Source organism: Nycticebus coucang, chromosome 3 (assembly GCF_027406575.1).
Source record: "Nycticebus coucang isolate mNycCou1 chromosome 3, mNycCou1.pri, whole genome shotgun sequence".
Lineage (NCBI taxonomy): Eukaryota > Metazoa > Chordata > Mammalia > Primates > Lorisidae > Nycticebus > Nycticebus coucang.
Window position 1 is genome coordinate 87,073,020 of NC_069782.1, and position 288,358 is coordinate 87,361,377.

The 288,358-nt window shown below is 44.3% G+C and overlaps 3 protein-coding genes and 3 pseudogenes across 10 annotated transcripts; 2 read left to right on the forward strand and 4 right to left on the reverse strand.

Moving 5' to 3' along the window:
• Nucleotides 1–33,649: 33,649 nt before the first annotated feature.
• Nucleotides 33,650–146,419, reverse strand: SH2D4B (SH2 domain containing 4B). Of its 2 annotated transcripts, XM_053586190.1 has the most exons (8): nucleotides 146,236–146,419; nucleotides 112,163–112,325; nucleotides 110,951–111,098; nucleotides 98,558–98,705; nucleotides 77,855–78,089; nucleotides 73,121–73,248; nucleotides 38,298–38,518; nucleotides 34,047–34,309 (listed from the first exon to the last, which is right to left on the reverse strand). In XM_053586190.1, exons 1-8 carry the CDS (start codon nucleotides 146,417–146,419, stop codon nucleotides 34,217–34,219), a joined length of 1,320 nt encoding a protein of 439 aa, XP_053442165.1. In that variant the 3' UTR covers nucleotides 34,047–34,216. The 2 variants fall into 2 exon arrangements, with proteins under 2 accessions (XP_053442166.1, XP_053442165.1); XM_053586191.1 differs by lacking the exon at nucleotides 38,298–38,518 and having other exon boundaries at nucleotides 33,650–34,309.
• LOC128582349 (elongation factor 1-alpha 1-like) lies at nucleotides 125,506–127,521 on the forward strand (annotated as a pseudogene). Its single transcript, XR_008379035.1, has 2 exons — nucleotides 125,506–126,055; nucleotides 126,444–127,521. The product of XR_008379035.1 is annotated as an elongation factor 1-alpha 1-like (transcript).
• A 13,837-nt stretch (nucleotides 146,420–160,256) lies between the features above and the next one.
• TSPAN14 (tetraspanin 14) lies at nucleotides 160,257–228,384 on the reverse strand. Of its 6 annotated transcripts, none has more exons than XM_053586195.1 (9): nucleotides 228,239–228,384; nucleotides 193,039–193,136; nucleotides 177,007–177,057; nucleotides 174,852–174,998; nucleotides 173,139–173,309; nucleotides 170,236–170,361; nucleotides 169,045–169,089; nucleotides 166,708–166,827; nucleotides 160,257–164,969 (listed from the first exon to the last, which is right to left on the reverse strand). In XM_053586195.1, exons 2-9 carry the CDS (start codon nucleotides 193,117–193,119, stop codon nucleotides 164,898–164,900), a joined length of 813 nt encoding a protein of 270 aa, XP_053442170.1. In that variant the 5' UTR covers nucleotides 193,120–193,136; nucleotides 228,239–228,384; the 3' UTR covers nucleotides 160,257–164,897. The 6 variants fall into 6 exon arrangements, with proteins under 6 accessions (XP_053442170.1, XP_053442171.1, XP_053442173.1 ...); XM_053586196.1 differs by lacking the exon at nucleotides 228,239–228,384 and adding an exon at nucleotides 227,325–227,583; XM_053586198.1 differs by lacking the exon at nucleotides 228,239–228,384 and adding an exon at nucleotides 222,025–222,047.
• A 17,634-nt stretch (nucleotides 228,385–246,018) lies between these two features.
• Nucleotides 246,019–248,750, reverse strand: LOC128581460 (tyrosine-protein kinase RYK-like). The gene is given in 1 exon segment (XM_053584328.1): nucleotides 246,019–248,750. A coding segment is annotated over 1 exon segment (1,437 nt). The 5' UTR covers nucleotides 248,466–248,750; the 3' UTR covers nucleotides 246,019–247,028.
• Nucleotides 248,751–279,373: 30,623 nt separating this feature from the next.
• LOC128581825 (eukaryotic translation initiation factor 3 subunit L-like) lies at nucleotides 279,374–281,490 on the forward strand (annotated as a pseudogene).
• Nucleotides 281,491–284,236: 2,746 nt separating this feature from the next.
• Nucleotides 284,237–285,102, reverse strand: LOC128581463 (glyceraldehyde-3-phosphate dehydrogenase-like; annotated as a pseudogene).
• Nucleotides 285,103–288,358: the final 3,256 nt, after the last annotated feature.

Sequence of the window (288,358 nt, forward strand, 5' to 3'; positions counted from 1 at the left end):
TTAACTATATCACTTAGAATTAAGTTCAACTGCCATTAACATGAACCAAAGTGGCTTAACCCAGATAGATGCTTATGTTTCTCTTATTTCAAAGAAAGCAGGCCACGGCTGGTGTCTGCAGAATTATCTGTCACCACAGTTTCTAGGGGATAGCCCACCTGTTTCTGATCCAACACGAAATCTCCATCTTACAAAGAGCAAAGAAGGAAGGGGACAAAGAAAGGCCAAAACACCCAGAGGTATTACACCACAATGCCACTTAATTCTGTTGCCTAAACTATAATCATGTAACCTCACCCAATTGCAAGGGAAGATGGGAAATGTAGTCTTATTCCATGCAGCCATGCACCCTGGTAAAAATTAATGAAATGGAAATGGGTGTTAGCGTAAACAACTAACTGTCTTTATCACAAGGGTTTCATATTAAATATATTACCAATGTTATTTTAGAGTTATTATACCAATAAACCACTATTTCTGCAAAAGAAAATGCATGCATTTATATATTCACAGTGTGCTGATTCGAAAGCACTCTAGTCTATATTAACAAGCCTGGAAGGTAAGAAAGCATGAAATTCCTTGTGCATTGAGATCAAGGGGGAAGGAGAAAATGAGTTTTATGCTCCACTCTGATAATAGAAGGAGTGCCGCACCCTCGGCAACAAGCCGCAGCGAGGTGGCGCTGTCCGCGTTGTAAAACGCATGGGTAGGTGGTCTGTGCTCCTCGGAGCGAAGCCCCCAGCACCCCTAGCATGCACAGCAACACGGAAGTTGCCTAGCATGCTGTTTTTTGAACGTAATTCTCTGCGGGACACGGCATAACTCAGAAACTTGTCTGTTCGGTTGAATGCTTGTTTGTCTTGAGAATGCTAAGAATAAACATAATGACTTACTGATCCACAATTAAACACAGTAAGAATGACTATAGAGACTCAGTGGCTCCAAGAGAGCCTGCACAACAACACGTCCCTATCATAAATGTCAGTGACTTGAGACAATGCAGGCACAGCAAACAAGATGTTCCAACACGACATACACTATCACCACCTGCAGTAAAACTTTACTTAGAAAAACATCTTACTTCACTAATTTTCATATGTAATACAAATCAATAGAGTAGTTTAATGTTTAACAAACAATTAATTATGAATCAAAGTATAGTTACTAATAAGAGTAAAAATATATAGAAAATATATATAGAAGTAGTCAAGCATTATACGTAAAAGAATATGTTCAGCTATTTTTAAAAGAAATTATAAGAAACTGAGAACAATTACAGAACTAAGAGAAGTCACAAGCCTTGACATTCCTAGATAAGAGGAAGTAACCAGGTGTTAAAAATAAACCACCTCCCTCCGGAGAGCAAAACCTTGAAAAGATAAACCACCTCCCTCCGGAGAGCAAAACCTTGAAAACATGTAATGCATGATAAACCGCATATGCAGACACAAAGATAATTTATAAGCATAAGCAAAATAAAGATTGCATTGTTTGAACCTTGGAAAGAAAATGTATAAATACCAACATATATTCTCAGTAAAATTTACAGCTGCTTACTTCACCAAGTGCTGTGTGCAGTCTGTCATTTATCCTGCGTCGACCTCTCAACCAACCTGTACCGTTCACCCTGAGCACCCTCGGACTGAGGCCCATCGACCGGCGGTCCGCGGCAAAGGAGTGCATGTACACAGCATACATCTTACTTAGTGGGGAAACACTGGCGGCATTTGCGCCAGATACAAGACAAGGATACCCACTATGACCACTGCTAAGTAACACCTGGGAGATGAGAGCCCATTCCCTCAGACCAGAGGAAGAAACCATGGGAAGAGGCACATAAAATGCATGGTCTTTATGTCAGCAAAGTAAAACTCAACCCACCCAATGAAAAAGAATAAAAAGGAAAAATAGACACAACAAATGGAAAATAAGACATGAAATGGCAGATATAAGTTCTAATCTAATGATGATAACAAAAAAAAAAGTTAAACCTGCCAATTTAAAATGAGACTCACGATTCCCACATTGGAATAAAGAAAACAATATCCACCAATACAGAAGTTTTGTCTTAGACAAATTCAAAACTAAAGAACAGAGAAAACCTAAGAAAGTAAGAGGATGAAAAGATACACCAGGCAAATATGAAGCAAAAGAAAACTGAGGGTACAATCTCAGCATCTGACAAAAGGAAATTCAAAACACACAGAGAAATGTTAGGTATTGATCAAAAGGAATACCAGAGTAAAAATGCATCATGAATATTTACATGCCTTACAATAAATATAATTTTAAAATACATAAAGCAACAACTGACAAACTATGGACAGAAATATATAAATCAACAATTCTAGTTGAGAATTTAATACTGCCTCTCAGAAATGGATAAAGCAGGAAAAAAAGTGAAAATACAGAATATCCAGAAAATGGAATTATTAAATATAAAGGAATCTGCACCTAGTAAATATAGAATATGCGTTGTTGATTAAATATTAAACATACACAAACAATGCATTAGGCCACGAAGTGTCAATAAATTTTAAGAACTCACTATCACACAGGATACATTCTCTGCGCATAATACAATAACATTAAAAATTACCGATAAAAAGTTAGGTTCAAAATTACCATGAACCAAAAAACGGGATTACAAATTACTGATAAGAAAACCAGGCTCGGCATTTGTAGCTCAAGCGGCTAAAGCGCCAGCCACATACACCAGAGCTGGCGGGTTTGAATTCAGCCCAGGGCCTGCCAAACAATGACAAATACAACCAAAAAATAGCCAGGCATTGTGGTTGGCGCCTGTAGTCCCAGCTACTCAGGAGGCTGAGGCAAGAGAATAGCTTAAGCCTGCGTGTTGGAGGTTGCTGTGAGCTGTGACTCCAGGGCACTCTACCCAGGGCAATAGCTTGAGGCTCTGGTCTCAAAAAAAAAAGGAAAAGGAAATCAGAGATGAAATTAATAACTACTTAAAACTCAGTAACCCCATTAAAATACTCCATTTCAAAATTTCACACATTTTGAAATAGAGAGTTTTAACATCACTAACGCAGAACTTTCCAGATATTTGTAAATTTATCAAGAGAAGTAAAAATAGACATTGAAAACATACAAGAAATCATGAAAGGTATAACAGAAAATAAAAGAAGAAAAAGAAAACAATAGAGATAATAGCAAAAATAACTAAAATAAATACTTTAAATATAGACATTGTACAAAAACAAAAGCTAGTACTTTGAAGACATTTAAAACAGAACTCTGGCATAACTAATCAAAAAAAAAAAAGAAAAAGAAAAGCGTCTTGGCACCTGTGGCTCAAGTGGCTAAGGCACCAGCCACATACACCTGAGCTGGCGGGTTCGACTCCAGTCCGGGCCCTCAAAACAACAACGACGGCTGCGACCAAAAAATAGCCAGGCGTTGTGGCAGGTGCCTGTAGTCCCCGCTACTTGGGATGCGGAGGCAAGAGAATCGCTTGAGCCTAGGAGCTGGAGGTTGCTGTGAGCTGTGATGTCACAGCACTCTCCCCAGGGTGACAGCTTGAGGCTCTGTCTCTATAAAAAAAAAAAAGAAATAGAAAAGCTTAAAACAAACTACAGAATAAAATAGGAAATGTCTATAGGTACAATACGGATGAAATGATACTAAATAAAACAACTATACCTTAATAAACGAAAACTTAGATAAAAGGAAGACATTTCTTGACAATGTTTCTGGTGAGGATAGAGGCAGCCCTCACCTGCTAAGCAGAGGAACCCACTTCTCGGGCTTCTGCCCCACAGACTCAGGGGCTGGGCCCTGCCTCACACGAGCCTACTTGTCATCCTCTGCCAGGCTGCCCATACTTCACTATTCACGTCCCAGAGTTATCCAGAACCGACCATGTAGTAACCCTATTTGAAATCTGAGGAACTGTCACAGCTGAGGGGAGTGTGAGACAGGATATCTAAATGTAATGTGGTACCCCCAATTGGGCCCTGGAACAGAAAGGGAACACTAGATTAAAAAAATAAGGAAATGAGAATAAAGTATGGACTTCAGTGAATAATAAATGTATCACTATTGGTTTGTTAATTGTGATAAATGAGCCACACCTGCAGTATAACATATTAAGTTGTTGGTAATGGGGGAAACTGCCTCTGGGGCTACTGGTACTACACTCGGTTTCTACCCACAGAACATTTCTGACGCCAAACATATGCGTTTTTTTCTCATACCAACCAATTCTCCAATTCTCTGTACACCAACTGGTTACCTTACAATTTAATTTAATTCTGACACTAATTAGCCAGAGTGGAGTGCAGACCCAAAGGTTAAAAGTCAGTTCGGTCCTACAAGACTGCCCTTGCTTCAGATGCCAATCACAAGGCCGGATCACCTGTACCCTGACTGAGCGGGGGAAGTTGTCAAATTAGGGGAGGATGGAAGGGTATCTGCAACCCTCAGCATCAGGTTTAATAGTTTGCTAGAAGTGCTCACAGAACTCAGAAAAACAATTACTATGATTGGTTTATTATAAAGGACACAAAGCTGGAACAGCTAAAAGGAGAAATGGGTAGAGTGAGGTCTGGGGGGCGGGGCACGGCTGCCAGACCCTCTTCAGGCACACCACCTCCCCAGCACCTCCGTGTGTTTGTTCACTAACCCAGAAACTCTCCCAACTCCATTGTTTAGGCTTTTTATGCAGATTTCATTAGGGAGACATGATGCATTAAATCACTGGTCATTGGACTGAACCCAAACTCCTGCCCTTCTCCCCTCCGTGGGGGTTGGGGCTGAAAGTCCCAATCATCTAATCACAGGAGTGGTTCTTCTGGCTTCCAGCCCCCACCCTGAGGCAAACTAGGGACCCACCTAGTGTCACCTCATTAGCCAAAGGCAGATATGGAGTGGGGCTTATTATGGATAACAAATAATGACTCTCACATCAATGGCTCAGAAAATTCCAAGGGTTTTAGAAGCTCTGTACCAGGAACCCAGGAAGAAACAAAAGCATATTTTACCTATTGCTAACACAAAAACAAAAACCCCAAACTCTGTAAAATGATTTAGAGAGGTTTATTCTGAGCCAAATATGTGTGACGAATGGCCAGGAGCACATGGCCTCCAGAGTGAAAGGTGTAAGAAGCCGGTGGTGCCCAGGGAGGAGACCTTCAGGCCAAGTATATTGAAAGAGGAGGGTGACCCAGCTGGGCAGTGCAAAGGTGGCATCTGTGCCCGAGGGCAGTTAGAGACCCCTTTTATATGGGGCTGCAGGGGGGTGGGCAAATTCTAGAGCTTGACCAGAAAGTTAGGCCCCTTTGGCATGAACATCTTGGGAAGCAGGGCTAACTAGGTCCTTTGTGTCTTTGTCTTAAGGAAAGAAGGAGAGGAAGAGGAGAAGAGGGCAGGATTTGTGTGTGGCTGCCTGAACCCCATTCCCCCAACAAAGAAGTCCTGAGAAAATATGCCAGAGGCCACAAGGTCACAGTTTGGTTTTACAGATTCATGGAGACAGGAATTACATAAATCAATACAAGGAAGATGTACATTGGTTTGGCCTGAAAATCTGGGATATCTAAATGGTAGGATGAGGGGTGCAAGCTTACAGCTTACAGGAGGGTTTAAAAACTCTTTGATGTGTAATTGGCTGAAGAACTGAAGCTTTGCCTACAGGCTTGGAAAGTTTTAAGATAAGGAAGTCTGTTAATCAGAGACAAGCCATAGGACCGATACCAAGACTCAGCTGATCTGTTAAGTAAATTGATGACCTGCAGGTCTGATTTAACTTTTGTCTTCAGGTCCTGTTAATGATTTAGGATCTTATTACAAATAGTGACTCCAAAATCGAGAGGACAGAACAAGGTGAGTCTGACCTCCCTTCTCACTGCCAGCAACTCTGCTTTAAGGTTTTTCTGGAGTTCCCCAGGCCAAGAGGGAGGCCATTCACTCAGGGGGCAGGCCCAGGAGTGGCTTAAGATTTATTTTAGTTTACACTGTAAATCTAAAATGAAAAGTTATTGCTTATAGAACGAACAAGCCTTGAGATCTAATATACAACATGACAAATGATAATGTTATATTTGGGATTTTTTGTTTTAAAAGCAGATTTTAGATGCTCCTGCTAAGGAAAATAAGTGGGTAATTAAAATGATGGATATGTTAATTTTCTTAACTATAGTAACCATTTCACTATATGCGTACATCAAAACATCATGTTTGAAAGGTGTAAGCAGCGGTACCCAGAGACAAGCCTTCAGGGGAGCAGAGAAGTTTAGATCAGCTTTCTTGAGAGGGACAGTGACCCATCTGTGCTTCTGTGCCCTGAAGAGATCCCTTTTATATGGGGATATAGGGGGTGGGAAAATTCCATAGTTTGCCCCAAAAGTTAGGGTCTTTTGGCGTGAACTTCTCAGGGGGTTGAGCTAACCAGATCCTTTGTGTCTTCGTCTTAGGAGGAGAGGAAGAGTGTGGGGAGGAGGAAGAGAAGAAGGGAAGAGCATTTATGTGCGTCTGCATTAGCCCCCCCAACAATGTTATATACCCTAAATATATATAATGAAAACATCAAATAAAAATGTATTACAATTTGAATAATCTAATGAAGAAATACAAACACATCAGGGGTTCCCACAAGTCTCCATCTAAGACCTTTATCTTGGGAAATACAGCCTTTCTGAGCCAGCCCTGAGTACCAGTGTAGGTCATCCACGTGATGACCCCTTTGTGTCTTATACTCTGGCGGCTTCTCCAGACATGTCTTGCTTCTTCTCACTTCTGCCTTTCTCGCTGGCTGGATGTCCATCCGTTCCTTCACCTGGTACCTGAACCCATGAATTTGCACCAATGGATGAAAAGCTTTGGCCTCCTGCAAGGTTGTCCTGGGGGTGGCCAGAGGCTTCCTACACAGAGAGCCCTGCAGTTCAGAATGTTTTTTCTGAGGACCCTAGAAAGGAGGGACAAGGAGAAGGAAAAGGCAAGGCTAACATTTATTTCTCACCCAAGGCAGGGTCCTTTCTATTGTGCTGCAAACATGCCCAGTGTCCCCAGAAGGGCCTTGCCCCTGCATGGCTATTCACGTAGGGACACCCAAATGCTCCAGGGACCTATTATAAAGGGAAAGCCGTGGGAGCAGGGGAGAGACAAATGAGAAGAAATGCTTCAAGATTATTCCTGGAAAGCTGAGACCAGGGTCCAGGGCAGTAAGAATGGAGAAACATGGCAAGCCTGCTTCATATCACTTACCCGCACTGTGGAATAGAATGGCTGGCCCCAGAATTGACCAGAACACTAAAAACTACAGGGCCCAGCAAAGAAAGAATTCTAAGAAGTGCCTTAGGCCTGGCAAAGGACCCTGGTTCTGATCAGCAAATCACTCAGCATGGCTCCCCAAAGGAGCTTTGGCCTGCCTTGGAAACATGTAGCCACAGCTGGAGGGAACCCTGCTACTCCACTCCCTAAGCTAGAGACCTAGCAAGGCATAGCAGCCCACGCTGAACCCCTGAGATTGAGCCAGTAGGGGTAACTCTGCCAGCAAGAGCATCCAGATATGGTCAGTGATGGCTCAGTTCAGATCTAAATGGCCTACCTGGATCACATGCTGTTCCCTGTCCCTGTGGCTGCCAACGTCACCCCAACACTTGGGCTTTACCAAGCTCTGGACAAAAATAGCCCCACGGATCTTAGTCCAAGCTCACCTCTTACAGGTCAATTTCCCAGGGATCAGTTTAAACCAACTCAAAAGTTGCTACACTTTATAAGGGAGAGCTGGGATTGATAGGACAGAAAAAAATGACTTCTGAGAACATTTCCAGCACCAAGATTGGTAGGAATTTCTCCATCAGATCTGCGCAGCTGACCTCTTAGGTGACTGTCTCCTTCTTTTTCTGGACTCCTTATTTTCTATCCCTCAGCAGTTCTGCTGGAAGTGAATAAAACCTGCTTTCTTTACCCCCCAGGTCCTATGAGAAGAGAATGTCTAATTCTGAAAAGCCCAGGGTGGGCTAGAAGCTAAATGCCAGGCAGCCACAGGCAGAAGCTACTTTGCAAGTGGCCCCGCAGAAGGCTCCTTCTGTGTCCACTGAGGACCCCTCATTTCTTACTCAGCCCTCCATGCTCCATCCAGAGAGGCAGTATTGCCTAGTACTTAAGCACAAGGGAGCCAGACAGACATGGAGTGAATCTCATTTGGCCTTGGTCCAGTTACTTTACCCTCTTAAGACTGAATGCCTCTTCTGTAATAAGGAGAATTCAGTAGAAAAGATACCTCATAAAGTCTTGTGCCTAATTCATAACACCAGTCCTAACTCATATTAAGCACTTACTAAACGTTAGTAATTTAAAAAATAAATAAATAAATAAATAAAAAGTTAGTAATTTTTATAAAATGAAGAATTTAAAAGAGCAGATAGCTCCTAGAGGTTTGTGAACAATGCAAGCATTAGTCTTAATGCATATTAAGTGCTCCATTAAACACTGGTGATTTTTCTTCCTTTCTTTTTTTTTTTTTTTTTGTGGTTTTTGGTCAGGGCTGGGTTTGAACCCACCACCTCCGGCATATGGGACCAGCGCCCTACTCCTTGAGCCACAAACTCTCCGGGACTTAGATTCTGACACTTTGTACCATAATGACATATATATATATACACAATATATATATTTCCCTGAAAGGGTTTGCTGACTGGGGCCCTCTGGATGCCTCCTGAAAGGAGTGTCCAGGTTTGTCCTAGGCCCTCACACCTCCTCTTTCTGCCCCTGGCTTTTGGTATGTCTAAGACTCTCAACCACGTGGGCTGTATGAGCACAGACTCATATAGCCACCTGTTTACTTGACATCTCCACTTGGATGTTGAATAGTGACTAATTAAACCTTGCTGCAGAAAAGGTCTTGTCTTTGCCCTTGGCTTCTGGGAAGTAATTTCTAAGTCCTTAAATGTCAGCCTGATAGGAATAGGACTCCAACAAGGAAAGTTCACTTCCTCAGAATAAGACACCGTGGGTCCACTCAGTCCTTTCTGATTCCAGCAGGCAGCACTGTCTGTGTGGAGGAAGGAGCCGCTCTAGTGAGTAATCTTATCCCCTTAGATGGGCTGGATGCTGGGCATGCTTCAACCATCATCTTGTGCATGTGCTAAATCAAACAGTGACAGAGCACTGACCACCTCCCCTCCCCCCACCTTCAGAGGACAACCTCATAATTCATGATAAAGTCCAAAAACAGAATTTGGTGGGCTCAGTCCCTGTCCAGGCATGGGTTAAGGGTCAGAGGTGAGAGCTGATCATTGCTGTGGAACAGACTGCTGACTCAGTAGTTCTTACTAAACAAAGGGAGAGAGCAAAACTAAGGCTAAGGCCTACTGTCCTCTTCACACCATCCTAGAGGGTGGCCCATATCAAATTCCAAAAATTTCCATTGGGAAAGTGAGAGAACCTGTCAGCCACTCAAAACCTGGTCCTACAGACAAAACCTGGACCCTATGTCCCTGGAAGAAGGGACCATGTGTACTTCAGGGAGCTTTCTGCTCCCTCACTAGGAAGAGAGGGGAGAAGCCAGAGGCCCCCCATGCCAATCAGGAACAGCTGGAATGAAACCACATCAGGACAGGCATTGACAACAGCCACTTTGAGTCCTCCCATCTCCCCCCACCGGCTTGGAAGTATCTCCATTTGGGGGTTTCCTTTTTTTACAGGTTGCGGAGAGAAGGCTTATGCACTAATAGAATAAAAGATAAGTCAAATATATTCCCTCCAGAAATAAGGCAGCTGGAAAAGAAAGAAAAGAAAAGAATCTCACCCTTTCTCTTGCATCATTTTGTTCCTTCTCTTATAAATCATTGTATCTGAAAGGTCACTCTTTCAGGCTGATGGCTTTCTTTCTAGTCCTCAATCATGGCATCTGTGTATCACAAGATAGAGAGGCTGATGGGGTAGATACTCCTATAAAATCTTAAATTGCAACCACATGAATAGCAAAAATACAACTTTCCTGGGCTCTGAGGTTCTGGCCTTTTCAAAAATTGAATTTATGGGTTGTTCTGCTTTCAGATGTCCCTCGCCAATTCTGGCTTTTGAAAAGAACCATAAACCCTGAGTGAGAGGCTGGTTTTCCAGAGCATCTCAGGAGGCAGTGATTGTGGTTCATACATCCATGTGCTCATCTTGTGTCAATCCACCCACCCACCCACCCGTCCATCCATCCAGGCATTCGTCTGTTCTTGCACTGTAACTGAGTGCCAGGCTAGTCCTGTGAGGCCTACAACAGGAAACTCATCAAGTCCCTGGCCTTGTGGAACTGGCATCAAGATGGGTACAGACAAGTAAGCCAGCATAGCCAATGGTTTGTTAAAAATATTCTATAACCTAGATTTAAAACAATAGTGTTTTATCCCCCACAAAATACAACCAGGACTTTCGCTCCTAAAGGCTTCTTTAACCTGCCAGGTGAGCATGTGAGTGAACTTTCATTTTCAAAAACCCAAGTGAGTAATCCCATGCCAGTCACTGAGAATCTCCCTTCAATCCTCGTTCTCAGTTTGCACAAATTTTCAAAAGTGCTGCATCTGGCAGGTCAGAGTTGGCATCCTGTGTTGATGTTAACCACTCCCTCTCTCTGCAGGCAGCTGAATTTGCCAAGCTTCTCTATGGCTAACAGAGAGGAACTGGGCTAGTGGTAACTCTCAGCCTTAGTTGCAGATTAGAAACACCTGGAACTTTTTAAGGTCCTTATGTGCATTTAAGTGAGAAAATGTGGAAGTGAGACCAGTCAGCTGTAGTTCTTCAGGTTCCCCTGGTGAATCCAATGGGAACGGCTAGCACAAGGTGAGGCATTTGCAGCTTTGAACACTGGAAGTTGAAGGAAGTTGTTCCAGCCTATCCAGAAGATCAGCTGCAGGTCGGGGAGAGTTGGAGTTTCTTCTTGAAGTGGTAACAAGAACCCCTGTCAGACCCAGCACACAAACATGGTAAGGTCTCAGATGGGCAAGGTACCCTGGGCCCCCAGAGGAGCAAAGGTTCTGTAGTCCAGGCTGCAGGCAGAGGAAAGGTCTACAGCAGACAAGACCGCCGCCTGCTGGGAAAACAGCGGCATTGCTGGGCGCCCCCAAGGAAAGGAATCAGGCAGCAGCCTGTGGGTCATGTCAGCCGCAGGGTCTTGTCTAGGGAGAAGCCAGAAGTGACTGGACCTGGCTGGATTGTATTATTTAGAAAAATTAAAAAATGTACCTCAAGTATCATGTAAATAATTCATACCTTTTGCCCACTCAGTGGACACAGAGGGTGGCAGATGCTGGTGGGAGGGACCCCTGCTACAGGAGCAGGAAGGGGGAGTCTGAGCTGGCTAGTGCTTCTCTCCTCTCACCAGTGCCTCCTTTCCACCTGCCCTGCTCAGCGCCCAGCCACACACCACAGGACACATCTGAGCAAGGGCTGGCAATGGTGCAGAGGCAACTTAACCCCCAGGTGGAGGGAGTGGTTGGTTGGGACCTGGGGCTCCAGGCAGCCTTGTCCTCTGGGGTCCACAAAAGCCGTTCCTCATACTGTGACTCTGAAGGGTAGCTGTGCTTCCTCGGGCTCCCTCCCTGCTCCACTCTGTCCCTGCCCTCCCCACCCCAGCCCAGAACAATGGATGTGAAAGCCTCTGAATTGTGGCTCCTTTTTCTTCTGCAAACAGGCCTCTCTGCCATCCCTCTGAATTTCTCCTCTTATTAGCAAGGCCCAGACCTCAATCTTCTCCTGAAGCATATGGCTTTAAGAATTTTCCCTTGCTTACTGTTGGGACTATTGACTGTGTTTTATAAAAATTAAAAACCGTGGCTCAACGCCTGTGGCTCAAGAGGCTAAGGCGCCAGCCACATACACCTGAGCTGGTGGGTTCGAATCCAGCCAGGGCCCGCCAAACAACAATGACGGCTGCAACCAAAAAATAGCCGGGCGTTGTAGTGGGTGCCTGTAGTCCCAGCTACTTGGGAGGTGGAGGCAGGAGAATCACTTGAGCCCAGGAGTTGGAGGTTGCTGTGAGCTGTGATGCCACGGCACTGTACCCAGGGTGACAGCTTGAGGCTCTGTCTCAAAAAAAAAAAAAAAAAATGAAAAACCGTGAGCTTGTTCTCTCTGTTGGCACAGCCAACAAAGAGCAGCTGGCAGCTTTGTAAATGGCTCCATTAAATCCCATCTCTGGAGTGGGACAAAGATGTCCATAGTCAGTGCACCTCTGCCTTAGCTACGGTTGGTATCATCTGGATGGGTTTCTAGAGCTAAGATGCCTAGCCTGCCCCCCACCCCCCATTCCCCAGAGAATTTGTTTAAATTATTCTGGGACAGGGGTGGAGCTAAGCATCAAGATGAGTTTTATAAGCCTTCCAGGTGTTTCTAACATGTGGCCAGGACTGAGAGCCACTGCAGGGAGCCCACCAGCCGCTTGTTTGCCAAGCAAGAGTCTCCTGAAGAGCTGCGGTCAGGGATAGGACATAATGAAATAAAACCTCTGTATTCATTGCCCTCTAGGAGGTCAGCAGGTTCCTGCCTAACTCCCCTCCAGGTGGTACGGGCCACCCCATCACTATGCAAATATATTTTCCAGGATAACTTGTCTTCCCCTGGTGGGCTTTTCAATCAGCAAAACTTTTCTGAGCTCATAAGATGCAAGGGCTGCGGCAGACCTCAGACCTAACTAAGGCCCTTCCCTAAAGAGCCGCTTGTCTAACTGAGGAGTTGGACATGTGACCAAGAGCCAACCTCCAAGCAGTGGCCTGTAAATCCATTGGGAGTATAGCAAGCATTCAGGGAGGGGACAGACAGCATGAGCTATGACAACGCAAGATCAGAGTCCAGCCTGGCTGGAGGGAATTGGAAGAGAAAGCAGTCAGGAAGGGCTTCCTAAGAAGGATTGAGTAAAGCCCAAGGCCAGGAAAAAGTGTAACTGTATGGGGAAGGAAAAATGGTCAGAGAAAAATGGTTTTGTGGTCCATCCCCTTCCCACCAACCCTGTTGCCACCCCCTTGAATAAGGTCCCTGACATCCTCTGGGATTCACATCTGCCTCCTTCCTTGTACCTCCTACAGCGGAGGGAGGGGAGTAGAGAGTGATAACCATTTGCTGAACCACAATCTGAACTATCACCATGTCACACCTAACCATATCATTTAACAAGAATTCCTTAGTATACACAAGCGTCCTTGCATGGTCCACAAATATTTTTATAGTCAGTTTATTCAAACCAGGGTCCAAACAGTGTCCACCCATTGCATTTTCTTGATCTTTCTCTTAAGTTTCTTTCATCTCAAAGTTACTTCCTGACTCTACTCCCACTTTTTCATTCATGTCATATCCTTTTTGAAGAAGTGGGGTCATTGGTCTTACAGAGTTGTTAAATGAATTAAAATGGAGAAAGACCTGGAGATTTTCGGAGCAAAGTCAATTAGGCCTCAGAAACGGCCTTCACCTTGCTTGATTTGCAAACATAAGCAAAATTTAACTTGAGCTATTTCTTGTCTGTGACTATATTGAAGAAAAAACAAAGCTTAAGCTCAACCAATCAGAAGCAGCAAACTTGTAATTATATAACTAGGAATTTTTCAGTGGGAAAAATAAGGCAACTAAAACTCAACAAAAATTTTCTTTGCTTTACTTCCAGGTTCCTTTAAAATTCCACTCCCTCATGTTCTCTCAGGGGAGCTCCCAAACCACTTCCGGTTTTGAGCTTCCTAGTTCATGAAGTATTGTTTACACAAATGTTTCTGAAAAAAAATTGTATCTTTAGAAATGCTCTAAACTTTCTCATTGTTCTTCCTAAATAAAATCTTTTTTTTTTACCCTGAAAAAAATAATAATTGTACCTCAGTTTACCTTTTTTAACAGAAAATTCCTCATTCTGACTTTGGCTCACCACATTCTTATACCAGGTTTAATTTTTTTTTTTTTTTTAGGGGAAAAAAAAACAACTTAAGCAAATAAAACACCAGCATGGGCAAGAGGCAGGGAGACCTACCTAAGAAATCTTTCTAGATAAACGGTGTCATCCTTTTCTTATGCTGATTCTCAACTTGTGGTCTGAGGTGACAAGAAAGATCAAGATGCAACTATTTCCATTTTAAGCCAACTTTGGGAATGTGGAAAGAAAAGTAGTGAATAAGCACAAAGGACTCATCAGAGACAAGGGAAATAGCATTGAGATTTGGATCAGGTCAGGAGAGGTAAAGAAATCTTAAAGTGTGAAAGAAGTTTTTCCAGTCAGCCACCCTCTTCTGAAGCTTCTCTTAGGGAAGGTTAGAGAGTTGCTCAGCCATAGCCAGTGGCCTTTACTGCCCCCCAATGGTGGAAATACTTCAGCAACAACAGTGGACTCAGCCCTGATTGCCAGCTTTGCTCTGGAGAAAGATCTGGAGTGTGTAGAAATGAACACTCTGTAGGCTGACTCATTTGACACTCTCAAAAAGGTACTGGACCACTAGTTCTATTACCTAGGAACATATCCTAGCACTGAGCACCATAAGTAAATGAGAATGGAGACAAAAGAAGGTTTGGAGTATACTGAGCTAGAAGTTAATCTGAAAAAGTCTTCAAGACATCAAATATATATGATTAATTCCTGAATCTGGAATTCTTGCTGACAGTCAAATGGAAGTTCTCTACTATCAAGAATAGATTCAAGAATACAGTATATAAGGCTTTAAATGCACCATATTCTTTGTTGAAAGGAATAGGGTGAGAAAGGATTTTTAGGTTTTCTGTTTGAAAAAAAGACAATCCTATAGTATTTGAAGTTGTAAGGTTTATACATCCCACCTATCAGTAATAGGATGTAAATTTTGATCAATCTGTGAGGAGAAACCTAGATTATCTTGTTAATTCTTTGTATGAAAAACAGTACAAAATGGCAATTATGGGAAGATGATCAAAGTATATGAAGCAAAAAAAACTGTAGAAATATAGAAGTCCTTACATAGACGGGTTAGGCTGTTATTTAGTAAAAATAGTATGCTATCTTTCTGGATTTGGGGATGTTTGCAGTATTAGCAACTTATTCAAATTTGTGTTTTGTGATTTTTCATATATTTCTTAAATATTTGCTTTTAAACCTAAAAAACACTTAGGCAGAAAAAAGTGAAATTAGAAAACAGATGAATTAGGGAGTGATAATTAGCTTTGCACAGTTTGATTTGACAACAACAAAAAATTCTTTTAAATAGAGAGTGTTCGCTCAAGACATTTTAATTATGACTTCATAGAATGTTCCAGCTTGAAAAGACCTTAGAGGTGATCTTTTGCACTTTATGCCTCAGACAGCCAAGGAAACTAAGGCCCAAAAGGAGCCAGGACCCAATGTCACATTGTCAGTTAGTGGGAAAGCCAAAATTAGAATCCGGGCTCCCGTTTTACCCACCCCCCACCCCGTCCTGTCGGTAGCACCTGCTTCCAAGGGTTGGTTTGCAGCCCCCCACCCCCCAAAAGGTTCATGGGCTTTTCCTGGGGGCTAGCCCCATCACTTACTCTGAAACACGCAAACATTAACAAAAGCCCCTCTGCACTTCTGCGCCACAGCGCTAAAAAGCCAGGCGCCCTAGGCCAAGCAAGCAGAGAGCAAGGCTTTTCTCCCGTAATCGTACTTTTAATCCATACCTTGCACCCTCCATACCGGCAGGGCAAGTAGGAGCGTCCCACCTGCCTTTCCTGCTGCTAGAGAGGCTGCGGGTGCCCCCTGCTGGCCAAACAGAACATCACGGGTCTGGCCGCCACTCTTCCTGCCCGCCCCGCCCCCTTACAAATAGGGCCCCAGCAGTTTAAGACTCAGGTAAACTATGAGGCTAAAATGGGACAATTCTCCATGTTAAAGGGTAAAAGAAATGTTCCAGGAGACTTTGTTGTACTCATAATCTATTGAGACTATGGCAATAAGGATTCCCTCCACAAGAACCTGAAAAGATGAAGCTGAGATAGTGTAACCAGAACAATGCCTTGAAATTGAATGTGCGCAGACATCACCCTGGGATCTTGTTAAAATGTAGATTCTAATTGGCTATGTCTAGGGTAGAGCCTGGGATCCTGCATTTCCGACAAACTCCCGGGTGATGCTGGTGGTCCAAAGACAAAACTTAGAGTAACAAGATTCTGAATGGAAATGCTCGCACTTTGGAGTCAGACAAAATTTTTCTACTTGCTTGCTATGTGATCTCAGACAAAGGGCTTAAACATCTTGGACCTTGGATTCTACATATGTAAAATGAGCATAACTGCCTCAGGACACTTGTGTGGATTGTAGAGTTGCCAGCTTGATCTGGCACATAGTGGATGTGGGGTAAGTGGTGACAGTTACTACCATGTGGAGTCTTCTCATAGGTGCATGTCCTCAGCAGCACACTGCTCTTTCATACTAGTTAGTAAAGGACTTTGGTTTACACAAATGTGTAAATCACTGCATCTCAAACTTACACATGTCATAGCATCAGTTATTAGCCCCTGGCTGCCAAGGTTAGACCCACCTACCCTGTTTCCCCGAAAATAAAACATCCTCCGAAAATAAGACCTACTTACAGGAAAGATAAGACGTCCCCTGAAAATAAGACCTAGCTCATCTTTGGGAGCACACCTTAAAATAAGACACTGTCTTATTTTCGGGGAAACAGGGTATATCTGCAAACTCTGAGGCTCACAGCCAACTTGGAGCTGAATTCTGAACAGTGGTCTCAGTCGACCCTGATAAATGTACATCTTCTCTCACATCCAAACTAGAAAGACACAGAAGAAATAAGATTGATGCCTCATCGCCACACTGGAGGTGAGCTGTATTTCACATGTGCTCTGGGCAGACACTGGAACGTGACCTGCAAATAAAATCACCTAAGGGCACATAGGGAGGAACTTGATACTGTGGAGCTGGAATAAGTCTCATAAGCTAGTTGAGCCTCAGTTTCCTCATCTACAAAATGAGATGATAATAATAAAACTTCCAAATTAGACACAGCATGGGAAGCACTTTGAAAATGATCCTCGGGCAGCGCCTGTGGCTCAAAGGAGTAGGACGCCAGCCCCATATGCCAGAGGTGGCGGGTTCAAACCCAAAAAAGAAAAAAAAAGGATTCTCCTCCTTGCCTTGGCTCCTCTTATATGAGAAAGCTTGGAATCCTTCAGCTGGGCCCCTTTCTTCACTGTTAGCTCTTGACCCACGGATCTAGAAAGTTGGAGAAAGATGTTGCAGAAATTTTCATTTGTAAGTAGACTGCAATTGATTTTAGGGTCAAAGAGTTTAGGTCACTAAGTGTCTAAGGACCATTCCCCATTTGGATTACATTTTGAAGCAAAGAATGACTAAAACAACACAAGTCCCCTCTCTGCAGCAGAGCACATAAGATCCTTCTGCACTGGCTCCTGGCCCTTTCTGCCTCCTTCCTGATGCCCTCCCTAATAATGCCAAGTTCCCACAGCTCCCCAGACCCCAGGGCTCTTCACACCTCCATTCTCAGCCTTCCTTTGCCCCCTCCCTCAATCCTCCTCAAAATCCTGACTCAAGATTAGGCAGAGGTCTTAGTTGCAAAAGAAAGAGGACATGAGGGAACTCACAGGATTACCAGGAAGGCTAGAGAAAGCTTCGGGGCAGAATGAAAGAAAGCGCAAAAAACCCCACAACAACTTTAGTGCAGAACAATCAAGCAACAATGCCTCTGCAATGACCCACAAGCACCAGAAGCACCATCACTGCCACCAGTCCTGTGCCCACTAGTGAACATCATGGTGCCAATGATCCTTCCCTGATATATTTTCCTTTGTGTGTCATACACATTCACAAAACACAGAGCCCTTGTACTGTGCTCCTAGCACCCCTTAAACTTAGTCATATGGTTTTGTATTTTTGTGACCAGGTTTCTGTGGCTGGCTCAGGGCAGACCTCCCCAGAGGTGAGAGGGAGAACTCCCCAGGAAGATGGTGAGGGAGTAGGAGGCAGGGAGGGCCACGAGGGGTACCGCCAAGCCAGAGAGGGAACTCAGGCAAAAGCAAAGCAGAGAGGGTGGCTTCAGTCTGACCCCACATTCCCTGAGGAACTCAAACACATAAACTACACCTCAGAATGTTCCCAGCCCAAGGCAAAAGGCTAGGCTTCCACACCCCACACCCCACAGGCCTTGGTTCCTGGCAGCTGGGGATGGAGAATAAAGGTGGAAACATAAACTCAAAGGCATTTCTTTGCAATGCGGCTCCAATTGCCCTAGGACAGGCTGATGGAGAGCAGCAGCCACAAGCTATCGAAAACGTGATGTCAGCCGCGGGAATGGCAAAGCAGGCACTTGGGGGGTGGCAAAGTAATGACACTGTCTTACCCTTTCAGACCTACCAGCACTGCTGGTGTCTCTCTCATCCCTGTGTTCCTGGCCCACAGCACAGCCCAGGAGCTTAGCAGACATCCAGTACATGTCCCCAAAGGGAATAAAAGCTGGCTAGACGGGGCATATGTTTTCCTGGATCTAACATGAAGCCAGAGAGAGGGACCAGTGTATCCCAAACGGTTGGAAAGCAGGCAAGGGGCAGGGAGTTCTGATCTGAGTTTACATTCTCATCATTGCCTTACAATTTCCAGCAAGAGTATCTACAGTCAGTGGTCCCCTGTCATAAAAAGTGTCCAGCAGAGTCTCCTGTCACTGCTGAATAAGCACTGTCTGCAGAGCAATGAATGCCCTTCTGCAATCGTGGGGCACAGCAGGGCTACAGCTCCCCATCTCCTCTGGGAAGAGCCTATAAGCTGGAGCTAATGTGAGAGGCTTTCAGAAGTCACATAAAATACCCAAAGGACACACGTGGGTGCCTGCAGCGGCTCACTGCTCTGCACCTGCAAGCAAGTGGAAACCAGCCTGGACAGGCTCGTAAGCCGCTGATGGATGTGCTTTCCCAGGAGTGCTCCAGAGGAATCCATCCTGGTGGCCTCTGCCGGGAGGGCCATTTTTAATTTCATGCCTTTGAATAGGCCAGCCTCAAAGAAAGAACAGAGCCCAGGGGCAAACTTCCCTCTCTGATTTTAGAGTGAGGAAGCAGAGAGGAAAGATTTGGCAAAGGCCTAAAGGGCTTGGATCTTTTAGTTTAGCATTGCCAAACAGGCCTTTGCCAAATCTCTCCCCTCTGCTTCGTCACAAGCATGGCAGACCACCCAAAGAGGGGACTGCTACGCAAGGCCTCCATAAGGTCACCGTGACCTAGGTGGTGTCAAAGGGAGATCAATGCTTAACACCAGCACTGGCCTCGGTATTTAAAGGCTGCCATGATGGTTAATTGTACGGGTTAATTGGCTGAACCACAATGCCCAGATTTGTGGTCAAACATTATTCTGGATGTTTCTGGAGAGTGTTTTTGGATGAAATTAACACCTAAATTGATAGACTTTGAAACAGATTAGCCTTCACAATGTGAGTGGGCCTCATCCCATCAGCTGGAGGCCTGGACAGAACAAAAGACTGACCTCCCCCCAGCAAGAGGGACTTCTGCAGTAGCCTCCAGACTTGAACTGCAACATCAGTGTCTCCTTGATACCACCAGCAGGACCTCCCACCCTGGCACTGGCGATGACCAGCAAGCCGTCCTGTTCACCTTGGGCTCAGACTGCCTCTCAGGAAAGCTGAGGCCAGCAGGGCCATGGCCTCCAGAATGCAGCCTCCCATCCCTCCACTTGTTCTCTCCAGAGGCCCTTGTTATTCTAGAAGCATTAACACATGCAGTTTGCCATGGTGTAGTGATGGTGCCAAACAGCACTCCAGCTGAGAGCTCAGAACCCTTAAGGCCCTTGAGGACCAGCCCTGGTGAGGAGACGATGCAAGTTTCTGAATTTTTCATTGACTGGCAATCAAGCCAAGGTCCAATGATGCTTTCCAAAGGTCCCTGATCCCCCAGAGTCAAGACAGCCACAGTCACAGTGGGGAGGGGCTGTGCTGCAAGGGGCACAGAGCAGAGGTGAGGGGGGAGAGCAGGCAGGACCAAGGTAGGCCCTGGAGAAGAGCAATTGGGAAACAGTCTCTATAGGAAACACAGGAGCTGAGGATGATGCTGGCAGGAGTCCCACAGGCCAAAGTCAAAATCAAGGATGTAAAGGATTCAAGACAATTCCCCCAGAACCAGAGCACTCAGCAAGGGCAAGGCAGGGACCCAAAGGCTGGGACAGGAGGAGAGGTCTCCTCTGGTGCTCCACTGGTCCCGTTATGGCACACAGACAGACACAAAGACACACATAGACACACACAGACACACAGACACACAGGTACACACAGACACACAGGTATACACAGACACACAGACACACATAGACACACAGGCACACATGGACACACAGACACACATAGACACACAGGCACACATAGACACAGACACACACAGACACACAGACACACATAGACACAGAAATACACAGACACACAGACACACATAGACACACAGGCACACACAGACACACAGGCACACATAGACACAGAGACACACACAGACACACATAGACACACGCCCACACGTTCTATTAATTTTTGCCCCTGAAACCCTCCCTTCTTAAGAATTGTAGACATGAAGCACCCATTAAGGGTTTTTTACAAGGAAATCAGAGAATCTATATATCAAATTCTTGCCTTGAAAAAAAAATTTTTTTTTCAAACCATCTTTACCATAGAAAATCCCAAACATATACACAAGAAGAAACAAGGTATGTAGTATAATGAACCACCGAATGCCCATCTCTCCACTTCACAATTACCAATATAGTTTGGCTTTAAGGTCAAAGACTGCAATCCAAGTATAAGTTTACAAGACCACAAAGACCAAATCAGTTGAACCTTCCCCACTGTGATCCTTGGACTAGATAGAGACCTGCCTACTTGGCAAGGGGAAAAGAATTGGAGAGGAAAACAGGATAGTCATATTCTGTTGAGCACTCCAGAAAGAAGCCCACATCCTGGATCCCTACAGGCTGAGCACCAAGGGAGACCTGGCAGGCCCAGCTTGGTTGGGGTCTGAGAGCCAGCACAAGCCTTCTCATGCCCCCCACATCATGAGGCTCAGAAAAGCAGAGCAGGAAAGGCCTCATGGAGGTACCCAGGAAGATGCACCCAAGGCAAGTCACAATGGAGCCCAGAGTCCACCTGTTCTTTCAGCAGCAGAGCCCTGATCTCCCAAGGCTGCCCCCACACATCTGGATGGAGAGAGCCCAGAAAAAAGACTAGCCCTTTCCTATGTAGCTTTGAGCAAGAACAGATTGAAGATCTCCTGAAAGGTAGACATCAGTCCTGCACCTGCCCAGGCCAAATCATGAATACTCCAATGCTGTAAATCCACTCCAGTGCTGAAGAAGAAGGGAGTGCAAAGTGACTAATTTTAACATAAAATTAGTGTTAGTCTTAGCAGAATGGGACCTTGATTGAAAGTAGGTTCAATGCAACAAAAGTAAAGTTGAGTTTCTTGCACAGCTTCCTAAATTACAAAGATTAAATGCCATCACCCCACAAAGACCATATTTTATAGCATTCTATGCCCCCTGGAGGGGGGCACTTACTTTCAGGAATATAGAGTCCCCATTTACTTAAAATAAACTGATGCAGAGGCACCATTCCAAGTCAACAGCAGCAGCATCTCTGCAGTTGAAGCATAGTTGTTTGTTTGTTTGGATAATTCTAATGTAAGTACAATGGGAAACTTCTTTAGATCTTCCTGTTCATGCCTGGTATCTAATCCTTCTGTGTGCTGGCTGGACAGACACAAAGAAGACAACTGAAGATTTTTTACCTCTGTGCTAGTTTGCTTTCTGTCCTTCTGTTTTTATGAAGTTTCAATACAACCCTATCAGACTTAGCTAGAAGTCCCAACCACAGTTAAATTTCATGTCTCCTTTGTAACTTGCTACAAATCACCCTAGTAATTTCTTCTCATGCTCATATTAGCCAGTGAGGCAATGACAACAGCCATTTTCAATGACTGTCCCCTAGTTCTGCAGAAACCATGAAACAACTACATGGAAAAACTGGGCAGAGCTTCCTGGTGGGTAGGACCCAAGGTCTCCGTGTTCTCCCAGCATCAGAGCCCTGGTTTGCAGCCTAAAAGGACTCAAGCAGAAACACTGAACCACAGGTTCAGATGAAGAACCTCTAGGGAGGCCAAGACAAGAGCCCTTAGTGTGCTGACTTCCTTGCTGTCTTTTTGTGATGAAGTCTATTGTTACTTTGGAGATACCAAAAAGGAAAGAATCCACTCCATGGGGAGGAGTTCTTCAGAAACCATGAAACAACTACATGGAGAAACTGGATGCCCTCAGGATTGGGGCTGCTTGTGAACAGCACCAACCAACAGAGCTCCCTGGTGGTTGACTCTGCCGAGGGGAGAGGAGCTGATGTTGACTTGATCATCAGTGGCCTGTGATGTCTAGTAAACAATGCCTTGATATAAATCCAAAAGGACAAGATTCAGAGAGCTTTCAGACTGGAAATAAGGGGGGCAAGGCAGAAAAAGTGAAATTAACCTTTAATTAGAGACTGTTCCAAGGTCACATCCAGGATGGAAGTGTAGCTGTTATAGAATGGGCTCATTGATAAAAATAAAACCAATGAGAATGCTAGGAACTTGATCCTAAGCAGCATACCAAAGGGATGTCATAAAGAGTGCAGCACTCTGCCGTCCCAGAGCCCAGCTCAGGCATGGAGGGAAGGGTGAGGATCACCTCAACACACGGACTAAGACATCACTGCAAAGTTTAAATGCCAGAGGTTTGGTTGTAAGCTCTGGCTTCTACCTTCAAATCAAGGGAAAAACAGCACCTTAATGGGCATTGTGGGGTGACCTAGAAAGCTTAACATGGTGTATAAAACAGATAATAGGCAAAGATACAATCTCTGACTATCTGAGAGGACTCAAAGTTGTCATGACAAACTAGAACGCTGTGATGTTGTTAAATAATAATAAATACATATTTGGTCCCTTCCCCTGGTTCCTGAGACAGGCTCCTAAGCCCTTCCAGAAAGAGATGCTAAGAGAATATTTTGTTCTAATATTTGGTCTCTGATCAGGGTTCCTGAAAGAGAGCTCCTTGGGCCTTTGTAAATTCCTGAGTAACAAGAGCATCTTTTGTTCTAAAGGGGCAACTCTTGATGGCCTTCTTGATAGCCTCAGGATGGGGGCTGGTTGTCAGCAGAATCAACCATGTGATTAGAGGGTTAGAATATTTTTGTTTTCTGTCCTTCTGTTTTTGTGAAGTTTCAATGTAGCCATATCAGACTTAGTCAGAAGTCCCAACCACAGTTATATTTCATCTCCCCCTTCTAATTTGCCAGAACTCACCCTAGTAATTTCATTTTATGCTTAGATTAGCTGATGAAGCAATGACGACAGCCATTTTCTTTTTTTTTTTTTTTTTATTGTTGGGGATTCATTGAGGGTACAATAAGCCAGGTTACACTGATTGCAATTGTTAGGTAAAGTCCCTCTTGCAATCATGTCTTGCCCCCATAAAGTGTGACACACACCAAGGCCCCACCCACCTTCCTCCTTCCCTCTTTCTGTTTCCCCCCCATAACCATAATTGTCATTAATTGTCCTCATATCAAAATTGAGTACATAGGATTCATGCTTCTCCACTCTTGTGATGCTTTACTAAGAATAATGTCTTCCACGTCCATCCAGGTTAATACGAAGGATGTAAAGTCTCCATTTTTTTTTAATGGCTGAATAGTATTCCATGGTATACATATACCACAGCTTGTTAATCCATTCCTGGGTTGGTGGGCATTTAGGCTGTTTCCACATTTTGGCGATTGTAAATTGAGCTGCAATAAACAGTCTAGTACAAGTGTCCTTATGATAAAAGGATTTTTTTCCTTCTGGGTAGATGCCCAGTAATGGGATTGCAGGATCAAATGGGAGGTCTAGCTTGAGTGCTTTGAGGTTTCTCCATACTTCCTTCCAGAAAGGTTGTACTAGTTTGCAGTCCCACCAGCAGTGTAAAAGTGTTCCCTTCTCTCCACATCCACGCCAGCATCTGCAGTTTTGAGATTTTGTGATGTGGGCCATTCTCACTGGGGTTAGATGATATCTCAGGGTTGTTTTGATTTGCATTTCTCTAATATATAGAGATGATGAACATTTTTTCATGTGTTTGTTAGCCATTCGTCTGTCGTCTTTAGAGAAAGTTCTATTCATGTCTCTTGCCCATTGATATAAGGGATTGTTGGCTTTTTTCATGTGGATTAATTTGAGTTCTCTATAGATCCTAGTTATCAAGCTTTTGTCTGATTGAAAATATGCAAATATCCTTTCCCATTGTGTAGGTTGTCTCTTTGCTTTGGTTATTGTTTCCTTAGCTGTACAGAAGCTTTTCAGTTTAATGAAGTCCCATTTGTTTATTTTTGTTGTTGTTGCAATTGCCATGGCAGTCTTCTTCATGAAGTCTTTCCCCAGGCCAATATCTTCCAGTGTTTTTCCTATGCTTTCTTTGAGGATTTTTATTGTTTCATGCCTTAAGTTTAAGTCCTTTACCCATCTTGAATCAATTTTTGTGAGTGGGGAAAGGAATGGCTATCCTCTAGTTCTGCAGAAACCATGAAACAACTATATGGAGAAACTAGACAGAGCTACCTGGTTGGTGACTCTGGAAAGGGGAGAGAGGCTGAATGTTGAGTTGATAATCAGTGGTCTATGATACCTATTAAATCATGTCTTCACATAAACCCAAAAGACAAGTTTCATAGAGCTTCCGGATTTGTGGCACCCCCAGAGAGAGCATGGAAGCCCCGCACTCCTTCCCACAGACCTTGCATCTCTTCCATCTGGCTGTTCATAATACACCTTATAATAAACAGATAAGTATTTCCCTGAGCTCCGTGAGCTGACCTAGCTAATAAATCAAACCCAGGGAGGTGGTCACGGGAACTCTGATGTGTAACTGGTTGATCAGAAATACAGGTGACAACCTGGAGCCTGTGACTGGCATCTGCAGTTGGGACAGGCTTGCGGGGCTAAGACTTTAACCTGAGGGATCTGATTTCACCTCCTAGACAGTGTCAGGATTGAGTTAATATCTAGCTGGTATCCACTAGAGAACCGGTTGTTGGTAGAGAGAAATCCACACACATTTTGGTGACCAGATGTGAAATTTTCAGTGTCATGTATAATGTGTGCCAATAGGAAAAGCTTTTTTTCCCTTATAACTCCTACAAAAACACCATAGGACTCAGTTTTCCCCTCCAGATATGTTCCTTGTCCTTCTCCACCTTGGAGGGCTGGTCTGTATAGATGGCACCAAGAGTTCCAAATACTATGGCTTTAGACTGGATCAGCCAATGAGGAGCGCCACGGAGATTAGAAAGAAAGAAGAGGGTGAGTCTGGGATATTTATCTATTGCCCAGATACCTCTTTGCAAGGTTGCCTTTGGCTGGCTCTGTCCCTGGACACAGTCCTGCCCTGCCTTTCCAAAATGGGCAACCCTAAGTGCATCTTTTTTGTTTTTTTGTTTTTTTAGTTTTTGGCCAGGGCCGGGTTTGAACCTGCCACCTCTGGTATATGGGGCTGGCACCCTACTCCTTTGAGCCACAGGCGCCACCCTCCACCCCATGATGTGCATCTTTCTTCTCTTCCTGAGCTGCCCTCTCCTTTGATGTTCTGTGCTAGCAGGTGAAGCTGAGGATGCTACTAAGCCCCAGCTCAGCGTTTCCCACTGTGGCTCCCCTATGCCCTCACCTTTGTAAATGAGCCCTTCTCAAATGACCCCTTTTTGAAACTTCTTCCTCTTCCCTCTAAAGCAGTGGTTCTCAACCTGTGGGTCACAACCCACAGGAACTGTATTAAAGGGTTGCAGCTTTAGGAAGGTTGACAACCACTGCTCTAAGGGACCTGACGAATACAGACACCAACAGACCCTGGATCTGCTTTTCCCAGCCATTCTCAGGTGTTGATGGAAAAAGACAAATTATTATTCAATGGGACAAAAGAATAATTCCATCCACAGAAGTAAGAAACAGACAAGAGAAAAAACTTAAGAGTCTATGAAATGCGTCTCTTTGTCTCCTTTTTGAGTCACCATTGTCCTTTTGACACAATTGGTTAAAAATTAGTGTTCAAGGGGCTTTTAAACTTGTTTGGAGAAATAGTACCTTCCTTAAACCAATAATTGAATTGCTTAATTGAGAACATAAATCTCAATTGTGAATACTGACATTTTCTCTTTAACAGCTCTGTGTGCAACATCTACCAGCCTGGGCTGTATTATTTCCATGTATGTGTCAGATAAATGTTTCTAGCACACAGTATTCCTCCCTTGGTATATACTAAGTAATAAAGGTTGAGTTGTTCTTCAAATGATTTTACATTTCTGTTTCAGCTATGAGTTAGTACCTGCTCATAAGGTTAAAAATGTTTCTAAGGTGGAGTGTCATTAATTAGTTTCCAATGGCCCATTTATTCAGGGATTCCATGCCTCTTGAACAAATTGCAAAGCTGTTAATGGAAAATGATGTTTTCTTTTTTTTTTTTTTTTGAGACAGAGCCTCAAGCTGTTGTCCTTGGTAGAGTGCTATGGCATCACAGCTCACAGCAACCTCCAACTCCTGGGCTCAAGCTATTCTCCTGCCTCTGCCTCCCAAATAGCTGGGACTATAGGCATCCACCACAACGCCCGGCTGATTTTTGGTTGCAGCCGTCATTGTTGTTTGGCAGGCCTGGGCTGGATTCGAACCTGCCCATTCAGGTGTATGTGGCTAGCACCTTAGCCTCTTGAGCCACAGGCGGTGATGTTTTTTAGGCAGATTTGGAAGGTGCCTGCTTTGTTCCCAAAATAATGGGCTAGAGTTAAGACTCTGGGCTACTAGAACGGATTTTTTTTTTAATGAATTTAGTTATACTACATAAATTGGGATACTAACTTTTTATATCAATGTAAAATTGTGTCATCCTGTTTGGTTTGCCATAAGTTTCCTTACTTTTCATAAATCATTAGAAAGTAGAAATAGATTCGGCACCTATAGCTCAAGCAGCTAAGGCGCCAGCCACATTCACCAGAGCTGGCGGCTTCGAATCCAGCCTGGGCCTGCCAAACAACAATGACAACTGCAACCAAAAAATAGCCAGGCATTGTGGCGGGTGCCTGTAGTCCTAGCTACTTGAGGCTGAGGCAAGAGATTCACTTAAGCCCAGGAGTTGGAGGTTGCTGTGAGCTGTGATGCCATGGCACTCTACCCAGGGTGACAGCTTGAGGCTCTGTTAAAAAAAAAAAAAAAAAGAAAGAAAGATAAAGGAAACTAGAAATGAGGGAAGAGGCTTAATTACCCAAAGAACTTTCTGTGATTCTGTTCAACAATCAGCTAGCAGTAGAAGTATGAGGCTGGAAAGGATACACGTGCCCCAGATAACCGGTTGGATTCTCCCCCCAATCAAATTGCACAGCAGCTGCCCAGGGAGAAATGAATTGTTAAAAACAGGATGAAAAGCAATAATTGCAGCCAATCAGAATAACCCAAATATAAAAACTCATGAAGATGTAAGAATAAGAGGGAAATTAACAAGAAGCATGCCAGCATTAAGGACATAAAAGCTAGTTAGCAGTATACAGTATTGATTAAAGGAGTCAGGAAAAGATATATGAGGAGCAAACCAAGTTATATAAAGTCTAGGCTAAATTTCTGGCCAAAACCCAAGTTATTGGTACAAAGCGCTGCTGTCCCATAGGGTGTGGAAGTGTACAAGACCTTTGGCTCACAGCTGAGAATCTGAACAGAATGTGTCCCCTGTAAAGAAGGTGGTTGTGCAAATGTTCAGTTTTTGTGATAGAGACGAGTAGAGGATGGTGTGCTGGTGAGCCCTTTTCAAGCCTACATTCATACACGTGCACACACACACACAAACACACACACACTTTCGTGCCTCCAGATCTTTGCTTATGACAACTGTTTCCTCTTCCTTGCAGTCTCTTCTATTTTTCTGCCATTTAAATTCATACTTACATTGGTGATCCCCAAAGAATTACTCTCCCTCCTATACTGTGCCGCCCCCTCCTATGTGGGAAGCAGGAGGGGGTGTCCATGACGAGCAGAGCCCTCGTGGCAAATGGACCAAGGATTTGCAGGAACAAGCTCTGCTGGGTTCCTCATTCTACATGGGACAGATGCTCCCTCAGCTTCCTCCCTCTCAGCTTCTGGGAAACTGGGGCTCTGTGACAGCTGGGCCTCTGACATGGGGTGCCTTCAGGGTGTGAAGTTTCCTTCAGAAGAGCAGCTGGCATAGCCACGTGGGGGTCTGTCTCTGGCTGGACCACCTCACTATCCTCCCCTTAACAGTGTCTAGGGGATGAGTTTATAAGCCCAGCGAGTCCCTGAGCTCATTCTGAGATGAGGATATAAATGGGCTCAAGACGCCACCCACAGGAGAGATGTCACAGCCGCTATCAGCACCAATGAATCTATCAGAACTACACTTGACAGCTAAGATGTTTGTAAAGCCCATCAGCTAAACTCTACACAAGTAGCCAAAGTTAGGTTTATTAGCTTATCACAGAAAGGGAGAACATATACCGGAGTCATCACAGAACATCAAAAGCAAAAGTTAGGAAAGGGTACTTACTGAGATGGGAAGCTGGAGGTAAATGTCCTTGGCGGGGATTGGTCAGAATCTGGAAACAAGGGAGTTGCTATAACCCGTTAATGATTTTATCACCAGAACGAAAGTCATGAAATGTATGTCCAGGCTCAGGGCTGTTATTCACAATAGCCCAAAAGCAGAAGCAATCTAAGTGTCCACTGACAGATTAACGGATAAATGAAATGTGGTGCATATAGACAATGGAATATTATTTATTTCCTTTCCTTAAAAGGAAGGAAATTCTGACACATGCTACAACACGGATGAAAGCTGAAGACATTACGCAAAGCAAAATAAGCCAGTTACAAAGAGACAAATCCTGCATGATTCCACTTTTATGAGGTGCCTAGAGTCATCAAATTCATAGAGACAAAAAGTAGAATTGGGGTTGCCAGGGGCTGGGCGAAGAGGAGGAATGAGGAGTTATGGTTTAATGGGGACAGAGTTTCAATTCTGCAAGATGAAAAGACTTCTGCAGATGGGTGGTGAGGGTAAATGAACGAGAAGGTGAATGTGCTTAATGCCACAGAACTGTCCACTTAATATGGCAAATGTTAAATACATTTTATCACTGCCTGGCGTGGTGGCTCACGCCTGTAATCCTCGCACTCTGGGAGGCTGAGGTAGGTGGATTGGTTGAGCTCAGGAGTTGGAGCCCAACCTAAGCAAAAGTGAGACCCCGTCTCTACTAAAAATAGAAAAACCAGGCAGATGTTGCGGTGGGTGCCTGTAGTCTTGGCTACTTGGAAGGCTGAGGTAGGAGGAACCCAGGAGTTTGAGGTTGCTGTGAGCTATGATGATGCCACAGCACTCGACCTTAAGGCGACAGAGTAAGACAGTCTAAAAAAAAAAATGGATATTTTTCACTATTTAAGTCATGTAGATTTTACCATTTGATCAGTTCACCTGAATCCTTAGCTAACACATATGGTTTTGAATTTGCTGGCAAAGAGTTGGAGTTTAGATAGTGTCTCTTTCATGCTGTGGCTTGGCTCCATTTATCTGTTTTGCAAGTCACAGAACATATTTGTCAAATGTGATTTCTGTTTCAATTCTCAGTTCCTCCATCTTAGAATTGCTGTCAGCAAAGCTAGTTTCTACTTTGTCCATCTCATTGGTTTGTTAGCTTGTTTGTTTATTCTTCTTAACATCTGAAAGTAGTAGTAGATTCAATATTCCAGCCCAAAGCAGCCTGAATTCTCAGCCAGGACTTTTCTATCAGAGGGGTCCCCTAGAGGTTAAAGCAGTCTTTGAAATAGGCACAATCTGCTTGTCCCACATACATAACAAATACAATTCCACAATATCAACTGTTCCAGGCACCCTAAAATACACAGATACATATAGCATTGCCTGATTTCCAGAACCTCCCAGATACAAGGGCAAAACACACAAATACACAGTTATGTGTAGGAAGTAAGAATAAATTCTAGAAATTAAAGATCATATGCCCATGTAAAGTGTCGATATAATTGTTCTAATTGCAAACATTTGTTTCAAATTCTTTCGCAAGGGAAAGAATCTAGGATACAAGAGATAAGATTCAAAATTAAAATGGAACACTATCAGAAAACTTAATACATTCACTTAAATTTCCTTGAAGTATAAATGGTAGCATTAAAATCTTCTTTAAGGGTAGATTTAGATAAAGCAGAGAAAGAAGCAAAAGAATTCCTAACATATGCACCATAATTGGAAGCAGGAATCAGCAAATTATTTCTGTACAAGGCCATGTAGTAAATACTTCAGGCCTCATGGGCCATACACAACCAAAGTCAATATGTGAACAAATGAGTGTGGCTCCATTCCAATAAAACTTCATTATGAATCCCCAAAATTTGGATTTAATGTAATTTTTACAGGTCATAAAATATTATACTTCTTTTTAATTTTTTCCAACCATTTGAAAACATAAAAACCATGCTTATCTCTCAGGCTGTAGACACATAGTAAGCAGGCTGGTGTTGTGTGGCAGCTAGCATGTTCTGACCCTTGCTTCAAAGGCTGGTTTCTTCAAGGGTGGCCCACAGTCCAGCAGCATCAGCAGCATCTGGGAGCTTGTGAGAAATACAGACCCTCAAGGGCAACCCCAGATCCTCTGAAGGAGAATCTGCATTTTTAACAACAATCACCACTTTTGTTTACACTAGTGTAAGGTCTATACAGACTGTGAAACTAGACTGTGGCTAATTTCTGTGCTGCAGCCTCTCAGAGAAGTGACCCAGGGAAAGGTCTGAACCTGTCTGAACCTCAGTTTCCCCAGTGCAAGATAGAGATGAAAGCTTCAGATTGTCTCCCTGAAGCGTGGCTATGAGAATTATCACACACATACACACAGGGCTTAAAACAATATTTATTGTTACTATTAGAATACCTTGAGTTACTTTCAGAGCCACCCTCTGACATGAACAATGCTTACACACTTCCCAGAAGAAGCCCACGTTTCTTCCATCCCATGTTTCCCTTCCAAGGTCCACTCTCCATAGCCTCTCTTGGCTCACGCCCCTTAGATATTCCCTAAGAATATCTCTGCCATACAAGGATCTCCTTGACTCACACCCCAAGTTGCCCTTTCATTCCCTGAAATTTATCTTCCATTAAGTTGCATAATGTTCTTTACAACTTCTCTTTCTAGTTATAGATTGTAAATTTTTCCTCTGCTGAGTCTTATAGCTGAATGACTGTTTTTCATTATATTTGTAGGGCTCAGGGAAAAAAAAAAAAGGCAATTCCTTTATTTGAGAATCCTGACATTTATTAGCATAATAAAACTCTCAAGATGAAATTGCAGTTTTCCAGACAGTAATTTCATTTGCAGGACAACTTACAAGGGATTTATTTTAAGGCCAGGTAAGACCTAAAATATATGAGACATGCAAAAAATGCAGGCCCCAAATAAAATGAAATAAATGTGTTAGGGATAGAAAACTCAGCTGTTGTCTTTCACGTATTAATTAGGGGTGACAGGAACAACTAATCAGGGATTCAGGGTCTCAGCCCATCTTGGTTTGCTTTCAAAGCTGCTGCCAATTCTTTGAACAGAAGTTTCTTCCAACACCTTGGAAATCATCACATCATATCCCCTGACACATCACTGCTAAGCACAAAGTCATCGTCGCTGTCATTGTGATGGCTGTTAGCAATACCTTTCATGTGGACAGAGCTTTCCTATTCATCATTTAACTGACCTGTCAAAAAACCCAATGATGGCCACACAGAAAATTCTCTTCTCAGTTATACTGAGGTTCACTGGAGTTAATGACTTAAACAAAGTCATGTAATTGTCTAATAGCAGAACCAAAACTAAAACTTGGTTCCTCTGAGTCCTAAAAGAAATCAGGTAATTTTGATAATCATCAGTTATGGTTTTAAAGCATTTTAGAATTCAAAAGTAGGTCATCCCCCCCCACCCATCACTTCATTTTGTGCATTCAGTGAGACAGACAGACGGGAGGAAAGCCATGCAGCTGAGTTATAAAATTGTTATTATTGAACATATTTGTATGATGGGTCCTTTTTTTGCAATCCCCTGTAGCAAAATCCTACGTGCTGCTACTTCTGGGAGTCTAATCCCAGAGGAACAGGGGAGAGAGGGCGTGAGGCAGAGAAAAAGGAAGAACAAACGCGAGGGGTCAGGCTGACCAGGTTACTGCTGGGTTTCCTCATGACTAGTTGCGGATCTTGCAGGACTGTCTTCAAAGAGGCCATGAGAAGAACTGCCTCCCAGAACAGTCCCTTCAGGAGGAAGAAAGGAGAGGAATTCATCTACCAGCCTCTAATCCCCATTGATTTAAGGTTTATTACAGCATGGGGCATTAAGTTCCCGGCCCTGCTGTGTCTTATGCCTCTGTAGCAACAGGAAATGAGGCATGTGGAAAGGTACCATTGGCTTACGCTCACATGAGGCTGACTGACAGTGAGGAGAGCAGAGCCCGTGCACAATCAGTGACCTTGGCAATGGCTAGAACAGTGGTTCTCAACCTTCCTAATGCCACGACCCTTTAATACAATTCTTCACGCTGTGGTGACCCCCAACCATAAAATTATTTTCGTTGCTACTTTATAACTGTAATTTTTGCTACTGTTATGAATCGTAATATAAATAACTATATTAGGCAACCCCTGTCATTTGACCCCCAACGGAGTCGTGACCCACAGGTTGAGAACCACTGGGCTAGAAGGAAATAGGCAGCCAAGGATCCAAAAAAACAAGTGAGGCAAGAGGTGAAGTAGAGCACGGAAGATGTGTGATACAGCTACCAAGTAAAGAAGGCAAACCAGAGTCCATTCATCCCTTTCCTCTTATCAAATACCATGCTGCAAACATTATAATGCGAGTAAGCTCCAGGGTGCATATTTGAACCCAAATCCTCTTGACTGTAGACACTGTAATCATCTATTTACATGATTATAAATGCAGAACCCTCATTTGCACAAATAGATGCCATCCCAGAGAGTTACTGAGGAGTTATTGGGAGAGTATTCCTATTAATATGAAGAACATACTCAGATTAAGTGGACAGTAGAATCAAAATCAAAAGGATAATGCTAATCATTTGAGTATCCTGCATAGAGAGCACCCCCTCCTGAAGAGCAAAGGCCTTGTATTTAAAAACCATTCTTGGATATATAATTCACCCTAGTGTTACATGAAACCGCTGCTTCAGTATTGCAACTCCATGGCCAAAATAGGATTCAAAGAGAGAAGGTGGTGGCAGAAGAAGAGGTTACATACAGAAGGTAGGATATTATCAATCACCTGTCCTGCAAGCTGGGGCTCAGCTGATTCCTTATTACCTTATTACCTTACTATTGGACGTCCAATAATAACATGTATGGTGGTAACAAGGAATATTATGAAAGATGCATCATCTATGTCTGCCATAGAAAGCCTTTATAATCTCTCTTCTATTATTTATAAAAAGTGACAAGTAGCGGGCAGCCCCTGTGGCTCAGCGGGTAGGGCGCTGGCCCCATATACCACGGGTGGCGGGTTCAAACCCGGTCCCAGCCAAACTGCAACAAAAAAATAGCCTGGCATTCTGGTGGGTGTCAGTAGTCCCAGCTACTCAGGAGGCTGAGGCAAGAGAATTGCTTAAGCCCAGGAGTTGGAGGTTGCTGTGAACTGTGATGCCACAGCGCTCTATCGAGGGCAATAAAGTGAGACTCTGTCTCTTAAAAAAAAAAAATACATAAAAAGTGACAAGTAGGAAATACCTTACTAGAAATTATTACTGATTTGCTTTTGGAAAACTTTTAGAAGAAGTACATTCATTCAACAAACATTTATTGAATGTCTACCAATGTTAAACCATGTTAAATTCAGGGTTCGGCACCAGAATTATTTTGGATTACTAAAACTTGATCCATGAACTCTAGGAGCTCAGTTGAGAGTAGCCATGGAAAATAGGCTTTTCTTCTGAGGTCATAGCTAAACTCTTCTGAAAGAGTTGCATCGGCTATTAGCAATTTATGTACTGAGCATCGGGATGAAAGCAGCAGCATATATGCCAAATATTTCATATCCTGGAGACATACAAGTCGACTTGTTCCTCTTAATAGTGATGGATCTTCCAGAAGTCCGCAAGGATTTGAGCTGGGAAGTTTTTAAGCTGAGTTCAAAAAGAGGATGCCCAAAGGAATCCAACTGATAAGGAGAAGAAGAAATCATTCAAACAACAGATGGTAGTCTGGTGGGCTGTCCCTCTGTCCACAGGGTTCCTGCAGCAACTCTCCCCCTGAAACAGTGATAATTTCTTCCTAAAAGGGAAAAAAAGGAAAATTCACTTATAATCAAGAAAGGGAAATAAACGTCTACCAGAGAGAAGCCAATTTAAGACAAATAAAAAAATATACATCTGCCTCTCCTGCATTCAAATTTCTAGAAGTAACAGGAAAAAAATCTGCCTTTAAAAAGAAATAAATCTGTAAAATTATGGAAAATAAGAAGAAATGCCATCAGCAAAGTGAAAATGATTAAATAAGCCTTAAAAAAACAAGAGACATACAGGACGGGATTGTCAGAGGGGTCAGTGTGGGGCAGAGGCTAGGGCAAGTTGGGGACAGGTTGGGGAACTCCAGACAGGTGTTTGTGTCAGAGGTATTTCCCTCAAGCAGGTCGGGAAATGAGGAGAAGCACACAGTTTCTTGGGAGTCCAAAGAGATCCCAAAAGTTCAAACACTCCCACACCTAAAAGACAAAACACCCGCTGTCAACTCCAATCTCTACAGCATAAAGCAACTGGATTTAGGAAACAGAAACTCTTATCTACTCATGGACAAACATGAAATTTAAAAATGGAACATTAACTCTAGCCCAAACTTCATAAACATTCCATAAAAGAAAGATGCCAAACTCAGCAGTAGAAATGATCCCCAAGAAAAAAATCAAGTCTACAAAACAAAGAGAAGGAGTCTTTGAAGAGATGTGTATTAATCCCCTCCATAGAATAAGATAAGCCATCCATGAAACAAGAATGGGCCATTATAAAAAAAAAAAAATTAAAGAACCTGGATATGGCTCAGTGCCCATAGCTCAGTGAGTAGGGCGCCGGCCACAAACACTGGGGCTGGTGGGTTCGAACCAAGCCTGGGCCTGCTAACTAATGACAATTGCAACAAAAAAACAGCCAGCCATTGTGGTGGGCACCTGTAGTCCCAGCTACTTGGGAGGCTGAGGCAAGAGAATGGCTTAAGCCCAAGAATTTGAGGTTGCCGTGAGCTGTGATGCCACAGCACTCTACCGAGGGTGATATAATGAGACTCTGTCTCAAAAATAAAGAAAGAAAGAAAGAACCTGGATATGAAAAGCTTGACCATTTAAATTAAAAGGAAAAAAGAAGGCTTGGCACCCGTGCTCAGTGGGTAGGGCGCCAGCCACATACACCAAGGCTGGCACGTTCGAACCTGGCCCAGGCCAGCTATAAACGACAATGACAACTGCAATAAAAAAATAGCTGGGAATTGTGGCAGGCACCTGTAGTCCCAGCTACTAAGGAGGCTGAAACAAGAGAATCACTTAATCCCAAGAGTTGGAGGTTGCTGTGAGCTGTGATGTCATGGCACTCTACCCAGGGTGACAGCTTGAGATTCTGTCTGAAAAAAAAGGAAAAAAGGAAAATTTCAGTGAAGAACTGAATAGCAGAACAGACATAACTAAAGAACAATTTAGTTATTGAAAGAAATGCCACATCAAGAAGAAAGAGACATCTAAACAGAAAAATGAACAAAGGATATGGATGAATGATTGACAGAAGATTAAATCTGAGTGGCCGTTAAACATATGAAAATATCCTCAGCATCAGCGGCGGTCAGGGAAACTAAACCACAGTGAGATTCAGTGTCTGTCCATCTGATGGGAAAATATGAAATGACTGAGAGGCCCCAGTTTTGGCAGCAGTCTGGGGGAACAGCCTCATATAGCTTTGGCAGGAGTCTGAATTGGCACCACATTTTTGAAGGGCAATCTGGCAGATCTTTTCTAATTAAAATGTCCTTATTCTTCTCTCTGGCAATCCCAGTTTGGGGAACCCATCCTAGAAAAATAATGTACATGCATCTATAGTGACACACGGGAAGTCTGTGCAGCATTGTTTGTGATCATGAAAAACTGGAAGCCAGATAAGGAGAATGGGTAATTAAACTGTAATACATGTATACATACATCCATACCATGGAATACCGTGGGGCATTTACAAGGATTAATACATGAATTGACATGAAAATATCTCAGAGACATATTTGAATAATAGCCAATATGTCCTGATAACGTCTGAGTGAGAAGTATATTTTTTCATCACTTTAAACAGTGATTTCTCATTGAAACCTCACAGGGGCCTAAAGAGGTGGGCACTGTTATGAAACCTATCTCACCAAGGAGGAAACTGAGGCACAAAAGTCTGAGTCGTTGCCCAAAGTCACACACAGTAATGAAGTTGGGATTTCAAACTCAGCATCCTGATCCCAGGGACCATGCTTTTTAAAACTACATTCAATAGTTTATTAAGCATATAAAAAGCCAACTTGTCCATACGCAAATTATATGAAAAATTACAAAACTACCTCTTTCCTTATGCACATAGGTTTTTATGTTCCTGACCAGGAAAATACTTAGATAGACACCTGGCAGGTTGACACTTCAAGGTGGACAATGGAAATAGGGATTTGGAATAAATGAGTCTCTCATTTTGTATTTTATTTGATTTTTCTTAAAAGATAATCATGAATTAATTGTGCCATTAAATTTTTAATATATAAAAGCTGGCCACCAGATCTCCAGATGGGCATAGATGATATATCTGTAAAGAAAGGTGTTAGAGAGGGCGGCGCCTGTGGCTCAGTTGGTAAGGCGCCGGCCCCATATACCGAGGGTGGCGGGTTCAAACCCGGCCCCGGCCAAACTGCAACCAAAAAATAGCCGGGCGTTGTGGCGAGCGCCTGTAGTCCCAGCTACTCGGGAGGCTGAGGCAAGAGAATCGCTTAAGCCCAGGAGTTGGAGGTTGCTGTGAGCTGTGTGAGGCCACGGCACTCTACCGAGGGCCATAAAGTGGGACTCTGTCTCTACAAAAAAAAAAAAAAAGAAAGGTGTTAGAGAAATTGTCAGTCTCACAAGTTTAGATTTGGAAGAGAATAAAGACCTTCAAAAACATTTGGTCTGGCCTTTCTATATAAGAACCTGTCCTGAAAGATGGACACTTACCCTTTCCTTGAAACATGTCCGGGAACAAGTAGCTTATCACTGCTAAGGCAGCTTATATGGTACAGGGGAAGCAGAACAATGTGGTTTAGTGGGAAAAGCACACACTTCAGAGGCAGACAGCAAGAAACTCAACTCCTGGTCCTAGCTGGTACCAGCCATGAAAACTTAGCCTTGGTTCCCTGACTTGTGAAATAGGGCTAAAACGCCTCCCTCACAAAGCTACTGGCAAGATTAAATAAGAGCATGAATGCAGAGCAACAGGCTCCGTGCTTGACACAGTGGAGTTGCCAATATCCAAGCATCCCCTCTCTCTTCTCTCTGGTTGTTAGAAGGCTACGCAAGTAGAAAATGACCTTGGTCCTGCTTGGTCCAATTTTCTGGGAAGTACTTTCTACTCAGTGTCCAAGTATTTGTGAATCGGTGATTTCCTATGTGCCATACCCATAAGGTTAAGTTAAGCGCTATCCTTGGAGCCCTGGAGACATTCAGGAACAGAGGAGAAGAAAGCAATAGAACTCCAAGAATCCCTATTAGAGTAAAAGCCCAAATAAATGGTCAAATTATTCTGTGAACCTTCCTACACCTGTAAAGCTCAGGAAGATGTTGGACCCATGAGCGGCCACCTCTGCCTCCCAAAATCTTTCAGTTCAGTCAATTCTCAGAAGCCTGGCTTGAAGTTCATGAGAGGGCCATTCTTGGGAATGAGTTGCAGTGTCAGACCTGGGCTTGAAGAGAGGGCTGACTAGCCAAACCCGAGTGCTGAAGGAGGGAGTACTCATGTACTTAAGATGAAAAGAGGCCTGGGGACCAGACTTAGAGGTTCACACGTGTGTGGCCCTAGAGGATGAGCCAGAGAAAAGGACCCGGGCTCCAGGGCTGGTCTAGATAACCTCTTGTCTCTTCTGCCCTGACGCTGTATTTCTCTGAGCCCCTCCAGCCCTAACGTTTGGAGCCCACAGGCTTACTGCCTTGCTTTGCTTGCTCTGGCTCTCTCGTCAGCTCAAGTTTCTACCTGTTTCATCCCCCAATTAGCACCCCTTAGAGGGATACCTTGTGGAAATCAATGAGATCAGTGAGTGTAGCATGGCGATTGGGGTCCACTCCCAGGAAGCTGTAAAAATCTCCAGAGGCATCCACAAGAAAGTGCTTGAACCCTTTCTGCAGGCGGTAGGAGAGGGTGTAACCCCAAATTTTCTCACTGACTCGGACCAGAAATGCTCCCTCGGTCATGTTCTCCAGGAGATCTTCTGCATTTTCTCGGCTAATAATCCCTGGTTTAAAAAAGAAAAAACAAGTCAGCAAGTTCTGCCTCCCCACCCTTGGCCCCGTGGCTCAGTCCACATGTGATCTGTGGACACAGAGTGTGGAGGAGAAAGGTCCCTCAGCATGCACCTGACTCCTTCCACAGAGGGAGCAACTTGGACCCAAATTGAGTGTGCTTTCTCTCCAAATTAAGCCCTCCTAATTTGAATTAATTGGATAACCAAGAAATTAGTAATGCACTGGGATTATAGCATCTATCGCCCTATAGAACGCCCTAAGAGTCCTGCTTTAATGACTAGACTAGAATGATGGTTGCAGCTGCCTCACTTACCTCTCTGGGACCATAAATGAGCACCTGAAAACAAGATTTTCCCTTTTAAGAGTAAAAGGGCTTCCTCCTAATACCTGTGGACACCAGAAAAAAAAAAAAAAGTTTCTTAATAGGGACACAGAACGAAGCTTCATTTCAGCTTAAAGAACAAAACTTCCTAAGGTTTTGCAGTCTCACACAACACGGTGTCATCATTAATATGGAAGTCACATCTGGCCTTGGAGTTTGTGAGATGCCAGTGACAATACCCTGAAATGCTTTTAGGCAGCTGCTGTCATCTGGGTGATGGGGGAGAGGCGATGTGTTGGGGAGATCAGACTCGAGTCAGGAAGGTGGGAAGAGGAAGGGAAGTCAGAAGTCTCGGGTTAACTCCCCAACTCTGCCCTCACCTGGCCGTGGGATCCTCAGCAAGCCCTCAACTCTCCCATGTCCTTTGACATTGACATGGTCATAACCTACCTACTTCAAAGGCACATTATGACTTTCAAGTCAGGAAAAGAATTCTGTAAAAATATTTTACAGAAAAGAATCTTTGTACACACAGAGAATAGCTGTGTAAATGTTAGATCCCATTATCCGTTATTAGTTTTTATTATTATTAAATCATAGCTGTGTACATTAATGCAATCATGGGGCACCATACACTGGTTTTATAGACCGTTTGACACATTTTCATCACACTGGTTAACATAGCCTTCTTGGCATTTTCTTAGTTATTGTGTTAAGACATGTATATTCTGAGTGGCGCCTGTGGCTCAGTGAGTAGGCGGCCCCATATGCCAAGGGTGGCGGGTTCAAACCCAGCCCTGGCCAAACTGCAACAACAACAACAAAAAAAAAATAGCCAGGTGTTGTGGCGGGCGCCTGTAGTCCCAGCTGCTCGGGAGGCTGAGGCAAGAGAATCGCGTAAGCCCAAGAGTTAGAGCTTGCTGTGAGCCGTGTCACACCACAGCACTCTACCCGAGGGCGATAGAGTGAGACTCTGTCTCTACAAAAAAAAAAAAAAAAAGACATGTATATTCTACATTTACTAAGTTTTACATATACCCTTGTAAGATGCCCCACAGGTGTAATCCCACCAATCACCCTCCCTCCGCCCACCTCTCCCCTCCCTCCCCTCCCTTTCCCTCTTCCCCCTATTCTTAGGTTATAACTGGGTTATAGCTTTCATGTGAAAGCCATAAATTAGTTTCATAGTAGGGCTCATTACATTGGATACTTTTTCTTCCATTCTTGAGATACTTTACTAAGAAGAATATGTTCCAGCTCCATCCATGTAAACATGAAAGAGGTAAAGTCTCCATCTTTCTTTAAGGCTGCATAATATTCATGGTGTACATATACCACAATTTATTAATCCATTCATAGATTGATGGGCAATTGGGCTTTTTCCATGACTTAGCAATTATGAATTGGGCTGCAATAAACATTCTGGTACAAATATCTTTCTTATAATGTGATTTTTGGTCTTCTGGGTATATACCTAGTAGAGGAATTACAGGATTGAATGGCAGATCTATTTTTAGATTTCTAAGTGTTCTCCAAACATCTTTCCAAGAGGAATGTATTAATTTGCATTCCCACCAGCAGTGTAGAAGTATTCCCTTTTCTCCACATCCACACCAACATCTCTGGTCTTGGGATTTTGTGATATGGGCTAATCTTACTGGAGTTAGATGATATCCCAACGTAGTTTGATTTGCATTTCTCTGATGATAAAAGATGATGAGCATTTTTTCATATGTCTGTAGGTCATGCACCTGTCTTCTTCAGAGAAGTTTCTCTTCAAGTCCCTGGCCCAGCCTACGATGGGGTCACTTGTTCTTTTCTTGCTTATACATTTGAGTTCTCTGTGTATTCTGGTTATTAAACCTTTGTCGGAGACATAACCTGCAAATATCTTCTCCCATTCTGAGGGCTGTTTGCTTGCTTTACTTACTATGTTCTTGGCTGTGCAGAAGCTTTTTATTTTATCAGGTCCCAGTAGTGTATTTTTGAAGCTGCTTCAATTGCCCGGGGGCGGGGTCCTCCTCATAAAATACTCCCTCGGACCGATTTCTTCAAGGGTTTTCCCTGCAGTCTCTTCTAGTATTTTTATAGTTTCATGTCTTAAGGTTAAATCTTTAATCCAGTGAGAGTCTATCTTAGTTAATGGTGAAAGGTGTGGGTCTAGTTTTAGTCTTCTACAGGTTGCCAGCCAGTTCACCCAGCACCACTTGTTAAATAGGGAATCTTTTCCCCACTGAATGTTTTTAATTGGCTTGTCAAAGATCAAATAATGGTAAGTAGCTGGATTCATCTCTTGGTTCTCTATTCTGTTCCAGACATCTACTTCTCTGGTTTTGTGCCAGTACCATGCTGTTTTGATCACTATCGATTTATAGTACACTCTGAAGTATGGTAGCATGATTCCTCCTGCTTTGTTTTTATTTCTGAGTAATGTTTTGGCTATTTGAGTTTTTTTCTGATTCCATATAAAATGAAGTATGATTTTTTTCAGGATCTTTAAAATATGACAAGGGAGCTTTAATAGGAATTGCATTAAAATTATATATTGCTTTGGGTAGTATATACATTTTAACAATGTTGATTCTTCCCAGCCATGAGCATGGTATGTTTTTCCATTAGTTAACATTTTCAGCTATTTCTTTTCTTAGAGTTTCATAGTTCTCTTTATAGAGATTTTTCACATCCTTTGTTAGATAAACTCCCAAATATTTCATCTTCTTTGGCACTACTGAATGGAATATGAATGGAATAGAGTCCTTAACTATTTTTTCAGCTTGACTGTTAATGGTATATATAAAGACTACCGATTTATGAATGTTGATTTTGTAACCTGAGACGCTGCTGTATTCCCTGATCACTTCTAAGAGTTCTGTAGTAGAATTCCTGGTGTTTTCCAGATATACAATCATATCATCTGCGAAGAGCGAAAGTTTGATCTCTTCTGACCTTATGTGGTACACTTGATCGCCTTTTCTTCCCTAATTGAAATGGCTAAAACTTCCATTACAATGTTAAAGAGGAGTGGAGACAATGGATAACCTTGTCTGGTTCCTGATCTGAGTGGAAATGATTTCAATTTAACTCCATTCAATACGATGTTGGCTGTGGGTTTGCTGTAGATGGCCTCTATCAGTTTAAGAAATGTCCCTTCTATACCAATTTTCTTAAGTGTTCTGATCATGAAGGGATGCTGGATATTATCAAAAGCTTTTTCTGCATCTATTGAGAGAATCATATGGTCTTTGTTTTTTATTTGTTTATGTGCTGAATTATACTTATAGATTTACGTATATTGAACCAGCCTTGAGACCCTGGGATAAAACCAACTTGGTCATGATGTATAATTTGTTTGATGTGTTGCTGGATTCTGTTTGTTAGGATTTTGTTGAATATTTTTGCATCTATATTCATTAGTGATATTGGTGTATAATTTTCTTTTCTTGTTGGGTCTTTTCCTGCTTTGGGGATCGGAGTGATGTTTGCTTCATAGAACGTGTTGGGTAGTTTTCCTTCTTTTTCTACATTTTGGAACAGGTTGAGTAATGTAGGTAGTAATTCCTCTTTAAAGGTTTGGTAGAATTCTGACGTGAAGCCATCTGGTCCCGGGCTTTTCTTTTTAGGGAGATTTTGTATGGTTGATGCTATTTCAGAACTTGATATAGGCCTGTTCAACATTTCCACTTGATTCTGGCTAAGTCTTGGAAGGTGATGTGCTTCCAAGTATTGGTCAATTTCCTTCAGATTTTCATATTTCTGAGAATAAAGTTTCTTGTGACATTCATTAAGGATTTTTTTAATTTCTGAGGAGTCTGTTGTTATTTTGTCTTTGTCGTTCTGATTGATGAGATTAGAGATTTTACTCTTTTTTTCCTGGTTACGTTAGCCAAAGGTTTATCTATTTTAGTGACCTTTTCAAAAAACCAACTTTTTGATTTATTGATCTGTTGTATAACTCTTTTGTTTTCAATTTCATTTAATTCTGCTCTAATTTTGGTTATTTCTTTTCTTCTACTGGGTGTGGGGTTGGAATCTTCTTCCTTTTCCAGTTGCTTGAGATGTCCCATTAAGTTGTTAACTTCCTTTCTTTCCGTTCTCTTGACGAAGGCTTGCAGTGCTATAAATTTCCCTCTTAGGACTGCCTTTGCAGTGTCCCAGAGGTTCTGATAGTTCGTGTCTTCATTGTTGTTTTGTTCCAAAAATTTAGCAATTTCCTTCTTAATCTCATCTCTGACCAAGCTATTATTCAGCATTAGATTATTTAACTTCCATGTTTTTGTATGAGTATGCAGATTCCTGTTGTTACTGAGTTCAACTTTTACTCCATGGTGGTCCAAAAAGATGCAAGGAATAATTTCTATTCCTTTAAATTTACTGAGGTTAGACTTGTGACCTAAGATGTGATCGATTTTGGAGTATGTTCCATGGGCTGATGAGAAGTATGTGTATTCAGTTTTGTTAGGATGAAATGTTCTGTAGATGTCTGCTAAATCCAAATGTTGGATGGTTAGGTTTAAATCTAAAATTTCTTTGCTCAGCTTCTTGGAGGATCGATCCAACACTGCCAAAGGAGCATTGAAATCTCCAACTATTATAAAGCTAGAGGAAATCAAGTTGCTCGTGTCTGTTAGAGTTTCTCTTATAAATTGAGGTACATTCTGGTTGGGTGCATAGATATTAATAATTGAGATCTCATCATATTGAGTATTACCCTTAACAAATATGAAGTGACCATTCTTATCCTTCCTTACATTTGTTGGTTTAAAGCCTATTGTATCTGCAAATAGAATTGCAACACCTGCTTTTTTCTGATTACCATTTGCCTGAAATATGGATGACCATCCTTTCACCCTGAGTCTATATTTGTCTTTTAAGGTAAATATGACTCTTGTTTTTTTTTTTTTGTTTGTTTGTTTTTAATTGTTGAGAATTCATTGAGGGTACAATAAGCCAGGTAAATGTGACTCTTGTATGCAGCAGATATCTGGCCTGAGTTTTTGTATCCAGTCAGCTAACCTGTGCCTCTTTAGAGGACAATTTAAGCCGTTCACATTAATGGAGAATATTGATAAGTCTGGTAAAATTTTGGGTATCAAGTTTTTCGAAAGTCCAGTGGACATTTCTAATACTTTCGCCAATGTGGAAGTTGGAGTTTGATCAAAAGTTTCTGAGTGAGTTTACTTTTGTGGTAGAGGATTGGGCTTGTCATTATGGAGGATAGGTCTAAGAATATCCTGAGGAGCTGGTTTGGTTATGGCAAATTTCTTCAACATATGAATGTCATTAAAGTATTTAATTTCTCCATCATAAATGAAACTCAGTTTAGCTGGATACAGGATCCGGGGTTGAAAGTTATTTTGCTTTAGGAGATTAAAAGTTAATGACCACCCTCTTCTGGCTTGAAAAGTTTCAGCAGAGAGATCTGCAGTCATTCTAATATTCTTCCCTTTGTAGGTAATGATTTCTTATGTCTGGCTGCTTTCAGAATTTTCTCCTTCATATTAACTTTAGTGAAGTTAATTATGATATGCCTGGGTGATGTCTTGTTTGGATTGAGTCGTGCTGGGGTTCTGAAACTGTCTGCTATCTGAATTTCAGAATCTCTTGGCATGTCTGGAAAATTCTCTTTCATAATTTCATGAAGAAGGGCCTCTGTGCCTTGCGAGGCCACTTCATCACTTTCAGGGATTCCAATGAGGCAGATATTAGCCTTCTTTGAATTATCCCAGAGCTCTCTGAGACAATGATCCATTTTTGCTCTCCATTTCTTTTCCTGTTTGAGAGTTTGGGAGCATTCAAAGGCTTTGTCTTCAATGTCAGAAATCCTTTCTTCTGCTTGCTCCACTCTGTTACTGAGGGACTCTACTGTATTTTTCAGATCTTTGAGGGCTGCAAATTCTTGCTTCAGTGCATCAAAATCTTTGGTGGTTTTGTCTTTAAATTTGTTAAATTCTTGAGACAACTTTTGAATTGCTCCTCGAATTTCTAATTCCGACTTTTCAATTGCTCCTCGAATTTCTAATTCCAAATTTTCCTCCATTCTATTAATCTTGTTTGCAATCCAAATTCTGAATTTGATTTCTGACATCTTGGCCAGCTGTTTATGAATGGGATCTTCAGTCACATCTGCCATATCTTTCCTTGGGGGGATTGCTCTATTCTGGTTATTCATGTTACCAGAGTTTTTCCGCTGATTCTGCCCCATTATTGTTTTACATCATTTGATTTTTCCCCTGGAGCTTTGTTGAGGACCCATACAGTGCTATGGCCTGAGAAACTGGGGACCTGTTTGGTGTGGTGGATCTAAGTGGTTCTGTCTTGTGTTCAGCTGGTCTCTGTTCAACCCTAGTGAAACAGTTACTCTGGGTTGAAGTCTCAGCTGTGGAGAAATATTAGCAATTAAGTCACCCCACCCCCCCACAGGCAAGAATTGGAAAAGGAAAATCAAGCCTTCCTACAACTACACACCCAAGGCACCACCTGAACAGTCCTCGGGCGATTGGCTTAGTTCAAAAGGCCCAAATCAATTGTCTCAGTCAGCACCTGTCTCACGTGGGAGAGTTTAAAAGGTCTCTGGCAACTGGATTGCAGGGGTCTGGTGACTACTCAGATATGGCTTGCTCTGGTGCTCCATGGAGTCAGGAGGACCCACCCAGCAAACATATTAGTCTGGGAAGGTTGATGCCTCCTTCCCCACCTTGCACCTCTGTCATACCCAGTCACTGACAGCCCCACAGGGCTGTGAATCAATTGCCTGTAGTGAATAGATACTCCAGGGGTTTGCACCTGCCTGAATCACAAGATAATCTATTTCTACTCAGTCAGGCTGCTGTGCTCTGCCTCTATCTAGCAGGGGGAGGTAAGGCCTGACAACCTTGGGCGCTTGATGGAGGCTGGTGGGTGTTCACTCAGTTCCAGCCCTGCCTGTGATTGATGTTACTGACAGAACAGAACAGAACAGAACAACTTTGCGGGAATTTGTTTCTGTCCCTGCTAAATTCCCCTGCAGAACAGAAGCTGTTTTGAGTTCCCAGAGCCTGAGCCTCAGGCCCTGTCTTTGCTTCTGCAGGTTTGTATTCGGTTAGCTCTCAGTTCTAGCCACCTGTCTTCCTTTGTCTATAGGCTGACGATCCCCTGAGGGCCAGGTGCGTCTTAGGCTCAGTAAAGCGGTCCTCTGGGTTAGCTCCACCCTGGGAACTTCTAGTTTCTAGTCCCCATGCTCCATCCAGGCCGATACCACCTCAGGCAAACCCTTTACTCACTGGGCCTGCATTTCTCAGATCTGTTCCATGGTGGTTGCCACCTGAGTAGATGCCCAGCCTCCTCTGGTTGCCCAGAGAGACAGTGAGTATGGCTTCAGAATATCCAGGAGTGAGCCCTTTTGTTGCCAAAAGACAGCTGCTGCTCTGCGCCTTGGGGCACCGCCGCTCTAGTGTGGTTCTCTCTCGGCTGACCTTCCTCTTCTCACTCCCATGCCGCAGAGTCAGCACTAACCAGCTGCAATTTAGGCCCTGTCCACACCCCTCGAGAAATCACCCAAGAATCTGGACTCTGGGGGACAGGCCTCTAGACCTCAGAGTGAGAGTGGAGGGGAGTGCTGGGAGCTCAGAGTTGCAGGTAGAGAATATATACAGTTTTATACAGTTTTATGCCTTGGCAGGAGAATGCCGTGGCACCCTAGTAGAGGAGGTAGGTCCAGTTTTTAGAGGGTCTCTCCCGTAGAGTGTAGTGGGAGGACCTTTGAACTCTGCTCGTTTGTTTGTGGGGCACTCTGAGCCGTTCTCATGGGGAAGGGGACTCCTGTCCCCTTGGTGATTGATTTTGTACCTTTTGTTTGTATCCTTGGGGTCGCAGCTTGCCTCAGCAGGGTTGATGTGCGTTCTTCAACCTTCTCTCTTGGTACAGCTCTAATCCATCAGGTTGCTTGCTAAATTTCTGTCCTTTAACTCTCCTTCTGGACGGGAGCCTCTGTGGAAAGCTGGCTTCAGTCAGCCATCTTGTCTTCGCCCCCCCCACCCATTATCTGTTATTTTGGGGGAGAGATGAATTGCAACATGTCCCTTTGCACACCCCCTTGTATGCCTTTTATACACATTCATCATCAGTGGTGAGCAGAGGAATGGAAGTGGCTGGGTTGCTCATCATATGACCCTAAAAGGTAACTGACTTCTCCCAACCTGAAACCTTGACGCCACGCCACTGCCGAGTGAACTTGCAGTCAGACTCCCCCCTATTTCTCTCCTACCCAAAGTACTAGGGATTTTCCTTGCTCCTGAAGCAGAAGACACAGAGGCCACCCACTGTCAAAGATCCACCTTTTAAAGTTACAGTCAACACAATCAGGAGCCTCCCTTGCCCAGGACAATCAAGCCAGCTATCCCTAGCCAATCAAGCTATGTAACTAGAAAACTAGTGAGGGGAGAGACAGAGGCAGGGATGGGGACAGGAGGAAGAAGGACCAGAAAAGGACACCCCATCCCTACTCCAAGCACCTCCAGCTAAAGCACAATGGGGCTGGGGACTGGAGAAGAGGAGAGTGTTACAGAAAATGAGAGACTAACAGTCAAATGTGAACACACTCAATATTATAATATCCAAAAATGACTAGTACCATCAAAATAACTATGACCTGTCTCTCCCCCACCTAAAAAGTGAGTGACTTCCCCCTGGCCTCCGGCAGGGCCCAGCCTCAAGCCCAGTGGACACTATCTCCCTGTCCCACCCACACCTACACCTCCAGGCTTATCCACCACCTCAAGTTCCTTACTGGGAAAGCCTCATCCTCACACCCAGTCCCCTCTGCCCCAGCTGACCCCAGCTTCCCTTTGAAGACTCATATGTCTTCTCCCCCAAGAAATCTCATGCTGGTGGTAGCCTACACTCTACCTCTGTGCAAGGTTGAAAAAGATGACCCTCTGAGTGGCTGAATCAGAAAAAGATGTCTCTCTGAGCCCAAATAGCAAAGTCCACAGCTTAATGGGGGGGAGGGAGGAAGGCTGCATGTCAATCCCCTGCAGGGCCCCTTTTTCAGTATGCAACCTGCTCACCTGATCAAGAAAACATTTCTATCCCAGGACACTCCACTGGATACTCCACCTTTGGGTTTTCACAACATCCTACCCAAAGGCTACAGTAGATGAGTTAAACAGGCTGTGAACTGGGCAAGACTGGAGTCTGTGGCAGCCATAGGAGATGTTGCCCAGGCCTCCTTTCCAGACAGACCTGTGGCCAGGAGCAGCATCGTGTCCTTCAAGTCCCACCATGGAGGCACAAGCTCCTCAGGCTGCTTCCAGCAGGGGATACCAGAGCAGAGCCACTCTTGCCCAAGGTGGGGCTCCTCTAGCTAGCTCCTCCCCATCAGCCAGACCAAGACGCCCTCTGACTGCGCTCCAGGGGCAGGCTCTGATTACCCAATCATCCTTCTTCCATTCCCCCTCCAGTGGTGTTAGTCTTGCCTCATTCTGAAGAACCCCCCACCCCCACCTTCTCCTGCAATCTCTTCCCTTTGTGCTTCACAAGCATCTCCACCAATCCATCTTTTGTATACCTGCTTCCCAGAAGACCTGAACGGACACAGACCCCCTATCACCTTTATATCCTCTGTGCCTGGGATGTTGGGCTGCATGTTTGGGGCAGTGATCAAGAACATAGACTCAGTCAGGCGCAGTGGCTGTAATCCTAGCACTCTGGGAGTTTGAGGCAGTGGATTGCTTGACTCAGGAGTTCCAGACCAGCCTGAGCAAGTACAAAACCCCATCTCTTTAAAAAAAAAAAAAAAAAAAACAGAGCATGGATTCAAATCACCTTGTTCCATAGGTGTCTTTTGATAGGTTACTTAAACTTCTCTGAAACCCAGTTGGGTGCCCTCATCTATTAAATGATACTTAAAATAATTCCTACCTCTTAAAGTAGTTTGAGAATTAAATTAATGCATGAGTGTCCTTACTACAGTGCCTAAGAACATAATAAATATCTAATGTGATATAACTAGTTGCATCGGACATACTAAATATTCTCCACAGGTTAGCAGTCAAGTTGAAAGAGAATTTTAAACCAGAGGACACAAGATTATCTTCAATTAGATAATTTCAGTGGTTTTTTTTTTTTTTTTTTAGTCACTAACAGAAGCCAGTCACGAAAAAGAAGCTCAGTGTAAGATGAGATCACTTATAAAAACAAGTAAATAAGAAGTTTCATCTGTTGCACATCCTTGTAGCAACAATTAAAAAGTCTAAAGGAAAAAAAAAAGGAAAAGGTGTAAAGCAGATAAAGATGTTATAAATATATCATAAATCAGGATTTCTCAGCGTGGGCACTAGCAACATTTTGGGTCACTTAATTGCCTGCTGGTGGGGGCAGAGGGGCCTGTGCATGGTAAAATGTTTAACAGCATTTCTGGCCTCTACCTACCAGATGACAAAAGCATCTTGCAGTTGTGACAACCCAAAAGGTCTCCATATTGATTGTGAAATGTCCTAGGAGAACAATGACCATGTTGAGAACCATTGACTTGGACACAGATCAGGTATCTTCAAAAACTGCTGGTGCTTTAGGGGCCATATCCCTAGATATGAACAATAATACTGTAGTGTGTGATGTAATTTATAATACTGTAGTGTGTGATGTAATTTATGTAAGAAAATAAATTTCCCCAGGCCTTCCACAATAATTTATATAAAAATTATAACTTTACAAACATAAGATCTATTGAGAGCAAGAATTTTGTCTGTTCCCCCCACCCCACTACATCTTTATGTCTAAAACAGTGTTTGGAAGTTAGGAACTCAATAAATAGTGTTGAACAAATTGTTAATTAATTATAATCCCATAACCAGAGTTTATGGAGTGCTGGCATTATGCCTACTGCTGTGGTAAGACTCATAAACACTAGATCATTCAATTCTCATGATAACCCTTTGAGGTAGGGACTTTTTCCTTTAAAAAATATTTTATTATTTGTAAGATGTACTAGAGATCATGATACATGAGTAGCTTTTGAAAACACCTCAGCCCTGCTTTTACAACTTCCTCATTGATTCAGTCAGACCCATTCAGCTTACCCAGAATCATGTCCCTTCCTGAAAATCAATGGGTTAGAGGCTTTAATTGCATCTGCAATAATATATGTATGAAACATAAACTTACAAATTGCAAAAAATTAATGTTAAAATTTTATATATAATACAACAAACAATATTTTATAATATGAATGTGCTATTTTAATTGATTATAAGCTTTTTCTGGCTCACTTTTCTGAAAATCATTTATTAGATCCTCAAAATTTATACTTTTACCAATTGAGATAGGTAGTTTCATTCTCCCCATTTTGCAGAGTTCAAAATTAGGCTTAGATAGATTGAGTTACTTGCCAAAGTCTCACAGCTAGTAAGTGGCAGAGACGGCAGAGAGGTGCAGTGTTCTTGTTAATGTCAGTCACATGCACGGGGCTTACGTTCCTATTAGACCACCAGCAGCCTGTTTCCCCAGACATAACCCATATTCACATGAACCTCCAGAGCCTTACGTGCAGGACCTCCCTAGTATATGTGGGCCAGGGTGGATTAGGTAACCAGCTCCTCCCCCCAGGACTTGCTGTGCTGGCAGCACAAACCATGAGGATTCCGCCAGGAAGCCCACTGAGGCCTCTCAGCTGTTTCTGAGCTGAAGGTTTTAAGGCTGACCACAATTCAAGAAGCAATGCCCAGAGGTCTAGTTTTGTCAGAGGCTGTACCAAAGAAGCCTGATGTGGAGAGTGAATGGTAATTGCAAACATCTGCAAATAGAAATTATTCTGGGACCCCAGGGCAGAGATCTTTCCAGTTGAAAGAGACCCTTCCCGAGAACTGGGAGATGGAGTATACTATCCTATTGAAAGATGGTGCTAAAACCACACCAATCAGAGTTTGCAATCTTGTCTCTGCCACTTATGATTTGAATCTTTAGTAAATCTCCTCCATGACCAAATGGACTCACATTAGCATCACTTAAAGTTATTTGCCATATTAAGTGAACCAATACCATGGGAGTGACAATTCTGTGACCACAGTAGCTGCTGCAGCCAAACAGTGCACAACCCCAGCCGGCCCTAGCCTAAGACACACAGTTCAAAGGTCAGTGGCAGAAGCCAACAGAGCTGTAATCAGGAACCCAAGACAGAAGTCCAGCACCCAGATTGGGGCCCTTAATGGGAACTAAGCAGGGATGCACCTACGCCTGCCTCAGCTGGGACCAAGCACCTGAGGCCACACAACTAACTGCAGTGCCCCCTGTCGGGCCTCTGCAGAGCAGGACAGAGCAGGGATCAGAGGGCAGAGGTCCTTCAGGGCAGCCACTCCCTTCCCCTTGGTTATATGGTGCAATGTATAAAGGTTAGAAGGCAGAGAATGCAGAGGAAGGATGAACACTGGCCTAGCAAACGAGTCCAGGTTTACTTTCACTCTCCCTACGCCGGCACTGACTGCTGCAGAAAGGCGTTTGCAGCCTCTCTTGCCCCACTGAGGTGGGACCAGCAGCAACCCACTCCTCTGTTCCTGCACCCTGAGCCCAAACCCCAGTGCGTCCTTCCTGACACCCCCTCTAGTCATCTCCCCGGATAATTATCTCCCTGTTCCATGTTGGTTCTCAACCACTACCACCAACCACCACCATCATGTTCAGTGTCAAAATATTTACTCCATCAGTGCTAATCAGCGGCAGGCCAGGAAAAGGAAAGGCGCTTTAAGTATTCTTTCAGAAGATGTTCTGCTGTAATAGACACATAAATTTACTCGTTAGCATATCCTCAAAGCAGACCTATAACTCTGTTCCAGCCCCCTTCCTCCACCTCTATTCTGTTCCCTGAAATCATTAGCTTAGAAATGAATGTAAGTAACCAAATGAGCTCTTTTTATTTCCCTTTTAGGGGCTTCACCCTGAAAAGAAAGACAGGCAAGCCAGCCGCGACGTTTCTCTTTTTATGGGTCTTGATTTATTTGACATGTGTTATTTCTTAACGCTTTTGCTGCAGCTACGCCTCACCAGCTGACAACTCCTCCATTACCACTCCACTATTTCTCATTCATTTTTGTGACTTTCCTTTCTTATTGCCATACTTTCCAGACGATATCATTAAGGAGGCTGGAATCATTAAGCTCTTTATTCTCAATAGTTTCTCAAAGCATCCTAAAGCCACAGAGATTGTAATGAATGAGCTCAAATGCCTTCATTTTTTACAACTCCAGGTGAAATTTAACCACGGCTAACTGCTGAGACAAGGGTTTCCGCCAGATGAGCTTCTTGGTTCCAGATATATTTACTCACTAGGGGCAACATCCATGCCACAAATGTCTGCTCCAAGTGGACGTGCCAGGTTCCAATCACTAACCTAATACTGCTGTTCATGAGAGAGGCTGGCACCATCCAGCAAAATGACTTCTATGCAAGGATTCTGCATAACACTTACCTCAACTGGTATATAAATTTATAGGGAGGATTTTTTGCTTAATGTCAGTCTTGCTGACTAGGCTGACAGCTTTGTTAGATGTCTATGATGGACATAGATTGGTCTTGCCTAGCCTATACCATTCACCTGTCTTCTGACAAGGGAATTGTGACCTTCTTTTAGAAAGGCTGGATTCCAAGGCAGGGCTCTTTCCTGCTCTCAGTCTGTGGAGTTACAATAGGGTGGAATCTGTCAAACACATTGCAAGGTAACCTGACCCAAGCATAGCCAATCAGACAGCTCATCCTTCTGGCCATAGCAATTGGTTCAGAAGTGGGCATGTGACCACTTCTAGTCAAACAAGGTAGACTATGAGAGAAACACAAGCCCTCTTCTCTTCAAGATTTGAATCTGGGAGAGTGCAGCCATGCAACCCAGGCTAATGCACTGCTGGAGAATGAAAACAATGTGGAAAACAACAGAGCTGAGAGCTGGAGAGAGGTCCTTGCTAAAATGCTTAAGCTCCCTGGATCAAGAAAAGCCTGTGGATTTACCTGTGGGTTTTTTAGTCTTAAAAGCTGAAAAATTCTCTTGTACCCTCAATGAATCCGCAGCAATAACTTTAAAAAAAAATTTCTTTTATAAAAAGCTGAAAAATTCTCTTTTTGGTTATATCAGTTTGAATTTTTTTCTGTTACTTACAGTTAAGTTCCATGAGAGTAGAGAAGGCATTCTTATGCCCCGTACTTAGCACACAACAGAAGCTTAACATTAATAATCAACAAATCAATTCTTTAAATGCCTTTACCCAAGGAATCTGCCTCCTGATTCCCCTGTCTAGGTGACTCAACAATCCCAAGCACTGCTAGTTCCCTCTTTTACTCTACTTTTTGCATGGGGACTATGCAGACTGCATGGACTCTCAGATGGCATCCTTCAGGAATTTTATGGGAGGGTGGCACCAGCCTCCAGAGGACAGACACTGGCCCAGTGAGGAATAAGGCATGGCAGCTAGAACTGCTGACCCCACAGCCCAGAGAGGCTGGGCATCTCCTAAAGAAACAGCCATCTCTCCATCCTCAAGGAGACTTCCTGGATTGGAAAGGAACTTATTCCCCAGAGCACTGCCCTGGAGCGGCTACTTAATCTTTAGGGTCTCTACTTCCTCACCTGTGAAACAGCAATAGGCTGAACTGTACTACAGATAGGAGTGTGGATCCGGAAGCCAGATCACTGGGGTTTGAATTTCACCTCCCCCAGTCACTAACAGTGCAACCATGGGGAAGTGGCTTCACTTCTCTGTGCCTCAACTTCCTCATCTATGCAGTGGGGCTATACTAGTAGCAAGTACATAGTGATATTAAAAGGATTAAATAGATTAACACATGAGAAGTATTTAGAAGGATGTTCAGCATACTTTAAGTACTATGTACATAATTGCTAGTATTATAATCTACTCCAGAGAATTGAGTGATGAGTAAATACTGGATGTTCAATGTTTACTTGACACAATGCCAGCACAAAGTACATGGTCAATAAATTATTAATTAAAACACAAAAAGCCAGCATGATCCCACAGGGAAGGCCAAACACCACACCCAATACTGGCCAGGGTACACCTGAGGACCAGTGCAAGATCATGTGTCCTCTGCCCCAGGATGCTCTTGATCCAAGTGGCACCATTGTGCAACTCCAGTCAGACACCGCCCCATATAAGGTACAGGGCTTGGAAGCAGAGAAGTCACCGAAACTATAGACAGCTGGGGAAAGAGGCATTAAAATATTGGGAACAGGTGGCGCCTATAGCTCAAGCAGCTAAGGCACCAGCCACATATACTAGAGCTGGTTGATGTGAATCTGGCCCAGGTCTGGCAAACAACTACAACCAAAAGGTAGAATCACTTAAGCCCAGGAGTGTGAGGTTGCTGTGAGCTGTGACTCCATAGCACTCTAGCCAGGGCTATAGCTTGAGATTCTGTTTCAAAAAAAAAAAAAAAATCTTGGAAACACCATTACAATCTATGCTTTTCTAACACAAAAATAATTTCATTCTTCTTTGCAATCCTTTTCTGAGAACATACAGCCAGTGCACACTTAAAAATAAAGGAAGGAAAATATTCCTTTATTTCTTAGCTGGAACAGCTGAAGCAAGAACTTAAGAGGAAACTGGGTCAACTGACCTACTTTTTTCTCCTCTAGAAAGTTTTGCATTTAGTATAAGAGTGTGTAGAAAATTTCCATTCCAAATTCTGCCCAGGAGAGGAAAATTAGCAATCTCCCTTGACATGATGGATCATGACATGCTAAATAACCTTCCAAATGGCCTGTGTGTTACATCTAATGACTACTTAAAAATATTTCAAGATGAGTATTATATTCACAATAAGAGAAAATCTGGACTCGTGCTTTTTCTTTTTTTTTTTGGAAGGCTAAATCAGTGTCTTCTTCCTTTTGTGCACAGGTCTTTTTATTTCTTCTGACAGATGACAGTAATATATGTCACTTACTATGCCTTAAGGGAACAAACCACCATTGCCCATACTTCTGTTTCTGTTATGCAGCTCCAAAGGCCGCCATATTTATTTATTCCACATAACAGATGGGAGCATTTATTGCATGCCAGGCATGTTCTAAATACTTTGAAAATATTGATATATTCAATCATCACAATACCACTATGTAGTAGGTACGAGTATTTTCTTCACCGCTGGTTTCTTCAGCAATTTCTTGCTAATCATAGATTTTAGTGCTTGGGTCCACACTGCTGAGGTCCCCAGGCTGCCCCCTCTCAATAAATTCCAAAGCCTCACCATAATCTCCTACCCTCCCATGGATCCTGGAAGCCAAGGGTAGGGTTCTAGGCTGGTTCAGTCTTTCCATCTTGGCCCCAGAAACTCTAGTTCTGAGGAGGGCATCCCTAGATTTTCCCTCAACCTGAGTCAGGTGGCCAGTGCCAGCTCTGCTTTGCAAAGTCATGGAATGAGAAGGGTTGAGATTTGAAATATAGAACTCAGACCAAGCCTGAAAGAAGTTCATTGAACATACAATAAAGGATTATAAATCCAGAGAGGACACTTTTTTATCCCAATTTCCATCCCTGGATGGCAGCATATTCAAGGAGTCAGCCAGAATGGAGTAGGTAAAACTAGGAGCCAGAAACCCTGTGCTTTCTCCAGTGCTCATGACCACCCAAGAAAACTTTAGAAGCTGGGCAGGGGCAGGGGCAGTAGTCCCAGAACAATGCCAGCACACTTGCCCTCAGCATCACACTGCATCACCGATGCCAGGCAGTAAGCCAGGCCCTTCACACCCCCATGTGGGCAGCTCACTAGCCATCAAGACTGCCTAAGAGCAAGCTTCAGCCATCAAAAATCTCCCTTTTCCACTGAAAGAACTCCTATCCTTAGAGCCCAGGTCCACATTCTTCTCAAGACAGAACTCCAGAGATGGAGGTGGTGGCTCTGCTCTTCCATCCATTCTGCCCTGGAGCTTCTTCTTTCCAAGATAAACTTTCTCCAAGTAATTATTAAAATGACTTCTGTGACTTTGATTTCCTTCCCTTCCCTCCCGCACATCTGGATTTGCTGTGGTGTAATCCAAACATCAATGTGGGCAAGGCGTCTAAAGATATGGGGCCCACTCTAGAACCTAGCTGCTCGTGAACTTCCGTGTTCTTCTCTAAATATGATCTGATGTCACACAGTTTGGGCAGGTAGGAAGTGGTGCCCACTCTACTTAGGAGCTCTCACCTTGCACAGAAAAGCCACCTCTACATGCTGGGGTCCCTGCAGACTACCCTGTCTAAACAGATGGGGAGTGTCCTGTCCCCATTTTGTGTCTGTCAAAAAAAAGCACATATAACAGGCAGTAACACCTCACCCAAACCTATGTGAAGTTCCGTTTGAGATCTACTCCCAGTGTCAGGGCAGAGCCCCCATGGGAATAACTTACCAACTCCAACTCCCTCATCCTCCCAGCAGCCCCATTAAAGCAACAAGACAGCCAGTGGGTTGTTGCCCAGACAACAAACCATAGATCACATTTAGACTTTTTTTAGAAGTAAAGCTCAGGAAGAGAAATAGGTTCTCACTGAGTCAATGTTCAGACAGAGGATAGTCTTAATAATTTTAGATGGATATCCACGTCCAAAAAGAGATTTTTTTTTTTATACCAAAGCCAAGCCTATATGTACTAGCATTTCTCAGGAATAGTTTTATGTAACTAGAAGTCTCTCTTATAACTCCTAGAATGTAAGAATGAACAAAGGAGAGAAAAAAATGATTTATTTTACTATCGCTGTTTTTAAGAGAGGGAGACTTTATTTAGAACCCTGTGGTCCCCAAAGAAAACAAGTTTCCGGCTCTCCCCTCCCCCTCTCCATCCCTCTACCCCTCTGTGCTGTGAGCCCATCTCTTCAAACTCTGTTTTCCAGAGGAAGTTGGGTCTTTCCATAGAGTCCCCAGGCTCTAGCAGACATCAGGACTCACAGTGACATGGCTTTTTATGGAGGACAAAGTACTCTTGTTGCCTTGATCTTCATGAGTGTACCATGAAGCATCAGTTTTAATGCAGATGGGGAATTTAAAGTTCAAAGAACTGCTGGATTCTAGACCGGACCCCATCTCTTCAAACTTTTCGTCTGGGGAGGAGACAAGATGGCAAACTGAAGCCAGATTTCCACAGAGGCTTCCATCCAGAAGGAGAGTAAAAGGACAGAAATTTAGGAAGTAATCTGGTGGATTAGAGCTACATCAAGAGAGAAGGTTGAAGAACACACATCAAACCCGCTGAGGCAAGCTGCGACCCCAAGGATACAAACAAAAGGTACAAAATCCATCACCAAGTGGATGGGAGTCCCCTCCCCCATGAGAACGACTCGGAGTGCCCCACAAACCAACAAGCAGAGTCCAAAGGTCCTCCCACTACACTCCATGGGAGAGATCCTCTAAAAACTGGACCTACCTCCTCTACTAGGGTGCCACGGCATTCTCCTGCCCGGCATAAAACTGTATAAAACTGTCTATATTCTCTACCTGCAACTCTGAGCTCCCAGCACTCCCCTCCACTCTCACTCTGAGGTCTGGAGGCCTGTCCCCCAGGAGTCCAGATTCTTGGGTGATTTCTCGAGGGGTGTGGACAGGGCCTAAACTGCAGCTGTTCAGTGCTGAGTCTGTGGCCAGGAGTGAGGAGAGGACGTTTGGCTGAGAGGGAACCACACCAGAGCAGCAGTGCCCTGAGGCACAGAGCAGCAGCCCTCTTTCAGTAACAATAGGGCTCACTCCCGGATATTCCGAAGCCACACCGCCTCTCTCCCTGGGCAACCAGAGGAGGCCGAGCATCTACTCAGGTGGCAACCACCACGGAACAGATCTGGGACAGAAACACAGGCCCCGTGAGTAAAGTGTTTGCCTGAGGAGGAACCAGCCTGGTGGAGCATGGGGACTAGAAACGCACATGCAGAGCCAGGAAGTTCCCAGGGCAGGGCTGACCCAGAGGACTGCTTTACTGAGCCTAAGATGCACCCAGCCCTCAGGGAATCATCAGTCTATAGACAAAGGAACACAGGAGGCTAGAACTCACAGGTAACTGGATACAAATCTGCAGGAGCAAAGACAGGGCCTCAGGCGCAAGCTCTGGGAACTCAAAACAGCTTCTCTTCTGCAGGGGAATTTAGCAGGGACAGGACAAATTCCCACAAAGTTGTTCTGTTCTGTTCTGTCGGTAACATCAATCAGGGGCAGGGCTGGAATTGAGTGAACATCCCCAGCCTCCATCAAGCACCCGAGGTTGTCAGGCCTCACCTCCCCCTGCTAGACAGAGGCAGAGCACAGCAGCCTGGCTGAGCAGAAATAGATTTCCTTGTGATTCAGGGAGGCACAAACCCCTGGAGTATCTGTTCACTACAGGCACGACAGGCAACTGATTCACAGCCCTGCGGGGCTGTCGGTGACTGGGTGTCACAGAGGTGCAAGGTGGGGAAGGAGGCATCAACCTTCTCAGAAGATCTTTGGCTCCTCCTGACACCACGGAGCACCAGAGCAAGCCATATCTGAGTAGTCACCAGACCCCTGCAATCCAGTTGCCAGAGACCTTTTAAACTCTCCCACCTGAGACAAGTGCTGACTGAGACAATAAATTTGGACCTTTTGAACTGAGCCAATCACCTGAGGATTATTCAGGTGGTGCCCTGGGTGTGTGGTTGTAGGAAGGTTTGATATTCCTTTTCCAATTATTGCCTGTGGGGGGGGCGGGGTGACTTAATTGCTAATATTTCTCCACAGCTGAGACTTCAACCCAGAGTAACTGTTTCACTAGGGTTGAACAGAGACCAGATGAAAATAAGACAGAACCACTTATCCCCACCACACCAAACAGGTCCACAGTTTCTCCGGCCATAGCACTGTATGGGTCCTTGACAAAGCTCCAGGGGAAAAATCAAGAGGTGCAAAACAATAATGGGGTGGAATCAGCGGAAATACTCTGGTAACATGAATAACCAGAATAGATCAAATCCCCCAAGGAAAGATATGGCAGATGTAACTGAAGATCCCACTCATAAACAGCTGGCCGAGATGTCAGAAATCAAATTCAGAATTTGGATTGCAAACAAGATTAATAGAATGAAGGAAAATTTGGAATTAGAAATTCGAGGAGCAATTGAAAAGTCGGAATTAGAAATTCGAGGAGAAATTCAAAAGTTGTCTCAAGAATTTAACGAATTTAAAGACAAAACCACCAAAGATTTTGACCCACTGAAGCAAGAATTTGCAACCCTCAAAGATCTGAAAAATACAGTAGAAGCCCTCAGTAACAGAGTGGAGCAAGCAGAAGAAAGGATTTCTGACATCGAAGAAAAAGCCTTTGAATGCTCCCAAACTCTCAAAGAGGAAAAGAAATGGAGAGCAAAAATGGATCATTCTCTCAGAGAGCTCTGGGATAATTCAAAGAAGGGTAATATCTGCCTCAATGGAATCCCTGAAAGTGATGAAGTGGCCTCGCACGGCACAAAGGACCTTCTCCATGAAATTATGAAAGAGAATTTTCCAGACATGCCTAGAGATTCTGAAATTCAGATAGCAGACAGTTTCAGAACCCCAGCATGACTCAATCTGAATAAGACATCCCCCAGGCATATCATAATTAACTTCACTAAAGTTAATATGAAGGAGAAAATTCTGAAAGCAGCCAGACATAAGAAATCATTACCTACAAAGGGAAGAATATTAGAATGACTGCAGATCTCTCTGCTGAAACTTTTCAAGCCAGAAGAGGGTGGTCATCAACTTTTAATCTCCTAAAGCAAGATAACTTTCTACCCCGGATCCTGTATCCAGCTAAACTGAGTTTCATTTATGATGGAGAAATTAAATACTTTAATGACATTCGTATGTTGAAGAAATTTTCCATAGCCAAACCAGTTCTTCAGGATATTCTCAGACCTATCCTCTATGATGACCAGCCCAATCCTCTACCACAAAAGTAAACTCACTCAGAAACTTTTGATCAAACTCCAACTTCCACAGTGGCGAAAGGATTAAAAATGTCCACTGGACTTTCGAAAAACTCGATACCCAAAATTTTACCAGACTTATCAATATTCTCCATTAATGTGAACGGCTTAAATTGTCCTCTAAAGAGGCACAGGTTAGCTGACTGGATACAAAAACTCAGGCCAGGTATTTGCTGCATACAAGAGTCACATCTTACCTTAAAAGATAAATATATCTGAATTTCAGAATCTCTTGGCAAGTCTGGAAAGTTCTCCTTCATAATGTCATGGAGAAGAGACTCTGTGCCTTGTGAAGCCACTTCGTCACTTTCGTAGATCCCTATAAGACGAATATTGGTTTTCTTCAAATTATCTGAGAGCTCTCTGAGAGAGTGGTTTGTTTTTGCTCTCCATTTCTCTTCTTCTTTCAGCGTTTGGGAGCGTTCGAAAGCTTTGTCTTCAATGTCAGAAATCCTTTCTTCTGCTTGCTCCATTCTGTTACTGAGGGATTCTACTGTGTTTCTCAGATCTTTGAGGGATGCAACTTCTTGTCTCAATGTGTCAAAATCTTTGGTCATTTGGTCTTTGAATCCGTTAAATTCTTGAGATAACTTTTGGAATTCTAATTCGATCTTATTTGCTATCCAGAACCTTGAATTCAATTTCTGACATCTCAGCTATTTGTATGGGCATGGGGTCTTGAGCTGTTTCTGCCCCATTGATCCTTGGGGAGTTGATCTACTCTGATTATTCATATTGCCAGAGTTTTTCTGTTGATTTCGCCTCATGATTGTTTTTCACTGTTGCCTCCGGCTGTCCTCAGAGTTGGGGAGGTGTCTCTCCAAGATTAGACCCCAGTGGGATCACTCTATTGTTGCTGGATCTTTGTAGGGAGTGACCCTGTGTAGTTCCTCTGGGGCTGCTCTAGCTAGAGAGTTCTGGTAGTGGAAGCAGCTCCGGTTTGTGACACACCCGGATCCAGCAACAGGGCTGGGGGTGGTGCGCACGGTTCTGGGAGTGCCAGGTGCCCAGTGACATTGACACAGAGAGCTCAAGGCTCCAGCAGTCTCTGGCCAGGAGAAGAGCTCTGTGCAGAGGCAGGGAGGGCTCCAAAGGGCACGAGGCTACCAGAGTCCCTGTCCAGATGAATGGGCTAGTGTGGAAGCTGGGAGGACACAGGAGAGAGGACGCAGGGTTGCGTGGCTCCCGCAGTTCCTGGTCAGGGAATGTGGAGGCTTTGTGGGTACGGGTCACCGGTCAGGGGTCACTGCACAGCTCTTATGGAGATAGCAGACAGTTTCAGAACTCTAGCACGACTCAACCCAAATAAGACATCCCCCAGACACATCATAATCAATTTCACTAAAGTTAATATGAAGGAGAAAATTCTGAAACCTGCCAGACGAAAGAAAACCATTACCTACAAGGGGAAGAATATCAGAATAACTGCAGATCTCTCTGCTGAAACCTTTCAAGCTAGAAGAGGATGGTCATCGACTTTTAATCTCCTAAAACAAAATAACTTTCTACCCAGGATCCAGTACCCAGCTAAACTGAGTTTCATTTATGACGGAGAAATTAAATACTTCAACAACATTCACATGTTGAAGAAATTTGCCACAACTAAACCAGCTCTCCAGGACATTCTTAGACCTATCCTCCATAAAGACCAGGGTAATTCTCCACCACAAAAGTAAACCCACCCAGAAAATTTTTGATCAAATTCCAACTTCCACAGTCGCAAAAGGATTAAAAATGTCCACCGGTCTCTCAAAAGGTTTATCAATACTCTCAATTAATGTGAATTAAACTGTCCTCTAAAGAGGCATAGGTTGGCAGACTAGATACAAAAACTCAAGCCAGATATCTGCTGCATCCAAGAATCGCATCTTACATTAAAAGACAGATATAGACTCAAGGTGAAGGGATGGTCATCTATATTCCAGGCAAATGGAAAGCAGAAAAAAGCAGGCGTTGCAATCCTGTTCGCAGACGCAATAGGCTTTGAACCAACCAAAATAATTAAAGATAATTAATTATCTTTAATAAGATAATTAAAAAGATATTTGTTAAAGGTAATACTCAATATGATGAGATCTCAATTATTAATATTTATGCACCGAACCACAACACACCTCAATTTATAAGAGAAACTCTAACAGACATGAGCAACTTGATTTCCTCCACTTCCATAGTAGTTAGAGATTTTAACACACCTTTAGCAGTCCTGGATAGATCCTCCAAAAAGAAGCCAAGCAAAGACATTTTAGATTTAAACTCAACCATTCAACATCTGGACTTAACAGACATCTACAGAACATTTCATCCCAAAAAAACTGAATACACATTCTTCTCATCAGCCCATGGAACACACTCCGAAATCGACCACATCCTAGGCCACAAATCTAACCTCAGCAAATTTAAAAAAATAGAAATTATTCCTTGCATCTTCTCAGACCATCATGGAATAATAGTTGAACTAAATAACAACAGGAACCTGCATACCCACACAAAAACATGGAAGCTAAATAACCTTATGCTGAAGGATACATGACTTATAGACGAGATTAAGAAGGAAATCACCATAATTTTGGAAGAAAACAACAATCAAGACACGAATTACCAGACCCTCTGGGATACTGCAAAGGCAGTCCTAAGAGGGAAATTGATAGCACTGCAAGCCTTCCTCAAGAAAACGGAAAGAGAGGAAGTCAATAACTTAATGGAACATCTCAAGCAACTGGAGAAAGAAGAACACTTCAACCCCAAACACAGCAGAAGAAAAGAAATAACCAAAATCAGAGCAGAATTAAATGAAATTGAAACAAAAGAATTATACAACAGATCAATAAATCCAAAAGCTGGTTTTTTGAAAAGATCAATAAAATAGATAAACCTTTGGCCAACCTAACCAGGAAAAAAAGAGTTAAATCTCTAATTTCATCAATCAGACATGGTAATGATGAAATAACAACAGACCCCTCAGAAATTCAAAAAATCCTTAACGAATACTACAAGAAACTCTACTCTCACAAATATGAAAAACTGAGAGAAATCGACCAATACCTGGAAGCACGCCACCTACCAAGACTTAGCCAGAACGAAGTGGAAATGTTGAACAGGCCTATATCAAGTTCTGAAATAGCATCAACTAAACAAAATCTCCCTAGAAAGAAAAGCCCAGGACCAGATGGCTTTACGTCAGAATTCTACCAAACATTTAAAGAACTAGTACCTATACTACTAAACCTCTTCCAAAATATAGAAAAAGAAGGAATATTACCCAGCACATTCTATGAAGAAACATCACCTTGATCCCCAAACCAGGGAAAGACCCAACAAGAAAAGAAAATTATAGACCAATATTACTAATGAATATATATGCTAAAATACTCAATAAGATCCTAACAAACAGAATCCAACAACACATCAAAAAAATTATACACAATGACCAAGTCAGATTTATCCCAGGGTCTCAAGGCTGGTTCAATATACGTAAATCTATAAATGTAATTCAACACATAAACAAACTTAAAAATAAAGACCATATAATTCTTTCAATTGATGCAGAAAAAGCTTTTGATAATATCCAGCATCCCTTCATGATCAGAGCACTTAAGAAAATTGGTATAGAAGGGACATTTCTTAAACTAATAGAGGCCATCTACAGCAAACCCACAACCAATATTGTACTGAATGGAGTTAAACTGAAATCATTTCCACTTAGATCAGGAACCAGGCAAGGTTGCCCATTGTCTCCATTGCTCTTTAACATTGTAATGGAAGTTTTAGCCACTGCAATTAGGGAAGAAAAGGCAATCAAGGGTATCCACATAGGGTAAGAAGAGATCAAACTTTCACTCTTCGCAGATGATATGATTGTATATCTGGAAAACACTAGGGATTCTACTACAAAAATTTTAGAAGTGATCAAGGAATATAGCAATGTCTCAGGCTACAAAATCAACACCCATAAATCTGTAGCCTTTATATATACCAACAATAACCAAGCTGAACAAACAGTCAAGGACTCTATTCCTTTCACAGTAGTGCCAAAGAAGATGAAATATTTGGGAGTATACCTAACAAAGGACATTAAAGATCTCTACAAAGAGAACTATGAAACTCTAAGAAAAGAAATAGCCAAAGATGTTAACAGATGGAAAACATACCATGCTCATGGCAGGGAAGAATCAACATTGTTAAAATGTCCATACTGCCCAAAGCAATATATAATTTTAATGCAATTCCTATTAAAGCTCCATTGTCATATTTTAAAGATCTTGAAAAAATAATACTTCCTTTTACATGGAATCAGAAAAAACCTCGAATAGCCAAAACATTACTCTGCAATAAAAACAAAGCAGGAGGTATCACGCTACCAGACCTGAGACTGTACTATAAATCCATAGTGATCAAAAGAGCATGGTACTGGCACAAAACCAGAGAAGTAGATGTCTGGAAAGAATAGAGAACCAACAGATGGACCCAGCTACTTACCGTTATTTGATCTTTGACAAGCCAATGAAAAACATTCAGTGGGGAAAAGATTCCCTATTTAACAAATGGTGCTGGGTGAACTGGCTGGCAACCTGTAGAAGATTGAAATTGGACCCACACCTTTCACCATTAACTAAGATAGACTCTCACTGGATAAAAGATTTAAACTTAAGACATGAAACTATAAAAATACTTGAAGAGAGTGTAGGGAAAACTCTTGAAGGAATCAGCCTGGGTGAATATTTTATGAGGAGGACTCCCCAGGCAATTGAAGCAGTATCAAAAATAACTACTGGGACCTGATCAAACAAAAAAGCTTCTGCATAGCCAAGAACATAGTGAGTAAAGCAAGCAGACAGCTCTCAGAATGGGAGAAAATATTTGCAGGTTATACCTCCAAAAAAGGTCTAATAACTAGAATCCACAGAGAACTCAATCGTATTAACAAGAAAAGAACATGTGACCCCATCTCAGGGTGGGCAAGGGACTTGAAGAGAAACTTCTCTAAAGAAGACCGATGCAAGATCTACAAACACATGAAAAAAAGCTCATCATCCTTAATCATCAGAGAAATGCAAATCAAAACTACTCTGAGATATCACCTAACCCCAGTAAGAGTAGCCCACATAACAAAATCCCCAAACCAGAAATGTTGGCGTGGATGTGGAGAAAAGGGCATACTTCTACACTGCTGGTGGGAATGCACACTAATACGTCCCTTCTGGAAGGATGTTTGGCTAACACTTAGAGACCTAAAAATAGACCTGCCATTCTATCCTATAATTCCTTTACTAGGTTTATACCCAGAAGACCAAAAGTCACAATATAACAAAGACATCTGTACCAGAATGTTTATTGCAGCCCAATTCATAATTGCTAAGTCATGGAAGTGCCCAAGTGCCCATTGACCCACGAATGGACTAGCAAATTGTGGTACATGTATACCATGGAATATTTTGCAGCCTTAAAGAAAGATGGAGATTTTACCTCTTTCATGTTTACATGGATGGAGCTGGAACATATTCTTCTTAGCAAAGTATCTCAGGAATGGAAGAAAAAGTATCCAATGTACTCAGCCCTATTATGAAGCTAAATTATAGCTTTCACATGAAGACTATAACCCAACTATAGCACAAGACTATGGGGAAAGGGCCAAGGAAGGGGAAGTGAGGGGGGAGGTTTTGGTGGAAGGAGGGTAATGGGTGGGGCCACATCTATGGTGCATCTTAGAATGGGTAAAGGCGATTGCACTAATGTACACAGCTATGATTTAACAATAAAAAAAAGATAAATATAGACTCAGGGTGAAAGGATGGTCGTCCATATTTCAGCCAAATTGTAATCAGAAAAAAGCAGGTGTTGCAATTCTATTTGAAGATACAATAGGCTTTAAACCAAAAAAAGTAAGGAAGGATAAGAATGGTCACTTCATATTTGTTAAGGGTAATGCTCAATATGATGAGATTTCAATTATTAATATCTATGCACCCAACCAGAATGCACCTCAATTTATAAGAGAAACTCTAACAGACATGAGCAACTTGATTTCCTCCTGCTCCATTATAGTCGGAGATTTCAACACTCCTTTGGCAGTGTTGGATCAATCCTCCAATCAGAAGCAGAGCAAAGACATTTTAGATTTAAACCTAACCATCCAACATTTGGATTTAGCCGACATCTACAGAACATTTCCTCCCAACAAAACTGAATACACATACTTTCATCAGCCCACGGAACATATTCCAAAATCGATCACATCTTAGGTCACAAGTCTAACCTCAGTAAATTTAAAGGAATAGAAATTATTCCTTGCATCTTCTTGGACCACCACAGAATAAAAGTTGAACTCAGTAACAACAGGAATCTGCATACTCATACAAAAACATGGAAGTTAAATAACCTTATGCTGAATAATAGCTTGGTCAGAGATGAGATTAAGAAGGAAATTGCCAAATTTTTGGAACAAAATGACAACCAAGACATGAATTATCAGAACCTCTTGGATACTGCAAAGGCAGTCCTAAGAGGGAAATTTATAGCACTGCAAGCCTTCCTCAAGAGAATGGAAAGAGAGGAGGTTAACAACTTAATGGGACATCTCAAGAAACTGGAAAAGGAAGAACATTCCAACCCCAAACCCAGTAGAAGAAAAGAAATAACCAAAATTAGAGCAGAATTAAGTGAAATTGAAAACAAAAGAATTATACAACAGATCAATAAATCAAAAAGTTGGTTTTGTGAAAAGGTCAATAAAATAGATAAACCTTTGGCTAACCTAATCAGGAAAAAAAGAGTAAAATCTCTCATATCATTAATCAGAAACGACAAAGACAAAATAACAACAGACTCATCAGAAATTCAAAAAATCCTTAATGAATATTACAAGAAAATTTATTCTCAGAAATATGAAAATCTGAAGGAAATTGACCAATACTTGGAAGCACATCACCTTCCAAGACTTAGCCAGAATCAAGTGGAATTGTTGAACAGGCCCATATCAAGTTCTGAAATAGCATCAACCATACAAAATCTCCCTAAAAAGAAAAGCCCGGGACCAGATGGCTTCACGTCAGAATTCTACCAAACCTTTAAAGAGGAATTAGTACCTATATTACTCAACCTGTTCCAAAATGTAGAAAAAGAAGGAAAACTACCCAACACGTTCTATGAAGCAAACATCATCCTGATCCCCAAACCAGGAAAAGACCCAACAAGAAAAGAAAATTATACACCAATATCACTAATGAATATAGATGCAAAAATATTCCCCAAGATCCTAACAAACAGAATCCAGCAAAACATCAAACAAATTACAAATCATGACCAAGTCAGTTTTATCCCAGGGTCTCAAGACTGGTTCAATATCCATAAATCTCTAAGTATAATTCAGTACATAAACAAATTAAAAAACAAAGACCATATGATTCTCTCAATCGATGCAGAAAAAGCTTTTGATAATATCCAGCATCCCTTCATGATCAGAACACTTAAGAAATTGGTATAGAAGGGGCATTTCTTAAACTGATAGAGGCCATCTACAGCAAATTCACAGACAATATTGTTTTGAATGGAGTTAAATTGAAATCATTTCCACTCAGATCAGGAACCAGACAAGGCTGCCCATTGTTTCCACTCCTCTTTAACATTGTAATGGAAGTTTTAGCCACCACAATTAGGGAAGAAAAGGCGATAAAGGGTATCCATACAGGGTCAAAAGAGATCAAACTTTCGCTCTTCGCAGATGATATGATTGTATATCTGGAAAACACCAAGGATTCTACTACAAAACTCATAGAAGTGATCAAGGAATACAGCAGCGTCTCAGGTTACAAAATCAACATTCATAAATCGGTAACCTTTATATACACCACCAATAGTCAAGCTGAAAAAACAGTTAAGGACTCTATTCCATTCACAGTAGTGCCAAAGAAGATGAAATATTTGGGAGTTTATCTAACAAAGGACGTGAAAGATCTCTATAAAGAGAACTATGAAACTCTAAGAAAAAAAATAGCTGAAAATGTTAACAAATGGAAAAACATACCATACTCATGGCTGGGAAGAATCAACATTGTTAAAATGTCCATACTACCGAAAGCAATACATAATTTTAATGAAATCCCTATTAAAGCTCCACTCTCATACTTTAAAGATCTTGAAAAAATAATACTTAGTTTTATATGGAATCAGAAAAAACCTCGAATAGCCAAGACATTACTCAGAAATAAAAACAAAGCAGGAGGGCAGCGCCTGTGGCTCAGTGAGTAGGGCACTGGCCCCATATGCCGAGGGTTGCGGGTTCAAACCCAGCCCCGGCCAAACTGCAACAAAAAAATAGCCGGGCGTTGTGGCTGGTGCCTGTAGTCCCAGCTACTCGGGAGGCTGAGGCAAGAGAATCGCGTAAGCCCAAGAGTTAGAGGTTGCTGTGAGCCATGTGACGCCACGGCACTCTACTGAGGGCGGTACAGTGAGACTTTGTCTCTACAAAAAAAAAAAAAAAAAAACAAAGCAGGAGGAATCATGCTACCAGACCTCAGACTATACTATAAATCGACAGTGATCAAAACAGCATGGTACTGGCACAAAAGCAGAGAAGTAGATGTCTGGAACAGAATAGAGAACCAAGAGATGAATCCAGCTACTTACTATTATATGATCTTTGACAAGTCAATTAAAAACATTCAGTGGGGAAAAGATTCCCTATTTAACAAATGGTACTGGCTGAACTGGCTGGCAATCTGTAGAAGCCTGAAAGTGGACCCACACCTTTCACCATTAACTAAGATAGACTCTCACTGGATAAAAGATTTAAACTTAAGACATGAAACTATAAAAATACTAGAAGAGAGTGCAGGGAAAACCCTTGAAGAAATCATTCTGGGCGAGTATTTTATGAGGAGGACCCCCCAGGCAATTGAAGCAGCTTCAAAAATACACTACTTGGACCTGATCAAACTAAAAAGCTTCTGCATGGCCAAGAACACAGTAAGTGAAGCAAGCAAACAGCCCTCAGAATGGGAGAAGATATTTGCAGGTTATGTCTCCTAGAAGGGTTTAATAACCAGAATCCACAGAGAACTCAAATGTACAAGCAACAAAAAAACAAGTGATCCCATTGCAGGCTGGGCAAGGGACTTGAAGAGAAATTTCTCTGAAGAAGCCAGGTGCATGGCTTACAGACATGAAAAACTGCTCATCATCTTTAATCATCAGAGAAATGCAAATCAAAACTACTTTGAGATATCATCTAACTCCAGATTAGCCCATATCACAAAATCCCAAGACCAGAGATGTTGGCGTGGATGTGGAAAAAATGCAACACTTCTACTCTGCTGGTGGGAATGCAAATTAATACATTCCTCTTGGAAAGATGTTTGGAGAACACTTAGAGATCTAAAAATAGATCTGCCATTCAATCCTATAATTCCTCTACTAGGTATATACCCAGAAGACCAAAAATCACATTATAAGAAAGATATTTGTACCAGAATGTTTATTGCAGCCCAATTCATAATTGCTAAGTCATGGAAAAAGCCCAAGTGTCCATCGATCCACGAATGGATTAATAAATTGTGGTATATGTACACCATGGAATATTATGCAGCCTTAAAGAAAGAAGGAGACTTTACCTCTTTCATGTTTACATGGATGGAGCTGGAACATATTCTTCTTAGTAAAGTATCTCAAGAATGGAAGAAAAAGTATCCAATGTACTGAATCCTACTATGAAACTAATGTATGGCTTCCATATGAAAGCTATAACCCAGTTATAACCCAAGAATAGGGGAAGGGGGAAAGGGAGGGGAGGGAAGGGGGAGGATGGGCAGAGGGAGGGTGATTGGTGGGATTACATCTGTGGTGCATCTTACAGGGGTACATGTGAAACTTAGTAAATATAGAATATAAATGTCTTAACACAATAACTAAGAAAATGCCAGGAAGGCTGTGTTAACCAGTGTGATGAAAATATGTCAAATGGTCTATAAAACCAGTGTATGGTGCCCCATGATAGCATTAATGTACACAGCTATGGTTTAATAATAAAAAAATAAATAAAATAAAAAAAAGCTTTTCGTCTGCATTGCTCTTTGAATTACACTACCACACAGCCCAATGTGCTTAAGAACAGGGAGGGAGGGCAGTGCCTATGGCCCAAGGAGTAGAACACCAGCCCCATATACTGGAGGTGATGGGTTCAAACCCAGCCCAGGCCAAAAACTGAAAAAAAAAAAAAGAACAGGGAGGGAAATAGAAGTCACAGTAGACATTTCTGACCTGCATCTAAAATCCAGCTAAACTAACTAGGACTTTTTTACTCGGCAAAGAAAAAATTTATATTGGGATTGTGATAAATTGCATTGCCGGCTCCAGTTCTTCTTCCCTCCCTGTCTCTACACCCTTTGACGTGTGGCTTTACAGTTCCTGATAAGAAAAAGGCAGAATAGGTGGCGCCCGTAGCTCAGTGGTTACGGCGCCAGGCACATACACCCAGGCAGGCAGGTTCAAACCCAGCCCAGGCCAGCTAAACAAAAATGATAACTAGAACGAAAAACTAGCTGGGCATTGTGGTGGGTGCCTGTAGTCCCAGCTACTTGGGAGGCTGAGGCAAGAGAATCACTTAAGTCCAAGAGTTGGAGGTTGCTGTGAGCTGTGATGCCACAGCACTCTACCGAGGTCAACATAATGAAACTCTGTCTCCAAAAAAAAAAAGAAAAGAAAAAGGCAGAATGTATTTTCCCAGCTCTCCACTCCATGACATATTGTGGCCAATGGCCTGAGGCAGAAGTGATAATATGCTGGTTCTAAGACTGGACCGGGTTGTTGTCTGGTGCCTGTCCTGTTGCATGAGAAGAGAACCTAAGCTGGTCCTCTGGTCCAAGAGGCACAGGAAAGGTCCACGGAGCAGGGCAGCTGAGACACCCAGCCGAGCCCAACAGAGCAGAGCCACCCACCAGCCTCCAGCAAAATCCTGAATTGTTAGACCTGTCCCGTCTGCTGCTTGTCTCCATAATGATTGGTACAGAGAGAATCCTACCTCCACCTTCAGGAAATTTCTACTTTAGGAGAGAAGTTGGACCACACCATTTGTTTCAGACTTTGCAATTTTAGACATGAATAAAGTTACCAAAAAAAAAAGTCTTGGGAACCAACAAAGGGTTCCTAACTTTTTGTTTTTGTTCCAAGCAAGGGCAATCTTTAAAAATAACCACTGCCGAAAATCACCATCAATTCATAAAATATAGAACATCTTAACATTAAAACTGAGGGAAAGCTATAAGTCTTGGAGTAAGATACTCGGCCACCCTCTCTAGGTGAGCCTTTTTCTTTCATTGTGTCACAGATCAATGAAAATTCTGTCACTGAATAGCTCTAGCCTAGGTATTACCACAGACTGCCTGCTTTATGTTGTGACTGTCAGGAGAACATCAAATTAAATGTATGAATTGTGAGACCTAAACCTTGGTTCTGTTTGTTTTGTGACAGTAGAAAATTATTTCTTTTTAAATCAAAGCAGAAGATACAGCTAATGATAAATTTGAACATGTCTGTCACGCCTTCTACATTGGCTACTAAAAGCGCTCAGAGCACCCAGGGCAGCTGCCAAGCCCTCCCCTAAACACAGGTAGCTGTGACGTCAGTGCTGGGCTTCAGTAAAGGGGCATGAATGAAAAGCAAAGTGGTGATTCAAGCAGAAGATTTATTAGGGGCTCCAGAGAATTAACTGGAACTGAAGGAGAGGAAGGAAGTCCCCAAGCCCAGCTCTCCAGATACATGGCTTAGTCACCCAGGAGTGCTGAGTGTCTTTTCTCTGAGCCATAAAGAGCTGCCCCATCCTCTGCTGAACATGTAGAGATCTGGGAGAAGGAAGAGGTCTAACAGTGGATGGTGGTTATGATAGATTCAATTGTCCTTCAAAACTATCCACCACACCATGGACACCAGACTAGCTCTAGCTAACAGAACATGAGTAATGACAGCCTGGTCAGTTCCACAGAGAAGTTTTAGGGACTTGTGTGTAGTTTACCAGGTCTTTCTTTTCCCTCTGCCATAAGACCATCAGAGTTTCCAACAGAGGCAGCTCATTCAGGCTGAGCCCCAGATTAACATGTACACCCAATTCCCAAAGGGCATGTACCTTGGGTAAGAAATAAACCTTGGTTGGTGGGAGCCACAGAGGCTTTGGATGCATTTGTGGCATAACCCAAACCCAACCTGACCCCAGCTGTGGCTGCCATGAATTGAGATGGGAGGCTCGACAGCATTGGCAGCAGAGGGAGATGGTACATTTGTCTTGGAGGTACTTTGCACTGAACCATGGGCAGGTGGGAGGCAGAGGCAAGAATTAAATATAGAGACACCTGAGACTTAGGGCCCTGGCCCTGCTGAGCACATGGCCAGTGGGGAAGGCTGACCTAGCCCTCTTGTGTGTGGATCTGGATTTTCTCATTGCTCCCAGTCCCTGATGGAATTCACACACCTACACAGAGAAGCAAGGTCTCTTCTTTGGAATTGGAAAGCCTGGGATCTAATCCCAACTCTGACACTTCATTCCCATCTTCATCCATTCCTCCCTTGGATATTTACTGTGCCAGATATGTGGGAAAACAGACAAGGTCCTTGGCGTCACAGGCTCACATTCAGGTAGGAGAATAAAATAAGTACCAATTGGGTGAGCACTGTTAAAGAAATAAACAGGGTGAATTGAGAGAAACTGGGGAAGGCTGCTATAGGTAAGGAATTCAAAAAGGTCTCTCTGAGGAGGGGAGATGAAAAACGAGAATATATCAGCCATGCAAAGAGCCTTCAAGGACAGCAAATGAGGATGGATTGTTTGAAGAACAGAAAAAAGGCCAAAGATTTAGAAACAAGGTGGGCAAGGTCGGAACTTCAAGGAGCCTCCTAGCTCTAATATTCTGTTTGGGTGACTCTGCCCTTTCATTCAGCCATCTGTCATCTAACTCACGAGTATTCACTAAGAGCCTACAATGTGCCTGCTTGTGGCCTGATCTGGGAGAAAGAATCAGACAGCAAGATGTGGGGGCTGCCCAAAAAGGAGCTCCTGGTATTCTGAGAGCTCATTGTCCTATGACTACAGAAAAGACACCTCTAAGGAGCCCTTGGCAGCCAAAGAGGTTGCATGGTGAGAGCAGTGGGTGAGTCATGTTCATCCCTTCCTAGCAGAGAGCAGAGAACACCTGTTCAGCACCCCTGGGGCCTCCAGTCTCCTGGACTCCTCCTTGAAGTCGGTGGAGGCAGGATACCACACACAATGCGAAGTCCTGTACCCCACTAATTACAGCAGCTCTTCAAGAGAGGCAGAGATGTGGAAATTGTCTCCATCCAGGCCTGGAAAGAATTCCTACCATGGAACCAGGGGGCGATGGATTTGGTGTTCCTCTCGAAGCCAGCTCGGCGAGGCAGCTGCTCTTCCTTAAACCAGCGGATGATGACATCTCTGGAGACTGGACGCAGTGGGCGCTCCCAAGTAGGGCTGAGAAGAGAGAGAGGAAGGATGGAATTGTGGGTCAGGGGAGAAGAGGGGAGTGAAAAAGAAAGGGAGGAAGGAGGGAGGAAAGGAGAGGAAAGGGGGAGGGGAGAGGGAGGAGGAGAGAAAGGAAGGGAGGGCCATGGAGAGAAGGCACAAGTGAGACACCCACCTTCGTGCCTGGGGAGAGGATTAAATGAGCCCAGGTCCTTGAAGGCACTTTCAAGGACCTCAGCTTGCCTCCAAACTTTCAGATTATATCAGCTGGTGTTATTTTTTCCAAAATAAAACTATTATCAGGCTCAGCGACTATAGCTCAAGTGGCTAAAGCGCCAGCTACATACACTAGAGTTGGCAAGTTCGAATCCAGCCTGGGCCTGCCAAACAACAATAACAACCAAAAAAAAAAAATAGCTGGGCATTGTGGCAAGCACCTGTAGTCCCAGCTACTTGGGAGGCTGAGGCAAAAGAATTGCTTAAGCCCAGGAGTTGGAGGTTGCTGTGAGCTGTGATGCTATAGCACTCTAACAAGGGTGACAGCTTGAGGCTCTGTCTCAAAAAAAAAAGAAAAAGAAAAGAAAAGTGTTATCCCTTGCTTCAAAGAAAAAAGCCACACAGGCACAGGTGGGAGTGAAAACGGGCTTGGAGGGGATGCCTGAGAGAAAAGAAAAAGCAGATTTTCCCCCCAACATGGCCAGATGTTGATAAATATGAACATCTATGAAGAAGGATCCTGATGGAACAGGAACAAATGTATTGATAGGTGAGTGTCCCCCACACCCTGACACCCTGCTAAAGAGAATTCCAGGTCCCCTTCCCAATATCTACCCCTCTCCACCCTCTAAGGGAACACCTGCCTTTGCCACTAGCTCCTGCACTTACGTGGGGCAGAATCAGGAGAGTGAACAGAGGGAGAAAACAGGGAACCTCAATATGAAACAAATGAGATACAAGAAATTCAAAGGATAAACACAGAGGAAAAGGGGAAGGGAGCGACAGCACTGCAGGGGCACCTGTGGGAGGGGTGGTGAGGACTGCAAGCACGAGAGGGGAGTGAGCAGGAGCGTGTGAGGCATTCTAGAGAATGGGTCAGGAATGTTTTAACGGTTTCTCACCAGTGAGCCAAGATGTTCATGGCTTCTCTGTCTGACCTGTGGTTCCTGCATGCACACACTGACAGGGCCATAAGATCCTGGTATAACTGGGTCTAAAACAGGAAGAGTCTGACAGTATGTAACACATAACAGGCACCCGACACTGTGTGCTGAACTAATATGCAGCCAGACCACGCTGTGGCCATTCACAGCATGAAGAACAAGGCCTCCCTCAGCCCACCTGATCAACCACAGCCTCCTTACCACTTCAGCCAAGTGACAAAAACCTGGTACATTCTTAGTTTATCACTGCTATTCACCTAACAGTACTGACATTTGGAATTCACCACTGCCATCCTCGGTGTTTATAAAATAAATGCCAGCTGTCCCCTCGAGTAGTCTTGATATTTGCCCTGTGCCAACACTTTGACACTGGGCTTGGCTCACCTCCTTTCAAGTCCCAGAATGAATCCACTTGGCCAATTTTTACTTGCCCTAAAATGAATACACTTACACACGCACACACATACACACAGTAGTGAACACTGTAGATTTTAGAAAAGAATTGGAAGAGAAACTGAGCATAAGGTTCCATTCCACAGCGTAAAGCCATCCTCCCTTGGTTTGCCTCCAAACCCTGTCTTGTCCTTCAATGCCACAGCCCTACAATTGGCCCTGCTGCCTGCAGTGTCCTCCCCAACTCCTTCTCAGGAACCTCAGTGCCCTTCATCTTCTTGAAGCAGCCCCAGGGCAGCCCTGCACCCACCCAGCCTCTTCCTCTACATTTGCATTTCCTGAAAACACAATTGGAGAAGGAAGGCAGATCTTCTGGTCTCTAGGACTCACCCTCCTTAGAAGGCAATGGGTGGTTATAAATAACAGCAGAAAGAATTGACTTGCTCTTGTCCCTCTGTTTCTAAGCAATAGACTGGAATTTGTTTCTAAGCAGAGAATATCTAAATAAGGAATTTGATTTTCTCAGAACATAAATGCTAGCACTTATGAGGCCCCCTGGCCAGAAGCCTCACCCCTGCACCAAGAACTCTTCTTCAACAGCGGTATGAATGCTTCCATCCCTCAGCCCTGTAGGCAGGCAGGTGTCCTGGCCAGTACAAGCACCACAGAGCTAAGAGCAGGGAGGACGGTAGGACTGTCCCTGGGAGAAGTGCAGGAGGGATGCTGGTGGGGGGCCTCTCTCAGTGCCTGGATCTGAGGCTGAGTGCATAGCTTCTTCCCCACCTGCCCGCTTCCCTCTGACTACACAGCCAGCCCAGAACCAGGCTGCACATGGTCTGTGTGGCTCTCTCATGTGGGGCCCAAGGGATAAATTCTAGATGTTCTTTTAAAAGCTTAAAGAGGAAGAAGGCTTTTCTAATTATGCCCCCAAATCTAAAATAAAATAAAGGAATATTTGACCTTATAAAAACCAAGAATCTCCACATGACAGAAAATTCCATCACTAAAGTTAAAGGGTAAATGACAAAATCGGAAAAAATGTTAGTCACAGACAAAGGGATCCTCCTCCTTAATAGTTAAGTTCCTAGAAATCAAAAAAGGAAAAGACTAGTAGCACAATAAAAAAAAAGTAGGAGAAATAAGGAAATACCACGACCCTGAACCATATACAAAACAATCTCACTCATAAATAGAATTGCAAGTTTAAACTTGCTCTGGGGTATTATTTCTCATACAAAGCTTAAGTTTGATAAGACTAAGGGATGACAACAGTGTGAATGGGAAAAAATCACCACCACCCTTGCAGAGGGCAAGTTGATGACTATTATTAATGTCATAAATGCACACAGCCTTGGCCCAGAAATCCCAATCTGGGGGTTTCTCTTGCAGATAATAGTCACATGTGTATAAGATAAACTTCTCTGCAAGGTCATTCATTAAGGGCACTGTTGGAAACAACCAATGACCTGAAACAATGCCAGTGTCCATCAATAGAGTTTTTGATAAATACAGCACAGCACATCCATGCAATAGAAGGATACTACTCACCTGCTAAAGAAAACATAGATAAAAATAAATTAACAAGCTAAGAATTGATATGAAAAGACCTCTAAAAAATAGTTAAATGGGAAAAAATCAAAGTGCAGAACTCTGTGTGTAGTATGTAATCTTTTATGCAAAAAAAAAAACAAAAAAACAAAAACAGAGGGAGTAAGACTTTCCGTGTTGGCAATTGCAACAGGAAACTGGGAGGACACAGCAGAAACTCAGGGCAGTAGTTCCCTGTGGGGGCAGAGGAAGCTAAGCAGATGGAGGAGGAAGAAGGAGTGGGACCTCTCTCAATAGACCCTTTAAAACGCTCTGGTTTGAGAATCACATGTGGAAGGGGTAGGAGGGAGGGAAGAAATGAAGTTAGGATCAGCTCTCCCTAGACTAAGGAAGGTGAAGAGGGTTATGAGTAACCCCAAATCCCAGTGAAAGCAAAACTCAGACAACCCTTCATTATCTGGGGGTAAACGGACTCTTGGGCAGACTGCCTGTGGCTAAGGGAGCGAGCCAGCAGGTTCTCACTCAGCTGTAATGGGGACAAGGGGAGGGGAGAGGGGTCAACCCTTGGGGCCGGCCTAAGATGTGAATAGGTGGGAGGTAGAGAGGCTCCCTGCAACTTTTTGACTTTTGGTCCTGGCAATCATGGCAGTCACATAAGTGCCCTTCCCAAACAAACACTTTGGGCACACAAACCTGTGTGAGGACCCCCCCTGCACTCAACCACACTAAACTGCAAACCTGTTGCTCCAGCTGGGGATAAAGCAGTGCTGCCGGGTGGTTACAAAAGGCAGCAAGCCCCGGGTTCCAGGCTGCTGGGCCATATTTAACCCATTTGAGGTTTTTCATTACAACATTTCTTTTTTCTGAGTGCAAGAGTCTCACTCTGTTGGCCAGGCCAGAGTGCTATGGCCTCAGCTTACCTCACAGCAACTTCCACTCCTGGGCTCTAGCAATCCTCCAGCCTCAGCTTCCTCCACAGCTGGGACTACAGGTGCCTGCTATAACGCCCAGCTAATTTTTCCTATTTTTAGCAGAGACAGGGTCTCGCTCTTGCTCAGGCTGGTCTCCATCTCCTGAGCTCAAGCAATCCTCCACCTCGGTCTCCCAGAGTGCTAGGATCATAGAGCGAGCCACCATGCCCAGCCCATTCCAATTCTTAACCTGGAGTCCATGGACCCTAAGAGTAAAATTGTATGCAAGCATTTGGGATATTTACACGTGCACATTTCAGGAGGAGGAGGGGGCACAGCTTTCTTTAGATTCTCAAAGAATCCTTGATCCCCAAGACGTTAAGACTCCCAGAACTCCAAAGTTATTAGAAATCTCCAACCCTCACACCTCTCCTACCCCTTCCACCCAATTACACAGATTGGGTCACTGGGGTCCAAAAACGGGCAATGACTAGCCCTCAATTTCAAAGCAAATCTGGGGCAGAACCGGGACTGGAACCCTGGTGTCGCATGCCTCAGCCCAAGCCTCTTCTGCCCCCAGCCACATGCAGAGTCCTGACCCACCTGACCGGCAAGGTGAGGGGTGGCGGCAAAGTGAGGGGCGGCGGCGGACCGGGGCCCGGCAGGTGGTGGTAGAGTCTTGCTTCCTGCTCGTGGCTCTGGCCGAGCTCCCGGAACATGGAGCTGAGGCCAGCGACGGTGCCCTTCTGAATGGCGCGGAGCGAGTGGCGCCGGTACTCGTCCCGGGCGCGCTGGGCTCGGCGGCTCCTCTCCTCGTCAGCTGCCTTGGAACGGCGCACTGGAAAGAGGGAGACAGCGTTGGCCCACACCTGCAGCCCAGGCTGTGCACTGCAGAATCCAGGATCTGGCTTAGTCGGGGAGTCCCAAGATTTACTCAGAACCGGCTACTCAGACCCACAGGGGCTGCAAGGGGGATCTCACGCCAGGAATGACACGACAGCCCAGGTCCAGCCCTAACAGCAGCCTTAAGACAAGCCTGTCCCTATGGAGGTAAAGACACTCAGCTGTCTGGCTGATCCTGTATCTCCATCACAGAACAACCTGCAGGCTGCAAGAGAATTATATGAGGACTCCTCAGCTTAACTGTGGTGGTAGATATCACAAAAAATTGTGCACAGACTTTTTTTATGTGTGTGTGCTCACCAGCTTTCGTTGGTGTTTTTGTATTCAGTGTGTGGCCTAAGACAACTCTTATTCCAATGTGGCACAGAGAAGCGAAAAGGTTGGATACCCCTAGATGGAAATTTCCATTTCCATCTCCATCTTCCTGGGAGTGCCTTGCTCAACGCAGCTTCTCAAACCCTGTGGCCATCTTCCCAGCCTCAAGGGCACCTGTCCAGCTGGTCTGTATCTCCAAACAACACTGCCATCACCCACAAGACTGTGGGCTTTCTGTGTGCCAAGCCTTGGGCTCTGAGCTCACCCAGTGTTATTTCACTATAGATCACTTCCTCCAACCACCAATAGGAAGGGCATATCACTATTTCTGCTTTATGGATGAGGAAACTCAGCGTACGAAAGGTTAAGTAACTTGCACAAAGGTAAATGGCTAATAAAGGGCAGAGCCAGAAACGGAAGCCAGAGGCGCCTGATTCTAAAACCCACCGCACCCCCCACTACCCCACCAAGCTCCCTTCTATTTAAAACCCTGTGTATCTGACACCAGAGCACTTTCTTGCAAAAAAGCCAAAGAAGCATGTAAAGACCATCTGGTCCAGCCAGGTGCTATCTCTCATGTCTATAATCCTAGCTATTCAGGAGGCTGAGGTGGGCAGATCCCTATAGTCCGGGAGTTCAAGACCAGTCTGGGCAACATAGTAAGATCCTGTCTCACCAAAAATAGGACCATCTGGTGCAACTTCCTTATGTACTCATGTGAAAATTGAGACCCAAGGAAAGGCAGAGACTCGCCCACCTGAGTTAGTGGACCAGGCCACCAACCATCCTTTCTTCTACTACATGATGAGTAGTTGGAAATGTTGGTGTCCTAATTATGGTGCCCTTTGCTTTTTGGTTTCCTATGACCTTGGGATCTGTTAGGTGAGTGTGTCAGTGGGAGAGGGAAAAGGATTTCTTGGTAAGAGCTTTTAAGACTCTAAGACACCCCTCTCTCCAACTTTATCTTTTTGTGTTCATGAAGGAAGAGCCTGTCTCAGTCAAACTGCCCTGAAGAGACATCTGTGTGTTGTTACTTCTAAAACTCAGAAGGGAGGTCTGGAACTGTGAAAATGTAGGAGCGGCAACAAAACTTACCGGAGACAAGGTCTACAATTAAAACCAATTATTTCATAGTCTGACTGCCTCTTGGCAGGCCCCTCTGTGCTCCTAAAACCCAATCCTTTAGCAGAAAACTCTTGAAGCTGGCCTTTTTTTCTTCTAATTGTGCCAGGCTAATGATTTCCCTGGGCCCCTGCAGGTCCCTTTCTCCGCCTGGAGTAAAATCTTAGTCTGTTTCTACTCCAACACCATTCAACATGCACACAGCAGGCACCCACCAAGAACTGTGCTCTCCATTAGCATTTAAAGGATAAAGGTCAATGGCCCTGGTCCTGAAAGAAAGCATTTCTACTTCACAGGTTGTCAAAGAACCCTTCCTGGGAACATTACATCTTCCAGATCTGAGGAAGGCAGTGTGATGTCTGTCCCTTAGAAGGTATTTATGGAAGTGTACCTGTTGGTGTCACATGCAGAATATCCAGTAGGCTATGAGCTCCACGAGGGCAGGTGGAGAATTTGCTTTGGTCTATTCATTGCTGTATTCTATAACATGGCAAGTTATACATATTTGGGGGATGATTGATTGCACCCAATTAAGTATTTAACTTTGCATCTATCCAGGGCTGGATACAGAGATAATACAAAAGCAGACCCTTCTTTCAAGGCATTCAGAGCCAAGCTGGAAAAATAAGACCAAAAAAAAAAAAGAAATCTCTATCTTAACGAAGAGAAAGTAAAGAGTATCATTTTTTAAAGAACCAATAAAGTATTGTCAGAGATAAGGGCAGCAGCACTCACATTCTCCTAGGGAGCAGGCAGCCATCACAGAGAGAAAATTTGATTGAATAGGAGATCAATAGGAATTTTCCAAAGAAAGAAGAGATTTTCAGGAGAAAACCTGGATTTTGGTGTCCAGTTGGCTCACCTGTAAAGTTCAGATACTAAAGACAGCATGATACCTTTCTTGCACTGGGGTGAGAGGCTCCAATAAGGCCAGGGCACCCAGGGATCACTAGACTGCAAACTAATCACTACAAGCTCATGCCTTAGTGGAATCAATGACTTGGGGAGTTTACAGCAATATTCAGTGACAGACGGATTGCAGAAAGAAATTGCACTCAGACTAGGAAAACAAGTTTTTGGAAGTCAGACAGGTGAGACACTGAGCCATTCGTCACAGGGAGAATAAATCCATTCTCCTGAAGCCCCACCCTAGTCTTGCTTTCTCTTCCTCAGAGGCCGCAGTGGCTCCCCAAGTGCCCTGGCAGATGAAGCCCTTAAGAAGTGCCCTGCCCATAATCTTCTCCCAGTTCAGTGGGCCTTTGAGCTCTCTACCTGCCCTCTGGCTCCATCAAGCACCCACCATGCTACAAATTTGCCTCTCTGTAGCTGTGATCACTGACTCATACCAACCCTGGGTCAGCTCAGAAATACCAGACCCTCCCTCTTCACTTCCCAGACAGAAGACTCAGTGTCCTATAGAATTCAGATGGTCCAGTTATATCCTACAGAGAAAATGAATGCCTCAAAGTAACATCAATTTGTAGTGATCAGTTGGATGAACAGAAGAATGTTCCCCCAAATTTATAAAGAATCCTATAATATAGGGAAAGACTTCAATAAAAATTTAAACTGTGTATGTGTACATATGTGTTTAAATTCTTCTCCATGTGATCTTGGGCAGCCTGAGCTACCCTGTCTGTACTTTCCTTTTTTGTCAATAAAGGGGGGGGGCCTCAGAGGCCTGCTTAGAGACATTATGGGATAGTACATAGACAGGACAGAGACAGTACCTGGCAAATGGCAGAATTTCATTAAATATCTACTGTTGTTTTTGTTGTGTTAACTGTGAGATAAGGAAGCTGGAATGGCATCTTTAGAAAGGGTCTGTGCAGGGAGGGTTGGAGGTGAGGAAATAGTGTGTGTGTGTGTGGGGGGGGGGGGTTGAGTAGAATCAGGGGCTCCTGTCAGGGAATGGGGAAAAGTGAACACTTTGTAAACAGGGGAGGCCTCCTAACCCCTGAAAAGAAGGAACATGCAGCTCAGATGTTGAAGAGAATACACAGGCCATTTGTCATTCAGCCTGCTGGAAACATAGTCACCTGTAAGAGTAAGTAGGCTTTAAGAAAAGATAAAGAAAGCATCTTCAAGGAGGATAGGAAGAAAGTACAGCCTGCTAATTAAGGAAGTTGGGGGCATAGAAACATTATAGAACACTGCAACTTAACAGATCAAGCAAGTCCTATACAGGATACAGTTTCCATATTTGGACATGTTGCACACCATAGGATGAATGCTGCACACCATAAATATCCCAAGTATTGGTAAAATCAACGGTTAGATTAGCACTCAGCAATTCCCACCAAAAAAGGAAAGAATGTGAGTATGAGGCAACATGGGTAATCAATGACCGGTAGAGAAGGACAAAGGTGCCCAGAGACACAGAGAGGCCAAGGAAAGAGTTACACAATCTCACAGGGAGACAACAAGGACATCTGTACCTTGACACTGCCCTTGTGTTTCTCCCTCTGGTCCTTCTCACTCCTGAGAGGGACCTACTTCCAACTCTCTGGAAATGCTCCAAGCTTTCTCTTCCTTCTTAAATAAACCTTCTCTTTGTTATACTAAAGCCTGTGTGAAGTTACTTTTGCTTTCTATTCACACTGCCAGGCTGCTCCAGTTTTGCTTCTGTTTCTACTCATTTTCAATTTCTATTCAAGCCCTGCCTCAGTTGAACTTGCTACTTCCACAGAGTAATTGAACCAAGTCAGGTGGCCTCACAGAACCAGGACCCCATCCTCCAACAGGTTTGGCACTCAAGATGATAAATCCCAAGAGATGAAACTCGGGGAAAAAACTAAAGTTCATCCAAGGGGAGGCCTCTCTCAACCCCTACCCAAGGTCTCTGACAGGGATCCCCAAACATACTCCTCCTGCAGGCTATGCCTGATGCCTGCCAACAGTGACCCCCTGTAGCCTCCAGAAGCAACTGCAAAACTTTCCTTTTTTTTTTTTTAATTGTTAAATCATAGCTGTGTACAATCAAGGGGTACAATGTGCTAGTTTCATATACAATCTGAAATATTCTCATCAAACTGTTCAACATAACCTTCATGGCATTTTCTTAGTTATTGTATGTAGACATTTGTATTCTGCCTTTAGTAAGTTTCACCTGTACCCATTCTAAGATGCACTGTAGGTGTGGCCCCCCCATTAATCTCCCTCCACCCTAACCTCCCCCCTCCCTTCCCTTTCCTTGGCTCTTTCCTCATAGTCTTGTGCTATAGTTGGGTTATAGCCTTCATGTGAAAGCTATAATTTAGCTTCATAGTAGGGCTGAGTACATTGGATACTTTTTCTTCCACTCCTGAGATACTTTGCTAAGAAGAATATGTTCCAGCTCCATCCATGTAAACATGAAAGAGGTAAAGTCTCCATCTTTCTTTAAGGCTGCATAATATTCCATGGTATACATGTACCACAATTTGCTAGTCCATTCGTGGCTCGATGGGCACTTGGGCTTCTTCCATGACTTAGCGATTATGAATTGGGCTACAATAAACATTCTGGTACAGATGTCTTTGTTATATTGTGATTTTTGGTCTTCGGGGTATAAACCTAGTAAAGAAATTATAGGATCGAATGGCAGGTCTATTTTTAGGTCTCTAAGTATTCTCCAAACATCCTTCCAGAAGGAACATATTAGTGTGCATTCCCACCAGCAGTGTAGAAGTATGCCCTTTTCTCCACATCCATGCCAACATCTCTGGTTTGGGGATTATGTTATGTGGGCTACTCTTACTGAGGTTAGGTGATATCTCAAAGTAGTTTTGATTTGCATTTCTCTGATGATTAAGGATGATGAGCTTTTTTTCATGTGTTTGTAGATCATATGTCTGTCTTCTTTAGAGAAGTTTCTCTTCAAGTTTCTCTTGCCCACCCTGAGATGGTATCACGTGTTCTTTTCTTGCTAATATGTTTGAGTTGTCTATGGATTCTGGTTATTAGACCATTATCGGAGGTATAACCTGCAAATATTTTCTCCCATTCTGAGGGCTTTCTGCTTGCTTTACTTACTATGTTCTTGGCTGTGCAGAAGCTTTTTAGTTTGATCAGGTCCCAGTAGTGTATTTTTGATACTGCTTCAATTGCCTGGGGAGTCTTCCTCATAAAATACTCACCCAGGCCAATTCCTTTAAGAGTTTTCCCTGACTCTCTTCAAGTATTTTTATAGTTTCATGTCTTAAGTTTAAATCTTTTATCCAGTGAGAGTCTATCTTAGTTAATGGTGAAAGGTGTGGGTCCAGTTTCAATCTTCTACAGGTTGCCAGCCAGTTTACCCAGCACCATTTGTTAAATAGGGAATTTTTTCCCCACTGAATGTTTTTAATTGGCTTGTCAAAGATCAAATAATGATAAGTAGCTGGATTCATCTCTTGGTTCTCTATTCTGTTCCAGAAATCTACTTCTCAGTTTTGGTGCCAATACCATGCTATTTTGATCACTATGGATTTATAGTACAGTCTCAGGTCTGGTAGCGTGATTCCTCCTGCTGTGCTTTTATTGCTGAGTAATGTTTTGACTATTCAAGGTTTTTTCTGATTCCATATAAAACAAAGTATTATTTTTTCAAGATCTTTAAAATATGACAATGAAGCTTTAATAGGAATTGCATTAAAAATATATATTGCTTTCGGTAGTATATACATTTTAACAATGTTGATTCTTCCCAGCCATGAACATGGTATGTTTTTCCATTTGTTAACATCTTCAGCTATTTCTTTTCTTAAAGTTTCATAGTTCTCTTTGTAGAGATCTTTCATGTCCTTTGTTAGGTATACTCTGAAATATTTCATCTTCTTTGGCACTACGGTGAAAGGAATAGAGTCTTTGACTGTTTTTTCAGCTTGGTTATTGTTGGTATATATAAAGGCTACAGATTTATGGGTGTTGATTTTGTAGCCTGAGACATTGCTGTATTCCTTGATCACTTCTAAAAGTTTTGTAGTAGAATCCCTAACGTTTTCCAGATATATGATCATATCATCTGCGAAGAGTGAAAGTTTGATGTCTTCTGACCCTATGTGGATACCCTTGATCGCCTTTTCTTCCCTTATTGCAATTGCTAAAACTTCCATTACAATGTTAAAGAGCAATGGAGACAAAGGGCAACCTTGCCTGGTTCCTGATCTAAGTGGCAATGATTTCAATTTAATTCCATTAAATACGATATTGGCTGTGGGTTTGCTGTAGATGGCCTCTATTAGTTTAAGAAATGTCTGTTCTATACCAATTTTCTTAAGTGTTCTGATCACGAAGGGATGTTGGATATTATCAAAAGCTTTTTCTGCATCAATTGAATGAATCGTGTGGTCCTTATTTTTTAGTTTGTTTATGTGCTGAATTATATTTATAGATTTACGTATATTGAACCAGCTTTGAGAGCCTGGGATAAATCCGACTTGGTCATGGTGTATAATTTTTTTGATGTGTTGCTGGATTCTGTTTGTTAGGATCTTATTGAGTATTTTAGCATCAATATTCATTAGTGACATTGGTTTATAATTTTCTTGTCTTGTTGGGTCTTTCCCTGGTTTGGGGATTAAGGTGATGTTTGCTTCATAGAATGTGTTGGGTAATATTCCTTCTTTTTCTATATTTTGGAAAAGGTTTAGTAATATAAGTACTAGTTCTTCTTTCAATGTTTGGTAGAATTCTGACGTAAAGCCATCTGGTCCTGGGCTTTTCTTTTTAAGGAGATTTTGTATAGTTGATGCTATTTCAGAACTTTATATAGGCCTGTTCAACATTTCCACTTCATTTTGGCTAAGTCATGGTAGGTGGTGTACTTCCAGGTATTGGTCAATTTCTCTCAGATTTTCATATTTCTTCTTCTTTTTTTTTTTTTTTTTTTTTTTGCAGTTTTTGGCCAGGGCTGGGTTTGAACCCACCACCTCTGGCATATGGGGCCAGCACTCTACTCCTTTGAGCCACAGGCACAGCCCCTCAGATTTTCATATTTCTGAGAGTAAAGTTTCTTATAGTATTTGTTAAGAATTTTTTGAATTTCTAAGGGGTCTGTTGTTATTTCATCTTTACCAATTCTGATTGATGAAATTGGAGATTTTACTCTTTTCTTCCTGGTTAGGTTGGCCAAAAGTTTATCTATTTTATTGATCTTTTCAAAAAACCAACTTTTGCATTTATTGATCTGTTGTATAATTCTTTTGTTTTCAATTTCATTTAATTCTGCTCTGATTTTGGTTATTTCTTTTCTTCTGCTGGGTTTGGGGTTGGAGTGTTCTTCCTTGTCCAGTTGCTTGATATTTCCCATTAACTTATTAACTTCCTCTCTTTCCATTTTCTTGAGGAAGGCTTGCAATGCTATAAATTTCCCTGTTAGGACTGCCTTTGCAGTATCCCAGAGGTTCTGGTAATTTGTGTCTTGATTGTTGTTTTGTTCCAAAAATTTGGTGATTTCCTTCTTAATCTCGTCTATAACCCATCTATCCTTCAGCATAAGGTTGTTTAGCTTCAATGCTTTTGTATGGGTATGCAGGTTCCTGTTGTTATTGAGTTCAACTTTTATTCCATGATGGTCTGAGAAGATGCAAGGAAAAATTTCTATTTTTTTAAATTTGCTGAGGTTAGATTTTTTTTGCCAAGATGTGGTCAATTTTGGAGTATGTTCCGTGGCTGATGAGAAGAATGTGTATTCAGTTTTTTGGGGATGAAATGTTCTGTAGATGTCTGTTAGGTTCAGATGTTGAATGGTTAAGTTTAAATCTAAAATTCCTTTGCTTAGCTTCTTTTTGGAGGATCTATCTAGCACTGCTAAAGGGGTGTTAAAATCTCCACTACTATGGAACTGGAAGAAATCAAGTTGCTCATGTCTGTTAGAGTTTCTCTTATAAATTGAGGTGCATTGTGGTTGGGTGTATAAATATTAATAATTGAAATCTCATCATATTGAGTATTACCTTTAACAAATATGAAGAGTCCATCCTTATCCTTCTGTATTTTGGTTGGTTTAAAGCCTATTGTGTCTGCGAATAGGATTGCAACACCTGCTTTTTTCTGCTTTCCATTTGCCTGGAATATAGATAACCATCCCTACACCTTGAGTCTAAATTTGTCTTTTAATGTAAGATGCGATTCTTGTATGCAGCAGATATCTGGTGTGAGTTTTTCTATCCAATCAGCCAACCTGTGCCTCTTTAGAGGACAATTTAAACCATTCACATTAATTGAGAATATTGATAAGCCTTTCAAGAGTCCAGCGGACATTTTTAGTCCTTTTGCAACTGTGGAAGTTGGGATTTGATCAAAATTTTCTGGGTGGGTTTACTTTTGTGGTGGAGGGTTATGCTGGTCTTTATGGAGGATAAGTCTGAGAATATCCTGGAGAGATGGTTTAGTTATGGCAAATTTCTTCAATATGTGAATGTCATGGAAGTATTTAATTTCTCTGTCATAAATGAAGCTCAGTTTAGCTGGGTACAGGATCCTGGGTTCAAAGTTATTTTGTTTTAGGAGATTAAAAGTCGATGACCATCCTCTTCTAGCTTGAAAGCTTTCAGCAGAGAGATCTGCGGTTATTCTAATATTCTTCCCCTTGTAGGTGATGGTTTTCTTTCATCTGGCTGCTTTCAGAATTTTCTCCTTCATATTAACTTTAGTGAAGTTGATTATGATGTGTCTAGGGGATGTCTTATTTGGGTTGAGTCATGCTGGAGTTCTGAAACTGTCTGCTATCTGAATTTCAGAATCTCTTGGCATGTCTGGAAAGTTCTCCTTCATAATCTCATGGAGAAGAGACTCTGTGCCTTGTGAAGCATCTTCGTCACTTTCGGTGATCCCTATAACATAAATATTGGTTTTCTTCTAATTATCCCAGAGTTCTCTGAGAGAGTTATCGATCTGTTTTTGCTCTCCATTTCTCTTCCTCTTTGAGAGTTTGCGAGCATTCGAAAGCTTTGTCTTCAATGTCAGAAATCCTTTCTTCTGCTTGCTCCATTCTGTTTCTGAGGGATTCTACTGTGTTTCTCAGATCTTTGAGGGCTGCAACCTCTTGTCTCAATGTGTCAATATCTTTGGTCATTTGGTCTTTGAATTCGTTGAATTCTTGAGATATCTTTTGGGTTACTGCTTGGAATTCTAATTCGATCTTATTTGCTATCCAGATTCTGAATTTGACTTCTGACATCTCAGCTATTTGTCTGTGCATGGGATCTTGTGCTGTGTCTGCCCCATTGATCCTTGGGGGAGTTGATCTACTCTGACTATTCATATTGCCAGAGTTTTTTTGTTGATTTCACCTCATGATTGTTTCTCACCATTGCCTCTGGCTGTCTTCAGAGTTCGGGAGGTGTTTCTCCAAGATTAGACCCCAGCGGGATCACTCTATTGTTGCTGGATCTTTGTAGGGAGTGGCCCTGTGTAGTTCCTCTGGGGCTGCTCTAGCTAGAGAGTTCTGGTTGTGGAAGCAGCTCCGGAGTGTAACACACCTGGATCCAGCAACAGGGTGGGAGGTGTTGTGCACGGTTCTGGGAGTGCCTGGTGCCCAGTGACTTTGGCACAGAGAGCCAAAGGCTCCAGCAGTCTCTGGACAGGAGAAGGGCTCTACGCAGAGGCAGGGAGGGCTCTGGAGAGCACATGGCTACCAGAGTCCCTGGCCAGACAAGCAGGCTGGTGTGGAGGCATGGAGGGTACAGGAGGAAGGACACAGTGTTGCGCGGCTCCCACAATTCCTGGTCAGGGCATGCCGAGGCCCAGCAGGCGTGGGTTGCGGGTCAGGGTTCGCGGCGCAGCTCTTATGGAGGTCTGGGTAGTGCCAAGCCCAGGAATTTGAGGTTGCTATGAGCTGTGATGCCACAGCACTCTATCCAGGGCAACAGCCCAAGGCTCCAGTGTGCCAAAACCAGTCTCACTCTGCCCCTGAGGATTAAGGCTGTAAGGCAGCTCAGTCCCCACCATTAGGCTGCTCAGACACCAGGTTACTAGCTCCCGCCCAATCCTTGCTCTGCGACCCTGAGGGCAGAGCTTGCTGGGCAGTTCTCTCACAGTGGCTCCCTGCAGCCCACAGCCGAACACTATTAACTCCGTCTGGCTCAGCAGCTCAGTCTGGGGCTCTAGACAATGCCCAAAGTTCTCTGCACTTCTGCTCTAGTTCTCCCCAAAGGCAGTTCAACTGAGTGCCAAGTCCAAAAGCACCGAAACACTTCACAGGTAAGGCCTTTCAGGTTTGCAGTCTCACTGCTGCGTGTACTTACAGCTGCCGGTGGGATTAGGTAGATCAGACACACGCAACTACTTGCCAGTTTTGCACTGTTTTTGTCCTCCTCTTGGGGTCCTCCTCTTCTGACTCCCTGTATCCTCAAAGGGATGATTATAAGCAGATCCCACCAGCCAGAGATGCCTGGAGTCTTATCTCCCCAGACTCACCGTGCCCTGTTGCAGGGAAGCTATTACTCGGCCGCCATCTTGGATTGTCCCCCCAGAACTTTCTTAAGACCAGAACACCACCCACACCATGTGGAAGACATAAAGATCTCAGGAATTCCTGAGCAATTCAAGGAGAGGAGAGAGAACTCTAAGCAGGGCACAAATCAGCCACGTTGGGGTTCAGGTTGGCATTTTTCCAAGTTATAATACCAACAATATCTGTCCCCTAGAGTTTGGAAAGCACTTCAAATTAGTTATATCCAAGGAGAAACTGCACACTTGCCTATCCCATGAGTGGATAAAAAAAGCCCTTCTTTTGTCTTCTACCTTAGCTGTCCTCCCAGCCTGAAATTCTGCTCTGTTTCGACCCCTGGCTAGATGCCATCCCCAGAAGCCCTTCAGGTTCTGCCTGTCTCGAGCCTACAGCATTTTAGAATCTCTGACATTAAGCCAAACTCCAGAACACACACCTTTCTACCAGTGGAGGGAAGTGAACCCACAATACTGAACCCAGTACTGGGCCTAAGCCCATGTTTCCTGCTCAATTCAATCAGCAACCCCGCAAGGGGTGAAAAACTAGTGTGCAGATGGCTGGTTAAGGGCCACAACCAAAATCACATAGTTCAAGCAGCCCAAGGGGTGAATGTAAGTCCAACAGCTCCAAAACTCTGTCTATATTTCTAACCAAATAACAATAATAAAAGTTCCATTTTCATACATAATATCATTTGTCAAGTCACACTAGCTCATCTCTAAATCTCTGGGCAACTAGATGTTCTCCAACTGTACACTCTTACCAGTTCACAGTCGAAAAATGATGAAATGAATTTCTGTGTCTGATATATTCAGAGCTGCTCAGAAGCCAGAGCTCTGGCTGAATAAGTAACTAAATTCTCTGTTGAACTGAATAACTAACTGTATTCAAGTGATACTAAAGGGGATAATTCCCTTTTTTTCTGACTTGGAGAATTTAATTTGGGTGTTTTATCAAAAACTGCTGCTCCCCGATAGATTAATGACCCGCTCTATCTTTCATATTAAATTAATTGAGTGCAGAACGGCTTTGTCGGATTTGAATGACAGACTCTAGAGTTTAGCTCATCATTCTTTAAGAAAGTATAAAATGAGGAACTAAAATCATAAAGCCTGAATTATCACATCTTTTCTCTGTTTTTCAGAGGTGTTTCCCTTTTCAGTTGCCACACAGTACATTGATTAGCAATCAGGCAGCTCCTGGCCAGATGATTTCTATTCTCCATCCTGGTGACACACCAGCCCAGCTCGTAATTTTCCATCACACTGTGTAGCTACAAAAAGAAAAGCACTTTGTAGGTGCTTTTCTTTTACAACTTAGAAAGCACTTTTGTTTCCTCTCTCATTTCATCCTTCCAACAAGGCTCACTTAGCTCAACAAGATTAACCCCATTTTACAAATGAGGACACTAAGCAACTAAGCAAGAACTTGCTCCATGTCACCTAGTAAGTGACAGAGCCAGGACAGGATGCCGAGGACAGGGCTCCCAGTTGAGGGCTCTTTTCCCCACGCTGCATAGCCTCAAGTGACTTCACTTTGTGATTGTGCACTGTTTTTCTCGTTTTCAGTATAAACCTTCAGTATAAACCCAGCCACCTGCCTCTTCTTCTATTCTGAATTTAAATGAATGAATTCTTCTTCTTTAGCTTTTCCCCATCTGACCTTCACAGCCTCCTTTTTCATCATGGGAGCCCCACGCTGCATCACACATGTGCCCTGACCTACGCAAACAACAACCTTGCCTTGCCCAATGCTGTTCCCTCTACTACGATGCCCTTCCCCACCTTCCCAAATGCTGTTTCCTCCACAAGGCCTTTTGCTAATGCACACCTTTTTCCAAAGGGATTTACTCCCTCTACCTGTACTTTATACAAACCTCTATCAGAACCCTTGTTGGACTGTAACTGTGAGAGCCTCTTCTTCCAGACTATGAGATTTTTCAGGAGAGAAAATATGTCTAACACAATGGTTGGCATATAGTAGGTGCTCAATCAACGTACAGTTGGCCCTTGGTATCCTGGAGGATTCGTTCTAGGAAACTCCTCCCCCACCTTCCCACAGATACCACGATGCTCAGGTTCCCTCCATAAAATTTGTAGCATACACATATTTTCATTATCCTCTCATATGGTAGGGGCCTAACGCAGCCACACACAACCCTTTTTCCCCTTGTCCTTCCCCTCTCCTCCTAAAACAAAGAAACAAAGGATCTGGCTAGCCCCACCCCAGAGAAGTGCTGAAAGACCCTAAGCTGACCAGGCAACCTGTGGAATGTGTCCACCCACCATGGACCCATATAAAAGCAGTCTCTAACTGCCCCCGAGTGTAAATGCCATCTTCCCCCTGCCCAAGCGGGTCACCCTCCCCTTTCAATATACCTGACCTGACCATTTATCTACCCTGCAGCCTCGTTTTTGGGAAACACCATTTACACCTTTCATCAACTACATTAAATCATCTCTAGATTACTTGTAATACCTTATACAATATAAATGCTGTCTAAATAGCTATTATTCTGCATTGTTTTTATTTCTGTTATTTTATTATTTATTGTTGTGTTGCTATTTTTTTAAAACATTTTCTATCCGTGGTTGAATCTGATGATATGGAACTCAAGGATACAGAGGGCCAAGTATATTCTGTTGTTGCCAGTGGCCCTGATGATGAGATTTTCCCCCAGATGCAGGAGGAAAGGTTGCAGAGGAATGTTATACAGCTAAAAACAGTAAAATGCTTTCTCTCACAACACCACCAAGTCTGAACTTCAGTACAGACAGAGTCTCCACCTACCTGGATTCTGCTGCTGCAAACAAATGTGTTATCAGCTGACATCTGCTTTGTGTTCCTGGAACCCAGCCACCACTCAGCGGTCTGGGGTGCTCAGCCGAGTGTTTAAGAGACTCCACAGGAAGGGCTCCCTGAGTACTCATTGCCTCTTTATGAAACTTCCTGTGCATGGACCCTGGAGGCTCTGTGAGGCTGATGGCCAAAGACATCCCTCCTACATCCTGTCCATGGAGGACACCTAATCCACGGGCCAGAACACTAAGCCAGGAGGAAGGAAAAAGCTTCTTGAGCTCCATCCCCCAACCTGCCTTCTGAGTCTCCGGTTCATTATCAGTAGCCTAGAAATACCAGAACTCAGTCTGCTTTGAGGTTGTTTCAACTTATGAGTGATGAATGTTCAGAGGCTCTGTGAATGCTCATGTCTTAGGGCATTCAGATGCATTTAGTGAGGACACAGTCTGGGGCATATTTAGCAATTCTTCAAACAACTCCAACCCCTATGTAAATGAGCATAAAACCCTTAAAGGGCCCCTGCCCAGCAGTGACCAGTGAGCAGGTGCAACCTTCTCCTCTCCTGTGCATCTGCCCCTGAGGCATCACCTCAGAGCCTTCCCCTGGATGAAAAATGAGCTTTGAGCACAATGTTTGTATTTACAATTTTGACTCTGAAAGGAAGAGGTGACTGTACAGCAAGACCCAGGTGCCACAGCTGAGAGTGACCAGCAGAAGAAGGACATGGTCCTGAAAGTGGACCCCCTACGTTTCCTCCCCAGCTCCATAGGCTCACCAATACCCAAGTAACAAGGGATGGAGACTTAAAGCAAAATCCCATTGTGATTTTAAACTATTTGCACACACATATTCCACAATGCAATTCCAGCTCTTGTTCCAAATAGAAGGTTCTTCTCAGCCAATCATTTTGCTATCTCCCAGAAACACTGGCAGTACTACTCCCCTCATGCTGTTAGGGAGAAATCGGAAGGACTGGATGGACTCACCACTCTGATGCTCCAGGAGGAGAGGCCAGGGGAGTCTACCCACTGCTTACCCCACGGGGGTGGGCCCAGCATTCAGTTCTATCTGCATGACACAATGTTTTGGGTTCCCATTAATTCAAAGAGCCTAGTGGAGAGACCACTCAGGCAAGAAAGGAGTTTTCCCTAAGAGGAGAAAATCTCAAGATAAGAGCAGCCACTGGGCCAGAGTGCTAGGGTTCAAAATACATTACTTGGAACCCACCCCCCAACCTGTTTTGCAGAAAGGTCCCTAAAGCCACAGGAAGTGAAGAGGCTAGAAGAGGCCCAGGGGACTACGGGACCCCACATGCTCTTCAGCACAAACACACGAGAAAACAGCCGCCTGAAGAGGATTTGGAGAACAAAGACAGCCTAGTTTTAAAGCTCTTTTGTGAAACCAACAGTAAGTCCCTAGGAAAGGGAGACGGAGGGCCTGGTTGAGAAATGAGGTTTGCACCATACTGGCACTGATTCCCTGAGCCCTGCACATGGCATAATCTCTGCTCTGGGCCGGAGCACCCAGCACTCTCGCTGCCTTGGCCCCAAGGGCCCCACAACATCTAAGCAAGGTCATCAATGGGAAGAAGTAGGAGGAACACTGGTACTTGATTATATACTCAGTTACATAGAATAGAAAACATAGCCAACACAAAATTAAATACTTCCCAATAGCCTGGTTATGTTTCCAAATCTGTCCCAGAAGTTCTGGGTATTTCAGGACTCGCACCAGCTTAATATTAATTAAATATCAGTTTAAAAGAATATAAGTGGACAAGGTGACTTAAGGAGTTCTAAAAATCCTCTGCTCTGTAAAAGCAAGGAAAAGACTGACAAATTGTCAGAATCAACTTTCTCAGATTGTTAGACATTAACTAAAGTCTTGCAGGAATTCAGGGAGCATTTATTTAAGAAAAAAATAGCTCATCAAAAACTTCCCCCCCAAAATCCCAGGACTAAATGGCACACTGGTAAATTCTACTAAACATTTAAAGATGAATTAATTCCAGTTTTTTACAAGAAAATAGAAGGGGAGTGAACACTTTTCCAACTCATCCTCTGAAGCCAGTATTACCTTACTATCACAGTCAGATGATAACATTACAAGAAAACTACAGACCACTATCCCTTGTGAACACAAATACAAAATACTAACAAATAGAATCTATCAACATATGAGAATATTTATACACTATGAGCAAATGGGTTTTATCCCAGGAATGCAAGATTGGTTCAACATGTGAAACTCCACCACAGAATACATCATGTTAATAAAGAAGAAAAAGCACACGCTTATCTCAACAGATGCAGAGAAAGCATTTGAAAAAATCCAACATCCTTTCATCCAAAAAACACTCAATCTAAAAAAAGCATGGCACTTCCTCAACACAAGGTTATCCATTAAAACCCAAAGCTAACATCATATTTAATGGTAAAAGCTTACCCATAAGATCAGAAACTAGACAAAGATGCCTGTTTTTGCCAGTTCTATTCAACATATTAGAAGTTTTAGCCAGAGTAATTACACAAGAAAAAGAAATAAAAGGCATCCAGAATGTAAAGGTAAAAGTAAAGCTATCTCTATTTGCACATGAAATTACCTTACATGCAGAAAATCATAAGGAATCCACAAAAAAAAAAGGAAAAAAAATCTATTCCATCCAATACACAACTTTGGAAAGGTTGCAGAATGCAAGAACAATAGACAAAAGTCAATTGCATTTTTACACACTAGCAATAAACTATCCAAAAATGAAACTAAGAAAACAATTCTATTTACAATAGTATCAAAAGAATAAATAATTAAGAATAAAGCTAGTTAAATAAGTAAGAATAAAGTGGTGCCTGTAGCTCAGTGGGTAGGGCATCAGCCACATACACCAAGGCTGGTGGGTTTCAATCTGGCCCAGACCAGCTAAAACAACAATGACAACTGCAACAGCAACAACAAAAAGCAAGGGGTTGTGGTGGGCGCCTGTTGTCCCAGCTACTTGGAAGGCTGAGGCAAGAGAATCACTTAAGCCCAAGAGTTTGAGGTTGCTGTGAGCTATGATGCCACACCACTCTACCCTGGGTGATAGTTTGAGACTCTATCTCAAAAAAAAAAAACAGAATAAACAAGTGCAAGACTTCTACACTAAAATCTATAAAATATTATTGAAATAGATTTTAAAAGACTTAGATAAATGAAAAGACATTTTGTGATCATGGATTAGAACACAAAATATTGTTAAGATGGCAATATTCTCCAAATTGAGGTACAGATTCAGTGCAATCACTATCAAAGTCCCAGCTGGCTTCATTTCAAAAATTCATAAGCTGATGCTAAAATGTATATAGGAATACAAAGGACTCAGAATAACCAAAATAATCCTGAAAAAGAACAACTATGGATGTCCAATACAACCCAATTTCAAAACACACTATAAAGCTACAGTAATCAAGACTGGGTGGTACTAGCATAAGAACAGACAAATAAATCAATGGGATAGAATTGAGAGTGCAAAAAAAGACATTTATATTTTTGTTCACTTGATCTTCAGAAAGGGTGTCAAGACCATGCAGTAGAAAAAAACACAGTCTTTTAAGAAAATGGCACTTGGACAACTAAAGGCCACATATAAAAAAAATTAAGTAAGAAACCTACCTCACTCAAAATAGAACAAAGATCTAAATTTAAGGGCTAGGCTATAGCTCAGCTGCTAGGGTGCCAGTCACATACACTGGAGCTGGTGGGTTCAAACCCAGCCCAGGCCTGCCAAAACAATGACAACTGCAACCAAAAAACAGCTGGGTGTTGTGGCGGGCACCTATATTCCCAGCTACTTGGGAGACTGAGGCAAGAGAATCGCTTAAATCCAAGAGTTTGAGGTTGCTGTGAGCTGTGACACCATAGGACTCTACCAAGGGCGACATAGTGAGACTCTGTCTCAAAATAAATAAACACATTAATTAATTGATTGATTAATTTAAAGGCTAAAACTACAAACGTCTTAGGACAAAGAGAGGCATAGGTCACTGTGACCTTGGATTAGACAATGGATTTTTTAGATATGATACAAATCATAAATGACCAAAAAATAAATAAATTGAACTTTTCATCAAAATTTTAAAATTTTGTACTTCAAAAAACACTATTAACAACATGAATAGACAATTCAAAGAATGGGAAAATATTTGCATATCGTATCTCTGATAAGGGATCAATACTCAGAATATATGAAGAACTCTTACAACTCAACACAACAAAAACTTTTCAAATATGGGCAAAGCACTCAAAGAGACATTTCTCCAAAATGAATATAAATGGCCATAAAGCACATCAAAAGATGCTGAATGTCATTAGTCATTGGGGAAATGCAAATCAAAACCACAATGAGATATCACTTCACACCCACTAGCATGGCTATATTAAAAAACACAATTACAAGGGTTGGTGAGGATGTAAAGAAATTAGAACCCTCATACATTGCTGGCAGGGATATAAAATGGTGGGGTCACTTTGGAAAACAGAGTAGCAGTTACTCAGAATGTTCAACATTGTTACCATATACAGTAGTTTGAATGTATGTTCCCCTCAAAACTTAGAATGAGAATCCCCAGTGTAACAGTATTAGGAGGTAAGGCCTTAAGAGGTGATTGGATCATGAGGGCTCTGGATTAATCCATTCATGCATTAGTGAATTAATGAATTAATGGGTTATCACAGGAATGGGTTAGTTTTTAAATAAGCAGGTCTATTACAAAAGCCAGGTCAGGGGTCAGTGCACCTCTCCCTCCCTATGTGATGTCCCTCTCTGCCTCAGGACTCTGCAGAGTCCCCACCAGCAAGAAAGCCCTCAACAGATGTGACTCCTAGACCTTGGACTTCCCAGCCTCCAGAACTAAGAAATTTCCTTTTTTATATATTACCCAGTCTCAAATATTCAGTTATAGCAACAAAAACGAACACCATATGACCTAGAAATTCCACTCTTAGGCATATAGGCCAAAGAGAACTGAACTTACACAAGTGTTCAGAGCAATGTTGTAACATTATTCAAAATGGCCAATGAATTAAAACGTCTGAAATGTTCACCAGCTGACAGATGAATAAACAAAAATGTGGTATATGCATACATTAGAATATTACGATTCTATTTATATGAAATGTCCATAATAAGCAAATCCATGGAGACAGAAGTTAGATCAGTGGCTTCCAGGATCATAGTGGAGGGAGAAATTAACTGTCATTGATTGGTTCCCGAGTTTCTTTTGAAAGTGATAAAAATCTTCCGGAATTAGATATTGGTGATGATGGTTGCACAACTTTGCAAGTATACTATAATAACAACTGCTGAATTGTACATTTTAAAGGACAATTTTTGTAGCATATAAATTGCATCTCAATTTGTTGTTTTAAAAAATGGTCCGAAAAGTCTGTTTAATGAATCTGACGTAAGGTGAAGATATACAAGGGCCAAAAGGCTGGCCAGCAGAAAACATCTCTCATTCCTAGTCTCCTTGCGTGGCCCTAGTTCCAACCACTTTCAACATGTACTACTCCAACAGCCCCCTCCTGGCTCTCACTCCCAAAGCCTGCCAGAATCTTGTCAATCACCTTCAAAAGTTCCCCACTGTCCGCCTGTTTTCACCATACCTTTCTATTTTCTGTAGTTTCTGGGTTTTTGACAATGGAGGCCTTGCTGATTCTGGAGACAGTGCCCCTACCAGGCTAGCCAATTCCAAGAGACAGTGGTGGTCTAACTGGCAAGTACACCTCCATATGCAAGCCATCCAATCCACAGCCCAAGTGCCCCAACCACCTCCTGGTCTTACACTGCCGGCCAGGATCCATCTGTCCGAATCACTCCAGGAACAGATGCCACAAAACTAGAGCCAACTCTATCTATACCCCAGAGCCCACTAAAATTATCCACGCCAGCCAATAACAAGCCTGCCTCTCCTGTCTCAACTTACCCTTCTGAGGAAACCACAATAAAGGTTCTTGTTTTCCTCCCTCCCCTCTGCCTCTTGATAGAGCCTGGTGACTCCACACATGGCCCTTAGTGGCGTGTCATGCCTCTTATCTGTAGGTATCATGAGTAAAAGGTTCTTCCTTCATGAGGATCACATCTGAGCTTGCATGTCTTATCACACCTGATACAAACAGATCCCAGGTACATAGTAAAACACCACCCTCCTGCTCCACACTAAAGTCTCACCACCCTGCCACTCTTCAAGTTGTCACTGCCCTGTACATCCTAGGCACACCTCGTTCCTTTGTCACCATGCCTTGGTAAATACAGGAGCATCCATCTGGAGCGCTCTCCCCAGCCTCTGTGACTCACGTATTTCTTGTGTCACCACCGAGACTCCCTCTGGGATACCTCCTCTGGAAGCCCACTGGGACAGCCACTCTGGTCTCTGACAGCTTGTATGCTGCAACCTCCCTTGCTGCCCTTAGCCTGTGTGTCTATCTGCTGCTGTCATAGGTTAATGCTTCCAAGGGAAGGGCCATGACCCCTCAACTCTGGATCCCCAAGGCATAGCACAGAGGGAAGAAATTACTGGCAACTCAGTAAACGCAGGATTTCTTTTTAACATAAGAAATCTCCCCAAAGGGCATGTAAACTCCAAAAGGCGGAGCCCTTACCCTCCGAGTCCTTAGCAGGGCCATGCACGCTGTTGACCCGAGAGCTGTAAGCAGCGCAAAACCACGGAAGGGGCTGGAGGGGCTGGAGGGGCTGGAGGGGCAGGTCGGCTACTCACACTGCTCCTCCCACTCCCGCTCCTCCTTCTCGCTGGCTTGGCAGTGCAGCTGAGCCTGCTTCAGGGTCCAGTACAGCTCCTTCGCCCGCTGCTCTTCCTGCAGGCGAATCTGCTCTTCGCCTCGCTTCCTCTCCTCTTCCTCTTTCCTCTAAAAGGTCATGAGGACAGAATGGCATTAGTCGACAGCGACACCTCGCAGGGAGAAGTGCCTCTGGGACTCTGCAGCAGGCCAGGTGAGCAGGCGGCAGTGGCCACTCCAGGCTCAGTCCCTGCACGTGTGAACTGGCCGACCTGTGAAGCAAGGTGTGAACTCCGCAGCAGCTGCAAAGAGAACAGGGCTCTGGATCTCCCTGGGGCTCCTGTTGTGGGGGAAGAGAGGAAAGAAACAGGAAAGATATGCCTGGTCTTCCTGGAGGGCAACGTGATCAAATCTTAACCTTAAGTCTAGGTAAGATATTTTAAAGGAAGAATAGGTTTGGGAACCCTAAATCTCCCATTTCTGTCCCACTTTTAAGCTCCCAAAAGATCACGCGCATGTGTGTGTGTGTGTGTGTCTATGTGTATGTGTTGCACACATGTACATATGTGTACTTTCTTTTCTGCTGGTTTACATCAAAGTAGCACATGCACGTCACACACACCTTATGAGCCAATGCAAATCAGCAGTTCTCTGAATCTCTTCACCCCAGCCCCGTCCACCCAACCCTGCACCAGTGTCCAGAGGCCACTATTTTCAACCATGTTAGCTGTTCCTTCAAGTGGCTACATCCATATTTCTAATGAACACTGCTAATTCTTTATTTACCAACTGTAGACCTTAAATGTTGCATTTCACACATGCCTGTTGAGCACTTATCCTTCCCGAGAGTGAACACCCATACTTTTCCTCTCCTCAGCCTCACAGTAAATTCGCATCACCATTTGTGGTTAACTCTAATAATCAATGTACATTGTAGTTCACCACAAATACAAATGAGGTGCTACTTTCTCCAATTTCAAAAAGTACATTTTTTAACTTTTTAACATGTCTGAAGCCTGGGTGTGGCTTGCAATTTACAGCTTGCCTTTTTAATAGGCAACAAGTTTTCTTCATAAAACCATGATTTTACAATTAATGGCCTCTTCCAGTCATTAAAATACGATGATATGACAGCTTTCTTTTTGCAATAATTTCTTTTTTCTTTTCTTTTCTTTTTTTTTTTATTTTTGAGACAGAGTGAGACAGAGTCTCACTATGTCACCCTCAGTAGAGTGCTGTGGCATCATAGCTCACAACAACCTCCAACTCTTAGGCTTAAGTGATTCTCTTGCCTCAGCCTCCCAAGTAGCTGGGACAACAGGAACCTGCCACAACACCTGGCTATTTTTTTGTTGCAGTTGTTTAGCTGGCTGGGGCCAGATTCAATCCCACCACCCTTGGTGTATGTGGCTGGTGCCGTAATCACTGTGCTACAGGCACCGAGCCAGCAATAATTTCCTTTATTTTTTCTTGTTTTTAGAATTTTTTTAATGTTATAATTTTTAATTATTATTTTTATTTTTACATATACATGTATTAATTAGGTTTCCTTTTTTTGCCTTCACAAAATTAAAAAGATTTAAAATTTAATAACAATGTTTACGATAAGGACTAGAAACAAAAACCTCGTAAAGAACGAAAGAACATAAATACATTCAGAAAAGGAATCAGACAATTGCTACATCGAAATATTAAGCAATAATAATAATGCAAAGAAAGTAACATTGTTTTTAGAATTGTTTTATCTGGACACTAAATATTGAACAACTTCTCTCACCTATCATAAACCTTTTTGATGTGTAACCAAGTGCTTTTTCTTATAAAAGGTGAGGCGCCTGTATCTCAGCAGCTAGGGTGCTAGCCACATACACTGGAGCTGGTGGGTTTGAATCCAGCCCAGGCCTGACAAACAGCAATGACAATGACAACCAAAAAAATAGCCAGGTGTTGTGGCGGGAGCCTATAATCCCAGCTACTTGGGAAGCTGAGGCAAGAGAATCGCTTACGACCAAGAGTTGGAGGTCCCCTGTGAGCTGTGACACTATGGCACTCTACCCAGGGCGACAGCTTGAGACTCTGTCTCAAAAAAAAAAAAAAAAAGGTGATGCACCAGTTATCTTTTTCCAAGGGACACCCCTGCCCCAGATGCCGTCTTTCCTTCTTTTCCATCTGAGCTGTTTGCCACCTTCGTCTCGTCTTCACTCATCCTGCCAAGACCTGCCTCTGGCCTTCTTTGGCTGGAGCTCCCGCTGCTTTCTTGGCCAGGCCCTCACTTTGCAGTGGGGTATCTCAGGTAAGAATGCACAGAGAAGCTTTCTGAGTCTCTACTCATCTGAAAATATCTATGTGCTACTTTCACTTGTAATTGCTAATTTAGCTACTCATAGAAATTTATTAAAAACCATTTTCCTTAAAAAATTAAATTAATAAATAAATAAAAACCATTTTCCTGCAGAATGGTAAAGTCTTCTTGTCTTCTCAGCACTACCTCTCTCATTCTCATCCTTCTGCATAAGGCATTCATTTTCCTCTCAGGAAGCCTTTAGGGTCCCTTTAACTCTGATGTTCTGAACTTTTTTTTTTTGCAATTTTTGGCCAGAGCTGGGTTTGAACCCACCACCTCCAGCATATGGGGCTAGCACCCTACTCCTTTGAGCCACAGGCGCTGTCCGATGTTCTGAACTTTTTTTAATGACATGCCTTGAAAGGGATTTTCTTTCATCGATTGTGTTGGACACTCCAGGGTACTTCGATCTGGAGTCTCTTGTCTTTGCAGTTGAATGCATCTTTGCTTGGAATTTCTTTAATAATTTCCTCTCCTCTCATTTCTTGTTTTTCTTTATAGAACTCCTATTTGTTAAATGCTAGTCTTCTGGAGTCAATCCTCTAACAAGCTTATTGTTTCTTGTTTTCCACCTCTGTCTTTTTTGCTCTAATTTTTGGTTGATTTCACTGACTTTATCTAACAAACATTCTGCTGAATTTTTTATTTCAGTCATTGCATCTGTCATTTTCGATCTTTCTTATTCTTTGCCGGTCCCTATCTCTTCATTGAATCTTATGCTTGTTTTATGAAGCAATAACTTATCTCTCTGAACATTTTAGAGCTTTTTCTTCTCCCCTACTCTGATGTAGGTTTGTTTCCTCTGTGGTTGTGTGTGTGTGCTTGTTTGTTTTAAGTTGGTTTAATTTGGTTCCTCTCATCCATGCAAAAGGTTTTCCTCAGACTGTATTCAAGAGAGAAATAAATATCTAAATACAGGGGCTCAGACAGTATGCTCAGAGCTTCACTGAGAGCTGGTTTTCACTGTAGGGCAATCGTCTGAGACACCAACCAGTTCACTGAGGGACAAAACAGTTCACTGAAGAACCCTAAAATGTCAGCATCTAGAGGTCCTTGCTGTTAGGAGGCAAACTGGGCCCCAGACAAACCTTTCCCCTCCTCTCCGGAACACAATGGGTCTAATTAGCCCTGCCCCAAAGGTTCAACCCAGAAGGACCCTAGCCCACCAGAATCCACCAGCAAGCTATGGAATTCTTCCATCCCCTATGGCCCCACAGAAAAAGAAGTTTCTAACTGCCCTCAGCACAAACGCCATCTTTGGCTCTGCCTAGGCAGTCTCTGGCCTTGTCATTAAACCTGACTGAAACCTCTGTATTCTCTAGTTCTCTGGTCTCATTTCTGGACACACACGGTCAAACCCCCTTTCACTTGCTGTGAGATAATTCTGTGTCTTCTCCACCAACTTCCTGAGTGACCACCAGCATTCCAGGAGACGGGCTGCAGATAAGATGGGCCCATGACAGCAGGGCCCTGGCCTGGGCCCTTTCTTTATAAAAAATTTCCTCCGCAATTTCCTCTTCAGGACAGGCCAGAAATAGTTCCCGCAGGACTGATAGGGGAAAGCAATATTATCCAGGTAAGGTACTCCACACCTAGGCCAGGTCCTGCATGAGCCCTGGTCTCTATTTCTTCCCTCTTGGGTACGCTCTGACCTTCTCTTCCATGCAAGGGATTGGCCAGATACCCCAAGGAACTCCAGGATTCATACTGACAGAGTCATCCTGGGGCCAGTGAGTGGACCTGGTTCCCAAAAGGCAGCCTACCAAGCAGGTAAGTCCAACTGGCCAGAACAGTATTTTTATCACAGGATCACATGAGATGAGTCATCAAAATAGTGCTGACAGGCTGATTTTATGTGACTCAAATTTTTAACATAAAGACCCCACTTAAAAAAAAAATGTTTCCAGCCCTGTACAGCCGTAGGGGCAACCCTGGCTACAGGTCCCACCCTTCAGAGTTCAGACCTTGACTTAACCCCGTTTCCCACCTGCCCGTCCTGCCTTCTCTACTTCGCCTGACACCCTGAGCTCCAAGCCATTCCCATTCAACTTCTCCTCTCCTTCTGGCCAGAGGGAGGGACACGGTAGTCTGGAAGAAAAAGGGGGAGATGGGGACATATGGGTCCAGCCACTCTACACCGAAATGTGCAGCCAATGCCACCTTCTCAGCCCCACCCTGCACAGTATCTAGTGCCTCCAAGTCCTGGGCCTCCTGGGGGTCTGGGCTGAGCTGCCTCACTGCCGCCAGCCTGCAGGGACCCCACTGAACCCGCATCTCGTTCCCACTGTCTCCCAGCTTACAAAGACTTCTGGATATCTTCTTACCTATCCTTTTCTCTTCTCATCCTTCCTTCCTCATAGTTTATAACTTTTTCATTCCTTTGATACTATTTTAATGGATCAGTAGGGGCAAAGGGAGATAAATGTGAATTTTCTGTTTGTTTGTTTTTTTTTCTAATTGTTGGGGATTCTTTGAGGGTGCACAGAACCAGGTTACACTGATTGCTTTTGTTAAATGAGGACCCTCTCATATTTGTGTCCCTCCTCCAGAAGGTGAATTTTCAATCCTTCGCTTTAAACATGACAAGATTATTGTTGCTTCTGACACAGCTTTGATTGAGGACTTTAATCCAGTAATCACATTTTTATTGTTTAGAAGTCAGATAAAATGCCAACTTCCTTATGACCCACTCTCTAAGAGTTTGGAGTTAAGGACTGAAGAAGTTAAGGGGCTTTCTCTAATCGTTCAGCAATTACTTCTTGAGCATCTGCGAGACTTAGTCTTGCTAGAGGTGCTGAGAACATAGCAGTGAGCCAGACAGACCCAGTCACCATGCTCTCAGAGCTTGTCTCCCAGTGCAGGGAAAACACTAAACAAATAAATTAGAAATCAAGAAATATCACAAAATAATAAATAGTACACAAAGAATTAAAACAGCACAAGTGGCAGAGTCTAGGATGCTCCTGTAGGCTGTGTGACCTGAAGACCTCTGAGAAGGTGTAAGGCAATCTGAGACCAGAAGAACAAGCAGGAGGCAGCCCAGTGAGACTCAGGGGCAAGAAATTTCCAGGCAGAGGAAATGACCAGGGCAAAGGCTAAACAAATGGCATCCTGGAGTATAGAATTATCCATTGCAGCATTGCATTGTCTTTGTAAAAGACAAAAAGAAGGCAAAGTGTTATTCTGGATGAGTCTGAGATACCACTGTCCTAAGGCCTGCTGTAGGTTGGGAGCTGCAGGAGCCTAGGTCCCTGCCAGGATAAGTTGCTCAGCCTTGGGACTTGAACAGAAGCAATTAAGAGGAAGCAACCAGGGTGCCAGGTAGCTCCACCATTTAGAAGATGAGAGAAAGAGTCGGAACCAGAGAAAGGGAGGAAGCCTAAGGGGTAAGATAAAAACTTAGAAGGAGCAAGTCTGGGGCTAGCCAAGAGAAGAGAGCCTTCCAAGGAAAAGAGAGTGGTAAACTGAGCTGAAGGCTGCTGAGACACCACAAAAGATAAGGACACAGAAACCACGAGAGACTGCTGGATGTGGCCACAGGATGTGACAGGAGATAGCGACCAGAAAGCCCTGGTGGAGTGGAGAGGCCGGCTGCTGGGCAGGCACTGTGGGGGAAGGAATGGAGATGGTACAGTTGACCCTTATGGGACATTTGCACTGAAAGGAACTGTGAAGAAAAATGGAAATATCAGGCCCACCCCCAACTCCTTATGCAGAAGGGAAGGTCAGGCCTGGAGGCTGAGTCATGCAGCACCTCTTCCAAATGAATAACTGTTACTAATATTAAGCATTAGCCAGATCTCCACAGAAAGGTAAAAGGCCTGAGATATCTATAAGGACTTCCCCCCCACCCCCCCAGACTATTCATGAGGAAACTCCTTGCTGGCCTCCCGTAAGCAAGAACATGCAAGTTATAACTTAAGGTCTAAGGCTAAGTCTACCTCCTAAAAGGAAAGTCTATTTGATTCCACACTAATAAAATTGTTTATAAGTTATTTTCCCAAGTACAGAACAGAGACAAGGCAAGATCAATCCTTCCACCTACCCAGGGATAGCTACATAATGGATTCTTCTGAAATTGCCTTTACAAACTGATGAAGAGGCACAAGGTGAGAACTAGACTAAGGGCCTCCAGAACTCTGAGAAAGAGCAGGCTTCACTAAAAAAAAACATAATAATCGGCCATTGTCCCCTCATTTGCTTGATAATAATCACTGTTGCCTCTGTTTGCTTCTTTACCCACGTTTTTTAGATATCTTGCAGGTCCTGCATTTCAGTAATGGACCCACCCAAGCCAAGGAACTGACTCAGCTTGTCTTGGACCCTCCACCCACAGTCCTACATTCCAGTGACCCATACCAAAGGACTGATGAGTCTACCCTGAAACCAGCCATTTAGCAGACCCTAATTATCTTGTCCTCTGCCCACCAAGTTGTCTTTAAAAACCTTGTCCCCCACTTCTCAGGAAGACAAATTTGAAAAATTGCTCCCATCGCCCTACTTAGCACTATACAGAAGAAACTCTTTCTCTGCTCTAAACTCTGATGTCTCTGAATATCGGCCTTCTCTTGGGCAGCGGGCAGATGAACTGGCTGGGTAGCAACACACTTCCTTCTCTTCGCTTTTTCTCTTCAAGCATTCACCTTATCTTGTGTAAAATGTAGATTTCCTGGACTCTCAAGAATGTAGCCACTTGCCTCCCTGCCCACCCCCTCCTCCGTTTTCTTTCCGTATGCTCCACACCTTAAATACTGAAGTTCTCCAATCCCTCTTTGGACAAAACAGACACAGATGCATCTATAGCTTGTACTTTTCCCAGGTATGTCCTCAAACTTTGACTTCATATAACTCCATCAACTGAGATCTTTGCCTCAGTCACTTATTTTGGGTTGTCAGAGCACAGACAGGGAGCTGGAGGAGAGTATGGGGTTGTAATAGAAATGGGGTTGGCTCCTTGATTGAAGATGGAGAATACTAGAGCTGAAAGTTATTCACTTATACAAAATTAGAACCTAAGTCTGTCAGATGCCAAAGCAGAACAAGCGGAGCTGGACCTCACAGCCGTATTTTCCCTTCATCAGTCACTAACATCTCAGCATCATGAAAATCATTCCACACACTGGCACGGCACTTCACAGTCTACACAGAGATTTTTTCATTCCTCCCCTGGGGTTTGGTAATCTCTGGCCTCTGTCACCATATCACTCCACCCACAGGGCACCACCCATGGTGGCTTCCACCCAGGCACGTCAGCTCTATCCCTGGCCCCGTATGATCTTCCAGGCAGGAGCGGGTCTCAGGGAAAAAATACTCCAAGCCTGTCAGAGCCAGAGGGGCTTCACCCACATGTTGCTGCTCCCTCGTCTGGACAGGGAATACATCAGTCAGCTTGGGTTGCCTTAACAAAGGGCCAAGGGCTAGGTGGCTTGAATAACAGAAACTGTTTCCTTCATTCTGGACGCTGCTAATCCAAAGACAAGGTGTCCTCAGGGTGGGTTCCTTCTGAACCCCCTCTGCTTGGCTTGTAGGTGGCTGCTGCATCCTAATATGGTCTTTCCTTTCTGTGTGTGCCTGTGTCTAAATGTCCTCTTATTACAGGAACACTGGTCATGTTGTATTACGGTCCTGAGAGGGAACACAAAGATAGGGGCTTCAAGGAAGATGGCAGGAAAGCCTGGCCTGAGGCCTAAGGAAGCCTAGAGGGCCCATAGAGTCATTCATCACTCAACAGTTCTCTCCAAAAACGGGGAAAGAATGTGGGCATGAGGTAACCTAGGGAATCGATGACCAATAGAGGAGGACATCAGTCAATGACCAATAGAAAAGGGCAATACTGCCTGGTGGTGCAGGGAGGCCAATGGAAGACTTCCCACCAACTCCAAACTGAGAGGAAGAGGTATGTGTACCTCCAACTGCTCTTGTCTTCATCTCTCTCACCTCTTCTCCTTCATGAGAGGGACCCACTTCCATCTCTCTTTGGGAAGTGCTGTAAACTTTATCTTTGTTCTTAAATAAAATTTATCTTTGTTACGCTGAAACTTGCGCAGATCACTTTTGCTCTCCGTTCACACTGTCTGGGCTGTTCCAGTTTTATTTTCAGTTTCCACTCACTTTTGTTTTCGATTACCAGTGTGCCTCGGTTGAACTTTCTAGCTCAGCCAGAAATCTAATAATCTAACCAGGTCACGAGGGTCAGTCACTTGGCTGGGGTCATTCACTGGAATGGGCTGGCAGAACCAAGATGCTTTACTCCCTGTCTGGTGCCTCAGTGCCCCTCCACTTAGCCCCTTACTCTCCCTATGGTTGCTTGGGTTTCCTTTCCATATGGTAGTTTAGGGTAGTAGGGTGTCTTCTGGGACAACTTCCAAGCATGGGGAGCATTGCAAGAGAGGTAAAAGTAGAAGCTACAAATCTCTTACAGCCTGTCCTCAAAAGTTACGTGAGTTTTCTACTGTGTTTTATATGTCAAAGCCAGTTGCAAGGCTGGTGCAGACTCAAGGGCAGGGGAATAGACCCCCCCCACCTATCAAAGGAAGGAGTAGCAAAGAATTTGCTACCAGCCCCATTTAATCTACCACAGAAACCTTTTGAGACAATGTTTCGGCCTATGCTTCACTCTTTCCTGTGATGAGGAGCTCAACAAAACAGAAGGAAGAGCTAAAAAAAAAAAATCCCAGTCATTAACCTGGACTGTTGAACTCCAGAGTACTTCATCTGATGTTGGTAACAGACACTGCCCTAATGAGCCCCTCCAGGGCCTCTGAGACATGACTTGCATGTCTGAGGCTTCTAGAAATCAAAACATACCAAATCAGGGTTACTATTTCTAATGGAGCTTAAACAATCACATTTAGCAAATCAATGTTTGGACCAAAATAAATAAATAAATAAATAATACCCAAAGCCCATGTTGGAGTCCCTCAGTGAACCTAGAGCCTGCCCAGATGGCCGTACTGGCTCTCTATGAGCCCTGGCACAGAGCAGCCCACAATCTCTCATCCCCTCTGTCACAGAGGCTCTCAAGAAAACTATCAACCAGCAAATCTCCACTGATAACTTAATCCCTCCATGATCTTGTGAACTGAGACACAGGATCCCAGCTCCACAGAACCACCCTTCCAGTGCCTGGAGAAGTGGAAGACCAGAAATTGGAACAAATGGCTCTTCCTGTTAGAGATACACAAAAAGAATTGCTTTTCTCCCCAGCAGACTCAAATAATCATATGCAAAATCCAGCAATGCAAATTAATATCTCTCCACTATGGGTTGGATTTGAAATATTATTATGGAATTATTATACAAGAGATGTGGCAGTGATTGTTGTGCCATGCAGGGAAACATTCTTTTTCATAGGAGAGGCATGCTGAACTACTTAGAGTTTGATCAAGAGTTCACAAACCAAGGCCCCCAGGCCACGTCTGGCCAACGTTGATAGTCCTCCAGGAACACAGCCACATCCTTTCACTTCTCTACTATCTATAGCTGATACTGTGCTACAATGGAAAGCTGAGTAGTCCTGACAGAAACAGAATGGCTCTCAAAGCCTTAAATACTTACTTTACAGAAAAGAATTTGCTAACCCCTGAGTTAGGATGCCATGATATCCACAACTTCCTTTCAAATTGTTCAGTAAAACCAGAGCAACATTGAATGATATATGTATGAACATATACATATAAAATGCAAACATGGCAAAACATTAATATGGGTGAATTTAAGTGGAGAATATATGAATGTTCCCTTTATTTTTATTTCACTTTTTCTGCATGTTTGAAATTTTTCTGAATAAATAAAATGTTTGGGGAATAAATATTGCTTCACTTTAAAACACAAGACTCTTCCTAAGAAAATTATAGCTCATGGGAAAGTTAAATAAGGAGATAAGTGACAATGCAAATATATAACTAGAATTGGAATAGGCTTAAAAATAATGGGGAGAATCTCATTCACAATAGCAACAACAAATATTAAACATAAAATTTAACTAAAGGCCCGGTGTGGTGGCTCATGCCTATAATCCCAGCACTCTGGGAGGCCGAGGTGGGAAGATTGCCTGAGCTCGCAAGTTCAAGCTAGAACAAAATAGCCGGGTGTTGTGGTGGGCGCCTGTTGTCCCAGCTACTCTAGAGACTGAGGCAAGAGGATCTCTTGAGCCCAAGAGTTTGAGGTTGCTGCGAGCTATGATGCCATGGCACTGTGCTCAGGGCAAGAAAGTGAGACTGTGTCTCAAAAAAAAAAAAAAAAATTAACTAAAGAAGAAATGTGGAGCATTTAAGGAAAATAAATTTTACCACGGTCCAAAATAATATTACATAGTACATAGGGGTATGTGAGTTATTGAAAACGTTTGGGGTTATGTCTGGCAAGTGCATTTACAATGTTAAAAACAATTAACAGTACATGTGAAACTTACTAAATGTAGAATATAAATGTCTTAACACATAACTAAGGAAATGCCAGGAAGGCTATGTTAACCAGGGTGATGAAAATGTCAAATTCTATATAAAACCAGTGTATAGTGCCCCATGATTGCATTAATGTACACAGCTATGATTTAATAAAAAAAAAATTAACAATAACAGAAGAAACATACCACATTCCTGAACAAAAAGATGCAATGATTCAGTGTTGTAAAAATCCCCAATTCAATGAAAATTACTATGGTCTTTGTTGTTGGGGGTAGGAAGGATAGTGACAAAATAATTTGTAAGTTTCCCTGGTAGGAAAAAATGGCTAAGTTTAGACAAGGACATCTAAAAATGAAGAGTAATGATAGGGTTCTTACCTTAACAGATGTTGAAATTTATTTTAAAGCTACAATAATTAAACAATTAAGTCTGGCTCAGGAATAATAAATCAGAAGGAAAAAAACTCCACAAAGAGAGACCCAGAAGGAAGCAAAAAGAATCCAATCAAGGCAGCAAATCCAATGATAAAGGAGAGACTAGATTACACCATAAACAGTACTGGGACAACTGGCTAGCCATTCGGAAGAAAATGGAGTTAGAGCCTTACATCACAGCAATCCCAAAATGAAAGAAAATTCCATGCACAGAAATAAAGGCATGAATGACATACAAAACAATGTTGGTTTTTTCATAAGCTTGTGGTGTCACAGATCTTTCTAAGTACGAAACAAATAATAAAGAGAAAAGATAGATTGATGTTAATCTTCTGTACATCTGAGAATACTAAAACCAAAATTAAGAAAAAACAACACTGAGAAAAATATTTGCAACGTAAATGAGTTTAAAATGTTAACATCCTCACTTTGTCATTATGTAAAGAAAAAAGATTTCTTTAATTTTTTAAATTGTCAAAAGCCATCAATATACAGACAGCTGAAGAACTCTCTGCACATACATAACAAACCTCTGCACTAAGAGACTTGGCCAAAATCTATCATGGCTGTAGCAGCATAAGGCCATGTTCCTAGGATGACTCTAGTTCCCTGTTAAAATGCCTGCCTGCAAAAGCTCAGATTTGCCAGAAAAACTTGCTATTTGTTTTAGCCAGGATCTGATAATAGACCAATAACTCCCTATTGTAGGCCAAAAATTGTGTGTATATCATCTTCATTAATCCTCATAAACTCCTCAAGCAGAGTGTTATTATTACCTCAACATTACAACCAAGAAAGTGAAGGCTCAGAGAAGTTCGGCAAGCTTCCTGAGGTCACACAGCAGTACGCACGTAGTCGAGTTGGAACTGGATCACAGGCTGGTCTGACCAGAAACTCAGTTCTTTCTATGCCTCATTTCTATGGACCTATGGTTTGGGATGCAGAAGGCCTGAGTTCATCCCCAACCCCATATGTAGCCTTGGCAAGCCTCTTCCCCTGTCTGACCCTCAGTTTCCTCATCTGCACAGGAAGTGGACTAGCCCAGGTGGTATGTCAAGTTCCTTCCTGCTCAGACATGCCAGATTACTGTTCTCCTAAAGTGCCCAATAGGAGCTGATGGCCAAGGACAGGTCCAAACCAGAGGCCAGCCCCAGGTGATGGCACATGGGGCCCCAAGCACAGACCGACCTTGAATTCTTCATGGATACGTTCCTCTAAAACTTTGGCAGCCTTGCGGTCTTCCATCTCCACTTTCCACTTCTCAGCCAGGATCCGGGCTTTCTCATTGGCCAGAGCGTCCCGGAACTTCTTGGTGATCTCTGCCTCCTTCTGTCTCCTTCCAAGAGAACACCAGCAGGTATAAGCTCATATGAAAAACTAAAGGACCACATAGCAACACTGAAGTAAAACAATGAGCAGTCTTTCCTTGGTTGAGCAAAATGGCAACAAAACTCAACATTGGCAAAGGTGGGGAGAAATAGGCATTCTCAATACAGAAGTATAAACCAGCTGAATTGATTTGGAAAATAAGACCAGGAAATCTCATTTCTTACTCTAGTGTACAAAGATGGGGAAAAATGCTTGTAAGGGAATTTTTTAAACATACAAAATGTTAAACTACTTAAATGGCCATCAAAAAGGTCAAAAAATTGGTGTAAAACAGTATCTGTACTACATAGTAATCTTAAGAGGCATTGTGGATCTATGTTAATCAATTTGTCAATGTGTGAATAAAACAGTTTGCAAAGCACATATTTCCTAAACATTCACTATGGTTTTCTTAGTGGTGGATGTGGGTTGTTCTTTATTTTTTATAGTTTTCAGTGTTGTTTACATGTTTTCACAACTGAAACTCTGTCATTAAAAATTAGGGCTGTTGAGCTTCAAGTCAAGGGTGAGTGCACAAAAAGACTAGGGGGGAGATGGTGTCAATGTCATGTGGATTTCCAAGTTTGGCCAAAAAATGTTAAAAGTTGCTCGTGAAAGGAGTCTGACTCCAAATCTTATCAAGGCTCAACTATCGTCTTGTGTGAGAACAATGGGTAACTTGACAAGGAAAAAAATGATAACAAACATGAATCCAAACTGTTGACCTGTCCCCAGGCTAACAAGTGAGAACAAAAACAAAAGCCTGTGATATATGTTGTCTCAATGAATCCAAACTGCATCTGTAGGGCAAGGGTGCTGTTATGCCCACAGCACAGATGTGAAAACTGAGGCCCCAGATCAGCTAACTATAAATTGGCAGAGCCAAGATCTGAGCCCAGTGTAAGACTCTGATGCTTTGGTCACCTGATCTTAGCAGAGCTCAAAATACTCAGACACTGAACCCTCTTCCCTCCCACCCACAACCAATTTTCCTTAGCTTGGCCCCACCCAGCACCCCCTGGGACTCCTCACCAAAGCTCTTCAGCCTCCCTCTGTGCCTGCAGCCGTGCCCTCTCTGCAATCAGCTCCTCAGAGATCTCTTCATAGGGCTTGTCTCCAGGGCCTTCTCCCATGACCCAGACCCAGACCTCGCCATCTGCCCCCAGGAGCCACTGGATATGCTTATCACTCTCTGCTTCACAATAGAAGAAGGAACAAAAAAGAAAGAAGAAACAGGTTTGATTTCCAATTAGTAAGGAATGACTTAAACTGGTCAATGGTATGCAACCATCATATCACTCTAACAGTGTTGTCATCTACAAAAAGGATTCCCGAGAGATGCTGGCTGGAGCACAGATCCGCAGGCATCTCTTCTCCATTTGCCTCCATGGAGCAACACAGCCAAACCAGGCTGCAGGAGCTGGAACTGGTGTCCAAGGCCAAGCTCACCTGAGCTCTTCAACAGAGCACAACAAGTGGCACTATAGTACTCGCCCAAGGAAGCAACTTGTGTCACTCCCAGGCTGAGGCAGTCAAGAACGAGTGAGCCCTCTGTCTGCACTCTCTCCCTCCTGCCCACTGGCTAGAAATAAGGAACCGGAGGTGGTGGAGTTGTAAAATGAAGCAGCTACTCGGGAGGCTAAGGCAAGAGAATCACCTAAGCCCAAGAGCTGGAGGGTGCTGTAAGCTGTGATGCCACCACGGCACTCTACCAAGGATGACAAAGCGAGACTCTGCCTTTAAAAAAAAAAAAAAAATGAAGTAGCCCAGGGCCCTGAGTCCCCCCCATCCCGCACCAGACTGTAACAGGAGCAAGAAATAAACCCATGTTTTATTTAACCACTGAGATTCTCAGTTTGCCTATCGCAACAAATTCCATTGATTACCACGACTAAAATGGAAATGTATCCCAAAAGTCGGATGCTGCTGAAACAAAAATATTAATATAAACTCTGGGTCATTGCCTTAGCACTTGGGTGGTGAGTGATCTTTAGCAACTGGACATCCATGTTATAGAGCAGCAAGCAGCAAAACATTTGAAATGTCAGACTCTAATTTAAAAGGAAGATCCCCATGCTTTCAGAGCACGCCATTCTAAGGGAAGAGGTTGGAAAATACAATGTCAGTAGTACACATTGGGTGCTAGTGGCTGTATTTGGCAAAGGTTTAGGAGAAAGAAATGAGATCAAGAAAGATTGAGTGCTTTGCAAGGAATGGAGAGAAGACAAATGCTTAGGAGTTTGTAGGATTGCAAAAGCCATCTCATCTTCTTCTAGGGCTCCGACTACAGGGGATGGGTTTTTTAAAGGTTTTGCATGACAGGACCCAGAGTCCATATTCACTCCTTAGGTGACTGCCGTGACTCGGGGCATTGAGCCATGAGAATGTGCTCCATCCACCTCCAGCTACAGGGAGCAACATTGATGAAGAACTGCAGCTCCTGTGCCCAAAGCAAAGTTTCCCAAAGTTTCCCAGAGGCCACTCCCAGCCTTTAACCAGGCACAGCACCGTCTCTCTCAGGAGTCACCCAGCCCCTTTTAGGAAGAACTGCACAGCTGCCTGGAACACTTCTGCCAAACTCCCACCCCTCTCCTTACCTCAAGGTCAGGCTCACAGCTCTCCCAGCCTCCTCCAGCTCTTTGACCTTGATCTCTCACAGACATTTCCCTTGATAAAACCCTTGTGGTTAATCCCACCCTGGTCCCTGTGCCTCAGAGGAACTAGACTCTCACAGGCACATTAAGAGTGCCATCTCTTGCCCTGCTTAGTTCTACAAACAGCCTCAAGGAAGAGGCCCTTAAGGTGAAAAGAAGAGAGAGACAGGAGTAAAGAGGCAGAGAAGTCAAGTCAATATGAGAAATTTGTCTAGAAAGAATCTGTGTCTTGTCACTGGGACATGGAAGCAGACATATCAGAAGACTCCTACATTTTTGAGTCTAGACCAAAAAATCCTTTGATTGTTCAAGACCTAATACAATCTGTGGGCATCCAACTTCAGTGACCAGGAGGCAGATTTCAAAGGCTAGATGGGTCTGAGGAGGACATGACCATCAACACTACTGCAGATGAGGCCAAGGGGAATAATGAAGAAGAAAGAGATTCCTGGAAGGTGGCGCCAGTGTCCATGCAAGGAATTTCCCTGAGTGTCCACTCAAGGAATTCCCTTCCATGGATAGGGCAGCAGATTTCACAGAGCTTGACCCATAGGACTTCAGGGGTATAGTAGGCTAAAGGCTGGCTCTCACATTCTCCCTTTTTCAAATGGCAGTTTCCTCAATGGATATTCTGACCCTGCTCCAGCACTGTATACTAAGTTTTAAGGGGACAGGTGTTTAGACGATAAGTCAGCACCTTATCATCTAGTCCAGTCCAGAGATTGGACTTCAAGCTGGATACAGAGACTGGCTGGGACCCAAAGTGCTCCCTTTATGGAGGAGGGGAATGTATTCTACATGGGGGAGAAGAGTGAGATGTGTGGATGTCCAGATGATAATTTATGACAGTGGCAATGCTGTGTCCACACACCATTTCTCTTTCTGAGCCCACAGATGAGCACATCCCTCAGCTTCCCTTCAGGTCCATGACCCAGTTCTAGTCTACAGAATGTCAGGGGAGATGATTTATGTTACTCAGGCTATGGCTGTTTAGCGCTTCCTGTGCCTTTTCCATATTTTCTCTCTTGTCCACACTGTTGGAAATGAATGACTCCAAGATGATGGAATCCCATGAAGAAAGCAGCTTGACCCATGAGTCAGTGTTTGAAGAGCTACCCAACCCACACCATACTGATGAAATCAAGCAATAAACCTTCATCGTACGAGTCTACTGATATTTCAGGGTTATCTATTGCACAAGGCAGCCTTAATTCCTCAGATATATATGAAGGCATTGCTATTTTTTTAGTATAGGCCGTCACCAAGTTACAAACATCCAACCTATGTGCAAGCCATACTTAAAAGCCTCATAGAGGCTTTTACAGTAAGTCTCCAAGTTGCACAAAGCCAACCAACATACAACTCACACTTATGAACAGAAACCGTTACAGGTAAGAGGTAAATGTACCTGTTCCAATTTACATGCAAATTCAATTTAAGAATGAACCTACAGGACCTATCTCATTTGTAACCCAGGGACTGCTTATATGTTAAAAGCAATATAGTAATAGAGAAACACAGGTTTAATTATGACTGGTAGAAACAGAGACATGACCAAATAGAAACCTCCAGCCAGTATCCCTAGGCCTGTACACCAAATTTAACAACTATTCATACAAGGAAACACCTTCAGAAGAACCAACAATCAGAAGACCAATCACAGAACCTGGTTTTAACATTATATCAAGGGAAGGATACTGAAGGGGCCAGAAAAGCATTTTGCATTGTCTACCACCCCTCCCTTATCCCCCTGCAGTGTTGCCTCAGAGCACCTGAGTGCCCAGGAAAGGGAAAATGAAGTGACTGTGGGACTTTGCATTGAAACTCATGGTTGCCCTGTCATAAGGAAACACAGAACGAGGCAGACTTCTGTCAGAACCCAGCCTGGCCAGAGGGAAATCCTCCACCCTGAAACCTGAAGTTTGGGTAACACCACCACCAGTTAACAAAAATCAGCCTGGGTTCTGGGATAGATCTGTAAGGCAGTCAAGCTATGAAGGCTAAAGTACTTGGGCAATTCCTGTGGCTGTGCTGACTCAGAGCCAGTGGATTTGGGTTGCATGTGACCCAGTGAGAAACCAGCAGTAGTAGCCAAGCCAGTGCCTATGTTACCCCTTTCCCAACTCCAGGCAACACAGCTCAGAAAGAGTCTTCTTCTACGTGGGGAAAAGAAGGGGAAGAGTTCAAAGGACTTTGTTTTTTTTTTTATTTATTTATTTTTTTTTTTTTTTTTTTGAGATAGAACCTCAAGCTGTTGTCCTGGGTAGAGTACTGTGGCATCACAGCTTGCAGCAACCTCCAACTTCTGGGCTCAAGTGATTCTCTTGCCTCAACCTCCCAAGTAGCTGGGACTATAGGTGTCCACCACAACACCCGTCTATTTTTTGGTTGTAGCTGTCATTGTTGTTTGGCAGGCCCGGGCTGGATTCAAACTCGCCAGCTCCGGTGTATGTGGCTGGCACCTTAGCCACTTGAGCTACAAGCACAGAGCCAAAGGACTTTGTTTTGCAACTTGGGTACCATCTCAGCCACAATAAAATAAAGTACTAAACAGACTCCTGAAGCCCCTGATTCCTGGACTTATTTCCTGGATGGCATTTCTAGACCTACCTTGGGCCAGAGGGAAACATGCTGCTCTGAAGAAAAAGACATAGTTCTTATAAAGTTTGGTTTTTTTTGAGACAGAGTCTCACTATGTTGCCCTTAGTAGAGTGCTGTGGCGTCACAGCTCATACAACCTCAAACTCTTGGGCTTAAACTATTCTCTTGCCTCAGCCTCCCAAGTAGCTGGGACTACAGGTGCCCGCCACAACACCCATCTATTTTTTGGTTGTAGTTGTCATTGTTGTTTGGCAGGCCCGGGCTGGGTTGGAAGCTGTACATGGCTGGCGCCCTAGTTGTTGAGTTACAAGCACCAAGCCAAAAAAGGACATAGTTCTTTCACCACCTGCTAACTAAAAAGGCCTTAGGCTTTGAATAAACATCAGAGGTAGCCTGGCAAATTGTCACTACAGGCTTTGGATGAGAGTGGGTTGGCTTCTGGAGTGAGGCAGTAAAGTCTCCAACTGCAGTGGCCACAAGGGAATGTCCATATCACTCCTTCCCCAACTCCAGCAGACCAGCACAGAGAATACGGAAAGGGAGTGAGAGACTTTGCCTGGTAAAACAGGGAATTCTCCTATATCTTAACCAAGTCCTTGAAGGCGGTACCACCAGGAGTCTGTAAGAGTCACAGCATTATTGAGATGGGCTGCAGTGACCAAAGACTTAGATCATAGCACTTGTGCTCACTTCGCCAGCACATATACTTAGCTCAAAGCACTCAATTTCCTTTGAATATCTATAAAGGGCAGTTCAAACAAGCCCAGACAACAAAGATTAAAATAAACACCTAAGTCTTCAATGCCCATACATTAATGAACATCCGCAAGCATCAAGAACTTCCAGGAATCCCTTCATGATCAGAACACTTAAGAAACTTGGTATAGAAGGGACATTTCTTAAACTAATAGAGACCATCTACAGCAAACCCACAGCCAATATCATATTGAATGGAGTTAAATTGGAATCATTTCCACTTAGATCAGGAACCAGGCAAGGTTCCATTGCTCTTTAACATTGTAATGGAAGTTTTAGCCATTGCAATTAGGGAAGAAAAGGCGATCAAGGGTATCCACATAGGGTCAGAAGAGATCAAACTTTCACTCTTCACAGATGATATGATTGTATATCTGGAAAACACCAGGGATTCTACTACAAAACTTTTAGAAGTGATCAAGGAATATAGCAATGACTCAGGCTACAAAATCAACACTCATAAATCTGTAGCCTTTATATATACCAACAATAACCAAGCTGAACAAACAGTCAAGGACTCTATTCCTTTCACAGTAGTGCCAAAGAAGATGAAATATTTGGGAGTATACCTAACAAAGGATGTGAAAGATCTCTACAAAGAGAACTATGAAACTTTAAGAAAAGAAATAGCTGAAGATATTAACTAATGGAAAAACATACCATGCTCATGGCAGGGAAGAATCAACATTGTTAAAATGTCCATACTACCCAAAGCAATATATAATTTTAATGCAACTCCTATTAAAGCTCCATTGTCATATTTTAAAGATCTTGAAAAAAATAATACTTCGTTTTATATGGAATCAGAAAAAACCTCGAATAGCCAAAACATTACTCAGCAATAAAAACAAAGCAAGAGGAATCATGCTACCAGACCTGAGACTGTACTATAAATCCATAGTGATCAAAACAGCATGGTACTGGCACAAAAGCAGAGAAGTAGATATCTGGAACAAAATAGAGAACCAAGAGATGAATCCAGCTACTTACTGTTATTTGATCTTTGACAAGCCAATTAAAAACATTCAGTGGGGAAAAGATTCTCTATTTAACAAATGGTGCTGGGTAAACTGGCTGGCAACCTATAGAAGATTGAAACTGGACCCACACCGTTCACCATTAACTAAGGTAGACTCTCACTGGATAAAAGATTTAAACTTAAGACATGAAACTATAAAAATACTTGAAGAAAGTGTAGGGAAAACTCTTGAAGGAATCGGCCTGGGTGAATATTTTATGAGGAGGACTCCCCAGGCAATTGAAGCAGTATCAAAAATACACTACTGGGACCTGATCAAACTAAAAAGCTTCTGCACAGCCAAGAACATGGTAAGTAAAACAAGCAGACAGCCCTCAGAATGGGAGAAAAATATTTGCAGATTATACCTCCGATAAAGGTCTAATAACCAGAATCCACAGAGAACTCAAACATATTAGCAAGAAAAGAACACGTGACCCCATCTCAGGGTGGGCAAGGAATTTGAAGAGAAACTTCTCTAAAGAAGACTGACGCATGATATACAAACACATGAAAAAAAGCTCTTCATCCTTAATCATCAAAGAAATGCAAATCAAAACTACTTTGAGATATCACCTAACCCCAGTAAGAGTAACCCACTTAACACAACCCCAAAACCAGAGATGTTGGCGTGGATGTGGTGGGAATGCACACTAATATGTTCCTTCCAGAAGGATGTTTGGAGAGTACTTAGAGACCTAAAGATAGACCTGTCATTCAATCCTATAATTCCTTTACTAGGTTTATACCCAGAAGACCAAAACTCACAATATAACAAAGACATCTGTACCGGAATGTTTATTGCAGCCCAATTCATAATTGCTAAGTCATGGAAGAAGCCCAAGTGTCCATCAACTCACAAATGAACTAGCAAATTGTGGTACATGTATACCATGGAATATTATGCAGCCTTAAAGAAAGACGGAGACTTTACCTCTTTCATGTTTACATGGATGGAGCTGGAACATATTCTTCTTAGCAAAGTATTTCAGGAATGGAAGAAAAAGTATCCAATGTACTCAGCTCTACTATGAAGCTAAATTATAGCTTTCACATGAAGGCTGTAACCGAGCTATAGCACAAGACTATGGGGAAAGGGCCAAGGAAGGGGAAGGGAGGGGGGAGGTTTTGGTGGAGGGAGGATAATGGGTGGGGCCACACCTATGGTGCATCTTAGAATGGGTACAGGCGAAACTTACTAAATGCAGAATACAAATGCCTGCATATAGTAACTAAGAAAATGCCATGAAGGCTACGCTGAACAGTTTGGTGAGAATATTTCAGATGGTATATGAAACCCGTACATTGTACCCCTTGATTGCACTAATGTACACAGCTATGATTTAACAATAAAAATAAATAAATTTAAAAAATAAAAAAATAAAATGAAAGAAGCCAGGCACACAAGGACACATATTATATAATTTCATTTATATGAAATATCCAGAATATATTATAAAGACAGAAAACAGATAGGTTATAAAAAAAAAAAAAAGAACTTCCAGGAAAACATGACCTCATCAAACAAACTAACAATAAAAATAAATAAATTTAAAAAATAAAAAAATAAAATGAAAGAAGCCAGGCACACAAGGACACATATTATATAATTTCATTTATATGAAATATCCAGAATATATTATAAAGACAGAAAACAGATAGGTTATAAAAAAAAAAAAGAACTTCCAGGAAAACATGACCTCATCAAACAAACTAAATAAGGTACCAGTAACCAATCCTGGAGTGGTGAAGACATGTGACCTTTCAGACAAAGAATTCAAAATAGCTGTGTGAAGAAGTTCAACCAAGTTTAAGGCAACACACAGAAGGTCAAAACCTGTCAGAGAGATTTAACAAAAAAATAGAAATAATTTTAAAAAATCAAGCAAAAATTCTGGAGCTGAAAAATTCAATTGACAAACTGAAACTGAAAATATATGCCAAAGTCTCTCAACAGCATAATTGATCAAGCAGAAGACAAGGCATTTGAAAATACACAGCAGAGAAAAAATAAAAAGAATTTTTAAAAAATAAAGCATGCCGACAGATCTAACAAATTGCCTCAGAGGGACAAATCTAAGAGTTATTTGCCTTTAAAGAAGAGTTACAGAGAGAGATTGGGATAGAAAAGTTATTCAAATAAATAATAACAGGGAACTTTCCAAACCTAGAAAAAGATATCAATATTCAGGTAGGAGAAGGTCATAGAATACCAAGCAGATTTAAATCAAACAAAACTACTTCAAGGCATTTAATAATCAAGCAAAGGTCACAGATAAAGGAAAGGTCCTAAGGGAAAAAAGAAAAAAGAAAAAAATAACATAAAAAGTAACTCCAATACATCTAGCAGCAGACTTATTAGTAGACAGTTTACAGGCCAGGAGACAATGACATGACATATTCACAGTGCTGAAAGAAGAAAACTTTAACTCTAGAATTTATATTCTGCAAAAATATCCTTCCAACAGGAAAGACAAATAAGGGCCTTCCCAGGCAAACAAAAGCTGAGGGATTTTATTAACATTAGACTTTTCCCACAAGAAATACTTAAACTATTTCTTCATTACAAAATTAAAGGAGGTTAATGAACAAAAAGAAATTATCTGAAGGTATAAACCTCATGGGTAAAAATAAGTAGACAAATACAGAATGCTCTGTTGCTACCATTGCCGTGTATAGAACACTTATACCTTGAGTAGGAAGACTAAAAGACAACCCCATCAAACATAATAACTACAAAACATTTTTGAGAGACCAACAGTATAAAAAGATATAACAAAACAACAAAAGTTGATATAAGGGGATTAAAGTGTACACTTTTTTTTAATTATTTGTTTGTAAGCAGAGTAAAGTTGTCATATACTTAAAACAGGTTATAAACTGTTTTTTTGTAAGCCTCATGGTTACCTCAAATCAAAAACCTACAATGGAGACACAAAAAATAAATGTCAAGAAATTAAAACATACTACTAGAGAAAATTACTATTAAAAAACAAAACAGGAAGGAAGGAAGGAGGGAGGGAGAAAACAATCATGTATTACATGGTAGTAGTAAGTCTTTACCTCTCAATAATAACATTGAATATGAATGAACTAAATTTTCAAATAAAAGACATGATGTGGCTGAATAGATAAAAACCAGGATCCAGTTATATGTTATCTACAAGAAACCTATTTCACCTATAAAGGCAGAAATAGGCTGAAAAGAAAAGGATGGAAAAAAATATTCCATGCAAATGGAAACCATGAAAGATCAGGAGTGGCTATACTTTATTAGATAAAATAGATTGATTTCAAGACAAAAACTATAAAAAGAAACAAAGAATATTATTTTATATAATGATAAAAGGGTCAATTCAGCAAGAAGATATCACAATTCTAAATTCTATATGCACCCAACACTGGAGTACCTAGAAATAAAACAAATATCATCAGAGCTAAAGAAAGAGATAGACCCTGATAGAGTAATCACTGGAGACTTTAACACTCCACTTTCAGCATTAAACAGTTAATAAAGACAGAAAACAAAAAGAAAAATTGGATTTCATCTACATTATAGACCAAATGGAACTGATAGATATTTACAGAACATTTCTTCCAACGGCTGAAGAATACACATTTTTCTCAGCTCATTGATCATTCTCAAAGATAGACCATATGTTAGGCCACAAAACAAGTCTTTTTTTGTGTGTGTGGGGTTTTTTTTGTTTGTTTGTTTGTTTTTTGGAGACAGAGTCTCACTACGATACCCTCCGTAGAGTGCTGTGGCATCACAACTCACAGCAACCTCTAACTCTTGCTCGTAAGTGTTTCTCTTGCCTCAGCCTCCCAAGTAGCTGGGACTATAGGCACCCATCACAATGTCTGGCTATTTTTTTGTTGCAGTTGTCATTGTTTAGCAGGCCAGGCTGGGTTCGAACCCACCTGCCTCAATGTATGCAGCTGGCATTCTAACCAGCAAGTTACAGGCACTGAGCCACACAAAACAAGTCTTAATTTTTTTTTAAATTGAAGTCATATCAAGTATTTTCTCTGACCACAGTAGAATAAAACTAGAAATATACAAGGGGAATGTTGAAACTGTAGAAACATGTGGAAATTAAACAATATGCTCCTGAATGACCAGTGGGTCAATGAAGGGACTGAAGAGAAAACTTCAAAGTTTCTCAAAACAAGTTAAAATTAAAACACAACATATTAAAACCTGTGGGATGTAGCCAAATCAGTATTGGTTTGGATCAGTATTAAGTGGAAAGTTTATAGTAGTAAGTGCCTACATCAAAAAGACAGAAAAGCTTCAAATAAATAACATAATGCATCTCAAAGAATTAGCAAATCAAGAATAAATCAAACACAAAATTAGTAGAAGAAAAGAAATAATAAAGATCAGAGCAGAAATAAATGAATTGAAACCAAAATACAATATAAAAGATGAGGAAACAATCCCATTTATAATAACTACAAATAAAACAAAATACTATACTTAGTAATAAACTTCAACAAAGAAGGGAAAGCTCACTATAATGAAAACTACAAAACATTGATGAAAGAAATTGAAGAGGACACAAAAAATCAAAAGATATTCCGTCCTCATGGATTGGAAGACTCAATATTGTTAAAATGTCCATACTACCCTAACCAATCTACAGATTCAGTGCAATCCCATCAAAATACAAATGGCATTCCTCACAGAAATAGAACAAATAAACCTAAAATTTACATGAACAACAGAAAATCCAGAACAGCCAAATCCATCCTAAGCAAAAAGAACAAAACTGAAGGAGTCATATTTCTTGATTTCGAATTCTACAACTAACCAAAACATCATGATACTGGCATAAAACCAGACACATATATCAATGAGACAAAATAGAGAACCCAAAAATAAATCCACACATCTATAGTGAACTTATCTTTGACAAAGTTGCCATGAACATATATTGGGGAAAGGACAGTCTCTTCAATAAATGTTGCTGAAAAAACTGGATAGCAACATGCAGAAGGATAAAACTAGACCCTTATTTCTCACCATACACAAAAAGCAAATCAAAATTGATTAAAGACTTAAATCAAAGACCACAAAATATGAAACTACCAAAAGAAAACAATGTGGAAATGCTTCATTGGTCTGGGAAAGGACTTCTTAAGTATTATCCCCCAAAACACAGGAAACAAAAGCAAAATTGAACAAATGGAAACACATCAAGCTAAAAAGTTTCTGCACAGCAAAGAAAACAATCAACAAAGTGAAAAGACAACCCACAGAATAAGAGAAAATATTTGGAACCTACTCCTCTAACAAGGGATTAATAACTAGAATATATAAGGACCTCCAACAACTCAATAGGAAAAAATCAAATAATCTGATTTAAAAATGGGAAAGGATCTGAATAGACATTTTTTAAAAAAGATATGCAAATGGTCAACAGGTATATGAAAAACATCTCAATATTATTAGTCATCAGAGAAATGAAAATCAAAATGACAATGAGAATATACTGCCAGCATGGAGGCTCATGCCTATAATCCTAGCACTCTGGGAGGTCAAGGCAGATGGATTGCTTGAGCTGACGAGTTCGAGACCAGCCTGAGCAAGAGGGAGACACTGTCTCTACAAAAAATGAAAAACTGAGGCAAGAGGACCACTTGAGACCAAGAGTTTTAGGTTGCTGTGAGCTATGATGCCATAGCACTCTATCAAGGGCAACAAAGTGAGACTCTGTCTCAAAAAAAAAAAAAAAAAAGAATATCATCTCACCCCAGTTAAAATGGTTTTTATCAAAAAGATAGGCAATAGGGCGGTGCCTGTGGCTCAGTGAGTAGGGCTCCGGCCCCATATGCTGACGGTGGCGGGTTCAAACCCAGCCCCAGCCAAACTGCAACAAAAAAATAGCCGGGTGTTGTGGCAGGCACCTGTAGTCCCAGGTGCTTGGGAGGCTGAGGCAAGAGAATCACATAAGCCCAAGAGTTAGAAGTTGCTGTGAGCCGTGTAAAGTCATGGCACTCTACCCAAGGATGGTACAGTGAGACTCTGTCTCTACAAAAAAAAAGATAGGCAATAATGAATGCTGGCAAGGATGTGGAGAAAGGGAAAACATCATACACTATCAGTAGAAATGTAAATAAGTGCAATCACTATGAATAGTAGGGGGTTCTTCACAAAACTAAAAATAGAACTACCATATGACCCGCAACCCATTGCTAGGTATATACCCAAAAGAAGAGATATCAGTATGTCTTCACTCCATGTTTACTGCAGCACTATTCACAATAGCCAAGATATAGAATCTAAGTGTCCATCAATAGATGAATGAATAAAGAAATTATGGTACATATACACAATGGAATATTAGATAGTGACAAAAAAATCCTGCCATATGCAACAACATGGATGGAATTGGAGAACATCATGTTAAGTGAAATAAGCTAAGCACAGAAAGACAAATGCTATATGTTCTCACTTATATGTGAAAGCTAAACATTAAAACAATCGCTTTCATGAAAACAGAGAATAAAAGGATGATTACCAGAGGCTAGGAAGAGTGGCGGGGAAGGGTGAGGAGATAATATGGAGATGATGTAAAAATACAGTTAGATAGAATGAAAAATATTTGGTAGCATAACAAAATGATTACAATCAACAATAAATTGGGGTATACTTTAAAATAACTAAAAGAATGGAATTGGAATGTTCCTAACACTGAAAAAAAAAAAATTCTGATAGTGATGGATACCCCAATTACCCTGATTCAATAAGTTTACATTGTCGAGGCCAGGCATGGTGGCTTACACTTGTAATGTTAGCACTTTGGGAGTCTAAGGTGGAAGGATTCCTTGAGAGGAGTTTGAGACCAGCCTGAGCAAGAATGAGACCCATCTCTACAAAAAATAGAAAAATTAGCCAGTTGTCATGGCAGGCACTTGTAGTCCCAGCTACTCAGAAGGCCAAGGCCAAGGCCAAGGCCAGAGAACGGCTTGAACCCAGGAGTTTGAAGTTGCTGTGAGCTAGGATGAGGCCATGGCACTCTAGCCTGGGTGACAGAATGAGATTCTACTTGAAGGGGAAAAAAGGGGCATCATCAGAAAAGTAAAAAAGTGACCCAAAAAGTAGGAGAAAATATTCACAAATTATATATCTGATAAAGGACTTGAACCTAGAGTATGTAAAGAGTTCTTACAACTCAATAACAAAAGGACATATAATTCAATCAAAAATGGGTAAAGAATCTGAATAGACCTCTCTGCTAAGAAGATATACAGGTGGCCAATAAGCACAAGAAAAAGATACTTGGCTTTTTCACAACAGGTTTGCTGCCAGAACACAGGCATTGTGAAAACCACCCATACAATCCAAAATGGGGAAGGAAAAGACTCATATCAACATCATTGTCATTGGACATGTAGATTTGGATAAGTCCACCACTACTGGCCATCTGATCTACAAATGTGGTGGCATTGACAAGAGAAACATTGAAAAATTTGAGAAGGAGGCTGCTGAGATGGGAAAGGGCTCCTTCAAGTATGCCTGGTCTCGGATAAACTGAAGGCTGAACGTGACCGTGTTATCACCATTGATGACTCCCTGTGGAAATTTGAGACCAACAAATACTATGTGACTATCATTGATGCCCCAGGACACAGAGACTTTATCAAAAACATGATTACAGGCACATCTCAAGATGACTGGGCTGTCCCGATTGTTGCTGCTGGTGTTAGTGACTTTGAAGCTGGTATCTCAAAGAATGGGCAGACCCGTGAGCATGCCCTTCTGGCTTACACACTGGGTGTGAAACAACTAATTGTTGGTGTTAACAAGATGGATTCCACTGGATTCCACTGAGCCGCCCTATAGTCAGAAGAGATATGAGGAAATCGTTAAAGAAGTCACTCTTTCATGTTTACATGGATGAAGCTGGAACATATTCTTCTTAGTAAAGTATCTCAAGAATGGAAGAAAAAGTACCCAATGTACTCAGCCCTACTATGAAACTAATTTAGGGTTTTCACATGAAAGCTATAACCCAGTTACAACCTAAGAATAGGGGGAAGAGGGAAAGGGAGGGGAGGGAGGGGGGAGGGAGGTAGAGGGAAGGGGATTGGTGGGATTACATCAGCGGTGCATCTTACAGGGGTATATGTGAAACTTGGTAAATGGTCTGTGAAGCTAGTGAATGATGCCCCATGAATATATCAATGTACACAGCTACGATTTAATAAAAAAAAAAAGAAAGAAAGATGGGACTTGGGTCCACAAAGCGAAACTTAGCAAAAAAAAAAAAAGAAGTCAGCATTTACATTAAGAAAATTAGCTACAACCCTGACACAGTAGCATTTGTGCCAATTTCTGGTTGTAATGGTGACAACATGTTGGAGCCAAGTGCAAACATGCCTTGGTTCAAGGGATGGAAAGTCACCTAGAAGGATGGCAATGCCAGTGGAACCACGCTGCTTGAAGCTCTGGATTGCATTCTGCCACCAACTTGTCCAACTGACAAGCCCTTACATCTGCCTCTGCAGGATGTCTACAAAATTGGTGGTATTGGTACTATCCCTGTGGGCCAAGTGGAGACTGGTGTTCTCAAACCTGGCATGGTGGTCACCTTTGCTCCAATTAATGTTACAAATGAAGTAAAATCTGTTGAAATGCACCATGAAGCTTTGAGCGAAGCTCTTCCAGGAGACAACGTGGGCTTCTACATCAAGAATGTGTCTGACAAAGACGTTCGTCATGGCAATGTTGCTGGTGATAGCAAAAATGACCCACCGATGGAAGCGGCTGGCTTCACTGCTCAGGTGATTATCCTGAACCATCCAGGCCAAATTAGTGCTGGATATGCTCCTGTACTGGATTGTCACTCAGCTCACATTGCCTGCAAGTTTACTGAGCTGAAGGAAAAGATTGACCGCCGCTCTGGTAAGAAGCTGGAGGATGGCCCTAAATTCCTGAAATCTGGTGATGCCGCCATGGTCGATATGGTTCCTGGCAAACACACGTGTGTTGAGAGCTTCTCAGACTATCCTCCTCTGGGTCATTTCACTGTTCGTGACATGAGACAGACAGTCGCTGTTGGTGTCATCAAAGCAGTGGACAGGAAGGCTGATGGAGCTGGCAAGGTCACCAAGTCTGCCCAGAAATCTCAGAAGGCTAAATGAATATTATCTCTAATACCTGCCACTCCAGTCTTAATCAGTGGTGGATGAATGGTTTCGGAACTGTTTGTTTCAATTGGCCATTTAAGTTTAACAGTAAAAGACTGGTTAATGATAACAATGCATCGTAAAACCTTCAGAAGGAAAGGAAAATGTTTTGTGGACCATTTGTTTCTTTTTGTGTGGCAGTTTTAAGGTATTAGTTTTTAAAACTTCAGCAAATGTAAAACATTTCAAATCATATATCTGATGTTCTCTGACCACAGTGGAATCAATCTCAAAATCAATGACAGAAAGATATCTGAAACAAAAGCCCTTCAAATATTTAGAAAGTGGTGAATAACAGCTTCCATGCACCTGGGCATGGTGAATCTGAGGAGATAAGACTCCAGGCATCTCTGGCTGGTGGGATCTGCCTATAATCATCCCTTTGAGGATACAGGGAATCAGCAAGGGACTTCTGGACCCCAAAAGGAGGACAAAAACAGTGGAAAACTGGCAAGTGGTTGCATGTGTTTGATCGACCTAATCCCGCTGGCAGCTGTGGGTACACTCAGCAGTGAGACATCTACAGAACATTTCACCCCAACAAAACTGAATACACATTCTTCTCATCAACCCATGGAACATACTCCAAAATCAGCCACATCCTAGGCAACAAATCTAACCTCAGCAAATTTAAAAAAATAGAAATTATTCCTTGCATCTTCTCAGACCATCATGGAATAAAAGTTGAACTCAATAACAACAGGAACCTGCATACCCATACAAAAACATGGAAGCTAAACAACCTTATGCTGAAGAATAGATGCGTTATAGATGAGATTAAGAAGGAAATCACCAAATTTTGGAACAAAACAACAATCAAGACACAAATTACCAGAACCTCTGGGATACTGCAAAGGCAGTCCTAACAGGGAAATTTATAGCACTGCAAGCCTTCCTCAAGAAAACGGAGAGAGGAAGTTAATAAGTTAATGGGACATATCAAGCAACTGGAGAAGGAAGAACACTCAACCCCAAACCCAGCAGAGGAAAAGAAATAACCAAAATCAGAGCAGAATTAAATGAAATTGAACACAAAAGAATTATACAACAGATCAATAAATGCAAAAGTTGGTTTTTGAAAAGATCAATAAAATAGATAAACTTTTGGCCAACCTAACCAGAAAAAAAAAAGAGTAAAATCTCTAATTTCATCAATCAGAAATGGTAACAATGAAATAACAACAGACCCCTCAGAAATTCAAAAATCTTTAATGAATACTATAAGAAACTCTACTCCCAGAAATATGAAAATCTGAAAGAAATTGACCAATACCTGGAAGTACACCACCTACCAAGACTTAGCCAGAATGAAGTGGAAAAGTTGAACAGGCCTATATCAAGTTCTGAAATAGCATCAACTATACAAAATCTCCCTAAAAGAAAAGCCCAGGACCAGATGGCTTTACGTCAGAATTCTACCAATCCTTGAAATAAGAACTAGTACCTATATTACTAAACCTCTTCCAAAATATAGAAAAAGAAGGAATATTACCCAACACATTCTACGAAGCAAACATCACCTTGATCCCTGAACCAGGGAAAGAACCAACAAGAAAAGAAAATTATAGACCAATATCACTAATGAATATTGATGCTAAAATACTCAATAAGATCCTAACAAACAGAATCCAACAACACATCAAAAAAAATTATACACCATGACCAAGTGGGATTTATCCCAGGGTCTCAAGGTTGGTTCAATATACATAAATCTATAAATGTAATTCAGCACATAAACAAACTAAAAAATAAGGACCATATGATTCTTTCAATTGATGCAGAAAAAGCTTTTGATAATATCCAGCATCCCTTCATGATCAGAACACTTAAGAAAATTCGTATAGAATGGACATTTCTTAAACTAATGGAGGCCATCTACAACAAACCCACAGCCAATATGGTATTGAATGGAGTTTAATTGAAATCATTTCCACTTAGATCAGGAACCAAGCAAGGTGGCCCATTGTCTCCATTGCTCTTTATCATTGTAATGGAAGTTTTAGCCATTGCAATTAGGGAAGAAAAGGTGATCAAGGGTATCCACAGAGATCTCTCAGAAGAGATAAAGTTTTCACTCTTCACAGATGATATGATTGTATATCTGGAAAACACTAGGGATTCTACTACTAAACTTTTAGAAGTGATCAAGGAATACAGCAATGTCTCAGGCTACAAAATCAACACTCATAAATCTGTAGCCTTTATATATACCAACAATAACAAAGCTGAAAAAATAGTCAAGGACTCTATTCCTTTCACAGTAGTGCCAAAGAAGAAGAAATATTTGGGAGTATACCTAACAAAGGACATGAAAGATCTCTACAAAGAGAACTATGAAACTTTAAGAAAAGAAATAGCTGAAGACGTTAACTAATGGAAAGAATCAACATTGTTAAAATGTCCCTACTACCCAAAGCAATATATAATTTTAATGCAATTCCTATTAAAGCTCCATTGTCATATTTTAAAGATCTTGAAAAATAATACTTCATTTTATATGGAATCAGAAAAAAATCTCAAATAGCCAAAACATTACTCAGCAATAAAAACACAACAGGAGGAATCATGCTACCAGACCTGAGACTGTACTATAAATCAATAGAGATCAAAACAGCATGGTATTGGCACAAAAACAGAGAAGTAGATGTCTGGAACAGAATAGAGAACCAAGAGATGAATCCAGCTACTTACCATTATTTGATCTTTGACAAGCCAATTAAAAACATCCAGTGGGAAAAGATTCTCTATTTAATAAATGGTGCTGGGTGAACTGGCTGGCAACCTGTAGAAGATTGAAACTGGACCCACACCTTTCACCATTAACTAAGATAGACTCTCACTGGATAAAAGATTTAAACTTAAGACATGAAACTATAAAAATACTTGAAGAGAGTGCAGGGAAAACTCTTGAAGGAATCAGCCTGGGTGAATATTTTATGAGGAAGACTCCCCAGGCAATTGAAGCAGTATCAAAAATACACTACTGGGGGCAGTGCCTGTTGCTCAGTGAGTAGGGCGCCAGCCCCATATACCGAGAGTGGTGGGTTCAAGCCCAACCCCAGCCAAAACTGCAACAACAACAAAAAAAAATACACTACTGCGACCTGATCAAACTAAAAAGCTTCTGCACAGCAAAGAACATAATAAGTAAAGCAAGCAGACAACCCTCAGAATGGGAGGAAATATTTGCAGGTTATACCTCCGATAAAGATCTAATAACTAGAATCCACAGAGAACTCAAACATATTAGCAAGAAAAGAACACGTGACCCCATCTCAGGGTGGGCAGGGACTTGAAGAGAAACTTCTCTAAAGAAGACAGATGCACGATACAAACACATGAAAAAAAGTTCATCATCCTTAATCATCAGAGAAATGCAAATCAAAACTACTTTGAGATATCACCTAACGCCAGTAAGAGTAGCCCACATAACAAAATCCCAAAACCAGAGATGTTGGCGTGGATGTGGAGAAAAGGGCACACTTCTACACTGCTGGTGGGAATGCACACTAATATGTTCCTTCTGGAAGGACGTTTGGAAAATACTTAGGGACCTAAAAATAGACCTGCCATTCGATCCTATAATTCCTTGGCTAGGTTTATACCCAGAAGACCAAAAATCACAATAGAACAAAGACATCTGTACCAGAATGTTTATTGCAGCCCAATTCATAATTGCTAAGTCATGGAAGAAGCCCAAGTACCCATCAACCCACGAATGGACTAGCAAATTGTGGTACATGTATACCATAGAATATTATGCCCCCTTAAAGAAAGATGGAGACTTTACCTCTTTCATGCTTACATGGATGGAGCTGGAACATCTTCTTCTTAGCAAACTATCTCAGAAATGGAAGAAAAATTATCCAATGTACTCAGCCCTACTATGAAGCTAAGTTATAGCTTTCAAATGAAGGCTATAACCCAACTATAGCATAAGACTGTGAGGAAAGGGCCAAGGAAGGGGAAGGGAGGGGGGAGGTTATGGTGGAAGGAGGGTAATGGATGGGGCCACACCTACAGTGCATCTTAGAATGGGTACAGGCAAAACTTACTAAAGGCAGAATACAAATGTCTACATACAATAACTAAGAAAATGCCATGAAGGCTATGTTGAACAGTTTGATGAGAATATTTCAGATTGTATATGAAACCAGCACACTGTACCCCTTGATTGCACTAAGGTACACAACTATGATTTAACAATAAAAATAAATAAATAAATAAAAACAAATATTCAGAAAGTGAACAACACAATTCTAATACCCCAAGGATAAAATAAGAAATCACCAAATCAATCTGAAGATATTTTAATTGAGGAAAAATTAAAATATAACACACACACACACACACAAACGCCATGTAACGTAGTTAAATCAGGGCATTGAGAGAAGTTTATAGCGTCAACTGTTTATATTCAGAAAGAAGAAGCATTTCAAATCAAAGGTCTGAGCTTCTACAGTAAGAAACTAGAAAATAAGAACAAATTAAATGTAAAAATAAAAGAAAGAAATAATAAAGATAATGGCGGAAACTAATAAAACAGAAAAAAAAATGAAAATTAGTTTTTGAAGCCATTAGTAAAATTGATAAATTTCCTCACCAGATTTATCAAGATAACAAGAGAGAAAACACAATTTAGCAATATCAAGCATGAAAGATTCTACAGGTAAGGAAATTTTATGAACAAGTTTATGCCAATAATTTGATAACTTAGATAAAATTAACAAATTATTTGAAAAATGCAAAGGAAAGCAAATCTCACTAAAGAAGAAATATATACCCATATTTCCACTTAAGAATTTAAATTTTTAGTTTAAAATCTGCCCACAGTGAAAACCTGGGCCCAGAAGACATTACTGATGAATTCTATCAAATATTTAAGGAAGAAATCATACCAATTCTACACAAACTCTTCTAGAAAATTAAAGAGGAACAAACATATTTCAATTCATCTTTTTTTTGAGGTCAACATTATTCTAATATTAAACTGTAGACATTTCAAGACAACTACAGATCAGTATCTCTCATGAATACAGAATTTTTAAAAATCTTAATAAAATATTAGCCAATTGAATTTAGAAACATATTAAAAGATAATGTATCATGACCATATATGGTTTAGCACAGGAATTCAGAGTAGGTTCAACGTTTGAAAATTAATCAAAGTAACTCATCATATCAGCACACTGAAAAAGAAAAAATTATGATCATCTCAATAGTTCCAGAAAAACTTTGACAAATTCAATATTGATTCTTAGTAAAAATTCTCAGCAAACTAGAAGTACTAGCATGAGAATTCCTTACTCTATTAAAATGCACCTATGAAAAACCTACAGTTAATATCATACTTAGTGATCAAAAATTGAATACTTCAGCCCCTAAGATTGGAAACAGGGCAAGGTTGCCTATTCTTACCAGGTACTCTTAACATTAGACTAACCAATGCAATAAGGCAAGATAAAGAAATAAAAGTTATACACAATGAAAAGGAAAAAACAAATTTTTCTATATTTCCATGACATGACCATTTACATAGAAAAATCTCAAAGAATCTATAACAATAGTTATTCAAACTAATAAGTGAGTTTTGCAAGATCTTAAGATATAAGGTCAATATACAAAAATTTGTTGTATTTCTGTATTCTAGCCACAAACAATCACAAGTCATTTAAAAATATGAAATACTAAGAGATATTAACAAGATGTGTTCTCTAATCTACAAAAGATTATTCTCTAATACACAAAAGATTAGAGAAAAATGTGTTGCTTTAATCTGCAAAAAAGAAACTGAAGACCTAAATAAATGGAGCAATATACTTTTTTCCTGGACTGTAAAATTCAAAGGTGTTAATGTGTCAGTTCAAATCAAATTGATCTATAGATTCAATACAACCCTAAATTCCCAACAAGAACATTATAGAAATTAACAAGCTGAGGCTTGAAGCCAATAGCACAGTGGTTACAGCACCAGCCTCGTACACCGAGGCTGGCGGGTTCAAACCCAGACCTGGGCTGCTAAACAACAATGACACCTGCAACCAAAAAATACCGGGCGTTGTGGCAGGCACCTGTAGTCCCAGCTACTCGGGAGGCTGAGGCAAGAGAATCGCTTAAGCCCAAGAGTTAGAGGTTGCTGTGAGATGTGACACCACAGCACTCTACCGAGGGCAAGAAAGTAAGACTCTTGTCTAAAAAAAAAGAAAGAGAAAGGAAGGAAAGAAGGTAGGGAGGAAGGATGAAAGGAAGGGAGGGAGGGAGGAGCTGAATCTAAAACTTATGTGGAAAAGCAAAAAATCTAGAATAGCCAAAATAGTGTTGAAGAACAGCAAAGTTCAATGACTCACACAATTTGGTTTTAAGATTTAATGCAATTTGGTTTTAAGATTTACTATGAAGCTATAGCCAAAGTAATATTTGTGTAAGGGTGGACTATACCTCGATGAAATAGCATAGAGTCTGGAGGCTTTTCAACAACAGCACCAAGGTGATATGATAAAGGATTTTTTTAACAAATACACCTGAAAAAATTAGACATTTCTGTGCAAAAACATAAAAACTTGACTTTTAATCTGTCTACATTCTAGCTGTCAAGGAGTGAAAAAGGTAGTAAATCACATTTCTCTCCAAATAGAAAGACACTTTCTACTTGAAAATGCTGAGAAGCCCAAGCCATAAATATTTACCACATTGTCTTACCTGGTCTTCTCTCAAAAACCCAGCTGCAGGGTTGGCGGGTGCATCCAGAAATAGCCTAGGAAGATCTCTGCACTTAGCACCAACTTTCCTGTGCTTAAATCTGCTTTTACTTCTAAAGTTTCCACATGAGTGTGTTTAATATAGACCATATAGTTTATCTGAAACTGAGGGAGTTCCTGAGGTGCAGACTTCCAGTTTTCAAATTAAAAAAGTTCCAGAACAAGGTAGTTCACCCTCAGCAGAGATATTATCAATGTACGCACTATATCCAACTTTCCTCCTAGTTGAGCCATCCATGGCTCACAACTCTGAATGGCAGCAGCAACTCTGTTCCTGTAACTCCAGCCTCTGCTTCCAGATATGTGACACTTAGTGTGGTCACACTAAGCACTGGAGCTGAGCCAGTCAGCCTCCCACTGAATCTAAGTCAAGACACCAAAAAGAGTGGAGGTCTTTTGACAGTAATGGATCTTGGAGATAGATTCAGACTTGGGATAGACTCAGGGGACTGTGTTTGCAGATGGACAGCATCAGAAGCTGGTCTGCAGGACCAAGTGTACAGGGAGAAGTAAAAAAGAAGAGGAGAGAAACAACTCTGGCACAGAGTTTTCTGGTAAAGAAAAAGTCATGAGGTGTTCCAATAGTTACTTGTTTAATGACTAAAAACTCTCTCACAGTGTCATGTGAGCTGGTGTATTGTGATACAAGAGCCACACCTTTCTCGTGCCAAGTTTCTCAGTTAAGATTTTCCTGTTTCTCTACTGATGTTTACTTGATCTGCTTCTCACAGTCAGCTGACAATTTTGATGCCCAAGTGGATGAGTTTTTGCAACTTTTCTTTCATCAGTTCTCCTTGTTATTGGCCACCCTGACTCCTCTTCACTGACGCTTTTCTCTCCCTTCAGAAAAATTTTTAATCCATTTGTATACTGCCATTTTCTTCATGGCATTAAACACATAAATTTGGATTATCCTGTCTCCCATTTCACTTCTAATCTTGCCAAGTTCAACAAGAAATTCATGAATGTGTGTTCATTTTTCTTTTTTGTTTGTTTTTTCTTTCTTTTTTTGCAGTTTTTGGCCGGGGCTGGGTATGAACCTGCCACCTTTGGTATATGGGGCCAGCACCCTACTCTACTGAGCCACAGGTGCCACCAAATATGTGTTCATTTTCCTAATTCAAACTCCAGTATTTTCACAATGGCCCACAACAACAATAATGAATGTCACTCAGTAAGACACCACCCCCTGAGGTCATGAACACAGCTGTGAGACACTGACATACACACCAAGGCCATGAAACCTTACCGAGTTGTTGGTACAGTGCTGCCAAGGGAAGCGCATGGAGGCAAGTTTGCAAACTTTATTATCAGACCTTTGTAGGTCCTGTTACCATCATCTCCAGTTTATGGAAGAAGAAACTAAGGCTCAAGGACACCAGAGTATCTTGCCGAAGTTGAATTAATACATGGAAAACAGCCACAATTAGGGAGTGGGCAGTCGACAGTTGAACCTGGGCACTCTGATGACCATCGTATGAACTGCTTTGGGCATAAAGAAGACAAAGCCCCAATGCAGGCATAAGGTCTGTTGTCAGCAGTGCCAAGCGGATATATGTCATATTCAGTGCTGCCTTTCTGTCTATGAGCAATGCAGACATGGGCTGGTCACACTAAGCCACCCTTCTATCACTCCCTCCAACCCTATAATTGTGAAATGGCTTCCCCAACTCAAGGTCACATCACCTGTGAAGGCTGGGCCTGCTCTTGCAAGAACAAAGACAAAGCCAAGAAAACCAAAATCTTCCACCAGGGCTGTGGTGCGCCATATGTATTGGACATGGTGTGATTGTAATTGGCAACAATTTATCCCTAACCCCAACTCCCTGTCTGTAATTCCTTCAGTACAGAGACAGCACAGCAGAATCAACATGCCGTAAGGAACTTTGTGCCCTGGTGTTACTCTGTTCCTTACCAGCTCGGGAGCACAAACCACGTAATCAATGAAACAAGGGAGCTACCCACATCCTGGGGGCAGAGACGAGATGTCCTAAATCTTTCACATAGCACCGAGTTTGAGCATGAGAACCCAACCTTGTAGCCAGAAAATAAGCACATGGGTGAAATGACAAGATAGAAATAAATGATCCCTGGGCGGCACCTGTGGCTCAAGGAGTGGGGCGCCGGTCCCATATGCCGGAGATGGCGGGTTCAAACCCAGCCCCAGCCAAAAACCACAAAAAAAAAAAAAAAAAAAAGAAATGATCCCCGATGTCAGGGCCTGGGACTGGCCAGGTCTCGGGCCTGGCTTAACTAGGTTCCGGACTCGGACCACTAAGTTACCTTGCTCAGGTACAGTTTCACTTAGGTGCCTGAGGGCTATCTACTTTAGCTGGAGAGAGAGAGTGTGTGTGTCTTAGAGAGAGTAAAGCAGTCTTCTTAGAAAGATAGATCTTAGTCTTTAGCAGGGCTTGGTAATCTTCAACAGAGAGACGCCATGCTGGCGTTCTGCAGGCAGGAGAGGAGACAGAGTCAGAGTAAGCGGGTCCGTGATAGAATACGCACGCTCCCGACTGCCTTCTCCTCCAGCCTAATATAAGGCTGATCTCGTGCCTCTCAACACCACAGGTGTAGAGACTGCCAATTCACCACTGCTCTCATCTCGTGGGCTCTCATGCTTGTTAGGAGAGCTAAATCCCTCTCCATAATCTTTCCATCAAGGTCTTCCATTATTGAGCTATACAGGTATTTCTTATAACTCTCACTCCTCCTAGCCATAGGCTATACGGGCTGCTACACCTGAGGCCTAGGGTTATATTATAGTGTGAAAAAGAACCCACGGAATGTAGACCCCAAAGTCTAATGCAAGATCTGTTTCCAAATGAGAAAACCATAAAAAGGTTTGCTAATACTCAGGTGAGAAAAATCTAGAAAGCAGTAATTGTAGCCACTGGGAGAGATAGCAGAGGGACGGGCAGCCCTGCAACCTGTCACTTCAGCCCAGCTGCTGTGAGCTAGAGTGAGACCTGGGGTCAGGTTACAGGGAGCCAGGAGACAGCGGGGGGGGCCTCTCTCAGGACCTTGAGGGCCTTCAGGAAGGCAGGAAGCAGGAAGGTGGCAGATATGAGCACCCCAGGATAATGGGGGAGAAATTAAGCCTGAGTCCCTCACTATCATTAGTGTAGCATAGTTTAATTTGCAGCTTTCTTAATAGACATGACATAAGTAGTATGCCTTTCAACTAGTGTTCTTAGATTTTGCAAAATAAATATGGCAGTGTCTTCCAGCTCAGTAAGAGTGTCAGATAAGCTGATGCCCTTAAAGGGCCTCCATAGGCCAGGCAGGTGCTCCACCTGGGTGAGCTCGGCTTCATTCCAAAGAAGGCAGCTCTCCCTGCCACCCTGACCCGTCCTTAGTTCCTAGAACCTGAGCCCCCTCTCTGGGCACTGCTTTCCACTGCCCCTACCAAATGCCTTCAGATGGCCAAGGCCAGTCGTTCTTTCCTTCAGATACAGAATGCTCAAAGTTGATAATTAAGGGCCCCACATGAGATTAATCTTTTTCCATAGCTACAAAAACTGTACCCTCAGCCTTAGGGACACCTGCCAGGCACCCAGTGTCGCCACCAAAGGTCACTATGGATGACCCCACACCCTCTCACTGCGGGCTCTGCCCTGACTTCTCTCACTGTCACCTGGGAGCTTTGCAGCTTCTGAAAGTGCTGGCGCTGGAGATAGGGAGCAGTGAGCCCTGGCACCCTTTGCAGTCAGAGTTACCTCACTAAGAACCACAGCAGTGGGCTTAGGGAAGGCAGGAAAGAAACAGCAAGAAGGCAGCGAGGCGTGAAGGAACTCGAAGCCTGCAGCTGGTGCTGTGCTCGCAGGCTGAGATCCTCACAATCCTCACATCCACCCATGGCGGCGGGGAGGGGCGGTTTCAGTAAGCTCCTGCCCGCTACCGATGTAGGGCCTAAGCTGCAGAGGAAAGGGACACATTTCAGTGATGCTGAGACTGCACCACTCAGGAGCTCACTCACCCACATAGCTGCCCCTTTCTGGCTGCCATTTCAAGGCAGAAGAGAAGGCTGGGGAGCCAGCGAATGGGGCCCCTCATTGTCAAGGCCACAGACCCAAATGGAGCACCTTACTGGGTCCCACAGTCCTGGTGAGTGGAACAGAAAGGTAGTTTGTCCATGCCCACAAACTACCAGCAGAACACAAACCAATCATGCACACAAACTCCAAGTCCCACCATAGCTCTCAAAGATCCCTGACTTTATTCCACCACCCTGCCCAGGAGAGCTCCATGCCCAGCCACAGAATCACAACCAGAGTATCCCAGGTATAGTGTGCACCACAGATTGTCTGCTCAGTAGATCATAGCAATTCCCTCTGGGCTCTCCCCACACCCACCATAATGCTACCTCTTTACTTCATCCACAAGAAAGCTTAGCAGCATCCCAACGCCAGCCTTTTATTGAAAAAACTGAATTTCCTCCAATATATGCTAAAAAGTAAAAGTAAATTTACAGACCCCACCCACCAAGTCATTCCCCATTGCTAAGACTCCAGAAAAACTGAGGTTGTCCAGGCAGTGATATGGCTGGTCCGCTGGCTCAGGGCTGGTGGTAGAGCACTCAGGGAGAAACCTGAATCAACCCAAGGGATCGGCCACCACAACCAGGAAAGCAAGGAGGTGAGTGCAACTTGGCTCTTACATGCCTGCATGGTGCCGGAAGTCTTCCCACTTGAAGAAGCTTTTTGAATTCTCCTAACAATTACTAGGAAAGGGTTGTTATGCCCCATTGCATAGGTGACTTTCCAAAGTCACCCCCATGGAACCAGGATAAAAGTCCAACTGGTTCCACCCACTATGTTATATGCATTTTGAAAATAGAATCAACCCGGCCCCATGGCAGAAAAATTATCTATGACACTATTCCCCACCCTGGAGCCCCTCAGGAAATAAGCTAACAGAGCATTCCTAGGTGGGAAGTCTGGAAGAGTGGACAGGGTCTGCTTGTCCACTGAAAGCTTCTAGGGAGGCCTACCTGCAGGTGACAAATGCCAGGGCACCTCTGTGGGCTCAGGTGGATAGCCCTGTGTCACCACAGATCCACTTCTGATGAGTCCTTCTTGCCTGATTTCAGAGCCCCTCTTCAGAAGCTGGAGATACCCTCCCTGACCATCTGCTGCCTTAGCCAGTCCCTCACATCCACACTCAGGCCTGCCTTACCAATTATCACGGCTCAGGAATCTTTTTACTTCTTGTCTTCCTGGCACTAATTAATGTTCTCCACAGGGCTCTGGACACTCTCCCTCACCCCTCAAGACACTTTTCTCTCTCATCCTGTATGTCTCTGAAAAAGATCAAACACTTCTCAATTGCAATCAGTGTAACCTGGCTTATTGTACCCTCAATGAATCCCCAACAATAAAAAAAAAAAAAAAAAAGATCAAACACTTCTGCAGAATTGTTCCTGGAATATTTTCCTGGTGACAGGAAATGTTTTCTTAGCAAAAGCAATGGGGCACGATTGGTGGGAAATTATCACTATGAGAAACGAGAGAGAAGAGGAGGGTCTGTCAGTCACCTCCCTATCCCCTTCTTCCCCCTCCCAGCACCATCCTAGAAGCAAGGTCCCCAGTGCACAGAAAAGAGGTCGTGAGCAACACTTGCCAAGAGCTGTGGCCCAGATACCCGGTGTTCCCATGCAGTCTTGCTCCCTAGATAATCCAAGTGAATCAACCAAAAAACTTTGGCACTTCAAGAAAAATTGAAGAAGGGGGTTGAGGAAAATCAGCATGCCAAAATCAATGGTGCCCCAAGAACACATTATGGCAGTAAAAACAGGAATGGGGTAGAAGACAGCTTCAAGCATGAGTTTCCCTTGAGGCTTAGTGACTTTGTGAGGAACCTAACAGTGACAGGGAACTGCTGGGTTGGCTAAATCACTTGTACAATGGAGCAAAAGGAAAATAAAATATTTATCACTTTCCCCTCAGAGAGGAAAAAACTGTAAGGAGCAATGAAACCAGTAAAAAGTGGAGTTAATGTCCAAATAATTGTTGCTATTATGGTTTGATTGTGAGACTTCCACTATAAGCATAAAAAATAAATCTTGAAAAATGAAATAAATAATGCAAATAAAATTGATCTAAAATTTGATCTAATATCCTTGATTACAACAATAAAATTATGGAGAAGATATAGAATTATACTTATGTTTTTGATGTTTCTTATCTTCAATAGATAATTTTTCATTCCTGATAAAGCTAATGGGTTTGAGGCCAAAGTGCCAGGAGTTTGAGATCAGCCTGGGCAACACGGCGAGACTCTGTCTTTAGAAAAACAAAAAAAAAAATTTTTTTTTCCTAGCTTTTTTTTTTTTTTTTTTTTTGTAGAGACAGAGTTTCACTTTATTGCCCTCGGTAGAGTGCCGTGGCCTCACAGCTCACAGCAACCTCCAACTCTTGGGCTTAGGCGATTCTCCTGCCTCAGCCTCCCGAGTAGCTGGGACTACAGGCGCCCGCCACAACGCCCAGCTATTTTTTTGTTGCAGTTTGGCCAGGGCTGGGTTTGAACCCGCCACCCTCAGCATATGGGGCCAGCGCCCTGCTCACAGAGCCACAGGCGATTTAATTAGCCAGCCATGATGGCAAGCACCTGTAGTCCCAACTAATAAGGAGGCTGAGGTGGGAGAATCATTTAAGCCCAGGAGTTTGAGGTTACAGTGAGCTGCGATGATGCCACTGTATTCCAGCCTGAGTGACAGAGTGAGACCCTATCTCGAAAAAAAGAAAAAATAGAATGAGTTATGAGTGGAAAAGTAGCAGAATTGTCATTACTCATACATGTATTATTGTATATTGTATATGAACTTCTACAACAAATCCCAAAGTACAAGTATATTATGATCTTTTATGTTTTTACTGAACAATTTCAAGGTCTAGGAGAGGGGTCACATTGTGACCTAACCGTTGTATACAACCTTTTGCTCAAAAAATTACTCCTTTACATCTGTCTCTTCGATCAGACTCCTCTGGTGCAGCAGACATGCAAGGGTCACAGATGCTGCTCATGCAGGCCACGCCAGCCCTACCCCTAGGCTTTGTTCTAGAGGCCAGGACAGAAACGGGACCAATACAAGTCTCATGGTGCTCTTAAGCAACATCCATGGTCTCCTGGTGCTCTTTGGCTAATGGAAGAGACAGAACATAAACAGCTAACAGACACGTGAAAGGAGGGAGAAGAGGGAGTTTCCACTAGGGCAGCAGGATGGGACAAAAACGAGGGGCAGGTCCAGAGAGTCAGACAGCAGATCAGCGGTCCCAGGGGCCGAGAGGAGGAGACAGGGACTGACGGTTAACAGACAGGGGATTTCACTGGGTGAGGAAATTGTTCTGGAGTCAGATAGTGGTGGTGGTTGAACAACATTTTGAAAAGACTAAATGTCCCTGAATTGCACACTTTAAAAGGGCTAAAATGGTTAAGTGTTACCTTAGGTGTATTTTAAAAGATACAATTTTTTGGAAGATATTTTTCAGATGTGATAAGCGCTAACATTAATGTAGGCAGGGTGTCATGATAGAAAGCTTGGGATGGAGCCTGTGAAAGAGGCTTGGGCAGTGAAGAACTCCACTTCTAAATGAGAAATGAATGGCAAGAAGGAGCAGCCTCCTTGTGAGGATCTGGGAAAAGAACATTCCAGGCAGAGGGATACGAATGGGCAGAAATTAGATAGGAGAAGTGGACAGATGGCAGATACCAGCAAAAGCCGTCTGTATTCCATTGTGAGTGCAGCAGAAGCCACTGAGGCAGGGGGATGCCTGAGCCAATTAGTATGTCGAGGGGTCTTTGGCTGCTTTGGGGAGAAGGGGTTGGAGGGGGCGTGAGGCAGGGGCCACACTAGGAATGTCTGCAGGCAGGTGTGTGGCTCCAGGCAGGGTTCCAGGCAAAAAGGGTGTTCCATGTTGAGACTACCGTGCCCAGAAAAGGAACATAGTGAGGCGAAAAGCACCCAGACCCAGCAGACAAGGTTGCCATGGTTACCAGATGGTCCCCAGGAAACAGAGAGAAGGCAGATGCCCAGTGTGGACTGCATCACAGACCTTCCATTAGGGGAGCAGGAGAGACTTAATGCTGAGACACAGAGAGGATGGTGACTCCCTGGGGCCCCAGGTCAGGGCTGCATCTGGGAGACACACAGGCAGAGCAGTGATGGGGTGGCCAAGAGGCTGGGTGCTCATCTTGAGCCCAGTTGTGGAAAGAGGAGGCCAGAATGGGGGCAGGCCATCCAGCCTTCACAGGAAACACGGGGGTTCTGGCACTGAGACTCCCTGGGTGCTCAGGCTTGGTTCACAGACCAGAGAGCAGGAAGAGGGTGGGGCATGATGCCCACTCTGCAGAGAAACCAATTTAACACTGACGGAAACTGCCATCAGGCCAGATCCAACAGGTCCAGACAGGGAAGCTTCCTGGACCATAGCAACATTGTGCACACATGTCCTGAGTCCTGTGTCCCTAGGCCACACCTGGCTCCCCGCCCCAGAAACCAGGAGACGGAAGGGGCCTGCCAGGCTGGGAAGGTGGTAATTCCTAACATAGGGAGACAGTTCTTGTGGTGCCCCAGGGAGCAAAGCGGGGGGTGGGAGTGGGGGGGCACTACACAGGTCAGGGTGCTACTGGCTTGGCTTGGCTTAAATCTTGCAGGAATATAATGTTATAACATGCCTTCCCAGAGTCTCAGTATAATAACCCGAGTTCCCACTGGACAATAAACTTTGTCAGAAATGTGACAAAACAGTAAGCCTGATGGTAGATAAGAAAACTACTAACCTGAGTGTCTGTGTCTTCTGCAACAGTGTAAAACATCAGAAGGTTTTCAGTGAAGTGTAAAGTGAGAGCAAAATAGAAATTCCACATGCTCAAGGGAGCCATGTGTCCCCAGCCGTGACCCCACCTTCTCCCCTCCCCCTTCACAGTGTCCCTCTGAACTTTTGCCCCCTCTTTTTTCTGTAAGTCCGAGATCAACAGAGCCCCCCACCTCCCCACGTTCTGTAAATTAGGATGCCCCATGTCACCAGGCACAGCCCGAGGACAGCAGACCTTGTCCTGCCTGCCCATAGTGCCATTGGGAATGTCACCTGCGCCCTGGGGATGGTGAGGTCAGGCCTGTTGAGAGCTGGGAAATTGTTCCCAGAAAAGGCAGGGAAGTGTCAAAGAGGACAAGCAGGACTGGGGACACAGGACAGCAGGAGGCACATTGTCATTTCAGGTTGCCCAAGACTGAAAAACAAGACATGCTGAGGGATCCCAAGGAGCTGGCACACAGCTCAACCAAGGCACAGTGGATCAGGACAAACTGTGGGGAAGGGACCAGGGAAGTGGATGCCTGTGAAAGGAAAGAAGAGAACAGACCCAATCTACAGAGTTTGTCCCCACATATCCCTTCTCTGAGCCACCTCACTATAGCAGCTTTGCACCAAGCCTTGCCCCAGCATTTGATCCACCCACACACAGACTCCAGAACCCAATGCCACCCAGTTCACTGATAAGTGAATGAGTGCATGAATGGACAAATGAATGTGTGCACAGATCATTCATTCAACTGGAGTTCCAAGTATGGAAGCGAATGAATGGGAAAAAAAAATTATTCAAACTCATGTCAAAGTCACGGGATATAGCAGCTGGGGGACCTTGGATGTACAGCATCACTTTGTGAAGGTGAAGGAGCCTGACCTTCCTCATCTGACATGGGGCCCCAGGGGCTTGCCCTGCCATTCCAAAGGTACGTGAGACAAGAAAGGGTGGCCCCTGGTAAACATAAAGGTCACAGACAAATTACAGCGCTGTTGCGACCCTCTCATCATGACAACAGGACATGAAGCAGGCACTGTGCATCCTGCTCCTGGGCAAGGCTCCCGGGGGCACCCAGACAGTTCCAAAAGGCAAGCCTGAAGCAAAGAGCTGGGATCCCAGAGGACCCTGATGTGGGATACACACATTCCTCAGCATGTTTTCTTCTCTTTTCCATTCTATATAAATTAGAAAATAAATTACCCAGAAATGATTCTTCTGCACTAGAAACCCAAAAGTTTAATGTGTAATTTATATATGAACATGTAGATGTTAATGTGTGACAAATCTCCATATAAATATTTGGGCAGTTAAATTTTTTTTTTTTTTTTAGACAGAGCCTCAAGCTGTCATCCTGGGTAGAGTGCCCCGTGGCATCACAGCTCACAGCAACCTTCAACTCCAGGGCTCAAGCAATTCTCCTGCCTCTGCCTCCCAAGTAGCTGGGACCACAGGCACCCACCAAAATGCCCGGCTATTTTTTGGTTGCAGCCACCATTGTTGTTTGGCAGGTCCGGGCTGGATTCGAACCTGCCAGCTCAGGTGTTATGTGACTGGCACTTTAGCCGCTTGAGCCACAGGCACAGAGCCTTTGCAGTTAAATTTTTAGGCATCTGTCTTCCTCCCAGAAAAGTCACCTGACAGACAACCAGAAGCCCAAGGCCACAGGGCTGATAGGGCTGGAAAGGTGGCTTGTCATTTTACCAGATATCTGTGCAGCTGCCACCGCAGCCCAGCCAGGAAGGCCCCAGCCTACGCACCAGCCACCTGCATCCCAGTCACAGCTCTACCCCACCTCCCTGCTTGGAGTCCTGCAGTGCCTTGTTCGGAATGAGAATTTAATGCCATGTGCCCGCTCCAGGCTAGGTCCACAGAGAAAGGCAGACTGGAGTATTGTCTGATGCTCCAGCAGCTGTAAATTCGATGGGAGAGTCAGACAAGGAGATGAGGAATGACAATGACAGGGTGGCAAGTTCTGAAGCAGGTTAGATCCTACATGGCAGGCAGGTGCAAAGGAATAAGGACTTTGCTATACCAGGAGCATCCCAAAGACTCCAGAAGCAGGCCAGTCCTGATGGAGCTTTTCAGGTGGATGAGGGCAGGTGGACACTCCCCATAGTAGAACTACACACACAAAAACCAGAGGTAAATGGCATATTTCAAAACTATTAAGAAATGAGTATAATTGTGATGGATGTGCTTTGTAAGCTTTTCACGTTGTATATCGAAGTAGTACCCTGAACCCCATAAATGCATCAATGTATAAAGTTATAATTTAATAAAAAATATTAATAAAAAAATTAAATTATAAAAATCAGAGGTAAGAACAAGCATGTCCAGACTGGTGTGAGTGTGGCCTGTGGCACACAGTGGAGACTGGCCAGCAGTGTGCCTGACATGGAAAAGAACCAGATCACCAATGGGCCTGGAAGCTCAACCCTGAAACAGGGCTTTGTATTGGATTGAAAACTTTGAACAAATCAAAGCTGTACCTCACTCTGGGGAACAGTGTGGAGGCCAAGAGGAGGGTTGTGTGGGAAGGAAATGAGAGAGAAGGTGATTGAGCTTTGCAAAGTGTACAGTGAGTGCAGCAGCCACATAAACTACCAGCCCCGGCAAGCTCCTGAGACCTGCACCACGCCAAGCCTCAGCAGCCTGCCTGCTTCTTGCCCAGATGTCCTGAAAAATCTTCATCACAGATGTACCAGTCCACACACTCAAGTGGCACATAACTGCATATAAACCACCTGAAATGTAGGTTGGGCCCTTATTTTGTCTGCAGTTGCTACTACTATTTGGGGCTAGTTGCTTACTGTGCAGGGCATTTCTTGACACCCTCTCCAGATGCCTGGTGGGGCTCTCCAAAGCATCCTTTGGCACAGTGCACACTGTGGGCTCAGTGAGAACTGCTGTGCCACCCATGCAAGGGAGAGAGGAGCTGCTTGTCTTCCCTGCATGCTGGCCCAGAACCAGCAGTGAGGTCATGAATATGCCCTCACTCACCAAGGCATTGCTGCCCACTCCTGCGCACAATCTGAGGTTCCATTGGCATCTTCCCAGAATTTGGGCCTTGCACAACAAGACAAAGCACGTTTTCATTCTCCCACCCCAGTAGGGTCCCTACAGCATCCTTGAAGCCCTAAAGTCCAGGTTGAAAGACAGAAGTCCAGGCTCACGGGACTAGATGCTCACAGGACAAGGGTGTAAGCCCCCTGCTCTTGGCACTCCAGTGCCTCTCTTGAGGAGCTTGGCCTGGCCTCGCTACGTTTCTACCTCCTGGGAGACTGGCAGCCAACCCTTCAGTAGCTACCAACCACATACCTCGCTTGGCCTTCAGGGGCCTGAGGCCCTCCTCCTGGGCCACGGCCTCACAAGCCTCCTGCTCTCTCCAGCGTCTCAGCTGCTCCTCCCGCATCTTGTAGAAGAGGATGTGCCTCTGTACATCGCTGAGTTCAGCCAGGAGCTCGGGGTCAATGTACATGTCATGCAGGATCTGCTGCAGCATGATGCCACCTGGGCTGCACACGCCGAAACGGCAGCCTGGCAGGGGAGCAGGGCTGGCGGGATGCCCCAGGTTGCTCTTCACCCCTGGCTCCTCATTCCAGGGCCACTCCCAGTGCCCCTGCTCCGTGCAGCATTGTCAGGCTGCCTCGGTGCCCAGCCATCAACAGCATCATCTCCTCTGCCTGTGACAATGAGAGAAGCCAGGCAGAAACCAAAGAGGCAGCTGAGACCCTGCAAGGGGCAGCAGCCAGGAGCAATCTATGACTTCTGTTGAGTCACCAAGCACTGCATCCCAGCAGCACTTGTGCCTTGGCCTCTCCTGGGGTTCTGGGACAATGAGGAGGGCCCAAGCTTCCAGTGTAGCCAGGCGATAGCCAGGCCCAGCCCTGCCCATACTGGTAGGTGTCAAGTGATCTGTTAGTGGAAGGTAACGATGACACCAGCTGTATCGATGACACTGCCCTGGCCAGCCAGGAACTGATCTCTCCTCTGCAGATAACAGAAGGAGGAGGAGACAGCTTTGCCTTCTAATTCCATATCTTTTGAGCCAATTTCAAACAGAGCCAGCCAGGAGCTGCGGGGGCCCTGACCCCTCCCTCTGCCTGCACCCTCCCTCTCTGCCTATCTTCTTTTCTAGAACACTTGGCATACTGAAGCAATGCTTTTAAAATTCTCCCTAGGGGGAAAAGAGATCTTTTCTGCTATCTGTATTTAGCCAAGGAAAACAAAATGGAATCGGTAGAGACAAGTGGAGCTGTTTTCATCATGGAGTTCAAGGACATGAGGGAAGCTGACATCCTTCCCCTTTTCCTTATAATGGGGTGCTACAGCTATGTTTGTGCTGACCGATAAACCCCGCAGGGACAGGTTTTAATGGCTGGTGTTAATTTCCTTGTTATTTTTGCAGGTGTCTGGAGTTGATCAAAAAGAAAAAAGTTGAAACTTGATCTTTTCCGTGCCCTGATCAGATGCACTCTGGACAGGGCAGGATGTTGCATGAGGTGGGTCAGAGCTGCTGTTACTGAGATCTTTAGGGTGAAAGCTTACCCTACACATGTGCTCAGACCCCTTTTACTGGGACAAGGATACAGGGTTCAGAGCAGGTAAATGACTTGTCTGTGGCTACTCAATCTGTAAGTTACCACATTGGAATTCTACCCAATATTCAAATCCGACATCTACTGAAAACTAAGAATCTGTTGATGTTTTGAAAATTAATCTGACCAGGGGAAAACAAAGAACAAACAGGATTTGGCACTGAGGCTGGGTTGGAGTGGTGACCTTCCTGTCCCCTTCCCCACCCCCACAAGCACAGAGGTTGTATCAGGCACTCTAGCGTGACAGGAGGGGAGGGGGAATGAGCCTTCTTCCAGTTGGCCAGGTTCAGAGGTGCTTAAGTCCACAGGGTCAAAAAGGAATATAGAGTCAGGCGCCCCTCACCTGGGTCAAGTGGGCTGGTGTCAGCCTGACCCAGGTCTTCCCGGAGCCTCCACTCGGATGCTCCTGCCCCTTGCAGTACTTGCGGTCCTAGACTCCGACCACTCACTTCTCTCTTCTCCTACCTGGGGCCTTTCCCTGGCTCACACACCCGGAGTCTTGGCTCCCCGCAGTTACCAGTTCTGTGCCCTGTCCCACCTCTGGCCCAGTCATCTTTCAGAGTCCAGAGGAGACAGAGGAGGTAGACCCCCAGAGATCTGGGCTCCAGCAGGCAGCTTCATCCTGTCTTTCCAGGAACCCCCAGATGCCTACAAGGAGAAGGGGCAGCAGACAGAGAAGACGGAGATAAAGCTGGACAGAGCAGCAGGAATGGGCCAGCTAGCCCTGGGCATGAGATCCACTATTCTGCCAGAGTGACGGTGTCATCCTTGGGGTAGGGACCCGAGAAGAGGAGGATAGGCGGTGGTTGGAGGGGAACGACCCTGCTAGGGCCAGTTTTGTGCGACAAAGGATCTTTGCTGGGGTGGGTCGCTCCCTAGAAATCCCAGGTCAGTGGGGCAGGAGGCCAAGAGACACCAAATCCGGAGGACGTGATCGAGCCGCGGTGGGAGCCTGGGCGCGGGCAGGATTGGGTTTCCGGAACCACGCGCTCTGGTGGGCACTGGTAGAGGCTGCTGGCCATCTGTTGGCTCCACCTCCCGCCAGGCGCTCGGCCACGGGTCAGCCCTCCCCGGGCGAGGGAGCCGCTCGGCTCTGCCTGGGGCGCCCCCTGGCGGCCGGATGGGCGCCACTCTGCTCCGCCCTGAGCCGGAGACTGGGCGTGGGAGGTCTGGACCAGGCCCTCTGGGCTGGTCTGGGACTGGTGCAGGAGGACCCAGGAGAAGCGGCTGCGGCTGGAAACGAGGCAAGAGAATTAGGGGGTACTCAGACAAGGTTTTCTGCCATCCTCAACTGGTTTTATTTTATTTTTCACTGGCCAAGGTGGCATGTTATTTGCACGCCAACGCAGTTCCTTCCGGGGCCAGGAGGTACCCGCACGCAATTGTGCAAGTGACTGGAAACCACCTGAATGTCCGTCAGTGGGGTGGGAGGTGGGGGTCGTCTAGTATGGAACTCTGCTCCTTTCACAATCAGCTGTCTGCTTTAGCCAGGGGAAATGGCCACAGCTGACAAAACGAAAAGGCGGCATGTAAACCATTCTCCACAGTGTAATGCATTTTAAAAATAATGTATGTTTAATTACATTTGTATAGGGAAAAAATATGTTAGATCACACACCTAATTGTTTAGCATTGTTTCTTGGATTTCTTCTCCAAATGGGGAGTAAGACCACTTTGGGCAATTCTGTGTTTTATACAAGGAGTAAGATGTATGTACATAATTCCTATGACTGAAATAAAATGTATTTCAGAAGTCCTAAAATGGATATAAAAAAAAGGACCCGTGGAGGTCAGTGCCTATGGGGCAGAGACCCACCCCCAGAGAGGGACCTGCAGGCAATGCTTGTCTTTCTATGCCAAGAAGGCCAGGAAGAGAAGCTGCAGAAACCACCCATGCACCCTGGGGTTCCTATCGGAAAAGGGCTTTGAGGCATTTCTTGGAGACAGCTCTGGCACGGGGGTGGAGAGGAGTCTGGGAGGGCAGGAGGCAGGGAGAATGGCCAGGACTCAACCAAAGTACAGAAGGTGATGACATGTATAGGGCATTGTCAGCATGAGCCAAGAAGGCCGGAAGTGGGGGGCCCAGAGACTCTGATCAGTACTCTGCTTCCACCTAAAATCCTTCTGAAACTGAAATTAGATCCTGTCATTCCTCTGCTCAAAACCCATTTTACTCAGAGTTGAAAGCCCACGCCCCTACAGTTCACCCCAGGCCACTCTGGCCTGTGTCACTGGCTCCAACTGCTGGCCTTAGCCTGGGCCTGTTGCCTCCTGCTCAGCAAAGGCCAGACAGGCACTCTTCTAGGGGACTCAGGCTGGCTGTGCCCTCTGCCTAGAACCCATCACCTCCTTTATGTCTTTGTTCAAACTTTTAACTCCTCTACACTTGATTCCTCTTCACTCTGCTCTGTTTTTTCCCCTTAGCATTTACTTTGTGAAATGCTATTTTACTTACCATGTGTCTATCTCTCCCTACTAGATAGTAAGCACGTCAAGGGCAAGTGCTTTCATTCATTTGGTTCACTGATGTTCCAAGTGCCCAGAGCACTGCTTGGCACACAGAAATGCTTGATAAATATCTATTGAGAATAAAAATGGGGGCTGGGTGTGGTGGCTCATGCCTATAATCCTAACATTCTGGGAGGCCAAGGTCTCCCAGGATCACTTGAGGTCAGGAGTTCAAGACCAGCTTAAGCAAGAGTAAGCACCTGATGAGTATGTCTCTACTGAAAATAGAATAATTAGCTGGGCGTGGTGGTGGACACCTGTAGTCCCAGTTACTTCGTAGTCTGAGGCAGGATTGCTTTGAACCCAGGAGTTTAAGGTTGCTGTGAACTAGGCTGAGGCCATGGCACTCTAGCCCCAGCAACAGAGCAAGACTCTGTCTCCAAAAAAAAAGAAAGAAAGGGAGGGGAGGAAAGGAAGGAAGTAAAGAAGGGAAGGAGGGAGAAGGAAATGAAAAAGGCATTTTCAAGGTAGAATTGACTAGAGTCTGTGCAGATGCTGAAGTGTCCAGAACAGGGCTCTGCAGAGTGGCTGCTGAAGACTTGGACCTAAGAGTCACAGAAAGATGAGCTAAATCTGAGGCATTAGATAGACTGATGACCCTGCCATAGGCCACCTTCCCTGACTTACCCTTATTCCCTGACCACATGCCCTCTAGCAGGCAGGGTCAGTGATAGCCAGAGAACCCCATTATCTGAGCTGCAGCCTAGCCTGGAACAGCCACCGCAAAAGAACCAGTTGTAAGAGGTGAAAAGTGTAGAGCAGTTTCTGCCTTGTCACCACTGAAAAATCATAGGCATAAAAAATCAGTCATGTCCCTATATAAATGCAACAACTACTTAGGAAATACAATGTAGAAAAAAAGATCCTTTTATAACAGGAACCAGACATATGAAATACTGGGAATTTTAAAATGTGGGGACCTATAATGAAGAGAAGTAAAAATCTTTGCTGAGAGCATGTCCTGTTGGTGTAGGAACATGTCACATCCACAATCAAAAAGCCCCAATATTGTACAACACTCAGTGAACCAGTTCTATATTAGCCCGTCCTCAAAACAGTTCCAAATCAGCCTCACCTCCTGGAACTCACACATATCAGGGTTGGTCTGATTGAATGTGCCAGAGTGATGATATGTCCTAACACTAACAGAATATATCTTGGTCCCTCTCTCTCTCTGATCACTCACTCTGGGGGAAGTCATGTTCTCCAGGTGAACAAGTACTAAACCTTTCTGCCAACATCCACGGAGTGAGGGGGAAGAGGAACCTCCCAGTCAGATCAGCAGTTTCATTGCAACCTCTTGAGAGATCCAGAGCTGCTGCTGGATAACTGACCCTCAGAAAGAATGTGACATATATATGTGTTGCTTCAGGGGTCCTCAAACTACGGCCCACGGGCCACATGAGGCGGTGTGATTGTATTTGTTCCCATTTTGTTTTTTCAAAATAAGATATGTGCTAAGATATGTGCAGTGTACATAGGAACTTGTTCATAGTTTTTTTTTTTTTAAACTATAGTCTGGCCCTCCAATGGTCTGAGGGACCGTGAACTGGCCCCCTGTTTAAAAAGTTTGAGGACCGGGCGGCGCCTGTGGCTCAGTCAGTAAGGCGCCGGCCCCATATACCGAAGGTGGCGGGTTCAAACCTGGCCCCGGCTTAACTGCAACCAAAAAATAGCCGGGCCTTGTGGCGGGCGCCTGTAGTCCCGGCTACTCGGGAGGCTGAGGCAAGAGAATCGCTTAAGCCCAGGAGTTGGAGGTTGCTGTGAGCTGTGCGAGGCCACGGCACTCTACCGAGGGCCATAAAGTGAGACTCTGTCTCTACAAAAAAACAAAAAACAAACAAACAAACAAAAAAAAAAAAAGTTTGAGGACCTCTGTGGGGGTCATTTGTGTAGCAATATGTAACTAACACAACCTCAAATTAATTTATACATCTAATATCATTTCCAGCCAAATCTGAAAGGAAGTTGGAAAGTAGAGAAAGAGACATCATAAAATAATTCCCAGGTTAACCAAAAGAATAAACAGATGAGAACAGTCTTGAAAATAAGGAAGAATATTGAATTTCATACCACCAGTATTCAAGCTTATAAAATTAAATATTTCAATCCTGATACACCACCACCTAGATTGAATCAAGAAAGAGCTGTACTGGCCGGGCGCAGTGGCTCATGCCTGTAATCCCAGCACTCTGGGATGCTGAGGCAGGTGGATCACCTGAGCTCAGGAGTTCAACACCAGCCTGAGCAAGACCCTGTCTTTACCAAAAGTAGAAAAACTAGCCAAGCATTGTGGCAGGCTCCTTGTAATCCCAGCTATCTGAGAGGCTGAGGCAAGGGGATACTTTGAGCCCAAAAGTTGGAAGCTGCTGTGAGCTATGACACCATGGCACCCTATCTAGGGCAACAGAGACGAAAGAAAGAAAAGAAAGAAAGAAAGAAAGAAAAAGACCTGTACTAAATCACTAACACATGATAAAAATGGTAGTGCAAAATAGTGCAAGGAGGATGAAAGTTCAATAAATGAAGCAGGATTTGCTAGATCCTCACCTGTGATCCCACCAGGACACCCCTCAGTGATCATGTCCTCTGGGGTTCTCTGACACATACACGTATAAGAATTACTACAACACTACTCATAATAGGGAAATTTTCAGAATAACCAGTGTGTTCCATAAAAGGGGCTTAGGGCACATCTATAAGATAAGATGCAATAGAGTTGTTAGAACTGATGCTGAGAATAGTATTAGCATAAAGAGGGTGCTCCTGGTATTATTTATTATAAGGGGCAAGGCAGTTTGTAAAATATTATGTGCACTGGGGCCTGGCTCCTCACTAATTTGGTGAAGTAAAATAATTTGGGGTGGGAAGAGTGGGCTGTGGTGAGTAATTCTGTCTACCCAGTGGGTGTCCCCATACTCCTTCTGGTTTAGAAGAAAAGTCTTGCGTGCAGGACAGGCACTTGACTGGGGCCTGGGACTGGTACAGGGAGAAATCGGCTGATTTTCTGCCAGTCACCAACTTGGAGCTGCTGGTGCTTGTGTTTCCCTGTGCTCACTGGGAGAGAAAGGGACCGACACACAGAGACAAACAGAGGTGTGGTGGGGAGAAACAGCCTGGCAATGTTGAGATTCCTTCCAGCCCCCAGAGCCCTGGCTCCTCTGTCTGTGAACCCCCCTCTCCCATGGCTTTAGACAATTGCAACCAGTGTGTCCTGACCAAGTGGCTTGACTCTCCGTCTTCCCAAGGATGCTGCAGAGATGGGTGAGACACTGAAAGAACCAGACCAGCGCCATCTTAAAAGTTAAGTTTCGCTTTCCCTGCCATTTCATTCAGTAAGTTCCACTTTCCAGACAAGCCTAGGCAATTCCCCAAAATCATGAGACAACCGCCCACCAATCAGGGACCTCCCACTTAACCAATCCGGAAGCGTCCCTTTGTTTCAAGCTGTGCACGCCCACCCGCTGCACAGGACCATAAGAACCTCCTGCTCCAGAGCTGGGGGCTCCTGGCTCGGATCCGTTGCAATGGAGTCCCTGGGAGCCCAAGTTCGAACTTGCAATAAAAGGCCCTTTTGCTTTTGCATCGGACTCTGCTCCCTGGTGTTCTTCGTGGGGGGGATTTCGAGATCTGGGTGCAACAACATGAGCCTAAGAAGGTGAGGAACCTGGGCCAGAGCATCCCTAAGGGCCCTTTCCTAATGACCCGTTTCCAGAGGAAGCCCTCCCAGCCCCCTGAATCCTTATTGTTGGCTGTAGGCTCTGTTAGAGACATGCAGGGCTCCAGCCACTCTTCTTCTGCCTCATTCTGGGAAGCCAGTGACACAAAGAAGGGACAGTTTCTAGTGGAGGTGAGTCCTTTGTGTCTGCACCTAGCCTAATGGAGTAGGGAGCTCTGAGTCTGCAGGGTAGAGGGGACACACTGCCACCTCTCCCCCACCTCTAACACAGATAGATGGCCAACACTTGGCTGCACCCTTGCCCCATAAAGCTCTCCTAGAGCCCAAGTCCTGCTAATTAGAAAACATTCTGCTCCATGTGACTTCCCCTGGAATGAAGCCACTCAGCACAAGTATAAAAGATTGACTCAGTTGATAGGACAGGAGAGAACTCTGGGGCCCCAGAAGGTAAACAGGCTAACATGCTTATGCTATGGACGGCTCCCACAAGGCATCCAGGGTCCCCAGTACCCACCAACAAGAACACATCCATCAGTCCTGCCTGCAGCCTCTCTTGCTGCAGCCGAGTCCCATACAAACCACAGGCCCTGACCCAGAGGGGCTCGGGACTACCCTGACTGTAGCAAGGAACAGCAGTGCCTTTGTTCCCCACCCCCAAAAGCGGCTGAGAACTCCAGTAAGCACTACTCCGTCGGGCTGGGAGAGCTCTGCACCCCTCCCTGTCCCTCTGTCATCTTTGGTGGAGCAACCAGGGACAAACTGCTAACCTTTCTTACATATCCACTGTGTGGCAGCAGGCATTATGCCAGGGGCTTTCTGTTTTAATCTTATTTAATTCTCAGAAAAATATTATGAGGAAAGAGATTTTATTATCTCAAGTTTATATTTGAGGAAATCAAGGCACAAGGTTGCACAGCTGCTAAGGATGAATCCAGGACTTAAACCCAGGTCTCTCCAGGCCCCTGCTGGCTCCTGCCCTCCCACTCACCCCCCAGCTCCACTGTCCTTCCCGGGCCATGCCGCTGCCAGACTCAGGAGCTGCCACTGGGCCCACACCTCCCCAGTGACCTGTAGGGCACTAACAGGAATAGTTGTGTCGTCTGCTCCCCAATCTGTTGGACACAGAACACACCCATCTCCGGTCCTGTGGAGCCCACACCATGGCCTGGCATAAAAAGGAACCCCCTGCCTCCAGGCTACCCCATGAGCAGAAAAAAGGCTGAACAGGGGCTGTGAGCTAGGTAAAACCACCCCCCTGCAGACTGGGCCCAAGGTTCCCCATGGAAGGGAGATTTAAGAAGTCAGGGAATCCTGTTTGAGGTTTTACTTCCCTAAACTGTGGGACTTGGAGCACAGACCACAGCCATCCTCCAACCTCTGACCTTTCCTCTTCCAACTGGGCACACAGCCCAATCTTTGTCAGCCTCCTGGAGTTTGACATGGCTTCTGAATGCTGACCAGCAGACCATGAGCACAAGTGGGGTGCTAGCCATCCAGCCCTAGTTCCTCAGGTCCTCGTCCTGTTCCCCAACCACCAGCTAACTAGGAGAGTGGAGCCACAAGATGGGAGGAAGCTGGGTCCCTGAAAGACTGTGTAGAGCAGAGACTTTCCCACCCCAGTTCCCAGCAACCTACCAGGACTATAACATCAGCAAGAAATAAACACTTATTTTTCAAAGCCACCAAGGTGTAGATGTCTGTTATAATGATTCTCGTCCCATAGGCCTGAAGAGAGGGGAATAGAATTTGCATTTTTAACAAGTACGGAGGGGGGGTGATTCTGCTCTGGGGTCCGTGAGAACCACTGCCCTAAAGCATAAGCTGCAGTGTTGGAATTACTACCCCCATTTTATTGAGAAAACAGTGCCGAGTCCCAGGCCCTCTCATTTGCACAGTGTTGCCTTCACACTGTGCTACACCAGTGTAGCTGCCGCACCCCTGCACACTGACTGCGCCGTCCGAGTGAAGTGTCATCAGGAGAGAGGGAAATGCTGGACTGTAAATCCAGCTCTGCCACTACCCAGCTGTGTGGCACCGAACAAGCCTGTGGCTCAGTGAGTAGGGCACCGGCCCCATATGCCGGGGGTGGTGGGTTCAAACCCGGCCCTGGCCAAACTGCAACAAAAAAAATAGCCGGGCATTGTGGCGGGCGCCTGTAGTCCCAGCTGCTCAGGAGGCTGAGGCAGGAGAATCGCGTTAGCCCAAGAGTTAGACGTTGCTGTGAGTCCTGTGACGTCACGGCACTCTACCCAAGGGCGGTACAGTGAGACTCTGTCTCTACAAAAAAAAAAAAAAAAAAAGGGAAAAAATAGCATTTGTTCTCTCCCCTTTCCCTACCAACTTGGCAGTGTTGGGCCCACGATAGGTTTTCTTTTTTTTTTTTTGGTAGAGACAGAGTCTCACTTTATCATCCTGGGTAGAGTGCCGTGGCATCACACAACTCACAGCAACCTCCAGTTGCTGGGCTTAGGCAATTCTCTTGCCTCAGCCTTCTAAGTAGCTGGGACTACAGGCGCCCGCCACAACGCCTGGCTACCATGATAGGTTTTCTGTGAGACTCTCATATTAAGCAGCAGATATTTAAGACTGAAGGATGAACTTTGGCCCTAGATACCCCAATTCCATCCTCACCCTGAGAACCCAGAACACTCCCCCCCATTTCATTGCCCTCAAGGCCAGTGGCTAACACTCATCATGGTACAGTCTTGATGGGGGAGAGGAGGGAGTTGTAGGAAAAATATCAGAAAGACTGCAATCACAAATTATAAACATACGCCTTTGCTAGTTATGAAAATTGTGTTGCGAGGAGGAGGAAGAGGAGAGTTCACCTCCCAAGGGCTGGGGGACCTCAACACTTCAGTTTCTTACAGATCCCATTACAGATTCTCTTTCATGACTACCAAAGTCCTCCTACTACCAACCCCCACAGCTTCCAGGAATCATCTTGAGATCCACAGAAAAGGGAAGTAAATGCATTTCAAAACACAGTTATGCTTGAAAAGAGATTTGAACATACATGTTATAAACCAAGGGCATTCTAGGAAATTCTGAGGAAAAAAAGGGTAGAATGACACTGGAATCTGTCATGGTGGTCATTCTCAGAAGTGAAGCCTTAAGGACCCCTTGGTTAGAGGAGATGTTTTTAAAAATAGGTGACATGATACTGGTGCCTGCAGAGGAACGGGTGTCATCCTCAGAACCTAGGTGGCACATACATTCCTGAATGTGGCCACTGGGTAGCTGGTGGCCCCTCAGCTAAGATGGGAAAGGGGAGAGCAATTTAGGGTGTGGATGGAATTTAGGGTTGGGGGAAGAAAAGGTTAAGTTTTTAAGGCAACAATTGAGGTGTCCACAGGAGCAGATGGGGAGACAGATGTAAGGCAGGTTTGTAGATGCTCAGGTTCTCGGGGTAAGAGAAATGGCCTGAGCCATCCATTCACTAGTGAAAGGACAGCCAAAGGCCCCAGAACACCACCTCTCACAGTGGCTGGCCCTTACCTGGGACATCCAGAAGATGCCCTAACCCCCAGGCTTCACTTTTCACCATAAGAGACTGGACCCTCTGGATTCCTGCCTGGGTCCTATTTTAAAAGGGAACTCTGCCAGACAAAGAAGAGGTTTGGAAAGAAATGTGGAGTCACCGTTGGGTGACTCCAGCAGAAAGCTATGCATTGTTTAAGGCACACCTTTCCAGTTATCTGATTCTAGACTTTCATTACCTTTGAGCTATTTTACAACTCTGTAAGTCATACAGTTAATGCAAAATAATTCTTGTGCATATATCTGAATGAGATTCAATTGACCTCATCCTCTCAAGAAAAAAAAAAGCCACTTTCAACATTCCTTTACTTCCTACAGATTTATGGCTCATTGTGATCTCTGCTTGGGACTGCCTGTTAATCTTACCAGCTCTCTCAATTAATGAGTTAAATAAAATTTTTGACATGTGCACATGTAATATTTATGAGTCATACCTTTTTAACAAAAAAATTATCTTTAACAGAGGGCATGGGAAGGATCACCACCTCTCAGAAAGGGAGACCTGTCATGGTCCACACAGCACAGAAATCTTCCCCAGCCCCAGCCCTATCATCCTGGACAGGCAGTGTCTAGCCTGGGCTTGCATACCTTTAGGGACAGGGAGCTCAGTCCCTTTAAGAGACCACTCTAATTCTTTCCTTAATTTCATAATTCATTCCACAACTATGCTGGTTTAAAAAAAAAAAAACAGAACAAAAGCAAATCTATAGCTGGAAGAAAACAACACAAAGGTCCCTCCTGCTGAGAGCTGAGTAACTATTTGGGACTAAAGAACCATGTACATACGTGGCCTGAAACCCTGGGTTCCTTGCAAAGGCACAGTGCAGCTGAAATGGCTGGATGTGGAGGGTGTGCCCCCACAAGGTGGAGTGATGAGATGAGATTGCTCCATGCTCTGCTGCCTCAGAACAAACACAGCCCTGGCTTTTCCTAGCTTGCAGGAAGTTTCCACGTTTTCAGACTTACGTTTTTCTCAGCATCAGGGCAAGCACTGCAAAGCCCATGTACTAGTCTCACATACGTGCTCCCAGCACCAGCCCCAGGTTCCAGTCCTGCTGAGGCTGTCCTCACCGTGCAGATAAACATCCTTCCTCATGGGAGGTGCAGAGGAGCCCAGTCCTCACTGAGGGCTCGGGCAAGTCCCAGCACTTCCCAAGGCTTCTATTCTCTTTATAGTGGGACCAGATAGGGTCCACCAGCTATTCAAACAGGATGTCCTGAGATGTGCAGAGCATGTTTGACACATGGCTGTTGTGGTTCATAATAATCCCCTTTCTTGGCTCGATACCCATAGCATCGTGGTTACAGCGCCAGCCACGTGCACCGTGGCTGGTGGGTTCAAGTCCAGCCCGGGCCAGCTAAACAACAACTGCAACAAAAAAATAGCCAGGCTTTGTGGCAGGTGCCTGTAGTCCCTGCTACTTGGGAGGCTGAGGCAAGAGAATCACTTAAGCCCAAGAGTTTGAGGTTGCTGTGAGCTGTGACGCTACAGCACTCTACTGAGGGCAACACAGTGAGACTCTGTCTCAAAAAAATAAATAAAATAATGATAATCCCCTTTCTCCCTGGGACCCATCCCTCCTTGCTCCCCTTGGTAGATGAAGACCACTTCTGGAAGCTCCAGGGGCAACTTCTCTAGTTGTGTTGGTTTCTGGCAGGACCCATACTCCACACAAAAAAACAACCCCCTCTCTTGTCTTCCCTCCCCTGTGGCACTAGAAGCAAATAGACCTTAAACTCCAAATGACCTCGAAGCCTTGTTCCTAAAAGGACAGGGAAGTGGACAATTTCATTTCAGGGAGGCTCAGAGCTTGAGCTGTAACCTGTGGGGACTGGTAACTACAGATAAAATCTCCCCAGTCACTAAAATTCTATTAGCAATAATTTGCGGGGGTATATACTAAGTAATCTGGGCCTAGGTTAAATGCTTTACCCACCTCGTGTCTTTTAATCCTTTAACAATCCCATGAGGGAGGGGGTATTATTATTCCACACACAACAGACCCACCCCAGCCCCAAGCACCCACTCATTAAGATGTGAGCCCACCTCCCTGGAGAATTCCTATAGTTAAAACAGACACGTTGAACACTCAGTCCCTTTGTCATGTGATGCCCTGTGCCACCTGCAGGCCTCTGCAGAGTCCCCCAAGGCCCTCACCAGATGTGGCCCCTTATGTTGTCTTTCTCCGACTCCATAACTATAAGAAATAAATGCCTTTCAAGTTAAAAAAAAAAAAAAAGCATGTTTTTCTTAGAAACCCTACTCAGAAGTAATTCTGATAACAAAATACCATGGAGTGTTTACTAGGCCCTTGTGAGAGCCAAACGCTATCCACAGCTATACCAACCATCCATCCACAGAAACACCAAGACTTGCTGGCCACACCCCCCCCTGTTCAGCCCCCAACCTAGAGGACGCTGCATGTGGTTTAAACGACCCAGCACGGAGGGGGGCTCCCCTCAATGGCTTCACCACCATACCACCATACCACCCCCTAAGCAGGAGGCTCAAGGTCTGTCCACAGTGGCCTCTTCCCACCCTCTGCCACAGATAAGGGGACACCAAAAGGGAGAAAGGAAACCAGAACCTGCTGGCATCACTGAGCCACTTGGATCAAACCCACCCTGAAACTCACCCCACCTCTGGAATTTCCAGTTTCAAGAGCCAAAAACCTCCCCTCATTGTTTAGGCCAGTTTGAATTGGGTTTTCTGTTACATTTGACTGTAAACTTACTCCCTTGGTATAAGAGCAAGGTCCATCTGCTCTTGGCACTGTCCTACAATGGACGGTGTGGCCATGAAAATGTATCTTGGATCAGTTTATTCAGTAAAATTAATCATAAATACTATGTAAAATGATTCCACTTGTGTGAAGATCTGAATAGGGATGGACGTTTTCTGGAAGGATACTTTGGTATTAAGTTGCCTCTGGGGAACAGAGGATAAACTTTTCACTTTACACTCTCCTATAATTAGATTGTTTTTGCTCACGTACGTTTAAAAAAACACTAGTTTAAAACTTGTTTTGAGGTGACAAAATTACAGTCCAAGGTGGTGATTTTGGTAGTTATTAAAACATGCTTTTGAAGCCCTGCTGGAATATAAGATGGAGCACACAGAAGGAAAGCTGAGTGAAGAACTAATTTTTCAGCCCTTCTCCAACACAGGCATCTGTAAGATTAGCAACTTCACCAGAACAAGCATACGTACAAATGTACATTGAACTTTTTCCTCCTCCCACAGTTACACAGTAGCCCGAGTCCTACAATGCCAACTTCCCGTTTTCCTGAGGCACCTTGGAAATGCCAAAAGCATTTGAAAATGAACATGTCTTTAATGCAGGCTTGTGCCAGAAAGGCCAAGTCCTAGAAAGGCCCTTAAGGTATATATAGTTCCCTAGGTTTTTGGAGAAAGCACCCAGATGAATGAGAACATTGCTGCAGGGGGTCATCTGCTCTGGATGCCTGGCAGTCCACTCCTGAGCATGATGACAAACATGAGAACAGGGAAACACCTCTACCAAGATCCATGTTGGGGACAATTTCGATTTCTCATAGTCCAGAACAATGTGAAAACTATGACCCCGAGGCAGACACTCCCCATAGGGCCCTAGAGCTTAAAAGGCCCAAGGCTCACTTGTGAAGGGATACAGCAAGCCCCCTACCCCAAGTGAAGGCCGTGAACCAGAGTTGTTCCCATAGCGGCCCGCCCCCAACTGAAGGCCAGGAATCAGAGATGTTCCCATAGCAGGAGAATGCCTCGGGTGCTGGGACCACTGTAGCCTCCCTTTCTCAGCACCCTGCAGTCTATGCTCTTCTGAGGCTGCTGGCTGAGAAGCCATCAGTGGGAATCTTATTCTCTGCCGGGAGCCCTTGCACATGGCAGCAGCCTACACCCATGTCCACGTCTGTCACCGCTCCAGTGGCCTTGCTCCACATGGACTCTCCCAGAAAGGCTGTGTCGGATCACCCACTGTCCAGCACACACCGCCCATCATAGATTTGCTGGGTGGATGGCAGCTCCAGCCCTCCCCAACCACCTTGCTTTGGTGAAGTAAGCACCTAACACTATACCAGCAACCAGTCTGTGGACTAACCACCCACTGCTACCTGCAGCTGTGGCCTTGCAGAGAAGTCAGTCGGCTGCCCAGACCTAGAGCCTGTGAGCCAGTGACTTTCATCCAGTATGCTGCAAGAATTTTTAAATATTATTTTCCAAAGAAGTTCAAAGTACATTAAATGTATTCTTTTCTTTACTCCTTTTTTGTGATCAACATAATTTAAGCGTACCGTGGAAGTTTAATGATAAATTCAAGCGTGCTATGAGATTTTTAAAAAGTCAAAGCTCTAAGCCTAGATGGGGACTGAGCTCCTCGGGGCAACATCAGGATTTGGGAACTCAAATCCAAGTACAGAAAGGGGAGAATCAACACAATCTCTCTTTTTCCAAATGTCTGCCATCCTGCCACAGAATCCAAGGATCTAGACAATCTCAGGGAATAGCTCTGCCCTTGGGGCTGGTTTTGCTCAGCAGGAACCAAGTAGAGATATAGGATTCAGGAGGGATGGTCACAGAGCATCCTATTTTAGCTGCACATAGAGGTTCTGGGGCAAAAGGCTTCCAATGTTGAACCCAGCCTTTCCAAGTCCTTGACAGTAACTTACCTTTCTCTGAGGCTCAGGTTGCAGGCATAAAAATGGCTTCCTCAGAGCAGTTCCAGTGACTGAACGAGTTTATTAACTAGTAGGTACTCTGAGCACTTCCTATCTTCCAGAAAGGCTCTACATACATTAATTTTTATTGTTGTTCACATGGGGAATCCAAGAACCACACTTCTTACGCAGCAGTACAGACCATGTCATGAGGAGTCCTGGAGACCAGTGAGCACAGGGGCAGCTGTAGCTAGAGCCTGAGCAGGACAGATGGGAGAGGATCAGAGAGCTGGCAAGCCTGGTACTCAGACGCTAAAGATTTTGAGAAGAGGGTGGTCCACCCTCTCAGGTGCTGCAGAGGCCACAAGAGACCCTGGGTTGACAGCTGGACAGCAGCTTTCAGCCAATGAAGAGAGTGGTGGGTGGTGGAGGGAGGGGTACAGAGAGCCCAGGTAAGAAGTTTCCTGGAGGCAACAGGGCCATGGCAAATTTTTAGGATAAAGAAAGGAAGGCCAGAGAGAGGAGGCAGAAGGAGAGGTGCTGGGAAAATAAGAAAAGACCATGATACTTAATGTGCATGCACCATGGTACTAGGGCGTGCAGTAGAAGCCCCCACCAGCCTCCATCTGGTCTCAGAGGACAGGGAAGGTGAGGATTCTGGGCAAGCTGGTGCTGGGAGGGGAGTAAGCCAGGGGCTGGCTCCGTGCCTCTGTGCAGAGTGAGCCCATGCTGCTGGAGATCTCCATGTGCCTACTCCCATCCTTGCTTTCTTTTCTTTCCTCATGTAACTGCTTCACGTCAGATAAGACAGATAAAAATGTCCCCACAGTTTTGTAAGCTAATTGAAAAACAGACCCAATTTAAAAAAGTAACACCTTACCCTGAATCAGGTCTGTGTAAGCAGATAGGACAGGTCAGCAGGAGCAGCCAGCCAGGAGCTGCGGGAAGGTCTATGCCAACGGCTCTCCCAGCGCAGGCCAGGTCAGAGGCACCTGGTAAGTTACAGCCACTAATCCCCTCCACAAACTGACTAGCAAGGTCAGAACACGCAGCTCGTGAAGTGGCAATGTCCACTTTCCCCAGTTTCTTTTACTGGGATCAATAGTATTGCCAGCTAGACAGAGAGGACCTAAAACAATGCCCCCGTGGGTCTCTATAGTCATAGTTTTTCCAGCTCACACTTACAGCTGGGAGTAAAGTCACCTTGTTCCAATTGTAGCCTGCATATGAGGGAAAGTGGCACAGCAAATGAAATTTACATCAGATTGGGTCTACCATGGATTGCTTTCGCCATCTCTCTGTAAGGTCTAGTCACATCCTCTCCCACTGGTTCCCCTGGCAGCCAAATTTACCACTGAGATGCTTAGTGCCATCTTGATACTGACCCAAAACAAAAATGACCAAAACGACACCATTAATATAAAGATATATTCCATAAAAGAGTTTGGCAAAGAGAAGCATCACACTTCCATGAAACACACAAGCATTCTTCTTCTCCTAGCCTACAGAGGATTGTTAAAAAAAAATATATATATATACTCATCGACAGTCACCAGTATACACCACACTAGAATATACACTTCAGCAAAATACCTGCATCACACTCAGTCCCTTGACAGTAAGGAGAGAGGGGTACAAGCTACAGGGAAGCATCAGGAAGTAGCCCAGTCAAAAATAGATGAATGCCCCAGCTATCCCGGGGGCGATTCAGTACATAAGACATCTTCATTTCCAAGAGCAAGTCCCAGAACAGCCCCCACAGGAAGTAGGGCCCGGTGACCACAGTTATCCCACTGAGGGGAGCCACCGTGAAGGTCAGAAATAAAACATTCCAAGCCTAGGGTTTGCAACTGGGTGCAGGGCCTGTCTGCCAAAGAAACCAGACATAGGCATGTGGCCATGAGGGGCCCTGGCCAAAGGTTTCACACTGGCCATTCTCAGGCTAGGGTTCCCTGGCCTTCTGGTGGGGTGGGTGCTGGGGGGGAGGGAGTATAGGATTCAAGTTCTAGGTGACAATTTCAGTAGCACCAAGACAGAAGACAGTGAGGCCAAGCCGGGGAGCAGGGAGTATGTGGGTGGGGCTGATGGAGGAAGGGGGTGTGTCCACAAGGGGAGGAGGAGCTGTCGGGGGCTGGCTCTTGGGACACTCAAGGGAACTGAAAGGGACAGCTCTAGCCGTGGACACCACATAAGGCTGTTCACAGAATGCCAGAGGAAAGGAGGAGGAAATGAAGAAATGGGTGAAAACACTCTTACCTCTATAAATAAACTATTTACACACTTTCAAGAAAAGGAGAGCAGACTCTCAGTGGAGAGCCATGCCCACCACCCCCACTGCCGCCTGCTGCCATTAGAGCTTAATGCTGTTGAGACTGGAGGTTCTCACCCCAAAAGAATGGCTGACAGACTTGGGGGGAGCAGGCAAGGCACTCCTGTGGCATCCGTCCACACACTGGCTCAGGCTTACTTCATGTGGACGTGGCTGAGGATGCACGCATACCACCACAGACTCAGATGGCACTCGGAGGTCCCCGAGGGCCCCTTCCTCCTTCCCAGCTACAAGCAGGGCCCTAGGCTGCTTACTTGAGCAGGAAGCCTTGTCCACGCCTGCTGGCCCCTCTACCCACAGCCCACCCACAGATGTGAATGACCCAAAACAGATGGTGTCCTGCAGACCCGTGTGGGCTCCGGGCCCAAGTCAAGCCCTCCCTGTGGCCATGAGCCCTGTCTGTCCCTCAGGGTCAACAATCCCATGCAGACACATTCTCTGTCTCTGGATAGTCCCTGGTGGGGATGTAGTTGCAAGTGTGAGCAGGTAACGGGGGGTCCCTCAATCTTCAGGACCAGCAAGCAGAAACAGAGAGGTCCCATCACACTGATGCTGAAGACAGTGCTGGCTGCAGGAAGGTGTGTCAGCTCCTCCCTCTTGAACATAAGGTTGGAGACAGTAAAGGGCGTTGGCCTCCATGGTGTGGCTCAGCTCCGCTGGCTCGCTTTGCTCCTCAGAAGTGATGGCCTGCCTTCACCGCCTCAATGTCAGAGATCAGGGTCCTCGCCAGGAAGATGCCAAATATCTGAAACCAAAGCCAGCAGAGTAAGTGGCCACTGGTGTTGGGGGCCAAAGCCAGAGGGCAGGGAGCAAAAAGGGCAAGGGGAGAATGAGAATGTTCCACTGCACACTGCTCCCTCACCCACCCTGCCAAGACTGAGGACTCAGAGACAGCGACACTTTGACAGTCAGAAAAGCATGGCAGACCCACCAGAAGAAAGGGAACCCTGGGGTCTAATTTGCTGTATCCCTAAAGCCTAAAAGAGGTAAATGGTAGGCACATAAAAGCCAACAGACGCTCTGCCCTACCTCCAACATGACTAAGCACAGCACAGACCATGGGGCGGGACACACTTGTCCCTGGATTAAACCAAAAATAACAGGGTCACCCTGACTGGTTTTGATTCCCAAAAGAGTAAGTTTTGAACATTTGCTGTAAACCTGTCCCTAATTTTTGTGTCTGAATAGAAGTCCAGCCTTGGTGAACAGGGAAATCAGGAGGGAAGACTGGTGTTTTCCTACCAAGAACAGACTAATGTGAACTTGGTAACCTTTGAAGTTTTTTTTTTTTTTTCTTTAAATTCCTGCTGTGGTTCTTATTTGAATAGCCAGTCCTTCTGAAGTCTGATTCCCTTGCCTGCTTTACAACTACTTTGCCTGCTTTCTTTCTTTTTCTAGAAGCTTCTTTCAGTCTTACATTGAAGGGGAAAGGTGTAACAGCAGCTCTGGATCCACCTTAGTCCCCTCTTCAAGGCAAAATCAGAGTCAAACATTTTCTAAATGGTGTGTTTTTCACCTAAGAATGGCATTGGAGCTGCCTCAGAAGCTGCTCAGAGGTCCTGAGCTGCTTCTCACAGGCCTGAGCAACAACTGGAAAGACTCCTCACTTCTCTGCTATCAGTGAATTCTTTACTTTCTCCACCTGTTCTTCACCTGCCAGACACAGGCCAGTCCACTCACCCCAGGCCTCCCTGCCCACCTTAGTCGCTAATATCCTTCCACAGGTGAAATCTGGTTCAAATGAACAAACAGCCTTGAAGGGGAAAAGCCCCAAGGGACAGAAGGCCTTAGAGGTTCTGCTGTGGACGAGGAAGCCTCCTGAGAGCCCTAGCCCAGATGCCCAGAACAGGGAGGGAGAGGTCCCAGGGTAAGAGCACATTGCTGAGTGTGAGGCCTCCTGCAAGCCCCAGCTGACCGGCAGTACCGATTGCACTCTGCAGCTCTTGACACCTCTTTAAATCCTACCACTACCCTCCCATCGGCAGGGTGAGGCCCCAAAGCAGCCCCACCAAGAGGGCACACCAGACTCCAACCTCCAGAAAGGCAATGCACCCTTATGAAGCCTACTGGGCCCTCTCAAGACCTGCACAGGGTCACATTGTCCCACCCCACCCCACCTACTTAGGTAGCACCATGGGGAGAGAATGAGAGTGACTACAGCCTGTCCTGGGCCCAGTCCCAACACACGACATCGATGGAAGCTACTATGCTCCTAAGACACACACACACACTGTCCCGGGCCCAGTCCCAACACACGACATCGATGGAAGCTACTATGCTCCTAAGACACACACACACACACACACACACACTCTCTCTCTCTCTCTCTCTCTCTCTCTCTCAGTCCTGGACATCCGAGTGGATCCCTTTCTTTTTTCTGTAAGGTACCTTAATTTAACATCATGCCCAAGCTGGACAAACATCTATGTTATTTCCTCAAATAAAAAAGGCCACCTGTCAACTCTGCAGGTTCCTCAACACACCTGCAGCAGTGAGATGGCGATGAAGACACCGGCCACGATGTAAATATTCCTTGGGAGCCAGCCCTCCAGCACCTGGATGCAGCCCTTCGTGAATATGGACTCGTCCCACTTGTTCTTCAGCTACAAGAAAAGGGCAACCTGAGCTAGTGCCACACACAGTGTCCCCACCCAGGTCCCCTAGAGCCCCCCAGAAGGGAGCAGGACAAAGTGCAGTGGGAATGAAGGATCTGGGAGGCAGGTGCTGAGGACCGGCAGAAAATCTCTTTACAGAGGTTAGTAAGCTAAAATGGAGTCATAGGGTGGGCCCTAATCCAAGTGACTGGTGTCCTTATGAGAAGAGATTAAGACCCAGACATGCACAGAGTGAAACCACGTGAAGACTCAGCACAGGCAGCTGTCTACAAGCTCAGAAGAGACCTCTTCCTCACAGCTCTCAAAAGGAACCAACCCAGCACCTTCCTCTGGGACTGCTAGCCTCTAGACTGTGCGAAAGTAAATGTCTGTTGTCTAAGCCACCCAGACTTGGTACTTTGTTACAGCAGCCCTAGCAAAGTAATATAAGTGACAAATTCATAACTGGGGAAGCTGACATGGGTACAGATCTCTTAGTCTATTCAGGCTACTATAACAAGATACCATAGACTGGGTGGCTTATAAACAGAAATTTCTCTCTTGGGCGGCGCCTGTGGCTCAGTCGGTAAGGCGCCGGCCCCACATACTGAGGGTGGCGGGTTCAAACCCGGCCCCGGCTGAACTGCAAACCAAAAAATAGCCGGGTGTTGTGGCGGGCGCCTGTAGTCCCAGCTACTCGGGAGGCTGAGGCAAGAGAATCGCTTCAGCCCAGGAGTTGGAGGTTGCTGTGAGCTGTGTGATGCCATGGCACTCTACCGAGGGCGATAAAGTGAGACTCTGTCTCTAAAAAAAAAAAAAAAAAAAGAAATTTCTCTCTTAGTTCTGGAGGCCGAGGAGTCCAAAAACAAGGTGCTGGCAGATTCAGTGTCTGGTGAGGACCTACTTTGTAGTTCACAGACAGCACATTCTCAGGGTTCTCACCTCCTGGAAGGGGTGAATAAGCTCTCTGGGGTCTCTTTCATAAGTAAGGGCACATTCCTCAGAGCTCTGCCCTCACAATGTAATCATCTCCCAAAGGTCCCATCTTCAAAAACCATTATGCTGGGGGTTAGGTTTCAACGAAGAATTTGGTGGAGACATGAACTTTTAATCTATAGCACTCATTCCTATGAAATGGAGCTTACTGAAGAAGAACGCTGAGTTTCCCAGGCTGCACATACCTTGCGTCCACAGCTAACAGGAAGGGTCTCTGTAGATTCCCCAACACCCTGCCTTTTAGAACAGTGGTCTTTCCTATCACTCCAAGAGACACACCAGAACAAGGCCTGGAGCGGGGTAGGAAGCTATGTCTGCATCCTTGGGGTGGGTGTTGCCACTCTTCACACTCCCTGCGCCTGAAGGAAAGAGCCTCACCCCAGACCAGTCTCCCACCTTGTCTCCACATGGAGGTTAAACCAAGCCACACATTCCTGCAGCTTTATCCTGACCCCCTCCATAAAAGACAACTCCTGGGGATCCAAGTAGCCTCACAAAAAGACAGTCTTTGTTCTCAACATTTCCATCCCACCTCTTTTTTTTTTTTTTTTTTTGCAGTTTTTGGCCGGGGCTGGGTTTGAACCCGCAACCTCCGGCATATGGGGCTGGGGCCCTACTCCGTTGAGTCACAGGCTTCACCCCCCCACATCTTTTTTTTAAGAGACAGTCTTGCTCTGTTGCTCAGGCTAGAATATGGTAGCATAATCATAGCTCATTGCAGCCTGGAACTCAAGGGATCCTCCTGCCTCAGCCTCCCCAATATCGTGGACTACAGGCACACACCACCATGCCCAGATAATTTTTATTATTTTTAAAGGGATGGGGTCTTACTATGTTGCCAAGGCTGGTCTTGAACTCTTCAGCTCAAGCAATCCTTCCACGTCAGCCTCCAAAAGGGCTAGGATTACAGGCATAAGCCACTGTGCCCAGCCCCACCCCATCTCTTTAATGCAATAACTGCTAAATTTGGGGATTATAGTTTATAGGGCTTGAAATCTCCACCCATCACTGCTCCTGGGGTTTGCCACCAGCCCAGGAAGCAGTGGGTGTGGCCACTGTGCCCCTGTGCAGCCCACTCCCAGATTAGAAAGCACCTGGACCTGAATCAGCCCTGGTTTTTCAACTTTAGTTTGCACTTGTGCTAAATCAGGAAGTTGGACTACAGAGAATAAAAGCTAAAGAACTGTTAATCTAAAGAACTCTTCAAGTTGTACATGTTGCGGTTCTCACCTGAATCCTGACATCATATCCACACTGTGTGTTCACAACTTTTTGCTATAAAAAGAAAAAAAAAAAAAAAAAAACAGAAAAATTAAGTCACTTTGATCTCTCAAGAAGCTGTTGGTAGGAAGTTCTAGAAAAGTCACAACCAGATACCAGCAAACATCTGTGCAAATTCCATTTTATAGCTCATGTCCTTCGGTCATGCTACAAATTAACGTTTCAGGCTAGGACAGGGGTCAGCAAACCTATTCTGTGAAGGGCTAGAGAGAGAGTAAATATTTCACACATAGAATCAACTCTGCTTTGCATGAGAGCAGATGCCGACAATGTGTAAATGAACAAGCATGGCTGCATTTCAGGAAAACGTCATAGATGCTGAAATCTGAATTTCATGGGCCATAAAATATTATCCTCCTTCTGACTTATTTTCAGCCATTTAAAAATAGCTGAAAGCATTCTTAGCTCCTAAGTCATAGAAAAACAGCAGACCAGATTTGGCCCCTGGGCCATAGTTGGTCAATCTCTGCTGGGAGGTAAAGGTTACACTTGCTAAAAGCAACACTTACTAAACTAGAACATTTCACAGTCACAGTGGAGACTCCAGACACCAGCTGAGTAACTCTGGAACTTGCCCATGTAATAGCGGCAATGCCCTCCCTGCCTCCTCAGAGCCCTGTGACCCAATATAGAGCACTGCATAACTGCACAGAAAGCTCACAAAACAAAGAACTGAGTTCTGCTCAGGCTCAGTTCAGGCAAAATTCAGAGCTCCTAATGGGCTACCCCAAGAACCCAGCTTCTGCAACCCAATCACCTGTGCCTTGACGGCAGGTAAAAACAGGTGAAGGAAGAACAGGAAATAATCCTCTACTACTGAGATGCTGTCCCCTAGACAGTGACAGGTACCCCCACAGCCCCTGTGAACTTCTGAGTACTGGACATTTTCTCCAAAGACAGAACACCAAATGGGGCCAACCAGGGATCGCTACACTCATAGCACCTTGGCCAGATGCCACAATGACAGCCCCTCCAGGTAGGGATAATATCGTTTTTCTCTTGCTTCACCCAGAACACTAGAGCCAGAGCTGGGCTCACAAGAACTTATACATAGAAGATTTCAGAGCCACAAGAGCCTCAGAAACTGCGGTGCTTCTGGAGTGACACAGGTTCCACGTGCCCAAGCACAGGCCAACTCACCGCGGGATCCGGCACGCAGCAGGAGAAGGGCACCCCACACTTCTCACGGCTGTAGCTGGCACCGCTACAGTTGAAGTACACGTTGAGGTCCCAGTCTTCAGGGCCGAATGCCCCGCAGCACTGGTTCTGCAATCACAACAGCCAGAACTATCAGGGCCTCTGAGCGAGAACCCAGGCTGCCTGGCACAGGGTAGCAGTCTTGCTTACACCAGAGTCACACAGAGAAATCAAGGCCTACCCCACTCCCTCCCACGTGCACAGGGGTGCTGAGCTAGCAACATAGGCAGCCTTTTAAAGAAGGAAATTGTGTTGCCAGGTGCAGTGGCATGCACCGGTAGTCCCAGCTACGTGAGAAGATCGCTTGAGCCCAGGAGTTTGAAGCAAGCCTGGGCAATATACCAAGACCTCAATCTCTAAAAATAAATAAATAATAAATTTAAAGGAAAAAAGGGAAAGAAACAGTGGCCAATGCACCTCTTCTGTCCAACACACAAGGTTGACTCAGGGGCTCCCCCTGGTGTCAGCACTGGGCTCAGCCAGCAGCTTGCCCTTTCTGTCCCACTTTGCAGCTCCAGCTGCCTAGTCCTCTCCTTTGAGCCCCACCCCCAACCCCCTTACACCTCTAATGTGGTCCTCTACTGCCCCTGAGAGAACACTTCCACATTGCCACTGTCTTCCTGAGAAACTTCCATGCTGGACTTGGTTCCATTATTTGCTTTTTTACAAAAATCAGCTGGGGAATGTTTACTCCCAAGGAAAAGACATTGCATTGGGGTAAATGGTAACACAATCACAGCTCTGGTCCCCACCTGGGGCCCCTGCCCTCCCTTCCTATTATCTGGTGGAGCAGCCAAGAAAATCCTCAATTGTCTACAAAATTTTAAAAAACCAAACACGCTGAAAGCATCACTGTGAAGTTAACAGCAACTTCACCCAAGAGCAGATTTTGATTTTGCCCATGCATTTACAGCCGACACAGTTATCATAGTCATGGCAGCAATCCTAATAAATGACAACTGGGATTTCTGCCCCCCCCTTCCTTTTTTATTTCTAAGGTAAAATCACATCTCCCTACTCCCCAATCCCCATTGTTCTAGTTGCTTTAAATGATTACCTAATATTTCACCTCAGAAATCTCCATAATTTACTGAATGCCTCTGGGAAATTTTATTTTTAAAAGGAAAAGAAGGCTATGGAAAAAACCACAATGTCTTTAAGGCAAGGCAAGGTACTCTAGCACATGGGAACCAGCAAGCCTGTGAGAAAATGAAAAAAGAACTGTGGCACTAAAATAGGGAGCAAGATCTGAAAATGGATAGGATTTGGTGACAGTCAGAGACTAAAAAAGGTCAATAACAACAATATAGGAAGGATCTTTGGTCATATAAATGGGTTTTGCAGATCTCATGATACATGCAACAAGGATAAACAAATTTTGGTTAATAATGAAAGTGGGTCAGGTTGGGCATGGTGGCTCACACCTGTAATCCTTGAACTCTGAGAGGTTGAGGCAGGAGGACAGCTGGAGCTCAGGAGTTTGAGACCACCCTGAGCAAGAGTGAGACCCCGTCTCTGCTAAAAATAGAAAAATTGGGTGGGGAGTAGGGGCTCATGCCTGTAAGCCTAGCACTCTGGGAGGCAGAGGTAGGTGGATTACTTGAGGTTAGGAGTTCAAGACCAGCTGAGCAAGAGCCAGACCCATCTCTACTAAAAATAAAAAAACGGGCCAGGCATTGTGGCAGGTGCCTGTAGTCCCAGCTATTCAGGAGGCTGCAGTGAGCTATGATAATGCCAGAGTGCTCTACCCAGGGCAACAGAGTGAGACTCTGTCTCAAAAGAAATTAAAAAATTTAAAAAAAAAAGGAAAAAGAAAAAATAAATAAAAATAGAAAAATTAGTGGAGCGTAGTAGCAAGCGCCTGTAGTCCCAGCTACTCACGAGGCTGAAGCGGGATTGCTGTTGAGTTAGGCTAATACCACGGCACTCTAGCCTGTGTAACAGTGAGACTAAATAAATAATAGATAAATAAAATAATAAAATAATAATGAAAGTAGGTCATAGTTATTTCTAATGCTTTCTAATTTATTTTCTTATTAGAACCAAAATGTTCCATATAAAAAGTTCCTGAGGAAGCTGAGCTTTCTGGAAGCACAAAGATTAAAGAAGAGCCTCCCAAAGGCCAGCAGGGATAGGGAGTGGGTTCCTCCCAGGGGCAGGGGGCCGGGGACTGTGGTGCAAGCCTCCAGGTGCAGTCACACACGAGGGCAGACAGGGGCCAGATGGAGTAAAGGCCACAGCCTGGGACTGCTCAGACACCCCCCTGGGGACATATTCCAGGGAGGTTACATTCCTCTCCAACTGAGGAAGCTTCCTCAGGGCAGCTCTGCCTTCTCAAATGGGAAGAGGAAAAGGTCTGGGTGGGGAAGGAGACAGAAATAGCTTAAGACAGTGAGTCACAAGCATGGGGGGTGGGCACTCTACCCTGGTTACCCACAGCGCTTAAGGTTCCAGGGAGAACTGCAGCCTGCATGGCTATTGGGCAGGGCTAAAGAGCTCTGGGCCCACTTCTAGAGCAGGGGAGGGCTGGGTGCCTGGGGAGGGTGGCTGTACCCCTGACAACTGGACTTGCCTATCCAATCAAAACTGGCGGGGCGTGGGGGGGGGGGGGGGGTTACACTGAGAGCGAGCCCAGACTGCTGGGCAACCAGGAAAAGGCAAAGCTGAACTGACCGGAGGCAGAGGCAGCCCTTTCCCTCCCTGCTGCCCACCAAGCCACAAGCAGAAAACCCAGGATGGAGGTCCTCATGTCCCCACCCCCCAGCCTCTGCCCTGGAGCAGCACAGACAGACTGCTGGTAGCAAGGCACATGCTCCAGCAGGGAGCCCACTGGGGGTGCTGCTTACGGCTTTCTGAAGGGAGTCGATGAGGTTCTGCAGGTCGATGTCGTCCCGGTAGGACCTGATGTTGCTCTCGAAAAACTCCCGGAACCGGTCCCGCACCCAGTCTTGGAAGAGGAAGGCCAGCACGGCCACGGCCAGCTCCAGAAAGAAGATGAGCACGATGGCACCACAGAACTGCACAGGCAAAGAATGGGAGGAGAATTACCATGCCACCAGCCCAGCCTACACACACACACCCTGCCTGGTGCAGAACCACAGCCTGCCACAGACAGTGTAGGCTCTGCACCCGAGAGATCCAGGCTAGGACCCCAGGTGACTCTGGGCAACTTTACTTCATCTGTAAAAAGCAGATAGTCACCCATACCCAGGTCACTGCATTGTTTGTTAATAGCCAAATGAATGAAAAAGTATGAGATAGCTCCAAACCAATGTGTCAGTCATTTCCTATAAAGCAGCCTTCCTCACTGGACAAGAAGGAACCCATATCACTCCTCCAATGAATGGCTGTCCTTCCCCACCAGAAGTGTCGCCTCCTTAAGAACAGAAACTGTGCCCCAGACACTACCCTGACCACTCTGTGCAAACGCAACCCCTCAAGACCCTAGAAAACTAATCTGTTACCTCCACTTTCGAGACAAGGAATACACACCAGGCTCAGTCAGGTGTGTAGCTTGTGTGAGGTCACACAGCTCAGGAAGAACATGTGAGTTCCTTGGCAGGTCTCATGAAACTCAGGAGGTGCCAGCATTATACGGACCCACTCTGTATAGTAAGTATATTACTACCAGCTGCATAAAGACCTCTCCAGAAGCTTGGCTGCCCCTAGCCACAAACAGTGGTAGTGTTGCCACTGGAGCTACAGGTCCACAGCCCCTTCCATCAGAGCAGACTCCTAACCTGCAGAGTCTGTGTTCTCATAGCCATTATCATTGGCCGTACCAGGCACTAAGCAACTTTGTCACAATTGGCAAAACTGCAGAAGCCTTTCAAAGTAAACAGAGGAGAAACATGTGCATGCAAGCGCAGCCCTCCAAAACATAATCTCTGTTCACACAGAAACGAGATGCTAAATGTAGTATTTTTGAAGGAAAAAACTAGAAAAAAAATCCCATGTTCTTTACTTTAAATTAAGCCCAGTAAAGAAAAAACTTGGTCTAATATACTTAACACATAACATAATACAGTACAAAACAAGATGATACGTTTTCCCCTATAGATACTATTTAACTGAATGCATTTCAAAATGAATTTGTATCTAAATATAAAACTAAACTCTTAGTAATTCACAGTTCTGCCAGGAAATTAAGGATTCTGCACTGCACATCCAACAGATTCACACACCCTGGATGAGGGAAATGATTTCTTAACTGGCAACATCTTTTGATCTTAGCCAGGAAGGCCAAAGGTGGGTAGCAAACAAACAATTCCCTCAGAACTTCTGAGGGAAGATAAAAGGCAAAAGAGGGGGAGGAATGCTGGCCTAGGAGCAGCTGACTCCTCCTACCAGGGGCTAAAAACCAGGGGGAAACAACTTCTCCCAGGCTGTGGAGTCAGCTCATCTGATTTTTCCTGAAATCTTACCATTTTGTAGGGCAGCAGCTGGGGCCTGGAGGAGGCTTCTAAGAACTGCTCCCCACTTGCACCACGTAACATATAACCCCTGCCCAGCAGAGCCCGCACCGCTATCCCCATCCATCCCCATGGCTGGGCACTCACAAACTTGAGCAGGCAGATGTTCTCCCGCAGAGCCCCCACACAGCCGGCGAACCCCAGTGTGAACATCACCACGCCCACCATCAGGACCAGTACCACTGGGTCGATTCCATGCAGCCGGGTCACTTTGGTGAGGTCGGACAGCACGCCCTGAAAAAAGGCAGAGAAAATGCGGCAACATCAGACACCCCACACTCAAAGGGAATCAAGTGTGCTGCAGCACTGAGGACAGCCTCCTTCAGAGGCTCAGTCATCTCATTAAAAGCCAGGCCAGAGGGAGGCCCCTACCCATCCCATCAGAGGTCCCTCTGGCCACAGATCTTTGCCCACCTCAGCTCCCAGGGCCCTCACAGGAAGTGGCTCCTGACCTCCACCCGGGCTGTGAGTCCCCACTAGGCAGGTGCCAGGCTTCCCCTTGTAGCCTGCAGGGTGCCTGTGTGGCCAATTTTGTAACTTGGCACTCAATTAATGGTGAAGCCCACTATCCCAAGACAACTCTGTGGAAAACACACCCACCAAGGGTAGACAAAGGTAGCACTGTCTGTAGAACAATCGCTGGGTATTCTATACCTGCACTGTCCAAAATGGCAGCCACTGGCCAAACCACTCAAAGTGTAGCTAGTGAGACGTTAAGTACAAAATTTAATTTGTATTTCATTTCAATTAGTTTAAATATAAACATTAATAGTCTCATGTAGCTAATGAAAACCATAATGGGCAGAGCAGTACTACAGAATTTATAAACCGCCAAGGGGGAAATTAAGCCCTGGGGGCTGAGTTATATATCTTGTTTATAATTCTGCTTCTTAGATTACAGTTTAATCTCTTCTTCATGGTTCTTGTTCTATAAATGACTAGGAAGACCAGACCTCTCGGCTTCCAGCTGAACTTTGCTACAGGTTAGCTGCCTCCTTCATTATCCTGTACCAAACTCAGGCCAGATGTCATCCAAGACCCCAAGACAGTTACCTTTCAGTGTGGAATGTTAAATATACCTTTCCTGAAAGAAAAAAACCTATCTCGATTATTCAGATCATTGTACCTATGCATTAAGGCCTTACAAGGAAAGATGCTGAAATTCTGTTAATCTTCCCTGAGCTCTGCCTATATAAATGATCTGAAACTGCTACACTTTGGATCGCTGGCTTCCGTTCTTAAGCATCTGTGCTTTCTAGCCAGCCTTCCTCAATTTATGCACCTAAATAAACTCTCTTAAAGACCACACGATGGCGCTGTGAGCCACAGACTGCACTGGTCCTGGGTCATTCGGGCAGACGAACATTGCACCCCAGCTCTTGCTCTTCAATTGGCCACCTTGAGGGCACCCAAACACGAAGGTGGGTTTTATTGAGTCCCTAAGGCCATGGTAGGAAAGTCCACAAAGCCCACAGACCCATACAAAGGGAGGTTCCACTAAAAGAAGAGGGCGCTGGGCCTAAGGCTCTGGAGAAAGCTTTAGTTCCCACTGTTTCCTGCCCAGCCTGCTCCATTTTGCTCCTTCCCTTCCCGCCATACCTCTCCTCTTCCTCCTTCCTGGCCCTATAGTGAAGGCCCTGTTCAGCCCTCAGGACCTCCACATGGCAGCTCTACCCACCCATACCCACTCTAGTCTCCCCCTCACCCTCAGCTGTGCCTACCCCTAGTCCTTCCAGACAATAGCTTACCTAGTCTCCCTTCTTTAGCCCCCCTCCACAGGTGCTTAAAGACCTGCCTCTGCCCCACAGGGTGCCCAGGGGCACACAGCCCAGCCCTGCTCCCTGCTCCCAGCTCTCAAGGATTCTTTCTGTGGACCAGGACAAGAGCTTCAGGACAAATGCCACTGCGTTCAGGGACTGCTTCCAGACCCCAGAGGCATAGATGGGTCAGGAAGTCAAACCCAAGCCTGTGCTGGGCACAGTTGCAAAGAAGCCTGGGGTGACTGGGGGTACCTGGGAACAGTAAAGATGGCTCTCCACAATCACAGGGCTTAAAACTCAACAGCCCTGCCACTAGGGAACAGAGCAGCTGGGAGATAGTTCCGTGAAGAAACAGCTACAAACCTTCACACTGCATAAGAAATGTTCGTTGTCAGGGAACAGATTGGTAGAGAGGAAAACTAAGTTGAACGAATCCAGTTTGGGCGCCTGATGTTTAGAGTGCTAGTGACAGTAACACCTACCTTTTCGCTCCATGCCCACAGCCCAACTCCAAGGAAGACAACTCCAGCCAACTAAGCAGAGGCAGGGAAAAGAGAGAGAGAGAAGAAAATTAGGTCTGAAACCAGCACTGTCAACATGCTTCACAGAGCAAAGTCCATGCTGCTAGCCCAGGCATGCTCCTGGTTAATATCCAAGGTGGCCTCTTGGCCGCTACAGAGGACGGGGGCTTCTAACCCACAACAGAGGGACATTTAGGCTCTCCAGAGAACCTGGAGATACCCACCCACCTGACTTCCCTGAATGTCTGAACCAACTTCTTCAACTACAGATGGGTCCATAGTCATAGATATGGGGCTGTCCCCTGGCCCATCTCCACTGTGCAACTCCCAACTCATTTTAGTGCACTACCTTGTGTGTATGAAGATATCGCCCCTCATGAGAGCTGCCCCTAGGTGCCTTCAGTCTTCCAGTGCAGGGTGAGGCTCTGAATAGGACCAGGCACCACCCTAGAGTGAGGGAATAGGAGGAGGGAGCCCAGCCCCAACTCTGCCACCCTCCCTCCCCAGGCCTCCAGCCCTGGAGACAGAGTCTAAGCAGAGACGAGCAGCTGGCAAGGGCTGAACCTCTTTCCCATAGTACCTACAGTCAGCACAGCACACATGTGTGTGCCCAGGAAATGCTGGGTCATTAGCTACTAAGTTAATAAAAGCCTGCACTTGTACACCCCAGAAGAGAAGAAGCACCCCCAGCCCCAACCCCCCACCTGCAGGGACTAGGCTGTCCCATGTGTACCAGAAAGGGCCCACTACCCACCCAAATACACCACCCAGGTTCCTCCTAGGCCAGGGAAGATTGTTTTCAATATAAAATATAATATGTCATGATCTCTGCAAATAAAGCTGCCTCCTGTTTTTGTTTAACAACTTTACACAGCGCTGGCATTTTGCTGCCATTCATCAGCATCTCCCCATAAACAAGAACAAGAGAGCTAGGCTTCTCCATGACTCTCAACTTTCCACTGTATTCTCAAGGCTTATGCCTAGGGCTGAAGTTGGAAGAACCCACAGGACCGGTAAAGAAAGACCTGGTAGGTCTCTTCTGGACCACATGAGTTTTAGAAAATGCACATGTGCCCAATATTTTTATGGAATTTCAGAGGGCTCACAAGTCTTCCGCTGCTGATTCCCACAATGGTCTGTGAACCCCAAGTGAGAAAGTTCTGCCAGGACCTGATCCCTATGGTTTTTTTTGTTTGTTTGGGCTTTTTTTTTTTTTTTTTGAGAAAGTCTCACTATGTCACCCTCGGTAGACTGCCGTGGTGTCACAGCTTACAGCAACCTCCAGCTTCTGGGCTTAAGCGATTCTCTTGCCTCAGCCTCCCGAGTAGCTGGGATTACAGGCACCCGCCACTAATGCCTGGCTATTTTTTTGTTGCCATTTGGCCAGGGCTGGCTTTGAACCTGCCACCCTCAGTATATGGGGCCGGTACCCTACTCACTGAGCCACAGGCACACTGATCCCTGTGTTTTATAAAGCAAGACAAAGCAGGACCAGGCAGCAGGGAGAAGGGCTGGGGCCCACCATCTCGGTTTATACGTTCACTCACTCCTCACTCATTTGTTCTACTAATATTCCCAGGGCACATCCCAAGCGCCAGGCACTGTCCTCCAGCACTGGATGCAGCACTGGGCTCAGAGCAAAGCCCCCCGGGGCACAGAGGCTAGTTCTCCAGAGGGCTCATCTTTGGCCCTTCCTACCACACCATGTGAATTTCCCGCTTCTCAGTCCTCCCTCTGAATTATATATAACTGGCTGGTGTTTTTTTCTCCATGGAGGGCATAGCCACTTCCTTTCCCTCCCAGGTGTCCCGTGCTGGCCCGAAAGAGCCCGAAGGATGGCTACTACCCACCCACATCCTGTTGGCCCCATCCCCACCACTCTACAAGGGCTCAGATCTTTGACTCCCTCTCACCAAAGCTGGAGGCCAAGTCTTTTTTCTAAAGTCCTATCTGACCTCATCTAACACAGCTGCTCATTCCCCCAGCCACTCACTGGCACCCTCCACCTTGGACAACAAGCACATGCTCCTGGCTGCCTTCCTCCCTGCCGCTCCTCCTCCTCCAGACCCCCATAAATGCCAGTGGGGCTCACCCTGCAGTTAGCCCCTTCATCCTCCCCTGAGCCCTCTAGGTGAGCTCATAATTGCAGGCTTTAATGCCATCTATACACTGCTGACTCGCCAGCCCTCCATATCCTTGGCCACTCCCCCAGGTCAAACATCCTGATGTCTCCTTCACTTGCTTACCTCATGCAGCTACCAATATTTCCATCTTAACATGCCTTGGTCTCTTGGTGCCCATCCTAGTTTCCCATCCCACCCAACTCTCTTCAGTGGCACCATGTCCACCCCCTCACATTTGTTATAGGGAAAACCCAGCCCTAAGCTTGATGCCTCTGTTCCTTTCACCCCACACATACCCACCCACCGGACTTTGTGATGGTTCTACCTTCAAAATCCATAATGCATTCAACTGGTGTCATCCCAACCCTCTGCTCCCACTTGTCCACACACTACTCACTCAGGCCTGGATCCTATAAGGCTCCTCACTGGATCCCAGGCAACCAGAGTGATCCTTTAAAACCACAGATCAAGTGGCTCCCCTCCTCCAAACCCTCAAGAGACATCCCTTCACACCTAGAATAAACTTTGCACTGTCTGCCATGGCCCATGGCCCAGGCCCAACAGCCCCAACATCCTCCTGCCCGCCACCTGCCAGGCCTGACTCTTACTTTTCTTTTTTTCTTTTCTTTTTTTGAGACAGAATCTCAAGCTATCACCTTGGGTAGAGCGCCATGGCGTCATAGCTCACAGCAACCTCCAACTCTTGGGCTCAAGCGATTCTCTTGCCTCACTTTTTCTTTTTTTAGTAGAGACGGGGTCTTGCTTTCTCCTCAGGCTGGTTTCAAACCCATGAGCTCAAGCAATCCACCCGACTCGGCCTCCCAGAGTGCTAGGATTACAGGTGTGAGCCACCATGCCTGACTGGCATTCATATTTTTCTTCAGAGCTTTGACACTGTTCCCTTAGCCTAGAATGTTCTTCCTCTATATTCCTGGCTTCCTGCCTCATCTCATTCAGCTCTCTTCACATTTCATCTTCTCAGAGACACCTGTCCTTACCACACCTGTCCTTACCACCATTCCTGACCTGTCCTGCTGCCTTTCTTCATGGCACCACCCCGCAACACATGGGCTGTTTGTGTCGAGTGTCTCCCTGCATAAGCCCTCTGAGGGCAGAGACGTTATCTATTTTGTTCACTTGCACCCCAACAACTTGGGGAAGGACTTGGCACAGCACAAGTGCACAACAAGCACAAGTGAATGACCCACCAGGACCAGAGCACAGCTTAGCTGGGTCCTTCCAACTCTCCTCCGTGGCACCATCTAAAGGCATTCGGAGCACAGGAGGCCACGCCAAAGCCTGGCCCAGCATGGGACCAAGGGACAGCCCTACACAGGGCATCAGGCTAGGATCAGAGCAAAATAGGGCCTGCAGGCGGCCCAGCCTATGCCCTATCCAGTGTTCCTAGACCTTCCAGCAGCTGCCTAATCACTTCCATTAGCAGTCCACCCATCCCCGGGTGCCATGTGGGACAAGTGAAAAAAACCTGCTTTAAAAACACACAGCCAGGCCAGGCATGGTGGCTCACAGCTGTCATCCTAGTCCTTTAGAAGACCAACGTGGATGGATCGCCTAAGCTCAAGAGTTCAAGACTAGCCTAAGCAAGAGAGAGACCCATCTCTACTAAAAATAGAAAAACTAGCCAGACATCATGGCTGGCACCTGTAGTCCTAGGTACTTGGGAGGCTGAGGCAGGAGGATCACTTGAGTCCAAGAGTTTGAGGTTGCTATGAGCTATGATGTCATGGCATCTAACCAGGGCAACTGACTGAGACTTTGTCTCAAAAAAAAAAAACAAACAAAACCCCATCCACCCAAACCAGAGCACAGAGCCCTCTCCTCTCCTCCCTACTGCAATTCACAGCCCTCTCTCACCCCATCCTGTCTTTTCCCACATTAAAACCAGCCTTAGCTTCAGCTGTATTTATACGGTTCAATGAATCTACCCTGAGGTGCTGCTGTAATTTTTCCCCTAGCTGACTAAACAGATACAATGAAAAGAGGTGACTGATTTCACAAAAGGAAGTTTGCTCTGCCAAAAATTTCAGAATACAAGTTCTCAAAAAAGATCCTCTACTCCAGCCTGGCATTGTGGCGGGTGCCTGTAGTCCCAGCTACTCGGGAGGCTGAGGCAAGAGAATCACCTAAGCCCAGGAGTTGGAGGTTGTTGTTAGCTGAGACGCCACAGCACTCTACCGAGGGTGATGTAGTGAGACTCTGTCTGTAAAAAAAAAAAAAATCCTCTACTCCACACAACAGCTGTTCACGTTCACCTGCCTCAGGGGCACAGTGTCTGTGCTTGTCTGTGTATTCTGATCAGCCTCTACACAAATGAAAAGCCACAGGTGCCACTCTGCTTGTGGCCCACAGACACCTGCGCCCTCTCTTGCCACTGTACTCTCTGTTTCTTCCCCAGGCCCCCTAAGGACCCTCAGTTGAATAGGGTAGACTGGAGAAGCCAGCTCCTGGCCACTGCAGCAGTCCTCCTCCTTTCAGCTCTAAGAATAAGGAAGGGTTCATGTTTTCTTTCCATTCTGTTTTAAAGGAAGAACTAAAGTTAACTCACACCGGAAAGACAGGAACTTGGGGGTCACATGGCAGATCATGGGATTAATGAACACTGGCCCAGGGCAGGAACTCTGGGGACCAACAATCGTTTTAGACACAAAGAGACCAGACAGGGGAAGTGACCAGATGCCTGGCTGCTCACATAACAGTCCCATGAATGAGCCCAGGAACCTGCCAGCTTCGCCCCTACAGAGCCCTTCCCCGAAACTTTGGAGCAGATGGTTTGTGAGGCTGAGGCAAGCCAGGCCATCCTCTCTGGCTGCCAACCATCTGGGAGTGAGGGTTCAGCTGAGCGCCCTCCAGTCTCAGTGACTTTCTTTGTCCCTCTTCTATGACATAATTGAATCCCCTACTGGCAAATGAAGCCCAACTCTGGCTAAGCCCAAGGGGAGGCCAGCCCTCTGGCTGCTTCGTCATCGGGCAAGTAGTGTTCTCCCTTTCCTGAGTGCTGCATGGTGTGTTAAACACTTACTGCACCTAAAGAGACCGTTCCACATCCCATAACACTGATCCTATTACCCTCATTTTTTTCAGATGGGAAAGCTCAGGTGCAGAGCAATGCGGTCATCTTGCCCAAGGTCAGATAGCTAGCTAGCGGCACACGTTAAGAACTGAACTTAGTGTCTCAGACCCTGACATGGTATCTTGCCATCCATAGCTACCTCCACCCCCTGGTCCAGGAAGAGCAAGCAGTAGCTCTCCCCATTCACATAGGGGCATCCACACAAGGGCCTGGGTGCAGAAGTTCCTCAGAGGGGGCTCTAAAGTCAATGACCCACATCGACAGGTGGTGAGGCCACTCTGTGTGCCAACCAGGGTGGGTGGACAAGGTAGCAGGGTCATTGCAAAAATTCAATATTGACCTTTCTACCTTAGGCAAATTCTCCTGTGAATGAAGGGAAGAGGTTGCCATGGGGCATTCTGGGCTACTCTGGCCAGTCTCAAAAGCCACAAGGAATCCACTCACCATGTCAGCAAGCCTGTGGCACATTACCCAAGCTCCATAAAGTCACAGCACACATAAACACCTAGCTGGCCCCTGCTAGACTGGAAAAGAGAGTTCCAACTCCCAGCAGGTTACAAGCAGCCTCTCACCCGTATTGTGATAGCTTTGGTCCCTTACAAGATTCATGTATGTGCATGTAACAGCACTCAGGCATCTAACTCTTACAGGCCTTTCCTCACAGCAAGCTCAAGGCGAATCACCAGCAGCAAGGCAACACTCTCAGGCTCTGCCCTGCTGGCCTCTGGTTCTTGCACAATCTCCTCACTAACTCAGGCTGACATTCACAGCACCCCTTCTCCGGGGCCTCTTATGGGAGCCCCAGAGATAACCAGAAGGAAACCCAAGAGTAAGCCACTGCAACAAGAAGCAACCTAGAACAGTGGCACATTCAGGGGGCCCTGGGTTCAACCTCCACTCTGCAACTTCCTAGTGACAGGGCCTCATATTCTCCACACAACAGAGATGACCCTTCCTAGGTCACGAGAGTGCTTTAAGGATTGAAGGAAGTTCTCCAGTGACCTGCTTACTACCCTGGGACACAGGGCCAGTTCCCAAGGGAGTCTTGCCCTCCATTGAGGAGACCATCGAGGAGACGCCAGAGGCACCTACTATAAAAGACATTCTGTGCCTCCCCTTCCTGCCTGTGGTGCTCTACACCATGCCCCCAGTCACTCCCAGGACCGTCTCTATCCTAGGACAAGGTTCTTTTCACTGGGCTTCTAGAGACACAGTAGCAGAGCTTATGGAAATGAGGCCTTCAGGAAGCTCTCCAGGTGAGATAAGAACGAATGAAGGTTTTGCAAGGGTGCATGTCAAATCTATTAAGTGTAGAGTATAAATGTCTTAACACAAGAATTAAGGAAATGAGGTGAAGGCTATGTTAACTAGTTTGATGTAAGCATTCCAAATTGTATATAAAATCAGCACACTGTACCCCATAAATGCATTAATGTATACAGCTATGATTTAATTTAAAAAAAAAAAAAAAGAATATAACTTAAAAAAAAAAAAAAAAAAAAAACCACGAATGATGGAAAGAAAATGGCAGGAAACAGAGGAAACTAGGACCAAGTCTCAACTCTGTTCCTAACTCTGAAGGGGCCTTGACCAAGCCACCCTTCTCCTAGGCCTTAGTTGGCCAATCCGCAAAATAAGCAGCTGGAGACTGATGAATTTCAAGGGCTTAGGCACCTCCTGCTGGATAAGCTTTGCCATTATACATCAAGCCACATGGGTCCTGGCACACTCCAGAACAGGAAATCTCAAATCCAGGCCTGAAGGCACTCACTCAGAACACCAGACATACTGGTGGCCACTTGAAATGCCAGTGATTCAACTGAAGAGGCCAAAAAAGACTCCAAAGGGCACAGACCCTTGCTAGACCCAGCCTGACCCCAAGAGAGCTAACGGAAGAGTCACAGGGTGTTGGTAGGGTTAGGTTGCCCAAGACTGGGGCGACTCTGACTCCTAAAAAACAGGAACATCCCTTTCAAAACAGTCTCACATTGGGCGTCTGGACAAAGGTCCTCCTCAGCAGGTGTTTGCCAGGCCTGGGAGCCAGAAGGGATACAACCTCAGCTTCCTCATGACAGAGGAAAGCAGGGCCCTGGGCAGGAGATGCCTTGCATGGCGTCACACAGCTATCACACCCCAGCTTTTCCTCCTGCCGGAAGGGTGGTTCTGAAAAAAAGCACCAGAGCCAGGGAACCCACGTGAGGACCCCAGAGTAGAGCAAAGACTGCACAGAGGGCTCCAAGGGCAGCTTCCACAGCTGTCTCTGTTTGACCTGATAACAGTGAGCTGACCCTCGCCAAGCTCCACCCAAGAATGACTATGTCAAGCCCTTGGAAAGGAAAGAAGGCAGAGAGGGCAGAATCATCAAGGGAGGTGACAGGAAGCTCCCCAGGCCAGAGGGAGAGGGAAAATCCTTACCCTAGCCTCAACCCCACCCAACTAGGACAGTTCAGTGATTAACAGGGTCAAAAACCAAGAAAACTACGCCAGTGGTCAGCATTTCTGTAAAGGGCCAAATAGTAAATATTTTCAGCTTTGTGTGCTGGATGATCTCCGGGGCAATTACTCAACTCTGTTGTTATAATGGGAAAGCAGCCACAGATAATACGTAAATGAATGGGTGTGGCTGTGTTCCAATAAAACTGTATGTGCAAAAACAGGAGGAAGGCCAGGTTTGGCCTACACCCCATAGTCTGCCAAGCCCAGCACTTAACTATCACACTAAAACCATCTGGACCTAGAGAGGAGACAGGATTTCCTTTAGCTCAGCCACTCAAACCCTAGGATACCCAAATATCCCCACCTCTCCAGTACTAGTAAGTTTCTATATTACTACCACTGGTCTTCAATAGCTTAAAACTATAAATAACACAAATTATATATTCCCCACAAGGGACTATAACACAAAAACAGGAATGAATGATCCATAGCTACATATATAATGGCATAAATGTACATCACACATGGTATCTAACAAAAGATGTCAGCTGCAGAAGACTTCACGCTGTCAGGAAAGACTTTAGGTGAAAAAAAAACTATACCTAACATCTAATCAAAAGTTACTAGGTAGAAAGAAAAGAAAGTGACCTATACGGGGGTGGAGGAGGATTCAGTAAACAGAAGACAAGACAGGAATGACAGAGAAGATAAAATTAGTAGAGAAAGAATTTAAAACAGATATTATAAATATGTTCAGGGATTTCAAGGAAAATATAAACAGATGAGGACAGAAATAGAAGATATAAAAAAGACCCACATGTAACTACTAGAAATAGAAACAACATTAGAAATGAAGATTTCGGGCGGCGCCTGTGGCTCAAAGGGGTAGGGCCCCAGCCCCATATGCCAGAGGTGGCGGGTTCAAACCCAGCCCTGGCCAAAAACTGCAAAAAAAAAAAAAAAAAAAAGAAAGAAATAGAAATGAAGATTTCACTAGATGGGTTTAATAGCCAGTTAGATACTATAGGAGAAAAAAAATCACAAACTTAAAGACAAAGTAACAGAAACTAGTCAGACTAAAAGAAAGGAGGGAAAAAACAACAGAAACAGAAACCAATAGAGCCTTAGTAACCTGTAGGTCAACGACTGTCCCAGGAGAAAAAAAAAAGGGTGGAGTACTCCATACTTACGTTGACTGCTGCTTTTATTTCTTCCTTTCTATTTGCTTTGGAATTACTTTGATTTTTTTCTAGGTCTTCAAAAGTAGAAGATTACAGCACTGATTTTTAGATCTTTTTTCTTAACGTAAGTATTTGAAGCTATACATCTGCATCCCACACATTTTGATGTTTTCACTTCATTTTGTTAAAGTATTTTGTGTATGCAGTGTGAAAAAATAATGGTCAAAATATTTCCAAATTTGATGAAAACTATAAACTTACAAATCCCCAAAGCTCAATGAACCCCAAAGAGAATAAACACAAAGTAAACCACACCAGCATACATTAGAAGATCTGAAATCTAGTAAAAAAGAGTACTCTGGAGCCAGTCTGGGGTGGGGGAGACACCCTGCATTCAGAGCACATACATACAAAATATTTCAATGAAATAAAGAGAAAACATACCAAAATGTACGGGATGTACGAAACGTGCAGCTTCAAACACTTATACCAGGAAAAAAGAGAATCAGTAATCTAATCCCCTATGTTAGAAGGTTTAGAAAATGGCAAAATAATCCCAAAGTAGAAGGGGAGAAATAATAAAAATAAGAGCAGCAATCCACATGAATCTGGATATACTTAATGCCAGCAAGAATGCTTATCATGGTTATAATGATAAACTGCTATGTGTATTTCATAATTTGAAAAATAAAAAGTAACTATAAAAGATTTTAAAAAATGACATTTAAATCAGGAAAAACATCAGCTAACTAAAAGAAGTCAGATATGTGAGACTCAAATCTAATGTACTGTGACAGGAGGCAGATGGAGGTCACCTGACCAGGGGGCGAGGGGCAGTGTGTGTGCAGAGGGGCGCAAAGGAAGTGGAGTGATTCAAGGCTTTATATTCCCATTGTGGTGATGACGGCTGATGGCCCGTACAGCTGACACAAACTACACACTTAAAATGGTTAAATGTTAATAGCCGGGCGTTGTGGCGGGCGCCTGTAGTCCCAGCTACTAGGGAGGCTGAGGCAAGAGAATCGCGGAAGCCCAGGAGTTAGAGGTTGCTGTGAGCCGTGTGACGCCACGGCACTCTACCCGAGGGCGGTACAGTGAGACTCTGTCTCTACAAAAAAAAAAAAAAAAAAATGGTTAAATGTTATTCTATCTAAATTATGCCTCAATATCAGTGATTTTTTTTAATAAAGAATTTCTGAAAGAAAAAAGTACAAATAAGAGAAGAGCAAGGCATAGGTAACTCTAGGAGGCTGTGCCATGTGACTACTTATCACCCAAGGAAGCAGATACACACACACACACACACACACACACACACTCTGCCGAAAAATAAGGCAGTCTATTTCCGATGACTTAGGGCAGTCCTTCTGGAGAAGTGATTTCAACTATATAAGTATGTCAGGTAGGTCAAAACAATGTACACACCTTCTGACCCATTTAATCTCACTCCTGGGAATCTTTCCCAGCAAATCATTTCCCTCTCTTCCCTAAAGAGAAGACTCTATATTACACAAACTAATCATTGTGTCTTTATCTAGGATAGTAAGAAATTAGAAACAATCTTAAATGTCCAATAAGGGAATTTCTAAAAATGCAATCAGTTAGATAATGTTGCAGCCTAGAAGGTTCCAGACTAGGAGATGCTGATGTGAAAATACAGACCTCAAGACTGCAGGGATACTGCTCGCAAGGGTGTGAAACTATGCGTGCCTGCAGACAGCCCACTGGGGTACTGAAGAGACAACACAGTAAAACTGGGAAGCCTTGTTTAGCCTTCTTGAATTTCCATCCAATTACAAAAGCTTACTAAATACTTGAAGAGAAAAAGGGACCATATCTTCTCAGCAGTGAAAACAAACATACCCTATGTATATTATTAAAACGTTAGGTTTCTCCCTTTTTACTGCATTAATTACCAAGAGATGGAAGGGGCCAGGTGCAGTAGCTCACGCCAGTAATCCTAGCACTCTGGGAGACTGAGGCAGGTGGATTGCCTGAGCTCATGGGTTCAAGACCAGCCTGAGCAAGAGCGAGACCCCTATCTCTAAAAATAGCTGGGCATCGTGGCAGGTGCCTATAGTGCCTCCCAGCTACTTGGGAGGCTGAGGCAAAAGAATCACGTGAGCCCAAGAATTGGAGGTTGCTGTTAGCTATGATGCCATGGCAGTCTACCAAGGGCCACAAAGTGACACTCTGTCTCAAGAAATAAAAAGAAAAAAAGATGTAAGCAGAGAAATCATTTGCATTTGGACCTGGGAACCAGGCCCTGGGGTCTGACAGACCTCAGATAAGGGCAATTCTAAATCAGTCGGAAGAACCCAGGATCAACAGATCACCCTGGAAGGTGGCAAATCCTCTATAAAGAGGAAGATAATAAAGGGCTGATGGAAGAGAATAAGACTACAAAGATGGCCTTACACAGGGATAGGGGAAGACAGCTGGCTGATACTTCCACCTTGGACTTGCCTTGGTTTGCCCAGGACAGGCCTTGGTATGCCTGCCGTTCCAGTAAAATTCTCAATAACCTCTCTCCAGAGCACAAATGTCCATGGCTCTCATCTCACTCAGAAACAGACTACACATTACAATCAGAAGCTAATTCACAAATTTTACAAAATGGAAGCAGTGGTTCAGACTTACCTGAGTCACTGAGAAAGCCAATGGCAGAATGTTGTTTAAAAAAAAAATTTTGTTTTTTAAAGACAAGTAGAGGACTATTCTTCTTCCTATGTAACACAGGCCTACTACATACTTAGAAGGGTCTCAGATCTTCACTTTTAATCCATCTCAGAAATACATTCTAGGGGTTTATACAACCTTTGCAGATTAAAGTCAATGCTTGTGGTGGAAAGCAATTGGAGTTACAGATATCATCTGAATCGTCCCTACAGAGGATCCACTCAGCAAAACCAGAGAAGCTCAAATCTTCATGAAAACAGGTGGGACATGCATGAATATACAGTGCAAAGGGCCACACACCGCTCCTCTAGCACACGCCTCTCCTAGCTTCCTTTCCTCTGCAAGTCAAAGTGAGATCTCTTGAACTATTTTCATTGTGGTAAAATACACACAATGCAAAACTGATCTTAACAATTTTTAAGTGCACAGTTCATTGGCATTAAGTCGAATCACTGTGTTGTGGAACGACTACCACCATCTACTCACAGAACTCTTTTTGACTTGCAAAACTAAAACTTTGAACCTGTTCAGTAAGGCCCCATTCTCCTCTTCCCCAGCCTCTGGCAACCAACATTCCACTTTGTCTCTCCGTGATTCTGACTACTCAAGGGACTCCAGGTAAGTGTAATTAATCACTCAGGATTTGTCTTTTTGCATATGACTTATTTCATCTAGCACAGTGTCCTGAAGGTTAATCCATGTTGTAGCATGTGTCAGAACTGCCTTCCAAGGCTGAATAATAGTTAATTGCATTTATACAACATTTTGTTTATGTATTTTATCATCAGTGGACACTTGGGTTCTTTCCACCTTTTGACTATTGTGAATGATGCTGCTATGAACATGGACATACAAATATCTCTTCAAGATTCTGTTTCCAGTTGTTTTGGTTATACCCAGAAGTTTAATTGTTGGATCATATGATAATTCTATTTTTAGCTTTCTGGGGAACCACCATACTATTTTCCATAGTGGTTGTGGCATTTTACATGCTCACCAACAGTGCAAAAGCAAGTGTTCTAATTTCTCCATATCGTCACCAACATTTATTTTCCATTTATTTTTTTAATTGCCATCCTGCGGGTGTGAAGTGGTACGTTAATTGTGGTTTTGATTTGCATTCCTCTAAATTAAAGTGAGATTTTTGCATTAAAAACAGGTCTCAAAATGCTACGTTGCCCAGAATTATTTCCCTAAGTCTCTGTGATAAGAACCTCATAGATTACAGTTCCCTTCCCACTCTGTAAACCGTGAGGTTCAGAATAGAGATGCCAAACTAATGGCATCCACGCTTCTCACCCCAAGCAGGTATTACCGATACCTGGGAAATCTCAACCCAAGTCAGAAAGAGAGCTAACAGAAACTGTTAAAAGGGCAACACGTATTTATCTATAAAGAATATTACTGTGAAAATAATTCTAAACAGTGAGCATATTGCTAAATAAAACTCTGTGCTTGTCCCAACGCCTACAATTGGTCACGAAAACAACAGGTCGCCTTCTGCATATTCAATCTTGCCTGCTGAACCCAGTATCCACCACCAGCTCCTACAATCCCCCCCAGGCCACTACTCATCGTGAATTCATCAAACAAAATAAATACAGACACTCTTCATCCGAAATGATCTATCTAGGCTTTGCTTCAAAACAATCCAAAGGGCGGGGTGGGGAATGCAAATGAAACAAGATCAGCTATGAGTTGATAATTTTTAAAGCTAGATGATGAGAACATGGAATTCATTACATGATTCTATTTTTGTATGTTTTCCATTTAAGAGAAACTTCTGTGAAGAGGTAAAGGCTTAGCATAACATATTATACATTTTCAGCACCCTTATGAGGCAGACAACAGGCACCTCAGATCAATATTTCATTAGGAAAACATGAAGGCTTATCAAGGTCACTGAGTTCACATCAGAGTCCAGACTGGTACCTGGACCAGGAGGCCAGCCAGCACCCTCCTGCCACACCATGAGCTTCCAGGACAAGCTATGTGCCCCACTTTCACGTCTCACTGCCAGCTCCTGTGCAAATGCAAAGACTGCTAATCACTGAAGGAGCCCAGGAGGGAGGATCCAGCAGCCTACCCCTGACGGGCACCTGGCCTCCCACTCCCCATTTTCCAACTAAGCTCTTTATCATGCCTCATTTTTCTGACTGTTCCTGTTTGTTCCTTCCTGTTCTGCCCCAGTGCACACTAACTGAAAAATGATTAACTCTAGACCCTCACATTGCCAATTCTGCAAAACCCCGATAAGACTGCAGCATCCTTCAACCACCAAGCAGACTTTCTACAATGCTGGATTCATGAACTCGAATATTGGAAATTGGTGCTGCAAATGTGTTATTGGGTAAGTTCGTAGAGCTCCCCAAGAGCTAAGAATCTGTCCTGAAAAGCCTCTGAAGACACAGAGATTACTTGGGCCCTCTGCCACAGCAGGAGTTGGCAGAGTTTTGCTCTAACTGCAAAAATCAAGATGAGGGTCAGAGGTTGAAGCACAAAGCCAAGTGAACACACTCAGGGGAGTGAAACTGGGGGTGCAAGTGTCCAAAGTACCAGTCCACCTGGGAATGCAGGGCGAGGCCAGAGGGCTCTCCTTCAGACAGGGAGCAGTGCTGGTCTGAGAAGCCCCACATCACAGGATGGGACACAGTCCCCACATTAGGTAGGACCCACAGGTGCCACATCAAATGTCCAGCAATGCCCTATTTCAGAGATAATGACAAGGTTGTTGGTAAAAGGATGTCTGAGCTCAAATAAAGAGCTGAGTGAATCCCACCTTATTTTTCCAGGACAGAAAACCCCCAAACACACTGGCATAAATCACCAGGAGATGCTGCTGTAAAATCAAGATTGAAAAGCTGAGAAGTCTTAGTATGTTTGTCTTGTGTAAAGAGTTCCAACTGAAATAGGAAATGCCAAATCTGCAGAAGCAAAATGTGTTATCACAGACATTTGTTCTGTCCCTCCTTCTCCATCTGCTCCCAGGCACACACTTATAAAATGCTTGCTTAATGGTTTTAATAGCTTCTGTGTACAATCATGTCCCTGGCCTTCCTGCACAGAATCAACTCCTGCCTCTCCCTCGACCAACCCTACCTCATGCCATGAGATATATCTCTCTTGACCATCTCTAGCCAGGGCCCAATTTTTCTGCTCCTCTTAAGGCCAGCATCCTTGCGAGAACCATTGAAAGTCACCATTTCACTTGTTTACATACCACTGGCTCCTCCTCCAACTCAAGCTGGGTTTCCATCCCCAAACCCCAGCCAGAGCACACAGCAGCTCTAGTCAAGGCCACCAACTACCCGCTGCCCTTGTCTAAGCCACCACCAGTGATCTGTCCTCTTGTTTTACCTTGCTTTGGCATAGCTGACTGCTCCCTCTTGGAAGGCTTCTACAACACAAGATCTCCTGCTTTACTTTTATGTCAAGCCACTCACTCTCAGCCAACTTGGGAGTGGGCTTTCCTCCTCAACTCAACCTCCAGCATCATCCTGGGGCTCAATATTCAGCCATCTCCTCTTCTCAGTCAACACGCTTATACGCTCATCTCTGAAGCTCTGTCTACCCTTACTCTGATGGTGGCTGACACTTCCATCTCCAGGACAGTCACTGACTTAGATCTCCATGAGGCAAAGAGACGACTCAAACGTACTATAAAATCAAGATTGAATTTTCTGTCCCCAAGTCCCACCTCAGTATGTAGTACCACCACCCGTCCTCCCCCTCTGTAGTCACTGCAATATCAGATCACATCATCCAACTTATAACCTTCAAAGAGTTATTTAAAGTAGCAGAAAAGTAATTCCAATTACTTACTGAAACCCACACAATCTTTATGACCTAGCTTCTGCATACCTCTGTCCTCACCAGCTCCAGCCACAAGGTCTTCTTTCTGTCCTTCATACATATCAAGCTCATTCCTGCTTCAGGGCCTTTGCAGCTGTCCTCAGTGCCTGGAGCCTTCCACCCAGACACCCAACTTGGTCGCCTCTTCATTAGTACTCAGGTATCAGCCCAAAAGTCCCCTCCTTGGAATGCCCTTCCCTGGCCATGCTAGCTAGCCCACGAGCTGGCGGCTCAGTAGGCTAATACTGCTCCTGGCTAAACAAACACCACGAGGGTAGGTCTTTACTACTTTAGTCTACTATCACATCTCAGAACCTAGAGCAGGTCCTGGCTCACAGTCAAACACACAAAGTACCCGGCTGCTGACATCTCACTGTGGCATTTCCGGGGCAGAGATAGAATGAGACAGACGAGAATCTGGGCCACAGCCCCGAGCCTTCCTGAACTCCTGGGCTTGGGCTGGCCTTCCCCATCATGGCCTCTGCCACTGGTTCTATGAGGGCAGGGCTCAGCACCCCTGCCCACCTCGTACCCCAGAGCCTCACACGAGAGCCCGGCAAGTCAAAAGAGTGTGAAATCATGATTACTGAGAGGCCTAAAGGAGGGAGTGTGGCCACTCTCATCCACTTACCCAGAAGACGATGTTGTAGCTGAAAAGGAGATACTTGTACCAGCAGCTGACTTTGGCGTTAGAGTATCTATAATAGTGCATCTTCTGAGAAGCAGAGTCTGCGGAGAGACGTGGAAGTGGTGAGGTAGCAAGTTCAGTTTTAAAACACCTGCCCCAACCCGCTCATATGCAGGTTCCAAAAGGCTCCAGATCATTCCCCTCACACCCCTTCACCAGTCCAGGCACAGGTCTACTACAAAGGCCAGCAACAGGTGAGATGATACTCAGGTCAATTTAGCTTTCCAAAAAACAAACAGGAATAAGGGGCATTTGTGAAAGAAGGGAGAAAGAGGCTTTTAAAAATGTCTTCTAAGGGCCAAGAACTCTGCTTGGAACCTTCCCATGCATTTATCTCATCAGCTCTCAATCAGGATTGATTTTTCCACTTCGTGGTTGAGGAAATAGGAGTTCAGAAAAGCCATGCGACTTGCTCGAAGGCAGTGCAGAGCCCAGGATGTGCACTAAGGACAGGGGACTCTGCAGTCCACATTCTCTCCACTCATCAGAGCCAATGGAAGAAATGGGGACCCAACCACCAAGAGCCACATTTGGGGCTAAGAGATGAACAGGCTGGTGGGCTTGGACATGATCTAACTGTGCCCAGTGAAGAACTATGGCTCCATATTTATTTACCTAATGTTTTCTGAGACTACCTCCCAAACGCAGCCCTTGCCACACCCGCTGCCCTCTCTCCTACCTCCCCCACCCCACATTTCTAGCACCCTGGCCATGGCTTTGACTTCTGGGCTGTAATGAGGCTTAAACTACTAGACCCATATGGCAGTACCCAAAGAAATGCAGAGTGAAGGGTGGGGCCCTGTTTTTTAATCTATGTCCATCCCCCAAATCCCCTCCGAGAGTCCTACAAAAGGAGAGTGCCATCGCAGGGGAATTCTGAGGGCCTGGCCCACCTGTACTACTTTTTGTCTGGAACCCCAATGGCAATCCAGGTGGACCGTTGAGTCTCCACTGTCCCTTGCCTCCAACACAGTGTCTGAGCAGTGTGGGAAGAGGTGGTGCCTCAGGGGGAGCTCCCCTGCTCACCCCTCACTTCCCAGGGTGAGGAAATGGGCCAAATGTAACAGAGCCTGACTGAGGCAAGAACAAGGCCACCCTGGCAGGTAGGAGATGAACCACCCACAACTGCCAGTGGCTACTTGCAAAACCCTTTCCTGTGAGGCAGTCTCAGCAGCCTGGCCATTGTTTGGTAAGGTTCTGAGAAAGTGGTGCCAAGAAGGGGCATGAAAACCACATTCCTCTGGAAACAGACCCTGTGACCACTGCATCCCTCTCAGAGTGTGGAACTGCAGGCACAGCCTAGACACTGCCATTCACTCACACGGCTCCCTCCTTCCCAGGGGCAGCCCCCAGGAGGGGAAAGCCATCTTCCACTTACCATCCCCAAAACTCCCCTCCAGGAGTAAGTGTCAACACAACTACCTACTGACCAAGGACTGTATACGCGAGACCTGGACACCCCCAGAGCCACACAGAGAGGTCACTGGAAGAAGAGAACAAAGGTTTCAGGCCCAGACACAGGCGCCTCACTTCAGCAACATGACCTTACCCTACACAATCCCTGTCCTCTCGGGGCTTCAGCATCCTCAACTGAAATGGGGCTTTCAGTGATCAGTCCCCAGTGTCACTGACACTGGCATGAGGGGCATTAGCATGATTTATTCTAAACACAAACTGAGCCCCACCCCCAGGCTTTGATAAGGAGGTCTGGTTTGGGGCTCTGAATCTGCATTTTTGACAAGTTTCCCAGGTGATTTTGACATGCCCACTGGACCAGGTATCAGCCTGGGCACCAGGGGTTGCAGCAGTCCCTTTGGGGATCCTGCGGGGAGGAAGGGCCTTGTTAGCTGTGGACCAGCACACAAGACTGGAGGTGACTCCTCACAGAAACTAACTAAAGGTAGCTAACATTCACCCACTTGTGTTTCACAGATTCCAGAGCCACTAGACACTGGTTTTGGTTGTTTTTTTTTTTTTTAACTGGATTGTTTGTGTGTTTGTTTGTTTGGGAGTTGGGAGAGGTTGGGCTGGATTCACAAATGTAGGGGGAAAAATTGTTTCAATCCTAAAACTCAAGTAAGTTTATCACAGAGACTAGCCAATTTGACTGGAAATGCCCTATGAGGCAGGAACATGTTCTCTGGCAGAAACTCTAAACTGTTTTAAAGATGCAACCCTCCCGATCCCCAGAATGCCAAATGCACTCCTTCCTCGTGGTTCCCAAAGAAGCCTTCCATGGAGCTGAGTCTAAGACTGAGCAGGGCTGGTCAGGTGTGCCATCCAAAGAGGCAGGAATCCTAGAGGGTGCATCCCCGAAACTCCTTTAACCCAGCCCATGGTAAAGATCTCCACAGAAGTTTTGAGGCAATAAACAAAGCTCAGCTCCTCCCTTTCTCCTCATGGAAGCTCCACATAAAAACCCAGCTAATCTACTTTCCATGGTGCTGGTGACTCATCCCTGCTCCCCTGGCTAGGGCCTTTGGAACAAGATGATCTTGGGGTAATACTGGGACTCTCAATCTCGAAGATCCCAGGTCTCCTTTGGCTCTAGCCCATTACACGTGCAGACACATGGAAAGGCCACAAGGAATGTCATGGGGACACAGACAGCAGGGATACCAGTGCTCTGGGCTGTGGATCCTCCGCAGGGCACCTGGCTTCCCTCACCATCTGCTTCACCCTCTCCCACCCCACAAAGACACACAACCAATCAGGAAACAACTCGGTCCTCACAGGCACTGGGGTCCAAGCCCACAGCCATACTCCAAGTCCTCACTCTGTGGTAACATCAATACTCAGAACTGCTCCAGCCAGGTCCACACTTCATCACCCATGATGTGGTGTGCCACACTCAGATCACATATCCCCACATGCCTGCCACTTGCAACCCAGCACATGGGAACCGACTTTACGCCATTTTTGTCCAGCCCCAGATAACCCCATGAGGTGGAAGAATGGGGATGTCCCAATGACACTTATTTCCCAAACTCCAAGCCACAGAAGAGGAAACTGTTGCAGGGAAACATTTTAGCCTTTCTTCACCCCCGCCCTGGCCCTACCACCCAAATAACCTAAGGACGAGGAGGAAAGGCAGTTTGCTGCTCTTGTGCCCTCTCTGTTTTGCTGGGCAAGTGGGTACAGACACAGGTCCTGACCCTCAGAGTGATTGACAGATCCACACAGAGCATCCCAGAGTCCAGGCTGAAGGAAGTAACAGGTAGACTCATCTGGACCCTAGTCTAAGCCACATGCTCCCAACACCAGGGGCGGCCTCTTTGTTCAGGAATAAAGCCAATGTCAAGCTCCCGGGGCAAGGCTTGGGGGTTTCAGATTCTTAAGTCAAGTTAAAAGGATTGAGCACTCCTGAGCCACTCCTGAACCAAGGTATTACTGCATTCACAAATAATTACAACAAAGTTGGGTGGCGCTAAAAGTGACTCAAAATGACTGCAAAGTAACTACAGTTCCAAGCATCTCACCTTATCTGCTAACAAATCTAATCATACCTAAGGTAGGCAGAACTCAGCCATCTATCAACTGATGCATTCAATTAACTTCAATTACCTTAATACACACACACACAACTAAGAATCTTAACTTCCTAAAAGTAGAGTTTTAAACTTTTTATAAATACCGAGTACCACCCCGGTAGAGAAGAATCTCCAAAAGCTATTTTGTGCGCATAGAAACAGTTATCAATACCACTAACAGTCCTAACTATATGAACTTATTAATACAAAATAAAGCATTTATGAGGCAAGTAGGAGGCATCTGTTTGTCAAGCATTAACATCTCAAAATAGGGGCAAAAGCAGAAATTATTTAATAGTGTTAACTGGTCAGCAATATGAGGGGAATTAAATAATAAGCAAATATCAACTCAAATATCTAAAGGCATAGAATTACACCTGTAATTCTAGCACTCCAAGAGGCTGAGGTAGGAAGAGCCGTTGAGTTCAGGAGTTCAGAGACCAGCCTGAGCATGAGTGAGACCACGTATGTACTAAAAACAGAAAGATTAGCCAGACATTGTGGTGGGTGCACGTAGTCCCAGCTACTTGGGAGGATGCAGTAGAGGATAACTTGAGCCCAGGAGTCTAAGGTTCCTATGAGGTAGGCTGAGGCCACAGCACTCTAGCCAGGGCAACAGAGTAAGACTTTGTCTCAAAAACTAAAACTAATAGATAAAGGGCATTCACGTATGTAAGTGTACACATGTGCACACATACACACAGACAACTGGGTATTTCAGGTTCACATTAAGCTCCACTTTTGAGGCAACAAGAAAAAAATTGTCTAAATATTCCCATATGATTAAAAGTAACACTGAAATAAAAAAAGGAAACACAAGGCCTGGCACAGTGGCTCACGCCTGTAATCCCAGCACTCTGGGAGGCGGAAGCAGGTGAATTGCTTGAGCTCACAGGTTCGAGACCAGCCTGAACCAGAGTAAGACCCCCCACTTCTAAAAATAGCCGGGCGTTGTGGCAGGTGCCTGTAGTCCCAGCTTCTTGTGAGACTGAGGCTAGAAAATCACCTGAGCCCAAGAGTTTGAGGTTGCTGTGAGCTATGACACCACCACACTCTATTGAGGGCGACAAAGCGAAACTCTGTCTCAAGACAAAAAAAGGAAACACAAATTATCTGCAGCCACAAAAATTATAAGGAGTAAATATTTACTTCATATAATGATTTATACTTAATAAAACAACAGACTCCTATTTTAGACAAATGGACAAAGAGTATGGACATGATACACAAATGGAAGGATAACGTAATTAAGAGTGGAAACACATTCAATGTCGAGTAGAAATAAAGACAATCCAGAGATACTACCTTACACTTTTTTTTTTTCTTTAGAGACAGAGTCTCACTTTGTCGCCCTGGGTAGAGTGCTGTGGAGTCATAGCTCAGCAACCTCCAGCTCCTGAGCTTATGCAATTCTCTTGCCTCAGCCTCCCGAGGAGCTGGGACTACAGGCGCCCGCCGCAAGGCCCAGCTATTTTTTGTTGCAGTTTGGCCGGGGCCGGGTTTGATCCCACCACCCTTGGTATATGGGGCCGGTGTCCTACTCACTGAGCCACAGGCACTGCCCACTATCTTATACTTTTTAATTCAACAAAATCACTATTGTGGCAAGCACATTCATACCTTCTTGCTGGGAGCAGACAGAACTGTTACTACCCTGTTACTATGCTTTTGTGAGCAATGTTGTTACAGACATTCGACACCAAAAAGAACTGGTCATACCCTGAATCCAATAAACTCATGACTAAGAAAAATTTGCCTCAAAAAAAAAAAGAATGAACATCATGATTTGCAATTACGGAATACTGTGTAGCTCGTGCTTAAAACCCAAAGTGAAATATAAGAACATGAAAACCACTGCACAGAGTGATGGACTGGTTATCGACATTCTAAGAGTTTCCATCGTCATATTTACCATTACTACCTTTGTACTAGGAATGTAAATGGAGCCATTGCTGGTTGGAGGCACACTTGCCTAAGATGCTGGCTTGAGTGTGATGGTCCCACCCCCCAGCATCATCATAAACAGTACCCCCCCTGCTTTGGTGTTATATTAACCTGTAATATTCCTCCCACCACCCTTTTAAAAATTAAAACAGTAGCACATGGTCAACTGTAAAATGGCTGAACAATTCAGAAATGTGAAAAGTGAACTAGCAATGAGAAACCATTAAAAAATGGCTTTCAAATCCTCTGACCAGAGCCCACAGCAAAAAATACATTTAACAAAAATCAATCCAGAGCATACACAGTTACATGCACAATTAAAATCAGTTTGGCACCCAGAGCCGTGGCTCACGCATGTAATCCTAGTACTCTAGTTTAAGAGTTCGAAAACAACCTGAGCAAGAGCAAGTCCCTGTCTCTAAAAATAGCTGGGCATTGTGGTGGGCACCTCTAGTCCCAGCTCCTGGGGAGGCTGAGGCAAGAGAATGACTTGAACCCAAGAGTTTAAGGTTGCTGTGAGCTAGAGATAACACAGTACTCTACCAAGGGTGACGAAGTGAAACTGTCTCAAAATAAAATTAAATTAAATAAGTATGGGAAACAATACTTACCCTTAGCACATGCCATCCAGTCTAGACTTCCTTTTATTTTTTTTTTATTTATACCTGCACATAATCTAAGAATCATCCATAAAAACTGTGTTGAGAAAAACAGTAGATCCTACTCCCCAGGCCAGGGGACATTTCCAACTTCTAGCTGACTCTTTTCATGTTTATAACCAAATAAATATCTCTCAGAAATTTCTGTGTATTTCACTATTCTCTGGGTTGTCTTTTTTTTTTTTTTCTTTCAGTTTTAGGCATTACTTATCCACTTCACACCTTGGAAGATGAGCACTTAACCCTCTACCCCCCATCTCCCCACTGCCAACCACCTCTCACACTTGTCCTTCCCGCTCCCCTCTCCAAATGAACTGTAGCACCTACCATAGTAATCTTCAGAGTGAACAATGTGACCCATAATGACTTTTCCTGTACAACTTTTTGTTCTCTCTGGAGTTATTTTCCTGTTCACTTAATTGTCTATGAATTAATCAATATTTAACCCTAAATTCAATTAAGTTCTTTCACATCAGATGTGCTATTTCTATTTCTTCCAGAAAAATCCCTCCTGGAGCCTTCTGAACTCCTTCAGTCTAGACAGGTACACGATTTCCTCTACCCCTTCTGGTATACAATCTGGAAAAGATCCGATCTTTGCTCACCTTTCTGAGAAATCTTTAGTATAAAATCTAAGTTTTCAGATCTATTATATCTGAAAATATTTTTATTCTGCCTTCACTTCCTGAATGAGTTTGACTGTGTGTAGAATTCTAGGGTGGGAATCAGTTTCACCAAGCTGGATGAAAGCATTGCTCCAGCATCGTCTACATTCTGGTTCACTGAACAAACTTAACAGGATCATCCCCTTCTCCCCAGCATACTGGAAGGTCAGGGTACTGGTCTAAGTCTACCTTTATCTACTTGGCTCAATTTCCAGTGGGCCTTTCCAATACAGAAGCAAATAACTTTCTTTTCCAGAAAACCTTTTCCTAAGCGATTTTGCATTCTTCTCCGTTCTCTTTCTGCAGCTCCTATTGATGGAGTTTAATTTTTGGAGCCTGGCTGATACTTTAATTTTTTTAACTTTTGGCTGATACTTTAATGGAAAAGGCTGATACTTTAATTTTTTTTTTCTTTTTTTTTGTGGGTTTTGGCTGGGGCTGGGTTTGAACCCGCCACCTCCGGCATATGGGACTGGTGCCCTACCACTTTGAGCCACAAGCGCCGCCCGATACTTTAATTTTTTTTAACTTTTCTGCCCTCTTATTTATCTCTTCATCTTTTTGTTCTATTTTCTAGAAGACAATTTTATTGTCAAATAATTCTATTTTTGTTCTGCACTTATTTCATAATTTTTAAAATAATTTTGTGTCCTAACTATTCCTTTCCTATAGCAGCCTGTTCTTATTTCATGCATACAATATTTCTCATCTCTGAGGAAATGCCTAATTTTTTTCAAAAAAGTGTGTTTGGAAACAGTCTCACTGTGTTGCCGTTGTAGTTCACAGCAACCTCCAACTCTTGGGCATAAGCAATTCTCTTGCCTCAGCCTCCCAAGTAGCTGGGACGACAGGCACTTGGCACGAAGCCTGGCAATTTTTTTGTTGGAGTTATCATCATTGTTTGGCAGACCCGGGACAGATTCAAACCCACCAGCCCCAGTGTATGTGGCCGGCGCCGTAGCCACTCGGCTACAGGCACCAAACCTCAAAATATTCTTAATAGATTTCCTTTTTTTTTTTGAGATAGTCTCACTTTCTCACCCTCAGTAGAGTGTCATAGTATCATACTTCACAGCAACCTCCAACTCTTGGGCTCAAGTGATTTACTTGCCTCAGCCTCCCAAGAAGCTGGACTACAAGCGTCCACCACAATGCCTGGCTATTTTTTAGAGATGGGGGGGTCTTGTTCTTGCTCACGCTGGTCTCGAACCGTGAGCTCAGAGCATTGCACCCAGCTCGGCCTCCCAGAGTGCTAAGATTACAGGCATGAGCCACCACACCCGGCCTCTAGACTTTCTTTCAAGTTGATTTTTTCTCATTTGTTTTGCTTTCTTTCAAGTTAGGACCTTTCTTTTAGCTACCTAGTAATCCTCAGTAATGCTCATGATTAAGAGTGAATGACTAAAAAAAAAAAAAAAAAAGAGTGAATGACTAAGGAACTAACTGGAAGTTCTGAGTATGGGCAGGTAAGTTTCTGTCTACTCTAGAGTGATCAAGTTGGGCCACTTGCTGGAAATCCATGTTGTCAGCATCATTTGTGGTTTTCCTTTTAGGCTGGTTAGGGTCTCCAGTGAGGTCCCTCCCAGTCTGGCTATCATTCTAGTAACAGAAGTAGAACACGATTAGAAGACTCAGGAATAGAGGTGGTCTCAATAATAGCTCCCAAGAATAGCTAGAGACTCCTAGGCCCTTGGTTTTTCCTTTTACAAAATAAGTCTCCAATCCAGTTAAAGTGACAGAGGCAGTCACCTAGCATCATGAAAGAAGGAAAGTCATCTAGAGATACAACTTCATCAACTGCTTTCAACTACTCTTAGATTTAGCCACCATCTTGATGACCACCTTCCCCTCACACACACCCCAAAATAATCTGGTACCATCAATTCCTATATTTTAAACTGGGTCACTCCATCCATCTAGTTCTTGCTTGAAATTTTTTGTTGCTTTTGCTTTCTTTCCTGTTCTCATCCTCATAGATTCTTTTTTAAAATACCCTTTTAGGCCAAGGAAGGGGAAGGGATGGGGGAGGTTAGGGTGGAGGGAGGGTAATGGGTGGGCCACACCTGCGGTGCATCTTAGAATGGGTACAGGCAAAACTCACTAAAGGCAGAATACAAATGTCTACATACAATAACTAAGAAAATGTCATGAAGGCTACGTTGAACAGTTTGATGAGAATATTTCAGATTGTATATGAAACCAGCACATTGTACCCCTTGATTGCACTAATGTTCACAGCTATGATTTAACAATACAAATAAATAAATAAAATAAAATATCCTTTTATCTTATGTGGGATTTTAGAAGAAAGTAAAAATAGTATGCCTGCTCAATCCACCATTTTTACCCAGAAGACCTCTAGGGTGATTTCGAAATATTTTAGTTGCTACCTTTTCATTTAGCAAAGTAAAAAAAAAATTAGAAAGGGGCGGCGCCTGTGGCTCAGTGAGTAAGGCGCCGGCCCCATATGCCGAGGGTGGTGGGTTCAAGCCCAGCCCTGGCCAAACTGCAACAAAAAAAAAATAGCCGGGCGTTGTGGCGGGCGCCTGTAGTCCCAGCTGCTTGGGAGGCTGAGGCAAGAGAATCGCGTAAGCCCAAGAGTTAGAGGTTGCTGTGAGCTGTGTGATGCCACGGCACTCTACCGAGGGTGATAAAGTGAGACTCTGTCTCTACAAAAAAATTAAAAAAAAAAAAAAGAAAAAATTAGAAAGTATAATCTATCACCACATAAAAGGACAAAAGAAACTCTGCACATGTAATTAAGATTACTAATCAACTGATCTTTAAACAGGGACATTATCTGAGTGGGTCCAATATAATTACAGGAGCCCTGGGGAAAAAGAGGAAGTTAGAGAGATTCTAAGCAGGAGAAGGATTTGATGCACTGATGCTGGATCTGAGATGGAGGGGGGACTACACGTAAAGACCAGAAAGGGGCTTGAAGAATTAAGGGTACCCTGACTGACAGTCAGCAATGACTCAGTTCTACAGCAGCAAGAAATTGAATTCTTCCCCAGAGCCTCCAGAAAGGAACACAGCCCTGCTGACACCTTGACTTGGGGCTTGTGAGGGCCTAAGCAGAAAACCAGTTGAACTATGCTATCCTTAGACATCTGACCTACAAAAACTGTTAGATAAAGAGAGTTGGCCCTCCACATCTGCAGACCTACACCCAACAGAATCAAAACAGCCAACTGTGAACTGCAAATATTTAAAAATTGTAAATAACAATACAACAATAACAAATACAGTATACAACTATTTATATAGCACTTTCATTGCATTATAAGTAATCTACTGAGGATTTCAAGTATATGGATGATGTATGCAGATTATATGCAAATACTATGCTATTTTACATATGAGCCTTGAGGATCTGTGGATTTTTTTTCTTTTTGTAGAGACAGAGTCTCACTGTACCGCCCTCGAGTAGAGTGCCGTGGCGTCACACGGCTCACAGCAACCTCTAACTCCTGGGCTTACACGATTCTCTTGCCTCAGCCTCCAGAGCAGCTGGGACTACAGTCGCCCACCACAGTATCTGTGGATTTTAGCATGGGGGTTGTCCTGGGACCAATCCCTGAGGATACCAACAAATACTTGTATCAGTAGGGGACATGAACTCAGGATAATAGACCTTTAAATTATGTCTTTTAGGTCTACAGAAAAGCTCATTACCTGTCCCATTTCCAGATATGCTCTGTCAAAACAGTATCACCACTAACTGGTATCCCCTCAAGAACCAACTGTTCACAGAGCTAAATTATGGGCAGAGCTTGGTGCCCCATACCTATATCCGCTCCTAGGTACACACCCCTCCATCAGAGTCTCCTCTATCTTCAGTTCTTTAGCACCTCCCCATCCTGAGTTGCCCTCTTGGGGACAAAATCTGCTTTAAAATGTGACACTGACTGTCAGGGTCAGATAACACATGACCAGAATCTGCATTTTAACAAAATACTGAAATAAGATTAAAATTTGAGAAGTTCTGGGTGGCGCCTGTGGGTCAGTGCGTAGGGCACGGGCCCCATATACCAAGTGGCGGGTTCAAACCCAGCCCCAGCCAAATTGCAATAAAAAACAGCAGGGCATTGTGATGGGTGCCTATGGTCCCAGCTACTTACGAGGCTGAGGCAAGAGAATCACTTAAGCCCAAGAGCTGGAGGTTGCTATGAGCTGAGACACCATGGCACTCTACTGAAGGCGACAAAGTGAGGCCCTGTCTCTTGAAAAAAAAAAAAAAAAATTGAAAAGCTCTGAGATAACAGAGTCACGCAAGATACAGATATATAAATGAGGGGAAGGGAAGAAGGTGGGGAGAGCGAGCAGGGGACCCTAAGGAAGCCAGAGAACAGTGGAGAAAAGTAGAACGAGTGTTGAGAAGGCCAGGTCCAAACATCACCTTGCCACTGAGGCACACTCCCCCAGCTTCACGTGAGTGATGTCCTCCAGAGTAAGTGTTTACCATTCTCCTGTAGGTAGTTACACGCCTCACAACCCCTCCAACATGACTCTGTTAGTGGCTCCAGGTCTGTATCTTTCCACACAATCCTTATTCCCAAGTACCAGGCACAAATACCAGACCACACAGGCCAAACAGCACCACCTGGAATCCCTCAGGTACCCCAACTGCAATGTGACCACCAACTGGGCTCCCCAAGGGCACCTCCACTCACCCAGGCACCCACGCCATCTTCTCAGGAGTTTCCTCCTCCCCCAGGACCACAGGTCAGTTCATTACCTCACAGGGAAGATTTAAAGGTCTCTTACCTGCCTCTTTACCTCCAACTCACCCCTCCTCTTGCCCCTCTCTTTCTCCTAAGGAGACAACTTGACTCCAATGATAATACCGTCCACCCACATCCTGAGCTACAATCCCCTCTGCCAATTATCCTGGCTATATCCTTCCCACCTCATTCTCTAGAGCTAACCACTCACCAAGATTATACCTTTCTAACTTCAAGGCTTCCAGAACTGGCATCTGATCCGACTGCAGGCCCATTCCAGGGAAGTCATCCACATTCCCAAGGAGGCTGCAGCCCCCTCCTGTACCTTCAAGTAGTACACGTGGGGCCCTGGAAATTTCCTCCATCTAAGAAGGGGGTCCTCAGAGCCCACTGAGTGCTGGGGAACGTTCATAGGCCAAAGGAACAGGTATACCTGAGGGCAGAAGTCTAGGAGCGGGTAGGTGAGTATGAAAAAGAACTGGGCTCCAGCAGGAGAAAAGTCACTAAGGCAGGCCACAGCAGACTGCCTTATGGCCCACAGGAACTGTGCAAAGGAAAGACATAGTGTCTCAGCTCCAAAGCACCACCACCCTGAGAACAGGAGGAAGGCTCAGCTCTGACTCATCTCTCAGGGTTAGAAGTGTTTATGTCCTTCCCTAATCTACTCCCTAGTTACCCAACACCCTATACCAGGAAACAATGCAAAGTCAGACACAGTGGGAGCAGCCATTCATGGGATCAAGAAATTTGAATTTGATTCTTTACTACGGGAAGACACTATAAAGCAGCCCAGGTTTGGGGTGGGCCACCCTCCTTCACCACAGGGTGACAAACACTGCCACAGCACACAGATGTGGAAGAGGGTAGGTTCCCAGGATTCCCAGGCCATTAGGACCCTGTTCACTGGCCCCCGACAGCCACTACATGGAGGTCTGGGGGAGTCTAAGGTGCCATCTCTGAGCCCCAACACGCCCTCAAAAGGCCTGGCTTCCTGTAAAACACTGAACATAGCAACTTAAGCATTATGAATTTCTACCACCAAAACCCCACAACCAGCAGTTTCAGGAGTACTGAGGGGCCTCCTTATTAATCTGATGAGAGGAGACAAATGTGGTACCATCAGGAAAGAAGTGGGGGGCGTGTGAATGTGGGTCAGGGAGGGAAACAGGAGGGAGGGCTCAGCAGGAGAAACAGAGCCTAGAATAGAGGTCACCTAATCCAGTGATTTTCAAACTTACTATTTTTATTATTTTTTAAGCTACAGGAGGCTTTGTTCAAAGAAACTCTGACCCAGAAACCCAGCATGGAGGCAGCCAGTGCAGATCCACTTTTATCTTCAGGTGGTTAAGGGAAAAGGGAGGCTCCACAAGAAGCACACTTGAAAATGATGGGCCTGAGCCAACTGCCCTCAAACTCCACAGGACGTCAGAATGGCTCAAGGGCTGTTTCTAGAATCCCATGGAGACCAGTTCAAGAAGACTGTGACAGACCTGGCAATGATCATTTTTAGGAACTGTCTTTCCCAGCAGTTTGCAAGGCCCCCCAAATAGCCCAATCTAGAATAATCTGATAATCAAAGTAAATGACAGTAATGGAATTTTAACTCGTTGAATAAAATAAGATTTCGGGCAGGACCTGTGGCTCAATGGGTAGGGCACCGGCCCCATATACTGAGGGTGGTGGGTTTAAACGTGGCTCCAGCCAAACTGCAACAAAAAAATAGCTGGGCGTTTTGGAGGGCACCTGTAGTCCCAGCTACTTGGCTTGGTTAGCTAAGGCAAGAGAATCACTTAAGCCCAGGAGTTGGAGGTTGCTGTGAGCTGTGACGCCACAGCACTCTACCAAAGGTGATAAAGTGAGACTGTCTCAAAAAAAAAAAAAAAAAGACTTCATGAGCCCATTCTTATATACACACAGATGAACAAATGGGAGAGAAGGAACAGCTCTGTAGAGCACAATGATAAATGTCAGGAATTACGGAATTAAGTCATTACCATTCAGAAATAACTGATTCTGTCAAGAATCATCAATGGATCCTAAAACCAGTTGAGGAGTTTGAAGTGAAACACAGACCACCATATTTGTATAGTCTCCACCTATCTCCCCACAGGATGCCTATTAATTATAAAGACCAGAGTAGTAACTTAGCAGTGGAGAAACCAGCAGACAGCACCTCAAGCAAGTAATCATTGGCAATATCACCAGTTATGAGTCAGTCTGCCAACATGTGCCTCCCAAGGGAAGCATCAGGGACACATTGTTTCTACATCAAACAAACTCAAATTAAGGGAGATTCTATAAATATGGCCTCAAGTAACTCATACTAGAACATAGAGTTAGTGGTCCTTTTCCTTTAAAAATAATAATAATAATAATAAGCAAACAAACATTTGGGCCTCAGGCCCCAACAGAAATTTTCAGAATGATTCATCAACTGCACCAGCAGCATCCAGGCAACGAGACAGGGCCTGGTCACCCACAGCTTCTGCCCCCTCCAGCTTTTCAAAGTACTGGGCAAAGTAAGGCCTGGCACCGTCCTGGCTTCCAAGCTCACGTCCTGACCCACTTTCCCTCTGCTCTTGAAGGTGAACCTAAGCACTCAGGGGAGGACATAGAGCCACAACAGACATTGTCTCCTATCCCCCTGATAATCATGGCAGGCCTAATTCTGAAAACCCAAATGCACATGTAATGTCTATATACGGACTACTTTTACATTCCCCAGGTAAGTGCACATTAGAGCCTCCTCTTTCACCAAATATACACATATGTGAAAAATCAGGGCCCAGTTCACAGTAACATCCCAAATGTGAACAAAGGTTCTGAGCCTCCAGACCTCAGAGGAATCTCAGAATTTCCCTCTGGAAATTCTTGAAGGAGAGCCTAAGGGCCAAGGGCTCCCTAGATGAGCACGATGAAGCAACCTGTCCATCCAGAGCATCAATACACTGGCTCAGCAGGTCCCTGGAGTGAAAAGGCTTTTGTGGTGGGAGACAAACAACTCAGGACTTGTTTCTACATGCTCAGGGCACTGCTTTGCACATAACCAGGATGAGCCTGTAGAAATCAACTCCAACCCAGAGTGGAAACAGTATCTGACTCAGGGAGCTCAAAACTCAATTCTGGGGGTGGCACCTGTGGCTCAGTCAGCAGGGCGCCGGTCCCATACACCGAGGGTGGCGGGTTCTAAGCCCGGCCCCGGCCAAACTGCAACCAAAAAATAGCCGGGTGTTGTGGCGGGCGCCTGTAGTCCCAGCTACTCAGGAGGCTGAGGCAGGAGAATCGCTTAAGCCCAGGAGTTGGAGGTTGCTGTGAGCTGTGTGAGGCCACGGCACTCTACCGAGGGCCATAAAGTGAGACTCTGTGTCTACAAAAAAAAAAAAAAAAACTCAATTCTGTCTACAAAAAGCACAGTCAAGTAGATGCTCGAGAGAAGCTGGTAGGAAATGTTCCCCAAAGCAGCTGGTTTAGATGTGCACCAGATGAGGCACCACAGCTAGAGGCCCAGTGTTTGGGAGCAATAGCTATGCCCAGAGATAGGGACACGCTGCAACCTAACCCAACCGTGGACAACTGTCTCACCCTATGACAGACCCTGGGATGCAGATTATCAACAGAACCCTCATCAAAAGAAAACAACCCAAACTCTGTAAATTTAAAGAGGGTTCTTCTGAACCAAGTATGAGGACCATGGCCTGGAACCATATCCAAGAAGCCTTGAGCAAATGGACTCCCCATGCATGGGTTATACTTAGTTTTATACATTTCAGAGAGACAGGTGAAAGCTCATACAATGAGAAGGAGGAATCTGTCAGGCTAGGGCAGACATGACATAGCTGGTCTGGTTTATTTAAGTCCTGCCCTGACCTTCACCTCTCCCCCATCCCCCCCCCCCACCCCCCCCACCCCCGCTCCCATTCTTACTGTTTTGTAAATTTAGCTCCCACCCTGAAGTTGCCTATCTTGAGTAGCTGAGGTGGATTGATTGAGATTAACTTTTGAATCAGAATGTTATTTTGGGTCATGGGTTATACTGATTATTCTTTAGTATGAATCATGGGTTTGGCTGATTATCGTTTAAGATAAGGGTTAACACAGTCTTCACTTTGAAGTGTGTTAATGTATAAAACTATAATTTGGAAATAGAAGAGCAGAACAGCCTTGGAGAGGCTACTCTCACTGTTCTCCAGAATCCCGGCCTTTTGACAAATTAAGTTTGCTGGACCTATCCCAGTGTATTGGCTGACAGTGACAGGCAGCCAGACCCTCTTCGTCTGGTAACACAGGTATTACACATAAAGTCATAAATCAATACATATAAACTGTACATTGGTTTGGCCCGAAAAGGTGGGACATCTCATTTGTATAGTTTACAGGTTAGGTGGGTTTAAAGATTCTTTGATTTGTAATTGGTTAAATAAAGGAAGCTTTGTCTAAAGCAGCGGGTCTCAACCTGTGGGTAGCAACCCCTTTGGGGTTCTCCTGCATATCAGATACCTGCATATCAGATATTTACATTACAATTCCTAACAGTAGCAAAATTACATATGAAGTAGCAATGAAAATAATTTTATGTGGGCGGCGCCTGTGGCTCAGTTGGTGGGGCGCCGGCCCCATATGCCGAGGGTGGCGGGTTCGAACCCGGCCCCAGCCAAACTGCAGCCAAAAGATAGCCGGGCGTTGTGGCGGGCGCCTGTGTCCCAGGTGCTTGGGAGGCTGAGGCAAGAGAATCACTTAAGCCCAGGAGTTGGAGGTTGCTGTGAACTGTGTGAGGCCACGGCACTCTACCGAGGGCCATAAAGTGAGACTCTGTCTCTACAAAAAAAAACAAAAAAAGAAAATAATTTTATGGTTGAGGGTCACCACAAGATGAGAAACTGTATTAAAGGGCCACAGCCTTAGGAAGGTTGAGAATCACTGGCCTAAAGGCTTGGAATCTTTTAAGAGAAGAAAGTCTGATAATCAGAGACAAGATACTGGACAGTGGACTTGTACCCAGACTCTAGTAATTTGTTGAGTAAATTGAGCACATGTTGGTGTGGTTCAAGCTTTGTCTTGCATAGCCTTAGGCCTGTTAATGAGTTATAAAGGATTATCTTCAAGAGAGAAGAGCAAGATGAAGAGCATCTGACCTCCTCCTCTTGGCCAGCAACCCAACTCAATGCCCAGGTTTAGGGTATTCCCCTTGGCCAAGAGGAGGTCCATTCAGTCAGCTAGGGGGCTTAAAATTTTATTTTAGTTCATATCCCAGTCTCTTAAGCTCTAGTGGTAGTACCAAGACAAAACCAGTGTAGCCAACCTTGAAGGGTGGGAACCACTTCTGAACACTACCATTCTAAGCGATGCGTGGGCACACACTCAGGAAGAAATAAACTTTGCTTCAACAACTGGGTCTTCAATGGCTGTCAAAGGAGCTGCTCTAGTAGCAAGGATTTGGTCTGAATGCCTAATGTAGATTTGAAATGTTCCCTTTGTATGGGTTGCTAGACCTGTCCCTTCCCCTTCCCCAACACAAACTACAGAAGAGAATTTATATTTTCTCATAATAATTATGGCTGTAAGATGTTTAAAAATCTTCATATCCAACATTGTACAGTCAGTTACAATACAATATATTGTCTAGCCCTCCCCCCCACCTGCAGATTCCACATTCACAGGTTCTGTACCCTCGGATTCAACCAACCACAGATCGAAAATATTCAGGAAAAAATACAACAAAAATACAAATTTCAAAAGTGATACAAAATAACTATTTACATAGCATTTACACTATATTTGTTATTATAAGTAATCTACAGGGCCAGGTGCAGTGGCTCACACCTGTAATTCTAGCACTCTGGGGGGCTAAAGGGGGGTGGATTGCTTGAGCTCACAGGTTCGAGAGCCAGAGTGAAACCTCGCCTCTAAAAATAGCCAGGCATTGTAGCAGGTACCTGTAGTCCCAGCTACTTGGGAGGCTGAGTCAAGAGAATCGCGTAAGCCCAAGAGTTTGAGATTGCTATGAGCTGTAACACTGCAGCACTCTACCATAGACAACAAAGTGAGACTCAGTATCAAAAAAAAAATAGCTCAAGCGGCTATTTGAGAGGAGCCAGCCACATACACCAGAGCTGGTGGGTTGGAATCCAGCCTGGGCCTGCCAACAACAATGACAACAACAACCAAAAAAATAGCCGGGTGTTGTGGCAGGCGCCTGTAGTCCCAGCTACTTGGGAGGCTGAAGCAAGAGAATCGCTTAAGCCAGGAGTTGGAGGTTGCTGTGAGCTGTGATGCCATAGCACTTTACCCAGAGTAACAGCTTGAGGCTCTGTCTCAAAAAAAAAAAAAAAATACTAAAGCATATGGGAGGCTGTGCATAGGTGACAGGCAAATACTGCTAGGGGCTGGAACCAATCCCCCCAGACACCAGGTACCAAGGGATGGCAGTATAATGTTTTAAGACAAACAGCCAACTTCCCTCTAAGCATGGCATTCCATAAAACTCCCAAATCCTTTCCCAGTCTAAGTTGGCACACTTTCCAGTCCAGGGAACAGCCTGGATTCCCCACCCCTCCTCCAAGGAAAGCAAACAGCCTAAAGAAAAAAGATTAAAAGACTAAAACAAAACAAACAAACAAAAAGCCTCCCCAAGGAAGCCCTGAAAAGTGAAGCCTGCTGGGGAAAAATAAATAAAACTAAGTGCACATTGAAAATGTCAAAAGAGAAAAGGAATGGGGGTGGGGGGAGCGTGGATTTTTTTTTTAAACTATAAATCTAAGGTGGGAAACTGCTGAAAAAGGCAGAGAGGAATCTGGAAAGAGAGTCAGAAAAATGCTAGGGGATCAGCCCCTAACACAGAGCCCAGAGAGGAAGGGGCCACTCTGAGCAGGGGTGTCAGGGTTTCATCCCCAAGGGCACAAGCTTTCCCAACAAACCCCACACCCACACCAGAAAGCAGGGGTGGGCCGGTGGGGTTAATACAATCAAGAGAGACACCTCAAACTGTTTTCCACTTCAAAACTACTACAAAATGTAAATTTATAGTCCCTCTTCTGGGCCATTTATTTATCTTCAACGTACATTCAAACATCTTTACACAGAATGCTTTGTGTTTCTACGAAAAGCAAACATTTACGACCTGACTCTGATCCTATCCTCCAGCTGGAACGGACGGACGGGGTGGGGTAAGCAGCACCAGATGGCCAGGGGGACTTAGCACCGCCGTTTCACACGGGAGGGCTTCAATTACCTCCACCACCACCACTCCTTGCCCCAAAGATGACCTCGCCAGCAGGCTTCTGGCCAAGGGGGTTTTCTTGGCCCCAGCTCCACTCCCAAGACACCTCCAGCACCCAGGAATTAACTGCTGTGCACTGCCAACCAAGAGGGGCGGGGCTTCGCACAGAGGGGCGGGGCTTCGAAGCCCGGGCTGCCAGACCTCTTTAAAGTCGGCAACCTTCTGGAAGGAAAGGAGGTGAAGACTGCAAAGAAACAGACTAAAGAAGACAGGAAGATAACAGAGCTGAGGGTCATAGGTCATTTGTTTGAGCCTGTGCTTCTCAAACTTTAAAATGCATTTGAATCACCTGGGAAACTTGTTAAAATGCAAATTCTGACTCACCCTGTCAACAGGTTCCCTGGTGATGCCCGTGCCAGCCCACGGCAAACCTGTGGGCGGCCCTTTGAGTAGTGAGGACGTAAAACACTGATGCACAGAAGGGAAACAACCATTAAGGCAAGTCATGGGAGGGAAACCACCCATCTTTACTGTGCTTGATTTATGGGATGCAATCAACTTTCCTAGAGGAAGGCTTTAATTTTAGAATTTGTTTGGTACTTTAGTGTATCTTGCTGGACCCTCACTAGTTATTTTTATTCCCATTTACAGCTGTGAAAGCTACTCTAACCAAATGATAAGCGCCGCCTGACGACCAGCCTGTTGGGCTTCTTCCAAGACCGCAGGCCTCCTGTGACGTGGCTGGCAGAAACACAGCCCAGAGCGATGACACAGGCTGACCCCAAGACAATGGGAGGAAGCCAGGCCCGCAGCAAGCACGGGTGGGGGAGGGGGGGTGCCTAGCAGGCAGTGCTAGATAGGGTTGGGGGATCCAGGGGATGGAGGCTAGAAAGGGACCAAATCCTGGATAAAGGACCAAAAACCTACCCTGAAGGGACACCAGGGAAGGAACACATAGTCTCCTGAAACCTGCTAACAAAACAGGGACAAAGTTTAAACTCACACTCGCCCACCAAGGAAGAGAAATGGAGATATTTTACTACTGAGAGTATCTCTACCTTATTGTTTTTGTTCATACTTTTTTTTTTTTGCAGTTTTTTTTGGGCTAGGGCTGGGTTTGAACCAGCCACCTCCAGCATAAGGGTTCGGCGCCCTACCCCTTTGAGCCACAGGTGCCACCCTGTTTTTGTTTATACTTTTAATAAGTTTGTTTTTACTTTTAAAGGCCTTGCCTCACTTTGGTAGTTACCCTAATAAAACTAATGTTGTACTTCCAAGAAAAGAGTCAAGGCAAATCCACTTATCAGTGAGCTGGGCTGCCACACCCAGCCCCTGAGAACTGGTAGCCTATGTGTGGTCTCAGGACAAGTGTTTTTTTTTGTTTGTTTGTTTGTTTGTTTTTGAGACAAAGCCTCAAGGTGTCGCCCTGGGTAAAGTGGTGTGGCCTCACAGCTCACAGCAACCACCAACTCCTGGGCTCAAGCTAGTCTCCTGCCTCTGCCTCCAAAGTGGCTGGGACTACAAGCGCCCGCCACCAACGCCTGCCTATTTTTTGGTTGCAGCCATTGTTGTTGTTTGGCAGGCCCGGGCTGGATTCAAACCCACCAGGTCAGGTGTATGTGGCTGGCGCCTTAGCTGCTTGAGCCACAGGCGCCAAGCCAAGACAAGTGGTTTTCAACTGGAAAACCACAGACATCTTTTGAGGTGATCAACCCTACCCCTCAAGAACCCCAGGAAGAAATGCCCAAGTAGAGGGGCCCTTTGTTCAGTCCATCTGATGACATTTTCTTCCAAAAGATTCTGAGTTGGCAGGAGATGCTTGAGCTAGTGCCCAAGTGTTTTGGAGTTAGATTTAGAGAACTAAAAAGTTATAGCTAAAACGTTTCCAAAGTTCATCATTTGCCAGTCAGAAACCTACACACCAATAAACAAATTGCCAAAGTCTATTAGCTAGGAGTTAGCTAGGAGCACAGCCAGAATTCAAACCCTAGCCTCTGCAGACCACTGTGATCCCTCTATCACAACATTTCACAATCTCGTTTGGGTCCAACTAGCCCAAAAGTGGCATCTGTGTTTCAGTGCATTTTACACTGAGCACCTGCTCTTTTTTGCTAAAATGAGGACATCCCAAGGTGCAACCTGTCTGGGACTGAGACTTGCTTCCTGATTTGTAAGACTTGGCTGATAAGAGAGTCTAGTAAGACAGTCAATCTGATCTGAAGATGGATGGGTTCTGAAAGGGTAAAACAAAATGCTTAACATATGAAAAGCAGTGAGTTAAAAGTTCTATACAAAACAACTCTACATTTCAAACATAGGTGACTTACAGAATCTGGCTGTGGTTTAAAAAGGAGATAGTATGGGCTGGGGCAGGTACATCTCCAGAAAGAGACGTCAGAGGGTGGGTTGAGTGGCATTCAGCCTATCCTCCAACCCCACCAGGGCTGAAACTGCACGCCCAGAAAGAATGCTCATTTGCCTACTAAAAAGTGGGGGGAGATGAGAGATTCAGGTTAGGAAGGTGAATGGGACAGTTCCCTTCAGTTAGAGAAATATTCAAAACCATACAGACCAAATTAAAAAGAAACTTTCCTCGACCCCCTTGCCACTGATTTCAGCGAAGACCAGGAAGAAAAAGACAATCACACTTTGTGTCTCAGAGTGTCACTTGCTGCCAAGGACCAAGAGATGCTCATGTGCTGGTGTGCTTTCTTCTCTCTCCTCCTCTCCCTCTCTACCTCTCTCTGCCTCCCTCTCCCTCCCCTCCCTCCTTGCCTCCTTTCCTCCTGTCTCACACACAGTGTGAGGACAGTGGGACACCAGAGAATGATAATCAATGCTTCTGGTGTGGGGAAAAGTAAAGATTATTTATGTAGGCAAAAACAGAGGTGCTGAACAGAATTATAACATTTTCTATACAGAAGGCTTTAGTACCTATATAAGATTTGATTGACTACTATTGATTACACTCTGTGGGGCTTCGCTTAACAACCTATTGTAAAGAGGTAACAATCACAAGGGTCTCTATCTCCAATGTCATTTAATCAAGGTTTGAATAAAGAACAGGGAGTCTAGTTAATGTATAACATCTCAACACAAAGGTCATAAGTATGGTCATGCATCAGAGAAGGAAAACAAAGGTTTTACCTGACTTAATTTCCAGGGCTTAACTTTTCCCCTTGGCATAAATTTGGAAGGTCAAGAAGTTTTGTTTTCTTTTTACAGGAGTCACTAAAATTCTGATCCAGGAGGAGGGAAGACTATATCCAAACAAAAGAAAACCTCAGCATCACTGGGACAGAGGGTGCAGCTGGAGGCACTGGGTATAAGGCCAGGGGCTGCCATGCCTTTGGTTCAGTGGGCACTTTAATGTCATCTGGGCTTCTGCTGGTGGTGTGCGCCCACTGTCACTGCCTGCTGCCCGCCTGAGATTCAAGAGCCTGTAGATGGCAGAACAAAGGAAAATGGCTGTGGCTCAGGCAGTAGGGGTGGCTGCAGGCCATGCTGCCAGCAAGCAGGCTGAAATTTTCAGCAGCTGGGTGCTCCAGTGAAGAAGGAGGGACACTGGGCTGAGTACTGAGCCACAAAGGAAAGTGGGGGGCCTGTGAGACTAACACACAACCCAGGCACACGCCTGGCTCCCACCCAAGGGTGCAGCTGAGCTCAGGCATAACATACTCCCCAAGGTACTGGGCAGGTGGCCAACAAGCCCAGCACTGGGTACTCCTACTCTTTGCCAAGCTGCTCAGAACCCTAGGGGGGGTTCCAGGCACAGGACAGGGACGTGAGAGAGGGAAAGGAGATCTTGTCAGAGGTACTCAAAGGGCAGGGCCCATAATCTGAAAACACTGAGGGGCCCCAGAGAGGCTCAGGGCTGTCTGCAAATGGACCTCCATAAAGCATAATAGGCTCCTGCTGCCAGCAACAATAGCACAGGGGCCACCCCCTCTGACCCTCTCCCCCTCTTCTTCCAGTCCCTCCCCCAAAACTCCACAATGGGAGGCAGCAGCAAACCAGGGCAGAGCCCATGAATAGCTCCACTGTCAGTTCCCAGGCCCCACCTCCTAAGCCCCACAGGTCAGCCCTCACAGCCACCAAGCTACAATAGAAACCTCTGTGCTACCACGGGCCCAAGCCCCAGACAACAGAGCTGCGGGCATGGGAAGCTCTGGGCTTCTCACAGGGACTACATGTAACCGCAATGGTGAGAAGTTCTCCACAAGCAAGAGTGGGAGGGCCATGGCAGGGACGCAGGCCTCAAACCCACCAGGCCAGGGTCTATTTGGGGAGCTATCTGTCAGCCAGACCTAACATCTCACTACTTCCTACCTTGACCTAGGCTGAGGCAGCCAGAGACACACAGGGGAAGGGAAAAAAATCAGAGACCTCTCAACACGGAGAAGATGGCTCCAACCTGTGCTATCTCTCAATGCTCCTTCCCCTAACCAGTCCCAGGAAGAAAAAAAATCATCTGCCCTTATCCGTTGCTCCTGCTCTGAAAAGAAGCTACCCTTCTGTCATTTATACCCTGGTATCTTTTTTTTTTCTTTTTTTGAGACAGAGTCTCACTTTATTGCCCCGTGAGTGCCGTACTGTCACAGCTCACAGCAACCTCAAACTCTTGGGTTTAAGCGATTTTCTTATCTCAGCCTCCCAAGTAGCTGGGACTAAAGGCACCTGCCACAACGCCTGGCTATTTTTTGGTTGTAGTTGTCATTGTGATTTGGCAGGTCCAGGCTGGGTTCGAACCCACTAGCTCTGGTATATGTGGGTAGCACCCTAGCCGCTGAGCTACAGGCGCGAGCCATACACCCTGGTGCCTTTTACACAAGCTTTTCAAATCACAGGTGGCAATCAAGCCCAAAGCAGCCTGAAGCAGCCAGGATGTGAGGGATCTCAGAGGAGCCAAGGGCCAGGGAGACCAGGGTGAGAGGCTTGATCCTCATACCAACCTCTGAAATGGTGGAAGAATCTTCTCTTCCAAAAGCTGGTGCCCAGTTCCAGGTTGGTTTTCAACCAAGGCTCCCCCTTCACATCCCACCCAAGTCCTGCAAACTCCTGAGACAGATCAAACTCATGGATGAGAGGCCTCCTTTCCTTCCTAGACCCCACCCCGTTCTAGCTGCCTCCTCACATTTCTAGCTACACAGGCCTCATAGCCACAGGGTACCACCAAGGACTGTAAATGTGGAGCTTGTGGACACAGACTGGCCAGAGCTGAACCAAAGATAGACGGTAACCCCACTCCCTCCCTGGAGTCCCTCCAGCACTAGCTATCTCTGACTACAGAAGTACAAGATCCTTCCAAAGGAAGAAAACCTCAGAAACTTTTATTCTCCCTCTTGGACTCATAGCAACATGTTTCTTTTCCTGTGGGCGTCCAATGCCTCAACTCCACGTCTAACCATCTATATCACAGACCTAGAATATGTACAATACTGAAAGCAACCTCAAAGTCCCTCACCAACCTCAAAGTCCCTCACGGGCGCTGGGAAAGTGAGTCATGGTTCACCTACCATTCAGTGAAATAACATGCTGCTGTTTAAAGGGACGGACTAAACTGTGTGTGCTAAAATCAAGCAATCTGGGGATAAATTTTAGAGTAAAAATCAGAAAGTGCATAACAGTGTAATTAGTACACCACCATGGGACTAAACAAAAAGGAGTGCAGATGCGCATGACCAGGCTCAGAACATCTGGTGACAGAGGCCCCAGGGGAGCAGAACTGAAGGGGCCAGGGAAAGAAATATGAATTTTCACTGTATATCTCTGTTATGTGTTTTTCTCATCATGTATACATTTTTTTAAACAAAAAAGTTAAACCTAAAGTAGTGTTTGAAATACCTAAAGTCTGACCAGGCACAGTGGCTCAGGCCTGTGATCCTAGCACTCTGGGAGGCCAAGGCAGGAGGGCACTTGAGCTCGGGAGTTCAAAACCAGCCTAAGCAAGAGCAAGACCTCAGCTCTACTAAAAATAGAAAAATTAGCCAGGCATGCTGGCAGGCCTCCCAGGTGGCCTCCAGTCCCAGCAACCTGGGAGGCTGAAGCAGGAGAATCACTTGAACCCAGGAGTTGGAGGTTGTGAGCTCTGGTGACAGCCCAGCACTCTAGCTGGGCAACAGAATGAGACTGTTTCAAAAAAAAAAAAAAAAAAGAAAAGAAAAAGAAAAACCCTAAAGTTTATGGCTAGATGCTCACTTTTACCTACAGCTCTCTGCAGGGACAGTTTCCATGCCTCCCTAGAAAAGGAGTCTAGAGGGTGGGGGTGCACACTAGGGAGCTGAATAGGGAAGGGGGTGAAGAAACACAACTCCACCCCAAGTCCTAAAATGGAAAGTATTCCTGAGAAGAGCAGGAGCAGATTCTAACAAAGGCAGAAAAGAAAACTTAAGCCTTAAGTTATTTCGCTCCAAGGACCATCTGTTGTCAAGCCCACTCAGTGATAAGAGTGCGGGACCCCACATTCAGGCAATGGGGAAATGGGAGGGAGGCTGAAACTCAGGCACTCCAGGTCCTCAAGCAGGGACCCTGCTCTGTACCCTCCCCACTCAGTCATGAATCCATCCCAATTTTAGCAGCTAAAGAAAGCTATTTCGACAGATTTCTAAGCCTGGCCCAAATCCAAGGACAGGCTAAAAACAGTCTCTCCAAAATCCTAGCTCAAAACCCCCCATCTCTAACCACTAAACTCCATGTACCTTCCAGGAAATGGAAGCTGCAGAATGGAGTTTTGAGATGCATTGGTAGATTTATTCCTCACTAAAAGGATACATATATGTTGTTTAAAAGCCTCTGACTGACGTGTCAATAAATACTCTGCACTCAAAAGCACTGATGTCTTTCCTACAAGTGATTTTCTCCCTAAGGAACAATACAAAAAACCATCCCAGTCTCCCTTGCAGCTGAGGAGAATGACACAATGCCCGTTAAAACCAGGACCGGCCAGACCATTTGGGAGAGAGAACTGCATGGCAGGGAGTGGTTCATGAACAGACCTCTATCTATACTGCCCCCACCGCAGGCCAAACCAGACACAGACATCTCCTAATGACCTTAAGTTCACAGACTGCCCAGGCCACAGAGAAAAAGAAAGACAGGGAAGGGGTATGTTTGGTTCCCCTAGTCTACAGTGTAAGATACTTTCTGATGACTGCTAAATGTTCAACAAGTAACACAAATGGACAGCCTGAACAAGAGCAAGACCCCATCTCTACTAAAAATAGAAAAAATAGCCAGGTGTTGTGGTGGGCATCTGTAGTCCCAACTACTGGGGAGGCTGAGGCAAGAGGATGGCTGGAACCCAGGGTTTGAGGTTGCTGTGAGCTGTGTCTCAAAAAAATAAAAAAGCACAAATGAGATCTCACAACAAGTAGAATCACACTGTCCTTTAAAGCCCTCATGTCTCAGTTGCTGGGAAAAAGTTTTGCCCATTCAGTGGGCCCAGCACAAACCCTCAAGCAGATCTTACCTAGAATCTCACAATGCTCATCAGACCAAGACTGGCCCCTCTCCAACCCCAACACCTCCCCCGCCCCCACCCACCGTGGGCACTGATCCTCATCACACCTCATCAGCTGTCCCACAGAGGGGCCCTGACAGAACCTGCCCACCCCAGCCAGCAGCTGGGCACAAGCCACCCCCTCCTTTCTGCTCATGCTCTATTCTTCTCAGCAGCCCCGCGCCTTTGGGAATGAATTCCCCACCATTACCACCAACTCTTCTTTTTTTTTTTTTTTTTGCATGCTCCCTCAACACCTACTCCTGTTTACACCATTACTCAGGAAGCAGCTAGAACAGTAAGCAATAATGACTGTGGTGGGCAGGATATCTAAAGAGAGCAGGGTCTGTCCCCTGCAGGGCAGAAGCCAACCACAGAGCCTAGGAAAGTGGGGAAGGCTCACCCCCACCCATCCCAACTGACAAGTTTTCCTCAAGACAGCAGGAGGCCAGCCTCCTGGAAAGTAGGCAATGGAAACAAGAAAAGAAGGCAGGAAAAAGAGGCAGATCAGACAAAGTCATCCACGCAGGGGAGCCTACTGGGGGAAGCCCTCTAAGAAGAGGCAAGTTTTGACCAAGTAGAGAGGAGGGGCAGAAAGAAAACAAGGAGGAGCCTCACTCACCAGAGAAGGAGGAACAAGGCTGGCCCCAGCACCTGAGGAGATCAGCCACAGTACCTCCCTTTGCCTAGCTCAAACAATGAGACAGTCAGTCCCTCTGCTGGTGGGGGAGGGACAGAGTGTGAAGAGCTACAAAGTTGTCTAACTGGTTTGCCCAGGACAGGGAGAGCAAGAAACACAGGGTATAGCAGGAGGAGCTTGGTTTCAGAAGCCAAAAAATAATCATCCAGAGTAAAGTGGCTGTGGTCTGACAGCCAATAGCTGTGGCAATGGGAGACCCGTAGGAAAGCTGTTTGTAAGGGGCAAGGTTGGGTGGGATGCAGTGAAACAAGACCCCAAGTGCATGCTGTATCCTGGGTGCAGAGGGGAAGTCCAGGGACCCAAGGTCAAGAAGCCAGCAGACACTGAAACGAAATGGATCAAGCTTTCTAGAAACAAGAAAGTGACACTCACAAGGTGAGACAGGGTTTTTGTGGGATAGATTTGAGTGGTCATAAGCTTATGCCAGTGCAAGAACCATGGGCGAGACGAAATGCAGGGCACTCACTGCCAGCCACGGGATACTGACAAAGATTCTGTCTTTGACCAAATTTTAGTCAAGTCTTCTGTGCCCTCTGTTCGCCTAGCCCAGACCTTGGACTTTTGTCTCCATGAGCACAGAGCCCAATTTTAACAATCCTAAGCCAGTTTAGACAGAATCCTCCACTCCATCACCCAGGCAGGATCACCCTGGCCTGCCTTTAGGAAAAATCCAGTTAGGTCCTTTGGTAAAAGATTTCCCTACCCCCCTCGCCTTAGAAATTAATCTTCCAGGCTCCTTGCACTCTGCTAAGTTCCCATTTTTCTTTGTTGTATTTGGAATTGAGCCCACTATCTATAAAACCCCATTGCAGGTTGGGCACAGTGGCTCACTCCTAGCACTCTGGGAGGCTGAGCTCATGAGTTCAAGACCAACCTGAGCAGAGCCAGACCTCGGCTCTAAAAATAGCCAGGCGTTTGTGGCGGGTGCCTGTAGTCCCAGCTACTTGGGAGGCTGAGGCAAGAGAATCATTTAAGCCCCGAAGTTTGAGGTTGCTGTGAGCAACAAAGTGAGACTCTGTCTCAAAAAAAAAAAAAAAAAAAAAAAAAAAAAATCATTGCAGTAGTCCCTACACCTACTGCAATAGCCTTGAATAAAGTCTGCCTTACCTTACCATTTTGACAAGTGTCAGAACAATTTTTTCAATCCCACCCCTCACCGAGTACATGTAAACCTCCCCCACCAGTCCCTAGGAACAGACCCTGTCTGCCTAGCCCAGGGGCAAAAGGCTGAAACAAAACAGCTAAAGTGTAGGCAAGCCAGACTTCAGGAGATCATCTGCGGAAGAGGCAGGGTCTCTTCATGGCAATGGTAACTCCGCGGGCAATCAAGGCTTCTCTGTAAAGCAGCTGGTGACTGCAGCTGGGAAGCATAAAAGCAGCCTTCCCCCACCCCCCAGCTGAATTGGGTGCCCCGGATTAGGGATAGACATACTCCAGGTGATGGCCTGAACTGCTCCCCAGTAATCCCTCCCTGGGAGGCCCAAATCTAAAGCTAAAGTGGCTGTTTTCCTTATTTCCATTTTCAATAAGCACAAGTTTCCTAAGGTGGCCCAGTGAGCTTCTGAAGCTTAAGCACAAGACCCTGCCTCAGGACTGTGTGTTGTTGCCCTTGCCCCATGGGGAGATTCAGGAGACACTTATTTCCTCCCAGCTGCTGTTAGTGCTATGATTTCTGCAGTCTCTGATTTTCAGTAATGCTATCTGGGCCTTGCAGAGCACATAAGCAGAGGCCCCAACAGCTGGCACACACAGTCAGGAAAATCCCAGAGAGGAGGCTAACCAGCCCGTCATCCCAGCCCCTCCCCAAGCCTTACCCATGCTGGACAGCCCAATCTCAGCTCTCCCAAATGTAAGGGAACACACAGTCTGAGAAGGCAGGATCCCAGACACCACTTCAGAGACAACTGCCAGGCCTTCAGCCACCCAGCACAGGCCAACAGGGCCCAAAGAGGAAGGATCCAGCCACCAGTCAATCCCTCCAGATATCTACCTGATGGAAAGACACAGGCTCTAGCCTTCTCCCGGGCTGCAGAGCTAGGGAGGCAGAACAGAGCTCAACAGGTGAAGAGTTGCAACTCCACTCAGCACAGGCCCACTTAAGCTCTTGTTACCAAGTCTGCTGCCTCCTAAGAGAAAACCACAGCCCCACCCAACCCCACCAAGCCCAAGAGTGGAGGAAGTGGGGTTCCCAGAATCAGCTGCTGTTGAGCACTTTGCTGAGTTGCCAAATAGCAGCTATTGCCAACTAGAGTGTTGGTCTGAAACAAAAACACATGCAGCTAAGGGAGAAAATGGATATGGAGACTTTACAAAGACCCTACCTGATTCAGAGGAGAGACGGCTGTAACAGAAAATAAGCAAACCAAAAAACACTGGCATTCACCTATACCAAAGAGTCTCAAAACACTGTTCTTTGCAGCTCCCTGGAACCAGCCTAGTGTGGGACCACTGTTGGAGAGCACCATCATCGCTCCCTCCATTCCACAGGTGGGAAAACAGCCCTCCCTGTGGGCATCACTGGCCCTCTCCAAAGGCCACCAGGACCCAGCAATAGGAAGCAGGCATCACCCCTGGTGACAGCCTCTAGCACCAGGCTGGGACCTGAACATGTGCTGAATAAGAAACTCTATCCAGGATCTCTCACTGGTCCTCAGGCCCACAGATGAAAAAGGCCTGAAAACGAAATGGATCAAGAAAGGAGGAAATATGTCTAAGAACAGGGAGGCAGAAGAACCTGAGGTCTCATCACCTCCACCAGTGTCTACTGGTCCTGCTGGAAGTCACCAGAGACCTATCAAGTAGCAAAGCACAAAAGCAAGACTCACAGCTCTTTACATTTTAAGGAGACCTGAAGGGGGAAATGCAATTAACAGAGGATTTCTACACCTTTCTACAAACCAGAAAACCATCCCAGCCACACGCTCTATCCTGTTCCCACTGGGAATCCACACTTCAGTAATCTTGCCTCTCCTTTCCCCAGAGTCCCACAAAGGAAAGGAGAAGGACAAGTTCTGCCAGGGGTACCTCTACCTGCTCCTGCTTCTAGGAAAGAGGGCTGCCCCTACTAGCCACCTCCAGGTAGGGGATAGGATATACAAACTGTCCAAGGGCTGACAAGCCAGGGAGTGAGGGGGAGCCGGAACCTGTTTCCCTCCCTGTGGGCATCACTGGCCCTCTCCAAAGGCCACCAGGACCCAGCGACAGGAAGCAGACATCACCCCTGTTGACAGCCCCTAGCACCAGGCAGGGACCTGAACATGTGCTGAATAAGAAACTCTATCCAGGATCTCACTGGTCCTCAGGCCCACAGATGAATGAATGGAAATATATAAATGAGCAAAAGACCACCCAAGGAACTCGGTAACTTGCCCAGGAGGCAGGAGCAAACTGTCTTTGCAGACCACCTCTTGCTACCCTAACATGCAAGGGTTGACCACACCACTATCCTTCAAATGTGGTACCTCAATGCATCTTTAACCTAAATAATGCTTCTTTTGACTAATCATAATCAGTGTTTCTAGAGACACAGAAACATATAACAACACTAGGACCCAGAACTTGGGAAGAAGTCACAGAGGAAGGCACTGTGGTAGGCAGATATTAGGCTTAGTGCTTCACCAAATGTTTATGAGCCTCTTCCCCTCTCCAGCTGTTGGTAAATATGGCCATGTGACATCCTTCACTCAATGAAAGGCCACTATCCAGGTAGAAGCTGCAAGAGCCAAGACAAGATTCATCATGCTCTACAGGATTGCAAGAGGGACTTTGCCTAACAAATGCAATCAGTGTAACCTGGCTTATTGTACCCTCAATGAATCCCCAACAATAAAAAAATAATAATAATAATAATTAAAAAAAAAGATTCATCATGCTCTCTGTCCCTCTTTCCAAGTGGCCAGGGATGCTCCAATTACATAACAGTGTGAATGAGAAATAAACTTTTGTTGCTTTAAGCCTATGTGATTCGGAGTTTGTTGTTATCACAGCAAACCCAATCTTCTATGCAGGCCAATAACAGTCTTCCCATTCCCTGGCTTTAGGAAGAAAGACAAAACTTGAGGGGCACCTACTATATGCCCAGACTGTGCCAGACAGATGAGATGGTTTCAGAAATAGGGATATAAGTTCACCTATACTGAAAGGACTCACTAGTTCCAATGTGAACCAGTTTTGTTTGGTATGCTAATCAATACTAATCACCTCTGAAAAGGAAGGCATTGTCTAAATTAGAAATGAGAAAACCCAGCTCATATTGAGACCTCAAGCAAGTTACTCTGTGACCTACCTGAACCACAATTTCCTCATCTGTAAAATGGAGCTTTTAGTATCGTCTATCACACTGAATTTTTTCAAGGATTAAACAAGTTAATATAAGTAAGACTTTCAGGATCGTAAGTCTCAACAAATAGTCTGAAAAAACTCAGCATTACTATCACTATGAAACCTTCCTCATAGTTGCTGTAAGCTTATCCATAACCTTCTCTAGATTTTAAACAAGCAAAGGCTTCCCAAGATTGGCACAAGAGCACTTTGTACGCACTGCCAAAATGAATTCTACTTCAGCTTAAGTTAAACAAGTTAACAGGTCAAATCCCTGAGCATATGATGGCCTAGAGCAGTGGTTCTCAACCTTCCTAATGCCGAGCTGTATTTTCATTGTTACAAAAGGGTGGCTACCCACAGGTTGAGAACTGCTGGCCTAGAGTGAGGCCTCAGGAAATGGTTCCAGAACCCACAGTAATCCCTCTCCCTGCCCTCCATGGGGAAGTCACTTCATTACTACCACAACCTGTGGGACAAGGCCATTACTTTTCCCCAGAGGCATAAGATTCATCTCCCCACATTCCACATGAGAAAGAGGTGCCCTCACCTGACGATAGAGACTAGGATAGGTGCCCAGCTGGTAAAGGGGGAAACGTCCAAGGGCAGCCAACCATTCTTTGTTCCCAGAGGCAGTTATAAACCTTCAAAAGCTCCAGTGGCCTTGTCTCCTGTCTGCTTGAATGATTCTATGCTGAGATCAAACTCAGGTCAATAAACACCATTCCAGGAGGCACGGGTAGCTCAGTGAGTAGGGCGCCAGCCACATACACCAAGGCTGGCGGCCTTGAACCTGGCCCAGGCCAGCTAAAACAACAACGATAACTGCAACAACAACAAAAATACGCAGGCATTGTGGCAGGTGCCTGTAGTTCCAGCTACTTGGCAGGCTGAGGCAAGAGAATCGCTTAAGCCCAAGAGTTGGAGGTTCCTGTGAGCTGTGATGCCATGCCACTACCCAGGGTGACAGCTTGAGACTCTGTCTCAAAAAATAAAAAAAAATAAGGCTCGGCGCCTGTGGCTCAAGCGGCTAAGGCGCCAGCCACGTACACCTGAGCTAGCGGGTTCGAATCCAGCCGAGCCCGCCAAACAACAATGACAGCTGCAACCAAAAAATAGCCGGGCATTGTGGCAGGCACCTGTAGTCCCAGCTACTTGGGAGGCGGAGGCAGGAGACTCGCTTGACTCCAGGAGTTGGAGATTGCTGTGAGCTGTGATGCCACGCACTCTACCCAAGGTGACAGCTTGAGGCTCTGTCTCAAAAAAATAAATAAAATAAAAATAAATAAATAAACACTACTCCATGTCCAACCTGAGTTCTAAAACCACAAGAGCTTACCCTAGTCAGGGAGTGGTGAGCCTTGGAATAGCCTACAACAGTGCCTGGCACCTGACAGACTCTCAATCATTTTTGTTAAATAAATTGAAGATTACTTTAGGTCAGCGGTTCTCAACCTGTGGGTCGCGGAACTGTATTAAAGGGCCGTGGCATTAGAAAGGTTGAGAATCACTGCTTTTAGGTGGTCCAAGTAGTGAAGTTCAGAGATGTGGGGGCTGAAAACATAAAGAAAGTCTACAGGGCAGCGCCTGTGGTTCAGTGGGTAGGGCATTAGCCCCATATACCCAGCCCTGGCCAAACTGCAACAAAAAAATAGCCAGGCATTGTGGCAGGCGCCTCGTAGTCCCAGCTACTCGGGAGGCTGAGGCAAGAGAATCACCTAAGCCCAGGAGTTGGAGGTTGCTGTGAGCTGTGTGATGCCACAGCACTCTACTGAGGGCAATAAAGTGAGACTCTGTCTCTACAAAAAAAAAAAAAAAAGTCTCCACCGGCACAGGTGGTGCCTCAGGCCTATAATCCTAGCACTACTGGGAGTCCAAGGTGAGTGAACTGCTTGAGATCAGCTGTTTGAGACCAGCCAGAGTTGAGATCAGGTGTTTTGAGACCAGCCACAGCAGGAGGGAGACCTTGTCTCTACTAAAAATGGAAAAACTAGAGTGGCGCCTGCGGCTCAGTGAGTAGAGTGCCAGCCCCATATACCACAGGTGGCGGGTTCAAACCTGGCCCCAGCCAAACCACAACAAAAAATAGCCAGGCGTTGTGGCAGGCGCCTGTAGTCCCAGTGACTCGGGAGGTTGAGGCAAGAGAATCGCCTAAGTCCAAGAGCTGGAGGTTGCTGAGGTGTGACACCACAGCACTCTACCAAAGGGCAACAAAGTGAGACTCTGTCTCTTAAAAAAAATAAAAGAAAGAAAAAACTAGCTGGGCGTAGTGGCACACTCCTGCAGTCGCAACTACTGGGGGAAGCCAAGGCAGGAAGATTGCTTGAGCCCAAGAGTTTGAGGTTGCTGTGAGCTATGATACCATTGCACTCTACCCAGGGTGACAAAGTGAGACTGTCTAAAAAACAAAAGTCTCCAGTTGACGTTGGAATGCAACACAGAGTGGGAAGGGGAAAATCCATCTGGTGACCTGGGTTTCCAGGCCTGTCACTTAAACATTAGGATCCTCCTAATGGGACACAAAGCTTAGGGACAGCTGAGGGACTAGAAGGGCATATGGGACTATAGTGGCGGAGTCAAGGCTTCATTCTGAGGGTCCCAGAGTCCAGGATACCTGGGGGTTGTCTCCAATAACCATGGGCTTGCTGAATGTGGAGAGGACATAAGGGTGTTCGGAGGGCCTAATCCCCAGATTTTATTTCAAAAATAGGTTTGGGTGGCCCAAGCATTCAGCAAGCACGGAAGGGGCGAGTGGAAGGCTACTTTTGAGGATTTGGCAGGCAGCTAACCCAGTCCCCCTTAGCAACCTCCATCTCCAAATAGAGGAAAAGCCCCTAAAGAGCAGATGTCAGCGAAGAGCACACCTGCAGGGGCTCCAAAACAATGCCCTGCACTATTATCCAATAGGACTTGACCTCCCAGATGCCAGCGCCCAGGACAGCCATTGAGCGTGTACACCGCCACACTCACCGTAGCTCAGCGGCCAGTGCCAGGCCAGGACCGTGGCTGACGATACTTCCAAAGTATGGACACTTCGCCTGAGACACGTGTCCCACTGGTCCTGAGGTCGAAGTCCCTACACACACACACACACACTTCCTACCCGCCCGCACCTCGACCCCTCAGACCAGAAGCAGCGGCCCGGAACAAGCTAACTCCGTAGCCCCACTAACTCTACCAAAGGTACAGCTAGGTCAGGGGTCAGGGCTTTGCTCTCAAGTACAACCTTACACAACCAACGCGGAGAAGCTGGGTCACTACCTACTTAAACTCCGGCCGCCTCAAACCAGCGCGAGGCACAGGGGCAAGCACCGAGGGCTGGGCGACTGGAAGCACACCCACAGCGGGGCGGGGGGAGGGGCGGCCCTCCCTGGCCTACGTCCGCCCCCACCCCGGACCTGAACTCCGGGGGAGCTAGGGGTCAAGACCGAGCCGAAAGGAGCGCCCATCCCGAGCTCCTTGCTGGCGACAAGAGGCAGAGCCCCACGCGGCGGCCGCAGCCCAGCAACTCCCTCCTGGGCGCGCTCACCCCCGCCCGGCCCCGGCGCGCACTCGCCCCGGCACGCGGGGACCAGGACAGGGCTACAGCACCAGGAGCGCCAGTCCGGTGGCCCGCCGCGGCTCTCACTAAGCCCGGCGCCCGAGTTCGGCTTGGCGGGGTCCTGGCCAAGGCCTCCCACCTCTCACCGGCAACCCCCGCAGACAAAGCCTGCACCGCCCGCAGAGCTGCCCCGAGGAAGGCGGGCAGTGAGTCTGAAGGGCTGAGGCGGGACCAGGGGAGCAGTCTCTGTCCCCAGAGGACGCTCGGGGTTGGGGGGAGTCGATCTCAGACAAAGAGCGGGGCAGGGCCCAACGCTCCAGTGTGGGCTGTGCGCTCTACTCACCCAAGGCGCGGCGGTGACGGCGCTGCCCGGCTCGGCCGAGGAAGTTAGAGCAAGTTCGGCAGCGCCGGGCGGGAGGGCGCGACTCAGGCCGTCCGAGCGGGGGCGGGGCGCGGAGGGGCGGGGCCGGGGGCGCGGCGCCTGCCGGCTGCAGAGGAAGGGGCGCTACTTCCCTACGCCTCCCGCTGAGGCCCCGCGCGCTTGGGCACGCCCCGGTCCCGCCCCGGCCCCGCCCCTGCCGTCGCCGGCTCACCCCTCCCCCACCCGCCCCTCCTCCTGACTCGCGCGGCACAGAATCCCTGGACCGCCCCTTTGTCCCGTTTTGGGCGGTGCCGAAGGCCAGAAGCCGACCACTCCGCGCCCTTGCAGTGGGTGTGCGGCAGGCCCAGCCTGAACCTGGGCAGGGCACTTGTGGTCTTTGCCAGCGCTCCTAGGAGATGCCTGGGAGAAGTGCAAGCTGTGGGAGGCCACATCTCGAGGGATACACCGGGTGACCGGGAGAGGTGGGCGAAGGATGAGGAAAATGGCTGTGTTGAAGACAGGAGGCATTCCTACCGGGCCTTGGAGCTGGGGTGGGGGTAGTCTTCCAGAGAAGGGAGAGTAAATGAAGATTTTTATTTCCTTGCAAACCGAGCAGAAAGGACACGCCGCACCTTCTAGCCTTGATGCTAAAAATACCGATCTTTCTTTGGATCGCCTGTGGAGATTTTTTCCTCACCTTTATGTTAAGGGGATGGGACGATTTGGGGGTAGGGGGAAGGTTGCAGTGCTGGCCCCTTTCCCGTGATAAAAAGGCTGACCTCCCTAGCCTCAGCCTGCCTACCTGTGGAATGATGCCCAGGCACACTACTATGCCTTAAACTCGTTCAGGTGGCTGAAGGCCAGATGGTCTGCTCTGCTGGGCAATAACAAACAGGGATCTACTAAAACTGGGCTGAGATTGGTTGCACCACACTCCAGTGCAAGCAACCAACTGTTTAAGTCCAGTGTAAGGTGGAATTCTCAGGAGACTGTTCAGTCCATTCACAGTTTTGCTTTTGTTCTGATTTGTTTTACTAAGGGGCATGCAGCCTGTCTGTGACACCTCAGAGACCTCCCTGAGAACCTTCAGTCATCCTTCAGCAGACAGCGGGTGCTTGATTGAGCACCTGATCTGTCCCAGGCCCGTTTGCATGCTGAGGATGGAGCAATGAACAAGGCATCTGAAGACTCTTGCTCTCATGAAGCTTTTTTTTTTTCCTTTTTTTGGGACAGAGTCTCCCTCTTGACACCTGGCCTTGGCCTACAACACAACAGCCTCAAACTGGGGTGAAACATTTCTCCTTCCTCAGCCTCCCAAATGGCTCGGACTATAGGGACACACCACCATGCCCACCTAATTTTTCTATTTTTTGTAAAGACGGGGTCTTGCTTTGTTCAGGTGATCTTGAACTACTAACCTCAAGTGATCTTCCCACATCTGCCTCCCGGAATTATAGACTTGAGCCACCATGCCTGGTCCCATGAAACTTATTTTTAGTGGAGAAGACACAAATAATGGCTTGTTGAAGTAGAGGCTGAAATAGAAGGAGCTAGAATAGAGAAGAAGAGCTACTTTAGATGGAGCAGTCAGGAAAAGGGCCTTTGAGAAGGTAATGTTGAAACTGAAGTCAAAAAAACAAGGAGTTAAGCTTGGGGAAAAGTTAGACAGAGACGTTCCATGCTGAGAGCAGTAAGTGCCAAGACCTTGAAAAGGATAAGCTCTGGACGTGTCAAGGAGCTGAAAGAAAATCAGGGTAGGCTGGCCCTGTGGCTCAAAGAGTAGGGCGCCAGCCCCATATACCAGGGGTGGTAGGTTCAAGCCTGGCCCCAACCAAAACTGCAAAAAAAGAAAGAAAGAAAAGAAAATCAGGGTAACTGAAGTATCAAGCCCAGGAAAGAGGCCCAGGATAAAGTGGAAGGTGGGGCAGGGCTCAAGTGTGCAGGGCCTGTGGGCTATGTTGAGGAATAGAGGCTTTTAGTTGAGCCATTGAAGGGTTTTATGCACAAGCTTAACATTTACTGATTTACTGTTGTGTGAAGAGCACATTGTGTGTAGGTGTCAGACAAAAATAAAAGCAGGGAACCAATTAGGCTGTTGCCACAGTCCAGACAAAGATGATGGTGGTAGTCATGGGCCTGGCTGCCTGCCTATAATCCTAACACTCTGGGAGGCCAAGGCAGAGGAGTTCAAGACCAGCCTGAGCAAGAGCAAGGCCCCATCTCTAAATATAGCCGGGCATTGTGGCAGGCACCTGTAGCCCCAGCTACTCGTGAGACTGAGGCAAGAGGATGGCTTGAGCCCAAGAGTGTGAGGTTGCTGTGACCTGTGATGCCATGGCACTCTACCGAGGGCAACAAAAGTGAGATTGTCTTGACGAAAAAAAAAAAAAAAAGCGTAGCCATGCTAAAATAAGTAGTTGAGAGATGCTATTTTGATTTTGACATAGACTTAACAAGGCACATGGATAGAATGGACATGAGGGGAGGAAAGGGAGAAACCAAAGACAACTCTTAAGTTTCTGGCTGGAATGAATGGGTGGACAGTGCCTCATTTGTTGGATAGAAAGGGATCACATCTCAGGAGGAAACATCAAGATCTCTGTTCTAGCTATGTTGAGTTTGAGAAGCCTATTATAGATCCAAGGAGATCTAACTAGGAGCTCTAGAAGAGAGGCCTGAGCTGAAAGGGGGGAGCAGGTTGGGAGGCATCAGTTTAGAGATAATAAAATCCATGGGATCTGAGAAGGACTAGGGATGAAAAAGTCAATACAGATGCAGAGATAATTTAGGAGGGACCCAGGGGAATCAGGAAAGGAGGCAGAGCAGGCAAGAGGACTGAAAGAAGCTGGGAGGGCAGGCAGAGAATCTGGAGAGTGCTTTATCTCAGAGACTGAAAAAGTAGTTTCCAGAAAGGAGTTGTCAACTGTTGTTAGATGCTGCTTAGAGACAGCAAGATGAGGACAGAGAAAGGCCCATTGGCTCTGGCAACATGAAGGTCATTGGTGAACATAAGCCCACTGTTATTAGCATGGTGTAAGCCAGATTATGTTCGCACAGCCTGTGTAACAGGGAACAGAGAACTGGGAGGGATCTAGAGTGGGATGTAGAAGCATAGGACACTTTGGTAGAGATTGCAAAATGGCCATTCTCCCTTTTCCCTTCTTGATGGCATTTCCAATTCTGCTGGCCACATGGCTTCCCAGAATAAAGGCAAATTTTTTCCAGCCTCCTCTTAGAATGACTATATGGTCATGTGACTTCATTCCACTCCATAGGAAGTAAGTGGAGGTGTTCAGGTACAAATTCTAAACTGTCTTTAAAAGGAAGTAATGTGCTTTCTTCGGTCTTTACTCTTTCCTGCTCTGCAGAATATGTAGCTAGAGTCAAAGAGGCATACTGGATCTTAGGTGGAAGCCGTGTGTCAAGGGCGTTAGTGGAATCAGTTAGAATAAAGGTGTGTTTCTAATGCTTGGAGAGCCATCACTCCTGCTCTGGACTATCTACCTCTTGACTGTATATAAGAGAAAGAAATGTTGGGTGGTACCTATGGCTCAGTGGGTAGGGCCCACCCCATATACAAAGGGTGGCGTGTTCAAACCTGGCCTTGGCCAAAATGCAACAAAAAATAGCCAGGCGTTGCAGCGGGCGCCCGTAGTCCTTCCTAGCTGCTCAGGAGGCTGAGGCAAGAGAATCGCCTAAGCCTAGGAATTGGAGGTTGCTGCGACAAGCTGTGACGCCACCGCGTTTTACCGAAGGCAACAGGGTGAGACCGTCTCAAAAAAAGAGAGAGAAAGAAATGTCTGTTTTGTTTAATCCTCTGTTTTCTGATGGTTATAGCCATATGTAAGTTTAACTTTATTAGAATATAGAGAGGTTTGTTAAAATATGGGAGTTATCCTGTGTACCTGTACTCCATATTTTAAAAAAGAGAAAAAAATACATGTATGTGGGAGTTACAAATGCAGGTTTGTACAGTGCTAGGCATGATCCAGCAGACAATGTGGGGGTGATGATTCTGCGGAACGGATGAGAAGAGATAGGACAGGGGCCCTAATGGAGAGGTCACCTCTGGTTGAGGGATGTGGAGGCAGAAAGATGATTTTAGTGAAGGAAGGAGTTGGGAAGATGATCATTCATACCTGGTGATTTCTGCTTAACCTTGTATGGGAAGAAAGTGGTAAGTGTAGAACAAGGAGAAAGAAAAGGGCGAAGCCAGCCATGTGAACCATAGGCTTGGTGGTCGAGATCCTGCTGCCTGAGCAGCCTCTGGGAGACATCTAGACCAGCTGGCTGCAACGTGTGAAGGTGAGGGGAATGCTCATAAAGCCAACATAGCCTTCTACCCTACCCTTCCAGCAAGCCTCACTTGACAAACACCTCTGACACTGGCCTGCCATTCCCAGCTGCCATACTTGACCCATTCTTATAGCAACATGGATTAGCTTCAGAGAGCATCAGGGATATTCAATGCAGAACAGGTCCATTTTATTAATATTTCCCTTTATTACAGAATAAAAAGAACTGGGATATAGACTGCCCCAAGTCATAAAAGGGCTATATTGTAACCAGTGATTTACTTTCCAGGCTGGCCCCCAGAACCATAATTGCCAAGAATGTAGCTGAATTATAGTGTAGGCTACAAGCCTAAAGTTCGGAATGTGGGAACAAAAAACAGTACAGGAAGGAGGAGAAGCAGCGGCTGAGAGTTGCTTCTCTTTTTCCTGGACCTAAAGCTGCTATAAATAAAATTTGAAGTGAAAGAGCTTGGGCTTTGTCTTCCTCTGACTTTCTGCACAGCCCTGTCCCCATGCCTGTGCTGCTCTTGCTCAACCTGGGCTCCCTTCTGCAGCACCTCTGCACGTGGACATCCCAGGGGCAGATAGGAGAGAGCTTGAACAGAAGAGGGATTTGGTGTCTGAACTCTACTAATTCTCAGCATCTTGACCTTGAGCAAAGCACTTTATATCTCTGAGCCCTATACGGTGTTATTACTTGTAAAGTTAAGGTGATAGTAAAACCTACTTTACAAGCTTACAGTACAAATCAAAGGAGATAAAGTCTGTAAAACTTTGAAAAACATTGGGTAATATATAAAGAAGTTTGTTATCTAAGAAAGATGTCTTATTAGGACCAGACTTTCAAGGCTCCTCACAATAGTCAGGACATTTTGGTTGAAAATGAGAGAACTCTGCCAGTCTCAATGCAGTGGTATTTACAACTAATTGTTCCCAATGAGTTACAGATTCCTTTGTTCCTTCTCTACTCCCAGTGCTTCACTTGACCAGCCAAAACAATAAGAGGTTTAAAAAAAAAAAAGAGAACTCTACTATGGGGCGGCGCCTGTGGCTCACTCGGTAAGGCGCCAGCCCCACATACCGAGGGTGGCGGGTTCAAACCCGGCCCCGGCTGAACTGCAACCAAAAAATAGCTGGGCATGGTGGCGGGCTCCTGTCTACCCAGCTACTCGGGAGGCTGAGGCAAGAGAATCGCTTAAGCCCAGGAGTTGGAAGTTGCTGTGAGCTGTGTGATGCCATGGCACTCTACCCGAAGGGCATAATGTGACACTCTGTCTCTACAAAAAAAAAAAAAAAAAAGAACTCTACTAAAACTCACTTAGGCCAAGGGTGGGGAGAAATCACTGGAAAGATACTCAGGCCACTCCCCAAATCCGAAGAACTTGAAACCAGAGAGACTTTGGAAAATGGGGGTTGATTCTGGCAGCTTCACAGACCAGGAACCCCTTCCTCTGTCAGAGATGTCAAGAGTTTTCCAGATCAGGGATGTGACTATGAGGAACTTTACGCAATGGATCAGAATGAATAAATTCCAAGAATGAATTCTGATTAGTCTAGCTCCAGTCACATGCTTACTCCTGGACTCACCACTGTGTGAGGGAGATGGATACCATAACTAGACCAGGCCTGGGTCACCTGCCCATCCCTGTGGTCAGGAAAGGCCTACGCAGAGTAAAGGGTGGTGTGTACAGAACAGACGTTATAATCCCTGGCATAGTCTTGTATACCAGGTAGTCCTTGTATACTACTGGAAGATTTTAGGCAGAACACCAACACTGTTAGATTTGTGCTTTGGGAAAATCCCTAAGGCTGCAGTCGGTAGAGTTAGAGGGCACAAGATTGGAGTAAAGAAGAATGGTTAGGAAAGAGATAATGAGGAAATGGAAAGAGGTGGATGGATTGAAGATAGATTTTTTTCTGTTTTTGAAAGAGAGTCATACTCTGTTGCCAAGCCTACAAGTACCCTGGTTTCAGCCTAGCTCACAGCAACCTCAACCTCCTGGGTTCAACCAATCCTCTTACCTCAGCTTCCTGAGTAGCTCGGACTTCAGGTGCTCACCACAGCACCTGCCTAATTTTTCTGTTTTTAGTAGAGAGAGGGTCTCACTCTTACTCAGGCTGGTCTCAGACTCCTGAGCTCAGGCAGTCCTCCCTCCTCTGCCTCCCAGGGTGCTAGGATTACAGGCGTGAAACCACCATGCCCAGCCTTAGATTTAAGATACATTTAGGAGGCAGAATTGAGGTGTGAGTAATTGTAGGGAAGAAAGAAAAGACATTTTATTCTGACTGCATGGGCAGTGGTACTATTCACTGAGACACAGAACGTAAGAGACCCTGTGTGTGAATGTTTAGTGAGGGGTAATGATGACTTGCATCTCTTACCATTTGAAGTGCCCTGGGGCAGAGGGAAGAAGTCCAATTTGTGTGGAATTTGGGAGAGACATCTAAGCAGGAGTTATCAGTCTAGAAGTTGTATCCGCAGGGGTCCTCAAACTATGGCCCGCTGGCCAGATGCGGCAGTGTGATTGTATTTGTTCCCGTTTTGTTTTTTTTACTTCAAAATAAGATATGTGCAGTGTGCATAGGAATTTGTTCATAGTTTTTTCTTTTTAACTATAGTCTGGACCTCAAACAGTCTGAGGGACAGTGAACTGGCCCCCAAAGTTGGAGGACCCCTGAATTAGAGGTTGTATTCAGCTCCTGTAGCAGCGATGCAACTACTTTGCCTTAACTACAATGGGTTTTGTTGCTGTTTAGTTGTTGAAAAACTGACATAGGCTCGGCGCCTGTGGCTCAAGTGGCTAAGGCACCAGCCACATACACCTGAGCTGGCGGTTCGAATCCAGCCCAGGCCTGCCAAACAACAATGACGGCTGCAACAAAAAAAATAGTTGGGTGTTGTGGTGGGTGCCTGTAGTCCTAGCTACTTGGGAGGCGGAGGCAGGAGAATAGCTTGAGCCCAGGAGTTTGAATTTGCTGTGAGCTGTGATGCCACACCACTCTACCCAGGGTGACAGCTTGAGGCTCTGTCTCAAAAAAAAAAAAAAGAAAAGAAAAGAAGAAAAACTCTGACATAATGAAAAGTCTAAAGCTAAGCAGAGGGCCAGATGCAGTGGCCCACACCTATAATCATAGCACTCTGGGAGGCTGAGGCAGGTGAATTGACTGAGCTCACAGGTTTGAGACCAGCCTGAGCAAGAGCAAGACCCCATTTCTAAAAATAGCTGGATGTTGTGGCAGGCCCCTGTAGTCCCAGCTACGTGGGAGGCTGAGGCAAGAGGATCACTGGAGCCCAAGAGTTTCAAGTTGCTGTGAGCTATGATGCCACCATACTCTACTGAGAGTGACAAAGTGACACTGTCTCAAAAATAAATAAATAAATAAAGGTGAGCAGAACAAGGCTGATCAGCAGCTCCCAATATCACTCAGGTCCCAGGTCCACTCTGTCGGTCTGTTCCAGCTCTCCTTATTGGGCAGCTTTCATTCTCAGAGTCTTGTGGTCATACAATGGCTGCCCCAACTCCAGATTCACACCTGCATTCCAGATGGGAAAAAGAAAGAGTAAAAAGGATAAGGAAGCAGCCCCTATGCTAGGAAAGTGAAGCTTTCCCAGAAATACCCTTAAACTACTGCTCATGCCTCATTAGCTGAGTGCGGTCATATGACAAATTCTAGCCCCAAAGGAGCCTGGGAAATGTAGTTTAATAAAATTAGGTCCCCTGGGTGGTGCCTATGGCTTAGTGAGTAGGACGCTGGCCCCATATATGGAGAGTATATGGAGTAGTTGGGTCAAAGCCAGTGGGCTGAAGAGCAAAAGCAAGATGAGAGAACAATTGTTAGCTGGAAGTTGATGAGGATACAGGGTTTATCCTCATGCCTGTATTACAACAGGCGTTTTGTTTTTCTTTTTTTAAGAAAGAAGAGAGAACAGCCTGGGCAACATAGTGTGATCCCATCTCTAATAAAATTTTTTTTTTTTTTCGAGACAAAATCTCACCATATCACCCTCGGTAGCATGCCATGGCATCGCAGCTCACAGCAACCTTAAACTCCTGGGCTCAAGCGATTCTTTTGCCTCAGCCTCTGAAGTAGCTAGGACTACAGGTACCCACCACAATGCCCAGCCACTTTTTTTTGTTGCAGTTGTCATTGTTGTTTAGCTGTCCCTGGCTGGGTTCAAACCCGCCACCCTTGGTGTATGTGGCTAGCGCCAAGCCTCTAATAAAATTTTAAAAGATTAGCTAGGTGTGGTGATATGATGCCTGTAAGTCCCAGATACTTAAGAGGCTGAGACAGGATTGCTAGCATCCAGGAGTTCAAAGCTACAGTGAGCTATGATCACACCACTGCACTCCAGCATGGGGAAAAAAGTGAGACCCAGTCTCTCTCTCTTTTTTTTTTTAAACAGAGGCTTACTTTGTTGCCCTCAGTAGAGTGCTGTGGCATCACAGCTCACAGCAACCTCCAGCTCTTGGGCTTAGGCAATTCTCTTGCCTCAGCATCCCACGTAGCTGGGACTACAGGCGCTGCCATAACGCCTGGTTATTTTGTTTGTTTGTTTGTTTGTTTGGTTAGCAGGCTCCAGCCAGGTTTGAACCCACCGGCCCCGGTGCATGTAGCCGGCGCCCTAACCACTGAGCTATGGGCACCAAGCCTACGCCTAGCTATTTTTTAGAGACAAGGTCTCGCTCTGGCTCAGGCTGGTCCCAAACCTGTGAACTCAAGCTATCCACCCACCTTGGCCTCCCAGAGTGGTAGGATTAGGATTACAGGCATGAGCCACCATGCCCGGCCTGAGACCCAGTCTCTTAAAAAAAGTGGGGGGAGGGGAGAGAGAGATTTTTTTGTTTAAAATGATGAAGAGGCATGAAAAGAGGGGATTTTGAAGAAGCTGAAGGGAAAGAGAAGATGCTTGCTGCAGAAGGTGGGAAGGACTGGGGTTCAGAGCAAGAAAGAGGAGGACAACTTCTGGAAACAGGAGGAAGGAGGAAAAGCTGGATGAGAGTCTGGGTGTTTGTGGGTTTCTAAGTGAAGGCTTCTGCTTTCTCTGGAAGTAGGAGGAATGGCCACCTGCTGAAAGTGAGAGTTGATGGAATCCAAGAGAAACTTAGCAGAAAATGAGAGACACAGGGCGGCGCCTGTGGCTCAGTCTGTAAGGCGCCGGCCCCATATACCGAGGGTGGCGGGTTCAAACCCGGCCCCGGCCAAACTGCAACCAAAAAAAAAAAAAAAAAAAAGAAAATGAGAGACACCTCTGAGGAGGGTCAAGTGGAAAGGTTTGGGAAAGGGTGTGAGCCCAGCTAAGAATGGAGACCTAGAGTTGGAATCGCACCCATTTTGCTTACGCAGCCTCTTCAGTACCCAGCAGCTGAAGTAGGTACAAGTGCAAAAAAGTTCAGATGGTTGGATTGATGAAAGTTTGGGGCTTGCCAGGAGGGCATGATAGAAAAACAATAGTGCAAAGGACTCAAGAAGATTGGGGAAAAACAACTGAGGTGAGCCAGGCGCTGTGGCTCACACCTGTAATCCTAGCACTGTGGGAGCCTGAGGCAGGTGGATTGCTTGAGCTCACAGGTTTCAGACCAGCCTGAGCAAGAGTGAGACCCCGGCCTTTAAAAATAGCCAGGTGTTGTCGCGGGCACCTGTAGTCCCACCTACTTAGGAGGCGGAGGCAAGAAGGATCACTTGAGCCCAAGAGTTTGAGGTTGCTGTAAGCTATGACGCCACAGTACTCTACCGAGGGCAATAAAGTGAAACTGTCTCAAAAATAAAAAGCAACTGGGACGGTGCCTGTGGCTCAAAGGGGGAGGGCGCCGGCCCCATATGCCGGAGGTGGTGGGTTCAAACCCAGCCCCGGCCAAAAACTGCAAAAAAAGAAAAAAAAAATAATAATAATAGTAAAAAGCAACTGAGGTGTTGTATGAGTCCTGGCTGGTAAAGGATAGAAGTGACAGCTGCAGGCGCTGGTAGACAGGGAAGAAGGAGAAGATGAGGCTGGTCTGGAGGGACCTTAGCGAATGAAGGCAGGTATGACAGTGTGTATCCATGGGAGTGGGTGATCCACGTGGAATGAAGGGTACTAGAGAAAGGAGGTCAGGCCAAGAGGTCAGAGGGGGTGATGGATCACTTCATCAATGTATGGCAGGACTTGAGGTGCATGCGAGGACAATGAGCCAGGTGCTGACATCTTTGGTTACTCTTCCATTCCAAGCTTAGCTTTCAATTGGTCTTGCCTTTCTTTTTAAACTTCTTCTTCTTTTTTTTTTTCAATTTTTGGCCAGGGCTGGGTTTGAACCCGCCATCTCCGGTATATGGGGCCAGTGCCCTACTCCTTTGAGCCACAGGCGCTGCCCAAGGTCTTGCCTTTCTTGAAAAAGAGGTCAGGGAGTCTTGGGGAAAGGACAACAGAAATAAATTTTATTTCTCAGCCTGTGATCTAATGCTTGCCCTGTTTGTTCCTTAACAGTCTATTTTAAACAATCCTCAGATCTCTAAGAATCTCTTTCTCTTCTTTGTGTCTACAGCCTCAGCCATGAGGCAGTTATCCTTAGATGGTGTCCACTGTAAGACAGTTAGGATTGATGTTTGCAATAGGAGCCAAGTGTGAGGAGAAGATGCCATGGAGCACACTTTAATAATGGGGTCTAAAACTGTATAGCAGATGGTGATGACAAGGAGCCCCCTCGTCTCTCTGGTCTTGGCTGTCCCATCCATAAGATGAAGGTGGGGAAGAGGAAGGATGTTCTGTAGGTGACCTCCCCAGACCCTTTCAGCCCTGACTATCTGTGAGCTGATCATACTGTAAACACTCCAAATGAGTGAAGATGGTTTTGCTAACGAAGAAATCCCCAAATATGGCTAAATAAGACATCAGAGGGAGGACACAGATTCTGCAGGTTAAGAGCAAGCGCCCAGGAGTTAGACTGCCTAGGCTAGACCCTTCCCCCGCCCACCTCCCCTGATAGCTGGGTCCACTCAGAGCAGAGAGTTGTTCATCTCTACTCAGGGAACTATGGGATTATGCAGATACTAAAGCCCTAGATAGTGTAAAGAGTGTTACCCTTCTGGAACAGTCTCATGCAGACTGACCTTGATAAAGCTCTGAGTTAGTAAAATATGTGATGAATGTGGAAAGGAGGCTCAGAGTCCTTCAGCCTGTAAGTGGTAGAACCAGGACTATGAGCTTAGTGTCCAGACCAAGTCTGTTCCCTGTTTGTCTCAATCTTACACCCAGGATTTGAGGGTCTGCTGAGACCTCGGGAACCTGTAGGCTCAGACGCTGCCGGGAGAGAGTCTGAAAGCAGCCCCCGCACCTTCACACACCCACAGCATCATTGAGGAGACAGGTACACCCGGACTCACGTGAAGGAGAGCAGAGCACAGATGCAAGCTGCAGGCATTACAAAATGCCTCTCCCCGCCCCTGTCTTAGCTCCGGGGATTTTTAGCTGGTTCTCTGGGAAAATCTGGTGGTTGTCCTTGGGGAGCGCTGCGTGGCAGCTGAAGCCGTGTGTGCGCACTGCCACCTAGAGGTAGTCGGCTGAAATTCCGCTTATCAAGTCGCGGGGTGTGTGTGTGTGTGTGTGTGTGTGTGTGTGTGTGTGTGTGTGTGTGTGTGTGTGTGTGTGTGTGTGTGTGTGTGTGTGTGTGTGTGTGTGTGTGTGTGTGTGTGTGTGTGTGTGTGTGTGTGTGTGTGTGTGTGTGTGTGTGTGAAGGAGGGGGCTTTTCGTCTCCCTCCTTCCTAAAGCACTCATTACCTGGGTTCTCCTCTGTCTACCCACTCAGAACCACGTATCTCGCAGCCAGCTCCTCCTCTGCTCCCGGCTCCCCATGGATGTACTGCTCTTCCCAGACTGTGTTAAGCCCTCCTTCCTCCCCCTCTCTTCTCCATAGGCTCTCTGCCCTCTCAGCCACTCCTGTGGATTAGGTATCTTCTATCTCCTGGCCCCATCAAATCTTTTTTGTTCTTGTTAGAGACAGGATCTTGCTGGTGCCCTACTCCTTGAGCCACAGGCGCCGCCCCAGCCTTTTGTTTTTTTTTTGAGACAGTCTCATTATGTCACCTTCGGTAGAGTGCTGTTGCATCACAGCTCACAGCAACCTCAAACTCTTGAGCTCAAGCAATTCTCTTCCCTCAGCCTCCCGAGTAGTTGGGAACACAGGTGCCCGCCACAATGCCCAGCTATTTTGTTGTTGTTGTTGCGGTTGACGTTTAGCCGGCCCAGGCCAGGTTCAAACCCACCAGCCTCGTGTATGTGGCCAGTGTGGTAACCACTGTGTTATGGGTGCCAAGCCAAGCCTTTTTATTATTATTATTTTATTTTTAAATCATAGCTGTGTACATTAGTGCAATCACCTGTACCCATTCTAAGATGCACGTAGACGTGGCCCCACCCATTACCCTTCCTCCACCAAAACCTCCCCCCTCCCTTCCCCTTCCTTGGCCCTTTCCCCATAGTCTTGTGCTATAGTTGGGTTATAGTCTTCATGTGAAAGCTATAATTTAGCTTCATAGTAGGGCTGAGTACATTGGATACTTTTTCTTCCATTCCTGAGATACTTTGCTAAGAAGAATATGTTCCAGCTCCATCCATGTAAACATGAAAGAGGTAAAGTCTCCATCTTTCTTTAAGGCTGCATAGTATTCCATGGTATACATGTACCACAATTTGCTAATCCATTCGTGGGTCGATGGACACTTGGGCTTCTTCCATGACTTAGCAATTATGAATTGGGCTGCAATAAACATTCTGGTACAGATGTCTTTGTTATATTGTGACTTTTGGTCCTCTGGGTATAAACCTAGTAAAGGAATTATAGGATTGAATGGTAGGTCTATTTTTAGGTCTCTAAGTGTTCTCTAAACATCCTTCCAGAAGGAACATATTAGTGGGCATTCCCACCAGCAGTGTAGAAGTGTGCCCTTTCCTTCACATCCACGCCAACATTTCTGGTTTTGGGATTTGATTATGTGGGATACTCTTCCTGGGGTTAGGTGATATCTCAAAGTAGTTTTGACTTGCATTTCTCTGATGATTAAGGATGATGAGCTTTTTTTCATGTGTTTGTAGATTTTGCATCTGTCTTCTTTAGAGAAGTTTCTCTTTAAGTCCCTTGCCCACCCTGAAATGGGGTCACATGTTCTTTTCTTGCTAATAAATTTGAGTTCTTTGTGGATTCTGGTTATTAGACCTTTATTGGAGGTATAACCTGCAAATATTTTCTCCCATTCTGAAGGCTGTCTGCTTGCTTTACTCACTATGTTCTTGGCTGTGCAGAAGCTTTTTAGTTTGATCAGGTCCCAGTAGTGTACTTTTGATACTTATTCAATTGCCTGGGGAGTCCTCCTCATAAAATGTTCACCCAGGCCGATTCCTTCAAGAGTTTTCCCTGCACTTTCTTCAAGTATTTTTATAGTTTCATGTCTTAAGTGTAAATCTTTTATCCAGTGAGAGTCTATCCTAGTTAATGGTAAAAGGTGTGGGTCCAGTTTCAATCTTCTACAGGTTGCCAGCCAGTTTACCCAGCACCATTTGTTAAATAGGGAATCTTTTCCCCACTGAATGCTTTTAATTGGCTTGTCAAAGATCAAATAACGGTAAGTAGTTGGATCCATCTCTTGGTTCTCTATTCTGTTCCAGACATCTACTTCTCTGCTTTTGTGCCAGTACCATGCTGTTTGATCACTATGGATTTATAGTACAGTCTCAGGTCTGATAGCGTGATTCCTCCTGCTTTGTTTTTATTGCTGAGTAATTTTTTGGCTATTCGAGGTTTTTTCTGATTCCATATAAAACGAAGTATTTTTTCAAGATATTTAAAGTATGACAATGGAGCTTTAATAGGAATTGCATTAAAATTATATATTGCTTTGGGCAGTATGGACATTTTAACAATGTTGATTCTTCCCAGCCATGAGCATGCTATGTTTTTCCATCTGTTAAAATCTTCGGCTATTTCTTTTCTTAGAGTTTCATAGTTCTCTTTGTAGAGATCTTTCACGTCCTTTGTTAGGTATACTCCCAAGTATTTCATCTTCTTTGGCACTACTGTGAAAGGAATAGAGTCCTTGACTGTTTGTTTGGCTTGGTTATTGTTGGTATATATGAAGGCTACAGATTTATGGGTGTTGATTTTGTAGCCTGAGTCATTGCTATATTCCTTGATCACTTCTAAAAGTTTTGTAGTAGAATCCCTAGTGTTTTCCAGATATACAATCATATCATCTGCGAAGAGTGAAAGTTTGATCTCTTCCGACCCTATGTGGATACCCTTGATCACCTTTTCTTCCCTAATTGCAATGGCTAAAACTTCCATTACAATGTTAAAGCAATGGAGACAATGGGCAACCTTGCCTGGTTCCTGATATAAGTGGAAATTATTTCAATTTAACTCCATTCAATACGATATTGGCTGTGGGTTTGATGTAGATGGCCTCCATTAGTTTAAGAAATGTCCCTTCTATACCAATTGTCTTAAGTGCTCTGATCATGAAGGGATGCTGGATATTATCAAAAGCTTTTTCTGCATCAATTGAAAGAAACATATGGTCTTTATTTTTAAGTTTGTTTATGTGTTGAATTACATTTATAGATTTACGTATATTGAACCAGCCTTGAGACCCTGGGATAAATCTGACTTGGTCATTGTGTATAATTTTTTTGATGTGTTGTTGGATTCTGTTTGTTAGGATCTTATTGAGTATTTTAGCATCTATATTCATTAGTGATATTGGTCTATAATTTTCTTTTCTTGTTGGGTCTTTCCCTGGTTTGGGGATCAAGGTGATGTTTCTTCATAGAATGTGCTGGGTAATATTCCTTCTTTTTCTATATTTTGGAAGAGGTTTAGTAGTATAGGTACTAATTCTTCTTTAAATGTTTGGTAGAATTCTGACGTAAAGCCATCTGGTCCTGGGCTTTTCTTTTTAGGGAGATTTTGTATAGTTGATGCTATTTCAGAACTTGATATAGGCCTGTTCAACATTTCCACTTCGTTCTGGCTAAGTCTTGGTAGGTGGCGTGCTTCCAGGTATTGGTCGATTTCTTTCAGATTTTCATATTTGTGAGAGTAGAGTTTCTTGTAGTATTCGTTAAGGATTTTTTGAATTTCTGAGGGGTCTGTTGTTATTTCATCATTACCATTTCTGATTGATGAAATTAGAGATTTTACTCTTTTTTTCCTGGTTAGGTTGGCCAAAGGTTTACCTATTTTATTGATCTTTTAAAAAAATAAGCTTTTGGATTTATTGATCTGTTGTATAATTCTTTTGTTTTCAATTTCATTTAATTCTGCTCTGATTTTGGTTATTTCTTTTCTTCTGCTGCATTTGGGGTTGAAGTGTTCTTCTTTCTCCAGTTGCTTGAGATGTTCCATTAAGTTATTGACTTCCTCTCTTTCCGTTTTCTTGAGGAAGGCTTGCAGTGCTATCAATTTCCCTCTTAGGACTGCCTTTGCAGTATCCCAGAGGTTCTGGTAATTCATGTCTTGATTGTTGTTTTGTTCCAAAAATATGGTGATTTCCTTCTTAATCTTGTCTATAACCCATGTATCCTTTAGCATAAGGTTATTTAGCTTCCATGTTTTTGTGTGGGTATGCAGGTTCCTGTTGTTATTGAGTTCAACTTTTATTCCATGATGGTCTGAGAAGATGCAAGGAATAATTTCTATTTTTTTAAATTTGCTGAGGTTAGATTTGTGGCCTAGGATGTGGTCGATTTTGGACTATGTTCCATGGGCTGATGAGAAGAATGTGTATTCAGTTTTTTGGGATGAAATGTTCTGTAGATATCTGTTAAGTCCAGATTTGAATGGTTGAGTTTAAATCTAAAATTTCTTTGCTTAGCTTCTTTTTGGAGGATCAATCCAGGACTGCTAAAGGGGTGTTAAAATCTCCAACTACTATGGAATTGGAGGAAATCAAGTTGCTCATGTCTGTTAGAGTTTCTCTTATAAACTGAGGTGCATTGTGGTTGGGTGCATAAATATTAATAATTGAGATCTCATCATATTGAGTATTACCTTTAACAAATATGAAGTGTCCATCCTTATCCTTAATTATTTTGGTTGGTTCAAAGCCTATTGCATCTGCGAACAGGATTGCAACGCCTGCTTTTTTCTGCTTTCCATTTGCCTGGAATATAGATGACCATCCCTTCACCTTGAGTCTATATTTGTCTTTTAATGTAAGATGCGATTCTTGGATGCAGCAGATATCTGGCTTGAGTTTTTGTATCTAGTCCGCCAACCTATGCCTCTTTAGAGGACAATTTAAACCATTCACATTAATTGAGAGTATTGATAAGCCTTTTGAGAGACCAGTGGACATTTTTAATCCTTTTGCGACTGTGGAAGTTGGAATTTGATCAAAAATTTTCTGGGTGGGTTTACTTTTGTGGTGGAGAATTACGCTGGTCTTTATGGAGGATAGGTCTAAGAATGTCCTGGAGAGCTGGTTTAGTTGTGGCAAATTTCTTCAATATGTGAATGTCGTTGAAGTATTTAATTTCTCCGTCATAAATGAAGCTCAGTTTAGCTGGATACAGGATCCTGGGTTGAAAGTTATTTTGTTTTAGTAGATTAAAAGTCGATGACCATCCTCTTCTAGCTTGAAAGGTTTCAGCAGAGAGATCTGCAGTTATTCTGATATTCTTCCCCTTGTAGGTAATGGTTTTCTTTCGTGTGGCAGCTTTCAGAATTTTCTCCTTCATATTAACTTTAGTGAAATTGATTATGATGTGTCTGGGGGATGTCTTATTTGGGTTAAGTCGTGCTGGAGTTCTGAAACTGCTATCTGGATTTCGAAATCTCTTGGCATGTCTGGAACGTTCTCCTTCATAATCTCGTGAAGAAGAGACTCTGTGCCTTGTGAAGCCACTTCGTCACTTTTGGGGATCCCTATAAGATGAATATTAGTTTTCTTCAAATTATCCAAGAGCTCTCTGAGAGAGTGGTCTGTTTTTGCTCTCCATTTCTCTTCTTCTTTGAGGGTTTGGGAGCATTCGAAAGCTTTGTCTTCAATGTCAGAAATCCTTTCTTCTGCTTGCTCCATTCTGTTACTGAGGGATTCTACTGTGTTTCTCAGATCTTTGAGGGATGCAACTTCTTGTCTCAATGTGTCGAAATCTTTGGTCATTTGGTTTTTGAATCCGTTGAATTCTTGAGATAACTTTTGGAATTCTAATTTGATCTTATTTGCTATCCAGATCCTGAATTCAATTTCTGACATCTCAGCTATTTGTTTGTGCATGGGGTCTTGTGCTGTTTCTGCACCATTGATCCTTGGGGGAGTTGATCTACTCTGATTATTCATATTGCCAGAGTTTTTCTGTTGATTTCACCTCATGATTGTTTTTCACCATTGCCTCTGGATGTCCTCAGAGTTGGGGAGGTGTCTCTCCAAGATTAGACCCCAGAAGGATCACTCTATTGTTTGTTTGTTTGTTTTTTTTAATAAAACAAATCCTTTAATTTTTCAAGTGTTTTAAAAAACAATTTTATACTTAAGCCAGTCTTGAAGATAAGCACAAAATTTAGTTCACATTTTTTTTTTAAAACAACTACTCAAGCACCCACTCTGTACACAGCACTATTCTAGGTGCAATAAAAGGGAATCTTAACCTTAGAAACATGATTTCACTTTCTGGGACTGTATTATCTCCTTTTCCAGAGAGTAAAAATAAATAAATTCACCATTGCTTACTATAGATCTTCCTCAATCCCCTTCTGGCTCACAGAAAGGCTAATTTTTGCCAAATTTAGGATGTACTGAGAACTCAGCTTTTGTTTGTTTCTTCAAAAAAACAAAAAAGCAGAAATCCTTTTCACTAAAAGGTAAACAATTTTCCATGCAAGGGCAGTTTGTTTCTAACAAGCACTTTAAAAAATTCTTTCATTTTTTTTCTTCTAGTTTTTATGTTTTCTTCCTCCAATATTGCCTTTTCTTGTACAAAGCAAACCAGACACCTTTTTTTATGCCGTCTTCCTTTCTAAAGAAAAGTATTGCATCATGAAGACAAACGATATTTCAATAAGAGTAGCAATAAAAACAATATTTAAAAAATCTTTAAAGGTGAGTCACCTACATTATTTTGATAAGTAAAAAAATAAAATGCAGTTGGCACTAAGATAGCTATTCCAAATATCTGTGTCTAACAATTTAAAAAACTATTTATTTTGTAAGAATGCACCCCTAGTCCAAAGTAACTATGTCTTAAAATAATTTTGGCCAAAAATTTACAAAAACTCTTTCAGTTCAACCTAGTAAAAGTGATATCTAGAAAATATTCCACATTATTAAGTCTATCTTAAAAAGTTCAGATTCTAAAGCATTCCTAAGTCACAGTGTTCTGGAAGACAAATGTGCTTCTGGTGGCACTGTGATACACGAAATGTAGGAAGTATCTGTGACAGGCTCCAGGGAGCCCCGACAGGCCCCTTCCTCCTTCCTGATGCTATGGGATTGTGAAGAAGAATCAATCAGACATAGGCTCCCAGGGCTGCGTGGAACTCTGTGAGACACTGTACCAACTGCTGAAACTTGGGTCTCTCTTCTGGATCTAAGGCCCAGCAACAGGCCATCACAGCAAATAGTTCATCAGGACAGTTGATTGGCTGGGCTATTCGGTAACCATCTTTCAAGTACGCGGCCATCTCAAAGGGGTCAATGTCCACGTAAGGCATCTGGCCCAGAGTCATAAGCTCCCACAACGTCACTCCAAAGGCCCACACATCACTCGCGCTAGAGAACTCATTATTAACCAGACTTTCAAGAGCCATCCACCGAACTGGCCTGTTTTCATTGTCCCCCAAACAGTGATAGTCCATAGGGAATAAGTCTCTGGAGAGAGCATTATCTGTGATCTTAACTTGAAGTGTGTCATCAATGACACAGTTCCTAGCAGCCAGGTCTTTGTGGATGACTTCCCTTCTGGCCAGGTAGCTCATTCCACAGGCAATCTGAATAGCCATGTGTACCAAATCTTGTTGAGAAATGGCCTGTGGATTATTGGCCTCTACTAGTTTGCACTGCCGTAGAAACAACTTAAGATTCCCCCAATTCATGTAAGGCAGTATCACCATGGGCTTTTCTCCTTCTTCTATACACACATGAGTAATAGGAAGAAGATTTCTGTGATGAAGACCTCGCAGCTTACAACTTTCAGTGAGCATCATCGTCACCTGAATTTCAGAAGCTTGATCTTTAACTGTTTTTACAAATGCTTGCTTTTCTTTATTTGGATCTTTTTCATCTACTAAAATTCCATGGAAAATACGCCCAAAAGTACCTTCTTGCAGTACATCTTTTAGAGTTATCCTCTCCCTGGATATTGCTATATCCTTCACCGTGGCTTTGGCCTGCAAAAGAGTGACACTTCTCAGGTCATTCTTCTCTATCCGCAAGGTAGGATAACCTGAGGAGCTGGTGATAGGAGTTGCATTATTGGGCAGGTCAGCTCTCAGATACTGAGTTGTCTGGGTGGACGGCTGAGATAGCCCTTGGGAATTGCTGCTGGCACTGATGCTGTCATCCAGTTCAATCCTTTTCATACTATGAAGGTGCAAAACAGCTAATATTATTGCTACGAGAAATATTACTGCACAACAAACCCCTACACTGATATAAAACACACGTGTAGAAGTGGTTGGAGCTGCATGTACAGGATCATAAATAGTTCTGCTGGTGTTTTTGTCCAAAGCTGAAGTTTTTACTTCTTCAAGTTTTTTGTAGCACATTTTCCTTCATTTAAAATTTAGGACTGTAAAAATTTTTGAAGAATTTACTGTCAAATTGAGCTGCATTAATATCATAACTTCAGAATCTACTTTGCCGGTACAGGAGAGCTCGACCAGAAACACTGATAAAGTGCGTGGAACTTCCCCCTGAACAGAAATATTGACCGGGGGCATGTCCATAGCCACAAAATTATCTACTTGGAATCCTAGCTTATATTCAACCTTGGACTTTGCATGCCAAGTGAGGTGCAGGAAATTTGTCTCACTGGGTACTAACAGATTAAAAGATAGAGCATAGTGACTAATAAGGTCGTTTCTCAAATAATAAAGTTCTGCATCAAGACCGATCAGCCGGTGCACCTCATCCTCGCTCAGGTACAGGCTCACGTTGGGTCCCGCGGCCGCAGGCGGCAATTCTGGGAGCCGCGGGGCCGGGGCGGCTGCAGCGCCAGGCGCCGGCAGCAGTGGCAACAGCACCAGCAGAAGCAGCAGGGAGGCGGCCCCAGCCCAGAGGCCCCAGCTGCGCCGCCGCGCGCTTGGCCACCACCACCGCCGCCGTGGAGGAGAGTCTGCCACCCGCCGCCCACCCCCGCCCCGAGCCCCTCACAGCCGGAGCCTGGATGGCCGCCCAACTCATCATACCGCCAGCCCGTGGCAGCCAGCCACCGATTCAGACCGCCGGAGCGCTCCGATGCCGCCGCCTCTTCAGCAGCATCTCCACTGAAGGGAGCTGCTCGCGGATCACTCTATTGTTGCTAGATCTTTGTAGGGAGTGACCCTGTGTAGTTCCTCTGGGTCTGCTCTAGTAGGGAGTTCTGGTTGTGGAAGCAGCTCCAGTTTGTGACACACCCGGATCCAGCAACAGCGCTGGGGATGGTGGGCACAGTTCTGGGAGTGCCAGGCGCCCATTGACTTTGGCACAGAGAACCCAAAGCTCCAGCAGTCTCTGGCCAGGGGAAGAGCTCTGCGCAGAGGCAGGGAGGGCTCTAAAGGGCACACAGCTACCAGAGTCCCTGTCCAGATGAACGGGCTAGTGTGGAAGCTGGGAGGACACAGGAGGGAGGACGTAGGGTTGCGTGGCTCCCGCAGTTCCTGGTCAGGGTATGTGGAGGCCCGGTAGGTGTGGGTCACCGGTCGGGAGTCACTGCACAGCTCTTACGGAGGTCTGGGTGGCACCAAGCCCAGGAGTTTGAGGTTGCTATGAGCTGTGATGTCATGGCACTGTACCCAGGGTAACAGCCCAATGCTCCAGTGTGCCAAAACCATCTCACTCTGCCCCTAAGGATTAAGGCTATAAGGCAGCTCAGCCCCCGCCTTTAGGCTGCTCAGTCAGTAGGTTACTTTGACCCGGAATCCTTGCTCTGAGACCCTGAGGGCGGAGCTTGCCGGGGCAGTTCTTTCACAATGGCTTCCTGCGCCCAGCTCAGTGGCTCAGTCTGGGGCCCCAGGCAATGCCCAAAATTCTCCACCCTCCTGCTCAAGCTCTCCCCAAGGCAGTTCAACTGCATGCCAAGTCCAAGAACACCAAAACAGTTCACAGGTAAGGCCTTTCCAGTTTGCAGTCTCACTGCTGCTTGTACTTACAGTTGCCGGCATGATTAGGTCGATCGAACACACGCAACCACTTGCCAGTTTTCCACTGTTTTTGTCCTCTTGGGGTCCAGCAGTCCCTTGCTGGCTCCTGTATCCTCAAAGAGATGATTATAGGCAGATCCCACCAGTCAGAGATGCCTGGAGTCTTGTCTCCCCAGACTTGCTGTTCCCAGTTGCAGGGAAGCTGTTAGCCGCCATCTTTAATCTCTCTCCCTTTTTTTTTTTTTGAGACAAAGCCTCAAGCTGTCACCCTGAGTAGTGTGCTGTGGCATCAGAGGTCACAGCAACCTCCAACTCCTGGGCTTAAGTGTTTCTCTTGCCTCAACCTCCCAAGTAGCTGGGACTACAGGCCCAGCCACAATGCCCAGCTATTTTTTGGTTGTAGTTTTCATTGTTGTTTGGCAGGCCAGACCTGGATTCAAACCCACCAGCTCTGGTGTACGTGGCTGTCTTCTTAGCCACTTGAGCCACAGGCGCCAAGCCCCTCAACCATTTTTTTTTAATTTTATTTATTTATTTTTTTATTTTGCAGTTTTTGGCCAGGGCTGGGTTTGAACCCACCACCTCCAGCATATGGGGCCAGCACCCTACTCCTTTGAGCCACAGGCACCACCCCCATCTCAACCATTTTTGAAAGAGGAAACTAATCTGTTTTGATTTGGCACTCCTAGGGCTATTACGTAACACTGCAGTCTTTTTTCTTTTGTTTTGAAACAGAGTCTCACTCTGGCATCATAGCTCACAGCAACCTCAAACTCCATCCTCCTGCTTGAGCCTCCCGAGTATCTAGGACTACAGGTGTGTGCCTCTATGTCTGGCTAGTTTTTCTTTAGTAGAGATAGGGTCTCCCTATTATTCAGGCTGGTCTCAAACTCCGGACTTTAAGCAAGGATTACAGGCTTCTAAGAGTGCTAGGATTACTACACCCTGTTGAATATCTCTTCATACTGAGTATGTGTTATGTAGATGTGGAGTCTGTTAAGTTCTCTGTCTCTGTTTTCTGCCTGCTTAGGATTTGCTGTTGATAGTATTACAAATAGAGTCCAAGGTTTGCCAGGCTGAAAGACACCTTCATTGGTGGTTTCTCTTGCAACAAGTTCTAAGGTCTGAGAGGTTAAAAGACACCTTTATCCTGCAGTCTGAGAGATTAGAAGACATCACTGTCCTAAGGTCTAGGAGACTGAAAGACATCTCTGTCCATGGAGGTAACCTGGCTGAGATACAGGGACACCCCCTATGGAAAGAGAAAGAGAGAAATAGAAATAATAATACAGATTTGTGTGGAACTTTAGAGGGTCCGGTGGCTAGGGTTCTGAAATAAAAGCTATTGAAACATGGGTGTTTATATGTTTCAGTGTTTTGTGTATGTACATATATGGTACCAAAATTGGCTTATAAATAAAAGAAGCTCTCATAAATTAAGTAAATGAGACCAAAGGCTATTCAAGTTCCCATAAATTTAATAATCCTGGGTAAAGGAGGGGAGGAAAAGGATGGCAGCCGAGTAACAGCTTCCTTGCAACAGGACACAGTGAGACTGGGGGAGAGAAGACTCCAGGCATCTCTGACTGGTGGGTTCTTCCCAGAAACATCCCTTTGGGAACAGAGAGTCAGCAAGGGACTTCTGGACCCCATGCGGAGGACAAAAGCAGTGGAGAACTGGCAAGTGGTTGCATGTGTTTGTTTGGTACAATCCCGCTGGCAGCAGTAAGTACAGCAGCAGTGGGATTGCAAACTGGAAAGGCCTTACATGTGAGTTGTATTTTTTGTTTTTTGGGGTATTTTTTGACTTGGCACTCAGTTGGAACTACCTTGGGAGAACTTGGGCGAGAGTGCAGAGGACTTTAAGCATTGTCTAGGGCCCCCGGACTGAGCCACTGAGCCAAATGGCGCTAATAGTGTTTGGTTTAGGGCTGTGTGGAGCCATTGTAGAAGAACTACCCTGGCACGCTCCACCCTCAGGTTTGCAGAGTGAGGATCAGGGAGGAGACCTTGGGTGAGTAATCTAGTGACTGAATAGCCTAAAGGTGGGGACTGAGATGCCTTATAGCCTTGGCCCTCAGGAGTATACAGTGAGACTGGTTTTGGCACACTGGGTAAGTGGGCAGCCACTTCAGGAGCCATCACAGTGACAAGTGCTTTCCTGGGAAAGCTTCTGCTTAGCCAAGGTTAACAGTTTAAAGTTCCTGTTAAGTGGGCTGAGGAGATATTTAGGCTCTCCACCCTGCAGGGTTTGAGAAATCAACAGAGGCCTCCAGTCTCCATCTTGTATAGCTGTATAAGCATTGTGATCAACATCTCATACCCCAGAAGATCTCCTATTGCCCAGACAATATTCAGTAAGATATATATACTGCTTTGTTTTTTATTTTTGTTTTGTTTTCTTTTTAAATTTCAACATTTTCCCTCTAGATTTTTCTTTCTTTCTTTCTTCATTTTTCTAGTTTAAATATAATTTTCCATTGTTGCCATCTTTAACAATTAGAACTTCATTTTTGCTAGTATTTCTACCCCTATTATTTGGTTTTCCCCCAATTTTATCTCATAAAGTTTGCTGTTTGGTTGTTTTGGTTTGATTTATACCATTTTTGTCTTTCTTCTCTACTTGGTGGAGTGGGGTACTGTGTCTGAACAGGCTGAAAAGACCTGCTGACCTCAAGGGAACCACCCAACCCAGCACCCCCAGAGGTTGGGGGGGTTTTAAGGTTGGGTCCAACTACCCTACTATACACCAATTTTGCTCTTGTCTCCCTCTTTCTGTGCCTCTCTTCTTATTGTCAATACTATATTTTAGTCACCCCCTCTCCTTTCTCTTTTTTCTTTTCTTTTTAATCTTTTCCCCATTCTTGCTCTTCAATAGTCTTATCTTTCTGGTCTGGTAGCAAAAGGACTCATCAAAACCCTAGCTCAGAGTCATGGTAACTTAAAGAGCAAGAGGAAGTGAAAGGAAAATTAAGGCAAGAAAACAGATAAAAGAAAACACTCATGAGGAAGAATCAGCAGAAAAATCCTCGCAACATGAAAAACCAGTCCAGAGCAACCCCCTACCCCAAGAGACTATGAGGTAGCTACTGCAGAGGATTCCACATATAAAGAAATGTTAGAAATGACAGAAAGGGAATTTAGTGACTTGTTTAGATGATGAAAACAATGAAGGAAATGATGGAAACAATGAAGGAAACTACTGATAAAGTGGAAAATAACCAAAAGGGATCCAAAAACAGATAAATCTCGTATTATCAAATAAGAGATGAATGATATGAAGAATATAGAAAGGATATAGCAGAGCTCAAGGAACTGAAGCAGTCAATTAGGGAACTTAAAGATGTAATAGAAAGTATCAACAACAGATTAGACCACGCAGAAGAAAGAATCTCAGAGGTAGAGGACAAAGCCCTTGAGATAACTCAGAGAATTAAAGAGGCAGAAAAGAAGAGAGAGAAAGCAAAACGTTCACTGACAGAATTATGCGACTCTATGAAGCATTCAAACATATGAGATAGAGGTATCCCAGAAGGGGAAGAAGAATGACCCAGGGGAATGGAAGCCATACTAGAGAATATTAAAAATATTAAAAATTTCCCAAATACACTAAAGATTCTGGCACACTCCTTTCAGAGGGATATCAGAACCAAGGTCACCTCAACTCTAACAGAGCTTCTCCAAGATACATTCTGATGAACCTGTCCCACGTCAAGACAAAAGAAAAAAAATCTTCAAGTTGTCAGGAGTAAGTGCCAGTTGACCTATAGGGGCAAATTCATCAGGTTGACTGCAGATTTCTTTCTTTTTTTTTTTTTATTGTTGGGGATTCATTGGGGGTACAATAAGCCAGGTTACACTGATTGCATTTGTTAGGTAAAGTCCCTCTTGCTCATGTCTTGCCCCCAGAAGATGTGGCACACACCAAGGCACCACCCCTCTCCCTCCTTCCCTCTCTCTACCTTTCCTTCCCCCCCCATGAGCTTAATTGTCATTAATTGTCCTCATATCAAAATTGAGTACATAGGATTCATGCTTCTCCATTCTTGTGATGCTTTACTAAGAATAATGTCTTCCACTTCCATCCAGGTTAATACGAAGGATGTAAAGTCTCCATTTTTTTTAATGGCTGAATAGTATTCCATGGTATACATATACCACAGCTTGTTAATCCATACCTGGGTGGGTGGGCATTTAGGCTGTTTCCACATTTTGGTGATTGTAAATTGAGCTGCAATAAACAGTCTAGTACAAGTGTCCTTATGATAAGAGGATTTTTTTCCTTCTGAGTAGATGCCCAGCAATGGGATTGCCGGATCAAATGGGAGGTCTAGCTTGAGTGCTTTGAGGTTTCTCCATACTTCCTTCCAGAAAAGTTGTACTAGTTTGCAGTCCCACCAGCAGTGTAAAAGTGTTCCCTTCTCTCCACATCCACGCCAGCATCTGCAGTTTTGAGATTTCGTGATGTGGGCCATTCTCACTGGGGTTAGATGGTATCTCAGGGTGGTTTTGATTTCCATTTCTCTAATATAGAGAGATGATGAGCATTTTTTCATATGTTTGTTAGCAATTCATCTGTCTTCTTTAGAGAAGGTTCTATTCATGTCTCTTGCCCATTGATATATGGGATTGTTGGCTTTTTTCATGTGGATTAATTTGAGTTCTCTATAGATCCTACTTATCAAGCTTTTGTCTGATTGAAAATATGCAAATATCCTTTCCCATTGTGTAGGTTGTCTCTTTGCTTTGGTTGTTGGCTCCTTGGCTGTACAGAAGCTTCTCAGTTTAATGAAGTCCTATTTCTTTATTTTTGTTGTTATTGCAATTGCCATGGCAGTCTTCTTCATGAAGTCTTTCCCCAGGCCAATATCTTCCAGTGTTTTTCCTATGCTTTCTTTGAGGATTTTTATTGTTGCATGCCTTAAATTTAAGTCCTTTATCCATCTTGAATCAATTTTTGTGAGTGTAGGTCTAGTTTCAGTCTTTTACATGTGGATATCCAGTTCTGCGAACACCATTTATTGAATAGGGAGTCTTTCCCCCAAGGTATATTCTTGTTTGGTTTATCAAAGATTAGGTGGTTGTAAGATGGTAGTTTCATTTCTTGCTTTTCTATTCCATTCCAAGTGTCTACATCTCTGTTTTTGTGCCAGTACCATGCTGTCTTGACCACTATGGCTTTGTAGTACAGACTAAAATCTGGTATGTTGATGCCCCCAGCTTTATTTTTATTACTAAGAACTGCCTTAGCTATATGGGTTTTTTTCTGATTCCATACAAAACACAAAATCATTTTTTCCAAACCTTAAAGGACGATGTTGGTATTTTGATAGGAATGGCATTGAATAGGTAGAGTCCTTTGGGAAGTATAGACATTTTAACAATGTTGATTCTGCCCATCCATGAGCATGGTGTGTTCTTCCATTTGTTAAAATCCTCTGCTATTTCCTTTCTGAGGATTTCATAATTTTCATTATACAGGTCCTTCACCTCCTTCATTAGGCATATTCCTAGCTATTATACTTTATTTGAAACTATGGTGAAGGCAGTTGTGTCCTTAATTAGCTTCTCATCTTCACTGTTATTGGCGTATACAAAGTCTACTGACTTGTGGACATTGATTTTATATCCTGAAACATTACTGTATTTTTTTACGACTTCTAAGAGTCCTGTGGTTGAATCTTTGCGATTCTCTAAGTATAAGATCATGTCATCAGCAAAGAGGGAGAGTTTGACCTCTTCTGCTCCCATTTGGATGCCCTTTATTTCCTTGTCTTCCCTAATTATATTGGCTAGAACTTCCAGCGATATGTTGAATAGTAAAGGTGACAGAGGACAACCTTGTCTGGTTCCAGTTTTAAGAGGAAAAGCTTTCAGTTTTACTCCATTCAGTAAAATATTAGCTGTGGATTTGTCATAGATAGCTTCAATCAGTTTTAGAAATGTGCCACCTGGGGGGGAGAGCAAGATGGCGGCCGAGTAACAGCTTCCTTGCATCTGGGCACCGTGAGTCTGGGGATATAGGACTCCAGGCATCTCTGGCTGGTGGGATCTGCCTCTCATCACCCCTGTGAGGATACAGGGAGTCAGCGAGAGACTTCTGGACCCCAAGAGAAGGACTAAAACAGTGGGAAAACGGCAAGTGGTCGTGTGTGTTCAATCAGTCTAAACCTGCCCGCAACTGCACGAGAACTTAAAGAGCAAGAGGAAGGGAAAGGAAAATTAGGGCAAGGAAACAGATAAAAGAAATCACTCATGAGGAAGAATCAGCAGAAAACTCCAGGCAACATGAAGAACCAGTCCAGAACAACCACGCCAAGGGACCATGAGGTAGCTACTGGAGAGGATTCCACCTATAAAGAAATGTTTGGAATGACAGAAAGGGAATTTAGAATACACATGTTGAAAACAATGAAAGAAATGATGAAAACAATGAAGGAAACTGCTAATAAAGTGGAAAATAACCAAAAGGAAATCCAAAAACAGAATCAAATAAGAGATGAACGATATGAAGAATATAAAAAGGATATAGCAGACCTGAAGGAACTGAAACAGTCAATTAGGGAACTTAAAGATGCAATGGAAAGTATCAGCAACAGGTTAGACCATGCAGAAGAAAGAATTTCAGAGGTAGAAGACAAACTTCTCGAGATAACTCAGATAGTAAAAGAGGCAGAAAAGAAGAGAGAGAAAGCAGAACGTTCACTGTCAGAATTATGGCACTTCATGAAGCATTCCAACATATGAGTTATAGGAATCCCAGAAGGGGAAGAAGAATGCCCCAGAGGAATGGAAGCCATACTGGAGAATATTATAAAAGAAAATTTCCCAAATATCACCAAAGATTCTGACACACTGCTTTCAGAGGGATATCGGACCCCAGGTCGCCTCAACTCTAACCGAGCTTCTCCAAGACACATTGTGATGAACCTGTCCAAAGTCAAGACAAAAGAAAAGATTCTGCAAGCTGCCAGGAGTATGCACCAGTTGACCTACAGTGGCAAATCCATCAGAGTGACCGCAGATTTCGCTAATGAAACTTTCCAAGCAAGAAGACAATGGTCATCTACCTTTAATCTACTTAAACAGAACAATTTCCAGCCCAGAATTCTGTACCCTGCTAAGCTAAGCTTCAAAATTGACGGAGAAATCAAATCATTTACGGATATACAAACATTGAGGAAATTCGCCACAACAAGACCAGCTCTACAGGAAATACTTCAACCTGTTCTGCACACTGACCACCACAATGGATCAGCAGCAAAGTAAGAACTCAGAAATTTAAGGACAGAACCTAACCTCCACACTGATGCAAAAGATAAAACTAAGCAACGGACGCTCACAAAATAAGACGAATAGAATACTACCACACTTATCAATTATCTCAATAAATGTTAATGGCTTGAATTCCCTACTGAAGAGACATAGATTGGCTAACTGGAGTAAAAAACACAAGCCATCCATTTGCCATCTGCAAGAAACACACCTGTCTTCAAAAGACAAATTAAAGCTCCAAGTCAAGGGTTGGAAGACAATTTTTCAGGCAAATGGAATACAGAAGAAAAGAGGAGTTGCAATCTTATTTTCAGATACATGTGGATATAAAGCAACTAAAGTCAAAAAAGACAAAGATGGTCACTTTATATTGGTCAAGGGAAAAATACAACAAGAAGATGTTTCAATTCTAAATATTTATGCAGAAATTTAAATGGTCCCAGATTCTTGAAACAGACCTTACTCAATCTGAACAATATGATATCTGATAATACCATAATGACAGGGGACTTTAACACTCCTCTTACAGAGCTGGACAGATCCTCTAAACAGAAATTAAACAAAGATATAAGAGATTTAAATGAGACCCTAGAACAACTGTGCTTGATAGACGCATATAGAACACTCCACCCCAAAGATAAACAATATACATTCTTCTCATCACCCCATGGAACATTCTCCAAAATTGATCATATCCTGGGACACAAAACAAATATCAACAGAATCAAAAGAATTGAAATTTTACCTTGTATCTTCTCAGACCATAAGGCACTAAATGTGGAACTCAACTCTAACAAAAATGCTCGACCCCACCCAAAGGCATGGAAATTAAACAATCTTCTGTTGAATAACAGATGGGTGCAGGAAGAAATAAAACAGGAAATCATTAACTTCCTTCAGCGTAACAACAATGAAGACACAAGCTACCAAAACCTGTGGGATACTGCAAAAGCAGTTTTGAGAGGAAAACTCATCGCTTTAGATGCCTACATTCGAAAAACAGAAAGAGAGCATATCAACAATCTCACAAGCCATCTTATGGAATTGGAAAAAGAAGAACAATCTCAGCCTAAACTCAGTACAAGAAAAGAAATATCCAAAATCAAATCAGAGATCAATGAAATTGAAAACAAAAGAACCATTCAGAAAATTAATGAAACAAGGAGTTGGTTTTTTGAAAAAATAAATAAAATAGATAAACCATTGGCCAGACTAACGAGGAATAGAAAATTAAAATCTCTAGTAACCTCAATCAGAAATGATAAAGGGGAAATAACAACTAATCCCACAGAGATACAAGAGATCATCTCTGAATACTACCAGAAACTCTATGCCCAGAAATTTGACAATGTGAAGGGAATGGATAAATATTTGGAATCACAGCCTCTCCTTAGACTCAGCCAGGAAGAAATAGAGCTCCTGAACAGACCAATTTCAAGCACTGAGATCCAAGAAACAATAAAAAAGCTTCCAACCAAAAAATGCCCTGGTCCAGATGGCGTCACTCCAGAATTCTATCAAACCTTCAAGGAAGAGCTTATTCCTGTACTGCAGAAATTATTCCAAAAAATTGAGGAAGAAGGAATCTTCCCCAACACATTCTATGAAGCAAACATCACCCTGATACCAAACCCAGGAAAAGACGCAAACAAAAAGGAGAATTTCAGACCAATCTCACTCATGAACATAGACGCAAAAATTCTCAACAAAATCCTAGCCAATAGATTACAGCTTATCATCAAAAACGTCATTCATCATGATCAAGTAGGCTTCATCCCAGGGATGCAAGGCTGGTTTAACATATGCAAGTCCATATACGTTATCCACCATATTAACAGAGGCAAAAATAAAGATCACATGATCCTCTCAATAGATGCAGAAAAAGCATTTGATAAAATCCAGCATCCTTTTCTAATTAGAACACTGAAGAGTATAGGCATAGGTGGCACATTTCTAAACTGATTGAAGCTATCTATGACAATCCCACAGCCAATATTTTACTGAATGGAGTAAAAATGAAAGCTTTTCCTCTTAGAACTGGAACCAGACAAGGTTGTCCTCTATTCAACATAGTTGAACAAGGTTGAACAACAAGGTTGTTCCTTCTATTCAACATAGTGCTGGAAGTTCGAGCCAATACAATTAGGCAAGACAAGGAAATAAAGGGAATCCAAATGGGAGCAGAGGAGGTCAAACTCTCCCTCTTTGCTGACGACATGATCTTATACTTAGAGAACCCCAAGAACTCAACCACAAGACTCCTGGAAGTCATCAAAAAGTACAATAATTTCTCAGTACATAAAATCAATGTCTACAAGTCAGTAGCCTTTGTATATGTCAATAACAGCCAAGATGAAAGGTTAATTAAGGACACAACTCCCTTCACCATAGCTTCAAAGAAAATGAAATAACTAGGAATATACCTAACAAAAGAGGTGATGGACCTCTATAAAAAAAATTATGAAACCCTAAGAAAGGAAATAGCAGAGGATATTAACAAATGAAAAACATACCATGCTCATGGCTGGGAAGATTCAACATTGTTAAAATATCTATACTTCCCAAAGCAATCTACCGATTCAATGCCATCCCTATCAAAATACCAACAGTGTACTTTGAAGACTTGGAAAAAAGAATTCTGCGTTTTGTGTGAAACCAGAAAAAAACCTGTATAGCTAAGAAGTTCTTAGTAATAAAAACAAACCTGGGGGCATCAGCACACCAGATTTTAGGCTGTATTACAAAGCCACAGTGGTCAAGACAGCATGGCACAGGCACAAAAATAGAGACATAGACATTTGGAATAGAATAGAAAACCAGGAAATAAAACTAACATTTTACAACCACCTAATCTTTTATAAACCAAACGAGAACATACACTGGGGGAAAGACTCCCTATTCAATAAATGGTGTTGGGAGAACTGGATATTCACATGTAGAAGACTGAAACTGGACCCACACCTTTCTCTGGTCACAAGAATTGATTCATGATGTATAAAGGACTTAAATGTTAGGCATGAAACAATAAAAATCCTCAAAGAAAGCATAGGAAAAACACTGGAAGATATTGGCTTTGGGAAAGACTCCATGAAGAAGACTGCAGTGGCAGTTGCAACAACAACAAAAATAAACAAATAGGACTTCATTAAACGGAAAAGCTTCTATACAGCTAAGGATACAATAGGCAAAGCAAATAGACAACCTACAGAATGGCAAAGGATATTTGCATAGTTTGAATCAGACAAAAGCTTGATAACTGTGATCTGTAGAGAATTCAAATTAATCCACATGAAAAAAGCCAACAACCCCATATATCAATGGACAAGAGTCATGAATAGAACCTTCTCTAAAGAAGACAGATGAAGGGGCAGAATCAAGATGGCTGACTGAAGCCAGCTTTCCACAGAGGCTCCCATCAAGAAGAAGAGTTAAAGGACAGAAATTTAGCAAGTAACCTGTTGGATTAGAGCTACACCAAGAGAGAAGGTTGAAGAACACACATCAAGCCTGCTGAGGCGAGCTGCAACCCCAAGGATACAAATAAAAGGTACAAAATCCGTTACCAAGAGGATGGGAATCCCCTCCCCCATGAGAACGGCTTGGAGTACCCCACACACAAAGGAGCAGAGTTCAAAAGTCCTCCCACTATACTCCATGGGAGGGACCCTCTAAAAACTGGACCTACCTCCCCTATGAGGGTGCCATGGTGCTTTCCTGCCAGGCATAAAACTGTGTAAAACTGTATATATTCTCTACGTGCAATTCTGAGCTCCCAGCACTCCCCTCCACTCTCACTCTCAGGTCTGGAGGCCTGTCCCCCAGGAGTCCAGATTCTTGCATGATTTCTCAAGGGGTGTGGACAGGGCCTGGACTGCAGTTGGTCAGTGCTGATTCTGTGGCACAGGAGTGAGGAGAGGATGGTTAGCTGAGAGGAAACCAAACCTGAGCAGCGGTGCCCTGAGGCACAGAGTCGCAGCTGTTTTTCAACAATAGGGCTCACCCCTGGATATTCTGAAGTCACACCCCCTGTCTCTCTGGGCAACCAGAGGAGGCCAGCCATCTTCTCAGGTGGCAACCACCATGGAACAGATCTGGGATGGAAACACAGGCCCCGTGAGTAAAGGGTTTTCCTGAGGCGGTACCGGCCGGTGTGGAGCATGGGGAGTAGAAAACGCATGCACAGAGTCAGAAGATTCCCAGGGTGGAGCTGAATGAGAGGATGGCTTTAATGAGCCTAAGACGCACCAGGCCCCCAGGGGACCATCAGCTTAAACAAAGGAGGGCAGGCAGAGGCTGGAACTTACAGGTAACCATGCTGTGAATACAAACTACACCTGAGACCATACAGCAGCACAAACAGGGCCTGAGGCACAGGTTCTGGGAACTCAAAACAGCTTCTCTTCTGCAGGGGAATTTAGCAGGGACAGAAACAAATTCCCGCAAAGTTGTTCTGTTCTGTCAGTAACATCAATCAGGTGTGGGGCTGGAACTGAGTGAACAGCCCCAGGCTCTAGAGGTTGTCAGGCCTCACCTCCCCCTGCCAGATAGAGGCAGGGAACAGTGGCCTGGCTGAGCAGACATAGATCTTGTGATTCAGGCAGGTGCAAACCCTTGAAGTATCTGCTAATTGGAGGCAACTGGGTCACAGCCCTGCGGGGTTATCAGTGACTAGTTGTGACAGAGGTACAAGGTGGGGAAGGAGGCATCAACCTTCCCAGACTAATCTATTTGCTGGGTGGGTCCTCCTGATATCATGTAGCACCGGAGCAAGTCATATTTGAGTTCTTAGCAGACCCCTGTGATCTAGTTGCCAGAGACCTTTTGAACTCTCCCACCTGAGACAGGTGCTGACTGAGACAATTGATTTTGACCTTTTGAACTGAGCCAATCATCCAAGTGGTGCCCTGCGTGTGTGTCTGTAGGAAGGGTTGATTTTCCTTTTCCAATTGTTGCCTGTGGGGGGCAGGGTGACTTAATTGCTGGTATTTCTCCACAGCTGAGACTTCAACCCAGTGTACTGTTTCACTAGGGTCAAACATAAACCAGATCAAAACAAGACAGAGCCACGTAGTCCCACCACACCAAACAGGTCCCCAGTTTCTCAGGCTGTAGCACTGTACGGGTCCTCAACAAACCTCCGGGGGAAAAGTCAGATGGTATAAAATAATCATGGGGCGGAATCAGTGGAAAAACTCTGGTAACATGAATAACCAGAATAGATCAAACCCCCCCTCCCCCCAAAGAAAGATATGGCAGATGTAACTGAAGATCCCACTCATAAACAGCTGGACAAGATGTCAGAAATCAAATTCAGAATTTGGATTGCAAACAAGATTAATAGAATGGAGGAAAATTTGGAATTAGAAATTCAACGAACAATTCAAAAGTTGGAATTAGAAATTCGAGGAGAAATTCAAAAGTTGTCTCAAGAATTCAACAAATTTAAAGACAAAACCACCAAAGATTTTGACACACTGAAGCAAGAATTTGCAGCCCTCAAAGATCTCAAAAATGCCATAGAATCCCTCAGTAACAGAGTGGAGCAAGCAGAAGAAAGGATTTTCTGATATTGAAGACAGAGTTTTTGAACACTCCCAAACTCTGAAAGAGGAAGAGAAACGGAGAGCAAAAAGTGGATCATTCTCTCAGAGAGCTCTGGGATAATTCAAAGAAGGCTAATATCTGCCTCATTGGAATCCCTGAAAGTGATGAAGTAGTTCGCAGGGCACAGAGGCTCTTCTCCATGAAATTATGAAAGAGAATTTTCCAGACATGCCAAGAGATTCTGAAATTCAGATAGCAGACAGTTTCAGAACCCCAACATTACTCAACCCGAATAAGACATCCCCCAGGCATATCATAATTAACTTCACTAAAGTTAATATGAAGGAGAAAATTCTGAAAGCAGCCAGACGTAAGAAATCCATTACCTTCAAAGGAAAGAATATTAGAATGACTGCAAATCTCTCTGCTAAAACTTTTCAAGCCAGAAGAAGGTGGTCATCGACTTTTAATCTCCTAAAACAAAATAACTTTCTACCCTGGATCCTGTATCCAGCTAAACTGAGTTCCATTTATGATAGAGAAATTAAATACTTTAATGACATTCATATGTTGAAGAAATTTGCCATAACCAAACCAGCTCTTCAGGATATTCTCAGACCTATCCTCCATAATGACCAGCTCAATCCTCTACCACAAAAGTAAACTCATTCAGAAACTCTTAATCAAACTCCAACTTCCAGAGTGGTGAAAGGATTAAAAATGTCCACTGGACTTTCAAAAAACTTGATACCCAAAATTTTACCAGATTTATCAATATTCCCCATTAATGTGAACGGCTTAAACTGTCCTCTAAAGAGGCACAGGTTGGCAGATTGTATACAAAAACTCAGGCCAGATATTTGCTGCATATCAGAAGCACATCTTACCTTAAAAGACAAATATAGACGCAGGGTGAAAGGATGGGCATCCATATTTCAGGCAAATGGTAATCAGAAAAAAGCAGGTGTTGCAATTCTATTTGCAGATACAATAGACTTTAAACCAACAAAAGTAAGGAAGGATAAGAATAGTCACTTCATATTTGTTAAGGGTAATACGCAATATGATGAGATTTCAATTATTAATATTTATGCACCCAACCAGAATGCACCTCAATTTATAAGAGAAACTCTAACAGACACGAGCAACTTTATTTCCTCCAGCTCCATAATAGTCGGAGATTTCAACACTCCTTTGGCAGTGTTGGATCGATCATCCAGTAAGAAGCTGAGCAAAGAAATTTTAGATTTAAACATAACCATTCAACATTTGGATTTAGCAGACATATACAGAACATTTCATCCCAACAAAACTGAATACACATACTTCTCATCAGCCCACGAAACATACTCCAAAATGAATCACATCTTAGCTCACAAGTCTAACCTCAATAAATTTAAAGTAATAGAAATTATTTCCTGCATCTTCTCAGACGACCGTGGAATAAAAGTTGAATTCAGTAACAACAGGAACCTGAATACTCATACAAAAAACATGGAAGTTAAATAACCTTATGCTGAATGATAGCTGGGTCAGAGATGAGATTAAGAAGGAAATTGACAAATTTTTGGAACAAAACAACAATGAAGACACGAATTATCAGAACCTATGGGATACTGCAAAGGCAGTCCTAAGAGGGAAATTTATAGCACTGCAAGCCTTCCTCAAGAGAACGGAAAGAGATGAAGTTAACGACTTAACGGGACATCTCAAGCAACTGGAAAAGGAAGAACAATCCAACCCCAAATTCAGTAGAGGAAAAGAAATAACCAAAATTAGAGCAGAATTAAATGAAATTGGAAACAAAAGAATAATACAACAGATCAATAAATCAAAATGTTGTTTTTTTGAAAAGGTCAATAAAATAGATAAACCTTTGTCTAACATAACAGGAAAAAAAGAGTAAAATCTCTAATTTCATCAATCAGAAATGAGAAAGATGAAATAACACCAGACTCCCCAGAAATTCAAAAAATCCTTAATGAATATTACAAGAAACTTTACTCTCAGAAATATGAAAATATGAAGGAAATTAACCAATCCTTGGAACCATGTCACCTTCCAAGACTTAGCCAGAATCAAGTGGAAATGTTGAACAGGCCAATATCAAGTTCTGAAATAGCATCAACCATACCAAATCTCCCTAAAAAGAAAAGCCCGGGACCAGAGGGCTTCACATCAGAATTCTACCAAAACCTTTGAAGAGGAATTAGTACCTATATTACTCAACCTGTTCCAAAATATAGAAAAAGAAGGAATACTACCCAACACGTTCTATGAAGCAAACATCACCCTGATCCCCAAACCAGGAAAAGACCCAACAAGAAAAGAAAATTATAGACCAATATCAATAATGAATATAGATGCAAAAATATTCAACATGATCCTAAGAAACAGAATCCAGCAACACATCAAACAAATTATACATCATGAGCAAGTCGGTTTTATCCCAGGGTCTCAAGACTGCTTCAATATATGTAAATCTATAAATATAATTCAGTGTATAAATAAATTAAAAAACAAAGACCATATGATTCTCTCAATAGATGCAGAAAAAGTTTTTGATAATATCCAGCATCGCTTCATGATCAGAGCACTTAAGAAAATTGGTATAGAAGGGACATTTCTTAAACTGATAGAGGCCATCTACAGCAAACCCACAGCCAATATCATATTGAATGGAGTTAAATTGAAATCATTTCCACTCAGATCAGGAACCAAACAAGGCTGTGCATTGTCTCCACTGCTCTTTAACATTGTAATGGAAGTTTTAGCCACCACAATTAGGGAAGAAAAGGCGATCAAGGGTATCCATACAGGGTCAAAAGAGATCAAACTTTTGCTCTTCGCAGATGATATGATTGTATATCTGGAAAACACCAGGGATTCTACTACAAAACTCTTAGAAGTGATCAAGGAATATAGCAGCGTCTCAGGTTACAAAATCAACATCCATAAATCGGTAGCCTTTATATATACCAACAATAGTCATGCTGAAAAAACAGTTAAGGACTCTATGCCATTCACAGTAGTGCCAAAGAAGATGAAATATTTGGGAGTTTATCTAACAAAGGACGTGAAAGATCTCTATAAAGGGAACTATGAAACTCTAAGAAAAGAAATAGCTAAAAATGTTAACAAATGGAAAAACATACCATGCTCATGGCTGGGAAGTATCAACATTGTTAAAATGTCCATGCTTCCCAAAGCAATATACAATTTTAATGCAATCCCTATTAAAGCTTCACTGTTATATGTTAAAGATCTTGAAAAAATAATACTTCATTTTATATGGAATCAGAAAAAGCCTCAAATAGCCAAGACATTACTCAGAAATAAAAACAGAGCAGGAGTAATCACACTACCGGACCTCAGACTATACTATAAATTGATAGTGATCAAAACAGCATGGTACTGGCACAAAAACAGAAAGGTAGATGTATGGAACAAAATAGAGAACCCAGCTACTTACTGTTATTTGATCTTTGAGAAGCCAATTAAAAACATTCATTGGGGAAAAGATTCCCTATTTAACAAATGGTGCTGGGTGAACTGGCTGGTGACCTGTAGAAGACTGAAACTGGACCCACACCTTTCACCATTAACTAAGATAGACTCTCACTGGATTAAAGATTTAAACGTAAGACGCGAAACTATAAAAATACTAGAAGAGAGTGCTGGGAAAACTCTTGAAGAAATCGGTCTGGGCAAGTATTTTATGAGGAGGACCCCTGGGCATTTGAAACAGCTTCAAAAATACACTACTGGGCCCTGATCAAACTAAAACGTTTCTGCGCAGCCAAGAACACAGTAAGTAAAGCAAGCAGACAGCCCTCAGAATGGGAGAAGATATTTGCAGGTTATGTCTCCTAGAAGGGTTTAATAACCAGAATCCACAGAGAACTCAAACATATAAGCAAGAAAAGAAGAAGTGATCCCATCGAAGGCTGGGCAAGGGACTTGAAGAGAAACTTCTCTGAAGAAGACAGGTGCATGGCCTACAGACATATGAAAAAATGCTCATCATCCTTAATCATCAGAGAAATGCAAATCAAAACTACTTTGAGATTATCTCTAACTCCAGTAGGATTAGCCCACATCACAAAATCCCAAGACCAGAAATGTTGGTGTGGATGTGGAAAAAATGCAACACTTCTACTCTGCTGGTGGGAATGCAAATTAATACATTCCTTTTGGAAAGGTGTTTGGAGAACACTTAGAGATCTAAAAATAGATCTGGCATTCAATCCTTTAATTCCTCTACTGGGTATATACCCAGAAGACAAAAAATCACACTATAACAATGATATTTGTACCAGAATGTTTATTGCAGCCCAATTCGTAATTGCTAAGTCATGGAAAAAGCCCATTGCCCATCAACCCACAAATGGGTTAATAAGTTATGGTATATGTACACCATGGAATATTATGTAGCCTTAAAGAAAGATGGAGACTTTACGTCTTTCACATTTACATGGATGGAGCTGGAACATATTTTTCTTAGTAAAGTATCTCAAGAATGGAAGAAAAAGTATCCAATGTACTCAGCCCTACTATGAAACTAATTTACGGCTTTCATATGAAAGCTATAACCCAGTTATAACCTAAGAATATGGGGAAGGGGGAGAGGGAAGGGAAGGAAGGGGGGATGATGGGTAGAGGGAGGGTGATTGGTGGGATTACACCTGCAGTGCATCTTACAAGGGTACATGTGAAACTTAGTAAATATAGAATATAAATGTCTTAACACAATAACTAAGAAAATGCCAGGAAGGCTATGTTAACCAGTGTGATGAAAATGTGTCAAACAGTCTATTAAACCAGTGTAGGGTGCCCCATGATTGCATTAATGTACACAGCTATGATTTAATAATAATTAAAAAAAAAGAATAAGAAGACAGACAAATGGCTAACAAACATATGAAAAAATGCTCATCATCCCTATTTATTAGAGAAATGCAAATCAAAACCACCCTGAGATACCATCTAACCCCAGTGAGAATGGCCCACATCAAAAAATCTCAAAACTGCAGATGCTGGCGTGGATGTGGAGGGAAGGGAACACTTTTACATTGCTGGTGGGACTCCAAACTAATACAACCTTTTTGGAAGAAAATATGGAGAACCCTCAAAGAACTCAAACTACACCTCACATTTGATCATTCAATCCCATTACTGGGCATCTACCCAGTAGGAAAAAAATCCTCTTATCATAAGGACACTTGTACTAGACTGTTTATTGCAGCTCAATTTACAATCACCAAAATGTGGAAACAGCCTAAATGCCCACCAATCCAGGAATGGATTAACAAGCTATGGTATATGTACACCATGGAATACTATTCAGCTATTAAAAGAAATGGAGACTTTACAGCCTTTGTATTAACCTGGATGGAAGTGGAACACATTATTCTTAGTAAAGCATTACAAGAATGGAGAAGTATGAATACTATGTACTCAATTTTGATATGAGGGTAATTAATGACAATTAATGACATGGTGGGGGTGGGGGAAGGGGAGATCAGAGAAGAAAATAAGGAGGGAGGGGTGGGAAAAGGAAGAGCAGAGAGAGGGAAGGAGGGAGGGGATGTGGTCATGGTGTGTGACACACCTTTTGGGGGCAAGACACAATTGTAAGAGGGACTTTACCTAACAAAAGCAATCAGTGTAACCTGGTTTCTTGTACCCTCAATGAATCCAAAAATAATATATATGTATATAATTAAAAAATAATAATCCTGGGTAAATAACTTATTATTATTTTTTTTAATTACTGATAGTCTCGGTGCCAGCCACATACACCAAGGCTGGTGGATTCAAACCCAGCCTGGGCCAGTTAAAACAATAATGACAACTGCAACAAAAAATAGCCAGGCATTGTGGTGGGCAGTCCCAGCTACTTTGTTTTTTTTTTTTTTTTTTTTATATTTCACCATTTTTATTTTCTATTTTTTTTTTTTTTTTTTATTGTTGGGGATTCATTGAGGGTACAATAAGCCAGGTTACACTGATTGCAATTGTTAGGTAAAGTCCCTCTTGCAATCATGTCTTGCCCCCATAAAGTGTGACACACACCAAGGCCCCACCCACCTCCCTCCTTCCCTCTTTCTGTTTCCCCTCCCATAACCATAATTGTCATTAATTGTCCTCATATCAAAATTGAGTACATAGGATTCATGCTTCTCCATTCTTGTGATGCTTTACTAAGAATAATATCTTCCACGTCCATCCAGGTTAATACGAAGGATGTAAAGTCTCCATTTTTTTTAATGGCTGAATAGTATTCCATGGTATACATATACCACAGCTTGTTAATCCATTCCTGGGTTGGTGGGCATTTAGGCTGTTTCCACATTTTGGCGACTGTAAATTGAGCTGCAATAAACAGTCTAGTACAAGTGTCCTTATGATAAAAGGATTTCTTTCCTTCTGGGTAGATGCCCAGTAATGGGATTGCAGGATCAAATGGGAGGTCTACCTTGAGTGCTTTGAGGATTCTCCATACTTCCTTCCAGAAAGGTTGTACTAGTTTGCAGTCCCACCAGCAGTGTAAAAATGTTCCCTTCTCTCCACATCCACGCCAGCATCTGCAGTTTTGAGATTTTGTGATGTGGGCCATTCTCACTGGGGTTAGATGATATCTCAGGGTTGTTTTGATTTGCATTTCTCTAATATATAGAGATGATGAACATTTTTTCATGTGTTTGTTAGCCATTCGTCTGTCGTCTTTAGAGAAAGTTCTATTCATGTCTCTTGCCCATTGATATAAGGGATTGTTGGCTTTTTTCATGTGGATTAATTTGAGTTCTCTATAGATCCTAGTTATCAAGCTTTTGTCTGATTGAAAATATGCAAATATCCTTTCCCATTGTGTAGGTTGTCTCTTTGCTTTGGTTATTGTCTCCTTAGCTGTACAGAAGCTTTTCAGTTTAATGAAGTCCCATTTGTTTATTTTTGTTGTTGTTGCAATTGCCATGGCAGTCTTCTTCATGAAGTCTTTCCCCAGGCCAATATCTTCCAGTGTTTTTCCTATGCTTTCTTGGAGGGTTTTTATTGTTTCATGCCTTAAGTTTAAGTCCTTTATCCATCTTGAATCAATTTTTGTGAGTGGGGAAAGGTGTGGGTCCAGTTTCAGTCTTTTACATGTAGACATCCAGTTCTCCCAACACCATTTATTGAATAGGGAGTCTTTCCCCCAGGGTATGTTCTTGTTTGGTTTATCAAAGATTAGGTGGTTGTAAGATGTTAGTTTCATTTCTTGGTTTTCGATTCGATTCCAAGTGTCTATGTCTCTGTTTTTGTGCCAGTACCATGCTGTCTTGAGCACTATGGCTTTGTAGAACAGACTAAAATCTGGTATGCTGATGCCCCCAGATTTATTTTTATTACAGAGAACTGCCTTAGCTATACGGGGTTTTTTCCAGTTCCATACAAAACGCAGAATCATTTTTTCCAAATCTTGAAAGTATGATGTTGGTATTTTGATAGGAATGGCATTGAATAGGTAGATTGCTTTGGGAAGTATGGACATTTTAACAATGTTGATTCTTCCCATCCATGAGCATGGTATGTTCTTCCATTTGTTAATATCCTCTGCTATTTCCTTTCTGAGGATTTCATAGTTTTCTTTATACAGGTCCTTCACCGCCTTCGTTAGGTATATTCCTAGGTATTTGATTTTCTTTGAGACTATGGTGAAGGGAGTGTGTCCTTAATTAGCTTCTCATCTTGACTGTTATTGGTGTACACAAAGGCTACTGACTTGTGGACATTGATTTTATATCCTGAAACATTACTGTATTTTTTGATGACTTCTAGGAGTCTTGTGGTTGAGTCTTTGGGGTTCTCTAAGTATAAGATCATGTCGTCAGCAAAGAGGGAGAGTTTGACCTCCTCTGCTCCCATTTGGATTCCCTTTATTTCCTTGTCTTGCCTAATTGTATTGGCTAGAACTTCCAGCACTATGTTGAATAGTAAAGGTGACAGAGGACAACCTTGTCTGGTTCCAGTTCTAAGAGGAAAAGCTTTCAGTTTTACTCCATTCAGTAAAATATTGGCTGTGGGTTTGTCATAGATAGCTTCAATCGGTTTTAGAAATGTGCCACCTATGCCTATACTCTTCAGTGTTCTAATTAGAAAAGGATGCTGGATTTTATCAAATGCTTTTTCTGCATCTATTGAGAGGATCATGTGATCTTTATTTTTGCCTCTGTTAATATGGTGGATAACGTTTATAGACTTGCGTATGTTAAACCAGCCTTGCATCCCTGGGATGAAGCCTACTTGATCATGATGAATGACTTTTTTGATGATAAGCTGTAATCTATTGGCTAGGATTTTGTTGAGAATTTTTGCATCTGTGTTCATGAGTGAGATTGGTCTGAAATTCTCCTTTTTGTTTGGGTCTTTTCCTGGTTTTGGTATCAGGGTGATGTTTGCTTCATAGAATGTGTTGGGGAAGATTCCTTCTTCCTCAATTTTTTGGAATAATTTCTGCAGTACAGGAATAAGCTCTTCCTTGAAGGTTTGATAGAATTCTGGAGTGAAGCCATCTGGACCAGGGCATTTTTTGGTTGGAAGCTTTTTTATTGTTTCTTTGATCTCAGTGCTTGAAATTGGTCTGTTCAGGAGCTCTATTTCTTCCTGGCTGAGTCTAGGGAGAGGGTGTGATTCCAAATATTGATCCATTTCTTTCACATTGTCAAATTTCTGGGCATAGAGTTTCTGGTAGTATTCAGAGATGATCTCTTGTATCTCTGTGGGATCAGTTGTTATTTCCCCTTTATCATTTCTGATTGAGGTTACTAGAGATTTTACTTTTCTATTCCTTGTTAGTCTGGCCAATGGTTTATCTATTTTATTTTTTTTTTCAAAAAACCAACTCCTTGTTTCATTAATTTTCTGAATGATTCTTTTGTTTTCAATTTCATTGATCTCTGATTTGATTTTGGATATTTCTTTTCTTCTACTGAGTTTAGGCTTAGATTGTTCTTCTTTTTCCAATTCCATAAGATCTCTTGTGAGATTGTTGATGTGCTCTCTTTCAGTTTTTCGAATGTAGGCATCTAAAGCGATGAATTTTCCTCTCAAAACTGCTTTTGCAGTATCCCACAGGTTTTGGTAGCTTGTGTCTTCATTGTTGTTATGCTCAAGGAAGTTAATGATCTCCTATTTTATTTCTTCCTGCACCCATCTGTTATTCAACAGAAGATTGTTTAATTTCCATGCCTTTGGGTGGGGTCGAGCATTTTTGTTAGAGTTGAGTTCCACCTTTAGTGCCTTATGGTCTGAGAAGATACAAGGTAAAATTTCAATTCTTTTGATTCTGTTGATATTTGTTTTGTGTCCCAGGATATGATCAATTTTGGAGAATGTTCCATGGGGTGATGAGAAGAATGTATATTCTTTATCTTTGGGGTGGAGTGTTCTATATGCGTCTATCAAGCACAGTTGTTCTAGGGTCTCATTTAAGTCTTTTATATCCTTGTTTAATTTCTGTTTAGAGGATCTGTCCAGCTGTGTAAGAGGAGTGTTAAAGTCCCCTGTTATGATGGTATTATCAGATATCATATTGCTCAGACTGAGTAAGGTCTGCTTCAAGAATCTGGGAGCATTTAAATTGGGTGCATAAATATTTAGAATTGAAATGTCTTCTTGTTGTATTTTTCCCTTGACCAATATAAAGTGACCATCTTTGTCTTTTTTGACTTTAGTTGCTTTAAATCCACATGTATCTGAAAATAAGATTGCAACTCCTCTTTTCTTCTGAATTCCATTTGCCTGAAAAATTGTCTTCCAACCCTTGACTCGGAGCTTTAATTTGTCTTTTGAAGCCAGGTGTGTTTCTTGCAGACAGCAAATGGATGGCTTGTGTTTTTTAATCCAGTCAACCAATCTATGTCTCTTCAGTGGGGAATTCAAGCCATTAACATTTATTGAGATAATTGACAAGTGTGGTAGTAGTCTATTCATCTTATTTTGTGAGAGTCCATTGCTTAGTTTTATCTTTTGCATCAGTGTGGAGGTTAGGTTCTGTCCTTTAATTTCTGAGTTCTTACTTTGCTGCTGATCCATTGTGGTGGTCAGTGTGCAGAACAGGTTGAAGTATTTCCTGTAGAGCTGGTCTTGTTGTGGCGAATTTCCTCAATGTTTGTATATCCGTAAATGATTTGATTTCTCCGTCAATTTTGAAGCTTAGCTTAGCAGGGTACAGAATTCTGGGCTGAAAATTGTTCTGTTTAAGTAGATTAAAGGTAGATGACCATTGTCTTCTTGCTTGGAAAGTTTCATTAGAGAAGTCTGCGGTCACTCTGATGGATTTGCCCCTGTAGGTCAACTGGCGCTTACTCCTGGCAGCTTGCAGAATCTTTTCTTTGGTCTTGACTTTGGACAGGTTCATCACAATGTGTCTTGGAGAAGCTCGGTTAGAGTTGAGGCGACCTGGGGTCCGATATCCCTCTGAAAGCAGTGTGTCAGAATCTTTGGTGATATTTGGGAAATTTTCTTTTATAATATTCTCTAGTATGGCTTCCATTCCTCTGGGGCATTCTTCTTCCCCTTCTGGAATTCCTATAACTCGTATGTTGGAACGCTTCATAAAGTCCCATAATTCTGACAGTGAACGTTCTGCTTTCTCTCTCTTCTTTTCTGCCTCTTTTACTATCTGAGTTATCTCAAAAACTTTGTCTTCTACCTCTGAAATTCTTTCTTCTGCATGGTCTAACCTGTTGCTGATACTTTCCATTGCATCTTTAAGTTCCCTGATTGACTGTTTCATTTCCTTCAGCTCTGCTATATCCTTTTTATATTCTTCATATCGTTCATCTCTTATTTGATTCTGTTTTTGAATTTCCTTTTGGTTATTTTCCACTTTATTAACAGTTTCCTTCATTGTTTCCATCATTTCCTTCATTGTTTTCAACATGTGTATTCTAAATTCCCTTTCTGTCATTCCTAACATTTCTGTATAGGTGGAATCCTCTGCAGTAGCTACCTCATGGTCCCTTGGCGGGGTAGTTCTGGACTGGTTCTTCATGTTGCCTGGAGTTTTCTGCTGATTCTTCCTCATGAGTGATTTCTTTTATCTGTTTACTTGCCCTAATTTTCCTTTCAATTCCTCTTGCTCTTTAAGTTCTTGTGCCTGTGGACTAAGGGTTACAGGACCAGAAGGGTGAGAAGGTTTAAGAGCAAAAAAGCGATGAAAGAAATGAGGACCGAGTGATAAGAAAAGAAAAAAAAAATGAAAAAAAAGAAAAATAGAGAAAGGAGAGTGGTTGGGTGAAAGGAATATTGACAAAAAGAAGAGAGGCACAGAAAGAGGAAGACAGAGCAATATAGGTGTACAGTAGGGTACTTTGATACAACCTTAAAAAAAAAAAAAACACCTTCTGGGGGTGCCAAGTGGGGTGGTTCCCTTGAGGTCAGCAGCTCTTTGCTAACCTGATCAGACACAGTACCCCACCTCCACCAAGTAGAGAGGAAAGACAAAAATGCTATAAATCAAACCAAAACAAGGAAACAGAAAACTTTACGGGATAAAATTGGCTGGAAAAACCAAATAATAGTGGTAGAAACACTAACAAAAATGAAGTTCTAATTATTGAAATAGGCAGCAATGGGAAATAATAATTAAACTAGAAAAATTGAGAAAGAAAAAGGATCTGTATGGAAAAGGTTGAACTTAAAAAACAAAACAACAATCTAGAACGTCAAAATAAACAAAAAAAACAACCAAACCAAAAAAAAAACCAAACAAACAAACAAAAAAAAAAAACACACACGCAACCAAAAACAAAGCAGTATGTATATGGAATTGAATATTGTCTGGGCAACACGTGGTCTTCTGGGGTATGAGATGTTAATCACAGTTCTGATACGACTGGAGGCTGCTAGTTTCTCAAACCCCAGCAGGTAGACACCCTAAATCTCTCTTCAGCCCACTTAAAAGGCACTTTGAACTTGTTCACTTACTGAGCAGAAGCTTTCTCAGGGAAGTGCTTGTTGCTGGAATCACTGCTGAAGCGGCTATCCACTTACCCTGTGTGTCAAAACTGGTCTCCCTCTGCCCCCGAGGGTTAGGGCTGCAAGGCGGCTCAGACCCCGCCCTTAGGCTACTTGGTCGCTGGGTTACCAGCTCCCACCCAATTCCAGCTCTGCGACCCTGAGGGCGGAGCTTGCCAGGGCAGATCGCTCACAATGTCTGCCTGTGACCCAGAGCCAAACTCTATTAGCTCCGTCTGGCTCAGCGGCTCAGACTGGGGCCCTAGACAAAGGCCAAAGTTCTCCGCACTCCCGCTCAGGCTCTCCCCAAGGCAGTTCAGCTGAGTGCCAAGTCCAAAGACACCAAAACAGTTCACAGGTAAGGCCTTTCTGGTTTGCAGTCTCGCTGCTACTGAACTTACAGTTGCGGGCGGGTTTAGGCGGATTGAACACACGCGACCACTTGCCGGTTTTCCACTGTTTTAGTCCTCCTCTTGGGGTCCAGAAGTCTCTCGCTGACTCCCTGTATCCTCTCAGGGGTGATGATAGGCAGATCCCACCAGCCAGAGATGCCTGGAGTCCTATATCCCCAGACTCACGGTGCCCAGATGCAAGGAAGCTGTTACTCGGCTGCCATCTTGCTCCGAGAAAGCTATGTGGTTTTTATTTTCTATTTTATTTTATTTTATGAGACATTATTCTTCCAGGGCCCTGGTTATTCAGTCCCAGCTACTTTGGAAGCTGAGGCAAGAGAATTGCTTAAGCCCAAAAGTTTGAGGTTGTGGTGAGCTATGATGTTACAGCACTCTACCGAGGGTGATGTAGTGAGACTCTGTCTCAAAAAAAAAAATTATTGATAAACTAACAATAAAAACACCTTCAAAATTGTCAGTATACATTTTTGCCTGGATTTACTGGTCATTTTCATATTTGACAGTGTAAGGGTATGATACCAAAGTTATAAAACTCTAAACCCAGCCAAAACAAAATGATCTGTATTTGTGTGACATGTGATTTATTTTTGAGACAAGAGTCTTGCTCTGTCACCCAGGCTAGAGTGTAGTGGTGTTATCAGACCTCACTGCAGCCTCAACCTCCTGGGATCAAGCCAGCCTCCTGCCTCAGCCTCTCAAGTAGCTGGAACTACAAGTGCCCACCACCACACCGGACTAATTTTTTCTATTTTTAGTAAAGACAGGGTCTCACTCCTGCTCAGGCTGGTCTCAAACTCCAGAGCTCAAGTGATGCTGCTGCCTTGTCCTCCCAAAGTTCCAGAATTACAAGTGTGAAGCACCACACCTGGCCTGTTTGTATGAGTTTTGTTAAGTCGGTGTAATGAAAACAGCTAACTCTGGCATTAATGGCAAAATTACTCAAGAACTTCAAGGTTCTTGCTTAGATAAAAAGTAGACATGCCTAAATAAATGTAAACATCAAGGGCTGGGTGCACTGGCTCACACCTATAATCCCAGCACTCTGGAAAGTTGAGGCAGGTGGATTGCTTGATCTCAGGAGTTCAAGACCAGTCTGAGCAAGCTCAAGACTCCATCTCTAAGAATAGCCAGGTGTATGGGCGCTGCCCATGGCTCAGAGGGTAGGGCGCCAGCCCTGTACATCCAGGCTGGCAGGTTTGAACTCAACCTGGGCCAGCTAAACAACAATGACAACTACAACAAAAAAGTAGCCAGGTGTTGTGGTGGGTGCCTGTAGTCCCAGCTACTTGGGAGGCTGAGGCAAGAGAATTGCTTAAGCCCAAGAGTTTGAGGTTGCTGTGAGCTATGATGCTACAGCACTCTACAGAGGGTGACAAAGTGAGACTCTCTTTCTCTCTCACACACACACAGATAAATAAATAAATAAAAGAAAACTCTAAGTAAATGGTTACAGAAACTTATACTCAAAAGTTTATAAAGAAATTTCAGTTTTGGACTCCTATCCTAATTGTTGATACAATTTCTTCCATTGACTTTACTGTCCATGGAAAGCTATTCACATTTAAATCAAATTGGAACATTCTGTTTGGTCTTGATTTGTTCTAAGTACTGGTTGGAAGCCAGCCTGTTGTAAGTACGTCATCTTGCTATAGCAAAGATCTTCTGCTTAAGAAAATTAAAAAAATAAATCCCTGACCGGTTAATTTTTGAATAGCAATTATTCTTAGAATCCAAAGAGAATCTCAAAAAAATCCTACTCTTTGGAAGTATTACATGTATTTGAATTTACACTTAAGAAGAAAAGTGGTTCAAGATCATTTAGATCAGTGGTTCTCAACCTTCCTAATGCTGTAATGTATTTTCATTGTTAAAAAGGGGTTGCGACCCACAGGTTGAGAATCTCTGATTTAGATTGATTTTAAAATAGCTTGATCTCAATACTTATGTAAATATGTTATGACTTTGTGTCATTATTTGAGATGCTAACAATTAATGTTAGAGGTCTTATTGGTCTATAGTTAGGTAATGTGATGTCACTAAATTTTATTTTGGGATGTTGGTATTTTAGAAAGATCAAATTACTCAGCATCTTTAAGCAGGATGCGTTTTAAAACTTCTGTATTTATAGAACTTAAAGATTTTACATTATTCAGAACAGCAAGTCTTGGAATACTTATGTTTATTATTTTGTTAGTTTTTTTAAGTTTAAAAATAATAGTTATATTCTGTGATTGTTTCTTGATCTGAAACTGCCCATACAAACTGATGAAGGGATGCAAGGTGAGAACTAAAGGGCTCCAAAACTCTGAAGAAACAGGCTTATCTGAAAATAAAGATAATAATCAGCTATCCTCCCATTGTTTGCTTGATAATAAGTAGTCTCTGTTCCCTTGTTTGCTTGTCTATAATTGCTGCTGTGGAGTCCCACAGCCGGTAGTTATAAAGACTCTTAACTTTCTGGGTGGCGCCTGTGGCTCAAGGAGTAGGGCGCCGGTCCCATATGCCAGAGGTGGTGAGTTCAAACCCAGCCCTGGCCAAAAAAACAAAAAAAAAAAGAAAAAAAAGACTCTTAACTTTCTCTGCATAACTATTAGTTGTAAAAGATCCTTAACTTTCAGCGCCTGTGGCTCAAAGGAGTAGGGTGCTGGCCCCATATGCCGGAGGCGGGTTCAAACCCAGTCCCGGCCAAAAAAAAAAAAAAAAAAACCTTAACTTTCTTTGTAGATAGCATCACTGTTTAGAACCCTAAAGGTAGCTTCTAATATATCTCCAGGCTCCACATTCCAGTGGATTAGCGAACTTGCCCAGACCAGTGGCCCATATCAAGAGACCAACCTAACTGGAATCATGACCCCAGGAGCTGAAGTAAAACAAGAAGATGATGGCTTAACTTCATAGCACAGTGGTTATGGCACCAACCACATACACCAAGGCTGGTGGGTTTGAACCCAGCCAATGCTAGCTAAACAACAATGACAACAACAACAACAAAATAGCTGGGCATTGCGGTAGACACCTGTAGTCCCAGCTACTTGGGAGGATGAGGCAAGGGAATTGCTTAAGTCCAAGAGTTTGAGGTTGCTGTGAGCTATGATGCCACACCACTCTACCAAGGGTGACAGAGTGAGATTCTGTCTCAAAAAAGAAAAAAAAAAAAAACAGGAAGATGATTTCCAGATGCCTGTAATGATTTATACACCCCAATAATTTTGCCCCAAACTTAGCTAATTAGAAAACTTAATTATGAGGTTGGGCTTGGTGGCTCACGCCTGTAATTCTAGCACTCTGGGAGGCCAAAGGCAGGGGATCACTTGAGCACATGAGTTCAAGACCAGCCTGAGCAAGAGTAAGGCCCTGTGTCTAAAAAATAGCTGGGTGTTGTGGTGTAGTCCCAGCTGCTTGGGAGGCTGAGGCAAGAAGATCACTTGAGCACAGCAGTTTCAGGTTGCTGTGATCTATGATGCCATGGCACTCTACCCAGGGCAACAGAGTATGGCTCTCTCTCAAAAAAAGAAAGGAAGGAAGGAAGAAAAAAAGAAATTATAATTACATAATCCTCTGTCTAACTGTCCTTACAAACCCTGTCTCCTAGATTCTCAGCGAGATTTGAGAGATTTCTCCAATCTCCCCACTTAGTGCCCTCAGGAATAAACTCTTTGTCCATTGCAACCGGGACTGTCTGAGTGCTTTGGCTCTTCTCTGTGTAGTGGGCAGCACTACTGCTGGACAGTAACAGATCTGTTTTAAAATTCTTGTTAGACCAGGTGCAGTGGCTCATGCCTGTAATCCTAGCACTCTGGATGGTAGGCCAAAGGTGGGTGGATCACTTGAGCTCAGGAGTTCAAGACCAGCCTGAGCAAGAGTGAAACAGAACCTCCTCTCTACTGAAAATGAAAAACCGAGGCGAGAAGATGGCTTGAGCCCAAGAGTTTGACATTGCTGTGAACTATGACACCATGGAACTCTACCCAAAGATGACAAAATGAGACTATGTCTCAAAATAAAGTAAAATAAAATAAAAAATAAATTCTTTTGTTAGGTTAGGCAATTAGTTAGACTTGAGCAGGGTGGATGGTGAATGTGGTTAGGCTATTTTGGACTGGCTTGGGTCAGGCTGACGTGGGCAATTGTAGAAATGGGGCTAATCACTAATCAAGGCCTGCGGGTGCAAAACCTTGTAGGTGGGTTGTTTTGGGGGTATTGATTAATGTCCTTGGATATGGGAACATGTTATAAGAATGGAGTCGATCACTTTCAGCAGAGTTCCTGAGCGCCACAGCCATGTTCTATCCCCCTGATGACCATGAGTCTGAGGTGGCTTATGACCCATTTGCCTCCCTGGGTGACTGCGATATGCACACAGAAGATCCAAAGCAGGACCTTGCTTATGAACGTCAATATGAACAGCAGACCTATCAGGTGATCCCTGAAGTGATCAAAAACTTCATTTAGTATTTCCACAAAACTGTCTCAGATTTAATTGATCAGAAAGTGTATGAGGTACAGGTCTGTTGTGTCTCTAGTGATGTCATTGACCAGAAGGTATACGAGATCCAGGACATCTATGAGAACAGCTGGACTCAGCTGACTGAAAGATTCTTCAAGAATACACCTTGGCCTGAGGCTTAAGCCATCATTCCACAGGTTGACAATGATGCTGTCTTCCTGATTTTATACAAAGAATTATATTACAGGCACATATATGCCCAAGTCAGTGGGGGGCCCTCCTTGGAGCAGAGGTTTGGATCTTTTTTTTTTTTTAAGTAGCCGGGTGTTTATTTGTTTGTTTGTTTGTTTTGGCCGGGGCTGGGTTTGAACCCACCACCTCCAGCATATGGAACTAGCACCCTATTCCTTGAGCCACAGGCACCACCCAGGTTTGGATCTTACTACAACTACTGCAATCTCTTCAACTACATTCTTTTTTTTTTTTTTGAGACAGTCTCATTTCTTAACCCTCAGTAGAGTGCTGGGGCGTCACAGCTCACAGCAACATACAAATCTTTGGGCTTAGGCGATTTTCTTGCTTCAGCCTCCCGAGTAGGCGATTCTCTTGCTTCAGCCGCACACCACAACACCCAGCTATTTTTTTGTTGCAGTTTGGCTGAGGCTGGGTTTGAACTTGCCACCCTTGGTATATGGGGCCGGTGCCTTACCCACTGAGCCACAGGCACCACCCTCTTCAACTATATTCTTAATGCTGATGGTCCTGCTCCCCTTGAACTACCCAATCAGTGGCTCTGGAATATCATCGATAAGTTCACCTACCAGTTTCAGTCATTTAGTCAGTACCACTAAGACTAAAGACTGTAAGACTGCCAAGAAGTCAGAGGAGGAGATTGACATCCTTCATTCCAATCCCAAAATCTGGAATGTTCACAGTGTCCTCAATGTCCTCCATTCCTTAGTAGACAAATCCAACATCAACCGGCAGTTGGAGGTATATACAAGAGGAGGTGACCCTGAGATTGTGGCCGGGGAGTATGGATGGCACTCCCTCTACAAGATGCTTGGTTACTTCAGCCAGGTGGGGCTTCTGCGCCTGCACTTCTTGTTGAAGGATTATTACCAAGCCATCAAAGTGTTGGAGAATATTGAACTGAAAAAGAAGAGCATGTATTCCCTTGTCCCAGAGTTCCAAGTTACCACATTCTGTTGTCGGTTTTGCATATTTGATGATGCCTCACTACCAGGATGCCATGCGGGTCTTTGCCAACATCCTCCTCTACATCCAAAGGACAAAGTGTATGTTCCAGAGGACCACATATAAGTATGAGATGATTAATAAGCAGAATGAGCAGAAGCACGCGCTGCTGGCCATCACCCTCCCTATGTACCCCAGGCATATCAATGAGAGCTTTCACCTCCAGCTGCAGGAGAAGTATGGGGACAAGATGCTACACATGCAGAAAGGTGACCCACAGGTTTATGAGGAACTTTTCAGCTACTCCTGCCCCAAGTTCCTGTCACCTGTAGTGCCCAACTATGACAACGTGCATGGAAACTACCATGAAGAGCCCTTTCTGCAGCAGCTGAAGGTGTTTGCTGATGAAGCGCAGCCACAGACCCAGCTCTCAACCATCTGCACCTTCCTCAAGCTCTACATCACCATACCAGTGGCCAACCTAGCTGGCTTCCTAGACCTCACAGAGCAGGAGTTCCAAATCCAGCTTCTTGTCTTCAAACACAAGATGAAGAACCTGGTGTGGACCAGCAATATCTCTGCCCTAGACGGCGAGTTTCAGTCAGCCTCTGAAGTTGACTTCCACATTGATAAGGACATCATCCACATCGCAGACACCAAAGTTGCCAGACACTATGGGGATTTCTCTACCTGCTAAATCCACAAATTTGAGGAGCTTAATTGAACCCTAAAGAAGATGGGACAAAGACCCTGAAGACATTCACACCCATGTTTATCAGGAATCCATCCTAATATTATAGATAGGAAGTGTTTTTGCCATGAAAACCATGAAATCTTTACCTAGATCAGCCATCAGCCTGTTGACTGAGTTGAAATCTATTCAAATAAAGGACTAAGATATTTTAAGTACAAAAAAAAAGAAATGGAGTTGATCAAGACCATGGGAAACGTCCAAGAAATAGATCACACCCCTCAAAAGTTGTGTACTGCACTTTCCATGATGCCTGCGGTCTCTAGGACAAGGTCTGGCCTGCTCTCCACACTGTTAAAATAAACTTTTCCTTCCTTGCTAAAACTCTGCTTGCTCTCATTTAATTATTTTGGTAACCACCTCAAGCCGTTACCTTGCTGCCTTAACACTTTTCCTTCTCTTTTCCCGAATTTTAAGAAAATATGTTTAGGTATTAAATTTGTTTAAACATTAAATGACATTGAGGGCACAATTTTTTTTTTCTTTTGAGATAGAGTCTGACTCTGTCCCCCTGGGGTTGAGTGCCTTCGTGACATTGTAGCTCTCAGCAACCTCAAACTCTTGGACTCAAGTGATCCTCATGCCTCAGCTTCCCAAGTGCCTGGGACTACAGGTACCCCCCACAACGTCCAGCTAATTTTTCTATTTTAATAGACATAGGGTCTCACTCTTGCTCAGACTGGTCTAGAACTCCTGAGCTCAAGCAATCTGCTGAGGACACAATTAATCATGTTGGTTGTATATCCAATATTTACAGACTATAAAAATAGATAACAGAAAACAACTTGAATGATAACTGGGGTCTAAATATTCTGCCTCCCAGCTGTATGGTGCTAAAATTCTGGGCTTGCTTCACCATGTTCCTTAAAAGACACTCTGCTCTAATGCCAGAAATTTAATTGAGAAAGAAGTTAAATTGAAAAAGACCACCAATCAAACTGAATCCAGTCTACAGTTGGCTTTTTGTAAAAAAAATATATATATATATTTATTTAGTTTTATTTTTTGAGACAAAGTCTTACTCTGTTGCCCAGGCTAGGGTGGCAGAGTGCCATGGTGTCAGCCTAGCTCAGAGCAACCTCAAACTCCTGGGTTCAAGGGAGTCTCCTGCCTCAGTCTCCCAAGTAGCTGTGACTATAGCTGTCCCCCATGATGCCAGACTACTTTTTTCCATTTGTATTTTAATTTATTTTTATATATACATACATTTTTTGAGACAGAGTCTCACTCTGTCACCCTGGGTAGAGTGCAATGGTATCATAGCTCACAGCAACCTCAAATTCTTGGGCTCAAGTGATCCTCTTGCCTTAGCCTCTCAAATGGTTGGGACTACAGACACCCATCACATCACCCAGCTAGTTTTTCTGTTTTTAGTAGAGATGGGGTCTCACTGTTGCTCAGGCTGGTCTCAAATTCCTGACCTCAGGAGATCCACCTGCCTCAGCCTTCCAGAGTGCTAGGATTATAGGCATGAGCTAGGCTAAGGCCTAGCCTAGATTATTTAATTGGCTAGAATTCTTTTGATTTTAAGTCCTTTGATTGTAAAGTTCCTACCAAGTTATAGGCCCTTGAGGACAGGAATGGAATGAGGGCAGGTAGGCAACAATGGAACAAAATAAAAATTTGACTATGATGTTGCCTCTGGCAAAACTTGGCCAATAAGGGGGACGTATACCCTAGGCACCCCCACAACTGAACAAACTCCCCCCTTGGCCAAGGGGGAATGAACAAACCTTAAGACTTAGTTCCCAGCTATGAAGGGAAAGGAAATTGGACACACCTACTAATTTGTTTGATACCAATAAACCAAATAATGGGATATTCATCTCCTTACTACTTTAGAAATTTTGCTTGGTTTTCAGCAATAGATTTAATAGGCATTTTCCTTTGCATTCCTCTTGCTCCTGAATCCTAAGAACTATTTGCCTTTAAATGGGAAGGCTTAGTCTGAAGCCAAATGCCAGTTGTGGTAGACAACTGTCCTACCTTAGGAGTTTAAAAACTCCCCAGCAAGGGGTGGCACCTGTGGCTTAGTGAGTAGGGCACTGGCCCCATATACTGAGGGTGGCGGGTTTGAACCCAGTCCTGGCCAAACTGCAACAAAAAAAATAGTCGGGCATTGTGGCTGGCACCTGTAGTCCCAGCTACTCGGGAAGCTGAGGCAAGAGAATCACCTAAGCCCAGGAGTTGGAGGTTGCTGTGAGCTGTGATACCACAGCACTCTACCGAGGATGATAAAGTGAGACTCTGACTCTAAAAAACAAACAAACCAACAAACAAAAAAACTTCCCAGCAATATTTAGAACAATTCTGGTCAGACACTTGAGGGAAATAGTTTCAGGCAAGGGAATGATTTCACAGTATGTAGATGATATCCTGATGGCCGGTGAGACTGAAGCTGAATGAAGGTAACATGCTGTGATTGTATTAAATGTACTGGCTGACAAAAGATATAAAGCATCTTAGAAAAAAGCTCAGATCTCAGATCTCACTTCCCACTGACAAATTCTTGGAGGTTTTTTTTTTTTTTCTGAATTCAGGGAACTTTATTGATGTTACATGACAAGGTGGGGCTCCTTAGGCCCCTCCTGTTCTTTAGGGGGTCTGGTGTGGAAACTGTGTCAAGGGAAGATTCTCAGTGAGGTGGGGGACTGAGTAGGCCGGGGCACCCCAGCAGCTAAGGGCCTTTCTCTTCCTCTCTTGCTCTGCCTGGGGCTTGTGGTCTGGGGGTTCTTACTCCCTTGGAGGCCATGTGGGCCATAAGATCCACCACCCTGTTGCTATAGCCAAATTCATTATCATACTAGGCAATGAGTTTGACAAAGTGGTCGTTGAGGGCAATGCCAGCCGCAGCGTCAAAGGTGGAAGAATGGGTGTCACCGTTGAAGTCAGGGGAGATGACCTGGTGCTCGGTGTAACCCAGGCTGCCCTTGATGGGGCCCTCTGATGCCTGCTTCACCACTTTCTTGATATCATCGTATTTGACAGCCTTCTCCAGATGGTAGGTGAGATCCATGACTGACACATTGGCAGTGGGGACATGGAAGGCCATGCCAGTGAGCTTCCCATTCAGCTCAGGGATGACCTTGCCCACAGCCTTGGCTGCGCCAGTTGAGGCAGGGATGATGTTCTGGAGAGCCCCGCGACCATCAAGCCACAACTTCCCAGAGGGGCCATCCACAGTCTTCTGGGTGGCAGTGATGGCATGGACTGTGGTCATGAGTGCCTCCACAATGCTGAAGTTGTCATGGATGACCTTAGCCAAGGGGACTAAGCAGTTGGTGGTGCAGGAGGCATTGCTGACAATGCAGAGGCTGTTTTTGTACTTCTCATGGTTCACACCCATCACAAACATGGGGGCATCAGCAGAAGGGGCAGAGATGATGACCCTTTTGGCACTTCCCTGTAGGTGAGCCCCAGCCTTCTCCATGGTGGTGAAGACACCAGTGGACTCCACAACATACTCTGCGCCTGCCTCACCCATCTGATTTTTGTGGGATCTCGCTCCTGGAAGATGGTTATGGAATTTCCATTGATGACAATTTTCCTGTTCTCGGCCTTGACTGTGCCATGGAATTTGCCATGGGTGGGATCATACTGGAACATGTAGACCATGTAGTTTAGGTCAATGAAGGGGTCATTGATGGTGACAATATCCACTTTGCCAGAGTTAAAAGCAGCCCTGGTGACCAGGCGCCCAATATGACCAAAGCTGTTTATTCCGACCTTCACTTTCACTGTGGTGCCTTGGGAATGCGGCTGGCGGTGCACTAGAAAAAGCGGCTATCTGACGAACAGGAGGACCAGAGAGGCAAATTCTTGGAGTTTGAATTGCCTCTTGATACTCAAAATCTCCTTTCAGATTGGAGGGAGTCTATAAACCTAATAGCAGTCCTAATTACCCACAAGCAGTAAGGATTCTCGGTATGGCCATGTTTTGCCAGATTTTCATCCCTAACTTCAGGCTTATGGCAAAATCTCTCTATAAAGCCTTGAAAGAATGACTTACTTAGATTGGAGAATGCCGCAAGACTTTCTTAGCAATTAAAAATTAATACCCTGTTTCCCTGAAAATAAGACATCCTCTGAAAATAAGACCTACTTACAGGAAAGATAAGACATCCCCTGACCTAGCGCATCTTTGGGAGCACACCTTAAAATAAGACACTGTCTTATTTTCAGGGAAACAGGGTAACAGCCCCCACATTGGGCCCCCTGGACTTACATAAGCTTTTTAAGAAAGGCAAGGTATTGGACTCAGCTTTCTGCTGCCTATCCAGGCTCATCTGCCCACTACCCAATGGGAATCCAATAGCCAGAGAAAGCAGGGTTTACAGTAGGAAAGGCTTCATTCTGTAGAGCACTAAGCAGGGAGATAGGAGAAATCTCTCAAATCTGCCTCCCCGAGAATTGGAGAGATGAGGTTTTTTGGTGGGCATAGAATTAGGCAATCAGGGTCTGCTAATTGGCTGGTTTCCAGGAGGAAACATCAGTTTTCTAAAATGGGCCACTGTCTGGGTGGGTCGGTTACTGCAATAGAGAACCCTGGATGAAGAGTTCAAGACCAATTAAGTCAGTTCCTTGTCTGGGTGAGTCCATTACTGGAACGCAGGACCTGGCAGCTATCTCAAAAACAGGTGATGTTTTCTATGGAGAAAAGTTAAGAATCATTACAACTACCAGCTGTGTTCTTTAGAGTAGCAATTACAGAGAAGCGAACACGGGGACAGTGCCTATCATCAAACAAACGAGGGACAGTGGCTGATTATTATCTTATTTTAGCTAAGCCTGTTCCTTCACAGAGTTTGATTATTATCATTATTTTAGCTGGGCCTGTTGCTTCACAGAGTTTTGGGAGCTCTTATTCTAGTTCTTGTCTTGCACCCCTTCATCAATTTGTAATGACAGTTTCAAGGTTATTGACATAAATTTGGAGACATCACAAGCAACCTGTACCTTGTGTCTCTGAGTAATTGGATGTAGTAACAAAAGAATAGCCCACCTGTCTAAGATCAGTAGCTACTGCTTACGATCTTTTACAAGAAGCAGATAAGTTTACCCCTGGGCAAGGTGACTGTTCATAGCATGCGTTTTGTATTACTCCTACTGGAACAAAAGGGAGGCTTTTAGTTACCAGAGAGTGGTAGGATGGGTAAAGATCAGGCTACTTTTGTAGACAATCCTAATGTAACTCAAGTTGGTATCTGCCTTAAATCCAGCCACCTCTTGTTGGGCAACTCTTATTCCTCACTCTGTGATTATATCTAGATTATTGACCAAGTATATTCCAGTCTCTAGGATACGACCCGTTGTACCTAAATGAGGAACTCTTTGTGGAGGGAAGCAACATTACAGAACAGGGACAATACAAAGCAGGGTATGCTGTGGTTAAGGCCAAAAGGTCACTGAGCCCGACTCCCTGGGACACCTGAAAATATTCATCATGTATGTTGAACTTGTCAATTGGGGATTTTCATTTCCCTGGTAAGATAAGTTTTTAGTTAAGGTCCTTCAATCTATTGCCTCTTTTGCTATCCTGTCTAAAACCATTTTTGTAAATGACTAGGGGGATTGTAGGATGGAGATTCCATCTTGGGAACACTAGGAGGGATCTCAAATGGGGTTGAGTACTTGCTTTGATATACTTGACTATGTTGAGGGGGAGAGGGTGGCAACTCGGCAACGTGTACTAAAAAGTTTTCATTGGCAGTGCCCATAGCTCAGTCGGTAGTGTGCCAGCCACATACACCCAGGCTGGCGGGTTTGAACCAGGCCCGGGTCAGCTAAACAACAACTGCAACAAAAAAATAGCCAGGCATTGTGGTGGGCGCCTGTAGTCGCAGCTACTTGGGAGGCTGAGGCAAGAGAATCACTTAAAAGACCAAGAATTTGAGGTTGCTGTGAGCTGTGATGCCAGAGCACTCTACCGAGGGCAACATAGTGAGACTCTGTCTCAGAAAAAAAAAAATTTTTTTTCCTTACGGCCCCAACATGTTCTTTCTTCCTCTTACCCCAACTACTACCCATTTTGGCAGCAAGCAGCCATAGAGTAACATCCTGATGCCCCAAGATTGAAGAAAAAACTAAAAAAGGAGGGGGTTGTAACCTCCCCCTTCCATTGAACAGATTTCAATGACACCTTAACTAACTACCTTGAACTTTTGAGTTGTTTTTCAGTGTGCTGGAGTTTCTGCAAGACAAAGGAGTCGAGAATCTGAAGGCCCCAGGTCAGACTTTCAGACTCCAGAACTCAGACTCGCCATCCCCCTCAAACTGCTCCCAAGGCATGTGGTCCCTCTTTAAAAAATCTCATGGTCTCCATTAGTAAAAGAGACAGATTTGAGGCAGCTTCTCCAATTCTCCTGACAAGACATCTGTCATATTAAATTCCTTCCTTCCTTGGCAATCCTAATTGTCTCAATAATTGACCTTTGTGCAGTGAGAGGGGTTCATCCTAGGACCCCCTTTGTGGTTTAAGCAACACTTCATATGCTTCCTGCACACACGTCTGGATTCATGCCATCACCTTGGCTTAGAATACCTTTTACCCATTCCCCTTGCCTGAGCGAGGACAGGGAAGTAGAAAGTCACTCAGCACAGCCTCTCAGCCAGGAGAGGTTGGACAGCAGCCCTGAAGTGGTTGAATCTAGCACCGTCCCCATAAACCCACTCCCCACTTAGTCTCTCCTCCTCCAGCAGCTTTTGGCCAACTTTCCCCCAGGGCTCCTGCCTGGCCTTTACCTTTACTCACTGCCTCTGTGAGTCTTTTTTTCTTTCCTTTTATTAAGTCATATACACATAGATCATGAACACATTTATGCATTTGTGGGGTACAATGTGTTGATTTATTTTACAATTTGCAGTGGTTACA

Bases quoted from the DNA above. Each gene is read 5' to 3' on its own strand.
- TSPAN14 (XM_053586194.1), bottom strand. From the start codon at position 204,985: ATGGAGGAAATTTCCAGGGCCCCACGTGTACTACTTGAAGGTACAGGA. The intron at 193,137-204,831 runs GTGAGTGGTTAG...GTCTCTCCGCAG, and splicing joins GTTAGAAAGGTATAATCTTG to ACTCTGCTTCTCAGAAGATG. The intron at 177,058-193,038 runs GTAAGTGGATGA...GCCTCTGCTTAG, and splicing joins GCTACAACATCGTCTTCTGG to TTGGCTGGAGTTGTCTTCCT.
- SH2D4B (XM_053586190.1), bottom strand. From the start codon at position 146,419: ATGCTGCAGCAGATCCTGCATGACATGTACATTGACCCCGAGCTCCTG. The intron at 112,326-146,235 runs GTATGTGGTTGG...TCTATTGTGAAG, and splicing joins GCCCCTGAAGGCCAAGCGAG to CAGAGAGTGATAAGCATATC. The intron at 78,090-98,557 runs GTGAGTAGCCGA...CCCTCTTTCCAG, and splicing joins GCGGGAGTGGGAGGAGCAGT to TGCGCCGTTCCAAGGCAGCT.